General features: G+C 35.5%; 1 protein-coding gene and 1 pseudogene across 7 annotated transcripts; both read right to left on the bottom strand.

The window, feature by feature from the left end:
* Positions 1–7,407: 7,407 nt before the first annotated feature.
* On the bottom strand, positions 7,408–204,392 carry PEX5L (peroxisomal biogenesis factor 5 like). Of its 7 annotated transcripts, XM_016128009.2 has the most exons (16): positions 155,719–158,238; positions 154,815–155,161; positions 153,242–153,313; positions 89,734–89,838; positions 79,642–79,753; positions 71,765–71,959; positions 68,154–68,277; positions 67,144–67,240; positions 57,736–57,831; positions 22,189–22,305; positions 19,724–19,867; positions 16,689–16,759; positions 15,278–15,475; positions 14,437–14,602; positions 13,882–14,039; positions 7,408–8,384 (listed from the first exon to the last, which is right to left on the bottom strand). In XM_016128009.2, exons 2-16 carry the CDS (start codon positions 154,890–154,892, stop codon positions 8,180–8,182), a joined length of 1,938 nt encoding a protein of 645 aa, XP_015983495.1. In that variant the 5' UTR covers positions 154,893–155,161; positions 155,719–158,238; the 3' UTR covers positions 7,408–8,179. The 7 variants fall into 7 exon arrangements, with proteins under 7 accessions (XP_015983495.1, XP_015983497.1, XP_015983498.1 ...); XM_016128011.2 differs by lacking the exons at positions 153,242–153,313; positions 154,815–155,161; positions 155,719–158,238 and adding exons at positions 92,150–92,215; positions 203,917–204,392; XM_016128012.2 differs by lacking the exon at positions 89,734–89,838 and having other exon boundaries at positions 155,719–158,241.
* Positions 63,750–63,868, bottom strand: LOC118602193 (annotated as a pseudogene).
* Positions 204,393–288,358: the final 83,966 nt, after the last annotated feature.

Below are 288,358 nucleotides of genomic sequence, written 5' to 3' on the forward strand. Positions count from 1 at the left end.
CAAGTTGCAAGAGGATGATGGCTCCAATGGATGAAATGGTAGCTAGTGGAGGTAGTCAGGATGGTCAGATTCTGAATACACTTGAAGATAAGGCCAGTAGGATTTCCTGATGAATAGGATGTGGAGTGTGAGGGAATGAGAGTAGCAAAGGCTGACTCCAAAGTTTTTGTTCTGAGTAACTAAATAATGGAGCTGCAATTAACTAGGAGTGGGAAGGCTTGATGGGATTTGGTGCCAAAGTCAGAGCTGACTTTAGACAAGGGCCTGGGAAGCCCCTATTGCAGCCATTGTTTCCACTAGGTCCAGTTTTACTCCAGGCCAAATTATACAAATCTAAGTTTTGTCAAGATTTTGTTCTTTTGTCAATTTTTAATCAGCAGATTTTATTATGAGCAGGGTTAGCCATCATCTTGGTAACATATCTCAAGCCTACTTTTTTCCAGGGTTTTTGCAATTTTTAGTATGAGATGTGATCTTTAGTCAGTGTTTAATCTATAAGACATTTTTTTTTCCACCTGGAATAGTTTTGCTGTTGTATTCATTATTTACAGTAATATTAATTATGGATGGGATACATTATTTGTAGGGTGAAGGGAGAGGTTCCAGGTGTCCATTGGAGTTAAAATGGCAGAGTAGAAACCTCTGGTCTAGAAATCTGGGTTATGATATTCAGTAAGTTAGCTTCCCTTCTATTTCTCTTTCAAAGAACTTAGGCTCAGAAGGCTCTACTGACTGGTCTACTCTTCTAAACTCAGGTGAGCAAACTCAAGCAGGGGGCCTACTGAGAATCAGTAGTTCAGTTCCACAGGGCACAATACTGAAATTAACTATCAGTTTCCAAAGTTCTGATTCATTAAGATGACTATCAGGCAGCATGATTTATTATGAGATGTAAGGGGGTGGGGGGAGGTGGAGGAAACCATGTAAGTCCTTTGTGAGCCCTAAAGTATTGGATAGGTAAGGTATTACCTTATGGAATCTTGTACTGAAATGCAAAGGACCTTTCAAACTTTGGGTTGCTTTTTTTTTCCCCCCCACATAGAGTGAAGCAGCTGTTTGAGGATAGGAAACATAAATGTTTGAGTTATGCAAGGGGTAGAGAGAGGAGCCACAATTCACCCCTAGGTGGATGGACTTTTACTCTATATAGAATAACAGTGAAGCAGGAAAGGAAGATGTCCAGTTTGTTTTGATAGAGAGAATGGAATTACACCAAGGTTAAGTGCTGCCTCAGATCAAAAGGGGACAGTGAAGAGGGAGAAGGGAGTGTTCCGGTCCCTGTGTAGCTCTCTTAATCAGCCTGCTGTTCCCTCCATCACCAATCTGAATACTCAAGGACTTTAGTTAATAGATGTTTCAGAAATACAGAAACTTATGCCTCAGTGGCATCTCTCCTTTGCTTGGGGGCAAATCTGCCCTTTATCCTGCTCTAAGAAGGCCTCCTACGATCTCCTGCTCTGTCAGGGCCTCTCCTAAGGTCTCCTCAGCTCACAGCCCTCGCCACCCTGGGCCTTTTTCTCTCTGAACACACACCAAACTCATTCCTGCCTTGGCATCTTGCACTAGCCGTTGGCTCTGCAAGGAATTCTGACCCCAACTTCACTTGGCTGGTTTCTCATTCAAATGTCAGCCCAAACATCACCTAAGAGGAACCTTTCCTGATCACCTACAATAAAGCAACCCCTAGCCACTCTCATAATGTCTTATTTGCCTTGTTCTAGCTCTTTACAGCACATGATATTCTTATCTTATTTGTTGCTCTCTCACAGAAATCTAAGTTCTGGGGCAAGTTTGGTTTGATTTACTACCAAACTTGCCCCAGAACTTAGAGGAGTATCTGCATATAGTAGGTGCTCAAATATTTATTGACTGACCAAAAAGAAAGAAAAGCAGACCCTAAAGCTGAATTATATTTAATAATTTATTCTAAAAAAATTGCAAATCCAATTTCAGGTTAAATAATATTTTAGTCTAAAAAAATTAACAAAGGAAGATTTTAAAGTTTTGTTTTATGTCTAAAAATGTATTCCTGATTTCCAGATAACTCATGCAAAATCATATGTAGTGATATTCAATAAAAGGATCTTTTAACCAGTAGTACAAATTGGATTCTCTTTGAGTTGAAGCAATTCTGATCCCCAAATCTCATTTTGAAAGATTTCTGAAACAACCTCAAAGCCACAAAGTTTATTTGAAAACATAGTTTAAAATTGCACAAATATAAATACAATAATGTGAAAAAGGGAAGGCATGCTTCCAATAATAGTACAAACATACTACCTTAATCTTGGTACTTTGTAAATTATAAGCCAACTGAGTAAATTAAACACGTCGATATGATAGGTTACTTTTATGGTAGTAATTTTATTTTAAAGAGCAACACAGGGAAATACTAAGAAGAAGCCTTAATACCCAACAGAGTTGTGCTATGATACATAATATTTCACTAAATACACAGACATATTATCACATAGTATGCCAATAACTTTTATACCCCCCAATGCCATTAATTTACTATGGGTCAGTTAATTTGGGTTTGTGTTAATTTAGAAACTCAATGTAAACTTTAAAGTTAAATTTTTCTTTCTTATCTATTTTAACTTAAAAATGAAATCCCAAGATTTTAAACATTATTGAGCATGATAAGGAAGCATCACAGAAGAATTTGTCTCAAAACAATATTTTTTGATTAGACTAGATAAGCAATATTCATAGATATACAAAATATATAGAAATGTTTTTTCTAAATAGTTAATAAATGCTTATTATACTTTGTAAAAAGTTTACTAAATTAATCAGGTTGTTTTTTCAACCAATGTAAACAAATTTGGATAATGAAAATTTAGGAGGGTTTGGGTTAGGTCAAGGGGGGGAAATTGAAAGGAAGTTGGTAAAAATTTAACTACTGGTAATATATTCAATCATGGACACATTTCTCACATGGCATAATTCCTTTATGGCTTCTACACAAAAATTTTATATATCTCAGTGAAAATGCCAAATGACCTAGTTGAGTGTGTATATATCCCTTACTCGTTTTTATGTCACACCATTTCCTCTCCAAGAAATTCAAAGGAAAAGAAGACATATTTTATTGTTAGCAAAGAACTGCCTCATTGTCCTTTTTTTCATCTTAAGATTATTTTGAGTGCAGGTTTCTAAAAGTGTCCCACTGAGCCTGTCAGGGTTTTGATACGACACTCTGCAACATTGCAAGTTAGTTTTCTCTCGTAGAGAAGGTCCTGAGAAAACACTTCTGAGATTGGAGCACTTGCTTCTAGAGTGTGATATTTTGGTATTTCTGCAAAGGTTACCTGTAGTGGGAACTTTATTCAAGGCAAAAGACCACGTGAGAGTTTGTTAACCCTCACACTTTAATTTTCTGTCCTCCCCCCGCCCCCCGCCCTCCTCTTAACTGTTTAATGCCTCCACACAAGGATCTTGTCCTATGGAGCTTTGCTCCTTCCATATCTGGTCTCCTTGTCATTTTTTTTCATAAAGCAGGGATTATAGAAAGAGGCAGTGAGAGGCCTTCAGAGTTGGTCTTAGTGACCATGAAATCACCTCATTACCCTTGCATTTCAGTATTTTTGGACATATTGACCAAGTCTGGTTTCCCAAGGAATGTGGACTCTAGAACCTCATCATACAAATAGGGCCATGGTGAGGGTAATGGTGTGACATCCCACACAGTCACTATGTGAAATTTGTGGATATTAAGGCTCCATGTCCACTTTGCCTTAGAATGGTTTTCATGTGCCTGACATTACCCTAACCTCCTTACCTTGTTTAGAATATCAGGATTTCTAATTTATTTCCAAACTTTAGAAAAAATTTGAAATGCACTATTCACAATTTAGAATCAAAACTGCGAGAGGCAAGCAACATGATTTTATATAACATAATTCAGACATGTGGATTTTACTTCAGTTTTGGATCTGTTGTGCCTCAACTGGTTTTAAAAAATTGTTTGAATGTCTAAGTACCTGGATTCCTCAGAGAAGTAGTTTGGTACTGGCTGTAACACTGCATAAACCAGATGTGTGAATATTTGTAAAGTTCAATGTGGTAGCAAGAAAATAATCTCAAGGATAGGATATTAAAAGCAAATAGAAAAACTGTAACACAATGTTCATGAAAACGATTCCTTGTTTAGAAGCAAGGAAAAATAAGCTAACCTATGAGACTTAATCATGCACTGGGTAAATTTACATTCGTAGTGTTATCTTGCATGCTTTGGTTAATATTTGAGTAGGCAGATTTGCAAATACTAATGCATGCGTTATTTTTGTACCTGAGGTTATATGTATTATGATTCAAAAATTGCCTTTTTACAAACTTATACCAGAGTTCACCTCCAAATACTCTTCAAAAAATATATATATCTACTTCTTAGTTCAAAATGATTTAATTTCAACCAGTTCTATAAAGAGTGAGAAGATAGGGAAACTACAATAAAATCCAGAGAGAGAATGAATTTGAAATTATTTTACAAAGTTGAAATTATGTGTGTGCATGTGATAGGAGGTCCTAAAAAGATGGCGCACAAATTAAGCCTTCAGCATACCCTGTTTCTAGAGTGCTTTTAGAAGCATTTCAAGGTATAAAACAACAGCAACAGTTAAGTTACAGCATAGCTCAGTCTTGTGGAACGGATTCAGGGGCAAATGAATAACAGACACAGAATGACCATCTTGCTTTCTATATTCCCAAGGAGCTCACAAAGTTTATGGTAAAAAGTTTGGGAGCTCTTGTTATAAGTGAGACTAGCTACAATTGTCTTTAAGTCTTGCTTATACAGCAAAAATATACTAGAAAGATTTATCTACTATGAGTATCTAGACATGGACCCAAGATTCAATGCAATAGTTCTTTTGAAAAAAAAAAGAATGGAAAGTGGCATAAAACTGTGAAAGTGAGTGTGTCCTGAACATTCCAACCCAGTTAAATATCACTAATTTGCTGTTTTAGTCGAAAAACGCAGATTGGCTGGGAAAGTACAGCTCACAGTTTTCTATTAAAGTTTCCTGGTGAATAAGATCTGCCTTTCTTTCAAGGAGTCATGGGGAGTGATCTTGGGAGAAAGTAGAGGGGATGATGACTCAATATGATTGGCCCAGTAAGTGGACACTGTACTCCTTCCTCTCTTCTTCCCTATTCCTCCACATTCTTTTCATCATTAGGGTCAGCAGTGTGTAGAAGTAGCCCACTCGACATAGTTATAACATATAGAGAAACTCTGCAGTAACCACTAGCCTTTCCTGCATTTTCATCCAATCTACTGCTGAAATCAGTCCTTGAACATCACATTTGTTCAACTGAGTGGCCACTCTTGTACAATAGTACTGTCCTAAAAGAGATCTTAGGCTGTTACTAAGTAATACAAGAAAAAAAGAAACTCAAAGCCTTCCCAGAGTGCCTCAGAAGGGAACCAAGGATGTCCATCCTACCCTTTCAAATGGAAGGAGTAATTTAAATGACAATTTCACACCATGAAGATAAGATGCCCAAAACTGTTCTGCCTTAAAACAATGCGTATACACTTAAAAAAAAAAAAAGTTGTGTAGAATAAAGACTCTTCTAAAATCTTGCTACTTAACTTTTGGTGGTCCTCTGATTTCTATAAATTTGCACTTGCTTTTTAGTGACTGCTTTAACTTAATTTTATTAAAAATATTATTCAAAAATTTCTTGGGCATTAATTCTGCAATTCAGGACAGGGTACCACCTATGAAAATCTTGGTTCTGATGGGCACTAGATATATCAGAGAAAGTCCTACCAAACGTCCTGCAAATTACCAAGTAATGATGGGAATGAACAATTGTTTACTCTCCCCTAAAACAACTCCTTGGTGTTTGAAGTTATTTTGTATTCAAATAGCAAAATAAACTTGAGACCCCCAAATTTGCCACCACTTAGCAACAATCAAAGCAACAATCAAGTTAAATCAAAGTTAAACTGCACATTTATCCTACTGTAGTGCTTTAAATTGTTACTGCTCTCATGCATTTAGTGACAGCAAAGCGTAGAAAACAGCCTATTATTATTGCAAATTCAGTTACTGTCGAAAGCATAGAATGACATCATAAACAGAATGCTTGTAAACGTTGAGTCCTTCTTTAGAGTTCATAATAAACTATGATGGACACAAGTCAGCGGGCCATACAGTGAAGGCACAGGGACAGGGAGGAGGAAGGAGCATGCTGAGAATGGATGCTATTCTATCAGGCATAGTCAAACAGGCAGCTACCATGGTTGCAAGAGTCATTCCCAGACTGAATTTCTAGGATTCTAAAATTCTAAAGAATACCATTGTGGAAAATATGGTTGAACTTTACTTCTGAGACTGCAGGGAAGTAGGCCAAGACTGGCTTGTGGCTGCTGCCCAGTGATGACTGCGACTGCTTTGCCCAATGGTTTGTCACTGCTTATAATATGTAATTCTCAAGGACTTGTGTTTTTATGTTAACTTGAAGCCCCTTCCTATTCCAGTGTCTTCAAATGTAACAGAAGAGACAATTGCTACCTGCATCTTGAGTTCAGTATGTGTGTACATTTCCCTCTCTCCCCCACAGTAGAGGCTGACTCCCCAGTCAATTAAACTGTCCTGACTCAAATGCTCTTTTGCTTGGTAGCTATAATGATGAATGTAATCAGCTATCACTAGCCAAAGAACATGAAGAAAAGTTGGAATTAGATTGCTTTGGTGAAGATTCTGGAAGAGGGAAGGAAACAAGATGAAGAAGAATGAGACAACTTGCTAGGAGAGATTACTAGAATTGGATATAGGTGGAAATTATATTTTGGTTAGCATTTTACAATTTTTACAATCCTTTAAAAAATGATGTCTTTCCAAATAATCACCAAGCCCCCAACAGGCACTAAACACTCTGAAGAATTGAGTGGAATGTAACCAATGAAATAAAACACCATTGCCAACAGATATTACTGACACTTGATAAATGTTCAAAATGAGAGCCAAAGGGGCATGCATCTTTCATATGAAACCACCGGCATTCAGTAAGATTCAGCTAGAAAATACTGATATTTTTCACTTAGAATGCAAAAGGGTGAGCAGTGCAGATTATTATGGAACTAAAAAATACTTTTTAGGAAAAAGTGTATCACTCTTAAGAAATACTATTTAAAATATTAACAGTTTTAAAAAGAATATCAGTGTGCAGGGCAACTAGAAAGCAAGTAAAACATGACATTTAAGCAAGTTAATACTAACTCAGTAGAAATCACGATATCATCAAACTTTTGCCCTACAGAGAATGCATGAAAAGACAACACCTTATTTTTCGCTTAAGTTCATACAGTCCCAGAAAACATGTAATAAGATATATTTGCCATATTTATACCCTATGTCACATCTGCTTTAAAAACATTCCTTCAAAACCCTGCACTATGAAAACTATTTTCAGGAATTTTTATTTGGTCCATTGATCTAGCAAGGCTGAATACTCAAACCTTCTACCCCAAAGTTAAAAATTGGAGCAACAAAACTCCAGCAAGGCATAAATAAGATATTAAAGTGCATATATACAGTCCCAGAAAAGTTTAGATTGGGAAAAGCAAAAATTTCTAGTGCAAAAACTGCTTTTGCCGGCAAAGCTCCTTCTCTGGAATCAAAAAGCTACAGTTAACGTTAAAATTGGAACAGGTTTAAGCAATGCCTCTCTTTAGTTAAGTTAATATTTGTGCATGCACCTTGGCCCAAACTATGTTCAATCTTGTAAAAGGGATATTTCAGGGGACAGTTCAGAAATAGTCAGAATTCCCTGATTTGAGGCAGTGCTTTCTCCAGGTGTCCCATGAGCAAGTTCTTAGATGCGTCATTAGCTGCAAGTGGGGACAAAAAACCCAAAGAATATGTTTTGCGATGTGCTTGCAGCTTGTGAAAAGAGTATTCACGTACAGTTACTTTATCTTGGTTTGTCTTCAGCCTCTCGATTCTTTTGAGCCCGACCTTGACTCTGTAGATGACATTTTGTGCTTTGGGATCTGAACAGCTACTGGGCATTGTCTGTAGGAATTCTCTTGGGTTGTATCACCAACGGCCTTTTGAACATCTGGTTTAACCTTTTTGGAATTCATAAAATAGTTTTGCATTTCTCAGTACAATTATATAGAGAAGGGATTATTATTTTTTATTTTTATTTTTTTTCATTTCCTTCAAGGATCCAAGTTGAAAGCTCTTAGGAGGACATCCAGGTCACCGAGATTAGCCGCCTGGAAGAGTTCAGGTTGGTCCATCAGAGAAAGTGCGATTCTGAGGGCAGCCCAGATGTTCCCAGAGATGGCAGGATGAGGAACTTGCTGTTGATTCCGGCTCTTTCTTTGCAGACTGAGGGCAGTGAGAAAATTGCTGACAGCTTCTCTAAGAGGGTAGAAAAACAGACATTTAAAAATGCAACAAATTTCAGAGTTAGCAAACTTAAAAAAACAAAAATGGATTAAGTTATTTTAGTCTAAAATTCTAAACCACCTCTCTCTGATGTTTTGGATCATCAGATGAACAACTTTCTGATTCTGTCATGATTCTTTTGTGAAAAATCATCGTTAAATGTAGTGAAATCAAAAAGAAAAAAGCAAAGAAAATTATATTTTAGGAATGTCATGTGGGAGAGAAAGAGTAATGGCAAAACCATTGCTAACTCTTTAATGCATTCGATTTCCCCTACTCCAGGAATGATGTGAAGATGTAATCCATTTACAGATGTGACTTATATAACTAGGGTTGAAGAGGAAACATCTGGCCCTACTCAGAAACAAAGTGGTCCAACTTTTTATATTAGTGATACAAACATGGGAGGCTTCCGGGGTTGAGTTGAATTTGTTATCAGGACTTGAATCTCATTATTTAGTCTTAGCAAATTTCTATTTTCTCTAAGCCTCAGTTTCTCCAATTATATAGTAGGGAAAATAGAATTCATTGTAAAACCTTGTTGTGAGGTGCAATCGAATCAATTTACATGAAAACTGTTATCATTAGGTTAGATCAATAGTTCTCAAAATGTTATCTGGGGAACCCTGGGGGTCAGTAGGTCAAAATCATTTTTAAAACAATACTGAGATGTTATTTTATCTTTTCACTCTCATTCACAAGTGTACAGTGGATTGTTCCAGGGACTACATAATGTACAATATCTTAACAGACTGAATGCAGAAGATACGAGTGTCTGTCTTCTATTAAGCAAGATATTAAATAAATGTGTAAAAATGTAAAAGAATGCCATTCTTTACACTAAGCATTTTTTTGGAAAATAATATTATTTTTAAAAATTAAAACAAATTTTTAAATTAAAAAAATTACACTTATTGGGTTTACATTGGTTAATACAATTATATAATTTTCAGATGTACATTATCACTTGACATCTGTATATTCTATTGTGTATTTACCACCCAGAGTCCAGTTTCCTTCAGCTATATTTGATCCCCTTTACCCACTTCATCCTCCCCCTACCCCCTGTTTTTGACCCCCTTTACCCCGTCTACCTCCCCCCTCCTCTCCCACTCCCTACCCTCTGGTAACTACTAAAATACATAATTTATGTTAACATGTAAATAATTTATTTCTAAATGAATCTTTTAAAATTTTCTGTTCAATTTCTAACACGGTAAAAATTAATAGATAAAACCCACATAACAAAAGTCCATTGAGGTTCTCAACAATTGTTAAAAGTGTAAGGGAGTCTTGAGAACACGGAGTGTGTGAATTGCTGAGTCAGATTGTCCAAAGGCCTTCTAGCTCCTCCAGTACACCCTCGCTCACACGCCAGGAGTGCCTGCTGGATCTGCCCTCTTCAGCGCCTCATGTCGCCCGAAGTATGTATAGAGTATCTGACAAAGTGGTCTTCACTAAGAATGAGTATCTGCTTTACTTTACTTAGAGGCTTTTCACACACTTGATCTCATTTAATTCTGCCAGGAAGTTATTCTTAAGCATCTTATAAGAAACATTAAATAAAGTGCGACTAGATTTCTGATTCCGATGCACATATCTAGGCATTTGCTCATTTATACTGTTAGGATTGTCTGGAAATAGAAGGCAGTTGGGGAATGATTGCACTGTACGTAGGAACCTGGGTAATGGAAGGCAGTGGGTATTCTAATCACCCTCTTTTAGATTTCTTGTAATCAAGCAAGAGAGGAGGATTTATAAACAGATGCTCATGGGAGTCTACTTTGAGGGCCATTTCTGGCTCCCTCGTCACAGGATGGCAGCTCAAATGAGGACTCTGTTTCCTCTCATGCTGCTAGGCCTGCAATAACTCTGATGGGGGAGAGGGGAAGGAAGATCTTGGGATTCCCTCGTGTACAGGCTGCTCTGAGTCACTAAATATAAGGCAGTGGTCTCTGAGAGACGTGGAGAGTAAGAGAATTGTCTAACTCATTAGCCTTGTTCAGCAACTCCAGATTTTCCTCATGACGATAGCCTATACGTGTTTCCCAACTTGGGAACTCAAAGCCCTTTTGGGGGACTCAGAAGATTGTACATATATGTGTGAATATATATTTCACACATATATGTATTTTATCTTCCCTACTGGCACCCTGCAGCTGCCTGGTCATTGTTCCTAGAGGCTGCCACTGGTGGCTGTTCTGAGCTGTCTGAATGCCTATAGTGGCCCCACAGAATGGGGACATTTTGGAGGTCCTCCACTACCCCGTGGATCAATTCAAATAGAACTCGATCATTACCTCTGTGTATTGTCAATATAATCGATAGGCAGTCAGTCTGTCTCATGACAAAGAGGAATGATAGAAATTGCGACGGATAACTGATGTAAATATCGAAGGCAGAGTTAAGCCAAATCAAAGAATTCAAACTCTTTCTTTTTCCTTAATCATGCTAAGTTTCCCTATTCAGGGGAAGCATTATTTTTATTGGCCATCAAGACAGAGAGGTTGTACGATCAAGTTGCAGATGTATTTGTTAAGCTAAATTAAACTGTCAAGAGCTCAAATGAGGCTTCTATGTTGATTGGAGCTCAGTTCACTTAATAAGCAGAATATACCTTGTGATCTTTTCCAGATAATGGGCATAGCCTGTTTGGAAGAAGAATTAGTGTTTACTGTGTTCTTTTAAGAACCTCTTTGGAGGAGAGGCTGAGTGTCAATCTGTATCTACTTTTTTGACTCATAGTTTACAGGAGAACTGTTATTACACATATATGTATTAATAAATGTAAATTGTATATATGTCATGTGAATAAAAAAGCATAATTATTGTAAAGCATTTCTCATTTTATAGTTGCTTTCCCTCATTATACTAATACTAAAAATATTACTATCAAAGGGGATGAGATTTTTTTTCATTAAAAAAGGGTCTTCGCTTTTGAAATGGTTAAGATTCATTGGTCTAAGCTCTACACTGGAGCTCCGACAGACAAAAGGGTAATATTTTAAGCTACACCCAAGTTTCAGGCCAACAATTTCCTCTCCTTATTTCAATTGTATGGAACACTAGGATAGGGCTTGCCTTTGACTCTTTCTAGAAAATGTGAGATAACAAACAGCAAGTGTTAAAGCTCATACACAGACACCTGCAGTTTTTGAGGAAGAGGTCTCAAAACCTTGGTGGGTATGAAAGTATTTTGGTGGTACAGAAGTATTTGTACCAACTCCTGGCTCTCTTCTGAGCCACATCTCTATTAAGTGTTATTTCCTAAGCTTACACCTACACCTCAAGTTAAACTTATTTTCAGAATTCATTTAAGGTGTATGTTTCACTCCATGGTCTTTTTCTCAGGAAAAAATGCAAGATGTTTATCACTTCACAAGATTTCCCATATCCAGCATGACAACAAAAGACCCACAAAGCTTAGCTGAGATGTTACAAAGTTGCTATTTGAGCCAGATGGACAGATTTAGTAAATAAAAATCCAGGATACACAGTGAAATTTGAGTTTCAGATAAACAATGAATACTTTTCAGTATAAGTATGTCCCATGCAATATTTGGGAAATACTTATCCTAAAACATATTCGCTGTTTATCAGAAATTCAAGTGGGCCTTCTGTATTTCATCCAGCAAAACTTAACACTGACTTGCTTCATACAGAAGGCTTTCTGTTTGAGGATTAAAAATTCTCACCTCAGTAGAGTTGTTCATTTCTACCTGTCATGGACCTTCACGGCCTCCTACATATAGAACTATGAAGGCTTACATCTGTGAATGCCAAGATAGTATTTTATTGGACCCTCAAGTATCATTTTCGACATTAAGAAGTTACAATTAAGAAAACTCATCCAGAAGCTTTATAAACGCCTCCTTTAATAGAATTCAATATGTCTACATGTACATATGTATGTATTTATATCTCTCCTTGTTCCAAAAAAGGACCTAAGGTGTCTCATAAAACATACCTGGAAAATAGGCGAATAAAAATAGTAAAGATAAAATCAGGTTAGGGAAATCAGATGAAGCCAAGAATGAAGTTAATATACCCAGTGGACACTTTCATGCCTTAGACAGCTGGTATGCAGGGAGGCAGCACATGTTCGACTCTGGTCCTTTGCACAGCTAATGTAACGAGGACCTTAGCGAGTGGCACATCTCACAATGTCCACAAAAGAAAACAAACCGGTTTCTCAGGAGTCACTCAGCTTTCTTGGTTTTGACCTGAGTAAGATCCTCTTAGAGATCAGAGCGTAAGCCAGTGACTAATGTTGTTTCTAAGATCCTTTTAGTATAAATGCAGTAACTAGTTTCTAAAGACTTGGTATTTGCCAAAGGCACAATGCCCTAATGCAGTTCAGAAACAGCAATTCTTCAGATGTCAAAAGAATGAAATCCAGTTATGTAGTTCTCTGACGACTTATTTAAATGATAATAATAATGATACTGGTGATGATAGCAATGATAATAATCACAGTAATCATTCCTGCTATGCATTGAGCATCTGCTCTATGCTAGGCAATTACATTTAACCTGCACAATAATCCTGTAAGATAGATATTATTACCTCTTTTTTTTTTAAGCAGGTAAAGAAATTGAATTTCAAAGTTATGTGCCCAGAGTCATAAAACCAGTCAATGGTAGAGCTGTTATTTGAACCTAAGCTTGTCTGATTCTAAAAGCCTGGCTCTTTCCAAGAATGAGAAAGCATTTACAGTTTTTTTGTAGGTTTTTAAAACTAACATTTAGTTCTCCTTTTTCCAGTTATGAAAGTGATACCTATTTATTTAGAAAACATAAAAACTAGAAAAAAGAAAGAAGAAAAGAAATCACCCAAATTTTTATTACCCAAAAGAAACAAAGGTCATTTATGTTTCCTGTTGAGGAAAAGAGAGAGGATATAAACATGAATGATAATAAGAATTTATAAGAGAAGGGGAAAAACATTTCAAATAATAAACCTGCCATTTAAATTTGTTTTCTTAATTCTTAAATATTAATTTTATTGGTAAAGTAGGTTTAGAGAACCTGAATTCTCAATTGTGCTTTGCCAAAAACTGGCTCTGGGACCTTCTTAAGTCATTTTGCTGGGTTTTCCTGTCCCTATCCCCAAGATTTTCCTTTTCCTTACTTGGAAAATGAAGGTTTGGACTGTTCATGTTTCTAAAGAGTTGCTGTTGGGGGTGTTAAAAACCTGGACAACTTATCCCAACCCTGACTGACTGAACCAAAAGCTCTGGAGGATGGGCCTGGGAATCTACATTTCACAAGATGCTCACATAACTGCAGCCCTCTAAAGACTGAGAAACACTAAAGCAAATTGTTCCTGCTTTGGCATTGGGATCTGAAGGTTCAGAGCTTACTCTTAACAGAAGGAGGATTACTCCTACAAAAGGAGATTTTTTTTTACTGGGAAACAATAGTTAGCCATGAGCATGACTCTTGGTTTCCAGCCTGCTGCCATACTTTACCTGTAGGCGCCCAGGTTGATGCAGCTTATCCCCAGATTGTATCTGGATCGGATGAAGCCTGGCTGGATCTCCAGAGCTCGCGTGTAGGCCTCCACAGCTTCCTCACTGCGGTCTCCATTTGCCAAGGTCGCCCCAAGACGGTTCCATAGTGAATAGTCCTGATGACAAAACAAGAGCTCTCTAACGACCAGTACAAGACACAATGACAGAGTAGTCCCATATGCCCTGCAGAAGAAGAATGATGGCTACACATTTATCCAGTGCTCATGGACAAGAATCATGACATGGTGAATTACTCAAAATTCTTTATGGACTACTTTGTGAAATGACTTTCATTCATCAAAGAGCAGCTACCATTTAATGCTGTCAAGTAATTCATGTTTCTATTTCAGGTACTTAAGTATTAACAGCCAAAGGAGCATATCGTTACTACTGATCACTTTAAACCATTGGATATAGGGAAATAAAGTGTAGTAGAAATGTACAAAATGTATCTTGTGAAAACTTTTTTTTTTTTTTAACAGAAAACCTTATGGTTGCTTGCTATGTACTTACCTCTGGCCGAACAGTTAAGGCAGCATTAAATGCATCTATTGCTCTATTAAATTCTCCACTCAGGTGGAACAGTACCCCCAGACCTGTCTGTAGGTCTGGGTCAATCAGATCTCCATTTTGGTGGGCAGCTTCCAGATATAATTCCTTCACTCCTTCCAGAACAGAGCTACAAGGGGTAAAAAATAGATTTGTAATTCAAATAATCTAAACATAAATGATTGACTATTATGTTCTCTGTTCCAAGGGAACATTACGGTCTGGAAAAATGTTGCTTAAACTATTTTAGTGTAATGAGAAGACTATTAATACTGTATGTTAAAAAATACCTGCTAATTTTTATGAAATATTTTGTTGTACAGAGATACAAACTGTGCTAAGTAAGGTCTCCACAAGGAGAGTTTCATCGACTCTGTAAGTGTCAATGTAGAAAACGCAAGGGCTAAGTGTCCTGAGGCTTCAGCGAGAAAGAATTTAACATCACGATTTATTGTGATAGAAAGAAAATTCCCAGAAGAAAGGAGTTCCATATTTCTCCATGCCTAATTCTCAAGCTTCATAAAGCTTGGCACATTGGTACTTATTATAATTTATTTTAGGTTAATTATATGTCTAAAGCATTTGGCTTTAAAATATGGTACTGATAAATGTTTGCGAGTGCCCATGATGTAGATCATGTGTCCAAAGGTTGGCTCTGGTCTCAGCATGAATCTTCTAAATCAGCGCTGCTCGTCGAGCAGAATGCTGTCCTATAAACCATCTAGAATGGGTGGTGATAGGGACCTGAGGCTTGTTAATAACCTTTGTGGTGTCTAAGTTCACAGGTGTAATTTAATGAGAATACCTATCAACCGGAGACTTAGACATCCGCCGGGTGAGGCCTGGAGATCCCTTCTTGCTCTTCAAGAGGTATTTGTACTTTGGATTTTGCTTAATCCAATTCTTTAGAGCTTCACAGGCATCCTGCTGATGGCCGGTGTTAGTGTAGCTCACAGCCAAAGCCATCAAAGCTTTCAAGTTATTGGGCTGCAATTCTAAACACCTGAAAGAAGGAAAAAAAAAGAAAAAAAAAAAACCCAGCCACTTTCATATTTTTTTGGGAAGCTAGAGCCTGAATATTCTTTAGAAAATTTGAGGTCTTTATTAATTAAATGGTGCAAGAGTATTGCTAAATCTGTGTTAAATCGCTGGAAAATACCATATTTATCTACACAAAAATTGGGACCTCGCCATATCTTTAAGTAAGTTAAAACATCCTGATGAGTGCTAGGTTCGATAATTTTAAAAAATGGTTTTAAAACTACAGAAAATGTGGCTAATCCTTGCACATAATTTATTAGTAGTTAGTTTAACTACTGAGAAGTAGGGCGTATCATTATTTTAACTCTGCTATCAATATATTAAATGTACCTGATCCACAAACAAACTGACTTGAACTAAATTTGGACAACCCAGAAGGAAGACTGTACAGTGTTTTGTAAAGGAGAGGAATGCACATAGGAATCACCTGGGGATCTGGTAACATGCAGATTCCGATGCAGTGGGCCTGGCATGGGCGCAAGGCTGGGTAGGCCTGACAAGCTCCCAGGTGATGATCATGCTGATGGTCCCCGGTAAGACTTTGAGTAGCAAGCCCTAGATAGTACTTTAGAAGACTATTTGTTTGTTTGTTTGTTTGTTTGTTTGTTTGTTTGTTTATAAGAAACATTAGGAAAAGTAGAAGTCTACTTATTAGGGGCTGTTTTTTCCCCAGGGTTTAAATAGAGGCTCTAATCAAATAAGGTGTGATGCTGCATGCACCCAAAGTAGTCTAGATCTTTAGTCAGGGGCTCAGGAGTGATACCTGCAGGTTGCTGAAAGTAACTCAGGAGGTGCTCCGTAGACCCCAGGAGCTAAAATTACACTGAGATTATTCTGAGTACGTTTTTCCTGAAGAAACTTTCAGATGCTGCAGAAGGCTAGAATGTTAAAGGGAACTATTTATTCAAGGAGTCTATTTCATGATTGCTTTTGACATAGACTTTTTTGTGCCAATGAGGGGCAATTGATTTTTAGACGGCAAAACTCTGCGATTTAGGAACACTATTTCTTCATAAGTTCTTGTTTTCCAGAGTAAGTGTAAGTAATATGTAGCATCTCAGTACTTATCCTGGCCAAATTATTTACAATAAACTTAAGGCTCAAAAAACAAATCTGAAAAACAGGAAGTCCATTAATTGGTGTCCACCAGTGATTTTGCATTTAGCTTTACCTACCTCTGGAGGGCGACAATAGCAGCTTGTTCATTTTCATTCTCTGCCTGGGTTATCCCGAGAAACTGCCATGCCTACAAAAAACAAACAAACAAACAAACAAACAAACAAACAAAAAACTGATGTCAACATTGCAAGAGGAAGGAGAATTACTCATGTGCTAGAGAGTTGGTGTGTTTACCTGTGACAGATCCCTCTGTGCCGAGCAACCTGTCTCAGATCTTAGAGTCTTATAAAAGAGAAAAATATCACATGTATTCATTCAAACTCTCTTGTGATATCTGGGTCAAGATCTTCTGTCACAAACTCTTAGTATTTACTCTCTCCTGTGATCCGTGGAAACCTTTGAGTTTCTGAGATTTCATAATAGTAGGTATCTTAAAACCAAAGATTATCTATCTATCTATCTATCTATCTATCTATCTATCTATCATCTATCTATCTATCTATCTATCTATCTATCATCTATCATCTATCAATCTGTCATCTATAGATATATAATTATGCATTTGTGAGGAAAAGCAGTAGAAAATAACCCAGAAAAGTAGCTAAATAGTCTATAAAGTTTGTAATAAGAAATCTCAAGATGTACTAAGTGAAATTAGCTTATATAAATGAAAATCTAGTTATTAGAAGTAATACAAAATTTAGAAACTGGGGAAAACAAAACAAAATAACTGTTAAAATGCATAGAAATGCATAGAAAGACATATAAAGTGCAATCTAATGTTATATATAATTTAAAGCCTATACTTATATTGCATTATAAGCACTTTTTTACATTTTTACAAAGTTCTCCTACTTATAATTTTTAATTTAAATTTTCTTGAATCAATATCCTATTATTTACTCAACCAATTCCCAAAGGTTGTTTCCAATCCTTTGCTTTTGTAAATAACATAAAGAATATCTTAAAGCAGATAATGTTTTTTCATATCTAGAATAAAAATTTTTAATATAACAAATTTATACTGATACACTTTTAAGAACAACAATTTCACATTATTACAAGAGCAATACGCATCAACGAAACTTCTCATTACACACACTGTCCTCGAATTTGCCAGGCATGGGGGCAAGAATCTGAGTCTCAGGGATTTAAAAAAGAATTAAGACGTGCATAACTCTTCCACCTTTGAGAATCAATGCTATGGATGTTTTAAAACAAAACTATATGAAAAAATTTTTTGGCTTTACACTTATAGATTATTATTATACAAACATGTAAATTCAAAAATACTAATTATTTCCCCCCAGTGATTCTTTTTAATCTTTCAAAAGTACAGAGGGCAGCCTCTATTTTGATTTCATCTTCTGTACATCTTAGAATTCTTCTTAAGAAAGATTGATGAAACAGTCTTTCTTTGGGGGCTTCTTTCTAGCCTTTGTGCATGGCATCATTTTTACTGTCCACAGATCGTTTCTAGCCTTAGGGTCTTCATGGATTCAGAAGCCCTGAGTCCTTGTCTAGGATCCATTCGTTACCAAGTATCCTAATTTTCTCATTCATGAGTCTGGGATAATAATGTACAACTTTTTTTTTTTTTTAACCTCTCAGAGTTGTGTCAAATGACACAATATATATGAAAATACATAGCATTTGGAAGTGTAAGATGCCATTGTTATTTTGGGGGGATGATCTATAGTTTTCTATAATGATTCATAGACCTTTTTAAAAATTCTAATATTTTGGTTTAGAATTCCAATATTTTGGTTCAATCTCATTTCACTGTCAATCTTTAGACTAACAAGATACCAGAGGCTTTAGTGATCAGTTGTTTATTCCTACACAAACTAACTACAACAAGTAGTAATAATGAAGGCTAAATATCGATGTGCTAGGCACTGAACTGAGCACTTTATTCGTATGAACTAATTTAATCCTCACAACATCCAATGAGATAGTTATTATACTCATGATTTTCATTTTACATATGAGGAAACAGAAGCTTAGAGGATTTAAATGACTTGTCCCACATTATATGGCTCATGGCTAGCAGTAGAGCATGATTCAAACCTGCACGGTTAGGATAGCAGAGCCTAGAAGCTCAACCACTATTCTATACTGCCTTCTCAGCACTGTATATACCCCTTGAAATTTCTGCAAATTATTCTGGGAATATACCTTATAAGATATTTCATGAAAAAGAAACCTTTATAGCTGCTACTCTCTTATTACAGAATGTAGTGGACCAAAACAGACTGCAGATTGCAGAAGCCTCTTTGCTGTTCTCCCAGCCTCCATCTCCCGTCATCCTTCGCATCTCCAAGAAGGGGTTTTCTCGCAGATCAAAATGTGTGCCTCTTCCCTAGTGTTTCCCCATGGCTTTCAGGGTTAAGTTCAAACTTTTGCCTACCTTTTCTTGCCTCCCCTCCTGGCGTTCTCTTCTCCCCTCCCTCCTTTGATCCAATGTTTCAGGTCCCTCTGCTCATCCACAAACCATTCCCTCTAAACAACAACTTGATTCCCCTACTGTCTTTAATCAATCGTCCTTCAAAACTCAGCTTTAGATTCATAGTAGAGGAAGGCTGGGTCAGGCGCCTTGCTCTCTGCTCTCCTAGCCTCCTGTGCATATGCTGACACTGCATTTATTACACTGCACTGATTTATTTATCTGTCTCTCTAGATAGACCACTAACGTGCCTTTTCAACTGTTCCATTTTTCTAGTTCAGTGTTTTAAGCCAGTGCCTGGCACGATCCCTGAAACACAGTATGTGCTCAATAAATATGGAGTGAGTAAATCAAAGGTGAGATATGGTGTGACTCTAGACCCAGACAAGAATATGCAGTGCCCTCTAAAAACTGCTGAGCTTCCAGGTAGGTAATTTTAATTTTTCATTTTCTGTCTCTGCGCTTTATTTTAGAGCATTGAAGATTTGCTTAGAAAACAGGCTATATCAGACTAAAGCAGGTTAACTCCTTTGGGAACCTCAACTTGATGCAAATGCTACCCAGTAGAGCTCTGTGTCATTATCTGTCCCTCATTAGTACATGAGGCCACTCTCCGAGCCTGGCAGGATGAAGGGGAAATGAAACCTCTGCATCTCCGGGGTCCTGAAGAATTGCTGCCTCCATGAACAGAATGGTGACTGGCAGGTCTCCTTCCTTCAGCCTTTTTAGGCCTTCTTCAAATGCCCCTGGCCAGTCCTTGAAGGGGTTTTCAGTGTGGAAGTAATATCCCTACAACACAGAAAAGGGCCAACACAAGAAGATTCTCACATTTAGTAAGGTCTTTTTGAATTTTAATTTAGTGCGATTACTTGTAATTAAATTTCAATTACTGCTTTTTCCTTATTATGAATGTATATTTTCGTTGTTTAAATTTTAGACATTATTTTGTTATTGAATAATATAAAAAGATATAAAAAGTTGCCCACAATGCTGCAACCTAAAAATGATCTCTCAAAGATTTTGGAATTTGTTTTTCTTCTGATATTTCTTTTGTTCATATTGTTTTGGCCACTTCCCCCCAAAATTTTAAAATAGTTTTTGTACATATTTTTGCTAGGTGCTGCCACTCAGTCTTCCTGAAGTACTGATACAATGTAGTGTACATCTGTTTATGTACTGTGGCCCTTTGAGGGCTAACAAACCGTTGTAATATCTAAGATTTTTTTTTGCCCTTCCACTCCTCAAACCAGTTTTTGCCCCATTGGTGGCTATATTGCCTACTGAGAATACATGTTTTAAAGTTATAGAGCTTCTTTTATGGTAAAAATTTAAACAATGCAGAATGTACAAATAATCTAGTATTTTTGTACGAGTAATAATTAAATGAATGAGTTTATACTATATGTGCTGTTTTGTAGCTTAAGCCCCACTTAGTTTTAGTTATTATAATTATTTTATTATATTTAAATTTATTTAATCAATACCATATTGACAAACATTCAGATTACTTTTGTTTTTAAAATTGTTATAAATAAAGCTACAGTGAAAGCCTTATCTCAAATCTTTTTCTGCACTGATTATTACTGTACCATAAATTTCTAGAGGGCTTTATTAGGCTAAAAGCTTTGAAATATTTTGATCCCCTTGATATATGTGGGTGAATTGTTTTAGAGAAAGTGTCTCAATTTAAACTCTCATGAGAAGTATCTGAGAGACATTATTTGTGGTAACCTTACTAGCATAGATTATCATAAAATCCTTTTAATTTGATAAATACAAATAAGCTAGTTTGATGATGCTACTAAGGTTTTAAAATAGAACAAATGAAGACTTTTATTCTTCATAGGTGCTTAAAAAAACAAAACCCTTTATCAAAAGCCACAGGTTATGACCAGCTTATATAGTGGTGTTATAGATATGTGGTCCCAGAGTGAGAAGCTCAAGGTCCCAGTCATGTCTCATGTTCAAGGATTATAGCCCAGAGTCTGATAATCTGCATCAATGTTCTTTCTTCTTATGTAGTTTTTCTTTTTTCTTTTCTTTCTTTTTGTCTTTTTTTCCTTTCTTTTTTCTTTTCTTTTTTTTTTTTTTGTGGAAGAGATAGTCATTTTTTATGAGATGGTTGTTCTGATTTTATGAGATTGCCTGGCCTGCTGAGGGACACAGAACACTGGGAAGAGAAAGACTATTTAATGACTATGTAGACTGTAAATCCCCTAAAATCAGAAACTATTAACATCATTTCCCCAGTATCTAGTGCAAAGTAGACACAAGTAAATATTAGTTAGATTGAGCTATGTATCACAGAAATTACCTAGAACTAAATATTATTGAGACTTCTTCCACCACGAAAACCATAATATAAATATACACTATATATATTCCCCATCCCTGACCCTGTGTAAGAAAATTCCACATCTCTTGCTATCCTTCAAGTCATTTAAACTTATTTCTCAAGGTTTTTTTGTTTGTTTGTTTTCAACTGGTTTTTTTTTTTTTAAGCATAAATCTAGGGGCAACTGGGACTTCATGGGTAATTTGACTGGTTGTTCACCGTGCTTACAGATTTGTTGGGGCTCTTGCCAGGAAATATTTCTGAGGAATCCCCTTGGGACTTGATCTGGTTGTGTGAAAAGTATATTTACCACTGACATTTTTTGCTAGCTGTCTAATGACCAAATGTGAAATACAGTCCTAAGTCCTGTTTTACTCCCCTGCCCATTGATATAACTTCTGTATGCTCCTGGATATGGCTCACTTGACTGATGACAAAAAGCATTATGGAATTAGCCCAGTTCTTATTCCAACCCACCCTCAATGTCAATTAGTTCACCAACTGGCCCACAGTCAGGATCCAAGATCTGGTTGGCTGCCAGATTTTCTGTTTTAACATTGATAAAAATAAGGATATTCCATTCCAGTTTTGCTGCCTTCACACACTAAATGATCATATTGTTTTCATCTACCAGAATTTCTTTTAGGTCAGATTGACATTAAATTGTCTGCTTGCTTCTTGTATTTTTCACAAATTGTTATCAACTAATTTATAAAAATATGACCCAAAAGGGTTTAAAAAATTGGTCAGCATGTATAAGAAGAGAATAGGTCACCTTCTCACTAGCTGAGATAGTAACTTGGTTCTGGGCTTCTTGGTTCTCAGATATCCAGTTCCTCCGGGCCATTTCTTCCCATTCTGCTTGCATCTTATCCCAAAACTCTGTATCCGACTAAGAGACAAAAAAAAAAAAAAAAAAAAAAAAAAAAAAAAAAAAAAAAAAAAAAAAAAATTGAGAGAGAAGGATTTAAGAACATGCTATACCATTTGGTTTATTTCCAGGAAGACAATTTTACCGATAGATCAAATGAGTTCTAAGGAGGAATAAAATGTTGAAACTGGCCACATCCAATGATAGTCATATGTCGAAAAGCTTCTGGAGGATACTCAGTGGTCAAAGTGGTGAAATGGATTAATTGTGACTTTTCCCAGCAGGAAAATAGCTACCATCTGAAGGACCTGGATCACATATCTATTACTTGAACAATTTCAAATGTGGGTACCAGACACATATTTTAGGAAGGGTGCTTTCTCCTTGAATTGCTCCTGGGATATGAGGAATTGGAGCAACAGCTTTGGGACTGCTTGGGCAGTGACTTGGGAGGCAATTGGCTACAGACAAAGGAAAGTAACATTAGTTGATCCTACTCTGTTCTAGGCACTGTGCTAGAAGAAAACTGAGCCTAGAGGGTTGTGGTCACAAAACTAGGGATGCATAGGATCTGAACCCTAGTCTGGCTTCCAAGCGCATACTTATCAGCTTATGGCAAACTTGGTGTTAAAGAATGAAGGACCCTGGCTTTGGTTTTGAACTTCATTAAGTCTTCTTCAAGGATTTTTTCTATGGCGAAATGATATTTTGAAAAACATTACTTTGTGGTTTTCTCCATATAATTTTCTTTTACATCTTCTAAAAAGGAAATTGGGCCATTTGTTCTTTAATTCAGAGGAGGTGTGTGTTCCTGGATGGAAGCAGACCTTTTCTGCAAGATTCGTTCCAGGTGTGCTTCTCTTTCATTAAGTCTAACAAGAACGCTTTAGGTGTCCTGTAGGGAGAAAAAAGGGACAAGTATCTTAAAGAACTTAAGGAGGAAGGGAACTTTTCAGAGGTGAAGAAAGAGAAGGAGGGTGGGGGTGGGTTCTGAGATGAGTGGGAGACTGATGCTTAGCTTTTATGTGTTTCCCTGGCAAATTGGCCCAACCACCAAGAGGATGACAGAAGGTGTGCCTGGCGTGGTGCGGGGCTGACTCGAACACTGATCCCCATGTGTCAGAGAAATAGAAAGAAATTGGAGTTCAAGGAACCTCTTGGGACTTGGTCTGAAGTTAGCAGTCAATGTGACAAACAAGAGGGTGAAGACTCTGTCCTTGTTTTTTGGCACCACATAAGCTTTCCAGATTTGGCACCCGAAACTAAGTTACCTGACAGTGTGGTAAGACAGATGCTTAGAAACCACTTTATTTTCCTTAAAGAAAACAAAGAAGTGGGTATTCCTTGAATATCTGAGTCTGGGGCTGAGATCCATACTCTTTACCTGCAAATCTCAATTTCTATGATCTAAGTCTAGTGACTTGTTGGCACACCATCAACCTGACTTGAGGTTGCCCTTCACCTTTTGATTCTCCCAATCTCACCCTCCACTCTGCCCTCATGCCTGGGTAGTGATTGTCCTGTGGTGGGAACTCTTCTTCAAAGTTGTTTTGAATGATTAATATAACCTTATCTCTTCCACATACAAATGTTCAGGGAATGAAGGCAAGCCCAGTGAGATTAATTCCAGGCTACTAAATAAATAGGTCTTGTTCTCTTTGATTATATCTAGAATTCTCATTCCTACCACAGAAATGGGTCCTGTCCTTTCAATGAGGGCATTTTCTCAATGAAGACTCTTGACAATCCATGTCTGGGATGCTAGAAGCACATGGAATGGCCACCACTTATCTAGGTTAAGGTTTAAGAATAAAATTAAAAATTTCTTTTTCTATGAGTCTTTCTAATAGAATACTAAATTGTTCAAAAAGAGTAATCTCAGATACACAAAAGCAATGGCTAGATATAAGACTAGAGGAAAATATGCTATCATGTTACGGGCAATCTACCTTTGAATGAAGGGACGACAGGTGATGTTTTTCCTGCTTCTTTACATTTTTCCATACTTGCTGAATTTTCTGTGTATGCATTGATTTTACAATTATAAAAAGATTAAAAACAGCAGTAAAAAAGAAAAATAAATTAGTTTTCCTTTTTTAATACTATGAAAGCTCAACATTTATATACTGAAAAGTTATGAAAAAATTTCTGGAGACTCATTTTCTTGAATAGCTTTTCAAAGATGCATGTTCAACCTGTCTGCATAGACACTAAGAGAAATCTGTCAAGTGAATTTTACAATGTTTACTGACTTTCCAAAGCCCCCTAGTGGGTGATGTGAAATGTCAATGACTTCAAGTGCTTTCTAAGGCAGTTACGTGTTCCCCTAGTGAAAGTCCCTAGATTTTAAAGCTATTACAAACCTTCTGAATGGAAGAATGAGGAGGATTTTATAATGTGTACATCTGGATACACATTATAAAAGGACGTGTCACCTTTTCTGCAGTTTCAAATGAGAGCAAGAGATGCATAAATAAGACTGCTGTGGGAAACACAGCCACAGCGAAGGCGGGGCAGCCAGGCTGTCATTTAATGAGATACACCAGGCCTTTCTGTTAGCACTTTGGATAAGTTTTGCTGACTAATTAAAGTGCACAGCACAGTCTCATTTAATTACAGAAGACTTCTTTTAGCACAATCAATTTTCATCCATCTCAGAATCCAGACTTCATTCACGTAACTGCAATTAACATTGCTTCTTTTTTCTATTTCTAATCAATTTCAGAGAAACCTGAAACATATTTGAATTTTAAACATTTAAGACATGACTGAGGGGATTTAATGTATTGATGATTTTCTTAGCTGTTCTGAGATTTTTAGATTGTGTTTTATATTCTACAGGCAATAAATTACCTGCTTTTACCAGAAATGAGCCTTTGTTTGCAATTCATTTTCATTTTTAAAAATAGCTTTTTGGTAATAATAATGGTAGGTGTTCATAAAGAACTTGGGGCATGCAGTATGATGGCAAAGAACAGTAGCTTTCTCTTCAGATGAACCTGAGAACAAATTATGGCTCCATTTCCAACCCACAAGTCCTTTCACCTCTCTAGGTCTCATTTTCCTTATCTTTAAAATGAAGACATAATAGTGATCTTGGTTAGTCATTGTGATAACTACATGAGAAAAATATATCTGGGGCATAGAGCACATGGTAAACAGTCAATAAAAGTACATTCTTAAAAGCGTTTTTGTAGCATTGAAAAATATAAAGAATGAACAAAAATCATCCATGACTTCAAAGCTCAATACTTATGAGTATTTTGGTATTTTAATTTTCTATAAATACATATCTTCTTCCAAATATCTTTTTCTCTTCATTTAAATCATTTGTTTCTAACTAATTATTTGACTATTGGAGGAAAGTTAAGACTATTATGGTAAAAATGGATTGTTTTGTAGTAATTAAAACAGTATTTATGAAGAATTCATTACAACATGAAATAGTTCTTGAGTTATAACATTCCATGATAAGTAGTATGATCATAATGATAGAAAAGAACAACATAAAATATACTAGGGTAAAAAAAGACTATAGAGAAATGCACAAATAGCACCACTTGCATGGGATGGGATTATGTGTAATTTTCTATCACCCTTTTTTATACTTTTCAGCATTTCCTAATTTTTCTATTGCTAGTATTTGTTACTTTGGTAAAAAAGTAAAATTTGGTTTTAAAATGCTGACTTATTTTCAGTTTTATTTCCTCCACGATGTCTTTTCTAATGACTTTCACACTAGACTAATTTCTTGCCTCTCTGATTTTTTTCAACACAGATATTCTGTGTAAGTGGTTTGGAAGAAGTATGAGCTAGACGCTGCCATTACCCCTCTGAATGGGAACAGATAATTTTAACTCCTCTATACATTATTTTTTCTCATTCGTAAGGTGAGAAGACTGGGTTTATTAGACAAATAGCTCAGGCTTCTTTGTCTATGCAGATCGACTCAGAAGATCAGAATAAGGGGAAAGGGAGATCTTAGCTGAGGATCACATTGTTTTTCTTTTTTTCTTTTTTTTTCTTTTTTAAAGGAGTCTTCTAGCCCATTCACTTATCTCCAAAAATTATAATTTAAAGAATTTTCAAAAGTATATCTGACATTTTCCCTTCACTCTTTGATTGTGAAGCTAGAAAATAAAAATTTCTGCAAGAATCATGACAAAATTAAATATTAATTACATTAAAATATGGAAAATAAGAAATTTAGTTTAGAACCAGGAAATTTTAAAGAATAGTAGCATATAACCAGTTCTCATTCACCAAGTCTATTTTGGTCATCCTTGAATTAAAATAGAGATACTTTTAGTTTTGTGGGTAACCATAATTGTCAAGTAGAAAAATTCTGGGATTGTGTGAAAGAACTGATCAGTGTGAAACTACACTACATGCCAATTCTACCTGAAAGGAGTCTGGCTTTCTTTTTGCCTCTTTAGCCATCCACCGATTAACCAATACTGGATCTAAACTTTAAAAAACAACCAATTGACCAAATAACCAATCAATTCACCTATTCTATATATGCAAAAGAAAAGAGAGTACCCCTTGCATTGAGAGGAATTAAAAAATCACTATGCAAGTTTGGGTAGAATATCTGCCACACGATGAACAACTTTTGTTAAAGTGAAATTATGTACAGTCTGTTTGGGACCTCATTGCCTTAAAATTACCTAGGCTGGTGAAGAGTGGCCGAAATGTTCCCGCTCATCACATCTCTTGTTGACTAAGAGCTCAATGTTATGTATGGCTGCCCAAAGAATACATTCAACCTGGGGCTGCAATCATAGAATTTGGATTGGTCAGAATTTTGGGGGGGGGGGGGCATCGGTCTGAATTAGTTTGAGCTCTGGGTACAGTCTTGGGTGTACCACATAGTGAGAATCATTGACACATTGGAATCTACTCAGTCAACAATGAAAGGGCAAGAGTAACCTTGTTTATGAAGCAATTTACCTGGTAAAGCAAGGTCAGAGGGGTGATGAGAGCTGAGCAAGCCAGCTTAACCTTGTGCAAATAGAACTAGGACAAATCGATGGTAGGTCCAGGGGGACAGACTTTTATCAAACTCAGTATGAAACTGCCTGAAAATGGAATGGGCTACTTTCTTCTCAGAAGAATGGGTTTTGGAACATTAGAATTCTTCAAACAGAAACGGAATGACCAACGTAAGGAGTACTATAAAGACTATTCATAGATCAGATGGAGATTTGACTCAAAGCGTTCTTCAGTTTTTTACAACCCTGAGTGTCTCTGGTTACAACATTATTAATAAATTGATTTATTGACTGAAACTGGAAGGCTCAAAATTAATAAAATCTCTGCGCATAAGAAATGGATTTATCATGCACACCTCTTTCTCAATCTAAACAGTGTAGAGAAGAAAACTTTTGGGGTTTGGCATCAGGTACAACAGGCTGGATCTGGCTGTGCCCCTTGTCATGTAACCTCTTTAACTCAGTTTCCTCATGTGTAAAATGTAAAAGGTCTGTTAGAATGGTTGTGTGGATTAAGTGGGCCAATATATGTAAAGGGCTTAGAATTTATTATATTAAGAACTAAGGAAATGGATGTTAATGTTATTTTATATTCATGACTGACAAAGAATGCCTCTCAGGTTAGATTGAGGATGCAGTTCCATGAACTGTAAACAGCGTGGTTCAGAAGTGTTGAAAAACAAAAATATTGGTACTACTACTCGATGTAGATTTCCAGTTGCCTCTGGGTTACAGATGCTCTCTTGTTTAATGGAGCAGGCCAGGGCTGCAGATGTTGGCAGACACCTGGGCAAATAGCCTCAGGCTCTCACCAAACAATGGGCCAGCAGATTACCTACAGAAACATGGGGAGGAAAATTGAAAATTATGGGAAGGGGAGAAAAGGGGAAGTAAATAATGCAGTGCAAGGCTTGAGCAGGACGTCAGAAGGCAACCAAGAGGCACTACTAATTAAGAATCGAAGGTAGTTTTCTATTCTTTCCTTTCTATTCTTCCTCCTCCTGAGAGGAGGAAAGAGGAACAGAGTATTAAAGCACGTTGAGCAAAGCTGTTGTCCAAATGGGCAGGAGTCAATAGCCTACTCATTAGCAAGAATGCTTGTGCAGACCTGGAGTTTCACATGATTGTATCTATGTCTGGTTCCAGTCATACTTGTAGTCACAACAAATTACTGCTTCCAAGGTGCACTAAAACTGGAGGTTTGGAGACCAAGCCTGGGTTTGCTGCCACTTAGGGAGTAAGGTTCTGTGGAGTCAATTTCTCAGAGGCTGGCTGTTTCTTTTAGGCCTCCTGGCTGCTCTCTGGGCAACGAGCTGCTTATGACTATAGGGCTACTTTACCATGAGGAAATGTGGAAATGCAGAGTCCTGGGGTTTGCGCCTTGTCTCATGTTCCATGTGACAACAAGTCATGTGATACAGGATTGACATGTGGATGGGGAACTACAAGCAGTATGACTCAGTTCCAGAGAGGGTTTCTTCTCCTTTAGCCATGTCTACCGGTAGGGAAAAGTTACTGGCTCTACTAGTTTTAAAAAATAAGGTATTACAAATATTTATTAAACCCAAACTATGTGTTTGGTCTTTGCATTATAGGACTATTAAACAAAACAAAAAAACTAAACCAAACCAAACCAACCCAAAACACCTAGATTTAGATGTTGTTCTCAAAAAGTTAACTGTCCAATGATAAAATAAAAATAGAGATAACTAATTCAGGATAGGGTGAACAAATGATACAAAAAGAGATGAAGTTACTTGCTCAAAGTCACACTATTCTGGTAAGTAACATGGCCAAAATTCAAGATATTTCATTTTTTTCTCTTATGGCAGATTACATCTTCCAAAATGGCTATCGCAGTCATTATTAGGCCCCCATTCTCTTTAGAACCTCGCTACACCCCATGAAGAGGTGAAGTCTACTGCCTGTCTTTGAACACTTCCTTTGACAAATAGAATGCAACGACGGTTACTTGATATGACTTTTGAGGCTAGACACTAAAAGATGGTACAGCTTCTGCCTGTGTCTCTGTCTCCCTCTTTCTTTTTGGACACCCACCCTTGGAATCTAGCTATAAGTTTGCAAGGAAGCCCAGGCCTCAAAGAAAGCCACATTTGGTGTTCCAGCTGTCTGCACAGCTACGGTCTCAGGCGACTACCAGAATCAGCTATCTGACTGTGAGTGAGAGTGCCTTCAGATGATCGGCACCCCTAGCCTTTGAGCCACTTTGACACACCTATGGAAAAAAGAAGTACCATCCTTTCTGGGCTCTACACAGATCACAGATTTTTAAATCAAAATAAATATTGTTGTTTTAAGCCGTGGTGTTGGGGTAATTTATTACATAGCTGGAGTAATCAGAATATACTTTAGGTCAGAGGACTGGAGCAAGGAAGGAAGACTAGGCACAGAGAAGGGAGCTGACGACGTGGGCTTCCTCATAGCGTTGGCAGGTATTGAAGTGTGGCAGCATTTCCCCCAAAACAGTGCACTAGGCACAAGGAGTTCTGCAGTCAAATGAGCTTGATAAACTTTAGGTTACACCAGAGGGTGCAACTAGGGGCCTATCGACCAGATCAAGCCAAGAAACATTTTCCTTCCTAATCCTGGGTATGAAATTTCACATCAAAATCCAGATTTTAGAACTTTCATGAAGATCTGTTAATATTAAGCCCACGTGTCTAGAAGTAGCTGCTCTCTGGTGGTTCATGTGGTCTCTACTTCATCATAGTCACCACTTTACCTTTACCTGACTGGCTCTTGGAGGTGGCTGAGTTGACAACTTCTGGATAAAAGGAAACAGATTCCTTGCTGACTAACTTCCTAGGATTTCATATGCAAATGCACATGTTAAATCTCTACGAGGGGAATGTAAACTGTAGTCCCTAAATGTATTCATCTTGAAATTCTGAGAGAGAGAAAAACTCTGTGTGTGTGTGTGTGTGTGCGCGCCTCTGTATGATTAGGGTTCTCCAGAACACAGCTTGGAAAATGCTGATACAGAGACTCAGAGCATGAGAAGTTAAAATTCCACATAAACAGATCGTTGGTGGGATAAATTTGGTGTATCCTGAGAAGTCATCATGGATAGGAATTTGCCACACATAGTTTGTTTTCATGTGATTGTTTCTAGTGAAACTCGGAATTCCAATTAGCCAGCAGGTTCTCTAATCCTCACATCTGCTGTGTGAATCAGAATTCTTCAAAATTTTTGTTGTTGTTATTGTTCTAGAAAAGGAAATGAAACCCAGAATGTGGAGGAAAGAATTAAAATAATTTTCGTATGTTTTGGGGAAGACAACTCATTTGATGTATTTATCTTCTCCATACTAACTAGTTGTTGGAATGGCCTTTGAAACTACATATAATTATGTATACAGATCGGACAAAGACTGGAAGAAACATGAAAAATGAAAACGGTTAATTTATTAGTGTAGTGGGATTTCTGGATAGTTCTTAACCTTTCATCTCCCAACCTTTTGATTTCCCTTATTTTCGTTGCTTTTAAAATACCTTAGGAGAAACTCCTTGATAAAGGAATTATTTTCTGGTGACAACAACCTTCACTTCTACTATTGCTTTAGGACCTACAACACATGCAAACAGTCTTTATATTGGGAATAGTGATTAAGGGCAGGAGTTCTGGAGTTAGACTGTTTGGAATTCCAGCTCCATCACTTAATTGTGGTGTGACCTTGAACGAGTTACCTTATCTATGTTCCCGTTTCACCATGGGAGGAGCAGTCGCCTGATAAGGCTGCTGTAAAGCACTGGGCCACCCACCAGGGGACGCCTTCAACAGCTACAACTAAAGTAAACTGGGGAGGTCTGGGTGTTTGTTTACACAGGTTCCTTCCTCTTCCTCTTTGCTTTGCTGCAGGCAATACCACAGAGAGGCTGGTTTAGAAGCAGTTCCTTTGCAACACTTTTCCCTGGTGCTAAAGAATTTTACCTGCTGTTATCTAATGCCCATGCTGACATTACCTTTCACAGTGGGTTATTTGAGGAAAAGAAAAACAAAAACAAAAACAAAAAAACTGAACCAGTCATTTCGACAGAAAAGTCAGGTTAAAAAAAAATCACTTATCGTATTGATAATATTGTACTGACATTTTGACTTTCTCTCTTTTTCTTATTTGCTTCCTGATAGTCACAACAGTCGACGAGGTGTAAATATAGAGTCTAGGTTGAGTTTGTTACTTTAAAAGGGTATTAGGAAGGAAAATGGCTGAAATTGTTTCCTCTGACACTGAAATCAAACTGGCTGACTCAAAGGCAATGCTGCCAGGAGCCCCTCTGGCCTGGACCGGGTTGGTGGGATCAGGGGGGAAGGGGAACATGTTCATGCTACTCGGTGTTAATACCCAGTTACTCATAGCTCCTGTGGAGCTAGGTAGTTTCTATTACACCCACCAATGCCTTAAAAAAGTGCCAGATGGTCAAAAGCATCACACATTCTCCTGTATATTGATTTATTGGCCTGCGAGGATTAATTTGGATAGAACTGGAGAAATATTTTCTCTGCCAAGGATACTCAGCGTTGCATCTAGCTTCTTGGCATCAACTTCCTCCTTCCCAGTATCAAAACACAGAAGAGAAGCCCAGTAAAATGCCAGGCTAGAGATGCTGCTGGCTGGCCCACAAGGAAATCTGCCATCATAGCACTCTTTTCTGTAGAACCTAATGCAGCGGAGAGGAGGCTGTGGATGGATCGGTATTCCTCTATTTTTAGTTATTAGACTGTGCTGGCAAGATTTGCTGGACTTTAATAAATGATATATCCTTGCATTGGTCTCAGGAGTTACTGTGTAATTAGGAACACATTTGGAAGGACCAGGCAGAACATTTTTAAAAAGAAATACTTAGATATACAAGATGGTAGTGTTTTTCTAATGTTTTTATAATATGGATTTTCTTTCCCTTACAGAACATCTTTCATCGAGGAGATTTATAAAATTTGAGAGTAGCATCAAAAGATAATTCCTTTATCAGAGTTTCTCTTAAGTTATTTTAAATGCAGCAACAATAAGGGAAATCAAGGGAAAATAAAAAGTAATTTATTATATATACTTATACATTTAATTTACTCATTCAGCCAAAGTATTGACAAGCCTCGTATGCAGCAGGCAATGTTCTAGTTAACCTGGCTGTAGCAGAACAAGACAGATGCTGATTTTGCCACCAGAGTATGTGGTCTGGTGGGCACAGACAAATGCAATACAGTACGTAAGATAAGGGGAGAAAAGTGCTTTTCAGAGCAAGCACTTTACTGGAAGCAGTAACAGCCAACTGAGACTCTAAGAGCAGAAGTTAGCCAGGTAATGGGGTGAGGAAAGAACATTTCTGGAAATGTTCTTACAGCATATGCAAAAAAAGAGCTAAGAGGAAGATTACAAAGCCTATTCTGGGTACATAATTTCTCATGATGCCAGTGTTGACATCAAGGTGGGAGTCAGAGCTGAGGATGTACAGGCAAGGATGGTCCAGATCATGAAGCACCTTACGAAGCTAGGTCCATGAGTTTGGACTTAATTCTAAGGACAAGTGGGAAGTCAGATCTGAGTTTTAGAAAGAGTACTCTGGCTGAAGTGAAGGGAATGGAGTAAGTGCAGCATTCCATTCTCCCCCCTGGAGGCAGTGAGATCAGTTACAAGGCTGTTACAGTTGTCTGTGTCAGATGATGGTGACCAGAGTAAGGTGTTGGCAGTGAAGATGGAGAGAAACGGGTGAACTTGAGAGATATTTCATAGAATCAGCAAGACCCAATTTGATTAGGTGTTGAGAGAGAGATAGATGTGGGGAGAAGGGTTGGAGGAAGAGAGAGATGAGACTTTTTGCTTGGGGGTCTTATGTCTGAGTTAAAAAACAAAAAAGGTGGAATAGAATTATGGTGAAGAGCTCAGGTCTGGTTATGTTCAGTGTAAGCTGCCTTTGGTACGTTTGAGCAGAGATGTTGAGTAGGCTGTGGGCTACATGGTTTTGGCCTCAGAAAGAAAATCAGGAGCAGAGATGTGGATTTGGAGTCATCAGCGTGTGAGTGATGGCTAGAATCATACAAGGGGGTGTGTTCAACTAGTGCGAGTGTATCAAGAGAGGTGAGCAGGCTGTGCCTGGTGTTGCACTCTGGGGAACGAGGATTAGACAGAGGAAGAAGAACTCGAAAGGGAGGAAGAGTGTGGGGTCAGAAAATCTAGCAGAAGAGAATCAGTGGGGGAAGGTTCAACAGTGTTGAAAGTTGCCAAGAAGTTAAATTAGGCTGAAGCATATCTGTGAGTGTGAACAGCAATGGGGATGTGATGATTTTGTCCAGAGCAATGTCTGTGGAACAGGGGTGGAAGCCAGATTACCGCAGATTGAAAATGAATGAAAATAAAAAGATACACACTCTGTCATATATCATAGCAGTATAAAACCATCTTTGGGGTATTTGTGGAGTTACCGAAACTGTGAAGTAGCTGAAACATCCTGATCTGCCCTTAACTGGCTTTTTCCTTCTCAGTTCTATGCATTTATACCTACCCATCACCCACCTATCCATTTATTTATCTTTCTAGCTAATCTTTAAGTGTTAAGCTAAAAGCCTTATTTGAATCATAGCCACGGCTAAGGATGGGATTGGGGTAGCGAAAGAAACTGCCATGTTTTATTCTCCTGTTTTTTCTTTTTTTGATCTCATAGAACTGAGTATCACAACAGGAAGAAAAAAGAGCTAGGGGCATCTGGTCCACTCCCTGCTTAAGGAGATGATTTGTAGGGGTTGGGGCAGAAGAGAGGTAAATCAGGAAGCTATTGCAGTAATCTGGGATGAGACCAGGTGACTGAAATGGGAACGGAGAGGAAAGAGTGAATCGGAGATTCTCTAAGTGAAGAAATAAGAAGATTAAGTGACAAAACTGCATTGCTGCTTACAAAGAACAACAATATTGTCACTTTAAATACGTATAAATTTTAAAGAGCTTTCAAGTGTATTAACTTATTTGACCTTCATAAGTGACTTGTCCAATGCCACTAGCTAGTCAATAACTGAACCAGGGCCAGATCCACAACTCGTAATTCCTATTCTTACACACTTTCCATTAATGCAGCCTTGTTTCCCCCATCCTGCTCTGCAGCTCTAACCTGTCCTTAGCATTAAGGATCAATCAATGTGGTTGCTTGGCAAATATTATCTTCGTTGGATGAAAGAGCAGAACAGAGCCCTTCTGTTTGTCTCTTGTCTCTTAATTTTCTGAGACAAACTAAGTTCATTCTGTTTAGAAATACAAGGTCACAGATACTGCATTCATCTTCTTTTCTATCAGAAATGAAAGAAACTACAATGGAATGGTAAAGTGGGACTCTCGGTCTGTTTTAGCTGTGGTTCCAAGAAAAAAAAAAGGAAAGAAAAAAAGATTAAACAATTAGTGCCTTACTACCTATGCAGGACTTGCAAAAGGAATGGATATGTACATATATATCTGCATATTATGTATTATGTAATATGTTATATATAATATATATTTTCCCCTCCAACATTTAGTCTGTAATCCTTATAAGAGGGCTAATATTGACAGGCCAAGGGAAAGCATTTCCATGAAGCAAATGTTCAAGGAAATGTATTTCTCACGACCAGGTCTGGGCCACCAAGGGGCAAGCCAATCTGGAGCTATTGTGAATTCCTTCCAAGAGGACTTCCTTGAAAGGTGAGAACTGATGACCTTCTCATTAGAACCGTGGTTAGTTATTCCCAGCAGGAATCTCTGAAAGACCCACAAAAACAGAACATGAGAGAACGTACTCATATTAAATATTGCTGAGCCCAGAGAACACCTATGCCAGGTCATGACAGTGCCTGGTACATAAAGCTGGGCCCCTTCCCCTACTCCTCGCTGCTCTGGTCCTACCCTGGAGGGCTCAGAAACTGACAGGTTGAGCAAGGGGAGAAAGTAGAGTCAGGAGAGAGAAGGTTCACCCAGTGGCTTCCCCATTGCATAGGATCAGGCCTAAAGGCACTCCTAGTTTGGGGAGACAAGAAGCTCTAAATCGTGAATATGGAAGGAGTCATATAATTATTACAGAGAAATGGATATCTTAGTTATTGAAATAACACTGTTCTTGAGACCAAAATTATCTGAAGGATTTTTTTATTAGAGTAACTAGAAAGCTATGGGACTCTTATTGGTTGAATTGTGTTCCCCAAAATGATATGGTAAAGTCCCAACCTCTGGTATCTGTGAATGTGATCTTATTAAAAACTAGGGGGAGAAGGGAGGGTTGGAAGGATGGGTGAAGAAGGGGATGGGACTAAGATGTACAAATTGCCCATTATAAAAACAGTCACAGGGTTGTAAAGTACAGCACAGGGAAAATAGTCAATAATGTTATAATAACTATTCATGGTGTCAGATGGGTACTAGACTTATCAGGGGATCACTTTGTAAGTTATGTAAATGTCTAATCACTTTGTAGTACACATAAAATGAATATAATATTGTATGTCAACTGTAACTGAAAAATTAAAAAAAAATTTCGTTATAAAAAAACAAAAAATAAATAAAAATAGGATCTTTGCAGATGTAATCACATTCAGATGAAGTGAACCCATAATCCAGCATCGCCGGTGTCCTTATAAGAAAGGAATTTGGACACAGACACAGAGGGAAGACAGCCATCTGAAGATGGAAGAGAGATAGGAATGATGTTGGCACAACCCAAGGAACACCTGGGGCAACTAGAAGCTTCAGAGGTAGTGTGGCCCTGCCAACACCTTAATTTCAGACTTATAGCCTCCAAACTGTGAGGCAATAAATTTGTTTTAAGCCACCCGTTTTGCGGTGCTTTGTTACTATAGCCACTGGAAGTTAATGTAAGGGACAAACCTGTGATTTCAGAGAGATTAGTTTAAAACTAGCTCACAAATGGAGTTTGATAGGCAGTAGACAAGAAAGTTTTCTTTTACTCTCACCCTATCCAGTTCTGCCTATCAAATGAAATGATAGCCAAGAGTCCTGGTGCATGATACATGCCCAACAGATATCTGTTGTGAACGAATGGTTTCCTAAGATTACTGAGATGTAATTTTTCTTGTGCTCTGTTTCATATGATTCCTCAAATGGGCCTATGTGCACTATTTCCATTTTTATAAATGTGGAAGCTGATGTCACAGAGATTAAATAACTTGCCTAAGAAAAATGGCTCATAGTGCAGAACTGAGATTTGAACACAGGTCTTCCTAACTTCAATCTTTTTGTTTTTCCATTTCATCATCAAATTAGTCTAAAAGAAATTGGGTAGGTGTTCAATGGCCTCTGTCCTCTTGTAGTTCATGTTCAGAGAACTATGCCCACTTGAAATGATTTCTTAGAATCTGGATGCAAGAATATATTTTCTTGGCAATTCAGGATCTTGAAAAGACATTAAAAAGTCTGTCATAAGAAAACAGGCAGAGATTAGGTTATATAGCTTAAATAAATTCAACATATATTAAACTTTTTATCCTAGGTCTATACTATGTTCTTGGACTATGAAGCTGAAAAAGACAGTTCTTGACCTCAAGGAACTCGGAAATCACTTGGAAGGAATTTTTGGGGTGTGTTGAAAGTATTCTGGACCAAAAGTCAGAATATGGGGACTCTCGTCCTAGTGCTGCCACTCCTTAGAGTTGTGATCTCACCCAAATCAAATAGCCTTTTCTCATTTCCAAATTTTGGGGAAATTTTTCTGTAAATTATAAAGAGTTACAACAGAGTCAGGAGGCATTCCCCCCTGCACTCCAATAAAAACACTTCTTGTATGATTTAAATGTCCAAAGAGATGCTATACAATATATCAGTCAGTGATGGATGCTATTAACTAGCTGAGCACAAACAGCCCTGTTTAAGTTCTGTATGGGCAAAATTGCATTGGAGGCTCTTCTTTCTTAGAGACAGAGCTTGTGATTTATTTTTTAAAGGGATATTTCAAATCTGAAAAACATTGTTGACTCAGGAGAAATATAAAGGTCAATTATTGCATCTAAGCTATGCTGTCATGACATTTAAATTATTAAAAGGTTGTTTTCAAAGATAATTGTTGTCCCACATTTTAACTAAGTATTTAATGACAATAAACTACAAAGATGCTCTGTTTTCATGTGGGCAATTCCCCAGAGCTTATTAACTGTCCATATGTCAATGAATGGAAGAATTAAAATGAATTTAAATTAGGAATCACCCAAATCTTTCAAACTAGATTGAGGTGGGTGCTGAGAGCATATTTTGGAGACTTTCTAAAACTCAAAATATGAGAGGACAAGGACTTTTAGTTTATTTAGTTATTTGTTTCTGGGTTAATTTTTTTAAATGAAATACTTAAAAAATTTTAAATTATGTAATACTCTTTCCTCATAAATTGGAAAAAAGTAGGTGAACAATAAGAAAAAATAACCTTATTAATTTTTCTACCTATATCTAATAACTGAGAGCACTTTGCTGTATCTTATTTTAGGCTTTTCCCCTATGTTTACATATAAAAATAATTCCTCATGAACTTTCAGTCTTAGGGCTAGTTACTTCCTTCTCTAAGCTCCAATTTTCTCATCTCTAAAAAAGAATTAAAAATATCTCATATAGCAGTTGTGAGGAGTAAATCTCATAATACTTATAAAATATTTAGCAGAGTAGCTGGAATATAATTATGCTCAATAAATGTTAGCTATTATAATTATTTCATTATTTTCTTGTGAAAATGGAACCTTACCATATATGTGGTTATTTAACTTTTTATTATGGACATATTTACATGTCAATAAATATACAACTATTACATTATCATAATGACCTTGTATTATCCTATTATATAGATTTATCTTAATACATTTCACCTTCTATTATTACTATTATAAAAATTTGCATCAAATATCCTTGGGCATGTATCTTAATACATGCGAGTGATTATTTCTCAAGGATTATTAAAAAATTGCTGGGTCAAAAGGTATAAACGTTTTGAAACTTTTGACGTATAATGTGAAAATGCCTTTCAGAAATATTTTACAAGTCCATTCTTCTACTAGTGCTAAGAATTACCATTAAAATTTTTTTTTTTTGCCACAGTGGCTACTAATAAGCTGAACTTTTTTTTCCACATACATATTCCTGGTTAGAAAATTTGTAAAACATCTCTGGCTGGTGGTAAGACTTTTAATGATTCAATTTATTTAATGGTCATAGGATTATTCAAGTTGCATATATCTTCTTGAGTCAGTACTGATAAATTATATTCTACTAAGAATTACTCGATTACTCTAAATTTTTTAATTCTTGACCTTTTCCTCCCAGTACCTTTAAGTCTGTTTTATCTTTAGATATGTCTACTTTTCATTTTTAATAATATTTATTTTTCTTAATCTATATTATTAGCAGTTTCTCAATTTTATTAGACTTGAAAAAAAACTTTAAGCGGCTTTGTTATTCCTCTTTATTATATCTTTGTTTTCTAGTTTATTAATTTCTACTTTTACTGTTTTCTCAATCCTATTTTCTTTGGGTTAACTGTCCTCTTTTTAGTTGTCTGAAGTTGATGCTTATTCTACTAATGTTTAATCTTCTTTCCTAATGTAAGTACTTAGAGTATCTAGCACCCTTCGAGTATGGCTTTACCTACATTTTATAATTTTTGTTTTGTAGCATTTTGCTATTATTTGGTTGTAAGAATTTGTTAATTTCCACTTTTTATGATTTTTTTGGAAGCCATGAGTTATTCTGAAGAGTGTTTTTAATCACTAAATATATGAAGTTTTGCATGATATACATGATTTACATGAAACAGATCTTTTGAAATGTGTTGAGACTTGCTGTATGGCATGATCGAATTTGGTAACGATTCCAGGTGTGCCGGCAAAGAATATATATTCTGCAGCTGATGTGTGCAGCAGTTTATATATGTCCATTAGATTACATCTTCTGTATCTTTACTAATCTCTTTCTGTATGACATCAATTTTTAGAGAGACAAATTAAAATACCCATTATGATGATAGATTTTTATTCATTTCTCCTTGTAGTTTTAACCATTTTTGCTTTATATATTTTAAATATATCTTTTTAGTTGTATACAAGTTTGGAATAGTTTTATCTTCCTGTGATTGAACTTCCTATATGAGTTAGAAATCCTTTTTTCCTTTAGTAATGCTTTATCCTTAAGTTTTTTGTTTTTGTTTTTGTCTTTGTTTTACTAGATACTAATAGCTCTATCACCTTTCTTTTGACTATCGTTTGCTTGGTATATATTTTCCATAAATTTTCTTTCAGATATTTTGTGTCTTTATGTTCTAAGTGTGTCTTTTACAAATGGTCTAGAATTAGTTTTATTTTAAATCTAGTCAGTTAATATTTATCATTTAATTGGAGAGATAGGATAATTTACATAATAATTGATATATCAGGATTTATTTCTCCATCTTATATTGTGCTTTTTATTTGTCCAACCTTTTAAAAATATTTTTTCTTTTCTTCCTTTTTTATTACAATGATTAAGTTTTTTTCTTAATTCCTGTTTTTTGATTATTTAATAGACTGAAAGTCATATATTACTATAATTTTTGTGGTTACCTTAAATGATTTAATGTGCATATTTAACAAAAGTCTAAAGTTAATAAATGCATTTATTCTCTGAAACAACACAAAAATTTAGACTCTAATTGCAATCTTTATTATATTTTTTCTAAATTTGCTGTTACTATTGACAGTCATTTGTCCTTTACTTGTGCTTTCAATTTCCTCTTTGATTTATTTGAAATTATGAAACATTCTTCTTTTATATTCTATAATAATTCTCAAGTCTTGGAGGTAGGATCTTTCTGTTGTTTCTGCCGACTCCGACTCACAGTTTCTTTCCTTAATGTGTTTTGAGATTCTGATATTGAACTTACTTATTTTTTGAAACTTACCTGTGAAAATTTCTTAAGACATGATTTGAGAAACATCCTTTTAGAGAGAATGCGTGTTTCTAAGCGTGTATGTATATATTTATGTATGCATGTTTTAATGTACACATATGTGCTTGCATGTGTTTATGTGCATATGCATATATTTGTGTTTATGTATATGTGCATGTGTGTTTGACAGGTGGCTGGAGGAACTACCACCAGGGGCTGCTTTAAATTGAATTCTTAGCTTGTTATGTTTAGGACCATTCAGGTTGCATGAATTACAAGTTAACTTGCATGGACTCCGTTCATTGTTTCACACGCTCTTAGGAAACTCCCTACTCTGCCCAGTTCTATATATTTTTAGAATTCCTCAAAGTTTCTGGTCTGTTAATACATCCTCATCTATTTTCAGTAGCTGATACACATTTCCCCTCCCCCCGCCCAGCTTACGCTTTATTGAAGGGTGGCTCTTCAAGTTCCCTGGCTTTTTAAAGACTTAATACTCCCCACTTTGTTTAGTCCCAAGACTTTGTTTATTATCAACCATGTAACTTAAAATCTATAACTGCTAGATGGGATTAACAGATAATTTAGGGCAGCTGCTAGTGTTAATGCTTGCTTATACTCTGAAACGTCATTATTTTTGGCCTCCGAGAACTGCTCTTACTCTCTCTCAAAATAATCCACACATTTAAAAAAGTGGCTTTAATATTTAATATTTGTATTCAAATATTAATTTCTTAAATAGAAGAGTTGTAGGGTACCTAGTCTACAATGTTGCAGAACTTTCTTTATACTCCCAACTTTTTATTTTTTACATTTTGGTCATTCAGTGCATAAAGATTCACGATTATATCTTCAATGTAAAATTTACTCTTTCTCAATATAAACTGTTCTTTATTCCATTTAAATCCTTTTTGAATTCTACTCTATCTAGTAATGTGTCTAGTATAGCTTTGCACATCTCATTATTAACTTTTCTGTATAACTTTTTGTAATTTTCTGTATAATTTTGTTGGTTTGTATTTCTTTAAAAACAATTTAATTGTATTTTATTTTTGAAACTGTGAAAATATCTTTGTCTTCTAATTAACCTATTTCCTGTTTGCCCCAAGAATACTGTCTGGTGGTGCTTGTGGCTGCAGCATTTACCCTGAGGTAACTCGTGGATTACAGTCTTCACCTTACCCTCAAAGTTTGCCAAGAAACATCTCACTTTTATTATTTTTGTTTTGCTCTAGTATACTGATAGTCTTTGGAAACAAATGACATCACTCTATTTATAGCATTCTATTTTTAGTAGTATTTCCATTTAGTGGTGTTTCCATTTTCAAAATATAGTAATTCTTGATTGCTGAAAATGTCAAAACCTAGAAAATGTAGCATTCTTACATGTGATGTTAAATGAACACTGGTAGCAAGCTGCATTTTTTTTCTAAATGGGAAATGGGTTAAAGAGTTTAACGTATTCATGTTTATTCTGAAAATTGAGATAAGAAGATTTAGTTTGGCTCTTCCCCTCCCCCCCATCATTTGTAGTACCGATAAGCTTTTTTTCTACTCCTTTTTGTCTTTTGTTAATTTCAAAGTATCAATTTTCTATTGTATTCAATTGAAAACAATTTTGAACTTTAATTTCTCCACAATACCAAAATGAATTTCTTTATTTAAGGTGAAGGATTATTTATCCCTTTAACTCCTTTCTAATTCTACGTGGCCTCCCAGTGTTTGCTAAAATATCAAGTGTTTAGATCTAGATTGTTAATAAGACATTATGTGTATGTGTGTTTTTTTTTTCAAGAATAATCAGAATATTTTTGAGAAATTCTTCAAAGTTTCTGGCATTTTAGTGGCATCCGTTCTTATTATACATTACTGATGAAGATTTTTTTTCCACCTGTATTTTGTTACTTTGCTTACTTTAATAATAATTAATTGAGACAGAGGAATTAAAAGCAGGTTAAAAATCAAAGAAATAAAATTCAGAGTTCAGAAAGTTAAATTTTCCTTAAATTGCATTTCACTTGGGTATACCAGGGCTGCCTCTACATATCGATACACCATTAAAACGCACGAATCCAACTTCAAGCATATTAACGAATAATAGAGATCTTTACTACAGCTTTTCTTAAAGAAGGGTTTATAGTTCTTTTTCTTGAAGCCATAAATTCATTTACTTCTGATAAATTGTGTAAGTTTCACTGGGAATTAAAAGATTTAGATTCTGCTCCACTTACGTTATTGGGAAATTTTACTTAAAATCTCTGGAGAAGGCAACATTATGTACAGAAAATCACTGTCCTTGGAACTGCAAGGTTTGGGTTTGAATCCTGACTATAGCTACCTGCTAGTGTATTACTGTGTGCCTTTGGGTAATTTCTTCATCTGCAAATGGGTACTACTATTTAACGCTTAGGATTATTTTGAGAATGAAGTGAGAGAGCATATGTGCAAAACTTACAGACTTGATCCATAGTAGATGCTTAATAATGTTATAGCACAGTAGAAAAACAAGAAATAAAGCTATCTTAAATAAGGGATTTGAAAAATAAATAATTTAACCAAAGTATTGATTCATTTCACTGAAGACTACATATATGGATAGTATTTTTAAAGTAGTATTCTTCCCATTCCCTCAGTGTTTTGATGGAGCTTGCTCTCTAATGATGGCTTTTAAGGAGAAAAAGTTTCCAACACAGGCTGTTAAAGGTATTGGTTGTTATGGAAACTATAGTCTCTAAACTAATCAGCGAATCTAGAATTTGATCATGTTGAAGGAAGAGGCTTTCTCCCTTGAGAAGAGAAAATCTGTTCTCTCTGGTAGAAAAGGTGGGGATTCATTCTGGCGGCTGATATATGGTGACGTAATGCTACTGATTTTCCGTTTCCTTTGTCCTTGAGGTAAGGAAACATAAAAACTTGGCTGTAAAGAACAATTTCAGTTTCCAGAAGATTATTTAGATTAAAAAGCGATTGACATAAATTCATGGTTTTTGAGTAAAAACTTAATTGTTCTTAGGTTTTTGTACCTTTTTTTTCTTTGAACATACATCATGTTTTTCAAATGGTGACAATACTGGTTGTGTTCTTTAGCTTAAAATTATATGAAAAATATAAATGGGACACATCCTTCAATTAATCCTTTGTAAAATCATAAACATTACCACTTGGTCAAGTTTTCCTAAAGAAATAGGGCAGAAATATTTAAATGAGTGTTAGACTATCAAATTATGATATTGTGTTAATAGCACTATTATGTTAACATCTTATACTGAAGAGAATAAATAGGATTCTTTGGGTATATTCAAAAGAAGGTTGAATTCTACTTCTTAATCCCATACAAACTTACTTAACTTCTGTAGTTTTCTTTCATTTGCACTGAGCGCAGTTTGTGATTAACTATCTGTGTACCATTCCAGGGAGTGGAAATATGACAGTAACAAGACAAAGTCTCTCCCATGATGGAATTTCCAGTCTAGTGGAAGGGGGTAATAATGTAAAATACATAAATAAATGAATAGTATAATTTCAAATATTTGTTATTATTTTGAGAAATAATTATATAGGACAATTATGGAAGACTTTTAGAAAAAGATAATCAAGGAAGACCTTTTAAAGGGAGTGAAATGTGAGCTGAGACCTAAACAAACCAGGTAAGAGCATTCTAGGCATAGAATATAGAAATAGGAATAATCTTGGGATGAAGTTGCAGAAAAGTCAATGAGGCTGGAATGTCCTGTGGAGTGAGGAGAAGGGATGAGAGGGAATTATAACAGGGGCCAGATCATGTCTTATGGGCCATAAGTAAGGACTTTGAATCTCATTTTACTTGTTATGGGAAACTATTGGCAGATTTTAACTGCCATAATTGGTAGGGCAGTAATAGGACCTGATGCGACCTCTGAGAAGAGAGCTCGGAGTTCTCTAGAGGGGCAAGACTGGACGTTGGGAGACAAGGTAGGAGGCTGTGGCAATGGTTTAGGCCAGAGATGCTGCTGGAGTGGAGGAAGGTGTGAGTAAGAGAGATGATAGATGTGGTTGGATTCCTTTAGTCTGGACATTATTCCAACAGGACCTTTTGCTGAATTGGTTCTGAGGCTGGAGGGAAAGGAAGGGCATCTTTCAGTGTTTTGTTCTGAGCAGATTGTGGTGCTCTTGCTGAACTGGGATAAGGACTAGTTTGGGATGGAAAATCAAGAGTTTGGTTTTAGACATGTTAAGTACACAATGGATATTAGACCTCAAGTAGAATCATCAGCAGGCCATTGGATATTCAATGTGGGATCTCTGAGGAGGGTACATGGTTGAAAAATTTGGCTGAGCCATCAAGGTATTGTGAGTGCGCAACTCCATGGGATTGAAAGAGATGGCTAAGGAGAAAATGTAGATGAAGAAGAGAAGAGAAGCAAGGGCTGTGTCCTGAGGCTCTATAATATTGAGAAGATGGACAAAAGTAAAGGAATCAGCAAAGGAGACTGGAAAAAAAATAGCCTGTGAAGTGGAAGAAAACCGGTACCTAACACAATGCATCACTTGGCACACAGTACACGTTCCATACAAATCTGCTGTAGGAAAGCATATATGATCTGGCCTCTGCTTTCTCCGCATGCCTCTTCTCTTCATCTCCCACCACTCCTTCATTTCCACCCTACATTCTAACCAGACCCAATGACACCTGCAGTTCCTCAAATGCACCAGACACTCATCTATGTCTCTGTGCATTTGCATGTATTCTTCCTTCTGCTTCAAATGCCTTCTCCCTTGTGCTCCCATTCCCTCTTCTAACTGCTTTTGGTAAATCTTCTCTGTGCCCATCAGGCAGGGCAAATCCCCCTTCACGCAGAGGACCAGGGACTTACTCGTATTATGGCATCTATTATGTATTAAGATTCTTGATTACCTTTACTTTCAACCAGATTTGGAATCAGCTGAGGACAAGGATTGTAGCTCTCATTTTAATACTCTAATACCTAATGTAGGGTTTGACAGTTATAGTCACTTAACAAGTGTAATGCTTTTTAAACAAATAAACAAATGCATGATTCGATTTTTGAGGATCGGTCTAACTTCCTAAACAACTTTAAGTTGTTCCCTGTCACTTATGTATTACCCTTAAATTTCACGAGTAGGTTTCTGGTTAGTTTACCAAACCCAGAGAACAAGATGGCACAACATCTCAGAACTCTCTGCTTTGTGCTTATTTTACTGAAGCAGAAGATACCTTCTGCTCTGTACATATCACACCCACATTTAACACAAAAGAAGTCTCCTTTGACAGGGTTTTAGAAACTTAACCATTTCATCACAGAACAATTTAGGTATCACTGGTGTAGAGGAGATAAAGGCATACAGCTTGGTTCAATTCATGTCATAAAGGTTCCTTAGCAGTCAGCACAGTTTAGTGGCTTTATGTAAAATGCTCCTGTTCTTTTGAAAATATTTCAAAGATTCTATAAAAATCATGAATGACTGGAATAATCTCATTGAATCACAATGCTGCTCAATCAACCTCATATTTAGCAATGAGGCAAAACTTTTTAAAGCTGCTGCATTCTTGCCTGATGGTGTTAAAACACAGACGTCATGCAGTTGTGACGTGGAACCAAGACCCTCCATGCAGGTCAGATTTCATCAGGATTCTGTAACCAGAGTTCTGAAACAGGACAGGTAACTGTTTTTATTTTCATTTGCAAATGAATGGTCATAACGAGAAGTAAAAAAAGTTCATACTGAATGATCGTAATATACAAAGAATGAATTTAACCTTGGAGTAAGTGTTAACAGCTAAAACCTAAACTTATTTAAGAAAAATTTAAAAAATGAGTCATGTTTATGTTATTCATCCTTCTAGAATTCTGGTACAATTGTAAAGAGTGTCAAATCATATTTTTTCAGTGTGGGAAACTATCATTTTGTAAATAGCACAGTATTTTCCATCATTTTAGTTGAACTTTGAGCATCTGCCTAGTATGTATGTGCCTTATAACATATCCCTTGTAATTAGTTTTGTTGAAATATGTTAAATTCAATAAATATGCTAATAAGTGGGAGAAAAACACTGAAGAATGAGAGAAAACATGGGAAGAAGGCTAAAGAAAGCAATAAAAACATTAAAGAATTAAAAATATACTGTCCTTAAGAACTTCATAGGAACACAGATCTAGGAATGATTTGGGCAATATGGTAGTAAGATATCTTGCATTTCCTTCTCACTATGAGAACTTTGACAAGAAACTTGTTAGGTGAAGATGTGGTAATGAATGAATTTAATTAGGAGTGAAAAATGACATAAGTTCATGCAAGGAATTTAACAACCAATCCAATCATAAATAGATGGTCTCTTTTTCCATCATGGCTTAAGTTGCTGCAGCAGGGATTTACATTAGATATAAAGAAAATGTGCTGTGATTGAAATAATTACAAGACATCTTAATGGGTCATCTAGAAAATGTTGGGGTATTCTTTCTTGGCAATTGCTAAAAATGAAACTGGTATTGAGGGATGGTTCTAGGCAAAAGTGAAGACTCATACACAAACAGACTAGCACAGTAGAAGATAGCCTTAAAAATATATACATATATGTATGGTTTCAGAAGGAAATTTAACTTTGGGTGGTGAACACACAATGCAATATACATATGACATATTGAATTGTATATTTGAAGCTTACATAATTTTATTAACCAATGTCACCCTAATAAATTGAAAATAAAAATTGAATCCAGAGGTCCCCAAACTTGTCTACACGTCGAATTACCTGGGGATCTTTACAAAATTCCAAGGTCCAGACCATGGCCAGAACCAATGACATCACAATCTCTGGGGGTGGGACACAGGCATCAGGATTTTTGGAAGCTCTGCAGGTATTTCCAATGGGCAGCCAAATTAGGGTACCATGGATCTAATCTAATGGTCCCATGTGACACATGAAAAAATTGAGGCCCAGGAAAGGAAAGGAACTTTCCCAAACCTGCCAGGGCAGTGAGTACCAGAGGAGAATGAAAGCCCAAGTGTTCTGACTTTGATCTGATACACAGGGCATGTTTTGCAAGAAAAGAAGAAAAACGAGCAACTTATTTAAGTTTATGAAATCAATATTATCATTATAGATAATTTAAAAACATTAATATTGCTAATGAAAATTTCTAATCACTCAACCTTATCATCCAGAGATACATGATTAATCAATATCTTTGCATTTCCTCTTACTCTTTTCCCAAAGTCCATGTGTACTTTCAAGTTTTTGTAAAAGTTGGAATCTTCTTCATGAGGATGGCAGTAGGCTTTCTGGAAAGCCAGGGAGCTAGAAGTACAAGTAGTGCTCGGGAATACTGGCCTCAACTTGGTTTTTTCCTCCTCTTCCTTCGATGGACACACTGCATGAATCCCCATATTTCCTGATTTCTGCATTTAGCCTAGAACCAAATGGGCTCAGGATGTACTATGTAAGTCCTAATTAACGATGAAAAGCCCAAACATAAAAAAGCCTGCCTTACTGAGTTAGCGTCACCAACAGCTGCATACCCATAATTGGGACTCTAGAGGAAGCCTGACTGGGAAGCTGCACTGATTCCACTCCTGTGGCCAGTTCACTCCCATTGTGCTTGGGACCCTTGCCTGAATAAGTCAGGGCCTCTACCTTAATTTATAGCGGTCTGTGTATACATGCGTATATGTGTCTGCATGTGCGTGTGTGTTTCAACACACCCCAAGCAAGCTGAAGGATGCAAAGCTATTATTTTGAGTAGGGTATAAGCTTATTTTTGATTCAAATAATGACTATGATTTGTTGAATCCATAAAATAAAATTTTACAATTAAAAGAAATCCAGTTTTGAAGACCATACTGTGCTATTGCTACCTGGCCAGCTAAACCTTTAACTAATTTATGAGATGACTCTTAAAATCTTATAATTCAATTTCTGTTCACCATAGGTAGGGATCAAATGTTTTAGTACTAAAAAACAAAATGAAATGACAACAACAAAAAACACCCCAGCTTATTTTGAAAAGGAAGACTATCTTTAGAAGACCAAATGAATCATAAGGAATGACTTAGACAAGAAAGTGGTTAACTTCCAATGCAGCTTTCTCAAGTGGATTCTTTACGTTGGGGATTACATAAAGGGCTTCAACAAACACTCTTTTACCATCACACACAGTTGAGTTTAATTGGGGGCAACACACTCAGATTGGTTTTACTTATCGGTGAAAATCAAATCTTTTTTCACATTTAGGTTTAGAGAGAGAGCGATCTATCTACTTTCCTGTAATCAGATCAAGCAGTCAATCCTGTATTTGTCTGCATTGTTACTTCAGAGATGTGCAGAACACAGAAATAGAATATTTGATTACTCATCCCTTTTCTACGACTACCTAAGCTTTTTGCTATAGGAAGCAAATGGTGCTTAATAACCATAATAACTTGATTTGGGGTCTTCACTTGATGTCATTTATTTATCTATCCATTTTTACTCTTTGGATACAAGGTAACTAAGATAGGATCTCCCTGTAGATTTTTCATTCTCAGATTTCCTTATGCAGTTCAGCTTTTCACAGGAAATCAAATTAGTTTCCAGTTATTTACATGTGGCTCATGTACTGGTGTTGATAATTTCCAGCTATGTTTTAATGTCTCTCTGCCTTTTACTTACTCTCTCTCCATACCTCCAGCCCTCTTGGTCCAGTAAAGGTAGCTGCCCTTGTCAGAGATTGATGTGCATTTCAGAGAATACCATGTAATTTTAGTATAAATTAAAATCAATATAATAAATAAAGAAATTTAATGGAAGATAAAATCTGATTAAAGAAAATACATCTCTGACCAAATTCCAAGTTCGAATGATTCTTAATATTTTTTACTATCTGACTTCAGAATTTCCTCCCTCTATCAACAGTGCCAAGGGAATATGTAAGTGTGGGTTCTAATTCTGCCTGAGGAAGTGTGTGTTTGGGCAAGTCCCTTGGTATCTCTGAATTTTAGCGCTTCTCCACAGTGATGGGGTGGACCCTATGATCTCTGGTATGAGGTACAAATGCTAAGATGGCCTGTGATATCTCTCACAGAAGAGTACCAGAGGTTCCAGAGAAGACTGGGGACCTCTGGGAATGTCATTAAGATCTGTGATGGTTAATTTTATGTGTTAACTTGATTGTGTCATGGAGTACCCAGATATTTGGTTAAACAGTATTTCTGTGTATGTGTGGGAGGGTGTTTCTAGATGTGGGTGGGCATCATCTAATCTGCTGAGGGCTTGAACAGAACAAAAAAACAAAGGAAAGGAGAAGTCATCCTCTCTGCCTGTCTATTTGAGCTGGGACATTGGTTTTCTCCTGTCCCTAGATCTTTAGATTTGGACTGAAACTACACCCCAGCTTTCCTGGGTCTCCAGCCTGCAGATGGCAGATTGTGAGACTTCTCAGCCTCTATAATTATGTGAGCCAATTACTTATAATAAATCTCAATCTCTTTGTCTCTCTCTGACTCTTCTCTCTGTTTCTTACTGTCTCTCTGTCTCTGTTTCTCTTTTTCTCTATCTCTTTCTTTTGTTCTGTTTTTTTTTTTTTTTGAGAACGCTGACTAATACAAGATCTAAGAGACTGATGAGTGATCATCTGAGAGGAAGAGGTAGAACTGGTTACCCTCATGTGAAAGGACTGCTTTCTTAATCAACAAGACATATTTATGTATCGAACATCAACTATGTACCCATAATTGTATGGTATATTATATGCCTTAGTTGAATGAGTAAAGGAAATTCAAGATGACACTTTGCTCACAGGGACTTTACTGATTCTCTACTGAACTCTGTATGGTTGTGCATTTGATGTTCTATTTACTAAACCAATGAGCAGTTTAGGTGTTTGCCATCAGATGATCACTCAGTATTTTGATTTTATTTTATAAAAAGTCTTTCAAAACCAAATGGATAAATAGCTCTACTGACTTGAATATAGAATTAAAGATGAGAACTATTTATAAATTTATCTACAACTTCTTACACCCCTTTATACTTTCATCTATGTCACCTACGAGGGTTTATCACAAGTCACTCTACAATAATTTTAAACTATATTTCATATTGTTTTTGGAAATGAAATTTTGTTAATTTAAAATAGAAGGAAATCAAATCAATATAAGAACAATGAAAACTTTGCTAGTTTCCCAATAATGTACAACATATCTAATCTTTGTGTGATCGAGCTACAATTTGACATGGGAAGCATATTAGCTAACATGGCATTATATACTTTAGGAAATCTGTATCTTAAGCAGTTAATCTTAAGATTCCTTCAATATCGCCCAAAGGATATTTTCATACATTTTCAGATTTTCTCTTTTTTTAATATTGAATCTAATAAGAATGATCTAAGTTGTACTTAATCCATTAATCTCTTTTACCTACTTCAAAGAGGTAACACTGTCATAGAAAGCAAAAAAAAAAAATATTGGGGGGTCAATACAGATAATTTTCTTGGTAGGAGGGCACCCAAGTCAGCAGTTTCTTACTTAATCTTATATTAATAAAAGCAGTTCCCAGAATGGTTTCCATTTTCCTTCAATCGTTTAGTATGTCTGAGGTGCCTATCAGATTTACAGTATACACCCAGAGATTAATTTCAGGTGAAACAAAATTTCTGTATGAAAAGACTTTTTAAGCTTATGTCAAAAGAGTTGGTTTTAGCTGTTCATTGTTTTGAACATAGTGTCTTCTAGTTAAACTTAACAGGGAGATAAAGAATGTCACCCACATTTCTAGAACAAGGAATTGCTAGTTAGCATTAAACTCTTACTATTCAAATTCTTCAAAGATAATTACCAATTTTCCTGTAATTATTCATAAAGTGCTGTTGAAAGAAAAGTTAGCCTGAGGCTTGAAGAGTTGTTATCATGAGGGCTGTGTCCTCTGAGACAGGACATAGGAATGGAAAGTTAGGAGGTGGCTTTTAGTGAGGCTTATCATGAAGAGAGGTCTAGGTGCTATGAGGAAGAAAAGGCAAGTCCCTGACCAGATCCTTGGTGAAGGGATGAATGTTCCCCTAAGGAACATGGACTATCACAGGTCTTCGTTTATTCTCCCTTGGGTATCAGAGAAGATAATCTGAAGAACAGTAGGAATGAGAGTGAGAGTAGTTTGAAAAATGATATTCTAGGATGAATAAATACCTTGTTTCTGTGCTGCATGGGTCATTGTCCCATTTTGGGGCAGTAAAATGTGTCGGATATGGAGATGGGGAAGAGAGCAGTGAAGTAGAACTGCGCTGGAGGTTGAGAAGACTAGAACAATGCCTACGGTTGCCTCTCTGCTTAGCAAGTTACCCAATACATGACAAGTTAAAAAAGAAACATTTATTATTTCATACAGTTTCTGAAGGTCAGAAATTTGGGAGTAGCTTAGCTGGGTGGTTTTGACTTGGTCTCTCTCATGATGTTGGAATTAAGATGCTAGGTAGGGCTATAGTCATCTCAAGGCTCAACTGGGTCTGAGGAATCTCCTCTTACCAGATAGCTTACTCATGTGGCTCTGAACAGGAAGCTTCTCAGGTCCTTGCTGGCTATCGATAGAAGGCCTTACTTCCTCACCTGCTAAGGGTCCTTGTGACATGGAAGCTGGCGTTCCCCAAGAGCAAGTGATGCAAGAGAGAGAGAGCGCAAGGAGGCCTCCATACCTTTTATGGCCTAATTTGTAAAGTCACACACCATGACTGCCACTTTATTCTATTTATTAGAGTGAATCACTAAGCCCAGCCCATGCTCAAGGGGAGGAAATTAAGCTCCATATTTTGAAAGGGGGATTGAAGAATTTGTGGACATTTTAAACTACCATAAGCAAGATCCCAAGTGAAGCTCAGGGGGAAGAGAACTGGGACATGAGAAGAATTCCGAGCTCTGGAAGTGAAAGGTTTTTGTAGCATTTAATACAAAGGCTCAATTAATTAGCCAAAAAGATTTAAAGTTTTGCTTTCTATTCTTCTTGCTTCTGACCACTATACTTTCCTTTGTCCATACATCTTTACTTTTCCTCATTCTCTTATTTCATTATTCCTTTCCAAAATTTGCTCATCAGAATATCTCCCTCGGAGTAAAGGTAGAGCTATGAAAACATTGGTTAAAATGCATACAATCTTCATAATAATATTGGAGCCAAGAGAAATGTGACTTTGAGTCCAAAGGCACAAAGCTCATCTTCCGTCGGTCAGTAAGTCTGCGAGATTTCTAAAGCACCCATTACAAGAGAGACTTAAATGAAATGGATGCATTAGAGACATTAATTGCTATTTTGTTCATTTATTCATCCAGCAAAAATTTATGAGGCCTTGCTCCACACCAGGTTCTCTGAAAAGGTGAAACATAAGGAAGAACAACACACTTTCCTATCTGTAAGAGGTCACAGTCTAGTGTGGAGATGGACGTGAAAGCCCATAATAACTGTACCTAACGTGATAAGCTATACTTGAACGATCTCCTGAGCTGCATATTCCTGCGATTTTTTTCAGCTCATTAAGGACAGAGTCTGTCTTACTCAGCCTTCTATTCCTAGCACCCAACCTGGCCTGTAGAAGAAGCTTAAGCATGTCTGATGAATTTGCTGCTAAATTCGGTTAATTCTGAAGGTTGAGGCACCTTTTGAGAGTAACTAGCTAGACACAATACTAGATGCTGGCTGGCTCTTTCCTTCCCTGCTAACAGTGAGTGATAAAGGAAGTCTTTCTGGTGGGTGGTTGCAGGTGTGTGGAATGCCCACGTGACCTTTTCCCTCCTCGGAGATGCGATACAGTTCTCTCTAGGGGTCTCCCTTCCTGGAAGGCAGCTTCGGGCCTCTCTGAACTCCTAGGGCTCCTTCCCTGCTTCTCACTTCGGTGCCTCCCTGTGCTTCCTTCCTAGGGACCTGTTGTAGCTGACTGTGCGCTTAGGCTGCTGGTGAGCAAGAAAATCTGGGAAGAAGCATGGGGGGAAGCTTCTCTCCTTTGCTGTTCAGGGAAGATGCATTTTTGTTTGTTTGTTTTGTGTTTTGTTTTGTTTTGTTTGTTTGTTTGTTTTAAAGCCCAGGGTAAGAATATTTGGCTCTTTGTCCTAAAGTTATAATACTTTGAGCAGAGATAATTTTTTTTTTTCAATAAAATGTAAGCTATGGAGGCAAAAAGCCTCAAGGTCTCACTAAAATTAACAGTTTAACTTGAGCTTGAGCACTGTCAGCCTTTGTGCTTAAATGGGTTCCCAGGTCATTTACAATACACAATAAATGTGGATGTGGCATAAGCTGTCTTTTCTTTAGCAGAAGATATGTATTTTAGGACATTTTAGCTCAAACATTACTTGAAATGCATGTTGTCTGGTGTTATTTCGTATCAATATGAAATAGTTTGTTCCATGCAAAATACAAAACATGCCCAGTGTTATTCCACAGCAAGATGGTTGGTACCACCTGCATTGTTATAAGTGCATCTCATTGACTGACACTGAGACCAAGACAACCACAGAAGACACTTGAGCACAGTTCTTGGCAGAAACCTGTATGTTACAGGCAGAATTTTTTAATTTACATCAGCTATGAAAATACAGATACTAAATTATATTAGAAGGTGATGGCACTTTATATGCAATGAAAGAACTGCCCACATTACGTGATTAATAATTATCCATCCATTTATTAATTCAATAAATACTTATTGAATACTTGTTAAGAACCAGACATTGTTCTAGATATTAGGGCACAGCAGTAAATAAGAGACTGGTTCTTTTTTCTCACAAAGGTTATATTTTAAAGTGGAAAGACAGAGTGCAAACAGACAAATAAATAAAAAACAACTAGAAAAGCACAGTGATAGATATAAGGATGAAAAATAAAACTCCAGGTGCTGTGATAGCAACAGGTGGTCAGGTTCGACTTTTCTGAGGCACTGACACTCAAGCTAAAACGTGAATGATGAGAAGAAGCCTGCCACATGAGGATCTGGGGGAAGAGTGTTCCCTGCAGAGGGAAGACGGAGTAGGGACAGTGGGCAATGAGAAAAAGAACAGCAATGCCCCTGGAACTCATGAGGGAAAGAAAGAGCTGGCAAAGCAAACAGATGCAAGGTCACTCTGCAGGATGATGACTGACTAAATAAACAAAAAACAAAAAAACAAATAAATAAATTAGTGTTTAAGAATGACATATAATGTGAAATAAAGGAATATTGGAATCAGATGATATCAAAATATAAAATGGGGACTAGAAAATTTCTGTTTGGAAAATGATTTTTGTCCGGTCTCACTCGTGTCGGAACTGTCTCTGATGAAGGCTGTCTGCACTGCAGCGCCATTGCTCATCTTGAAATGAAGAATGAGGCACTCTTAGTTCTTTAAGAATCTTACGTCCCACTGTAACTCACCACTTTTTCCTTGATTAACAGCGTAATACATGTTTATGATAGAACATTTGGAAAATACAGATAAGCGAAAGGAAGAAATAAAATCACTCCAAGGCTAGCCACCTGAGAATAACTGTTAACATTTGGGCACAGACTTTATTTATGCTTATATAGTGTAGTAATTCAGAATATGGGCTCTGGAGTAGGGGAAAATCATGGCTTTGTAACTTGCTAAATGAGGGTTGTTTATTTTTCGGTCTATTTTAATTGCTTATAAAATGATGCTTAACCATCTGCAATCTCTTTAAGGCTCAGTTTTCTCACCTGAAAAATGAGAGTAGTAATATTACCTTCTTTATAGGACTGCTATGAGGATTAAATGAGAGGCAATGTAATGCTCCTGACTCAGTGCCGGGCACATAGTACATACTTTAACTAGTTAGGTATTACGCTATTATTATTTTAGAAAGTTGGGATTGTATTGTAAAGCTGTTAATATATAAATTATTATTTAATTTATCACTAGATATTTTACATGATCTTAAATACATTTCTATAATGCAGTTTTTAATGGTTACATGGCATTTTACTATAGAGATATAACTTAGTTAATTTTCTATTATAAGACATTTAGGCTGTTTCCAAATTTTCACTACTTAACACAATTCTACAGATAAAATATTGCAAACTTTCGTGGGTAGTTCTCTAGGATAAAATCTAAGAAATTGCTGGGTCCAGGGCATGTATATTTCCAAGACCCTGATATATTTCATTATGTCTTCTACTATGAACTTAGATTATACTCTGGATAAGAATAATGTCAGGAAGTAACCAGTCCTTGTATGTGTGCAGTTTTGAGGTCTGATTTAGTGAAACACTACCCGCCCCCCACTTCTTTTCTCTACACTTGTTTGTACCTTCTGTCAGCATCATCCTCCCTCATTCCTTAGGAAAACTTCTCAGTTCCAAGCTTCCAGCTGAACAAATTTGCTTATAATTTTCTGATTTGCTGGGAATTCTGTCCTTAATATTCATAGGATTTTAGTGTATTAGAAATCCAATTCCCTCATCTTACAGATGAGAAAAAAAGTAGAGGGAGCAAGTGATTTGTCCAAGTTGGTCCCTCTGGTCTATGCTATTGTTAAGACAGCTAATAAAGGCTGGCTCATTTCTTCATCTGTAGTGCCTAATTAGGCAGTCAGCACATGTAGACAGCCAGTAATGTTTGTTGAATGACTACCTAAAGTAATTTACAGCTTCCTAGGGGTGTGGAAACTGAGGTGTGGAAACTGAGGTGTGGATGTTATCTTTAGCCATTAGTGACAAGTTGGAATAACAACCAAAGTCTCATAATTCCCAGGAGAGACAAGGGAAAACCAGGAAGAGACAGGTTTTGAGGGGTGAGGTGAGCGTCATGTGGAGAAGGGGTTTAACTAATTTTGTCTTGTTCCAGAGAGGGCAAAGCCAAGATTAAAACTGGAAGTTTCTGGTAGGACAATTTTAGCATTATATAGTAAAGAGTTTTTTAATAGTTAGGATTATCTAAAACTGAAATAGATTTTCTTGAAAAGAAGTGAGTTGCCCCTACCTGAAAGTGTTCAAGTAGAAACAGGGTTTGTTTAAATAAATAATTTGTCAAAAATACTTGAATAGAAAAAAAAAATTGTTTTGTGTGGCCAGTTGAAATAGATGACGTTTAATTTAAGGTCTCTACTGAAACTAAGATTAAATGATTTTATGAATGTTTATATAGATATAGATATAGATACAGATATAGATACATCTGTAAATCCATATCTATATCTAAATATCACACACATAGATAGTTAGATGAATGATTTTTGTTTTGTCAATGTTACTTTGAAATTGAGTCTTTTGAATGTGAATACATTGATTTTCTCATTTTAAAAGAGACCAGATAAATTTTAATGTCCTTACGTACCCAAGATTCCATTCTTCTAAATAATTTTCTTTTTAGTGCTAATTCAGCATGCTATACACAGTAGGAGTCCAAAAGATAAATTTAAATTAGCTCTTAAGTCTGTAAAAATCTACATTTGAGATTAATTGAGTTATAGGCTCCATGCAGTCGGACAATGTGGTCTCAATCAAATATATCAGTTGATCACATTCAAGAGCACTAGATATGCATAAACTTTTTTTTAATTAAAAAAGCTTAAAATTAAAAGAAGAAATCTGGGTGGATTGTACTATGATGGGATAAAAGTGTTCTTTTATTGGGATTCTGAAGGATGACATGTAATTATGGTTGGAATTACTTCCCAGAATATAAAGAATCCTTTTAATATTAAGCTGCAAGTATGATTTAATTGCATTTCAAATAGGAATTACCAAAAGACTGCTCGCAGTATAAAATTTCATCCAAATTCTAGTGGTAAGACAGCCACATAAATGAACCATATTATAGGAATACTTTCAAATGTTAAGATTTCGCATCAGTAACAGAAGTGGAGATCCTGACAAGTTCCTACTTGGGTTTCCCCTCTCAGAAAGCAATCTAGCAAAGCGCCGATGAAACTCAGTGATGGCATCTGTGATGCACTGTTTGCGATTCCAACCAGAAAGAAAATGGATAAAAACCAGCAAAGATTGGGGGATTTTTTTTTTGGCTCCTTTCTTTCTTCCTTCCTCTCTCCTTCCTCTTTTATTTCTTTCTTATTAGAAAGTGAAATAAGGAAATTAATGTTTAAATTAAGTATTTCATTTGATTCATCAACATTGTCATTGTTTTGGATACCCTTAACGGTAAAGAATTATGGCTCAAGTCAAGATAGGCTCTACATTGGCTGGAATATCTCAGCTGTGCCTTTGCAGTTAGAAAAATGTGTAATATTTCTGGAGTGCAAGACCTTCTATGTTGCAGATATTGTGTAGATGCAAGAGAGATGAAAACATCAGGCATGAACCTTGGCCTCACAGAGATGCATAGCATAGGTTCTTCATAGAGCCTAGATGAGGCTCCGAGTTCTTTCTGACCCATGACTTCAAACAGTCACTGCTAATCTGTCATGGAATTGGCATGAGAGGTGACATCAATTAAAATCAAAAGTTCTTTGGTAAGAGGTCTCATTCTAACAATCATAAACATGGTTATTTCATGTCTATAAAGTAAGATCCATTTTGTGTGTATCCTACTGACGATTTTTTGAATTTCACTCTCGGCAACATGAAAGGGAAAAACAACTTTCAAAAATTACCTCCACTGCTGCTTTTGCCCTTTCAAATTCCTCTTCTAAGGAGTGGTTTCTGGAAAGTAATGCACTGCCCCAGCGCTGTTCTTTGGTCAGTCGAGCCTGAAATAAACCAAACATATGGTGATGGTGTTACAAGACTGGAATCACATAACACAAAAATACAACTATTTTCCTTTCCCCATATTCCCCTCAAGTTTAAACAGCACCTGCAACTGATATCATTTTTGGAGTACTCTGCAAGCGTGATGTGGCCCAAACTGGAATGGTGCCACAATGTGTGTCAGCATGCATGCATGATTCTTCCAACAGGGGGTTCTCAGCCCTGGTCGTATTAAAACCAATGCCCAGACCCAACCTTCCAAAGATCCCACTTGAATTTGTCTTGGTGCCAGGCACTGATATTTTAGCAAGCCTGCCCATATGATTTTAATAGCTGGGACGGAGCATCTCCCTTAGATGACTAGCCCCAGAAACTGTTATGTGAGCTTTCAGCTTGTTAGAAGGGCCAGCTTCAGGTAAAACTGAAAGCTGCAGAGCAGAAATGTGGCATCTAGCTTTTTCTCCTTATATATGCAGCAGATCCTTATGCTGAACTCTCTTTCCTTCACCTTCCCTCTATTGGCACACATCTCTCTTATGTCTTATTTCCTCAGATCATAGCTCCGTTAGATAATAGTCACTTAGATAAAATCATGTCTGATAATGCCAACTGCTTTGTCACAATTAACAAGCGATGTGATATACATCTTAGCTAAATGCAAATATTTCCAGAATCTTTGTAGGAAGACTCTTCCTACAAAGAGTCTGCCAGAGTTTTAAACATTGTTACTAATTTTTAATTTCATAGATAACTAATACATTTTTTTTGAAAAAAAAATTAGATATTTTAGACCTTTTTTCTTTGTAGTTACATATATATTTATGTACCCATATGGAGAATATTGCAACGTGTTTCGAAAAATTTTTGAAACATAAATAATATATTATTCTATAAATTACGTTTTTCTACTCAACAATATATCTTGGAGAGTCTGCACAGTTAGTACTTAAAGATCTACCTCACTCGTCTCTCAGGGGTTTCCTGGTTGGTACCACACACTAGTTTGTTTGGAATTCTCTCTATGAGCTTTCAGAGTGTCTCCAATTTTTCTCTGTGCAATTGCTTGTTATCTTGTCTAACCTTTTGCTCTACTGTGGGATCTTTGTGGGTAGGATTTTGTCGGCTAACTTTTTGTACTGTCATGTACCTAGCCCAGGGCCTGGCAAGTGATTCATGCCCCAGGAAGGCGGGAATTGCACCAAGAAAGCAGCTCGGCCTTGAGGAGTAGGAGGAGAGAGGCTTGTAGAGTGAAGTCCTCCCAGTCCCCTTTAAATCACGCTGGAGGTGGTTCCTTGGACCACAGATTGCTCTCCTGCAGGAATGCTCAATCCTGGCTCCTATGGGAATTACTTGAATAGGCCTGCGCTCCACCCCAGACCCATGAAATAAGGCTCTCTGGGGGTCGGGCCTGGACATAAAGTGTTTCAAAAGTTCCTCTGGTGATTTCGAAATACAACCATGTTTGAAAACGCCTGTTCTATAGCAAAAGTTTGCTTTTTGCCCAGCATTTACTGTCTATATAGCTCAGCTGTTTTTCATTCTTTCTCCACGATCACTGGTCCTCAAGAGGACCCCGACCTCTTTCTTTTATTTTACACAGTAGTAAATCTGGGGCTCACTACATGCCAGACGCTACTCTAAGTCCTTTAGATATTATAACTCATTTTGTCTTTTCATAGACATTATCGTCGACTTCATGACATTGAGGAACAGAGAGCTTAAATGACTTGCCCCAAGTCTCACAGCTAGTAAGCGGTAGGGCTGGTACCTCAGGGCATGCTCATAACTATTGCACTTTATTGCTTCTCATAGGAGGCTGTGCTCATTTTAGAAAGGTGCAAAAGATTTATACATGGTTGAGGGGGTCAACAAAGAACCCCTCAAGAATATTGTATGCTGAAAACAATAACAAAGTAATTACTATAAACATTTCTGAGTATAAACCACTGTCTTAGACTGTATTTTGCTTTAACAAAGGTAGAAGGTTAATTTATTAAAACATGCTTTCTCCTCCTTGATGTATCTACTGCTGTGTCTCTAGTATCTTTTGCAAGTAGTAGGTGCTTCATAAATAATCAATAAATACTTGTTGAAAATATGCTGTCAAGCAACAGCCAAATGAATGAAGGTATTAAAGGTAGTTCTCTCCTCTATTCCCAGGGGTAACTACATGTTCTCAGTCAAGGCTTCCTGGCCAATCCAGGAGGCTAAGGAGAGTTTACAGGAGTTTGAAAGGAACCTGTTTTTTGTCCTGTGCTGAGTGGCAGAGGTCTGTGCTAGCAAAGCCCTGGTTTTAGGGTGGGGAATGGCAGCAGGATGTCCTGGTGGGGTGTCTAGTAAAGAGAAAGGCCTGTGAGCAGCCCAGGGGTGAGGCCTCTGGAGCAACACCTGTGGTGAGAAGAGTGAGAGTGATGGGGGCACACTGAGGCCTGTCTAGGCATCAGTGCCTTGCTCTCAGATGGGCCAGGTTCAATGGCCATCATAATAAGTATCCTCCCTTACCCTCTAGGCCCTGTGGAAGGTACTACCTGCTCCTAAACCAGACATTTGAAGCAGGGAGGAAACAGAATCCAAAAGCATAAGTAAAATGAACAATCACAGGTTCTGGGGATTAGGTCGTGGACATATCTTCTTGCGGACCACTGATCAGCCCATTATAACCCTCATCTGACATTCTTGGGTCACAATATATTTGATTAACAAATATAAAGGTGCAGATGGTTTACAACCTTTTAAAATTGGTGAGTTGTTAGGGTAATATAGCCTCTTAGAGAAGTTAACCCCAAAGGTGATATGATCTTATTGTCTTGTGGAATGTTAACCAATCTTATATCTATCTTGGCAAACTTATTTTGGCATTTCTTTTCTACTTGGCTATATAAGTCTCTGTTCCTTAATCTTTTGCTTTTGGAACCAACTCTTTTGTCTCCCTGTTGTTTCCTTCATTAATGAAATAAACAAACAAGTAAATTTTAAAATATGGATATGTGGTAAGAAATAAACTTTTGTGCATTTATATACTAATGTCATGAATCATGAATGGCATTTGTGAGAAGAAATAGAAAGCATTAGTATTTTTGTTCCAAGCAAACTCCTTTTTTTAGAGGCACTTTTCACCAGTGGAATATGGTCTCTTTTTGTGAAGCCTGACTTAACAGAACTCCATTATTGTCTCCAGCTTCCCTTCATTAATGTTTTATGACCCAAGTGGTTTACGAATCAGAGAATACAAAGGGCACCATAGAGCAGTATGAAGAGGAAAATCTTTCAGGATTCTTGACTTACAGTTCATATTCTCTTTATCACTTAAAAAAGTAAGTATAAATAAAATGTTACTGTGCAAAAGAAATTTGCTAGTACAATTACTATTTAGGTAAGTATTATTTTCTACATTGTAAGAAAGGCCTTAGATTACTACTAAACAAAGTTATGTACCTCACATTTTAAAGTTATTAATTTTTCTCATAGAAGCATAAGATAAACACTATAAAATATAGGTAAATAACTGAATGTAAACAGAGGCAGTTTTTAAGGTGAGAATAGTAGGCAGCTAAAGATTCTGAAACTTTGGCAACTCAGCAGTGTGCTCAGGATGAAATGAAATTCGGATTCTAACACATAGTAAAGTTCAGCCTTCTTTTCCACCTGAACTTTTTTTTTTTTACATCTAATTTCATTATAGGCAAAGCTATGATATGGGAAAACACATATAAGAAATGCTCGTAAACTGCAGATATTGCTTAGTATGTAACTAGAGGGATGGTAAACAAGACTATTAACACCCACAAGTTTGAGTCATAACTGTTTTGACCATCCAATAGCTATGTCAGTCATTCTCAAGCTTTAGTGGGCATCAGGATCACCTGGAGGTCTGGTTCAAACACAGATCACAAGGCCCCATCCCTAGGATTTCTGATCCAGGAGATGGGCAGTGGGGGCTCAGAAGCTGCATTCTAACACGTTCCCAGGTGATGCTGATCTGGCTGGTCTGGGGACCACGCTCCAAGAACTTTTGCTCTAGCTACTGCTATTAGGACATGTAGGTGGGACATTGGCATTCACAAATATACTCTGATGTCGGCAATCCTTCCTTCTCTGCATGATTTTGAAAAACGTTCCCCAGTTACAGCCACCTCCTGGAAGTGCCTTCCTCCTGGAAGTGCCTTGGCTTTAAAAACAATATTTTAATTGGTTTAAGCTAATTGGATTTTAGAGTACTACACTCTCCAAAGAAGAAAGCATTTCGTTTCTTCAGCTATTGATTATTTCAAATGATAGATATTAGGTGATGAGAAGGAAAAAAAAATAATAACTCTTTAAAGAGAATATTATATTTTACTCTATTCAAAAGCATGATCATAATCAAGATTGTGATTTAAAAATAACTATTTGTGGCAGTGGTTGTCCTAGTATAACTTTGTTGGCTCACATCAATGCCAGTCATTTATAGCTTCTCATAAATTGCCTTTATGTTATTGCCAGAGATCACCCACCAAAGCACATTTTTAAAAAGCTCAGTATCTTTTCAAAAGAAATTGAAGGGGAAAAGGGATCTGCTTAATTGTAGAAGAGAAAAATATAACAACTAGCAGACCTTGGGTGACAATATAACATAGTTATTAGAAGCATAATCTCTGGAGTCAGAATGCCTGGGGCCAAATCCTGGTTTACCATTTACCACGAACTGGTGACATTGGACGAATTACTTAATCTTTATAGCCCTCAGTAATCTCATCTTCAAAGTGTATATTCACTGATAGAATCCATATAATAATTGAGTATAATAATTCATGTAAATATACACACAAAATGCCCAGTACATAGTAAGTACTCAATAAAACTTGTATTTTGTTATTATTTTTTTAGTTAGCTCTTATCAGGTATGATTTTAGAAATTCATTAAAAAATATCTGTGTTTAGAGCTTTTTTGTTCAGTAGTTAATGAAGACTAGTTGAATTTTTTCACTAGAACAGATAATTTAAACACTTGCCTCATTAAGATGCTCAGATTTTTTCCCCTCAATCAGTCAGCAGACATTTATCATTGAAAGTACACACAAAAAGCTTATCTTAAATGTCAAGAGCAAGTTCTTCGAGCTTTGTACAGGAAGGGAGCATATGGTTCCCATCTCCATCCAACTATGAAATTCTATGTTGTAGAACATCATGGCAAATCAGTGCTAATTTTGAAAAGAGACAGTCTATTATCATGTATAACTAAAAAGTATTTTTGAAACTAGCTTCGAAAATGATCAAGAATAAAACTTTGTCTTTTTATTTTTTTACCCTTTAACAATTAGCTGCTACTTCCGAATTTTTAAACTTGGCAAGCACCATTTCTCCTTTTGGTTAGCATTCTCTTATTTCTTTCACTTCGACAAGTATTTGTTGAGCACCTACTATGTGCAAATTTCCTACTATGCTGAAAATGATCTTTTGGTATTCTTGCCTTTTTTTTTTTTTGGCTTCCTGCTATCCTTGACTTTCTACCTTCTTTGCTTACTTCCTTCTTGCATCTTTACTTGCTTCCTTCCTCATTGGTAGCTCACTATATATATTCAGGAAGGGAAAAGGAATGTCGATGTGGCTCCTGTCTTCCAATAAACAAAACTGTATTTATAGTGTACTATCTTACTGTTTCTATTAGACATAAAGGTCTTGATACTTCTTATAGTCAAACTCCTTTTCTTTTTCACTGCCTCACTATGACTTTACAGATAGTAGACATTCAACCACATTCGTTGAATTGAAATGGATTGAAATGGAAGCCATCAACATTTCTAAGATTAGACTGAGAATAAGTTAGGCAGAGGGAGCAAAAACTTGTGTATATCTTTGGATCAGATGACAATCCTAATTTATCTTACACAGTTTCTGGAACTTTATTACAAAGTGATAAATATATATATATTTTTGATGCCTACAGCACCTGGTCTTCCTAGATAGTCTCCCATTCGAGTACTAACCAGGCTCAACACTTCTTTGCTTCAGAGATCAGACAAAATCGGGCACATTCAGGGTGGCATGGCCATAGACACAATGATAAATATTCTTTAAAATCACTTGACTAATATTAATCCTATAAAAATAAGTAACAATCAGGACTTGCAATGAGAAGGGAAACGGTTTGTGAGTTCTCTCAGGTAGATAAACTCGATGTTATGTGTGGTGGTGTGCGGTTAAGGACAAGGGCTTTAGAAGTCGATGGGTATGATTTGAATGCTAGCTCCTCTCCTCAGCTGATGTCACCTTGGGAAAATTACTTCTGCTCTCTAAGATGCATTTTGCACCTGAGAAATGGGGATACTATTAATTCCCAAGATTAAGCATTCGTAAGCATTTCAAATAATATATTAGAAATGTCTCATACTATACATAAAATATGTAATAAATCACAGCTATTAACATGTATTTCATTTTTATATTACTCTTTTAAAATTTAGAAAACGTATCTGAACTTTTATCTTAATGTTTAGATTGTTGTGGTTTGAGATACTGTGAACTTGATGGAATTATGACTATGTGGAAGAAAACATTTGCTGTGCCAAAGTCAGCAAAATCAGAGTTACCTGATTGCAACTATAAGTTAGAGAGTCTGGCTGCTGCACGTTCTTGTGAAGTCCACCTAAGGTTGGCAAGAGCCTGCCTTGGTCTCCTTCCAGCGTCCTGACTTGTAAAAGAAACGTTTGAACCATCGCTCTGTAGCAGAAGGTGGATTCTTTTCTTTTGCCTCACCACTGTCTCAGCCCATATATGGAAAAAGCTAATTTTACATCATTACCTTCTGTGTTTTTTTTTAGTTTTTCAAATGTTATCTAATTTTTCAGACTGCATGATTTCTTTAAACAATTAACACCAGAGAATACTAATTATGCAGTTTGATTAAGTGTTAAGAAACTTTATTCTTAAATATGTAGAGAGCATATGATTTATTATTTTCTTGCCACTCTGATTAGTATATTCAAAGCACTATTTGGAAGAGACTAGACTGGTTTTTTTTTTTCTTTCCCCCCTTTTCTCCATTTTGAAAAGATAATGAGCTAACATAAGAATTCTCACTGTGAACTTCCATTTTCTTTGTGATTCTGAAATATGATTTTTAAACAAAGCTTGCAAATAGCTCCTTATTGTCCAGCCTATGATAATTTGTGTTGGCTTCAAAGAGAAGAAAACATTTCTTGGATTTTTCTGTGAACTATCTAAGTGATAGTGGTGAGCTAAAATTGTTCACTTGAATAGTTTACAAGTCAGTTTCAAGTTAATTTTTATACTACTGTTGATATTATCTCTATGTAAAGAGATCATGTATTTAAGAGCAGTATGCTTCTAACAGTGAAAACATCTGTCTTTTACTATAAGTTGATTAATCAGTCTATTCTCTTCTGCTCCATTTGAGTGACTTAATATTTCAGATGATTAAATTCCAAATTCACGAAATTTTCCTAATTTAACTATAAACTGGAATTAAAACTAGGAAGTTATGAATTTTCTTAGTTTAGGAAAATCTTGATAAGCAAATAGGCAGTTTTTTAAAAAAGTAAAATTAAGGGATAAATTCTTTACGAATAATCAGTAACCCTCTGAAAGGATTCACTACAATTTATCTAGACAGAGAACTATCGCAGTACATTTTAAATTATGCTTTGGAGGACAATATCAGGGATTTCACACAAATTTTCCAAAGCACATTGTGTGTTCTTACTGTCACAGGGGTGGGTAAGTGGTAGGACAATATGGTGGGATGAAATCAGACAACCAGCAGGAGAGTAGCAATCATTAGAATAATAAGATACATGCATTGTGGGTCTCCACGGCAACCAAGGACCCCAGCCGATCCTCTGCCTCCTCTGGCTCCGTGTAGAACAGCCTACCTGTGCCAAGTCTCTCCCTGTTGCCCAAACGTTTTATGGCTACATAAAAGTGTTTCAAGGATTCCAGTTTATGAAACAGTACCAATTACTTTGGTCAAGTCTAAATTTCTAATGCACTTATCAAGAAATATTTCTTTAATAAACGTTATCAATTTGCTTTTTTAAAAGATACATTTAGAATGAACACAGAGGAGAAAAGAACATTTTCATGCTACATTTACAATTCATTAAGCCTCCCAGGGTTATTTGTTCTGGATGTTAGTTGACCTGTTTTCCAGCAGAGTTCTGGGAGCAGTAATGTCCATTCCTCTCTTATGGAGTGTAAGATGTGTATGGAGGTGCTATTAGTGGCCTAGAAAGGTTTCCGAAGGCCTTGCATTTCCTTTATATCTCTCCTCGTTCTCCCTGCCATATATTGGTTGTGGGTACATGGACAATTTTCTTAACTTCACTGCGCCTCACTAGTTTCCTCATTTATAAAATGAGATTAATCACCTAATTTAACTCATAGAGCATTCAATAATATTTGCTATTATCATAATTATTCCTTATTTCACCTCGGACAATATATTTCCCCTGTTAGTTTCAATATCTTACCTAGCAAACTTCATTCCACATATTTTCAGTTAAATTGCAGAGTGCATAAATATTGACACATTTCTTAAGAGATCTTTGTAGTTTTAGATCCCAGATGTACTCTTGTAAAGTATTTGAGTGAATGAAAAGATTGAGGCTAACTTTGGCCTTCTTGGTACATTCTTTTTTTTTCATAGTGATTCTTCATTTATATACTATCTAATCACTTGACGATTAGATGAAGAAGGTATGGTACATATATACAATGGAATATTACTCAGCCATAAAAAAGAATGAAATCTTACTATTTGGAACAACATGAATGGACTTAGAATGTATTATGCTAAGTGAAATAAGTCAGACATAGTAAGACAAATACCATATGATCTCACTTATATGTGGAATCTAAAGAACAAACAAAACAACAAATAAGTAAAATAGAAACAGACTCATAGATACAGAGAACAAACTGATGGTTGCCAGATGGGAGGGGGATTAGATGCTGGGTCAAAAGGCAAAGGGTTTAAGAAGTACAAATTGGTAGCTACAAAATAGTCATGAAGATGTTAAGTACGATATAGGGAATATAGTTAATATTATAATAACTATGTATAGTGCCAGGTGGGTACTAGGCTAATTGGAGGTAGGGATCACTTCGTAAATTTATATAAATGTCTAATCACTATGCTATACACCTGAAATTAATACAAAATAATATTGAAAGTCAACTGTAATTAGAAAAAAAGCATATGAAATATAAAATAGAATACTTTAAACTTTTTTTCGTGGAAATTTAAATAAGAATTTTCAGATATAAATGATCAATTAGAAAAGATGAGTTCATTAAAGAACTGAATTTCTTACCTGTGTTGGAGGCACTAATTCCAACTCCGAAGCTGACTCGGAGTTTAGGGCGCTTTTCCCACCACTCAGTTCTGGCTGAGATCTGTGCTCTGAAGACCTGTAAGAGATGAAGGAAGGAAACTAATGTACATCAAGAAACAAATTCATCCAGAAACCCTGCCAAGAAACATAATTCATTTGGATCATGGAGAGCCAAGGTTACAAAGCTCTCACCAGAATTTTGATAAAAAGCTAACTTTTATATGTTTTTATTATAATGATCATGTTTGGAATTTAAGTGGCTGAAATGTGCTAGGTGTTATTTTCTCTGAATGATTTAGAATTCTGTTCAATTATGTGCAAAAAGTAAATAAATGTAATACCATTTTCGTTATAGAAAATTCTGCTTTACTAAAATGTATTATTTTGGGGTCAGGGGATCTTCTCACAAAGTGTCTTAGGTATGATTTGATCTTTATACAGAATATAAAATGTCATAAATACAAATGTATGAGGGGCAATAGGAGAATAAAACATGTTCTTTAGGAAGCTTTAAAGACATGGTAAAATTCAGGTGGCCAACTTTTCAAGTGGACATACATAGATTACCCTTAAATAGTGCATTATCTTGACAGTGGTGATTAAGAAAGGCAGAAAAAGTTACTTGCATGACCAGAAACATTTACTTTAACTATCATTTATTAATATATTGAATACACAATACATAAACACATGTATATACCTACTTTGATCAGCTTAATTACACATTCGGAAAATTATCAACGAACATTAAGTATTGAATTATGAATCTACCTACCAGAATCCTTACTGGCTGTTTTTTTTTTTTTTTTGACAATTTAGATGAAATAATTTTGATTTAGAAGCAACAATAATTAACACTGATATATAGAGAGTTATACCTTATACCAAGTATCTGGATTGACTTAACTCACTGGCTAGTTCAGAATATGAGAGAAAAACCCTTACAGTTAACACATATATGGCTATATTCTCATATGAAAATGTCTTACCATAAGAGTTCTTTTGATCCAGTTCTAGATGAACACGATTTTCTCTCTGCCATTGGATGACCCTTGCTATTTCGATCTCCATGAAACTTAACATCATCCCATTTTTCCAATTGTGTTTGAATATCTAGTAAGGAGACAGGAAGGGGATAAAGGAGACAGGGAAAATATGAGGTGCAAGAGCAAATAGAAAGATTGATTAAGATAGAGAAGCGTTATACAAGTAAATATTGGTCAACCAATGTTTTCAAATGCCAAGACCAATTTTTTAAGGTCACATGAAAGTTAAAACATGTGCAGCTAAATAAAAATGAGACCTATTAAGAGAAATTAGATTGCTTTTACAGTTAAACTATCAAGTTATTTTACCTGAATTTACTTCAAGAGCTATGTGCATTCTAAATTCTGTATGAGTCCATGGAATCCCACTAGAATGAGCATGTAGAGTACTACCGTATTGGCCTCAAGCTAAGGCAGTGGCATGTTTCTAGAAAGAAATTCTGTTTAAAGAGGTAAGCCTTGTTATATAAAAGGTGAGAAGAAACTAGAGTACCTTTCACAGTTTTTATATAGACTGCTTAATTCCTCACCAAAGGAGGGAATTAATAATGGGGATAGAGAGAAAGAAGGCAATAAAGAAAGCTAAGAGAATGCTAGAACCATTTTCTCCCTGTGGCTTAATTTTTACAGATAAAGAACATGGCTGGGTTCTTTCTTGTTAACAAGTGTGTGATTGTAAATAAACCATTTAAACAATCTTGGAGTCCAGTTTTTTTTTTTTCGTTTATAAAAAATAGGTTTGCAATCTGAGTCCTTCAAAGTCGTGAAATTAAATATTTTTATGACCTCTTACATAGGACATTTCCTCAAAAGCAGAGAAATTAAAGTTTCATTTACATGTATATTGTGTTTTATTTTAATGTATTTAATAATCTATCCTTATACAAATGTATAAACTTCATTTATTCATTCATTCACGCAATTGAATAAACCTAGAACACATTGATGGTGAGGAAGTATTGGAGATAGTTATAAAGTTTTCCTCCAAAGAGACAGACCTCAAAGAGAGACAGGGCAGGGAAGAAGGGATCCTGTATATGCAGCTGGTTTGAAATATGTACGGGTTCTCTTCCCTTTCTTTATCCTCATCTACAACCATGACTGCAATATTCATTCATAAGCTTCAGATTTTCAAATCTCCATTTCCTGCTCAGCAATTTTTCCTGTGTTCTATCTAGATCTATACATTTAACAGTCTACTGGACATCTCCACAGAGAAGTCTCACAGTTTTCTCAAATATAACAGGTTCAAAACTGAACTCAAGAGTTTCTACTTTGACTTTCTCTTTCCCTCCTTCCCTCCTTCTCTTCCTGTATCCCCATCACAGAGTTTGGCACATTTTATATGTCTTTCTTGTTGGTATACACACATGTACTCAGGCCACAAATCCTGTTTTAATTTTTTCTAAATTTATCTCCTTATCACTATCCCCACTGTCACTATTTTAGATGTCTGTACTGGTCTCTCTGCCTCCATATCTTTCTCTGTATAACCACCAGAGAGTCTGTTGGTGTCACTTTTATGTGTATAACCTTTCAACCCTGCCTTCCTCCAAAACTTAAGGGCATGGCATCCCCAAACTCAAATTATCTGACCCCTAGTGACTCTCAGACTTATTTCTCACTACTTGAATATTATTGCAATACTTGCATTTGCTTGAAAAGACATCGTTTTGTGTTTGTCTATTTGTGTGCGATCCTTTTCTCTTCTGCATCAGGAATGCCCTGCTCCTTCCTTCCCATGTTTCTCTGATCCGTATTTTTCAGTCGTCAAATTCCTATTCATCCCACAAGACTGTGCTCACATAGCACCTCCTATAATACCCCATCTACAACCCCCTGGATAGGCCAGAAGCTCTATAAAGGTGCTCTTGTAGTAACTCGTCTGGCTTCCCTTTATTCAGCACATACAGTACAGTAGTCTCTTCTTATCTGCAAGACCCCCTGTGGATGCTTTGAACTGTGTGTAGTATTGAACCCTATATGTATACTATTTTTTCCCCTATACATACACATGTATAATAGTGTTTAATTTAAATATTAGGCAATTTCATGGGTAGAAGATTTTTTTTTTATCACGGATTTTAGCAATCTCAGCATAGGATTTTGCTTTGGGGCCATTCTTAAATAAAATAAAGGTTGCTTGAACACAAGCACTGTGATACTGCAACGGTCAATCCGATAGCTGAGACAACTACTAAGTGACTAATAGGTGGGAAGAATATACAGTGTGGAGACACTGGACAGAGGGATGATTCACATCCTGAGAGGAATGGAGCAGGACAGCTTGAGATTTCATCATGCTGCTCAGAACGGAACAGCATTTAAAACTTACAAATTGTTTATTTCTGGAAATTTCCACTTAATATTTTCAGACTGTAGTTGACCATAGGTCACTGAAATTTTGGAAAGTGAAACTGCAGATATGGGGGATTACAGTAGTGCATATTTCATTATAATCATTTAACCATTTTTCTATCTACTCACTAGACTGCAAACTTACTAAGAGAGAGTATGTAAACTTAAGACAGAGAGCCAAAATTATTTATCTTTGTATTCCTAGCACATGGTATAGAACACACTTAGGTTTTCAGAGAAATATTTATAGAACAAATCAATACATTAATTCATGACCATCTAACATACGCATATCATAGGCTAAGCAATTTCAAATATATATCCCTTTCAATCTTCACAACCTTATGAATGAGGTACTAATATGCTAATTTTATGTATAAACATACACACATACATATACACATACACACCAGTCAGTCACAGTTTGGATGATACATGTTCCCTTTGCTTTCTAAAATACTTCTACTTTTATTTGTCCTGAAAAAGGAGAGCTTAATTTGACTGGTTCCATAAACTGAGATTAAGCTTTTTTTTCTCACGAAGATATATAGTGGATAAAAATAAAGACTTTGAAGTTAATTAGAGCTAGCCTCAAATTCCAGCACTTCCTCACACTAACTGAGATCCTGGACAAATCATTTAAATTGAAAACCTGGTTCCTCACATATTTCAAAGAGTTGTGGGGAATTTGTGGGCCAATATACGTAAATAATGTAGCACAGCCCTAGACATAGTAATCCATCAATGAACGGTAGCTGATAATTATTGCATGGGACATATCTCTATGCATCTTACATATCCTGTACTGATTGTTCTGAGCCTTGTGTTAGAGTTGTTTGTGCGCTCTTTTTCTCCCTGCCTTTCTCTCTCTCTTTCCCTCTACACTGAATGCTCCTAGAGAGCAAGATTTATGTCTGATTTTTATTTGTAACTCCAATGCCCGATATGGTGCCAGCCATCTATCAAGAACACATGACTTGTGGGTTAAATAAATAAATGAACAAATCCACAGTAGTTATGCAAAGCTGAGCTCCACAATTGCCATTTAATCCAAGCACAAAAGAAGTATGTCCTGCCTAGTTTCCCACATAGAATTAATATTTTCTACTCTGCTCATGGTTTTAATGTCATTTGTGGAACCTCTTTTTCATATTTAGGCAATGGCGAGCAGCAGCAGACACTAGTTATTGCCTCACCTAAATCTAAGGATGATGTCTCCGGGCCTCGGAGAGTCTGGCTTCTTTGCTCAGCATCCGCACCGATGAGGTCAGATCCATCAGCCTTTTTCTTGAGGGATGAAGTTTTCGATGAGGGCTCCAACTTTTTGGCTTTGGTTTGGGTTTGAGAGACAGGTTCACTCAGGTCAAGGAGATCTAAGCCTGTAGTCAATACTATGAGAAATGAAAGAGGTTAAGATAAGCCCACTCAGTGCTCTGTAATTGTTTTTTTAAAAAATAGGTTTCAGTTGGGTGCAGAAGGATTTTGTGTTTTTGGTGTAGGTTAGAAGCACCAAATTAAGTTAGCTCACCATCGATTTATAAAGACAGTTTGTATTTAGAGGGGGTGGTTTGCTGCATGTTCTCCTTTATTTGAACGGTACAAATCCACAAGCAGGACTTGGACCACCTCACCAGTGATGAAATTTTGAATGAAATTAAAATGATAAAATTGAATCTGAGTTCAGGTACTATTTACTTTATTGCTTTGCTTTATTTATAGAGAGGTTATTTTAGAGTGCAGTTTTTCCAGAGAAGAGTCAATCTATCATTTTCAGAGATATGCTTGCAAAATAGTTATGAGGATAATTTGGTAAAGTTTCTGAATGTCTTTGTGTTTTAATTTTGAGTGACTAAAGTATACAGAGTATAAAGGAATGTTGTTAATTATCTTTTATTTAATTAAGCAGTTCAGTCAGAATGGCTTGCTGTTTGGGCTCAACTAGAGAGGTGTTTTATAATCCATAGTTGATGAATAGGTACACATGTTAATGCATTTTCTGTTTAATATGCAAATTTAAATTTCAATATAACAAACCATAAAACAGTTAGACTTTTACTTCCTAGCAGGTTGATTACACTGTATTATACTGTAATGAAGGCAGACGGAATAATCTGTTCAAATGCAAACGAGGCAAATGAGAATTAAAAAGGCGAGCTTTAAAATTCTTCATTCTTCTTTCTCTTACAATGCAAGTAACCAGTGTTTGACTAGCTCTTTGTGAGAAATGGAAATTTCCAATTAGTGAAGGTCCCTCCAACTCTACCTCTCTGTCAGCTTCAGCAGCTGAGAGAATGGTTTCTGAACTGGCCTGGTGGCTTCCTGGACTAGGATCTCTTCACCCAGTTAGTTTAGGAAAGCCACCAGAGTGACAGAGAATTTCCTGTGTTAATTAACCCTTCCTGGCACTGTCTACAATGACTACATCACTCCTCCTCTTTGATTTCCCAGCTTTTTCTCTTGGTAGGGATTTTTGTTGATGTTTCAACTCTCTTCAATTTGCTTCTGTCTTGCACTCAAGGCAGGGTCAAGGCTCAACTGAGCTCATAATTAGAATTTTTTTTTGTACTGCACCATCAGTCCTCCTGAGTTAAGCAGCCCTGTGGAATCCTTAGGATGGTGTGTCAAGCGTTAATCTCAATGATCTTGTTTTCTGATTTCAAGTGCAAAGCACAATGAGTAGTTGGATGGTTGATGGTGAAGTGGAAAGACCTGGCTCTACCACTGCTTAGCTGTGCGACTTGGAGTAAGTTTCTTGATTTCTCTAAGTTTCAGTTTCTTTATCTGAAAAATGTGGAATTAATAGTCTGTCTTTTAGGTATGATACAAGGTTAAATCTTCTAATTTGCAAATCAGATGTATAAAATGCCAGGGATACAATAGTTACTCAAGGACTGTTATTTCCATTCTTTGGTGGCCAATGCATGATGCTTTTCTTTTCCTTTTGTTGATCTATTTTCCCTACTTCTTTCTATTTCAGCCAAGAATCATATCCACACACTGACAGAAAGAGGAAAAACCACCGGTAATAAAACAGAGGATGATACAAAGATATTGGTTTTATAGAGGATGTTATAAAGTAAATTTATCACAAAATGGCCTGAAAGTGTCAGTTTATTTCATCTGAGTCTTCCTGGGAAGATGGGAGCCACGTTCCAATGCTAAGATGCTCTGAGATAGAGGAGTGTTCTGTGGCTAGCAAGTACTTGAATGTGGGGGGAAAGAAGGAGCTCTCAGAGCAAAGTCACCTGGCTTGATGTCTACAATTTAAGCATGTCACACAGCTAAGATAGGGGAGGATTCCACACATTTCATATCTGAATGTTTAAACAGAAATTTCCAGGCTACTGTTATGTTGGCAGGGATTCTAGGCCCACCATGATTTCTTTATAATAGAAGGAAGTGGATAACAGTCTCTGAATGCCATATATGTCTTTTCATTAATTGAACAAACAATTAGGAATTAGTCACTTGCTCCTACACTTCTTTTAGAAGCAAATTATACAGGACTTGTCTACTCTATATAGGAAGTACATTTATAACAAATAATAACTAGTGAGTATTAATTTAATTCTATATATGCTTCTCACCATTCAGAATAAATGAATTACTAAAAGAGTGAATTGAGAATTCACACTTGGCTCAGTAAAGTTCCTTCCCCCTTCAAACTGTACTCAGCACTTCCTGTTTGTTCTGAGCTCGCTTTTCCTTTGTTCTTTTTCCCAGCAAATGGGAAACAAATGCTTGGCATACACAAAGGACCTTATTTGTTACCCAGTTGATGGGGGTGGATTGAGGGTTGTATGGAAAACTTTGAAGCTGAGAGAATCCCCAGGGAACACAATTTCAAAAGCAAAGAAGGATGGATGGAGGCTTTCACTTTTTGGAAGACAAATTACATTTTAGTGTGTGTGTGTGTGTGTGTGTGTGCGCGCGCGCGTGCTTAAGACTTAAAAATAAAGGGTCTCACTGTTCCACATGGGCTTTGAAGATAGCATACTTTGGCTCGGAAGAAGGTATCTGCTCTGTGAATTTTCTTAACCCTATATAAAAGATTCTCTTAGGCACATGAAAGTTTGGATTCCAGAATCTGTGTGTTTAAATTAAGGTAACACCTCTTATAGTGAATGTAAAAATATGTATGTGAAAATGTGTGTGGGGTGTGTGTGGGGTGTGAGTGTGTGTGTGTGTGGAGAGAGAAAGGGGGGGGGGAGAGAGAGAGAGAGAGAGAGAGAGAGAGAGAGAGAGAGAGAGAGAGAGAGAGAGAGAGAGATTTGAAGATGTTATGCAACCCTGCCTACACTTTGATGTTAGGACTGCTGAATTTCAAAATTGTAAGATAATAAATTTGTATTGTTTTAAGCTACTAAATGTGTGGTAGTTTGTAACAACAGCAATAGGAAACTGATATAGCTGGTAAGACCTTGTTCACACCAGGGTTCAAACATGAGTTCTGTCATTTCCAGGCCCAGGTTCTTCCCTACTCCTCTTTATACCTTTCTTTGGACTTGAAGACCATGAGGCTTTCATTATTTTTTACTTAGCTCTCAGTTATTCGGCAGGTTTGAGACACAATTTAAATAGTTGGCAATTTCAGAAACTTTCTGGGGGATGGGATGGGGAATAACTTAATTTCATCAGGTGGAATTTCCTGAAGATAGCAGATAGAATATATTATATAAGTATTTGTTTCCATCTATCTCAAGGAGACCTGATTGATGATCACAACCTATTGAACTGAAAGGCTCCCACAGGGAACTGAAGATGTTTATGAATACTAGATTACTTAGGCCCTGGGAGGTGACGCTGCTTAAAACAGTTAGAATAAAATAGCACCTATTATGCAGCCCTGATTCGATACTTCTATGGTAAGCACAATGCCATTCACACTACTACAGTATAACAAGACTCAGATTTTTAGGAAATTTCTCTAAAGGAATAAATCTACATGAAGCATTTAGACAGATCTGATCATGGCACAGCCTCGACTGTTGCAGTCACAGAATGTGTCACAAAGGGCTGATGTGATCTCTGCTCTGTTTTGTAAGCTACCCTACATCCCAGAAAAGATAGTATTCTTTAATAGAATGGCTATAATGCAAGGATTTTTTAGGAAGAATTTTGCCATGATGAAGAATAGACTTAAATTAGACTTAAATAATTAAATAAACTTTTGCTTTTGTTGTAATTAAAGCTACTTCTCAAATTCCTAAATTGTCTCTAGAGGAATGCCATTTGGTTCATGGCTACTTGGGCTTCATAAATATGTATTTTGCAAATATTACACTTATTTTGCAGTTAAGATATTGAATTAGGTTCAAGGACTCCTGTTTTTCTTGCTCTTTAGTAGAGAGTCTTTTTTGTACTTTGATATATAGTAGACTTTTTAGGAGATTACAGACAATTTATTGTTGCAAATTTTTAGTAATTTTTTGTCCTATAATATAATCGCTATCTTAAAATATCTATTGTCTAGTTACTTTCAGAGCATTTGATATATGTATTTGTGTGTAATATATATTTATTTGTCATTTTAAAATCAAGGATATTAGCAATGATTTTGGCCTACTTACCATCTATGAATATAGTTTGAGAAGGTCAAGGAATTAGCTATCTATCTAGTTACAGATGAATTAAAAATAATTTAGGATGTCAATGGCAGAAAAAGGAAAACATCCTTTTTGTTTAGCTTGAAATTATCACTGAATGATCAAAAATTAATGCTAGTGTAGAAACAAAGTCAAAAAAAATAATTGAAATACTTAAGACAAAAATTATAATTTAGAACTTTTATGAGGCAGATGATTGATATGTTTTATAAGGGTTAGTAGAGAAAAAACTCATCATTTGACAGACTTTGGAAGAGATAAATATTTCCTATATTGTTCACTTTGTGGTAATATATATAAAAACTACATTCCTTAAGCATTTAAGTAAATGTCAAGATGGTGGCACACTGGCTTTATTTTTTCACTGGAAGAAAATGCCAAATATAAATGCCTCTCATCTTAATATAAAGTTCTTCAAATTTATGCTTGATTGACTTGGTATGAACTTGAAGCAGGATTTCTTCATATTTTACTCCAAGATTGTTTACTCCAATGGATTGTTTATCCATTTCTTAACTGTAAAGATGTACACAATGCCTGGAATGTAATAGATAATACTCAATGACTATCTTGATTTCTCAATGTAATTTCATTCTATTCCATGAAATGACAATGTTCCATTTAAAATTTACTATTTTTTATTAGACATTTGGACAGAAAATGATAATCAATTTTCTGCCCAGAAACCTTAATTATAAAATTATTGGACCATATTAGAATTCTTTCCAAGGTGTTTGAATGCTAAAACTTTTCCTGTTTAAAGATATGTCGTGATGTAAATTATGCTCCAAGGTGTTTGAATGCTAAAACTTTTCCTGTTTAAAGATATGTCATGATGTAAATTATGTTTAAAGATATGTCATGATGTAAATTATATAAATTGTGAGTTTTATAATAATTTTAAAAAAGAACTACATATTTTAGGGATTAAAAATATAGTGTTTTTGTCTTGAGATATACTTTCAAGATTAAAAACACTCTATCAAATGAGAGTCTTCCTTCAGGATAAAAATCTGTGTGACCCAGATGCACTGAATGCTGAGGCTGAGAAAAGAAAAAGGCACAGCCTCAAAATACCATTTTTTTCTGATCCTCTACTTTGGAGGATGTTATGGATTGTATCCTCTCCAAACTCATATGTTGAAGTCTTAACCCTCAGTATCTCAGAATGTAACTTCATTTGGAAATAGGATCACCAAAGATGCAATCAGTTAAGATGAGTAGGTCCCTGCTCCAATATAACTGGTGTCCTTATGAAAAGGGGAAATTTGGATACAGAGACAGACACACACACAGGAAGAATGTCATGTGAAGATTGAACTTATGCTGCCACAAGCCAAAGAACTACCAGAAACTAAAAGAGAGGCCTACAATAAATTCTTGTCAAGCACCTTCAGAGGGAGAATGGCCCTGCTGACACCTTAATTTTGGACTTTTAGCTTCCAGAATTGTGCGACAATAAATTTCGGTTGTTTAATCCACTCAGTTTGTGGTATTTTGCCATAGCATTCCTAGGAAACTAATACAGAGGTAACAACGTAGGTATTGAGATCGCAAGACATTACATATTTTATTCCTCCAATATGTCACAATTCTTTCTGCTTTCCCCCAATGGATAGTTCTCCAGTTTATAAAGGGTGACCCAGATGCACTGGGTCATGTTAGAAAAGCCAAGGTGAAAGTAGCTTTTGAGTCAAATATTAACATTACTCTCTCTGGTGGCCTTCCCAAAGGACTTGGTTTTAGCATCATTTAGAACTGGGAAATTCAGAGGGTACTGGAATCAAGATCTGAGAATTCTATGCTTTATAGCTTTTTCTAGAACAATGGGAACTTCTAAAGGCATCCAGTTCTCATGGATTTTCTTTCTACAAGGCTCCCCTGTATTCTTCTGTGGGTAGCTCTCCAGTTTTGAAGGGGTGAGTCCAAGTTTCATAGATAAAGAGGATGAATCTGATCTAATAGTATCTAAATTTGCTTAATTCCCTGACTAAAATACAACAAGAACAATTTTATTTGTTTGCTTACTCAGAGTGATAGTTGTATTTAGAAAATGATGGCTTTGGTGTGATACAAAGTTAATGCACTTGAAAAGGGAAGTGTTGAATATACTGTTTTTCACTTGGTTGCTAACAGTAATGGTAACACTCGTGGAGGTTTATATGGTGTTAAGCACTTACCTAGGTTGTTTCATTTAATCTTCTAAAGTAATGTATGAGATATAAATCTTACTATTATTATTACTATTACTCTTATTACTATTATTAGATAGATGAGGAAACCAACTAGTTAAGCAACTTGCCCAAGGACACAGAGCTTCTAAGTGGTAGAGCTTAGGTTTGAAATCACAAAGTTTGACACCAGAGACTGCAGACTATACTCCCACAGGAAAGTGCCTCTATCTTGTATTAGTTACTCTTGTTGTTGTAATTTTTAGCATTTTTTTTTAAATCACAATTTCCTTTGCCTGTGATTTGCTTCATTTACTAAAAAGTATAACAAAAATGTGCCAGGCAACAAACAACAAGCTGAGAACGTGATGGGGAAATGGAACGAAGTTAACAAGACGGTATGTGATTATCATCTCCTTTCTCCGTTAATTTCTCTCCCTCAATCCAACATAACCTTTGTTCTCTGATTCTGAAAATCATTTTTTCATTCTTATCTGAACAATGTGCCTTTGAATGTGAACGTTGACTGAATAAAATCAATACAGAAAGGCTGTCTCTGATATAGGAGGTGAAAATTAGCTTTTGAGTCAAATCTTACGTTGCTCCCTCTGGGTGGGCCCTACTTAAATGACTTAGCTTTAGTATCAGTGAGAATTAGAAAGTGCAGAGGGTCATTCATACCAGTGGCATCCTGCATTCACTCATTGGATGAATATTTATTAGCCTTTATACAGATGATTGTTTACTGTTTGAGTATGTTTAATTCCAGAATGTTGAAATAAATCATTGCAAGAGGAAGCAAGTAACACAATTACATGACAGAAAAATGAAATTAGCTCTATAATATCCCAAGACTCTAGGACATTTTAATTGTCATTTTAATCTACTCGAAGGGGCTGCTTTCATTTTTACTTTACCAGACGTTTGTCATACAAAGTATTTCCAATCAGAATTTGAAAAGCCTTACATTGAAATTGATGCTTTTGTTTTAAAGATTTCCTAATGTGATGTGACTTGAGATGAGAAGATGTAAATATGAAAATATGCATAGAAAAGTGATTCATTGACAATAGTGGTATGCTAATGTTCAGCAAAATTGGCTGGGTAATATACATCGTAGTTCTTATAGTATAATGTAAAGTGATTTATTGGCTCATATTGCATAATATATGCTCTAAAGTTTTATTTGGTTGCAAACATTACTCTCCACTTAAAATGCATTGTAGAAAGACATATGCGTTTTACTGTAGCAAAAATTAACTCTACTTGAGGATCAGTTAATAATGAAAGAATTACCAGCTGTGTTGGACGTTACTGGCCTTGCTATTGCCTCCGATTTGGTTTCACAGAGAAAGTCATCGATGGAGGGACTCAGGAGGGGTCTGCTTTCTTGCTGTTCATTCACCAGCTGAGAACAAATGAACAAAGGTGTCAAAGGCTTTGTTAGACTGCAAAATCAGAAGAATTAAAATGCAGCCTTGCAACAAAATGAAAATAGCAAGCCTACAAAAAAAAAATCAATCAATCAATAAGTAATAGGGTAGGGGCAAGGAAGAAAAAAATGCTGAGGGATGGGGAAGGAGGCTTTTAGCACTGTCAACATATTTTTGATGCAGCCAACTTTCATTTTTAAAGCTCAAGCCTTTTTTTCTTCTCCTAGAACAGTTTTAGAAGTATTTTCTAATTTCAATATGTAGAAAATGACACCTATTGAATCATTGTTACTAAGGGCCAATCCCATTCTTTTCTTGGACAATACTGAGACCTGGAAGAGTGGTTAGTGTTATGTGGTAAGTAAACACACACAGATCTGTGTGTAGGGATAAATGCTTTCTTTTCTCTCTTTAAAAGCTCAAGTAATCTACCAACACACACCCTTTTTTATGTTTTTTTTTTTGGAATGCTTTTGTAATGCATAACAAATAGTTTTTTGATAGAGTACAAAATATTGTTATATTAACTACATATCCAGTAGATACATTTGAGAAAATCTATATGTAAAAGAGATTTCTGTAAATTCAATTATATTTTCCCATTGGCTTGTTCTCTAATTTCAGAAATCTTTCAGTTTGATTTTTAGTAGGTCTCTAATTATCAGTGGCAGCCAATTATTTACTTTCGGTTATTCTGTACCCCTTGAATTTCAAATTCCTTAAGTCCTGTTTCTATTATTAAGGGAAAAAGTACACTTATGATACACAAGTGGTTAATTCTTAATTTATCTGTCGTAGTTTTCACAAATTTTTTTATTGGTCTTCTTTAAAATGGGTATGGCCATCTAATTTGCTACTTATGAGAAAAAGACATGCATAAAAATCTTTAGAATTTTAAATACTTATTTGCAAGGCTGTATTTTAAGAGACATATAAAATAACAAAGTGTTTTGGAGTATTATTAAATCAAAATATTTTATGTGACTAATCACTTTAACTTCATTATTTCTTTAACGCAGTGTCAGTGGTATAATAGCTTAAAGCTTATAGAAGATGGTAAAATACCTAAATAATTATAAATGTGGGAAGAAAAATTGCAATGCTATTTTTGCTGAAGGAGGAATATGGAAACATTCAATGATCATTTGAGGACTGAAAACCAGAGGCACGTTTGGTACTTTTGCATGTTCGTCCTATTACCTAAACATGGATAAACCTCAGATCTTTGCTAGAGTTCAAGATTTTGACACAGAATTGGTCATTTGATTGTCACACATATTGATCTGTAGATGTTATAGAGGAATAAGCATTGAGAATGCTCATTTTATTTTAGCATTTAAGTTATAGTGATAGAAATTTCTTCAATTTTTAAGTCAAATTATCCAAGGTCTATTTTGATCTTAACCTTTTTGGGGGCGGAGGTGGGAGGAATGCTCCCTTTACCTGTGAGTGAAAGTCTGAGTCCCTTTGCATTTTGTTTTCTGAATTTGAACATTATTGAGTATCACTCATCCTATTTATATTAAAATACTTTTTAATATTGAGAGACTATGAGTCTTTCATGTTTCTGGAATAAAATATATTTGAATTTTTGTAAATGTCATGGTCTATTTGAGTTGAGGAGTGATTTATTATATTTTCTGAAATAAAAGTAAATTTTATTATCTGGAAATGTAGTTGAGAGCACTGGTATAGAATGTAGTATACTAGAAAATAAAGAAATGATTAAACATCAGTGATTCTGTGAGCTCTTCTGAGTCCATAAAAGTCACCATACACTTTTTCTGAAAATGTGATTAATTTATTAAGACTTATACTTCATTTATAGTTAGATCATGTAAAAACTTTGTGTATGAATCCAAAGGACTCATACATTAATGTATATTTCTTCATAGAACTTGCCTTTTTAACCCTACGTTCTTAGAGTAATGAACCTATCTAGTGTGATTATCACTATAGTGATGTGGTCCTGACTTAGCAACAGTGCTTACCCCCAGGCTGTGTCATTCTCATGCCAGATGAGATATGGATTCTGCTGTACTATAAACATTCATGGAGGATGAAGGTCACCATCAAATATGGCACCACACTCTACTCATAAAAGTTAGCATAACAGGCTTGCATTTAGTAAGCAGTGCATTTTGATTACTTGGTTTCTGGTTCTAGGTCTCATAGATGTATTGGTTAAAGTGTAAAAGGTACAAAGACTAAATACAACCAAAATAACCACAACTTAAAGCACATATATGTATGTGTGATGTCATAACTATCTTTTTGATAGCTATTATTTCTCTGAGAAAGTTTGGTTATATTGATAGATAACTAAGAATAATTTAGTTACTCTCTTAGTCATGATTTTAAGGTCAAGTATTATGTAAAGATAAGTATAAATTAGTCCACAAAAGTCCCATAAACTTTTTTCTTTACTTTGAATACAATTAAATTCCTTTGTTAAAAAAAAAAAGAACTAAAAATGTGCTCCTAAATCACAGCTCTGTGAATAGATGAGTGGAACGGGCATAAATTACCTACAGTTTGAGAAGACCAGACCAGATTTCTGTACATACTTTCAGTGTAAACACTGAAAAGTTATCATCTCAATTTGATGAAAGAATTCTAGAAAGTTAAGATGTTTATCCACAAAAAACATCTCAATGGAAAAACAAAGGGAAAAAAAACACAATTAATTGACAGGCCTGTCCTTTTAGGTAAGACTACTTTATCAAAAGTAATAGAATTTTTTTTTTTTTTTTCTGAGTCTCTCTCCTCATTCAGACTTCAGACTTATTTTCTGGAGAAAGCACTTCTAGCATTCTCAGATTTTCTCAGCACAGGGGAAAGGAATACCAAAGAGGAGGTTGTTCCAAGAAACCCTACGGAACCCAGGACTAAGGCATGGCTTCTCCAGTCTTCTCTTAATCCTCTTCCTCTTAAGGTCTGTGTCTCTTCCAAATTGACTGTCTTGTTTTTGACCATACGTCACACCTGGACTGATGGAGTTGTTATGTCTGCCAAGTTCCTATAACTGAGCTGCTTCTGTGGCTTTCTTTCATAGATACCAATCAAAGAGGAAATAAACCACTTTCTGAAGCACAGTTAAGCTGTTGGAAAATGCTGGGATTGGAGTAGGGAATAGTGGCAGGCCTCAGAGGTGAAGAAGATAAAGGGCAGGATTTCAGAGAGCATAAAAAGGTAATTTGGGAACTGAAAGTTTTTTGGTTATGATTGAGATAGGAAGATGAAATAAGAGATAGTATAAAGAAATCTTTTCTATAAGCTCTGAGGTCAGAGGCTGTGACTTACTCATATTTATATCCTTCACAACTTCGAACAGAATGTCTTCATATAAGAGGAGCTCAATAAATGGCTACCAAATGGGACGGTGAGTTTGCAAAAGGTATAAAAAGATATATCTCAAATAGTCCAATTTTGAATTATGTCTTCAGTCAGCTGAATTTAGGGAACATTAATTTAGCCACATTCAGTCCCATTTTATTTTTATTTGTATAGGTAAGAATAGCTTTACACATGCCCCCCTCCTCATTCTCAAACAAGTTTATGGTTTTCCTATGGTGACTTGAGAATAAGTAAATCTTTTAGGTAATAAAGGAAAGTTGCAGACTGAACTGAATCTCCCAAGAGTTTCCCTAAGCTTTACTTCCAAATTATATGCCATTTATTCTCTTCTTATTCATTGGTAGGATACTGCTTATTGATTTTCTCTCAGAATTACTTCCTTTAGTTTGAAAATACTCTATGAACTTACTTCATTTTATCTTTTGGGTACAGAGTACATTGATGTCATAAAAATAACAAAAGGTGAGTCAAAAGGTTTCTAATATTTTTTCGAATAACTGAGTTGGAGTTATTGCAGTTTTGGCCCAGATTCATCATAACTGAGTTAAAATGACCGACTTAAACAGTTGCTAAGGCATTTGTCTCACTTTGTTTACATTTTAAAATTTCATTTCTTATCCTCCTTTGTCATCTTCACAATAGTTAAATCAGTTCGAAGGCCTTTCTGATGGTGATACATTTTTATTTTTTTTTCGGGACCCCATTCTACTGGCACAGTGTTTGGGGACCTTCTTCAGCACCAGGCAGGAAGTGCCTTCTTACGGCATCTCCACGTTCCCATGCGTTACGCAGTTTTATAACCTTAGTTTTACCTGTTGTTCTCCTACTAGACTATTATCTCTTTGAGAGTAGAGATCTCATCCAATTAATTTTTCTATTTCATAGTAGCAGTTTAATAAACATTGACTGATTTTATGCAGTCTAACTGAATGGTGGATTGTACAAAAGAATGATTACAAGGGAAGCCTCAATTTCATACTGGGTTTGATCAACTCATAGAGAGGCCAGTGGTCCTCAGAAATGTTAACCAATTTCCTGACAGGTTTTAAACCTCAAGTCTAAATCCATGTCCCCTAAGCGTCACATCATTTAAATGTTTGGAAACCTAGAAAAATAGTTCCTAAATAATACCTAAATAAATATTTTCTAATGTAAGGCTTCTACCGAAAAGTCAAGAATGTAGAGTGCATGCCTAATGAGAAAAATTGAAATAATGGTATAGGCCTGTTCCACGTCATCCCTGGAAGGACATGGACCAATGCAAATGGGAGGCACTTCAAGGCATGACACTACTACCTCACTCAAGGATTTTAAATCAGATATTCAAGTTTGGAGATTTTGAGGGAAAACCCTTTCATGGTCAATGGAACTGGAAATAAAAGGAAACAGCAGAAGAAGACAGGTGAGAACTTGTGTTTATGGGCTACTTGTCACTCAAAATTCAAAAGGCTATTGGACCTTTATGCCTTCCTTGTAGTCATACGTTGTAATAAAATATTCAGTCAAATGCTTTCGATTTACTTATGACTTGTACTGGTCAGCTGATGTAGCTAATATTAGCCACCACAGTACCAAATTGGTTCTTATATTATACTGAGTTTTGTGTTGAACAAAATGTAGACAATATCATCCAGCTTTAATGAATCATTGTCTATTTTAAAACTTTGTCTAAAAATGCATTTGCCTTAGTTCCGCTTGAATCTCTCTAATTTCAATGTTAACAAATTAAATTATATGATCTAAGATACAGGAGAATATTTAACCAAGATGAAAGGAGAGTATTTAGCTTTTATTTTATTTTATTTTTTATTTTTATCTTCTTAAGAGAGACAACCCTTGGTTGACTTCACAGATTGCATAGACCTTGTCAGTTTACGATTCCTTATTTTTTTTTATTTTTTATTCATACAGCACTTGGTCTTCCTAAGTGGTCTCCCATCCAGATACTAACGAGGCCCGACCCTGCTTAGCTTCTGAGATCAAACAAGATCAGGCACATTCAGACTGAGTATTTTTCTTTTAAATACTTCCTGTTACTTAAGCTCCAGTATATGTTTAAATAGCTTGTTTTGTGACTTAAATCTAAGTTAATTTTTAACCAATATATTGTTTAGGTGCTTCATTAAAAAATATAGAGCTACAGATTTGTGATAACTTATATCACTAAGAATTAACTCCAAACCAAAATATATTTTAGGCAATAAAACAAGGTCTGTAAAGGATAATAGCCCATTGTTCCATAATTTTATACTTCAGATGGATGATTGTTTTAGTTTAAAGTAAAATATTCTCTTTATTTTTAAACATTTTAGTACTTAAAGAATAATTTTAATAGTTAAAACATTGAAACAAGAAGTTAAAACATAGTTGACAAATATATTTATAGTGTTGATTTAAAAATTTATAATAATATATTATGTTTTTACCTCATCTACATAATAGAAAAAATTAAGAGTGTTTTGTTTCTGTATAAATAAAAACAGAAATGTGCTTTTTTTGCATTTTGAAAATATGTTTATTATTTGTGCCACTGCTGATTCAAAGCATGCATCATTTGTTAAGTAGTTTTTTTGTTCATAATCTTGTAATTGAGCTATTTGTTTATGGCTTTATTAGTCTTAATCAAGTTTAGAAATTTGTGTAATGCTCATCAAAATAGTGACCATTATCAAAGCTATGTTAATTGACTCAAGCCATTGAAAAGACAAGACAACTGCTAAATCTTTACTCTGCATTCCTTAAGCATTCAAACTTTGGGAACTTTGTCGTGGTTACTCTGACACTGGACAGAATTAATCTCTCATGAGCTAATAGTACTAAGTTCTGTACCTGCCCTGCTCCACTCCATTTCCTAAACAGTATATTGATCTTCTTGTAAAGGATAACTATGTGATAACTCAACTCTTTGCCTTGATCTAAATATAGACAAACTGACAGGATAGTTAGATTTATAAAATGCAAATCTATTCATGGAAAAGTTAACAGCTATTACTGTTTATAGGTTGGGTAGTACTAATACTAAGGCAGGCAGGAGAACATAATTAAAGTAATTGTTTCAGGTTAGTAATAGAAACCGAAACAATGCTATATTTAGTAGCCTTGAGAATGTTTTTCCAATCAAGGATATTACTCGTTTTTCTATATCAGACACAGAAATTAAATCAATATTAAGGTATAAGGGGCAGGGACAGATAGAAAAACAAAGACTGAGTTTGCAACAATAAAAATTTTTTAAAAAAATCCCTTGATAAGGAGAGGTTTGGAACTCATAGTTTGAAGACACTGTGGTCTATAACAAAAAATGAATGGGATAATCCTTGCTAAAAAAAAAAAATACCAGGAGATGTGGTTAAAATCAAAATTTCTGAAGGTTCTTTATGAGAGAAAAATACTTGCTAAAGTCATTTCATTCTCATACAGAATAACTTTTTTTTTCTATACAATAATTGATCTTTGGCACAGTTTTCCCTTCTACCCTCAAATTGAGTTTATTTATACTATTACAGTCTAGAGCAGTGCTGTTCAACAGAAATATAATGAGAGCCAGGTAATTTTAAATTTTCTAGTAGCTACTTAAAAAAGTGAAAAGAAACAGGTGAAAATAATTTTAACAGTACATTTTATTTAGCCCAATATGTCCAAAGTATTATCATTTAAAAATGTTATCAATATAAAAATTATTAATAATCTAGTTTACATTATTTTTCTTTGGACTAAATCTTCAAAATATGGCCTCTATATTCTCACATCTCAGTTCAGGGTAGTGACAAAGTGAGCTCAATAGCCATCGGAGTCTGGTGGCCACCATATTGAATAGCACAGGTCTAGAGACACTTTTTCCTCAAAGACTTGATAATTCGCAAAACTTATCTTCCTTTCAATCTTTCATTAATGCACACTTGTTTACATACTGTTTGACTTAAATTGTTAGTTTAGGACAGCATGAACTTGAGCTTCTATGAAGTGCTCGACATATTGTTTCAATACAGAATTAATAATTAGGTTAAACAAAAAAAGCAGTTCTTTGGGGTCCAGCATTCGCTGAGCTCAGGTCACCTGGCCAACTCTTCTGTTTTGTTCAATTTGTTCAATGTACTATAAATGACTTCACTGGAGTATGTTTGGCTAAATCACTCTGAAAGTGATCATAACAATCACATAATACAAAAAACGCTTCAATGTAAACTATTCTCTGCTTACAATCTGTTAAATGAACAGTTGCTAAACAAATTAGAGGCTCAGTGTTTCAAGGACTTGTTGTGTATTTTATCCATTATGATTGTCCCAAGGACAAGATTGAGAAAGCAGCAATTAGCTTCAGACATATCTGGAATCTATGAATGAGCAACTGGCATTGACATACCAGTGATGAAGATGAGTCAATGTATTCAGCAGTATGTAGCACTATGTCATAAGGGGCTTTACAGGGAACACTGGGACAAACACATTTCAAGACACTAACACATTCACACAGGACCACGAGTAAGAATGTGGTATGGTACATAAATTGGATGCTGTGGTTGCCATGAGAAGTACTCACTTTTTCAGATCATTCTGCTGCTTTTTTAGCTTGTGCACGCCACTGGTGCATAGCAGGGAAGAAGCCATTTGTGTATAGTGGAAAAAGTATATCAACTAATAAAACTGCATATGACTGAGAAATAATTGTATCAGAGCTGTCACTGAATTAATTCCGTAAAATTATCAACACAACAGGTGCATTACATTTTATGAATCAGAACTCTCTGTTTGCTGATTCATAAACTAGCCAGTATGCAACAAGAATATGATGCATCATAGAAAGCATTATATAATCTTCATGCAGTAAAATTATAACTAATACCTCAAGAACAGTTAATGCAACATTTGACAGGGATTAAAGAAGAAGCTTGGTACAGACAAATGTTCTGAATATGAGAAAATGGTAATAATCTCAATTTCTTTTCTAAATTAAAAAATCAAAAATATTATTTTGCATTAAATTTTAAATTCACGCTTAGGTGATAATGATAATTTTGGACATTTGAAGAGGGTTACTGGGAAGCATGTAGCAATGCATAGTTTTGGGGATAAAGAATTTTGGAGACTGGAGCCTGTGCTAAATTGCGATGCCCTGAAATGATATGTTATAGCACAACTATGCCAATCACAAATCTGGATAAGTCTTATCCACTGATGTATGTGGCTCTGCCCTAAGCAGAGAACTTTAAGTGGTTCTCACTTCCCTTAACATTCATCTGAGAAACTGTGGACTGAGTATTTTGGACATAGATTCTACAAAGGGCAGGAGATCAATGAAAAACTGCATGCTTTACTGTGTAAATTATGTAAAGAATGGTGAACTTCATAAATATCAAGCAAATTTCCTTCCAACTATTACTATGTGTACTTGGGAAGCAGCATCTCTTTCTTATGGATAAAAACTCATAACATAAAATTTATCTCCAAATCCTGGGAATCATTAATAACTTTTTAAATATTCATTTTTGATGTTATATGTTGCTATAATTTTCATTACTTATAACACAGTGTTTAGAGTAAAATAAAACCACACATGGTGGCAGCAGCTGGGGATGTGATCTGATGATATTCTTAAAATAAGTTGCCATAATTTAGCTTTTGATATAAATGCCTTTCAACGAGGACTGTAAATGGACATTTTTCTAATTCTAGACATGTTCATATAATTGGAACTGAATCACTGCATTTACTATTGCATTATGGAAAAAAAGAAATGTTTAAGATAACAATCTAATCTAAATTATAAAATAAATGCAAGTAAAAATATTTTTCACTTAAGAATTTAAAACTGATAGATCCACAGAGTGGTGATGAATATATTATACATATTTATGTGGATTTTACAGGGTGTTTCAAAAGTCCCTAAGGACATATAGGATTCACAGTTTCAGCATGTCTTTGCATATAAATGCAAACATTTTCTATATTTGTTATAATAAATGCTGAAAATGGCCCTCATGTGTTTATAATACAGTTGATATTTTTGTTGTCAAGGTAACTAAGTATAAGAGGGGTCACAGATGCCATTTTCTGCAGGGGGACTCAGGGACTTCTGGCTCATTCCTGTAAATTAGTTATCCACATAAATATGTATAGACATATATGTAGTATGCATAGTCACAACATAAATATATTTAACATTTAAGAAAATTTAGATATTCTACTGGTAAACTGACATATGTATACAATATAACTTGTACTTATTCATAGGAATTTGATTTTTTTGGTTGTTGTTTTTCAAATGTACCATTAGCTTAATTGTTATTTCTTTCCCAAAGTTGTTAACAAGACTCCTTTATAAAGAAACAACATGTTTTCCTTGCACGTACATTTTTTTAAAACTAAAGTTGAGTAATGAAAATTAATATCACAAACAAATAACTAAATGATGAAATTTTCCTTTTTTGTTAGCAATTTTGGTTTTCATTTTATATTCTATAATTGTTTCATTGAAACTGTGTTTTTTAAAAAATTGGTTCAAGTGAATGTTTTTTTTTTTTTTTTCTAGTTAAAAATCACAATGTCTGATATATTAACATATGTCAGCTTCCTACAGGAGCCCTATGGGTCTGCCCACCTGTGATGTCAAAGTAAGGAGGGGCTTTTCTTCAGCAGACTCCTCCCTCGGTATCTCCTTCATCACCATGGCAACAGCCTTATCTGCCGCCCTAGAGCCTTTTCCCTATAACAGTGAAATCAACAATGACTTGTGTCAGGAGAAATCTTTAACTCATTATTTATTACAAGATATTCTAATGTTTAAAGAGCAATCCAACATAAATGAAGAGGTAGGCTGCTGCAAGTGAATCTTGAGGCTTTTGGCTGAGGAGAAAACACACAAAATCTGAAAAAAGGTTATTTGTGAACTTTTAGTTAGCTACTTTTTCACCTTTACAGCTGACATATTATATTTAATTTTAACATAGTATTTTATGTGTATAATATATTTTAAGGCAATCTACGTGACATGAACATATTTTTTAATAGTTTTTATCAATTGAAAAACATTATGGATTGCCTATTATGTTAATTTACAAATTATTCCTACGTAATCCCTAAAAGTTTTCAATGACAGAATCTGGGACAGGGATTAGGATCAAGGTCTGACTCCCACAGAGGACTTGATGGGTAGTCTCTAGAGTCTGGGAATTGAGCATAAAAAGAATAAAAGTGTTATAAAGCCTCTAAAAATTCTTCAGTGGTCTAACATCACAGGAAGTCACCCAGCTTGTTTATTTTGTGGAGATGCTACGAAAAACACTTGTAATGCTCAAGGTTTTTGAGACCCAAGAATTTTAACAATTTTAGAATGCCTTTTAATTGGAGAATCTGGTAAATCCAGATGTAAATAAACGATGATTAATAAGCGAGGCACTGATAGATGCAAATATAAATATAGTTATAGATATCTATATCTCTCTACATTTTTTGTCTCATACAAGCAGAATTATGGTCTATAAAGGGATATGGCTTCCTGTCTTTTTAGTTAACCAAATTATTAAGTTTTTGAGAGTAGATATGGCATAATGGAAACAATGAAACAAAATATCAATTTCCCAATCCAATTAGAAACATCTTATACTATGTAAAAATTAAATTTTTAAACATATTAAAAGCAAAATTTTTTTTATTTTTTTAGGTCTCTGGGAAGAGCCTTCCCGGAGAAAATAATTTTATACTAAGAGCACAAACGAATAACTGTGTTGAAAATGTACTTAAAATACAGATGTAGCATAGAGATATAAGCAAAGAAACAAAAATGGACATATAAGGGGTCTGGTGTCTCAAAGGGAATTAAGAACTAAGGTCAATATTAACTACAGAGGTTAATAAATCTTGATAGTTTCAATGCAACAAAAAAGGATAGAATTACATTATTATTATGGGCTTGTACAGGGCTTTAAGTATTTAGAAGGTAGGTTTACTCTAGGAAGCAAAACATTGTCCATTTTATCAGGCGTTGCCTCTCTAAAAAGTAATAAGTAGTAGCTTTTATTTACAAAAGCAAAGAAAAACTTTAGAGTTACTAGATTTTAAAATGTGTGAAGCTCTGCAATGCTGAAAGTTTCGTTTCTTTGGTTTGTTTTGACTTATGAACTAGCATTATTGAATGATAATGTGTTATTTCCGTGATGGAATATCAACTACTAGAGATTTTATTCATCAGGCATAACAGAAGTAATTATAATATATATGTTCTGAAAAGTTTATATGGCCACAATCCTTAAAATAACTGACTCTGGAAGGATAAAGGAGAACAATGATTCACTGCATAAAAAATTGGACTGCATAATGATCCCAGGTTTTTTCTTTAATGATGCAATGCGAACTTCCTAAAATAGAGATACATACAATTTTCAATTCTGGGAAAAGATTTATTATGGCACTATTAAGTTATTTTACATTTTTTTCAAAATATAAAAATTATTTGGATGAAACATTACACACTATAAACTTAGTATACTTTTATAAGCTACACTCATTAACAGATTAAATATAGTTTAACAAATATTTTTGCAGCTTATTTTTTTCAAAAGAGCAAAATCATTTGTGAAAAATTCTTTCCATGCTCCAAGAAGTTCTAATAATATAGCAATAAACAAAGTGGCATGCTTATATTTAAATTCCTAATATACTTAAAAGAATAAATCTAATGTTATAGGTATAATTTTTTAAAAAATAATAATTCAGACTCTTTTCTTGAGCTAAGAAAAAAATGTCAATTGATAAGCATCTCAAAAATTTTCAGGTCAATATGCCAATGTACTATTTATTTGAAATGCTACCAATCCATAAACTACATATAGATATTTTTCACATGTGCAACTATAATAGCTAAAATTAGCAACGGACATGCCATTTCACTAAAACAAAAACAAAACCAAACAAAAATTAGTCCTTTCATGCTGAACTCTAGAACAAAGCAGTGGTCAGCTAGAAAGGATGTATAATTAACACATGCGGTGCTTTTTATTTCTTGCAGAAAAACCCACCAAAGCCAGGGTCAGGTCACTTTTTTGAAGACAGTGCCACTTTTTCTTCAAGGTTACACCTACTACCTGAAAAGAGTCATGACACTCATGTTAGTGCCTGCTAGCAAATTTCTTTCTTTACAGCCTTTGGCTTGTGAGTTATTACCCCATAAGCCTCACTTTTACAAGTGTGGTGCGGTCCGGGAATAGAGCAGGAACGTCTGCCACAGTGACATCTCCATGGTCCCAGAGACAGTGTCTAAAGCCACTGCCAAATCAAGGGAATGCGTTCATACATCAAGGCAAGATTTCCCCTGGATTGTATTGCCACCTCCACCTGGTATCTTAAAAGCAGCTGTATTACTTCGGACTTGTCCATTTATCTTCTGGGATAACATTTCTAAAATTCAGAAGCTGACTGATAGTTGATTTGGCTATTCAGAAAACTATACAACTTTGCTTGTCAGCGGCTCTACAGGGCTGATGGTAATACAACCGTATAGGTTTTTTCCTTTTTTTGAAGTCGATGGTTTAAAACATTGTAAGAACTATATGTGCATAATTATCCAGACTTCAAGCTCAATTTCTAAACATAACCACATTGGAGAATAAATATTAATCTATTATCTGAAATGATCTGAAGACAGCAAAAATAAAATATTCACTGAACATACATGCAAGCATATAAATGGATTTAGATTACATTAAGCTTTATGTCATTCTTAGCAGCAGAAAAGAATAGTGGAACTTTATAAGTTGACACCCTCTAACAATTATTTCAGCCTATTTCTTTTCAATTAATGCCTCAAAATCACCTTTCCTCACTTTCTTGTTGACTTTCTTAAGATATTTTTGATTGTTTTAAAAACAAAATTAGCATAAGGGGTAACCTCTATTTGTCTTGATGGTTTACTGTAGAAATTTCTTTGATATTTCTCCTTGTTTCTTTTATCATTTTATTTCCTCACCAATGAAACATAAAATTATAGCTTTTCCAACAAATAATTCTTGAGAACAATCTTTTATTAACTTCCATTAAAAGACCAGGCATAAATAAATGAAACACAGGTAGTAGTACAGCAAGCAACACTAACATTATTAAGAAAACCCAATTTTGGCTCACTTCCTTTCTTTTTTAAATATAGAATACAAGAAACAGAGTAAAAAGTATTGGAAGTCACAGGATCTTCTCTGGCTGGATACTAAGCTGTGAAGCTACCAGATGTCCTCAGATGAGGAGGTGTTGGCTCCAGGCCTGTCTCACAAGGAAGGGAACTAAATTATCTGGGGAAGCTACTATGCGCTGGGCACTCTGTTAGGTATTTCACATGTTTTTCCTTATTTGATTGCATGAGAGCTCTGTGGGGTACAAATTATCTTTGCTGGGTAGCTCAGGACGTTGAGGCTCAGAGATGGAGTGATTTGGCCAAGGCCTCAAAGCTAGTATGTAGCTGAGCCAAGATGGGAATCCAGATCCGCCTACCAGCCTGTGTGGGACCTTCTCTACCACACTGTTATCTCTTCATCTGGATTCCACTAAGCCCTCACTGATTGCCCTCACTGACTGCCATAAAAGTAGGTTGTTTATGATATCACCCAAGCTTTGGGCAGCAACCATTTCTCAGTATAATGCTACAGTCTGGATCAAGTAAACATTTTTGAGAAATATTTTCTTCAATCTGCAATAGTCAATAAGAATCAGCCACCCATAACTTCACTCATAAGCACAATTCTAACAAAATGTTTCTGTTTTTCCTATCTTCGTGGCAAACTAACCTAAGCATTTCGTGTCTCACACTTCTTTTTATTCTGTAGATTTTACATAAGTTTTAGCATTTCTCTGATTCTGATTAAATGTTAACTTAATGCTATTAAATACCATCTTTACTAGGATTTTCCTGAAATCTATTTTGGGTGCATGCAATACTTAAAGTTTGCATTTCCATGGTTACATAGTCCATTCATAAGCAATTTTATAGTTGTAAATTCTAATATAGCTATATGAAGTTTTGTAATTAAAATTATATATATATATATATATATATATATATATATATATATACACACACTATCTATCAGTAATAATCTATCAGCAATTATCCAGGGTCTTTTTACTAGAGACCTTATACAGAAGATATGAAGATATACTAAATTAGGGGAAAAGTAAAAGACTGTAATAGTAGACATCTCTGGTAACCCTAAATTATCTACTATAGCAATTAAAAAGTCTTTCTTTTATTCTGATTACAAAAATTAATACATGCTGTTGCCAAAATTTGAGAAAAAACAGATATAAAAAAATAAAAATAACATGCCTGACATTTTCATGCATTTTCCCCAAAATTTTATCTTTACAATACCGGAGATTAAACAGTTTTTTAGGATGAATGTTTTTAAAGAAGCTTACACATGTGAACGCGTTGAATATATTTATTCATATTTACATACATGTAAGCAAGTACCTGCCATCTATAACATTTCGACAACTTGGTTCCAAATGAAATGATATTCGGTTTTGCATAGGCTAAAAAATTAGATATCTCATAAATTCTGGATGCTGAACTTAAACAAACTTGCAGGAAACGTCACAGAAAAAGCTAATTTCTGATAGCTTTTCTCTCTTTGTCTCTCATGTGCAGAGCCAAGATAACCTTCTTTTACTCAGGAAGGTAGATTTCACAGTAAGCATCATGCTCTCTTCAAACTCTCAGCACAAGAAAATGTCAGAGAAATGTTTTCTAGTCTCCTCTGAACGCTGGCGACCCCTGTCTACCATGCCATGTCCTTCCCCAGCTCACTGTGCTCCCGTAGATTTCTTCTGACATAGAAAAGGGTTTAGACCATGCTGATTCTATCACAGTTACCTTTGACTCATTTTCCTCTCAAGAGAATGTTTTGTAAATTTAAAAAGTGGTACAGCTGGAACTAAATCAATCTTTATTTCTAACCACCCGAAAGGAAGCACAGATGTAGATATTAACAATTGGGAAGCATTGAACAGAATTCCGTTTATTCTTAACTAGTAATTCTTATGTGCAAATCACAAATCATAATACATTCACTGTTGGTTCAGTGATTTGTTTTTAGCTGGAAATATTGTGATTTCGGATTCCTTAATATTGGTAGTAAAGTTGCAGCGAAGAAACTGGTGCCTATTTAAAATAAGGGCACAGAGCATTGAAAAAGAGGACTGCTAACTGATCTTGTATTTCTCTTTACTATCTCTTGTTTTCCTCTCCAGCTTTGTCTTTTTGTGTACTCATCTCCAAGCCATCACCTTTGGTAGGAAGTCTTCTGAGATGAATGGAGAGCAACTCGAATTACATTCTACTAAATAACTCCTAGGCCTTCAGTTTATGTGCGAATCAGTACTTGTCATTATACCCTTCCAGACTGGATAACAATCTCTAGGGTCTTTAACTTTAACCCTTCCCCAGTGAAAGTCTCTGGGAGTCCAAGCCCACCATGGGCGCACTTACTTTCCTTTACCTGAATGATTGGTGCCAGGGGGACATTATGACTTCCACGGGCACTAGCACTTTTGCCTTCCTGGGTCCCTTCCTCCATAAAAAAATTCTAAACATTGTATTCTCTGACTGGGTTGGTATAAAGACAAATATAATCCAGACTGGATTTATTGTTAATGAATGGACATTCATTATTATAATAGTTATCAGTGGATGGTTCTAATTTTAAGAGAGATTAAACTTAAAACATTTTTATGTGCTCTTACAAGTTTTTTTGGACCTTATAAACAAGTATCTTGGACCTTATGTCTTGCCTAGTGCTTAAGTTGACTCTGGGTTGGTGTTTTCTCAACAGTCAGTGTTCTGTCCCTGTGTGGCTGCTATATTGCCCCTGAAGCTGATCTCTCTGTCATCTCTAGGTGGTCTGTTTTGGCTGCAGCTTGCTTTCCTTACTACTTGCCCCACCGCCTTCCATCATGGCTGTTCCTGCCCCCACAGACCCCTTTGATACTGCTGCTATTCTCACTATTTTTGTTAGGATCCAGGAGTTTTCTAACAGAACAGCAGTCCCCCCACCCACGATTTTGGTCACCTATGATTAACCGCAATATGAAAACATTAAATAGAAAATTACAGAAACAAAGAATTTATAAATTTTAAATTGCACTCCATTCTGAGTGGCATGATGAAATTTCCTGCCACCCTGATCAACCCCACCTGGGATGTGAATCAGCCTTTTGTCCAGTGTGTCCACACTGGCTATCTGCTTGTTAGTCACTTAGCTATCTCAGTTATCAGATTGACTATCACAGTATCTCAGTGCTTGTGTTCAAGTAACCCTTAATTTACTTGAAAATGGCCTCAAAGTGTAGTTTGAGTAGTGAGTATCACTACTCAAAGCGCAAGAGTAGTGATATAGGCAATTTAGATATACCAAAGAGAAGCTGTAAAGTGCTTCCTTTAAGTGAAAAGGTATGTATGTGTGTACAGGAAAAATCATAGTATATTTAAAGGTTGGTACTATCTGAGGTTTGAAGGTATCCACTGAGGGACAAGGGGTCCCTGTGGATAAAGGGGAAAACCTGTACCCACAAATCTATTGAGTGCCCAATAGTAGCTTTCATCTTGTAGTTCTTAAGACATGCTCAGAAAACTTGGACCATTTAGGCCTGAGGCAGCAAACACTGGTGTGTAAAATTGATGTGACTCTTAAAAGGTAATCTGTCCATCAAATCACAGGCCTCAGCACTTCATTCTCTCCTGCCTCAGGGTGCGTTTGTTACCATCCAAGAGCACTTCTGAAGTTGAATCAAATTGTGTCTCTACTTATATTTTAAAAGTCAGCACTCCATGACCAGAGTCACCAATTGGAAGTAAAGCACTCCTTGCCAATTTTTTTCAATACACAATGGGTCATTTGAGGAACAGACTTGCCCAGTACCCCAAATTCCTGAGTTGTGCATGTGGATTAAGCTCCTCTCTGGGACCGTGTCCTAGTTCTTTATTTTTATAAAATGTTTTTTTGCTATGTCTCATCAATGAAACTGCCTCAGGAGAGCAAAGATTGTGCTTATTTCCTTTGAATCATTTTGTATTATTTGGTATAGTTAGTTCTCTGTAAGCACTAAATAGACACTCAAGTTTACTCAATAAATACAAGTATTGAATAGCTTTTCTAAATTATTTAAGATACTGAAATCACAAAATACGGCCGACTTTGACAGAGCTGATTCTGAATTAAATAAAAGTCTTAATTAGGTTTTTACATAAATAAAAGTTTCAAGCATCTAAATAAAAATTTATTTGAATTAATAAAGTCTTGGAAAGTAAAGATGCTTAAAATTTGCTCTGAAGGAGAGATAAACTTTCTTTTTAATTACTAAGGTCTATTAGTCCACAATTCACTGTTCGTTTATTCTTTTGAGAAAATCAAACATTTCCCCACATCGCTCTCACTGTGTCTCTGGGCTTATTTACCTTTTGCTTAGCAAGCTTTCTTAACAAGTGTTAAAGTAACATCATTTGGTTCTTATTCATTTATTACCAGTTTTTAATTAGTGAAGTTTTACTATCAGGTTTACTTTGATTAATGTAGCTCTAAATTACTTAAAATCTATTTTTATCTTAATATTGAGCTTCTCTAATATGCTCATGCAAGCAACTTTTGCTATCTGGTGATCTGAATTAAAAAAATGATTTCCCCTTGACTTTGTTTAGCCTTATATTGATGATGACATTTTAATACATATTTGGTAATTAAGAAGTAAATATAGATGAGATGTTAAGAGGATAAAGCCCAAATATTTTGAGAGGGTTTAGATGACTTATGAAATATATAATCAAAAAGTGTAATTCTAATTAAAGGATTACCTCTGTTATTTTCAATAGTATTTCAGATGATTTACAAAACAGGCACATTTTGGGAGATTATTTTAAAGAAAAAGGATCATGACTAAAACACACAGTCCTAAAGATTACTTTGTTGTTTTTCTCTTTTCAAAACATTTCTCCCAACTACAAGTTCTCCAGATTGCTATATCGTACTTGCATAAATGGACGGATGTCCCAACAATCAAGAGAAAGCAAAATAGTGTGAGAATCATTCACCACCAGTGTGGTTAGTTGCTTAAATTATGCTTAATTAATGGTGTCTTGGGTGTGGAGGGAGGAGAGGCATAGTGTCTTTCTGGGAGGAAGAAGGAGAAGTAAGTGGTCTTGAGTTTTGGTTTCTAAGTGTACAAAAGTAGACAAGTTGGTGCAGTACACAAGATTTTGGACTGTTGAAGGTTGGTGGTAAGAAAACTTGGAAAGATTCAATTTCTTTATCATTTCTGTCTTTTCCACATTTTCTATGATTGGAAAGTTTTCCAAAGTAAATATGATGACTAAGAATCCCTATAAGACTATGTAAAAGTTCCCTTGGATTGATGTAATTAACTGTGAAACTCTTTAACACATAAGTGATTACATGTATCCCCTGACTTCTTGCCTTCCTAAATAAAATATACATACCAAGTCACAAAACAAGTCACAAGAAATAATTTCATCCCCATATCAAATCGGAGGCCTTTAAGTGTTATGGTTAATTATCTTACAGTAAAGAGATCAACTCCCTGTTTTTAACAGATGGAAAGACCATATGTTAAATATACTGTTACCAAATTATTGATTTGAGACAGTTAATTTAACCAGATGTCATAAGGTAGAATTATACTGTGTCTATTTTTTATTCTAGAGGACAACAAACTAGTGAACTGGAACTCACCTCCTTTATGAATGTTTTATGCAAATTCTATTACTAATTTATGAACAAGAGTTGTGTCTTGGAACCTGACTATTCAATAGCCTGTTTTGTGGCTTTCCTCATTTCCTGGCAGTTGCAAATGTTTTTACCAGCTCGTTCCCCAGTCATCAAATGCCCCAGTTTTGTTGATGTAACTCAGGAAAAGTAAATTCCAGAAACTAGGTCAAAGCTACTAGCCAAGATGGTCTGCAGCTAAGGTACTCCATCTGTCTGGCTTCCTTGAGAAAGCTCCAAGAAAGAAGCTTAAGGCTTTGGGAATTCCTGTTCTAAAACGCTGGATCAGATTCAGGTTTATCTTGCTAGTCCTCTGGGGTCATCAGGAATGTGCAGATTGGCTCCCCCTTAATGCCTCCTGGTTCCTTGAAAGGGAATAAACAGTCTCTCTCATCTTTGGAGAGGAGTTAAGGGACATACCAAGAGAACTAGGAACTCTGAGCCCAGTTAGTGTGACCAGGTGTGGTTAAGGTGATTACCAGCTAATGGGGCCAGTGTGGCCTCCACGGTCAGTGGAAGAGAAAGAAGAATGGCCACATGATTGGTACCAACACAAGGACTGGAATCAGAAGACAGGAGTTTCAAACCCAGCTCTGCTTTTTATAAATTATCCTCTTTAAGCCTCTGTTTTACCTAGGACTAGAAATATCTACTTCATAAATTTGTGAGAATTAAAAAAGACAGTATCTATGAAAGCTCTTTGCACAATGCCTGGCACATGGTAGGTACTCAATAAATATTAGTTGACTATGGACTATTACTGCTGAGATCATGGACTCTATGGCTTAATTGTCCTTATAAGATAGGTAGCAAAAGATATAAAATTTTGTTTTTGAGATTTATCCATGGAGTAAGTAGTAATAGTTCATATATTCTCACCACTGTATAGCATTCCATTATCTGAATATACCACAGTTTACATATTCGACTGTTGATATTCGGGTTGTTTCTAGTTTTTGGCTATTATAGAAAATACTGTAATAAACTTGAGTTTAGAAGCCACAGGGAACATAGGAGGGGTAAACAACTGAAAAAATAGATGTGAAAAGAATCAAGAAACTTCAATGACAGAGGCAGAGAATGGTCACAGTAGGCAGAAGAGGCCTTATCCATGGGCAAATTAAAAGGAAGTCTGACTTTCTGCAGCCAACAAGCAAAGATCAGGGTTGGAATGACCTAAATCAAAAGGAACTATTAAAGCACACAAATCAAGGATCAGAAGCAACACTTGGATGTTGAATCTAGTCACTAGTAGAGAATGAGAAACCAGTTTCTAATGAGTTGGGATTAGTAACTCTTACGTCCCCCCAAAGTCATGTCTTGAAGGCCTAAACTCCAGTACCTCATATATGACTGTATTTGGATATAGGGTTTTTATTAAAGAGGTAATTAAATTAAAATGAGGCCATTAGTGTGAGCCTTAACCCAATGTGACTGGTGTTCTTATAGGAAGAGGAAATTAGGACACAGAAGGTAAACCACGTGACAATATAGGGAGAAGACAGCTATCTATAAGCCAAGGAGAAAGGTTTCAGAGGAAGCCAATCCTGCCAACACCTTGATCTTAAACTTTCAGCCTCCGGAACTGTGAGAAAATAAATTTCTATTGTTTAAGCCACCAGATTTGTGGTACTTTGTTATGGAAGCCTAGTAAACTAATACAAATATCTAAACTAATAAGCTAATGAAAAATTACACAATGGCTTACTTTTGTACCTCAGTAAAACAGTTTAGAAAAATCCAAAGACGATTTAGTAACAGGGTTATTTTAAGCCTTTTCAGCTAATTCCTTTTGTTATGTCTAATCTGATCAGAAGGACTTCATAAATATTAAAAACCAGAAAGTATGAGCCCAGGAGGCCACGATTGGCCACTATGTTAGTGTTCTGTCAGGGCCCATGACCTACTCGTCAGAGGGAGTCGCCCAAAAGAAATTCAGATGAAAATTGTGCCTGGAGTGGTCAGCCAGTGACAACAGAAGCTGTGTCTTTTCAAACTGAGTTGAGATTTTAGTTGCATGACATTAAATTATAGTTTGGAACTTCTTGAAGAAAGTTTTCTTGTGAAAAAAAATTTTTTTTTTGATTTTTGAAATCTGAATGCTCCAAGGAAGTTATTTACTCCCAACTAAAAGTTTATTAAATTATATATATTTTAGAGACTTTGATTAGTTAATATATACATCAGGGAAAATATATCATTGATATGCACATAAAAATAGAGCAATGGAAAAATAGAACAATTGGGAAGTAATCATGTAACTCAAATAGTTTCATTTTTCAAAAGTTCTTGTTATTATCTCTGCAGTTTTTTGGGGGCACAGCTTACAGCTTCTCTCTGGCTGACAAATACAATCTAGACTGTTCTATGTGAAGATGTTGCCTCAGGGTGATGTCATAGGGGATTCTAAATGAATCAGTACCTCTGGAATGACCAAATGTTTTAAATAAAGCAAATTTCTCCTATTCTATTACCATAAATCTGTAACTTGCATTTATAGTGTTATGCAAATGATATACAAGTACATTTTATAATTTCTATTTGGCTATAATCACAGTCCCGATTAATTCCAAATCTGCAGGACACTATTATAATATTAATAGATGTTATGATATTTGCTCTTGACACTACCATTTAAGTGTTTATTAAAAAAAACAACAATCACTCAATTCTCTCCCCCACGGTGTGTATTGACATCTATCAACATGAGAGACTGGGCTGGGAGGACAACCAGGTAGGCCATTCCAGCTAGTTGGGATTCTAGTGGTTTTGAAGCCAATGTCCGAATTATGCCAAGACTCATGTCCCACTACCTATAATACATATTTCTTTCTTTCTTTTTTCTTTCTTTCTTTCTTTTTTTTGGAGGTTCTCCTTCAAAAAATCAGAAGGAGAAGGAAATAGTTTTCAAGTTTTGCCTTTCTTGGATATTATACCATTGGCCAAATGATCATCTCCAAGTTGCCAAGGGATACATTAACCTATGAGGTAGAGGGAAAGGAGAAGAGAAGGAAGGAGAGGAGAAGAGAGGAAATAGAGGGAGAGGACCTAGCTTTACATACATGCAGTTAGTGAGATTAGTTAGGTGGGGTCTATGTTGAAAGAACATGGGACATAAAGTTGGAAATCCAGGGTTTGACACCCAGAAACAACATTTTCCATTCTTGTGTGTGATCTTAGGCAGACAACTTAGTTTTTTCTAAGCAGGAGAGTGAAAATAGTACTAATATCTGCTTTATTGACTTTGCAGGGTTTTTGTGATCATCAAATAGATAATATATATAAAAGTGAGCATTCGATATGCTCTAATAATTATATAAATTAGCAAAATCCTACTAGCTGAGTACATTATCTTCCATATGTATTTGGAAGTCTGTGGTATCTGGAAGATCTACTTATTATTTTGAAAGACTATTTTGATAGTGCTATAGTATAATGAAATGAAAAGGTTAATGAACTTCTCCTAACAATAGAAATCCAAGGCAAGTCTGGATGTGGCCCATTCAAGTAATAGTTGCAAAACTCCAAGGCACCATAAACTTGCTAATGATTCACAGACTGTTTTATGTACTCTAGAATTGACAACTATAGAGCTATATTAGAAAATCTATTCAACCAAAGTTATATAATTAACAATTAAAAAAAATAACCTTCAACTTTCAAAGTCTAAAAAAGAATTCAAGAGGACTTTAAGATTGTTGAAACATTTCCAGCAGTTCCAAAATACATATATTTCTACTAATTAGTTCATTGGTTTGTCTGATAGATATAAAAAGGTACCACATTCATATCTTGCTCCTAATTCTGAAGGATTAGGACAGTTTAGTGAATTGTCACAAAGTCCACAGTGGTATTGGGTCACTTCTACACTTGGCTTCAGGCAGATGGTCTGTACTTCCTATATTGTAAATATGTATGTCCATAATCTGTGTTCCAAGTCATTATGTATAGGCAGAAGAGTAATTTGATAATATCGATTATAAGTTGTTCATAAAGTTTTTCTCAGTCTTCTGAAAATGGATTCTCTGCTATCCCTTGTTTTTTCCTCCTAACTCTCAGATATATATCAAAAGAGATTATATTAACATTTAAAAGAGAAGTGGCCTGAACTTATTTTAACCTGTTAAATAATGCATTAGGATCTTTTATTTCAAAGATAAAAGCAACTACATGATATTGATATTTCATTAGATAAACTGAAGTTGATATTAATTCTAGATATATGTTGTATGTTTGGAAAAAAAATTAATTTCCTTAACCTTAAGATCCTAGTTGCTCCCAACTTAACAGATGCCAATTTTTATTAAACACATATTCCCAGGAAAATAAGTCGCCTTAGGTCCTGCACCTAAGCTATTTCTATAAACAATGAATTGTGGAAACTCAAAATGGTTTAATCTTATCAAAATTTATTTTTCTGAAAATTTATAATTACTCTACCCTCCCCCACATTAACCACATGATTCCCTTCTAGCCACATATAGTCTGTTCAGGTACAGTATAACAAAAACCTAATTTACTTGTATCCTCAATTAATTTTTTCAGGAAATTCCATGTTTAGAAGGACAAATAATTTACAAGCAAACAAGCTTAACTGAAGGATTCTAAAGATTCCAAGTTATGTCCTACAGTCAGGATATATTCAGCTTCATCTCTGACACCTGCATCTGGGACCATTCAGTGAGGAAAGATGCACTGAGTAATAACCCTGAGGACTATAATATCCCCATTCTTCAGAGAAATAATTAGATACAGAATATATGCATTTAGCAATATAGATTGAAGCATTAATATATTTTAGAAAGATCTGCCACTAAAAGAAGATTTTTTTTCCCCCCTTTCAGTCTGTCTTGATGAGATAAAAAATTTCAGTTAATTAGAACACTTGAATGCCTCTGAGTGTTCTGGTTAATTGAAACCTCATAGTAATTTCATTAGACTTCAAAACACAAAGACCTCTTTTTAACTTCTTACATTTAAATGCTGCTTTTCTCTAAGTGTTACCATTAGAGTCATAGAAAATCAATTATTCTAAAGGCTTATTTCCTTATTTCCTGTTTTTTCACTTAGTTCATTATAGATCAGTTACTTTTAGTTTTAACATATATGTTTTGTTAAAGCTAAATATATATCTACTATCTATATTTATATCATGGCTAATTTATTCACCAGTAAAATCTACAATAAGTATTTGTGAAGACCTCATTGCAGATATGTTTTAAGAGATTTTATATTTCAGTAAAGAAAACCCTAATCTTTTGAACTTTGTATATTTAAATCATCAAGATTTAGAAATTCCAGAAATATTTTTTCCTGCATGACCTTTCCAACAACTTAAACAATATTTTTCCAGTAGGCTTAGAGTTATTCTGACCTTTTCTTTGAAAAGTGAAAATAAAATTGTTTACATTTTTTCCCTCATTTTAAAAAATGCTTAGATTCTTAGATAAGATTTTTATAGAAAATAGAAATGCATGTTTTTAATTTGGAAATTTTAATATCATAATGGTTGTAGTTATAACAATAAAACAATGTCACAGAAAACGGTGGCAGTTTTTTTCAAGAATTTAACATGGATTCCTCTATTACAGTACTTACTGTCTACTTAGGTTTCTTTTAATCAGTACTATAGAATTTTACTTATTTGTTTTTAGTTTAAATTCTGTAAAGATTTATAGTTTTACTTTGAAATAAATTAGTAATAATATATAACAAATAAGAAATTAAATTAAAATTAAATTTATTTTAAAATAATAAATACTTCAAAATAAAATAAATTTAGGTTTTTATATATTTCCTCTTCTTCAAAATGAGCAATGAATTAGGTATTTCAGGACTCTGGGATCTTTTATAAATATGATTTCTCTTTATATAATATTTGTGACTGCAGAGGCAAGAGCAAAGGCTGACAAAAATACATGGACTGGATTTGTTCCTTGGCTAATTTAGGTTTCATAAAGTTGATGTCTCATTAAGTGCAAATATAGCTTTTAGGAGTTCATTTTTCCTAAAAGGTGTCTAACTTTCACAGAAGACAGTCCAAGAGTTGTTTGGCATCATGGAATGTTCTTGAAGGAAGGGGTTCTTGGTGTCTGCATCCCTGCTTAAGTCTGCAGGATCTTCTATCACTTCCCCTCCTGCAACTCATCACTCACCTGCCCTCACTATGTCAGTTAAAACTGTATGGATGCAACTTTCTGTATATCTGCAAAGGCTGTTTCTCTCATTTGGAATTTCAGTCTCCTAATCTCTACCTGTTGAATTCCATGTATACTTTCAGATCCGGCTCAATCACCATCTTTAAGTTGAAGTCTAAACTGTGATCTCGAAGGTGGCACTGAGTCTGCGTTTTGTATTGCCAAGCACAGTGTCTTGTGGGTACAGAGATTTTAAATGAAGGCTATCGAAAGAAGGAAGGAAGGAAGGAAGGAAGGAAGGAAGGAAGGAAGGAAGGAAGGAAGGAAGGAAGGAAAGAAGGAAAGAAGGAAGAAAAGAAGGAAGAAAGTAAGTTAGATATGGATTGATGGATAGATTATAATATAGTCTTGACTGCCTAAGACTTCTTGAGCTTTCTTTCAAACCTTGGTTGCAGTGGCATGAAACCACCTCCTTCCCAACACTCTCCACCAACATCCCAGGCAAGACTAAGGATGCTGAAGGCTCCTGGCTAAGAATTTAAAGTCTTTCAGTCTTTTCAGTAGAAAAGGAAAAGGCTATTATGAGTTTATGGCTCATCCAAGGGCTCTTTTCACATTTTATACAATGCCCTTTGTAGAGGAAATCGCATTTACTATGGATTAAAATACAGTACCAATTTGGAAGAGGAAGAAAGAAAAGTAGGAAGATTGGCTAAAAAATTGAATAATTAGAAAAAATTTTGGTGGCAATTTGGTTTTCTCCTCAACCCACCCTGCCTTCCACTTATATCCCCGAACCTTCATTGGTAGCTACTGGAGACACAAATGCCTTCTGTAAGATTCAGTCTTTTTGCTTGTAATTGAGGATGGAGCCAAATTCCACATTCATACTGACAAGGTATGGAAAAGAGAGAGAAAACAGAGAAGTGACTTTGTATGTTTTGCTCAGTGTCAAATATGGAGTCTACGATGGCGCCTGGCACAGAGTAAGTACTCTAATATTTGTTGAACGAATTGAAAAAATCCAGAAATGGTGAAGGAGGTGCTTAAAGCCAGAGAACTTAGCATCCTCAAAATTTGCAGAAATCTTGTGAAGTGATACTGGGATGGAAAGTTGTTGAATTTCACAGTGCTGGAGTGCTTTGAGTCAATCTCATCTTGATCTTAAGATTCAGGGGGACCCAGCTGGCAAAAAAGATTAAATAAATAAAAAAGAAGAAACTATAACTTTAATCAAAAATGCCTTAAGGAAGGACTAGTGTGTCCATGTTCAGTGATATTGAAACCAACACAAATTAACTGAGTGCTGAGAAATACGCAGAAAAGTCTCCCAGTTATTGAAGATTATTAGAAAAAGTTGAAAACTGCAGTGATGTTTTATGTGGAAATATAGTGATAATGTGTTCTGCCTGGAGGAAGGTAGAGATCATTTTTTGACTTTCTGAGCTAAGCAATTTCCTAAACTATATGAGACGGAAGGAAGCACAGAGTGTTATAGAGTCGCCCCTGTGTGTATTAGATACGCGCTCCATTTAAAAGTCTCCAAGAATAAAACGGTTCTTTATTTGATATGTAACAATGAACACAACAATTTCTTCTAGGGAAACTACTCAGAATTGTAAACTTATTTGAAGAGTATCATGGTTCAAAGAAGAGATGAATATAACAACACCTAGCTAATAAAAGTTACTACCAAAATGGCATTAAGCATGTTGCAGTTTCCAACTGAATTCTCGCAAACATCTCTTTGAAGTTGATATGATTATATCCTCACTTTACAGGTGCCTGAAGTTCAGAGCGAATAATTTGCCATGAGACAAGCACCTAGTGTAATAGCAATAATGGCAATCACTTATCGAGTATCTAAAATGTACCAGGTGCTGTGCTGAATCCTTTAAATATACTTCATTGTATCTGAATCACAACAGCTCTTTAAGATGTATACAGATGAAGAAACTGAGACAGAGAGAATTAAGTAGGAAGAACTACTGTCAGAGCTGGAACTGAAGCCCAGAGCCCGGCCTCAGGGTCTGTGCTTTTAACTACTATGCTTTATTTTCTCTTGTTAAAACTGGGACGAGAAGCAATGCCTATCTAATACTGGGGCTCACACTCTTAGTCGTGCCCTCTACTACCACTAGGTTCTACTTAATGATACTTCAGAATTTCCTTGGACAAAAGCCTATGGATTCCATGTAGCCATATTTGGATAAGTTCTAATTACTACACAGGTCACACAGCTGGTGAGTAAGGCGAGAGCCAGGATTTGGGCACAGGCATGTTCAAACCCCAAGCCCGTGCTCTTTCTTTTATACTGCACTGGATACCTTTATGTTAAAAGCCCTGAGGACACCATAGTGCAGCAGAGTTTTTAGTGTCATTGAAGTGGTTCATAATAAAACTCACCTTCTACCTTCTTCTGGACCAAGAGGCAGAAAGCCTAAGTTTAAATCCCAGCACTCCCACTTATGAGGGTGTAACTTTGCTTTGTGAACTTCTTTGTTCTCATTTGTTAAAATGGGAACAACAATACCTACTTCACAGTGCTGTCATGAAAGAAAAAGGAGTGAACACCTGTGGGTGTTTGATGGACATTATTTCCCTTGTTTTTCTTCCTTGCTTTCTCTTTCATTTCTCCTCTTCAGCAAGACAAAAGATATCACCATTTTTAAATGATAGAAGCACAATGTACAGTTGGTATATTTTTGTGTGTACTCATGAGACTTATCCACAGATACAAGAGATGAAAAGGGTCCTACAAAATGAAAACATTTGAGAATTTTTTCAGGGTCTTCAAATCCTGCTTAATTCTCTAATGTATGCTATATTTCAGGCCAACTCAAGACCAGAGATAGGTTTGGAAGCACATTCGACAGATACCAGGACTCAATCAAGTACCATCTCATTCTGTGTGCTCGTGGCTTTACATCTATACATCCTGGATGGTCTTTTTTATACACCACAGTTACTAGCACAAAGGAAAGGCAAGGTCAGGGAAGTAACAAGGCACTTTGCCAGACTATGTTGGAGATCAAACAGAATTCTTAAAACACTCCAGCAAATTAAGTCCTAATGCTTCCTCTAATAATGTTGAAAGTTAGGGTGGTAGTGGTGGGATTTAATCCAGGTTTGTTTAATTCTGAAGCTCAAGACCTTACCACTACAACTGCAAGCTGCCTGCCTCCAGGTAGTTGGTAAGTATGAACTAACAGGAAACAGTTTTTAAGCTTGTGAAAACTTTTCCCAGCTAGAACAATCAGGGGATAGATCTTTATTTTGGTGGATGATTATGGGGATCTTTCACAGGGACCATTGAGTCATGCTAGATGCAACTCAGGCTCCACGCTACTTGCATATAGAAGTTGCATGGTCAGCGTTTAGGAGAATGTTTATTTACTCTTGAGTAATTTGTCTGAAAATAAGATAGGTTGCCACTGGGTGAGTGGTGGCTGTACCTTGAACAAGGATTCATGGTTGGGACCTATGTGCATCATATTTCTGTGATGAATAGGAAAGAAAACTTAGCAGGCACTTACTCAACTTTCTATCTTTAAAATGAAAAAAGAAAAAAAACCAAACAGCAAATAACGTTTTAAAGATAGTTAAGTGTTAGAAATGCTTGTCTTTCTTAACTCTCTAGAGAGAGACTGACAACATGTCTACAGAAAAAAAGAACAAAGAACTGCCTCCCTTTGGTTCCCTGTTCCCAAACTTATTCCCTGGAGGCAACCTAGAATAGACAGAAAAGAGGGAGCACCAGGCTTCTGATCTGGGTAGAACTTTTATAACATTTTTCTGTCCTCTCTTTCCTCCCAGTCAGAACCAGCTATTTTTCCTTCAGTTAGCTGCTTCTTTCTGCATCTTTTTTTTTTTTCAAAGAAGGAAACTCACTTAACACTCCTCCCCCTGCATTCCTCTCTCAACCCCCTTTTGATTTAGTCAGGCTGGTCTTTCATAAATTGAAATTTGTTTTTAAGCATCCATTCCCTTAACTTTAACAGAGAATCTGAAACATCCATTTTTCCTAATGAAGAATTTAAATCAGAAGCCTTCTAACAAATCTTATCATGGTTTTAAGTGGGAAAGGGAAAAGGCATTAACAGAAAACCTGTTATGTGACAGGCATATATTATGTTTGATCTAATTAATCCTCACAAAAATCTTACAAAATGAAGGTATTATTTTGCCTTAGTTTAATAAAAAGGAGAAAAGCTTAAAGGTTAAATAATTTCCCCAAGAGCTTTGGGAGGATATATATATATATATATATATAGTCTCAAGACATGCCTTAATAAACTTTTAATGTTTTTGCAAACTTTAGTTCCATGAGTATGAATGGGAAGCACATCAGCTTTGTTCACTATGGAATCACTATTTTCTAGAAGAGTTCTTCACACTTAATAGATGCTCAAAAAGTAATAATTTTGAATAAATTTATTTGCACTTCACTACATAAATGGCTATGTTAGCTTTCAAAATTAATAAAATAGAGAAAGAAAACACATAATATGCATGTATAGACCAAAGGAGAAGATGATGGTAGCATAATATAGAGTCAAAAGTAAGTCCAGTACAAAAATAAGTATGATGAGTCCCATTTTCCTAAGATATTTATTAGTAACTAGGAAGACTAAATCCCAATCAGTTATACAATTCCTAGTTCCTTTAAGACAGAAAACAAACCAATTGCTCTGGACATATACAGCTCTTCTAAAAAGAAATCTCTTCCCCTCTTAGGGGATTCTACCATAAGAGAGGGTACTGGATAATTTAACGAATAAGGTCCTAAAAATGTCTTTAATGAAGGCATGATAATGAACACATTCTTTCAGGTTGTTTCTTACTGTATCTTTCCACATTGATCCAATAGCATCACACTAGAGCATAATCCAATGAAGAGCATCATGTCAATTGAGTATGAGCTTAAGGAATTCACAGAATGAAGGCATTTATTTAAGATCTCAGTCTGCGCAGGTGGAACTCATCTTTCTGATGCTGGCAACTCAGATTTGAACTAAATTCCAAATATATTTTGTTCAATTATCTGCTTGGAGTCCATCTAAAATTTTTACTATCTCTCCCCTCAATCTTTATGACTGTTCTTTCAGTACTTTGATGATACCCACCAGGTATCATCACAACTACAATGACAGTGAAGAGAGACAAATGCGACCCATGAATCTGAGAGAGATGATTCAGTTAGCATTCTGTATCTTGGTGTACAAGGGTAGGGATGGCTACTGTGCCATCTGAAGCATGGCAATGAAAACGCAGTCACTGGTTCCTCCTGATACAGCTTGCAATCCATCTGGGCCTCTAGACATCCATTCACATTCATATTCACGCACGTCCTCTACTACTCCAACTCCTACACCTTTTGGCAGGAAATATCCACACAGCTGGATTGGATTCATAGAATATTTTTATATTTTGCTTCATTAAACTGTAGCTTTCCTTAAGCAATGTGTATTTTGAAAAATATGTTAGCCCAGAAGTCATTTAACAGAAAGAAGACATCTCAGAGAAATGTTTCAGGAAAAGGCTTAGGAATGGGAAACAAAAGCTTCTGTTTTATGGTATGTGCACACAATTCTTCCTCCTCGATCCCCTACAATATACAAGTACTTATTGTATATTCTGTAGAAAGTCCTCTCTGGAGCTAGCTAGGCAAATCTGTAACTGATGTGATTATGATCTGTTGCCTATAAGATGATTATGAATTAGAGACCAGTAAGACTTCCAGTCAACAAATATTGCCAGGAACTGTACCAGGCTGGGGGGATAGTGCTAAACAAGACAGACAGATGTGATCCTTATAGTTTGCAAAGAAGGAGCAATATTACACAAATATTTTCAAGTGTGATATTCTATCAAGGAAAAGCACAGGACGCTATAGGAAGAAATAGCAGTGGGCTGTAAGACAAATCTCTTTCATTACTTAGGTGTGCCAAGAAAATATCCTCTTTTTATTTATTTATTTAAATTTATTTGTAATATATATATTTAATTTTTCAATTATAGTTGACATACAATATTACATTACTCTCAGGTGACTAGTGATTAAACATTTATATATCTTACAAAGTGATCACCCTGATAAATCTGGTATCCATCTGACACCATACATAGTCCTTACAATATTGTTGACTATATTTCCTATACTATATTTTACATCCCCATGACTATTTTGTAACTACTAATTAATGCTTTTAATCCCTTCCCCTTTCTTATTATCTTCCCAACTTCCCTCCCATCTGGCGACCATCAAAATGTTTTCTGTATCTATAAGTGTGTTTCTTTTTCATTTATTTTGTTTTTTTAAATTCCACATATAAGTGAAACCATATGGTATTTGTCTTTCTCTGTTTAACTTATTTCACTTATCATAATACCCTCTAGGTCCATCCATGTCATTGCAGATGGCAAGATTTGATTCTTTTTTTTTTAATGGCTCAGTAATATTCTGTTGTATATTGATGCCACTTCTTTATCCATTCATCTATTGATGAGCACTTAGCCAAATATGGAAGCAATATCTCCTTCTCTGGATTGTCCAGTTGCTGCCTTTAGAATCTGAGAGCTTCCTTGCTTTTCTTTTTCATATCATACCTCGGTTTGAAGGACAAAATATTCACTGAAACTATTATAAGCTGGCGATAAGAATGCTATTCAACTAATTCAAAAAGCTTCATAATTCATGTAAGAAGATCAACTTTGCCCTTAATGAAAAAGAATTCCATTCTCATTTTATAGGAAATGAATTATTTAATCAGGAAATTTAATATATTGGTTATTTGCTTTAAATTCTCTGTGAGTCAGTATGTTCAAAGACTTCAAGTGAATTTTCGATTATTCCAATAAAGAGAGAATTGGCATAAATATCTCTTCAGTGAGATTGGGTTCGAGTTCCCCCATAGAACGCTGGGAACTTGTAGAACTGCCACTGGTAGAAGTGTGGCAGTGGTTCTCAAAATGCAGCACCTGTACCAGTGTCATCAGCCTCACCTGGGAACTTCTAGAAATACAAATTCTTGGATCCTACTCTCAACCCACCAAATTAGAAACTTAGGGATGGAGTCATTAGACTATGTTTTAACAAGCTCTCCCAATAATTCTGATGTTAACATTTGAAAACCACCAGCATAGTGATTAAGATCATGGGTTTGGAATCAGCTGGATCTAAGCGATTGAACTCCTAGCTCTACCATTTAGTAGTTGTGTGACTATAGATAAGGATCTCTTTAAGCCTCAGTCTCCTCATCTGTACGATGGGCACAGTAGTAACAGTGTCTAACTTGTAAGTTTGATGTAAGAATTATTTGTAAAGTTAAGCACAGTAAGTATTTAGAAAGTGTTGGCTGTTATTTTTAATGGAGTTTTAGTTGTTTTTAGTCTATGTGACAGGACTAATGGAGTTATTGACAATGTTTACTTGAAAAAAGTGGGCTATATTTATTTCTAATCAGGAGACATCATGTTCAAGTGGGCAGTGAATATCAAAACTATCATTAGAGTTATCTATATATGTGAAAGATAGAAAAGCCCTCAAACTAAGATACATAATTGAGAGATCCTAGGAGGTTTTCACAGGCTTCGTTTTTCCTGGGGTAGGTCTGACTCAGACTACAGAGTGACCTCTGCCTTGGGCTCTGAAAGTCTTCCTGCTGCCTTGCCAGCACCGCTGATACCTGCTGTGTAGTTGTTTATGAACGTGCCATTACTGCACATCTAGATGTCACTTCCTTGAGACAGTGCTCAGATCTGAGTCATCTTAATATCTCTATCAGCTTCTACTATCATGCCTACCCTCTGGAAGGAGATTGATATCTTTGCAATAAATAAATGAGTGAATGAGTGAATTAATGTTTTCAAACCCAAGTACAAAGCTGAAATAACGTATTCATTCTTATCATAGTAGACAAGCAGTCACTGTGAGAAAAGAGACAAGCTGTCTTACCTCCCCCCAAAGTGAAATTTAATCATTATCACTTAGACAGAAAGGAAAGCAAGTGGATTCTGCCTGCTAGACCTAGCTGGCAAATGCATATCCTATTCTTAACTACTGTGATTTCGGGCCAGTGACTTATCTCTTAGGACCATGAAAGTAACCCCACCTACAAAGAGGGTCGTTATTTCCTTGCCACCTTATACTTTAAATATATTGAGGATCAATACAAAATTAGATCAGTTTTTGTATTTTAGGATATAGTGCAGTACATAGCACATAGGAGGCACTCAATCGATATTTGTTGAATAAATGAATAAAAGAAAAAGGGCTGTAAGATGCTAAAGTTGGCAGTGTAAGAAGAAAATCAGCAAATATAATAAGATGACCTCTTTATCACTTTCATCTTAGAAGCCAGACATTCTGGCTCTTTGTCACTGGGGTTGGAAGGGTATGAGCAGAATCTGAGAGGTAAGGATTGGAAAGGCCAGTAGAAGGAAGAGTTCACATTAGACCAAATGACTCAGCAACCCTCTCCTAGATATCTATTCCCCAAAGTTGAAAACATTTATTCGTAAAGATATATGCACCCCCATGTTTATTGCGTCATTATTCACAGTGGCCAAGACTTGGAAACGATAGAAGTGTCCTTTGACAGATGAATTGGATAAAGAAGATGTGGGAGTTTTGTGTGTGTGTGTGTGTGTGTGTACAGACCCATGTTGCCATTTGTGACAACATGGATGGATCTTGAGATAATCATGCTAAATGAAATAAGTCACAAAGAAAAAGTCGAGAACCATATGATTTCACACATACGTGATATAAAACTGAACGCAACAAATGAACAAGACAGACAAACAAACAAAAACTCATAGACACTGACAACAGTTTTGTGATTACCAGAGGGAAAGGGAGAGGAGGGAAGGTAGTTAAAAGTAAAAGGGGTCAACTATGTGGTGATGAAAGGAGATTTGACTTTGGGTGGTGAACACACAGTACAATATACAGATAATACATTTACACTTGAAAACTATATACTTTATTAACCAATGTCATCCTAATGAATTCAATAATAATGATTAAAAAGAAATTCATCTTCCCCTTCCCCAGGGAGAATGCTCAGAACCCGGAGGAAGCGCCTTGCTAAAAACGTATCATTGGCAGCAATGTTTTCAATAATAGCCCTGGTCATTATTTGAACTCTGCCTATTGTTATGTTTCCTTTTTTTTTTTAATTTAATTTTTTGTATAGATGTTACATGGCTCGACAATAAAAAAAATTTAAGAGGTACCCAGTAGAAAATCTTTCTCACATCCTTTTTCCCTATATCCCTAATTTATCCATCTATAATGTCCATTCATTAGTAATCACTGTGTGTAACCTTCTAGAGTTTTGTTATATTTATATAAGCAAACATAGATACCATACATATTTCTACTTTTCCATCCTTTTAATGACAAGAGGTCACATACTACACCAATTATTCTGTACTTTGCTTTTACCACTTAATACATGTTAAAGAATTTTCTATACCAGTACATAGAGAATTTCTTCATTTTTGTTATATTTGCATAATATTCAGTTGTAAGGGTATACCTTAATGTATCTATATAGTGTCTTATTAATGACTATTTAGATTATTTTCTATTTTTACCATTATAATATTGCTATCATATAAATAACCTTGAACATAGTGCCACAATTTTCAAGGAGTTATCTTAACTCACTATCCCTAAATTTAGGAAAATTATTCCAATTTTAGGTAAGAGAGATATAAACAAAAAACTATACCAATACTCTATTGGAGCATTAATTTTTAATTATTTGATTTTATTATTCTATCTAATATTCTGGCCAAATATCTTATATAATAATAAAATTAGAACACAAAATATTAGCACAGATAAAAGTATTTTTAAAAAGCCAGCATCATGAGGCTTCTTGTAGGTTATACTGAAAGCTGCTTTCTCTCCGTAGTCTATACTGTGTGCCATTTATTCCATACATGGTTTTACCCTTGATTTCAAACCACTCTCCACCCTCCAAATGTTCCTCCCGAGTCTCTAACATTTTTGTTTTCACTCAGTTGCTCAGGTCAAAAACCTAGCAATTATCCCTGGCTCTCTCTTTCTTTTACCTCCAGCAGCTACTCCATTAGCAACTCTACCTTCGAAATAAATCTTGACTCTGACTACTTCTCAACACCACTAATGCTGCCACCTACCCTCATCTTTCTCCCGGACTATTGAACTAGCCGATGTCCAGCTTCCACCTGTCCCTTTCCCTCCACAATATTCTTCCTAACAATCAACGTAGTCCTTTGAAAAGGCAAAAATCATGTCATATCAATGTCCCCTGTCCCAGCAAACCACGACTGGCCCCCATCGACCTTTCCACCCTTGAAAAGACCCTCTCCTGCTCATTCCCTGTGCTCCTGTCACACGAGCTGTTCTGGGAACAGAACTAGACTCATTACCACCCCAGGGCTTTGCAGTCACTGTCCCTTTTGCCTTTCACCAGAACCCTGTGGCTCCTTTTCATGTTCAGGTCTCAGCTCAAGTGTCACCTCCTTAGAGTAGCCCCCTGATCACATTACCAAAAATAGTACCTCCATTATCTCTTTATCTTGTACTCGTTCTCTTCATAGGACTTAGCAATTATGGGTATTTTTCTAAGTGTTTGTCGCTGTCTCTTCCACTAGATTGAGGCTCTGTTCAGCAGAGCCTGGGCTTTCTCATTTGCTGCTACATCCACAGAACTCAGAGTAGTGCCTGGCACCTGGTAGGTGTTCAATAAATATCTGTGGAATAAATAGATGGATTATAAAATAAAATTTTGTTTAACTGTGCACACTTCTTGGATAGTTCTGGAAATGGGATAATATTGAAAACAAGGTTTCAACTCATAGAAATGCTATCATCTAAAACAGCTTTCATGTCTGTGTAATGTCCCATTTTAGCACATGTCATAAAAAAGCCGTGGTATGGAAGTTGGCAGATCTGGGTTTTAGTGTTAAATATATATATATATATGTGTGTGTGTTTGGAAATTTGGGGCAGATTGCTTAAACTCTCTGTAGCTCCGTAGCTCAGCTCTTATTTTAAAATGGGGGTTTGAATGATATGAACTTGTTATATTTTAATTATCTATTAATTGACCAAATATGTATTGAACATTTGGAATGTCCCACGAACTGTGGTAGGCGTTTGGGATCCTTGGTGAATAAGACTAATGATGGCACTCCATTCGTGGAGCTTACATGTTCTCAGTGGGGATAAGTGTGATAAGGAGAGGTATGTGGTGCAATGAGAGCACAGAATAGGAACCCTGACTAAGTCCCAGATGTCAGGATAGACAGACATGTGACTTGAGAGCTGAAGGGTGGTTCTAGTTAATTAGACACAGAGTTGTCGGAAGCTTTCTGGGCAGAGAAGACAATCCTGCCAGTGCGAGGAGGGTAGCACAGTCTAAGAAAGGGAAGCAGGCCAATGTGGCTGCCTGCGGAATGACGGGAAGAAGTAGGCAGGGGCTAGACTGTTTCTCAAAGTGTGCTGTGCAGACCTGTGAACTGCCTGTTAATATACTGCAATAATTATAGAACTTGAAAGTACGTGTTCAGAAATTTTTATAGCAATATCACAAAGTAATTTTGTTTGTTAAATCATATAATAAAAAAGTTAGGTTTGCATTTTATATGACTTTTTGTTTTCATTTAATTTATCTGAGTAATTAGTCTTTATTGTAGTGATTAAATTTAGCATTGATCCTCAACAGATTGGACATTAAAAAACAAAATAAAACAGAAGAAAACTGGCCTTTCAGCAAAGATAATGTGGGTAGCTCTGGGCTGGACCTTGTGAGCCAAGTTAACGATTTTGGTCTTCATCTTGTGAGAAATAGGTGTAAAGTGTAGCAAATGTTCATGGAGTGTACTTATGAACATACATATAATGAACAATTTGGGAAGAATGGGAAGAAAAAAGTTTCAGCCAGCAATTTCCCTTACTTCAATCATAGCTGAGTAAAACCAACCTATGTGCACTTATGGGAATCTAGACTGTGAGCCTTTGGATGGGACTTATTTGTTCCTGGGTCTCCAGAGCTTACTTAATTACAGACGGGGTATTCAATAATATTTGCCAAAATAAATTCCAACTATAATTCAGAATAGTCATTCTCAATTTGCAGCCCGTGACCCAACTGGGAGCACCCATACCACTCTCTTTCGGACCCTTGGTTTATCTGAGGCTCAGTTCCAGAAGAGAAACGCGGCCTCTGTAAATAGGGGAGTGAGGCAGGGCTAGGGCCTCACAGCGACACACGCTTTTCCCTTTCTGGTGGGTAAAGTGGCTTCTAAAAACAATTAAGAACAAATGGTGGGCGGCATTTAAGCAATTGTGTACTTTGACTTTTCAGTGGATTCTGGATTGAATTTTAAGCACTTTCCTTCATTTTCTGAGAGCAATCATCACTTCCCACCAGCGGCACAGGGTTCTTTTTGAGCTAGATCTAAAAGTCAGCAATTCTTATAAAAACCCGGCAGTCCCTTTTGATGTTACAGAGAAGCACTTGGAAAAGGACCGAAGTTGGCTTATACTCACTCAGTTTTATCACATGGAGAGCAAAACCACCAGAGCAGAAACCCCAATTTTTATTGAAGGTAATTAAACGTAAACTCGCTCCAGCAAAATCACTAAGATTCAGGCTCCAAGCCCCTTTATTTTATTACCCTTCACTACACTCTCGTTAGCCTGATGCTGACATCTGTAAGCAGTTGTCCTTGTCATTAGTGTGAGTTATTGAGATTCCAGCTGTAATCCTATCCTTCTTTTTTGACTGTTAGGTTATAACCCAAAGGGAAATATGTCATGCTGGTAGGGCTCACATGATAATAACTTATCCCACTGAGTCTTAATAATCTTATAATAGAGAAAAGCAGTGGCAAGGATTATTCAAAACATGGGATAATCCTAAGTGACATGTTCGGAAATCCTGAATTTTTTAAAAGAATAGCTCTGGCCTCCAAATGCAGTTAAAATCAGGTTGCTTGCCTAGCTGACAGCAGGGGGCAGCAGATCTGAGTTGGCTCTGGCTCTGGGAAAGTGATTTCAAGGATGGAAAATTTGCAGTGGAAAAATCCTCAAAGTGCTTAAATCTAAATATGGAAAACCTAAGAGTTGATTCCTTATTTTAAATAAAGACCTGAGTTAAATATAAAGAATTTGCATTTATTTTTGGTTCATAATCTTGTTTTAGGGTGAACCTCATGAAATTACCACTTTTTTGTGTGTGTGTGTGAGTCAAAAGCTATTAAAAATTGGTAATTTCAAAGGGTTAAACCCAACATTTTGGAGCCGTTTTATATAGAGATGTATTCCTCAAATCTTCATGAACAGGCTCATATTTGCACGCAGCAACAGCCCTCTGTTCGGAGATGATGATGGGTCCTCGTGGACAATGCAGCCAGTTCCTATCTAATCCTCTCCTCTGCCTCTCCCTGCTCCTCACAACCGTGACTGTGAGTGTCCCTCAACCCCCACTTATGTTGTCTGTTCCTGAACCAATCACGTGTTCAGCTTCCACCATCCTGCCTCTGCACACTTTGTTGCTCGGTCCAGGAACCCAGTGAATACTCACCTTGCTGTCCCCATCGCTCTCACTGTTCATCAGATCAAGACGCAGCTATGGCTAAAATCACAGGCTCCACAGTACTCCCCTTCTTTTCAGAGCTCACATTTGGAAAACAAGATTTCTATGCTCGAGTTGCTCCGCCTTGAGCGAGTTCTTGGTTCGTCCTATTATTGGTTCTCAAAGTATGGTCCAGGGCCCAGAGCAGAAGCATCGGCATCACCTGAGAACTTGTTTAAACCAGGATCCTTGACCTCACCCTAACCTACTGAATCCAAACATTCTGGGGGGTGGGTTCTAGTAATCGGAGTTCTAACGAGCCCTCCGGATGATTTGGATGCGTGATGAAGTTTGAAAACTATTGGACTAGGTCATCAAATTTCACCTTTGATCTTTGTTTTCTGTTATCAATGGCCTTTTACAACCTTCTTTTTCTAGACAGCTTTAATTTTTTCCTAGCAGCTTAACATTCACTGAATCCCACCAGGCTTATACCTGGGCCCATTATTCATGAAATAACTTACCAGTTGCCAAATGTCACTGTCCTGGGATGCTGATATAACTCATTGTGGGTTTAGCAATGCAAGACTCTGCCCACTGTTGGAACCCAAGAAGCTGTCCATTACTATCAACTACAACTGGATCTTTTGGTGTCTGTGGACTTGGTGCTTTGCATTCCTACATGAGCCTCATATGGATGAGCTCTACTCCTGAGACCTGCCCTTCCTTTGTGGGCAGGTCCTGTATTACATCTGGTCCTTCTCTAGTTTTTTAAGACCAAACAACCATCTTTGAATTTGAAATATGGTAAATGCTGTCCAGGTTGTTTAAAATTATATTCGAGCAGTTAAAGTAAGAGGAAATGTTAGGATATGTTATTCGAAATACATAATTTAACTCTAAAAAGAGGCCTGAACTTTTACTTTATTTGCTTTTTTCCCCCAAAAGACATTTTATGTTTGCTCAAATCTTTCATCATTTTCATCTGTGCAGTGAAATGAAGGAAAAGGGAAATGCCACATCATACAAATGTGAATTTTGAGAAAGGAATAGTATCAGTTGAACACAACTTAAAATTTTCTCTCAGACAACACCTGTTTGCTTATTTTTCCATCTCCTCATTAGACCTTGAGTTCCTTGAAAAAGGAAATTTTTGTCTGATTCATTCTTGTATCTCTAGTACTAGCCTGTAAGATAGTATATGCTCAGTGAATGTTTGAGAAATGAACGAATGTAAACACATACACACATGTATACCTACAAAAATAAAAAAAATGTATTTCTCTGGACTATCTAGATTATTAAATGTTATCAAAATAAAAATAGATTATTTACATTTGATCAAGATTTAAGTTGAATATCTACTGTCATGTTCTAGATGGGGAGCTTAGTTGAATTAATGCCAGGGTTAGATATTTGTCAATAAAGTGTTTAGCACTTAGGATGCAAATCCTCAATACAATGTAGGCTGTAAAGACCTCGAGGGACATCTATTCAATCCCTTTCATTTTTTTGGAGGAGGAAACTGAGGCCAATAGAGTTGAAGTCAATTTTATAAGGTCACCATGTTGGTTGGTGGCAAACCTAGCACAGAGCCCAGGCTTCCTATTATTTTTTTCCAGTCTACTTTTGAAATTACTTTGGCAATCATTTGTAATGATAGAACCAAATTGGAAAGGATGACTTTTCCCCCAAATACTTTTTGCAGAATTATTAATATCTTTAAAAATGACAAGATGCCTGAATCTGTATGCTCTGATGTATATTTAAATTATTCTTATCTTTTTTTTTTAAAGAAACTTACTATGTGATTTTCTCCTAAAGACATTCAAAGAAACATCATTTCCAAGCTTATAAATGAAAAATTCCTTGGATACGGCATGTCCAATTAACTCAAATGCTAACCAGAGGAGTACTGAGATACTCAGTTAAGTCCACATTCCTTAAACTCAATTTTCTCTAACTTCACTTGTAATGAAATAAATAGAAATAAAAATGAGATGTTGATTTTTGCCTGTCAGATTAGCAAAGATTAAACACAGTGACACTGTTTTGGCTGGAGTACAGTAAAATAAGAGCTAATTTACTGCCAATGAGAGGAAAATTGACATAGTCTTTTTGGAGGGTAGTTTGCTAATGGAATCAAACTTTAAAAAAAATTTTTTAATGGTGACATTGGTTAATAAAATCTGGTAAGTTTCAGCTATACATTTTATCAGTAAGGCATATATATATTTACATTGTATGATCACCTCCCATAGTGTGATTTCTTTCTGTCACCACATATTTGACCCCTTTTACTCTACCTCCCTCCTCCCATTTAGTAAAAATATAAATCATATTCATATTTCCTGATAGAAAGATATCTAGAACATGAGGAGGTGAGAGAAAATAGGGTTTGAAACTTCAGGTATAGTATGATCACGTTTATATAAAAGTGTGTGTGGGGGCATGTGTGATTATAGGGAGGCTTGTGTGAGATAATCCTCAAAATGTGAAGTAATTACTTCAGTATAGTGAATCTGAGCTGCCTTTTTTGCTTTTTATGTTTGCCTGAGTTTTATAAATGAGCAGGTATAAGCTTTAAAATTAGAAAGGAAGAAAAGTCCAAAAGATCCGTCTTCATATTTTAAATAAAATGAAGCCAAATATGTTTTGGTATAGCCAAATTCTTTTTATGATATTCTGAGGAATGAACACTAGGCAAATAAATTGAAGAGATTTCAAAAGCTGCAAGTGATGAGGTTTCAAGTACGATTTGACTTGATTCTTATTCCAAATTGGAAAAAATAAAGGTTAATTTCTGCTCCCTTTATGTTTTAACTTTTTATTTTAAAGATAGTTTCGATGAAATAACTCATGACTCCAGACTTTCATCCGCATACATCTTGTATTGTTTCCAGGAGAGACAGCTGTTCCCGGACCATGTGTGTTCTTCCTGCTCACGTACACGGTGACTCTTGTTACCAGGAATTTATGGTCGGTCATGGCAATGATGATGTCCACCTGCTGTGTAACTGCCACACGCACATGTGCCTTCTTTGTCATCTACTACACTAGCTGATGCCGCTAACATTGGCACTTTGGGGAGCTTGTCCTAGATTAAGTAACTGGAGGCAGTGGGGCAATGCACAATTCCCTCTTTGGAGAAAACTAATTTCGACACTAGTGAAACATCTATTACTAACAAGCAAAATAAATTTTTAACTGAAATTGGAAAATAGTCTGAAATTTGGAATTAGAAACATTGATAAAATGCAGATAGAATTTTAACAGTTCTAGTTAATTTTGTTGAAGACTTTACTTTTCCTCTTTCTATTCCAGGCAGAAGCCTGTGTGTCTGGTGTCAAGTGAGTGAGGCGGGAGTGGCAGCGCTTAAAACGCATCTGTTGAACGTAGTTCCACTTTATACTAAACCTTTGTGAGCCCCTGACAAGCCCTATCCCTAGAGATTCTGATTCAGGAGGTCTGCAAGGAGCCACTGAATCTATATTTATAATAAGCTTCCAGTTGGTCCTTGAGTAGCATTACTTTGGATTGCCGTTTATCCTCTATATTTTCTGACAGCTGAGAATTGGAATTGTGGCCCATTCTGACAGGTTCGATGGAAGAAAAGCAGCACTTCACTATCTGGAAAGGTTGTCCCAGTACTCAGAAGGGCCCAATGAGACACAAAATAGGAAGGAAGTATCTTCCCAGACCAGCCTGGCAGATCTGCCAAATCCAGCCTGGCAACTGATGACCATAGCAGATGCCCTGGCCGGCTTGCTTTCACATCCAGTCTGCAGCAACCCTATCTACACTAAGTAGGTTGGCATACAATTCAGGCATATGAATAGCTGCTACTCTGGAAGTTATCCTATGTGTATTTGCATAGAGTACAATTTGCATTTACATACAGTACATTTTTGTACAAGCAGATATCGCAGGATCTATGTATATACATAGGAAGAAGATAGGAAAGAATGTGTGTACAGAACAAGGAATTAAGATAAATGTCTGTTGGGTAAATGGGGCTATTTAAGGAGAAAGAAGGGCAGTGAGAATTGGTACTTAGGAAACCTCTGTTATCTACCGGGCACTTTCAAGAAACTTCACACAAATTTTCTCAATTAATCCTTAGCACAGATGACACAATGAGATGAGCTCTATAATCTTTATTAGGAGAATGAGGTCTCTGAGTCTCAGAGGTTAAACAAATTGCCTAGTAGAAATAAAATTACCGAATGGAAGGTCTGAACCTTGACTTTGGTTACATCTGATTTCAAAGCCTATTTTCTCCCCGCTCTATTCTCATCGACTCAGCATGGAGCAAATCAAAAATTAATTAACAAAAAATATTATTATGGATCTAGTGTCAGTTTGTATTCCATTTACTACTCTGATAGTGTGGGTTTCTGCTGAGTACACAGAAGGGCTCAACACTAACACTCCAATGTTTGGAAATTGCCATCTCTAAAATACTGTCTTATCTAGTAGCATTTGATCCAATTAATGTACTTTTAAAAAACTTTTTTTTTTAATAGTTCTGTCTCTTAAAGAGTAATTACATTTAAGTTCCTCCCTGTGACAGATGGTCGAATGTCAATTTTAAGGCACGTCGAATAGCAAATAATCTGACTCATGATAAAAATAATCTGACCATGAGTCAAACCCAGAAGAGAAACCCAGCTTATGAGAAGTCCTGTATGATTTTGTTATTATATCAGAATTCTTTTTTAAAAAGGTTATGTGTGTAGAGTCAGGGGAGCTGCGAGAGCTGCTGAGGTGAGAGGATTTACATTAGCCCTAACTTACAATATGAAATGTGCAACTGTAGTCACCCAAAATGATACTTTTGGAGAATTTATAATAACAAGGGAAATGATAGTGTATAATGCTATGTGAAAAAAGCAGAATCGAAGTGTATATGCAATGTGATTTCAACTAAGGAAAACCATATATGCATAGAAAAAAGATTTGGAGGAAGTACAACAAAATAGTAGTAACGGCTATCTTTGAAAAATGCTTATGGGTCATTTTTGCTTTCTTTAAAACTGTATGTATTTCTATGGTTTATTTTCTATCATGAATATATATTACTTTAATCAGAGGAAATGCATCTTTTAAAAAAGTTAACTTATTGATTCTTTCCCTACTAGAGTTTAAAGTAGACAGTACAATTTATTTTGAAAGTTATCATGGTAGCCTACTTTCTACTGTCTCTCCCTTTGTGTGTATGGGTGTGTGCGTGTGTGTAAAAGAGAGAGAGATGCCAATAGGGTAGTGACAGTGGTAGGTTTGGGCTGAATAGTTCCTTATTGCTGATTTTTCTCCTGCCAAAATTTTCAGGGTTCTGGGAAAGCTCTTCACCATTTTTTAGGATAAAAGGTGCTAATTTATTTCAGATGGGATTCATCTATTCATTTAAAAATGTGGTGTAGAAAGGAGAAGTTTTTGTCTGTGAAAGAGATAATCTACCTTTGGGTTCTTGAAGGATAAAATAAGTTAATAAACCACTTAGAACAGTGCTGTTAGCTATTACTATTAAATCAAAATAAGCTACTTTTAGTTTCTAATTTAAGCTTAGGATATAATGATTTCCCCCTTTTTGTCCCTTTTAGGTAACCTAATTTTGCTCTGTTAACTTTCAGGAAAACCTTCAATTTGCAAAAGAAGTTTGACTACCAAAGAATTAGGTTTTTGCTAGGAGGCTGGATGTGGTTATGTGTAGATGCCCTTGACAGGAGAAGAGACAGGTGTCATGTGCTTCTCTGAGAGCCTAGTCACCCAGGAGATGGATCAGGATTAACAGGGATTTATGGGGTTCTTGACCTACCAGTCTTTCTCTCTCGTGCTCTCTCTGAGGTTGCCTTGAACGGCTTAACCCTTGCTCCATGGCTATATGTGCTGTCTTCAGCACTGTGACTTGTGTTGGGCTAAGCTTTCTGAAAATAAAAGTAGGTGGAATATACTTGACAGTTAGCATGACAACCTGAATTTTCCATTACTAAGTTATGTTCCAGGTGTATAAAACCATCACTGGACAAGTGAGGCTGGTGCATTGTTGTATACTATAATAGAATTGTGGGATATTATAGTCATCAAATCAGCTGACACATTTATTGTGCCCTAATAAATACAAAGTGCTAAAAGAAATATAAATAAATGTATAAAAGTAGATCTTACCCTCAGAAAGCTTCAAGCAATCTTGTGTGATGGCATTTACCATGTTGCAATATTAAAAAGTTCATTTTCTTTTATATTTGGAGAAAGGCTAATGCAATCAAAATAAGTATGGAGTGTTCTTAACAGTAATGTACCTAAGAACCAATGTCAGTTCATTAGTTGTGGCAAATGTACCATAGTAATGTAAGATGCTAACAATAGGAGAAACTGAAGGCAGAGTATATGAGGACTCTCTGCATTATCTTTGTACTTTTCTGTGAATCTAAAGCTAGTTTAAAACAAAGAGTGTATTTAAAAATCAAATAGCATTTTTTAAGCACTTGACAGTTTTGCCTGCAAGAGCACTTTCAATCTTTCAGCCCTGGTTTCCTTTCATGTAGCCATCATATAATAACCACCTCAATTCTATTTTCTCCAGGAAAGCCAAACATGTTCACCAGTTCCAGCTGCAAGTCCCAGCTGCACAGAATCTAGGCTCTGGGGTCCCCCTTGCAGTGGCTATAAGACTCATATAACTAGATGATGTGGAAATCAGGTTAGCTCTTTGGTTTGGGGAAGTAGGGTGTCCTCAGTGTTTCTAAATACCTGGTTTTTGTGATTTTGGCATAGGAAGGAGGCAGCAAGGAAGGTTTTTTTCTTGCGTGAAATGATAATGCTGTCTCCTTTCTGGGCTTCAGTTTCTTCACCTGAAACATAGGATGGTATCTACTGGTTCTAGCTTTGCTTGGTTCCTCTTGACTATATCCAGGACAGAGCAGCAACGCCAACACCAGCACCTCTACTCCCCCTGCCACCACCTCCCCCATCTCATCAACTAGCTCTGCCACACCTCCGCCACCACCATCACTACCACTGCTTATATAGCTCCATCAACTCCGACGCCACTTTCACATCCACCATTTCCACTGCTGTCACCATCATCACATGATTATGGCATCAGAAATCTTATAAACATCGTAAAGATTGACTCTGAAGAGGTAACTGTTTTTAAGATGAACTCTGCAGAGGTGAATGTATAAACCAAATCCTCTATGCAACAAAGTTCCATAGAGATGAAACTGCTTACAATATCTAGGAAATCCCTTATTTTACCTATTAATATGTGGGGTAGCTGATCACCTTTTTTCTCCATTGAGTTCAATGGAGTACAGATACTAGAGAAGGAACCTGTCCACCCTAACTTGGATGGATGAGGGGTTAGAAGATATTTAATCTGCTAAGCCTTTCTACATTGTGCATATACACGAAAGGCCTTCAAATCTGGTTACTCTGGAGATTCAGCAGAGCTATCTGATATAATTAGATCGGCATGATGAATTCAAATTCTAAACCATTGTTTAACACTTTGGCGGGTAAGGGAAATAGTGTGTTTAATAAAACCGTCTGCATCCATTGGGACTGACATTAAAGGTTCATTAGCATAGCCACACAAAATAAGTGGTTAGGGGGAAATATCACAGATCAACACAAAGAAAAGGTGCATACTTTAAGTTGGGGAAAGGAGCTTTCAAGGTAGACATGCCCCAAAGAGGGGGTGTGCGTATAAACTAAAAAATAAAATTTATTTCTTTAGGTATTTCAAATTTATGGGAGGGATTGTTGCATTTCAGAAACTGATTTGTGGAGTGATTTGTGGACCCTGTAAATGCTCTGGAACCTGCGACTGCTGCTTGTGCAGGTTGAGCCCAGTGCCGGCCTGTCTTAAGCCATTAGACCCCAGTCTTACATTTTTCCTGTGGTTCAATGTGCATAGTCACCTACTGCATTAGAGGTTAGAGGTTAAGTTCTGATGCAGCAATTGTCAGAAGTGTTTTAATCATAGGGATCATAAAATATGAACCGCAAATGAATGCCCTGGCTTGGTGAATGTGGACTGGGGACCAGAATGCTTTATGCTATTAGAACTCTGCTTTATGACCTGGTGCCATTCGGCTTCCTCTGGGAAATTCAATGCACCTAAGAATTATGCTTCAGTTTCCTTGCCTTGAAAATTAAGCTTCCTACGTGGCCTTCTTTTTAAAAGTGCGGAGATTTTAGGAAAATCATTTTTGGTCAAATAAGCATCCTTTAAAATAAGGATGCTTAAAAAAGAAACCAGGAGAGATTAACCTGAAAAACAGGATGAATATTTCTTACTAGAAAGTGAAGTAAAGTGAAGCAAAGACTTCTTGAAATCTTTAGGCCAGTAGATCCCAAAGTGTGGTCCCTAGATCAGAAACACTGGTATCACCCCGAAACCTGTTAGAAATGCAAATTCTCTACTGAAGTAGAAACTCTGAAGGTAGGGCTCAGTAATCTGTGTTGATGGTAATCCTTGAAGTCTTAAAGCAAGATATTCCAGAGGGTTCAGAAGCAAGTAAAAAAAAAAATATTTATATCTTTGGGAATTAAAGCTTCAAAGAAAATCTGAAAAAAGTGGAGGCTGGGGCTGAGGTTTGATGCCTTTCTGTGTTAACCACAGACACATGGGCTTCTAGGCCTGGAGGAGACCTTAGAACATACAGCTCAGTTAGGCCCCTCATTTATACAAGTGTAGAGAGGTCCAATGAGTTGACAATTCACGTTCCTAAACTTCTCTTATTACCCAGAGCCGAGTATCCCAACTACCACACTCATGAGCCATGAAGAGATTACAGCTGGGCCACCGGCTGCCCTGGTCCCACTGTATGACCAGGCAGGTCTGGAATACTCAAGTGTTCTCAGAGAGTGGCCTGAGAAGAGCAAGGTCTGAATGGTAGAAAGTTGAAAAATTTGGGAAGCACTCAGAGGAGGAGTTCCTATCAGTTTGCTAACTTACCATCCTATAAAATAAGGGTTGATAAAAAAAAAAGAGTGGTATGATCATAGCCTAATACAGGTATACCTTGTTCTATTGTGCTTTGCTTTATTACACTTCATATATGTAGCATTTTTTTTTTTTTACAAAGTGAAGGCAAGACCCTCCCCCAGCAAAAAAGATTACAACTTGCTTAAATGCAATACTTGCTTTATGGTGGCGGTCCAGAACCAAACTTACACTATCTCTGAGGTATGCTTGTATTTCTCCCTGAGCACACCCTAGAAATGCTTGGTGTTGGGACTTCTCAGCATTTCACAAGGTGAAGAATTTTAATTTTACTGACCAGAATTCTGGGTAGGAGATGATGCACGTGCAGATTCTTGCTGGGTACCAATCATAGCAGGGGACCTGACTGGGTTTCCTAGGGGCTGTGTACAGAGAGACCAGTCATGTCCAAAGGACATGGACTTTGGGAAGGGACAAGCAGTGATGGATGAGAACAAGGAGAAGGAGAAGGGACAGGGAGGGACAGGGAGAGAAAGAGAGAGAGGAGGAAGATTAATTTTAGCAGTTCTGTGATTGGGAAAGTTTAATGAGAGGGAAAGAGATCTACAGAAAGCTTTTGAGAAGCTTCTCAGGTGGGGTGCTGTGGGACCCCCCTCAGTCACCACTGTCAGGAAACTTCATTAATGATCCACAGTGTTCTTTAAAGCTATGTCATCTGGCTGTTTCTTGGAAATGCCACTGCACATAGATTGGATTGGGCGGGGCTCCAGTTATATTCGGGTAAGATAAACTCTATATGGTATTCATTTTCCTCTAGAAGAACAACCACCTTATGAACCATTTTTGTTCTGCTGTATTTTTAGAGCAAAATATAACTCCTTAAGAACAGCATGGATTCAATCCTCAGAGATCCAATTTAGAGAAATTTCCCCATCATTTATTGAAGATTAAACTAATCTATTTGTATAGTAGTGTGAACTCATTACTTTAGCCCAAATAATGATCTTCTAGCACCGAAGAGAAATAAGTGACCTACTACTACTATGCTTAAAGGTTTTCAGATGTAAAAAGACAGCAGGGAAAAGGTAGTTAGCAACCTTCTTTTTCCCCTCAAATAATTTAATGAGTAATTACTATGCGCCACAGTGTGAGAAGTGTCATACGATAGAAGTAAGCAAAGAGTGGGCCACAGGATTAGAAGCGCCATTTATTTATTACTTACTGTATGTCAAATATTATTATAAACATTAAAAAAATTATTTATTTTATTGTGGTAAAATATGATCACATGAAACTTACTATGTTAGCCATTTTTCAGTGTATAGCTCAGTGTCATGATGTACATTCTCATTGCCGTGCAACCCACTGTCCATCTCCATCACAACTTTCTCATCTTGCTGGACTGAAACTCTGTACCCATTAAACACTAGCACCTGTCACCTTTCAGCCCCTGGCACCACCATTCTATTTTCTCTGTCTATGAATTTGACTAGGTACTTTAGATATATATAATCACACAATGTTTGTCCTTTTGTGCCTGAGTTATTTCACTAAGAAAAATATTCTGGTGTGCATTTAACGCTCAGTATTCATGTGATTCTCACAAAAGCCTTGTCAGGTTGGTAGTAGTTTCCCCATTTTACAGATGGAGTAACTGATGATCGAAGAAGTTATTGGTTTACAAATCAGAGTTAAATGGCTTAGTCTGGATTGGAATCCTGGTCTGTATAGTACTAAAGTCCAAGTTCTTCACCACAACACTAATCAATTTGGTGGGGAAGAGTGGGGAGTCAGGGTAGTTACAAAAATTGACAAAACAAAACAAAAGAAACAAAAACCAAACCTTTTTGATATAGTTCACACTAGCTATAGAAATCGAACATCTCTCTCTTTGAAAGTAAGAAAGATTATTTATCATTTAATTAAAAAAAAATGTCAACAGGAGGAAGAGAACCTAGATCTAAGGTTCACTCTGCTTTTTACAACCTCGAGGAAAAACTGTTGCAGTAAATACATCTATTACTCTATGGAATTCTCCTAGAAAGTGGCCGTCAGATTGAAAAGAACTGTGACAGCCTTTTCTGTGTTTCTCCAAACAAGCAAGGGCTGCATTTTAGGGGTGCATTTTAAGGCTGTGTTTTTCCTCTGAGGGCTCCTTTCTGTGGCTGAGGCTTGTGATGTTTCGACTGTTTCGGAATACTTTGCATCTGGAGCCTGAGGAGGGCCACACCCAACACAGTGCCCATCTCGGGGCTGTTTGGGAGTGGGATGTGTCTGATTTTTCAGAGCATTAACAACACCCCAAGTGATCTTCTGACTTCTCGCTCTTGGCAAGTGGCCAAGGCCCTCAGCTTTCTTTTCTTTTGACTCTTCTGGTCTTCGCCTGCCTCATGGTGCACCCACACTCTCCCTCTCTGCCCAAGCCCATGAGATGGATGGTTTCCTCCCAAGCTCCTGCCTTCCCTGGGGTGTGCAAATTGAAGATGACAGGCAAGGATAAGGCTCACCTCCCAGCTGAGCCTCCTAGATACCACACCCTGCCTTAGCCCCTCGCCGCAGGCTGCTTTCTGTGGTGATAGGAGCTAGACCAACCAAAGGGCACAGCTTTCAGGCTGACATTGCCTTTCTCTCCCCATTTTGTCCTTTATAGTGGATATAGTGAAAAGATCATAGCATTTTGGTACGAGGAGGCCTGGGTTCCAATTCTGACTCTGCTACTTATAATCTGTGTGTCCTTGAGCAATGAGCTAATGTCTTCTGAACTTCAGTTTTCTCATCTCTAAAATGAGGATAATAATAATAATACTGACTTCAGAGTTGTTGTATAACAATCGAATAATGTAACATATACCAAAGCACTTGCAAAAATAAAGCACTATGCAAAAGTTGATTTTTTAAAACTTAAATATGGTTTTAGAACCATGTTAAATTTTCTATTGATGGTACAAAAGTTTGCCCTGGACTTAAAGCAGTATCTCTATACTAAGTTAGCTCTACTGTCAACATTTGCACTGCATGAGCACTCATGGTATACCCAGTGGTCACCTTGGCAGTGGGGAAACAAATCGTTCTCTCTTCTAGCACAGAGATATCTAAGACAATACTTGTTTCTTGCATAAATGAGTGAATTGCTCATTTGTTGCACAATGAATCACATCTACTTCCTCATTTCCCAAAATGAAATCATCTAATGAATTGGATCAACGAAGATAAAAACTGCCTTTTAATTTATTTATTCAAAGTATTTCAATGTGTAACAATTAGCCTGCAGTAAATTATTGTGAGGAGAACAGAAACTCATGTTCAATTAGTCAGATTCCTTGCTATTATATTTAGATGTGGAAACTCAGTTTCTGCCCACTGGAAGCTAATTCTCTGGGAAGCTGAATGCAATTTGAATTCTGTGAACAATGTTTCTTCTACAACGTGGAGAATCACAAAAAGACAGACGAGGTGGTGCATGCAAAGCATGTGACATCTGTAGTCTGCTGCTGTCATTATATATGAGAAAGAAAAACAAGGCTTGAATTCTTAGATGCTTAAGTCAGACAAAGGTCTCTTGAAGGGCTCAGTCACAATTCTCAACACAATACTTAATTCTACCAATTCTACTCCACCTCCTTTTTTTCCTTTCTACATCAACTATTCGGATTCCCTGGACAGAGCAGAAGGAAACAGGACCAGATAAAGCTCGTTCGTAAAACTGGACAACTCAAATGTAGAGCAAGAGATGCTTAATTTCAATGGGACTCTCAAGAAACTTTCCAGAAGAATACATCCTCCCAAAGAAATTATAATGACTGAAAACATTTGTGAACTTACAGCCACTCAAATTATAGTAAGAACAATTTATTAATTCACAGATGACTTTTCCATATAAAAGAAATCATAATGTCCATATATTTTCATCGAGAATTATTCCAAATTTTAGAAAGCAGAGAGAATACATCAGAAAATGCAGGACTGTGTGTCCACAGGAGTTTTTGTTGGAAGAGCAGCTATTAACTCAGATGATAGCAGATTGCTGCCTTCAGAGATGCAAAATGATAGGAGGTTTATATTCAATCCAACCTTCTAAGAAAAAAACTTTAGTTTGTTAAGAATCAAAAGACTATGTTTCTGCTAGAAGGGCTCAGGTGGTCTGGGAACTTGAGTTGAAATTCAGTCCCAGGCAGTTTCTACAACCTCACTGTCTTAGGGTTCATCATTTCTGGAAATGGGGATAAAACCGCTAATCTCACAGGGTTGTTATGAGGAGTAAGTGAAAAGTCTGGAAAGGTTTAGCAGGGCCTAACATGTACCAGGAGCTTCATAAATATCAGTTTCCCTTTCCCATTCCTCTTTTTCGTTTCAGTTTAATACATTTTTTTTTTTACAAAACTAATTTATGCTCCTTAGAATGACCGTGTCACATGTAACTGCTATATTGAGTTTGTAAACGATTCTTGTAAATTTTGTAAGATTCTGATTTATGCTGATTTTTAGCAGCTTTTCTATTTTTGTTCAAGGAAGGAATAAAAACACTTATTGAGCACCTATGACGCACCAATGCTCTTCCTGATAACAATCTGCAAGCTCCATTTCTATATGTGCAGAAACGGAAACTCACTGAAATGAAGTGAAATGCAAGATTACAAAACTAGTAAGTGGCAGAATCAGGACTTAAACTCAGATCTCTCAAGCTCTCTTTCTCCGTCTTCTTCACAACGCAAGGTCGCCTCTCAGTATACTTATTTCTTGATTTGTTGTGGTAATGATGACCTCAAAGTCATATTTGAAATGAGGAAAGCTGTGTAGTGCTTGCACTCAGAACAACTCACATCTTATAGCCTGCTTTAGACACAATTGAGTGAAAAATTTAACACGATTTGCAACTGGTTCCCCTGTGATCCAAGTGCATGGAGCCAAGTTAACTGCAGGTCCCACATCACATTGCCAGTAACCAGGAAGGGGGTGGTGGGATGGGAGCTCTTAGGTTGCTCTTTCTTGATAAGGTTTGGAAAGTGTGCAATGGGCTAAAGCTTGAATACTAGGACACCATGGCTAGAATAGACTTCCCGAGCGATGACTCAGGGACCTACTGAGGGAGGATATTTGGCACAGTCATTAAGAGCACAGACTTTTAATTATAATTAAAGTCCTCTCTCTTTTCACTCACTATGTTATGCTCTTGAACAACTTTCTCAATTGCTCTAAGTCTCAATATCCACATGTTTTAACTGCAGTAAATGGCAGTTACCTTTCAAGGTTGTGACAAGGATTAAAGGAATAATGTATATAAATGTTTTTGCATGATGTCGGGCTAGCCGGCTGCAGCCTCCACAGAGCTCTGCATTTTGACAGCTCAGCCAATGCCCAGCACAGTGCATGGCATACATTAGCGGCTCAGGAAAACTTTAGGAGAAATGTATCTTCTGTGCAGTGTTTTCTCAGCTCTGAGCCCCGTCCTTGTGCAGAGCTTGGTGCTACAGGGCACCCCGCTCCTCTGCGGGGCTCCTCTGATAGGAAGGTCTGTCAAACACCAGAGCAGAATCCCCTCCTTTTACTTCCACTCATTAGCCTCGGTTATCCCACTCGAGGTTATCCCACACAGGATATTCCCTGTTTCCTCCGTGTGGTTGCAGAGGGAAACTGTACAACTGTGGTCTTTTTCAAAGTTGGAAAAGAAAAAAAGCTTAACAGGCCAGTGGCCTGCAAGCCAGATTCAGTGTATACCTAGATGTATCATGTTGACCTGCAGTGTTGAAGAGCTTTGCATTCAAATATTCCTGTTGGGGTATTCATTCTCTTGTTTGCCACACTCCTTACCTCTCCCTGCTGCCTGACACCAAATTCCACTCTCTTCTGTGATCCCCCCTCTTTCCCAACCTCTAACTTCATGACTCTTGGTGAGCATAAAGAGGAGCGTTTTGAAATCTGACTGAACTAAACTTGAATTTAGGCTCTTGCTGGTATATAATACAGGGTAAGCGAACTAGTATCCGTGAGTCAGTTTCCTCAGGGGTAGATGGCCTGCTCCCACCTGCCTGCCAAGAGTGCTGTAAAGAAGAAATGAAATAGATTGCACTGCTGGGCACAGGGCAAGAACTTGGGAAATACAAATTGACTGCATAACAGCCCTTGTCTCATCACTGAAATTCCTTGGAGACTGAAGCAAAAAAAAAATATATCTATATATCCATATATCTATATCTATATCTATATCTATATCTATATCTATATCTATATCTATATCTATATCTATATCTATATCTATATCTATATATTTCAGTGATGAAGAAGTTAGATGAGACATTATTTTGGAATAGAAGTGATGATGAGACTAAGAAGAATGTAAAAAAGAAAAAAAAAACCCAGAACAACCCATCTGCAAAGCACACAAAGCCTCTTACTCTGAGCAGAGTCAGTAACATAGTTTCGATGACTACTAGAAAAGCAGAAGCTCGGGGTGAGGTGAACCCGAACTAAGCCCAACTCCAGGACAATTAAAGCAGAATCCCTGGGAGTAGGACCCAAGCACCAATCTTTTGAAAAAGTCCTCAGGTTGTGCAGTGTATACTATGGCTGAGCACCACCAACACAGCACACAACCGCAGTGACAGAAAGACCTTCCGTTAGTGGAGGCAGCTTTTGCCGCTTGGGCTCTCCTGCACACCAAGGGCCCACCTCTGAATGGTGTAAAATAGAGCTGGGACATATAAAGATTTTTGCATTGACAGAAAGAGCAGTAAGTGACATGTATTTATTATTAACTCTGAGGGCCAAAGTCAGTAGCCGTGGGTATGCACTGAGCAGTCACTGGCTGTGTGGGGTTTCACAGTACATGAGACCTGGGTAATTTCCAAATGAATGGAGCCTCTCACAAACTAATGGGCAGGGCAGGTATGGCAAATTCCTTACTGAGGCATTGAGAAACCCCACTTATCTGAGAACCCGGGTAGCAGCCTTTCTCAGTTCTACAGACTTGGTATAGTTGTCTATTAGAAGTAGTACTGAAGTCCTTAAACATTAGAAAATACTTAAAAAAAAATTTTTCAACTGAAACTCAAAAGGTAGTAATAATAATTATTATCATAGTTGCCATTTATTGATCATCTACTACACGCCAAGGATACGTTATTTCAAATTCTCGCACTGACTGCATGAGGCAGGTATGACTATCCTCATTTTTCAGCTAAAGAAAAGAGTTTTAGGGAGGTTAAGGAACATCTATAATCACAGCTAGAAAGTAGCAGAGTTAGGATTAAAATCCAGGTTTGTTTGAAAGGCTTATTATATTACAACGGCTTGATTCTCCAAAACGAAGCAGAAACGATATAAAAATGGTACTCATATGAAGTAAGAAGCATTCTTTCTTGTCTGTAGTTTCCATTTATTTATTTTTTTACAATAGCCATATTTTAAATGTTTTAATCAAAAAGTTATTTTGAAAGGGGGGAAAAGTGAGTGGTAAGAACAGGGATTAGATTTATTATTTAGAACGTTGTTATTAAATTATATACCTTTTCTTAATTAAAAGATTAACATCCATAAATAAATAAAAATGTGTTTGACTTTCCATAATTATAAATGAATTTCATGGATTTATATTTCAGAGCCAGAGACCTGGAGGTTCAGTCCACAATTTCATATTAGGGTCTTTGTATTTGAGGCGCAGACACCTCCTAAAGTAATAAAATGATGAAAGTTTCCAAAAGAAGTGGCAGACAGAACCCTGATGCAATCCTTATCTTGCAAACTGTCTTCCTCCCAACAGGATTTTACTTTCTGTTTGGTCTTTTTCTGAAGTATCAGCCCCAAACAGCTTAGCTTCTCTCTCTCCTGTTTGACCTGGTAACAAGGTTCTGAGAAATTACGAGGCGGGTGGGGGGGGGGGGAGGAATTAGAATTTGGAAATAGGTACTGACAGAGTTGTCATCTCACCAGAGAAGATGAATGAGGAGACAAATAGAAACGCAGCACGGGAGGAATACAATTAGGTGTGTGGAACCAAGGAAAGAATTAGAGCTCAGCAAAATTTCTTCCCTGCAGGAGCTACCGATTCAGTTCAGGAAAAGTTATAAATGATACTATCATTTTAAAACTGGGTAGGTACAGGCTATATTTCTTCACTTCTCTCTGATCCTGCAGCCAGCCCCACAGCTGCTGAAAAGACCAAGTATCAGATAAACAAAAGGAATGCCCGGCTACCTCAGATGGTCTCTCTTTGGAAGCACGGGCCTTGTTTATTAATCTGAAGCTGCTAAAACTATTAATTAATGCTCATTGTTAAAATTTACTTTTAACATAGTTATGTAAACTTGCAACTAAGCTTTTCAGAGCATTGTTGCAAATGTTGATTTTAAACACGACTGATCAGTACATCTAATTCATGGGAAGAAATATTAATAGTATTTAATTAAAGTCCACACCACAGTAAGCAGATCCTCTGATTAGCTTTCCCAGTTTTAATTCCATTGTATTTCCTCTATTTAGATGAAACACATGGCTCCATTTGTAGCCAGTGTTTGCAACAGCATTATTTCTAGTCTGATTAATTGCATAGGTCTTCCTCATTATTGTTAACTTTTAGTCAGTTTTATAGCACTTTATTCTTAAAAGTTGTTTTTTTGGAATAATTAATGAATATCAAAATACAGAGCTGAAAAGAACAAAAAAGTAGTTTAAAAATCACTTACTATTCCAGCCTCCAGAGATAATTACTGTTAATATTTTAGAATGTTTCCTTAGAGTCGTTTTTTGCTAAGCATGTTTTAACACAGTTGGATCTTTCCAAATATTTGTGTCGCCTTTGTGTTTTGCTTAATATGTTGTAAGCATTTTTTTTTCATGTCAGTATAAATGCTGTCAGCATGATTTTAAAGTTGTAGGTATTCTATAACATGGGAATCATTTCCCTTTACAAAATTGTCTCCCTTTTTCAAAAAATGAAAGGTCAACCAATTGCTATTTTTAAAATTTAGATCCCATGAAGTCTCTACTTTTATATAATGCATCTGGTAGAACTGCACACAAAATGGCCTGTGTTAATGCTGGACTGCGGTCCACAGCGTGAAGTATCTATCATGTTTTATTCTCAAGCACAAATAAAGAACCCAAGTGGAGACAGGAGGCCTTCTGCCCTACTCTCATATGCTACCTTCCCCATGCAAGGTGAGATATATACAGTCCTCAAAGGGAGGCCGGATTGGTGGTTTTATTTCACCAGCAGATGTAGTCAGAGTAGCCTTTGGGTCTTGGGCAAGGGATCTAGAGGGACCAGTATTTATTAAAAACCTGCTATGAGTGGGAGAGTGCTAGGTGCTGAGAACATAAAGATGAATAAACCCTCATAAGGGCTGGCAATGTTGTACAACTGGGTTTCACCTTCAGTTGCTCTGGGACCCTGTCCTTATCTTAGTTGAGACCCTGACACCTCATCTACCATTTGTCAGTTTCCTTTCTTGAATTATCAGCCTTTGCTGCGGGGCTACTGTAAATAGACTGATTCCTTGGTATTGTGAAACTTGCGGAAGCACAGAGCATTGTCTGAAATCTTATTGCCATCTGAACTTTCTCCATTAATGACAGTTACTTTGCTCTGCCCAGCTTCTCCATGGTCAGGTTAGCTTTAGTTCCCTTCCCACTGCCCTGCGGTGCTGGGTTCTCATCATGCCTCATAGTCAAACTTGTTGGATAATTAGGGCAGCCTTTTAAAAATAATCTCTCCTTCCTACTTCTCACATCTTTTACTTGCTCTAATAGTGTGTACTGAGGACCTGTTACATATACCACACCCCCGTGAGTGCTACTGGGGCTAATGCAGGAGTAAAGACTGGACTTAGTTGTTGAGGCACTGAGATCTAGTTGAAAATATACACTAAAATATGTAGGAAATAAAAGAAAGATCTAACAACATGGTGCTCACTGACATTGTATGTCCCTCAGGGTCAAAGCAAGTGAAATATTAGTGCAGAGGAGATTAAAGAACTCCTGACAAGTGAGTGATGAATGAAGAAAGGCTGAGACGGAATGTGTGAGCATTCTGAAACAGGGAAACAGGAAGAAGGGGCTTGAGCAAAATGGGTGTTGGAGGCACATGTGCGAGGCCCAATGTCAAAGGGTATCACACTGCACTAAAATTATTAATCCCACAAGATCCAAGTACTGTTGGCCTCTTCTTATTTTAGAATATTCCCTTTTGCACTGCTAAATGTGGAAGATGATATTATGGATACTTCGCATAGTCCCTAAAAGCAATTCTTCCTGTTCCCCTATACACCTCAATTAAATAATATTAGGCTTTGTGATTTTGTAAGATAAAATTGTTAAGAAAAATCTGAAAAATGTGTGATCTATGCTTATTATCTTTTGCCGTTCATTTCAGAAGTGTAAGATATATCTGACGATTTTAAGAATGACAATTAAGGCTGAAATAGCTAGTTTTCTACCCCAATATATTTCTTCCTTAGTAACATGCTTTTTATGTGAACATATTACCATGCGGAATAAATGACTCTATATTTCATAGCAGCTACCCCTCTTCAGTAGCCAGCTGATGACCATATTACTAAGTACTGGGCAATTATATATAAGCAAAAAACAACAACAACAACAACAAAATCTATGGAACTCCTGGGAAGTCTCCTCAAAAGGAGAAGCAGATAAAAGAAAAGGAAGAGGAAATTAAAAGTCTGAGTTCCAGGAAGCAGGAAAAGAGAAAGGTGGAACTCAGAGATGATGTATGGGAATTCGGCAGCAGTTCTGGAATAAGAGGAGTAGGGCCTCTTATAAAGTATAGCAGAGCAAAGAGATGGAAGAAGCCTACATCCCTGATGACTTCGGAGAGCTCCTGTACCAGCCCTATATAGTGTAACTCCAGACTTCTTTTAAGTGAAAGAGAAATAAACTACTGCCCTTTTAAAGCCACTTTGTTTAGGCGTTAATTTTGTAAATATATAGAGAGCATGTATTTCTGAAGAGCAGGAACAATGTTTATGCCACATGGCCTATAGTGGGTGTTCAACGATTTGTGATGATGATGGTGACAATGATGATGACGATGATAATGATCATGAAATTAAAAGCAGGGAAACAAAGTGGCTTAAATAAGCTATGTACAGTTATTTTTATTTAAAGGTTCTATTTGTATGCAGGTGTAATCAAGGAGGTTTGCATCATTTTATAAAAATTCTTGATCTATTTAACATTAAAAGATTTCATTTGGTTTTGCTTTGAGAAGCAAGAAGGCTGTCTCATTTATAAGTGTCTTTAAGTTGGCTTCCACAGTGCTGTAAGAAATGTCTCTAAATGACCCATCTTCAGTGATGGAGAGACTACGAGTGAGCTCTGGGGGCCTTCCCATGACTCAGGATGAAAATGGTGAAATGATGTTGGAAATCCATTCTAGAGCCGAAATTAAAGGAGCAAAGAGCCTCTGTGAAAGAGACTCAAAGGCCAACATGCAGTAAATCACGAGGGAAGTGGAAGAGCTGGAAAGAGAATCCACGGTCAATTGACATGAAAACAGTGAGAAAGCAAATGTTTGGCGACTAATGGAGCTAGGAGTGAGCAAGGGACTCGAAATAACCCCACAAGTGAAATATTTCGCTTGAGTAACCCCCTTTATCTATTTTGGTCTTCTGGAAAAATTATGAAAATTTTTAACTCTTGTATTTCCCAACATTGTTAATTCTACAAATCCCAGAAGGGATGTAAGGGGTGATTTCATCTGGCCACTGGGAAACTCTGCTGCTTCTTAAGTTCCAAACAGATTTTTTTTTGTTTGTTTTGCACCTGCCTTGGATAGCTTTACTAATTAAGTTCTATAAGAACAAGCTCAGGAATTAACTTGCAGTGGAAAAAAATCTGCCATGAATATAGGAAACTTGGGGCTCAGAATAGAAGAAAAACCTGATGAAATGAGCCATTTTTCTAGTACAATTTATCTTTAGGCCAATTATGAGTAAAATATGGACATAGCTGTGTGCAAACTAGGAAACAGGACACTACATTCTTCATTTTTATTTGTTTCTTGTGTTTCAAGAGGACCCTTTGCCCACTTTGATTCTTCTGCACTCAGTTCATCAGGAGGAGACTGGCAATTCCACAGCAGGTGAACAGCGGGGGCTTTGCTTTGCTCTCTATGACTTTTTTTCTTCTCCAATTGAAGGACCTTTTTAAAAGCTTCCATGGGAACTAGGCAATATGTAGTAACTAATGACTGTATCTCTAAATCAAACGAAATGCAGTGTAGTTTAATTTTCTTGACAGCTTGTGGGAAAGCAGGTGGCAGGAAGAGCATAGGTTTCAGAGGCAGAGTTTATTTCAATTACATCTTTGCTGCTTTATTATTTATGCGTCTCTTTTCAGGTTTATCAACCCTTAGTTTTGTTTTGTTTTTCCCATTCTGAAAAACTGGCATAATAATAATAATAGCTTTCAAATTGTCTGGCACATAGTAGGTGCTCGACAATGTTAATTCCTTTTTTTCTGCCTCTCTCTCACTCCTGCCTATAATATAACTAAATTAGACAGTTGAAGTTTAAAGTTTGATCCACCCAACTCCACCAATCTCATCTACAATTCTTATGCATGCATTTAAAATGGCCTTTGCACAAGCTGATTTGCCTAAATTTCTCTGCATCCTCCATTCCCCTGTCCCCAAATCTGGCCTCATGAACTTTAAACCTTATATATGTTTTTGTTTTTGATAAGTTTTCTTTCCTGATTGTCTAGAAGTTCTGAGGAAGCTGACTGGGGGCCTTCCTTGTAATGTCAGAAGTAGATTTCTAAATAAGGAAGAATAATATGAACTCATTTAACCTTTTGCACTGGTGTACCCTGAAATAATTATTCAGAAGACAGCTTATTGATGGAGGGCCTAATTCCCTTCCAAGTGATACAGAGAGGTTCTAAATGTCAACTTACTTTGTGACAGGAGTTCTTCTTTTCTTTGGCATCTTGCTGAAGCTAATTTGGTTTCTCTGTGTTTCGAGAGATGTTATGTGACTTTTCTGCTAAAGACTGATTATAGATTCTACATGCGTTAGTTTTTTTTTTTTTTTTAAAGAAGGCTCAGGTGTTAATATTCACCTGTGTGGTCTTTTTCTAGTCTTGGGGGACAGATATTACATATGTTGTTTTTACTTGGAATATGTAATTTATCTACTACAAAATAAAGTTTAGAATCCTCAGCATAAGGTTTGTTTTTCCAGGAAAAAAATTAGTTCGTTTAAAAAAAATAGAATCATTAGTAATGTAAAAATGAATGTTATTTCTTTAAAAGTATCTATTTATACTGTAATCTTTTAAAGACAGTTGAAAACATAAAAATAAAAACTTGTCTATTTCTCTCATTACGATTAGAGAAAAAAATTTAAAAGAATCACTCAAAAAGAAATGCAATGTAATTCTATCACTTGTAAATTCATACAATTAAGTCACACTTTGCCTCCCTCCCCATGTATTAGTGATCTAAAAGTAATAATTGTGATTGTATTCATTTTTCTACAGGGAATTTCATTTTTAAATTGCTCTTTAACCCAAGAGGTTGATTCATAACCCCAGGGCATTAATGAGTGGCTTTCTTACAGATGATATCATTTTGGATTTATGCACAGGAAATAATCCTTTTAAATGGCTCAGGAGTTTTTTATTTTTATTTTTTTAATTTTAATTTTCTTTATGAAATTCTTCCAGAATTTTTGTGAAATAGAGTTATGTAAAATATTATCACTTTGCTGATAGGGAAGTCAAGGCTTAAACATTTGTTCAAGTTCAAACAGGAAGTCATTGGCAGAGACAGGAACTTGAATCCTAGCATTCTCACTTGTATTTTAGCTCTGCTAATGGACTTAATAACTTCCTGTACTTTTTGGATCTTTATTAATATAAGAGTTTCACATTTTGGAACACTAGTAAAAATTTTAAAATCTAGAATGCTTCCAAAGACTGTATTCTAAAATGCATTCACAATTATTTCTTTTTATCATTGCCTTTCAATATGAAGAGGTCATATGACTTAATTCCATAACTCAATTAGTGGTACACCCTTTATATAAGTTCCCAAGAATTCAAGATGAGTCTTTAAGTCTATATATCTTTTTGGCATATGAATATCCTAGCGGGTCCATGCATCTGTGTCCTCAATGCATATTGTACCAAAGTAAATTATATCTCAAGTTATTCATGGCTCTAATAATATTAAGTCAACTTCCCTTCTCAGCAAACTTAAAAATTCATGCAAACCAAATTGATGCAAATCCATGTTTGCGATTTGGCTATTGTCAGCCTCAGGAAGCAGAATCCCATAAAACTGCCATGTAGAAAGTGATTTAAACCTGAGGTTTTATGAGAGCAGTATAACACACACGTGGTGGCATCTGCAGTGATATTTAGAGGTGCAGCAGGGATATGAAAAGATGACACTGTGTAAATTCCCATAAAAATCATGCATGATTCATAGTAAATTCATATATATATATATACATATATATATAATCATAATGATGTACACAGTTTTCTTGCAATCCCTTTCTTTCCTTTTTAATGTGTTAACTTGTATCCTGAAATACAGGCAAGATTCGGATGGTCACTGCACAAGCCAGGGAAAGTTGTGGAAAAAAATGCCCAAGGATCACTCTGATTTAATAAAAAAGCGACCATTAAAACGACATTTATAAAAACGAAATAACAATGTGGAAAAGAAGTCTGGCATAATGTTACATAAAGAAGCAGATATAAAATTAAGGGCATACTGACTGCAACTATGCAAAAATTTAAAATTATGCTGATGACTATGCAAAAATGAGAGAGTATGCAAAATGAAAGTCCTTCATTGGGAGCATATGTGATACTTTCTATTTTATTCAAAGTTTCTAAGGAGGATTTTGTGCACTCATACTCATGGTATAATAATCAAGGGTGACTTACAGAACTAAAGCACTAGCAGGAAAGGCTCTTGGAGGAAAGCTGGAGTGCTGCTTTTGGGAGGATGCAGGGAGCATGAGGAGCTTGGAGAGGCGGAGTAGTGTCTGGTGAAAGTTTGAAGAGGTGGTAGAGTATCGATTCTTACACTACTTTTTCTACCAACAACTTGGGATGAACTAGCTTTACCGAACAGTTCGGCAGGGACTTTACCCTGAGAAGAAAGGTCAGGCCTTCTAGGGCAGCTATCAGTGACATGTTCACAGCAGAGTAATCTATTCCCTTAACACAGAGTGCTTCAAGTTGTTCAGTACTAATGAGGCATGGAGCCAAAGTGGCACTGGATGAGGATAACAAGGTATCAGGGCCTGGACTATGCATGGCCTAGAAGCTCAACTGAGGTGTTCGCATTTTATTTGGGAGATAGTGAGAAGCATCAGTTCTCTCTATGTCTTGGGTGCCTACTACCTGTGGGCTGGCACTAGGCCAAGCAGTGACGGGGTCCTTGGGGCATGTCTTATATGACTACTGTGGTTCATAAACCCACAGGGCATAATTTTAAATCAAATGCCTTGAACTTTGGATGAAAGGGTAAGATTGCTCATTCATTTAGTGAAAAACGTATTGGTTCCTATTTTTTTCACTATTTTCAAGTTTAAAAATTTAAGAATAACTAAACCTGTTCGTGAGCTTCAATTTATTTTATCCTGTACTAAACAATTTCATTAAAAAAAATCCATCAGCTGATGTACCATCACTCTTTGTTTTTTTTTCAGAAATGACTCCCATAGATCACAAATATTAATGCAGCAATTTCAGGGGCACATTTAAAGTTTAATGATAGAAGCTGAGAGTATAGAAGAGTGATAACTGAACACTTTGACTGGAAGGAGACTATTTCCATGTTTAGTGTTTTTCTACAATAAGAATTCATTAATCATTCACAAATTATACAAATGAGATAATTTTGTTAGAAAAAAAAGTGATGAATGGATGTTTTTTTCCTATTCAGAACATTCAGCACAAAGCCGAGATGGTACATTGTCTCACCATTTCTTTAATAAGTCACTTATTCATATATTTCAAGAATGAGATCATTTGGCCCAAAAATACTATGATGAGGAATAAATAACAATTGTATTGAATGGTCATTTATGTGTGCATTTATTTTACCTAGATCACGAGATGGGAAGGAAGTGGCCATGTGAAAAATTAATGACTAAACATGGAAATGACAGAATTATAGAGCTGTTTTGGAGAAAGGGAAGGAAGCAATGGAGCATTAAAAAAGGCAGGTTTGCAAGAAGTGCATTTATGTCAAATCTTTTATATGCAGTGTCAGAATAAGAGACACGTTCCAGAGGAAGGGATCAGAGTGGGCTGAGTAGAAAGAAAAAGTCTGGATGGGAGGGAAATAAAAGCACAACCACAGAAATAGCAAGGTCAGCGCAATGGCAGGGCACAGGCATCTAGGTCCAAAGCCGGAGAAGGAAAGGAAGTTACTCTATAAACTCTCTCTGCTGTTTAACTATTATAATATGGAAAATTTTATTTTGTATGGTCCATCTGTTCCCTTGTCATTTTTATTTATCAAATTCTGAATTTGTAACATAAATAATTTCAGTATAAATATTGCCACCCATAACTGGTTCAAAGCTCTTGCGACGATAGACGCTGATCCAATCACTAATCAGCGGGTTCACCTCCAGGGTTCATTAGACAAAACTGCTGGCAGCTCACTTCCAAATAGATGGACTTGGAAGCTAGATGCTGAACTGTGGACACAGTTTATAATCCCCACAGCCAACTTAGTGGGAGATGATATACTGATCCAGGTGGAGAAAAACCATCAGCTTCAATGTGGAGGAAACACTTTGCTAATTTCATTAGGCACGTTTTAAGAGATTCAAATTTCACTTTTAAAATCATTAGTATCTGTACCCTGACACATACTAGTAAGTTGTCACAAAGTTTGTGAGAACCTCTTATGAAGAATTAGGTAGCATCTCATATAAACAGCCTTTCAGAAAAATCTATCAGACAAATATAACAGATTTAGCTGCACACTTGAAATACACACTTTTCTCAAGTTATTTTTTTCTGGCTTGACTGGTATGTTTAGCTTTATCAACATGAGGGAGTTTGGAAGAAAGCTTATTTAGGAATGCAGTTATAGGGGTAGATGAATAAACCCAAGACTAGACTAGAGACTGCAGACCCAAGTTCTAATATTTCCTTTGTTGTAAATAACGTAGTGACACCGTCAGGCTACATCCCCACTCTGAGACTCACCTAACTTGTTTTAACTGAATTCCAATCAATATAATTAAATTTAGCAGCAGCACCCTTTAATCGAACAAAGCTTATCTGAACCCATAGAGGCTAACTTGCTCTCTAAAATGTGGCACGACATACAAAGATCACCCCCATCCCCGCTACACTCAAAAGGTCTGGGAATGGGTTCTACAGAGCATAGTTTAAAAACTTCTGGATTAGACGATCGTCTGAAGTTCCTTTCAGCACTATATTGATCAAATGAATCTACTTAAAACAACAACAAAAACATGACCAACAAACAAACAAAAAACACCAGTAAAAGCATGACGAACTCTCCGTAGTGAAAGGTTGAAAGGGCTTCTTTTCCAAATGGCTGAGTCCACTTTTAAGTATTACTGTCTCTGACTGTTATTTTCATATATTACATCATTTTTACACTCAGCATGTCAGCTCATGTCATTTCAATTTTGCATTTATTTTCTCGGACTAAACATGCCACCAGCACTTTCCCTCATAAATTAAAAAGAAAAAAAAGCTATTTGAAGATTACTTAACATCTATATATTTTTCCAACTTGAAAGCACATTTTTTTTTCTTTTACGCTGCATGTAATACACATAGGCCGCACAATGAAAACTTAAAATAAAGATATATATATATATATATATATATATATATATATATATATATATATTTCAGGTATTTGTTGAACTTGAGGTGGTAACTCAAGGTCTCTCTTGGTGATTATAGTTTTTAGCAGAGCCCTGTGAATTGCATTCCTGTTCGGAAAATTGAAGAAGATGGATCGGTAGAGGAAAGCTGGGTGCTCGCTACTCAACAGTGCCTGTAACTTGTTTACTCAGAGATGCTAAATTGACAAGAATAGACAGTGGTAAAGTCCTGAATACGAGGAAGTATCAGCATTACCTTCTGCTTGTAAATGTCTGCTCTACACACTTTATCAAATGCGGATTTTTTACATCATATGTAACTGGTTCCCTTTTGAGGTCCTTGAACTTTCTGGGGGGTCTTAAGGTTAGATTGATAACTAGGTTAGTTTTCAAGGAGTGAGTGTAAAGCAAAAGAGAAACAAAGGGAGAGCAGAGGCCTGCCTAGGCCACGTCAACATCCTGCTCTATTTTGATCTTAGAATTTCATGTCACAAACTGGAGCTCCGAGGTTGTATACAGATCCATACTGTTTTGTTTGACTATACATTGTTATAAAAATTCTAAATTGATTTCAAACATTTAAAAATCAGCAGATTAATCCTTTCTCTTAGATAATTAGTGTATGTGGTGAGCCATTTCCAAAAAGATAATAATCAGGTAGAGCTGGCAGGTCCTGATGCCCTCCAGTGGGGTTAGCTTGTGACATTAGCTACTGTCTCTCTCACTGACCATTTTTTAAATATATAATCTATTCTCCTCATTTCTGTACCTGGTTGATCCAAGGGAATTCTACAGCTAATAAATAAACCACCTCCTCCACCCCTGCCCCACACCAGAACCTGCCATTTATAAAGCACTTATTATATGTCATGCATGTTGCAAAGCATTTATATAGGAACTTATTTAATTCTCTTAACTACTTTATGAGGTAAAGAACATTTTCCTTATTTTATAGTAGAGCAGCCTGAGGCTCCAAGACACCGGTTAATTTTTCTAAGGTAATAGAGCTACTATGTGGCCATAGCCTGATTTCATTCAGATTCATGACTGTGAAGGTCCTGATTTTAACAACTCTGTAACTTCCTTGTTATATACATAACACCAAGCATGTGCAGTGGCGGGGGAGCCGGCACCCCTGAAAATGCACTAGAGTATCTGACAGTATCCTACAGAAGGCAAGCAGAATGCTTGATAGTAAAGCAGATAAAATAAGCAAAGTGAAAACGTCAAGATTCATCAACCGTTTCTAACTCATCATTCGGGAAGCTTGAGCTGTTGGTAGAAAGAGCATGAGACAAAACAGAGGTGGCCCTGAATTCTAGTCTTGGCTCTGAACAGTGGAGGCTAAGCTGGACACAGGCAATCCAGAGGGCCATGCGCATTTGAACCTCACAACGGACATCTGAGCCGGACGGTAGTGTTCCATTTCACAGATTATGACACTCAGAGAACCTAAATGACTCACTCCAAGGCCTTCTGCATAGTAAGTGGCAAAGCTGAGACTAGAAATTAGGATGATGGTCTCCTATTCAGCTTTGTCTTGCAGTCTTGCAAACTGCTTCTGTTTCATTCTATGATTGACTCTACATTTTCTGGCCTTGTACCTTTAGACCTCAGAAACCTGTTAGGAGACTCTAAAACTGAGATATTAGGTCTGTCTTTTCTGTTTTTCCTAGAGTCAAGCGATGCTTAGGGGGATCGGTATACTAAATTGGAGTGCATGAAGTTAAAAAATAAACTCACCATTGCGAGTTTACAAAGAAAATGTAAAGTAAGATACTTTGTATTACTGTGAATTCTCCCCCCACCCCCCACATTATGAGTAACTCAGAGTTATTTTTATATTACTTGGGAATATTTAGGAATAAAACACAGGGTAATCATGCTTTTATTCCAGTAATTTTTCAATTTAACCTAGTGGAAAACTTTCCACCTTTCTTGTACAATATTTGTTGATGATAAGTAGCTTTTCAGACAAAATGGCACTGATTAGACTAGAGTAGTGGTTCTTTGTGTACTCTAATGCTGACTTCAGATAGATAACAAATTTGAATAGCTTCAGTCTCTTTCATCCCAAAAAATAAGGTTTATTTTCATTGATTCCTTTGTCATCTATCAATCTTTCCTGAGGAAAACACTGATTGAGCCTATGTCTGCTGTGAGTGTAATCAGGTCAACAATTGCATAAGGTGTCTTGTCTTGTCAGTGTTTCAGAGTATCCTGCTTCAGAATCTTCAGGTTGTCTCTTTTCAGGTGTCTGTTTTTGGTGACTAAATACATAATTCCAAGAAAGTACCAAGGGAGAGAATTACACTTGACACTAAGACAAGGTCTCTTGCTTTAGAAGTCTCCTCAGAGGTAAATGAGATCTGAATTATATTTAAAGTAAGTCATCACATTGATATGACAAAGAAAGCACTGGCCAGATGGTGCTGAGTACAACAAGGCAGTGACAAATATCACTCCCATACTCTTTACTACTTATAAGTCTGAGATTCAGGTCAGATGCTTAGATGGTGATATGATCACACTCTCTGTTAGTACCAGAAGGAAGCTGGGTATCTATTTTTCTCATTCTTCCATTTTTATTTCACATTGGCCTATATTTTCCTCTTTAGGATTCATTCCCACGAGGACCACCAGGACAAAATTACAATCCTACTCAAATGCTTACATGCTATTGGAAATGCAAGGGGTTGGCTAGACTTGGTCTCTTCTTTTTCTTCAGAGAAAGATCACAGAAATTCCAATTTCCATTGCTTTCTGCATAGGCTTCGCCTACAAATGTAGAAGGACACTCTCAGAAAGGTTCTGGGCTAAGAAAAGTACATGTTGTCTCTCTCCAAGAATGCTTCTCATGCTTGGTAGAGGGGGCCGTGTAGGGAAGGGAAGGCAAACAGATGCCAACAACCATCTTTGAGCTCTCATTTTGTATACATTTGCTATGAAGGGCATTTTTTGTTGTTGTTGGCAAAGCTATGGGAGTTAAGAGGAAAGGAAACAGTTAAGAAGTGTTTGTGGAAAAGAGCATCCCGGTGAGGGTTCAATAAATAAATATTGGCCACTTATGATAATTCCTAGTACATTGGTTATTTTATAGCATTAGAGCACTGAACCAAAATAGCTTCTTAAGACACACATATGGGATGACCAGTAATGGGTAACTGTAGTGAAGGGATGTGGAATGATAGAAAGAGTACTGGCTCGTCGTCAAGAGGGAGGGCTGGCTTCCGGTGCTCTCTCTTCACCGAACCAGGGACTCAGGGTATGTGATTCATCTTTCTAGATCTCAATGTTTCCATTTGCTATACTGGAGTCGTGGGGTGGTATTATGGAATGAATGTTTGTGTCCCCTACCAAATTCATATATTGAAGCCCTAATCCCCAATATGACTTTGGAGAGGGGGCCTGCGAGGAGGTGATAAAAGTTAAACGAGGCTGCAGGGCGGGGCTCTAATGAAAAGAGAAAAAACACCAGAACTCTCTCTTTCTGCGACGTGAGGGTAGAGATGGCCGGCAGCCCCATCTACAAGCCAGGAAGAGAGTCTGCAGCAGAAACAACCATTCCAACACCTTGATCTTTGACTTCTAGCCTTCAGAACTGTGAGAAGTAAATGCTATGTAAGCCTCAGCCTATGGTATTTTGTTATGGTAAGGGAAGCAGACTAATTCAGGTGGTGATGACCAGCTATGACAGAATGATTTACAGTTTATAGAACACTTTTACAATTTTTATCTCAGAGAAATTCTAGGGGTGGGAAAAACAGAGTATTACTTTATAAATAAGAAAATATATCTCAGACAGGTTCATATTCACATGGCTACTAAGTGTAATTCAGTCAGACTGGAAACCTGAGTCTTTAAAGGCACCTTTGATTGTAAATGGTTGTGGTTTTCTTGTTTTTAGCATGATTGTGTTGGATATCTATAAAGTATGGGTTTTAGATTCCCAAGTAAAGAATGCCCAGTTAAACAATGCCAAAGTTATCACAAGTCTCACATACACACGCATACACATGCACACACACATTTTTTCCCTATGGAATTGTGATAATTATCTCCTTTGACCCAGTGTTCCTTAAAGTGTGACCCAGCAGTGGGAGCTGAGGACTCAGAAATGCAAATTCTTAGGGCCCACCCCTGACCTACAGAATGGGAAATTCTAGGGGTGGGGCCCAGCAACCTGTGTTCTAACAAGCTGTCCAAGAGGTTCTGAGGTGGATAAAGTTTGAGAACCACTGCTCTGAGCTGTGTGCATCCGGTCCCCTTGTAAACTGGCTGATATTTGGCATACCGCACTGAAGGACAGAAGGCTGCAACTCAGTCTTATAACCAACTAGATCCACAACAAACTGTTATATCCATTTTTGAAATCCTTGAGCCTATAAGTATATCCTTCATATAATTATAATATTCCCTAATTTTGTGTTAGTCTTTGTTACCTCCTCTAAGTCTACTTAGAATTTAAAAACATTTTAGAACTAAAAAGCTATCTTGGTCCAACATATCATGAACCTTGAATTAAAGTGACTAATAAATATTAATAATTTAAAATTCAGTGAACTTATTATTTATTCAAAAAATGGTTAATGTTTTTAACCCCCTACTCAAGGTATTTGGCCATCTACTCCTCCATTCCCACCCCTGAAATCTCAGTAACTTCAAAAGGAAATTCATGTGTACATAAATCTATCCCTCAATGAGATTCACCCCCTTCCAATCAGGAGGGAATAGAAAGTCAAATATAGAATTCATTAATTAAATATATTATAATTTGTATATAGTAACTTATTTGTATATGTAATTATATGACATATATAATAAAAACTATATATATATTATGTCAGATGTCTGGATTTTAGAGGCATTAAGATTTTAATCCAATATGTATCCTTCGATTACCTTCATAGGTTTGGAATTTAAAAACTCTAGAGATTTCTGGTGGAAAATATGGACCCCAATGCCAACATGATACATTTATATTTAAATGATTATATGTATGTGTATGTGTTTGATTATATATTATACGACATCTATTATTTTAGGGCATCAACACTAATCAAAGAATCCTCTGGAATGTTTTATATGCATTCAAAATGAACTTTGCCAATAAAATTTCACAAAGAGAGAAGCACAATATTACCTTTTAAAAATAAAACCTTACAGATTTCCAAAATTACTTTTTCTTATGTAGGAATAACACAGAAATCACCTTTTACACTCTTGAATGTGGGCAGCCGAAGAGAACAAAATTCACATACTCTATGCAGCTTGTTTTTAATTTGCTTATATAAGCAAAACTGTGGGCTTTCCATGGAAATATAAGACTTGCAAATCACACGACTGATAAAATGGCATATAGCTTGCACAGCATGTGTAGAGTGACAGCTTCTGATTGACAGATTTAATGAGATTGATGGACTTCTGCCCATTACAGCCTCCAGCTATTTTATTTATTTTCTTTAGATTTTACCATTTACTGAAAATGCTATTTGCACTTATATGAAGGTTGACTAACAAATTTCTACTATATTCCTGAAAAGATATAGGAAGAATAAATTGAATATAAAGATTCCTCCCCAAATAACATATATGTTATATATAATATATATGAGATGAAGTAATATTAAACAAATGTCACATAAAAACACACATATCTTTAATGTTGATTTTTTAAACTCAGCAGGAATTTTTCTTAGTATTATAAACACTAATTTGAGTGTTTTCCCAAATATTTTACTTCCAGGTATCAACACTGTCATCGTTTCAACCTAGGATTTACTCACAATATCGACACTAGATAAAACCTTCCCCAAAATGAAAGATTACTCTTATAGCCAACGGCAAATGCCAGTGCCAAGTCATATTCATAATTACTCATCTTTTGAAACATGTTTTGACATGAATGATTCAGCAAAGCCGGGTCACTGCCAACTGGTGCCAAATGGCACAATGGCACTGGAGGAAACGTGGTTAACTACAGAGGCAAACAATGATTGGGCAAATACAATTCTTTCTCATTTGATCCAGGTAAGGAAAGTGTTATTTTCTCAAGAAGCAGGAAAGTTGGTTCTCTCACTCTATAGGTTTTTTTTTTTAAAATTCCTTAATTATTAATAAAATGTGTTTAGGCTCAACAACATAAATTTTGTGAAAGGTATTATAAAAGGAACAATGACTCCCTTGGACTTTCTACTCCGAATATCAATGTGTAATTTTATAGTTTTCTGAATCCCAAGATTTAGTTAAAAAAAAAGAGAAGCTTTTGGGGAAAAAAAAAGAAAGAAAAAGAAAAGCAGCTTTCGGGTAGGATGATACTAAAGAAGTACAATCAAGAGTGAGAAATTGCCTTCTATATGATTAAAAAAGAAATTAAAAAATAACTTTTTATTTTAATAGAAAATCTAGAGGCATGAATGTTCTCATATGTACTCAATTGTATCTTACTAGTTCATTCACCAGGTAGGTCCAGGCAGGATCTGTGGGAGATGGAGATCACATGCTCTAGGTGATTAATCTGTTAAAATGAGAACTAATAGCCCAGTGAAGCACTTGGGCTCCAGCCCCACTTAGTTTATTAACTAAACTGACAATTTGACACTAAGTAGAAATACAGCCCACTTCTCCCATCTCCCCACTGTTTCACTTGGCAGCCAGAGAGGGAAGATAAGGCAGGAAAAACTTGGAGGTAGTTCCAGGGAACCTATAAAATCAACACATTCTTCACCTCCCATGGAGATGCTTTGTTTGGCTAGTTTTTTCCAGATCACTTCAGCTACCTCCATTATTCCGGGTCTAACAAGCAAGTCTCTAAGTTAACTGTTTTTGGTTGCTATTTTCAGTGTTCATTTTTCCCTTTTTTTCAAATAATACACAATTGCTCCTTTAATGCGATCACTATGATGCAAAACAAACTGCACAATTAGAAAAATTTCCAAGTTCAACTTGCCTTTCTGTAACTTGCTGACTGCTTTCTTTGGTAACCTCTTCATCTGCTCAGATCCTTTTAAATTATTTATTTGTCTCCACCTGCATTTACATGACCTTCAGAGTCAGTGCCACTTATACATTAAATGAACGTGCAGTTAGCTTGTCTCCTTGATAATTAACTAAGATGTTAAGGGCTGATGCCAATTCAGTGGCATGAGTTGGATACCTTCCATTACCTGGTATGTCATTGTTTATGGTCTATTAAGCAGTTTTCATTTTACCTTATGGGTCCATATAAAACCCAAGCTAGATGTTTCTCAAATTACAGTTGGTATAACTTTTTGTTTTTTAAAACAAAATTACAGTTGGTATTACTTTTCGTTTTTTAAAAATCATCTCTGAATTTACTGAAGACTATCTGAGAAACTAAACTGGGCAATATATATATATTTTAAGTTTCTCAGGTTTTTAAAGTCTTTTATTCCCCTCTTCCTAAATCATATTCATAGTTTTATACTAGTGGTAGCTTTTCTCATTTTCAAAATAATATACTTTCTAGTTTTTGTTTGAATCTTTTTTTCTTCCTAACCAAATCATCATTGTTGTTTTGGTTCATTTTTCAAGTGGGACTTTTAATTTTCCAAAAGTTCTCGAATCTTGTTTTGCTTTGTTTTTCATCATTCTTACATATAGAACATACATGCTGACATGCAGAAATCAGTAGATTAGAGGCAATGCAGAGGGAGGCTTAGTTGCTCTCAAAATCTATCTTTGTTATGCAGGCCTCCCTTACACAGGCTAATACAGTCTCTAGGGCAGGGCTGAGTGCTCAGAGGGCTTCAGTTATCAAAAATCTACAATGCAATAGTAGAAAATGTATGTAAGCATTCACTTACCTGCTTTTGATCAACAATTATTTCGAGGTCTTCATCACTGCTTAGTTTTCCATATCCTTTTTCTTTACTTTTCTTGTGAAAGAATAATTTTAAATGATCATTTAGTTTCTTTCCATTAATAATCTGAATTCCCACTTAATACTTTTTAAAGATAAAGTCTACTTAGCCTTGTTCACTAGTCATAATACAGCATTCTTTATGTTAGTCTCTCATGGACAAATGCAAATGCTCTTATAGTTAAGCTGCTGGCTTATAATTATTCATTAAGTATTTTTTTGCCTAGCCTCTCTCATCCAAATTACACCTTTTGTCCTCTATGACTGTTGTTATGCTTTTTTTCAACTGTAGTTTCAGAAAAGATTCTTTAACACTTTAAGTGATTCCTTCAAGAGTCCCAGCGTTTTTCATAAAGATTAAAACTGCATTAGTAATACTATGCTTAAGACTTCAACTATTAAATGTTTTATTTTAATCCTTTATATATATATATATATATATATATATAAGAATAAGACAAATATTATACAGCTCAATAAATCTTCAGATTTTTCTACATTTGCTTGTAAATCAGATGAAAATGAACACAGGAAAAACAACTCAGGAATAATTTTAAAAAGATAAAATGATTTTCAAAATTAGGTAGTTTGAAAAGATGGAGGAATACAGGCCATATTTAAAAATGAGTTTATTGGTATTTTGTCATTTCTCCCCCCACCCCTGAATGTCCATTCTCCATCTACCTCTCCCATTCTAATGTTAGAAAGGGACATAGATCATGACAACCACTTATTGTTGTGCTATAGGAGAAAGATAATTTGAATCCTTTTTTTTTTTTTCATTCTCCCAATTCACTGGTTGATGGGAATACCAGAAATGACATGTTTCTTCACAATTTCAGAAGTCTAAGTACCTCTCTGTAGAGGACCAGTAACAAAAGGGAAAGAAAAAAATCACTATATAGCTTTGGTTCAAGGTTATTATCTAAAAATAGTCCTTCCTTTAGGTATTAGATACATCAACTAGAATTAAGGGAATTAAAAATATGTCTTATGTTTGTACCTACTGTGCCGTATTAGGATCCCTATCTCATTGGGGGAAAAACTATATCTTTCAGTAAACATGACATAAATCAGTTTAATACTGTGCGACATGATCCTTGTCTGTTTTTCCCTCTGTAATATTTCAAAACCAGATTTCAACATTTCCTCTTTAAGAAACATACCTACTATTTTTGTGCGTTTTTCTGTAATAAAGAGATTTCCGAATCTTCAAGTATTAGGATGCATAAATAAAATCTGAATTCTCATTCATATATTAATGAATTTAGCCACTTAGAACAGAACAGATGGCCAAAGTATTTCTCTTTATTATTATTCTCATCTTCATCTGAGGTTCCAGTTCAGGATTAATGGAAAACAAAAAGAGCAAGGTTGGTTTTAATCAAGCTGACTTCCTTTCTATCACTTTGCTTTTGCATCCTTTTAGTCCACTGGTTGCCATACAATATTGACCAGAGACCCTCTAATACGAAGCATTTTAAACTGTCTTTCCGAATATTGATCTGTATACGTACCAAGTAGCTCATTTGCATGACCCGATTTCTGGACAAAAGGGCATTAAGTAGAGATGGAATGTGGGTCCTTCCATCCATTTCACTGTCAGATATCCCAGAATTCTTTGCACCAGTGGCCGTGGCTTCATTGCCAGAACTTGCTGACCAGAGAACCACAGATCTTGCCCAGCAATAGTATTTATAATGTATGACAATGACTGAATTATCCCTGAATCATTGTCTTGACTTTGTAAACATTGTGAAAATGTTGGCCAGCACAAAAAGTCTTTGAAATGAAAATTTCTTCTTTTCTGACTAATTTTTATCCAAGCACTTCTATGTTCCCTGAGTGCTGTTCTACTTTAATGCTTAAAACAAAAACAAAAACAAAAACAAAAAACAAACATGTATTATTAATTATATACATTTTTATATTTCATCCCACACATATGGACTACTCAGCAGCCTCTTTGTCATAAAAGCTCTTAGTTTTACCTTTTTAGTGCCCCACCCTAGACTTTCTTGTGATTAGCAAATCACTGATAATTGATATAAAAATGTCAGCATTCACAGAACATAATTCAAGACTGCAATTTCATCCAGTACCAAATTCCACTTCTCCAATTTAATCCCAACTCCTTATCTGATTTAGTAGTACATTCTCCTGGGAAGAGGCTAAGTCAGGGAAGAAAATTGTATCCCCAACTACTGTAAGTAAAAGTTGGCATTTTCCAAAAGTGGGAGGAAGAATTTAGAGCTCTGATTCTGTACTTAAATCCCTAGTCTCCAAATAGCACACAGCTAGCTACATGCAGAGTCAGAATTCTTACAGTTTTACTCTAGTTAAGCAATATTTTCTAGTTCACCCCAAAACCCCAGGGGGTTTAAGCCTTTTCTAAGCCATAATGGTTATTCGCTCACTTACTGCTTATCTCTAGTGCGAGCATAATCCTCTTTCCTCTTTCGAGCACTCAGCTCCCACTTTGACTGCTTAGATCAGCCAGCCCAGGCAGGGATCTTCAGCTCTCCTCCCTCCTCCCAGCCAGGAATCCCTGTCTTCTATCTATGCACTTTTGTCAAGCACAAAAAGCAACTCCATAGCTTCTGTGTGGTCTTTCACATTAGCCAAAGGACTGAACTAGTGAGAGAAAGAAAGCTAACCTCTGCACTGTCCAAGCGTGAGGAGGCAGGGCTTCTGTGGGAGGAGAAACCACAGGGCAATCACTTCCTGTGCTCCTCCCACCTCCCTTGGCGGACACTGGAGCTGAAGATTTCAACTGAGGCAGTAAGGGCAGGCCCCTTTCCACCTCGGCTTTAGCATGTTGCCTCCTTATAGCTGATTTTGTGCACAACTGATGCAAATGCAACTGAGAAGGGAGCATCAGTGCAGTGGAGAGAAAATGGTGAGGACTTTGCGGTGGGAAAAGTGAGGAAAGAGAAATAGTCATCATTTACTGACAATGCCTCATTCCCTATAAGAAGCTTTCAGTGTCCAATATCTGAAACCCCAAACAAAGTATCTCCCATCTTCCCCACACCAACGTAAATCTTTTCTGAGTAACTGGAAGAACAATCTAGTTCTTTGTTAGTGCCGATAATTTTTTTTAATACCATTGAATCAGGTCTGTAGTTTTCTTAAGAACATTAAGCCCAAGAGCTAACTTTTTCTCTCTGTAGACATTCCACCATCCCTCCTTAATCCTATATGCTTCCTGCTTCCACCCCTTCATTCTTTCCTCCAAAAAAGTAGAATAGAAATGTAGATTTATTCACTTGAATTAAGTAAACCATAAAATTGGGAAACTATATAGTAAAACGATATATGGCCACAGACATAGAATGTATTATATGGAACAATTTTGCAAGTAAGTAGCAACAAAACAAGAACATAATCTTATGGAATAGAGACTTGAAAAATGAAGCACCCTATGTTCAATTTTAGAATAAGATTTTATTGAAAAGTAAGAGTATTAATTGAAAGATACTAGCCGAATTGTGTCCAGGTTGAATTAAAAGGATTCTTCATTCTCATAAAGTAAATTTGGAAAGGAAAAAGGAACACATGATTTAGTTAATTGTACAAATTAGCCTGAATTGCAATTTTTGCCTAACTACACATGTCAAAATAAATCTAAAAGTTAAAGATTACATATACATATTTCAAAAAAGATTTTACTATTATTTATTCAATACTGCAATGAATGACAAATAGTAGACCTAAATTTATTAAAGCAAATGTTATATAAGAATATATAGACGAAAGAAACAGAGACCTTCCTATTCTCTTCTTCCTGGTCGTCAGTAATCAGTCCCTATCTTCTCATTTTTCGCATCTTCAATCCCTTTTTCTCTATCACCTTCATTCCCACAGCCTGCAAAATTGCTCAGTTTTCTCTGTTCTAAAAGATGACTTCCTCACATCTATTTCCCCTAAAGGCATTCGTTTAATCTCTCTTATCTCTTTACTGTCAAACTTGAAAGAGTGGTCTGAGCTTACTAGCTATAGTTCTTTCCTTTCTCTTCACTTCTACACCAATCACAATCAGGTTGCAATTTGCAATTTACTGTAATTGCATTCTTGACAGTCACCAATGTACTTCTAATTATCAAATTCTCTAGTAGTTCTTTTTTTAGAGTTAATTGTATGAATTAGCCTCAAATGCAATTTGTGATTGACTACAGATGTCAAAATAAATGCAAATATTACTTCTTTCAGTGGTCAAGTTTGTATTGAGTATTTTCAAAAATGTTTTTACTGTTATTTATACTATTACAGCTGTTAAATGGTGCTGCCACCGATTGAATAGAGTATCAATGAGAGAAAGGAGGAATCGAGAAAGGAGAAAAGAGAAGATATTGACTGAGTCTAGTGTCTTTGAAAAGTTCATCCACATGGAAGGATCCATTCAACGATTTGGATATACAGGTCTTATCTTAGAAGAGAGATAAGGGTGGGATATATGATTGTTAGGAATAATTAAATTGCAGGAGAGGACAAGCCCATTAAACAAGAAAACATGGAGGCAGACAAGGATTAAGGCTGGAGTCCTGGAGTATGTTACATTTAAAAAATGTGCCAAAAAGGAAAAAAAAAAAATGAACTCAGTGAAGGAAGCTAAAGAAGAGTGGTCATTAGTGTAGGAGGAGAACCAGGAGAACGCAGTCTAAGGTAAAAGAGTTCTAGATCGTGTCAAACGCTGATGGAAGGTTAAGTAAGGATGTGAACTGTAAACTGTCATTGTATTTGGGATTTTGAAAGTCATCAAGGACTGGGAACAAAAGAACTAGTAAGGATGGAACCAAGTTTGGAGTAGGTTAATAAATATATAAGCAGTAAGGGAATAAAGATAGTGAGAGGACTTATTTTATTTTCCCTTAGGAAAGCTTGAATAAAAAGGGAAAGGGAAAACTTTAAGATAGTAGACCTCATGTGAAGTGCTCTTATCACAATTAAAAAAAAAAGAGAGAGAGAGAAAAAGGAAGCAAGATGCTAGAGGAAAGACAAAAAATACAAGAAAAGAATGCTGGGAAAGTTATTATACTCCTCCCATCCCAGCCCTTGTTTAAAGGTGTTGAAGAAGTGTATAGTTCAAGAAGAAACTAGTAAAGACAGTGAAAATGTAGATATCAGAAGGTGAGGGGGATCATTCATGAAGCAAGAAAGTAAGACCAAAGTCCTTTCGGAGAAAAACTGCATCTCTCTCTTTTAAATTTTACGATTATGTGATATATATATATATATCTATATATATATATATATGTATATGTATATATTTATAGAAGAAAAACCTGAAAGGATATATACCAAATATTAAAAGTCTGTTTCTCTGGGAGATGGAATTATGCATGATCTATATGTTCTCTTTATTCTTGGGAGTACTTTTTGAAATGAGAATGAATTTCTTTTATAATTATAAAAAGGAAACAAAATGTGAGATCCATAAAATTGCAATGGAAAATTCTCATTTTAAGTCTACTTTTTAGAAAAATGACTAAGGCGGGACTTTATTCTTCCTTTATTGTGTGTTTTTTTTTAAACGTAGAGATTCATGCTATAGTTATTGCTTATGTCCCTTGTGACAAGCAGGGTAAGATGGTGGCGTGAATGTTTTTGTTTATTGCATTTAATATGCCCCTTTACTCTTGACTCTCCCTTATAATATTAAGCTTCTCAGGTCTTTGACATCATTTTTGGTCTCAGGTTCCTTCTCAAAGTGTCAGCACAACCATAAACACCACTGCTGTGGGAGCCAGAGAAACAGTGAAAAGAGAAAACAGAAAATAAGGGAGAAGGAGGAGCTTTCGCAAAAGGCCTGGAATAAGAGCTTGAGAGCTTTCCTCTGTTTAGGACAGGAGCCTTGACAGATCTTTTAAATAGAAAGTAATTGCCTTACCAATTATGAAGACAATTTGCAGATCTTTTATTATGCTTACATATGGAGGAAATCAACTTTCTAAAGGGAAAATGTTATCCTTACAGAGAGTCACTTACAGAGGGGCTTGTTAAGTCTGGCATTTCTCAAAAACTATATATTTTTTCCTTTTAAAAGACATTTGCAGTTGTGTTTTTCCCTCCAACTGTGATCATGTTATAGTGAAACAAAATAGCCATAGGGTGCAATTTTTTAGTTTTGGGTCAGTCATGGGCAAATGTGACATATGGCAATCAAGCTCAGTTCTAAAGGTATAGTATTACTGGGTGAAAAAAGAAATATAAGGACAACGAATATGTTGATGCATTTTAAACCATGTTTTAATTCATATGCATATCCAGATATTTAGTGATTTTTTTTATTTTAAGGCTAAATCTAATTGGGAAAATAATATTCCAGTTATTTACTAGTTGGATAATAAAATGACAATGACACACAATGCACTTTTCACTGTGGCCTTGCAGTTTCTCCTTAATGTCTCTTTTCCTATCTTTAGGGTGGCTCTTGGTTTGTAAGAGAATACCTTGAAGAGTTTATAAAGCTTAAAAGTATTTTCTATTTTTCAAGTTTCTAAAGATGAAAATTCTACAACATAAATGTCCATTAAATTATGCAATCTTATATCATCATGCAATGACATTTTCTTAAGCATACAAATTCATTACTAGGTATGCACCTTCTTATATCTTTTCCAATATTTTATCATAAAAAGTTTCAAACATATGGCAAAATGATAAGAATTTTATAGTGAGCACCTGTGTACTTACTACCTAGATTCTATCACTAACATTTTATTAAATTTGCCTTTTTGCATATCCGTCCACTGTGATATATTTTTAAAGTATGGTACACATCACATTTCCACATATCCTTTCTTTCAAGATTTATTTTATGTAATTTACTTTTAAAACTCAGAATTGCAAAACTATTGCATTTCTGAGTTTTAAACTTTCAGAATAAGAGCACTACAAGTTCAGGATGCGTTCCCCTACAGCTTTCATGTGAAAAGCAAATCATTGAACTACATTTCTAGCATTGAGTGCTAGTAATAGGCCCTGTCACCAGGATTAGGGAAGAAGATTTCTGATCAAAGGGCTGGGATTTTTTTGGTTCTCAGTCAAAAGCAAGCGATCAAATAACTCAACTTTTGGAGACAAATCCATGGTGTGATAGGCAGTTCCAGCTGATAATAATCACCATGTCCTCAATTTCATATCCTTTGATCATCAATGTTTCTTGCAAACAACTTCAGTCTACTCTGGGCTATATAATAATTATTCACCTCTGGTACGTGCAACAAAAGTAGCAAGCCCTAGGACAGGGCTAGGATAGCTAATGACTTCTACCTCTAAGTCCAATTCTTGCACCTGGAAGGTTCTTGTCTCTACAAAAATAATTTTCTCATTTCCTCTAGACTTGGTTCCTGAAGCTATAAATATAGTGGTGTAGCATGCAATGGCTAATATATAAAAAATGTTTTCTGCCTGCTGAGGACAATAATGATTGAAAAGTGATATATTTTAATCTACTAGATTTCTTGGCATTACGTGGTCTTGGCACCATTTCCAGGGCCAGGTGAAACTAGCAAGCAGCCAGTGAAACTAGCAAGCACTCCCATTTGTCAGTTTTCCCTGTGATCACTCAAATGGCAAGATAGGAGTGGTTGTTGATACAAGATAGGTAAGGAGCCTGAGGGAACTGACATTTCGGATCCCCAAATGGTAAATGAACAGTACTATAATGTAAAAAAAAGTTCCCCTGCTCTGAAAAAAAGCTAATAAAAAGATAAACTATGTATTCTATACCTTTGCCACTTGAGAAAAGCAGGAAATAAAACAAATATTTAAAACTAAAACTATTACTTGATGTTCGACTTCTGATCTCCATTGACATGATTTCTTATTTGTTATATGTGTTGGCTCCATAAGATCTGGGCGAAACCACGTTACTACAGTCTCAAACACAGGTGTGCTAATCACTGGCCTCTCCTGTGACTCCTTTGTCCCTGCACTGGTAGCTGGCACACCTGTCATTGCACACCTGCTGCTGAATTCCTTTATAACAACTAATCTGGACATGATGATTTCATGCCATTGTGAAAGAAAACAGTGATCTTTTAGTAAAAAGGAAAGAAAAGTACGAGCTTCTATATGCATTGCATTTCCCAATTGTATTGTGCCTCTATTTTCATACCTTCTGGCTTTGATACTTTAACACATGCTTGAAAAAAATTTGTCTATAAAATTTTGTTTCTGATAAGAGTGACCCCAAAGTTTGTGTTACAGCCATAAAATCCAAGCAAAAGGTTAAATTTGTTTACCGTTAAGCTACATCTACATAACTAATTGACTTGGAACCAGTTTTTTATTATGGCTCAAATAACTTCAAAGGATTTTTTTTCTCATATAAATCTACACACAGCCATGACAACTTAAAATAAATCTTCCTGTTCCTGAGAGTGACAGGTTTCCTGGAGGTATAGCTCATTGTTCTCACTTCTGGGCTCTCTCCCACAGCCTTGATCATCTCAGGAATCCTAAATCAACATCACGATCCTTGTCAATTCTCCATCAGTCTCTCTATGGCTTCTTTTGTTCATCCCTTTTCTCCAAAGGCTTATAAATTCACTGATAACAACATTACAGAAGAGATATGGCAGTCCTAGAGACTGGGTAGGGCCGAAGAAGGCATCTTCTTCATGGATAAGGGCTTCTGGGCAACTACTTATTAAGGAGCTTTTCTAAGCTGCAGGGTTTATAGGGGCAAGAAAGATCCGGGCCATAGATAGCTGGTTTATCCACTGGATGTGTGATGATCAGTTAAAAGAGTAAAACAGCGCAATCCAGAGGACAAGTAGCCAATCACATACACTACTTTATGATAGACACCAACTAATGACTTGCTTGATATCGGAAGCATTACTGCTAACAAGGGGGAAAATATAGTAAAAAGTAAAGATTAAATAATTTCATTTATATAAAATATTGTCACCAACCATCTGAGCGCAAATATTCTGTGAATCCTCGGCTCAAGAAAAAAAGGGTTTGACGTCTAAAAATTGTGCCTTTGAGTCATGAAAGCACAATTTTTTAATTTGTGAAGGTACGAGGTAGAGTATGTAATAATGTTGGACATTCAAGTACTTGATGAGTTTGTTCAGGCAAAATCGTTTTAGTTTAGAACAATGGTTGCTTCGTGTTGATGTGTAGTCACTGTTTTAGCACTAAGGATGCTAGATTCAGTCAATATGGTTATGTAACTATCACGAAATTAATAATAGGTAGTGGATTACTTCTGACATTATCAGCAAATGTGACATCCATAACTGGAAAAAATAAGCACAAATGCATTCAAATACACATGTACTTTGTTGATTTTTTTAAATAGGAAATGCCATGTGGCTTAAAATAGCTGAAAAGAAAGAAATGATATTCAAAAAGTAAACAATTAAAAAACCTCCCTTATTTGGTGATGAGATAAGGAATAGAGGAAGCTTCTTGAGTATGGTAATTTTATTTCTTTTTGGCATGAGTATGAAGTGTGTTCATTTTATTCTTGTTTTTTAAACATTTTATATATAAGTGCTACACCTTTGGTCTACTTTACCACTACATTGTGAGCTTCTCGAGGTCAGGGACTGTGTTATTCATTCATTCTCTAAGGGTTTTGATAACCTACTATAAAGTGCCGAATTCTGGGGCTCTATTGCCTACTAAGCTGAGAGGAGATATGTTCCCTACTCTTGGGAGGCTTGATGCCTACTGGGAAAGGGAGGTAATTAAACGAGCAATTATAAAAATGTGAGGAGCCTATGACAGAGAGTCTGGGGATATGAAGGAGGCTGTGGGACTTTGCTCTGTGTCAAGGTCTAAATTGGGATCCTAATTTGGGAAGCCATGTAGCTGAAATAGAGGGGCTGGTCTGTGTGTGGGCTTGGGGAGAAGGTATGTAGCAGAAGAATGATACATAGGGAAGATCAAAGGTTAGAGATGGCAGGGCCTTCCAACATCTGAGAGGAGGACCATGTGGCTAGAGCAGAATTAGGGTTTGGGGGAATGATCCCAGATGAGGCTGCAGAGGAAGGGAGAGTCTCGAATGTTAAGGGCAACGTGAAGCCATTGCAGAGTTTTAAGCAGAACAGTGACATTATCGAAACTGTGCGTTAAGAAGTGCACTCTGGCTAAAGTGTGGGAAATGGGTGGAGGAAAGAAGACTGGGGGCAAGGAGGGCAACTGGGGGCTACTGAAGTATTCCGTTTGTGACAATCACAGAGCCTGTTTCAACATAGGATGAGATAACTGAACGCACAATAATTTTATTGTAACATGCTTAATTCATCATTTTGTATATCATGAGATTACTTTTTCAATAATGGTTGCCATAAGTGATAAAAGTATCCATATTTTCCATAGTCAGGAATTAAATTAGCAGCAAATGGGCTTACAACAGACACATTCTAGGCACTCAGTAATATGTAAAATTATATTAGGAAATATTCAATGAAACAAAAACTTATGAGAGATAGAAAGAGAAGGAATATACTTTGCCTAACATAGAAAAATTTTTGCTCTTAGTGAAGGATGTGTATTTTTTCGTATTCTGTGAAGTCCTAAAGCAATATCTAAACTTTTCTTGTTGTTTCTTGCTATTTGACAAAAACAAAAGGAGTCTGTTTAAAAAATACAATATGAGATTGTTCAGTGCTGCTGAGCATATAAAAAGATTTATTATGATTTTTGGAAATCAGCAAAAGGAATTCTTTATGCAAACCTAAGAACTGAACTGCTTAGGGAGTATAAAATATTGGAAAGAAATGTATTTGCTCAAGTGTATTTGGAATATCATCAAAGTTAATGTGTTTTTAAAAGAATTGAGATGGCATATTTAGAGCTGTGTAAAACAAAAACAAAAACAAAATCAATATACAGTTGCTTCCACTGCATTTCAGTTGTTTTTAACTTGTCAAAAGATAAAACTTAATGATGGGGGAAAGCTGAAGTAAAGTAAGGTAGAAAAAGGTAGACTCAAATATAATATTTATCTTCTTACTCAAAGTCTATTAGGAGATTGTTGCTACTTAATGAGACTTCTTTTTGTTATTAATATTTAAAAATAATCACATGTTACATGAAAAATACTGAAGGACATTCAGCTACATGAAGCAAATCTCAGATCTCCAGAATGGACTTCTTTCTATAAGAATACAGCATACCAATGAGGATGGAGGTTTTCTTCCATCTGTAATTCCAATCTTTTCTTTTTTCTTTCTTTTTTTCCTTTTTAGGACTCAACCCCCAAATCTTAGATGCTTCTATTGTAGAATTCATCACAAAATTTTAAAGAGACAATGAGATAGGCCTCCTGAACAATAAAAGCAGAGATTTTCAGTGATAAGAACATGAAGTTCATATCAATTTGAGAGTACTGTAAGGGTTCTTTTGAAAACGCTTCTTGCAATCTCTGATTAATACCCTAAAGTGAATAATATATTGATAATATAGTGCTGATAGACAGAAGAATGGCTATTACTCTAAATACATCTTTGGAAGTAGATACAGAGTTTAACAAAGGGTCTTTTCAAAACTCTTGTACTCTTGTAAAGTTGTCCTGTGTAGGCAGGTGAGGGGATTTTAAAGAGCTGAAGCAAGGCTTTAGTGAGGAATAACTAAATTGCCATGGATAGTACTGCGCCCCAAACGGAAAAAGCTTTTTAAAATGATAAAAGCAGCAGCTTCTCCTTAAAAGAAACATTAACAAAAATTTTTTCTGAAGTACAGAAGTGTGTATCATATTGTTGGTGCTTGGTAAATTTTCAATAAAATATTTTTGTTGTATAGCAAAAAGAAAATGATTAATTACTTCCATTATTTCTAATCCTTCTTATTCTCTCTTGCTGATGTCATTCCAAAAAAAGTTTATACACATATATATATATATGTATAAATATATATTCATCTATACATATATATGTATTTTTTATGATATAAATGTACTTGTTATATAAACACTAAACTTCTCTTTTTACTCAACAATATATTATAAATATCCTCTCACATTAACACATATCCACATCTACCTTACATATCCAAGTTCACCTTACATTAATGGGTTTTGTTAAGAAAGTATAAGAAATCTTGGAAACCAACAGAATGAAGAATGCTCCTAACACTTAAGACACATGCTAGTACATGAGTGTTGTCAGAAGAACCCTAATGGCTCCCAAGATTCTTTCAAAGAATCTTTGGTCTGCAAAGTTAAAACTATTTTCCTAATAGTACTGAGATGTTGTTTACCTTTTCACTGTGTTGACATTTGTACTGACAGTGCAAAAGCAACAGTGGGTAAAATTGTCAGTACATCTTAGCATGAATTAAGGTGGTGGCACCAAACTGTACTAGTTGGGAACTGAACCGGCCATTTAAAAATAAATGTAATAACCATATTTACCTGAAAAAAATGACCGACAAACTATGGTTACTCAAACTTGGGTATCTGGCTTCCCTACCCCCTTGAAAACAAATGAAGAGAGACTCTCATTTCAAGGAAAATGACCAAAAATATCTTTTGCCAAAATTTAAGTTTGCAATTATAGAATTTTGGAAAACTTTTATCTGTCATGTAAATTCGATAATTTCCCAATAGTTAAAGATGTTTCCAATGAGATCAGTGATATTAATGAAGTATTTTTTGATACTGTATAATAAAGTATGGCAATATTTGAAAGATATGAAACTTAGTGAACCAATATTTTCAAAATGACCAAATCATGGCATATTATCAAAACTATGCATGAGTTAAAGATCTATTCAAAGTGTAAAGAAAACCAATGTATTTTAATGTAAAAAGTACACAAAGTTTATTGATATCACTTCAAATTCCACATTGCTCCTAAACTGTAACAAATAACATCTGTCAAGTTTAGGCATAGTATCAAAAAATATCCACAATTATTTGAAAAGGCTATTAAAATACTTCTTTCTTTCTTAACTACATATTTGTGTGGACAAATTTTTCTCTTTATATTTCAATAAAAATTGCAACAGATTAAATGTAGAAGTAGATATGAGAATTCAATTCTCTTCTATTAAGCTATTCTATTTAAGGTTTGCAAAATGTAAAACAATGCCACATTTCTCACTAAAATTTTTAAAAATTTATTATTACTTATGCCTACAGCACCTGGTCTTCTTAGGTGGTCTCCCATCTAAGTACTAACCAGACCCAACCCTACTTAACCTCTGAGATCAGACATTGGGCTTGTTCAGGGTGGCATGGACCGTGGCTCCACAGGGGCACGTACCTAGGACCTTCTGCATGTAAAGCAGACATGCTAACTGCTACACTATGGAACCATGTCCATAAAATTTTAGTTTTTTTTAAAATAAATTTTTTAATGTTATCGGTGTTTCGGTGTTAGCATGTAATGAGTATTTTACTGATTTTTAAATTCACTTAGTACATAGTTAAAATTTTTCTTAGTTTTCTTTTCTAATACAGTAAATGCCAACAGATATAATCCACATATACAAAAACTCTTTAGGATCTTTAATATTTTTTAAGAGTACAGAGACAAAAGTTTGAAAACCACTGTTATATTAAAATGTAAACTTGTTCTGCAAGTTGTTCTAGAACAACTTTCCCTTAAAAAGTTTTTACTTTCCTTCTCTCTAATCATGATAAACAAAGTCAATTTATCTCTTTTAGATTCTGGTGGAAAAATCCCACAATAAATCATGTTAAAATTTATCCAATTAGTCTTCTAAAAAATTGCATATGTGTTACTTAGTACATTTGCAAACTATATATAATGGCTATGGCTTAGAGTTTATCAATACTTATATGAGGGTTATATTCTTTACTTTCCCTAGGCGATTCCATGAAGGTAGGTATTATTCTCCTTATTATAGCTGTGGAAATGGATTCTAGGAGGAAAAAAGTACTTTGTCCTTCCAGAAAGTGCTAGAGCACAGAATAATATTCAGGTCTGCTGACCCTATTATGTTCCTGGCTCTTTTTTTTATATTTGGGTGGAAAAATATTGTCTTTTGGTTATTATCAGCATGGACTATGCACTTCAGCTTTTGTACAATAGAAACAAGGGCTGGGTACTGACATAATTTTTGGATTTGGTCAAGCATCTTGACTTCTCCCAGACCATTTCTTCTGCCAATATATAAAGATTGTGAGAAATAATATATGCCAGGGCATGTGGAATAGTGCTTAGTATATATAGTTTCTGTTATTAATATTTTTCCTACTTAGGATGACAGTGTAACCCTGCACAGGGCCGGAGTAGCTTGGGTTTCACCCAACTCTTAGGTCAAGTCTGAAAGGATCAGTCAATAAGACAAAAATAGATGACTGGCATATGAAGAAGCTTCAGAACAATTGCAGGCCCGAACAATAACAGAAATGCAGCCTTTTCCAGGCCAGAAGCCAGAGATCATTCTATATATGCTGTTGCCTTACACCTTAACTCAGCATTCAAATTTGGAGGTGACCATAGAGGTCAATTCATCACTCTTATGCTTGGCAGGCCTGGTCCAAACCAGCTTTGAATGGCTGCCGGACATCACCACCTTTAATAGCTTCTTCTCTGCCCCCACCTCAGGCTGCTGGAGGCATAAGAAAAGCCTTGAGAATCCAGGCAAAGGTAACCAACCAATCTTAGCTTTATATCTTATTTTCTCTATACTTTCCTAGTGTTGGTGCTGTTGGCTTCACACCTGGAACCTCTCTCTGCCTAGCTCCTTCAGAAAGATATGCCATTTGGGTGACCCACCCAGATCCTGATTAGTGCCTGTCTCGGGTCCTGTCTGCCTCACCCCAGTCCAACTTTGCCTGCACACAAGGCAATCTGCTTCTGATCCAGACTTCTGAGCCCTACTCTCAGAGGCAGGAAGATTCAGCACTAAGGCTGAAAAGAGGTCCCACAGTGTGGAAGCATGAGTCAGTCTTCCTGGTGGCTCCCGCAGAGCCCTTCACCTACATGATGCTCAGGAGTGATGCTGCTAAGATTTGGCTGCATGTGGACATAGAAGAGGAGTCAAGTTTTGGCAGTTAGGGGAAGTAAGAGGTTTTGGAGGAAGTAGTTTTTTAGCAGAGGAATAGTAATGGTATTAATTTAGCTGTCTCTGCACATTGATTTCACCATAGTCCATGTACATACTGATACCTAAAAAGTAATGATAACAACAGTTAACACTTATAGGAACAATCTGGTGAGTTTTTTTTTTTTCTATCTAGATATATATAACTTTTTGCAACAATAGTAAAATGAGAATGACCTATTAAAATGTTTTATTTGTTATAGTAAATTTATCTTGGGGAGGATGATTTGCTATCCACTAGAATGAAGATTTTACACATGTTATCTTATTTAATTCTTGTAATAATACTATGAGTTTGTTTATATTTTTCTCAGTTTTCAAATAAGAAAATGGAAATCCCTAAAGGTTTAGGATATTTTTTCCAGGGTCATCTCCAAAGTCACACAACCTATAAGTAGCAGAACAGATTTAAAACCTAAGATTTTCTGACTAATTCAAATCTGAGTTTTTTAGCTCAGCCCCCTCCCTTCCCCATATTTTCATTCGATTGAAAGTTGAGATGACATAATGCAAAAATGCATGTTTGATTAAATAGAAATAGGAAAAAATTCAAGAAAAGTCAACAGCCTCTTAATTCTTTCTTAGACAAGCATTCAGTTCAAAGACATATAGTGGAGATGTAAGAGGTCAGTCTCTGAGGTCAGATTGCTTGGTTTAAAGCCAGCTCTGCCCTGTATTAACTGGATGGATTTGAGCAAGTTATTTAACTCCTCTATGCCTAAATTTTTTTCATTTGAGAATAATAACAGAACCTATATCTTTGAGCTGTACAGGGAAAAAATTAAATTAATATACATAAAGTGCTTAGAACAGTGCTTGACACATTTAATACACAATAAATATTGGGTGTTATAAATTGGTATTTTCCCCTCTGCCTTCCTTCCTTCTCTCTTTCCTTTCCTTCCTCTCTCTCATCCCTCTTCCTCCTCTCTTCTTCCTTCTTCCGTCCCCTTTCTTCTTTCCCTCTTCTAACAGGTTGAGTTGACAGTGTGTAACCACTAAGCAATCTTTCTAGCAAGATGGTAAGAATCATCAAAGATGGCTCAGAAACTTAATCTTGAAGTTAAATTTTTTTTTTTGGGGACTGAGATTTAAAAATAGAACCTGGTGAGAAGCAATTCTTGCTGTGTCAACTTTTCGAATGCTGTACTGAGAAAACCTAAGCATAGCTTTATTTTAAGAGGACCCTGAATGGCTTAGCTGCAGTTCATGGATACATCAGAACATCCCTTGATGGTCTGCTTTCCTGTGAACCTAAAAATCAAGCAACACGAAGAGCTCTGACTTGCTCAGCCCCCAGCCCCCTTTACAAAAAGCCAACTAAACCCAGCTCAGGTGCTGCTGTCAAGTAAGTGGAACAGAACACCAGCCGTGAGCACTTTGCCACTGACCCCTTTGAAGTTCACCTCTTTGTTAAATCTACTTTTAACACAAACTGGATTTTTTTCCAGCATGTTTCAGAAATGGTGAAAAATATTAAGGATCTAGAAAAAGAATGACTACAGATGGTTAATTTGGAAAGTAGGTAGAGAAGGACTTTGGTCTGTGTTCATGTCTGGGTTCTAGCCTTGTTTTCATCACTTTTTTCTTAGAGAGCCAGTTAGCTTAACTTTTTTGAGCTATATTTCCATTTTCAAGCTAGGGGTCTGTACTAGATAATCTTTCATGTTGTTAATTCTATGATTTCTTTTTAAACTCTTGGGAAGTCCGTTAATTAGTAATATTGTAGTGATTAAGAAAGAGGATCATTGTTAATTAAAGAAAGAAGCTAAGCTTCATAAAATATAATATTAATTCAAATACCAAGGAGGATTTAGTCTTTATTAGAAGCTATATATACCTCCTTCATATCTGTCAAACAATATTTCTTAATAACCAACTGAAAGAGCTACAACAAACTTAAGTTTCCATTCTAATGTAACAAGTAGAAGTAGTTGAAAGTGGATGTGAAAATATGCTTCTCAAGAAGAAATACATTGGTGCTCAGTCCCTTTAAGTATATGTATGTGTACCAGTTCAGGAAAACTAATCAGGCAACAAGGTAAAGCATTCACTGAAGGGAGTAAAAAAAATACAGGCAAAATGTAGTGAGGAGCCAAATCACAGATAACAAGTCTTAAAGACAATATCAGCAAAAGGAATGGAAATGTCAGTGTTTGGCAAGGTGGTGTTCATATAGAAATAAACCTGGATGCATATTCTTTGTGCCATTTTGAAAGATTCTTTACTGAAGAATCAGTAAAATGCCACTATCAAGATAAAGCTTTAAAAGACAAATATACACGTATGTCACAAAGAATAAAGGATGGACTCGGAATGCTTTTTATAGTACTGGTTTTGGAATTGACTGAATTTACTGGGATTTTTTGCATAGGCCTCCAAGGAAACGAGCAGAACTTAGTGGTAGGGACAAGTCTAAGTCCATGGAACAGAACTAAGTTGCTTGGCTCTGTTCACTATGTGCAGCCAGGGACCATGGCTCATACTTGCCTTGTCTGTCCTACCAGCACCAATTACAGTTTATGATATAGCATAGGCATTCAGTAAATATGAAAGTTAATTATTTGATTGATAAGGATCAGTATCCCTCCATTGCAGCCTAAGTAACACTTGTATCAATGACGCCAACTGGATTAATCCAAATCAATCCAACCTCCAGTTCTTTTATCTTCTCCATCATTGTACTGCTAAAAGTTACTTAAGCTTTTAAAAAATACATTCGAATTTGTTAAATCAAGTAGAACAGTTATGCTGTCATATACTAATTTTAATATTAAAACTGAAACAATTGAACCACGTGGAAAGGTTAAATTACTTGTTCAAAATCAAAATTAATAAAAATGTATAAAAATGTAGATAATGTGTGTGTGTATATATATATACATATATATATATATATATATATATATATTTGGATAATGTGTGTTGTTAAAAACATATCCTGATATATTTTCCTTTGGGTTCACAAATTTAGCTAAAAGATGTGTACCCCTTCTTGTCATGACCTCACAATTTCTTCCTCCTATTTATCATGTTCCTAATATGTCTCAGTCACTGTACGACATTTAGGAGATCCAGAAATAAATTAGGCCAGTACCCTATACCCCGGAATCCACTATCTAGATAGAACTATTTTCAAAATTTCTCATTCCACTGTATTCTCAGGAGGTTTTCAATAATCATTACAGAAACATTTCTGGTGGTCATGATCTTTAAAAATGCAACCAAATCAATTTAAAAATTATAATTAAGCACATATATTGTGCTTGACATTATAAAAATGTAAAGTTTAAATTAACTTAAAATTTCTGTAATATTCAGATCTAAATACTACATGCAATATAAGATATTACAAATATTTCATATTTAAATAGCATATTGTATTTATAAAGTATTTATTTATCTTTTTGATACTTATTGAATACTTTTAATCATTTTATTTTCATGATAACTCCATAAGATAATAAAAATAACTAACATTTATTGAGTGTTTATGGTGGGTCAGGCTATGCTAAATGCTTTACATATATTTAATCATCTAGTTCTCACCACAAGTACATAAGGCCTTTATCACCTTCATAGAACAAATGAGGAAACTGAAGAAAACGAGGTTAAGTAGTTCCCCCAAGGAAGAACTATGGTTTGAATCTATATAAATGCCCACGTCCCATTCAGAGACTCTCATGTACTTGGTCTGGGGTGGGCTTCGGCATCAGTATAACTTTGAAAAAGTAATCATTTAAAAACATCGCTTAGGTGATTCCAACGCACAGCTAAAGCTGACAAACACCACAAATAAAGACAGTGTTCCCAACTAAGCCAGGGGTTAAGGTCACATGAACATAACTAGTTGATGACAGAGCTGAGGCTAGTGCCCGTCCCTAGGATAGTGTTTTTTCTACTTTGTCAGGATTAAAGATCTCTTCAAAGCTTCCTTTTTGTGGTTAGCATAATTATCATGCATGGTAGGTACTCAATAAGTGTTTGTCATCCAAATGAGAAAAATTAACCACCGTGTGTTTATCAAACACTGATTTTACACCAGAGCTGGAGGAGGTAAGACAGGAGATACAATGGCAGTGTAACAAATAGTTCCTACTTGTAAGGAAGTACCACATGTATGTAGCACTAACACCCTTAACAATTAGTTGTTAAATGAATAAAACTTCCCAAAATGAAGCAACTAAAGTATACATATTAAACTATGTGGAGGAGACAATAAATGCACACAAATACCCAAAATGGTTAAGATGAATGTGAGATGGAATTGTTTGAGAAGATTTAATGAAATATCTGATTTTTGACCTGGCTCTTAAGTGGTGAAAAAAAAAAAGAGCTAAAAGGTTGTATGATCATATCTATTGGGTTTAAATAGCCCTTGAAAAAAAAAAACTCTTGTTATTATAAGAGCAACACATGTTTATTGTAGAAAATATAGGTAAGACAAAGAAATAAAAATTAATAAAACTACCACCTAGAGTTCATTATTCACTATGTAGTATATGTTTTTCCAGAGATTATATAAATGTCTGTTTCTTTAATTTTATTTCCCTACTAGTGAATTTGAACATATAACTTATAAGTTTGTCAGCATTTTGTATAAATTCTTTGGTGAAATACTGACTTATAATATCTTTTGCCCATTTTTTTTAACACTATATTTCCTTTAGAGCAGATTTAAAGACTTTATTTCTTCACATGATTGAAGGGAATGTACAGAGATTTCATGCATAGCCTCCCCCATTATCAACATCACTTAGCAGAATGGTACATTTGTTATCAGGGATGAACCTACATTGACACATCACAGCTATCCAGAGTCCACAGTTTATTTTAGGGTTTACTCTTGGTGTTGTACATTCTATGGTTTGGACAAATGTATAATGGCATATATCCAGAATTGCAATATCGTAAAGAGTATTTCCACTGCCTTAATAAGCCTCTGTGCTCTGCTTCTTCATCCCTCTGTGCTTTCCCTCTGTTTCTCCCTGCAACCAGTAATCTTTATATTGTCTTCATAGTTTGCCTTTTCCAGATGTCATATAGTTGTAATCAAACAGTATGAAGCCTTCAAAGATTGGCTTTTTTTTTCCCATTAGTAATATGCATTTAACTTTCCTCTATGTCTTTTTGTGGCTTAATAGCTCCTTTCTTTTAAGTACTGAATAATATTCCTTTGTATGGGTGTACTGCAATTCATTCATCTACTGAAGGACATTTTGGTTGCTTCTAAGTTTTAACAATTGAGGGAAGCTGCTATAAACAACTATGTGATGTTTTCAGTGTGGATGCAAGTTTTTAGCTCCATTGGGTAAAAACTAAGGAATACAATTACTGGATTACATGGTAAGAGTGTGTTTAGTTTTATGAGAAAACATTAAACAGTCTTTCAAAGTGGCTATACTATTTTGCATTTCCCCCAGCAGTATATTAGACTTAACTGTTGCTCCACGTCCTTGCTAGCATTTGATGTCAATGTTTCAGATTTTGGCCATTCTAATAGGTGCACAGTAGTACCTCGTTGTTTTCATTTGAATTTTCCTAATGATAGAGGATGTGGAGGATCTTTTCATATTCTTATTTTCCTCTCTATAACTTCTTTGGTGAGGTGTCTATTAAGATCTTTGGCCAATTTTTAAATCAAATTGTTCGTTTGCTTATTGTTGAGATTGAAGAGTTCTTTGAATATTTTGGATAGCAGTACTTTATTAGATATGTCTTTTGCAAATATCTTCTCCCAGTCTGTGGCTTCTTCTAATTCTCTTGACATTGTCTTTTGCAAAGCAGAAGTTTTTAATTTTAATGAAAGCCAGCTTATCAATTATTTCCCCATTTATCAATTATTTGCCCATTTTCTATTGTTTTTGATAAATGAATAAATGATAAAAGGGATCATATTGTATATATCACTTAATAACTTGATTTTTTTACTTAACATATTATGAGCTTCTTTCCTATAAACATGCGCACTTTTCACAGTGTCATTTTTCAATGGTTGTGCAGTGTTATATAATTTGTCAGTAGTGGAGAACATTTTAAGTTTTATTACATTTTGTTATTGTCATTGCTCATAAAAGAAGGTTTGAAATCTTGTCCATATAGCTAAACCTATGCATGCATCCTTTGGGGGGGGGGTTGATAAATAATGTTGGTTACATTCATTTTTTTTATTGTACTTTCAAGCAATGATCTGTGAATGTGGTTTGAAAACAGCAAGTTTTAATCGTTTTAAATTAAATATTTTAAGCCTATATATATTATACACATATGTAACTTGACATAAATGCTTTAATGAGATCACATCATAGTGTTATTTTTATAGTCTAGTCTGTTTGTTTTGTTTGTCTACTCCTCCTGCATCTCGATAGTCATATCACCATATACAAACTCTATCAGCTTGTGCATAATTAACAATATAATATATATTTTCTCTATCTTAACCATAGCCATAGTCAAATATACATATTTGTAGATAAATACATTTAATCATGCACATATATACATTAGCTGGGGTTGTCATTGTTTTGCAAGTAATATACTTCTTTGTGTCTTATTTTTCTCTCACAACTATATCTCATACACGATCACCTAAATCTCTTTGTTTAATGCTTCCATACTATTCTAGGGTGGACGGACCATTATTTTTTTCAACAATTTTTAAAATTAACATTCACTTGATTTTCTTTTTTCCCCAATTCCGAACAATGCTGCAATAACCGTCCTCGTGCATATTCCCCTAGGCTCTGGTCATTTTAGTTCTATGGGATAGAGGCCTAGGAGAGGGATTGCTGAATGGAGGAATGTACATACTTTTAATTTTAAAATTGCTTTAAAATGCTGTCATATCATCAGCATTATAAAATTACACCTTTCGTGACAGTAATAGGTATTAATTGCTTTAAAAATTTTTTTCTTGGTCTGATAGGTATAAAGTGGTATTTTTCATTGCATCTCTAATTAGTCAGTTTGAACACTTTTTCATGTTTGTTGACCACTTGAAGTTTCTCTCCTAGAAGACTACCAACTATATCCTTTCCTCAGTTTTTAATTGGGTTGTTGGTCTATTTATTGGCACTTTGTGAGAACTTTCCACATAGTATGGCTAAAAACCCTTTGTCAGTTGTGTTGCAAATATTTTTCCAAACCTATGTTTGTATATCAACATAACTCTTTTTCGAAGAATATTTTTAACTTTTCCCTCCAGAAATATATTTACTTCAGTTTCAATTGCTGCTAGAAAATTCAGCTACCCTAGAATTGTAGAGAGACCACCTAACAATATTTTATAAAAAAAGACTGATACAATGGCACACATAACACAACTCTTCCTTTCAGAAAAATTTGACAAGTATAGTTCACAATCTTCCTAAATCAGAAAACAATAGCAATAAAGAATGTCCCATAAAGATCTAAATTATCCTATATTTTCATAGCATGTTAAATCTGGAGGGGATCTTAAGTATTATCTTTAGATAAATCCTCATTTCATATCACAGCTAGGAAACGATAATAGATGAGCCAAAGAGTTACTCTTTTAAACACAAAAGAGTGATATAAATCTAATTCATTCTGGGTTATTAACAGAGATGTAAACTGACACGATTCAGGTGGGGATTTGGGACCTGACTTCAAATATCCTATTGAGACTTCTCTAAATAAAGCCAGGAGTCTTAGCAGCTCAGTAAACAAGTTGATTCAGAAACTCAGTCTCCAAAGGGAACTTAGCTCACTCTATTCTATCATGTGAAACACAGAAAACATCTGTGTCTTAATCCATTATTAGAACAATCTGTATTATGCCCCTTGCTTATGTGTTACTGAATGAGTATTTTAGTTTTTAAAATGGATTGTCTCATTTCCATGGTCTTGGACTATGCACTAAAATAAAAATAAAACAAATTAAAAAGAAAAGCCTCAAACTGCCTCACATATTAATACCGAATTGCATAGAGCCAAAATATAATTATTTGATAAAATTTATATTATTCATATTTTAACCTCTAAATAAAGTGCCCACATGTATGTAAACCCGGAATCCATATATATTGGTCTTTATTATCTCAAAGATTTAATAAAAATAAAACCTCTTCATACCTAGAAGACCCAGATGCCTCAGATCTTTGATTCAAGTTCAATTATGGTACAACTGTTTTTTAATTGGGAAGACACTTTTACGTATTTTATATAAACATGTCTGAATTTAACCTAAAAGTTTTCCAAGAAGAATAAAAAGTGAATAAATAATTACATCATAACCAATGATCCTTAAAAGGCTACTTTGTCTTTGGTTACTAAAGTGATAATATTAAAAAGTAATTTAAATTTTTAAAATCTAGTAGAAATCTGTTGCACAAATAAATGAAGAGAGCTTACATAATAATGATTTAAATTTACAAATAAGCGATGTGAGATAATGCTCTAGTAAGTGCTACTGACCACTGTTTTTATCCCAGTCAGCTATCTACCTTGACTATTTATACATGGAATCATATTTTACCTTCAAGAGATCTGAGAATTTCAGTTATGAAGAGAGAGTGCTATTTAAAATAGCCTTTCCAGTTTGGAAGAAATGTTACTTGAATAGTAAGAGTTTACAAAGATCATCTTATAAATTTATTTTTTGCTCTTGAACGGACTGAAAAAGGCTTGCTGGAAAATTAAATCCTGATGCTTTTCCAGGAGATTTCTATGGTCCTCAGACTTAATGTTCAGAGACCTCTATTGCTAGGTGTATAAATGGTCAAATTTAGTAAAAGCATTTCAGATGATATTTTCACAGTTTTATAGTCATGATAGGCAGCCAAATTCATTTTTAGTTATTAAGAATATTTACTGTATTGTTACCATTTGGTAAAATCTGGAAACAAGATAGAATGGAGACTCAAACTATAGGTAAAGCTTTTTGGTCAAGCTAAAGGGAACTATATCTGGTTCACTAAATATTGAAGTAATGTCCAAACAACTGAGTACATTAACATGATGACAATGATATTAGTTCTACTGGGACCCAAACACATATCAAACAAAATGAAGTGGAAACTTGGTACTGAGCTATCTAACCTGTTGTTTTTTCCAGAAGTTCAAAGTCTTGCTGCACAGAACTACCAGGATTTTCATTAAAAATGAAATCCTTGGGGTCCACCGAAGATATACTGAAGCCAAATTTCCAGGGTGGGGCTCAGGGAGCGACAATTTCAAAAGCACTTCAGGTGGGCTTCTTATACATTCAAGTTTGAACATCACTGACTTTGACAAAACAGAATATCTAGTTGACTTCATCAACTGTTTGATCTGAATTACTTTATAAGAATTTGAATTTAAAGAAATACGTAATACTAGAAAAAACTTAGGTATTTCATATAAATCTGACTTGTTAAAATTGTGCTCGATATTTTTTGTAAATGCAAGATCCAGAATACATTAAAGTAATTTTACAAAACTTGCCAAAGGCTTTAAAAAATATTTTTAAACTAAGATTTTAGCTTATGAACATTTTTTTCTTATTGTGTTAATGTTTAAGCATAAGACAATAACTTTTTTTTTCATAATGTATAGCAGGAGAGTATAATCTTCCTTATTGGAAAAGAAATAATGTATTAAAAATAGACATCGAGAAAGGTTAAATTAGAATAAATTACTACCGAGGACAGGAAAATTGAAAATAACTAAGTATAAATGAATTGATGAGTATTAATTTACTCCTAGCACAGGCATGCTTGATTTTTTTTATCTGTTCAAAATTAAAATCTTTACAAATCTGTTTTGTCACGATTAGACATGAAATAGCTAGGCATAAGGGCATCCATCTTATCACATTTATCTTTAAGAAGCCTCTTGCTATTATTAATTTAAACGTTTCAATACAACTTCAATCAAGTGACACAAAAAATTGCCCAGTTTTCCCTTGAAAAGATATTTAAGGGATTCATTGTTCCTAGGTTGTTCTGTGCTTCAACCTTGAGTAATTAACAAAACCTTTCTGCTTTAATTGCTAATCCTTCCCTTAATGACAGTCTATGACATTTTTAATTAATTACTTCAGCAACCTTATTTCCATTTATATCAAGGTCTTAATTCTCTTCACCACTTCCTTCCTTATTTATTCATTATTTTTGTTATAAGGGTACATAAATGCAATCCCTGCAGTAGTCCTAAACATGTGAAGGATAAGCATACTCCCATTTTTTTTTTAAAGTATCAAAGTTAAAGGAAGATGTAGTGAGGGTCACTGGGAAGAATATGAAAAGTTAATATGAACCTTCAAATTATATTCAGCAATGATTAGACTCTTTAGGGCTATTTTCTGGCTTTTTCATTTTGTTCAACAGGTGATTTTTAGAATGGAATGTTTTGATTAATCTGTTTGCATACTTCAGATTAATCAAATAATTGCCAAAGTCTAACCTCATTTCATTGTATATAAACACAGTGCTGATGAGCAAATAATAATTTTACTCATCATTGCTATTTCCAATTGGTTAAGAAAATTTGCAGTTTTTAAATAGTTTATTTTTCACATTTATCAGAATTTAACTCATATATAATGCTCTATTCTCCATATCTTAGTCATATGAATTGAAACAGTCTGCAGATAGCATTTCTTTATGGAGTCATTTACTAAACAAGTAATGAGTAACTATAATGCATAGATGTAGAGAGTTTTTCCATATCACATTTCTTTCTATTTTTGGTTCTACCTTGTTATGTGCCCTTATAAAGCACAATAGCTTAATTAATTCCTTTTCCTAACCATTAATTAATTGAGATTATGCCTACCTTTTACCATTTATTTACTTAGATTATATTCATCCTTATGCCATTATAAAGGATTTGAAACAGTTTCACAAAATTAGGCAAAGAAGCAAACAATAACTTAAAAAATAAAACTAGAGGAAATCTGGTTAAAAGAACCAAGGAAGTAGAAGATCATAGGAATTCTGCATGAGTTATTTAGTTGAAGTTTTCACTGGATTTAGATCTGATCTCCTAAAATGGGGAGGGGGAAAACATATTAGATTTTATGATTTTTATTATCCTTTTAAAGCTAAGGAAATTATGTCTTTCCTCTGCTCAACATCTTCTGGTAGTTTTATATCATATTTAGAATTAAATCCAGATTACACTGTTCAGTACAGTAGCTAACTACATGTGCCTATGTACATTTCAAGTAATTAACGTGAAAAATGCAGTTTCTTAGTTACAATACCATGTTTTAAGTGCTCAATAGCCACACGTGGTCAGCGGCTACTGTTTTGGGCAGTAGAATGTATGGAACATTTTTATCACGGCAGCAAGTTCTATCAGGCACAGGTGACCCAGAAGTCTCTGCATGATCTGGCACTTGCCTGTCTCTCTGTCTTTACCTTTTATGTCTCCTTTTTTCATCTTACCCTCTCAGCTCCAGCAACAACTGGCCCCTTGCTGTTCTTGGACATTCCACACTGGTTCTTCCTCAAGCCTTCCCATTTGCTATTCCATCCACCTGAAGTATTGTTCCTCCAGGTAATTCACATCTTACTTCAGATCTCTGCTCAAGACACGTCCTTGGAGAAGGTTGATCTAAATATCATCCATATCATTCTTTATGTCCTCACTCTACCTTATTTTTCTTTTCAACATTTGTCACTACATTATGCAATTTAGTCTTTTGTTTTGTTTTGTTTTTCTGTCTCCCTCAATAGAATGTAATTTCTATGAGTCTTCAGTGCACTACGACATGCCTGGCCTGTAGTACTAAGTGCTCAGCAAAGGTCTATTTACTCCAGTGGTTCTCTACAGGGGAGTGGTTTTGCCTACCTTCCCCCCTCCTCTCAGGGGACATTTGGTGATGTCTAGAGATTTTTTGAGTGTGAGAACTATTGGTATCTAGTGGGTAGAGGAGGGAGATGCTGCTAAACATCCTACAATGCACAGGGCAATCCCCACAACAAAGAATTATCTGGCTTAAAGTGTTAACAGTACTGATGATGAGAAACTCTAGATGACCAACTCTGCATGAATTTTTCACTGAGAAAATATAACTATTAGTCTGGAGAGGTAAAACCGAATTACGGTTACAGTTTATCAAATGACTCAACAACTAATGTTTTCTCCTAGTTCAGTTACATTTAAGACAAATGAAATTAAAATATATCTAAAACTAATACTCTTCAGTTAACTTCTTTCTCGCCTCGTATCAATCTTATACTTCTACCTATATCAAACTGTCATTTCATTTAAAAACTTCAACAATGTCCTCTCTTTTCGCCCTTGCCATATCCCATTGCCCCAACTGATTTTTCCTGCATATGTTAATTATATGTAATCTGATGAAGTATTTAAAAAGTTTTATTTTGTAACATTACTCTTTTTTAATCTCCCCTTGTGAAATGGGTTAAATAATGATAGAGAATTGGCAAGGGGGTAGTGGAAAGGGTGTTGGTCAATAGAAGACCTGTGTTCAATACAGGGTCATTCACTGTTAGCTTATGTGGCCTTTCTCAAGGTGTACCATTAAAATGAGATGTAAAAGTGACAGTACCTCACAGAGGACCTGATGCCATAAAGGACTGCATCCATCCGTATCTTCCTTCTCATTGAGAACTACATAAAACTAATATACCTTGAAATTTTTCCTTGGCAGTCTCCATCTAAAATAAGGTTAGTTGTCAATTGCAATGTATTTTTGAAATCCAAATCATGATGATTTAAAAAATTCTCTTGGGAAATGAAACCTTCATATCTTTTTGTTGCTGAGAGAAAAGCTTTTTAGCATTAATGGTGATTTAGCTATTCAGAGCAGGTGCCTTCATTATCTTAAAATGTGTCAAATTACACTAATTACCAAAAAGGGCAGTGTAAGCTATATAGTAAGAAAACAGTAGCATCTTTTCCTGAAAAGATGGGGAAATGCATGTGACTTATGGTTACTAAGATGCTTAATAATTCAGAAGTTGCCAGGTATTTCGATGTGATCTTCTTCTCTTTCCCGTCTTTTACCATTATAGAAAATTATAAAGAGCATTGTTTAGCAGGTCTTTGTGATAATTGGCTTAAGTAGCTTTAAAGGAAATTGAATACTGGATTTTGAATGCAAATAAGATATAGTTTGCTAATGCTGTCTTTTTGTCCTCAGGGCTGAATCATAAGGTTCAACTAGTGAATGATCTCTCACTTCCTTTCTCTCTTCCTTCCTATTTTTTTTTTTGTTCCTTTCAAAGAAATGACAATAGATCATATTAATTTAAAGGGCTATATTTTAAATTCTAGAAAACTGAAAAGAGTAAGAGTTTTTCAAAGGCAGAAAGCAAGAATGAACTTGGAAGGCAAGAATGATAATGAGCATAGTTTCTTAGCATTGCCTGTCTCAGAAGAAACCATAAAATTCAGTATCTAACTTGGCAGCTGGAATCCTTATAGAAAGGAAACAATCTTCCTCCCTTAATTCTATGTTCTCTCTCATCTCATGACAATTTGCCTAGTGGAGGGAATCATGGAGCCTAAAATAACATTAAATGGCTTTATATCCATCACCTTCTTGGTAATCCCATTTGCCCCAGGTTTGGTAAATAGCACCTCACAAAGTAGTGATGCAATCTGTAATTGGACTTTTAAAAACCACTCTGATATGAACAAGAAAGAAAAGAACTCCCAATTTATTTGTAAATGTTATGATAATAGATGCTTTTACCTTATCTATATTCTAATGCTAGCATTCTCAACCATGATCCATTCTAGGGTTATCTGAATGCTAGCATAAAATAATATTCAATTAAGTAGAGTATTTTTGTACAATCTTTTTATGAGAAAGAGGCAAATGATCCTCTTTTCTCACAATCTCTATCACGACAAACTGATAATAGAGATTTCATTAACAACACACACACACACACACACACACACACACACACACACACGGAAAGCAACAACCCTGAACTGGTAGGTTTTGTCTTAGAGTCAGTGAGAAAAAACGATATGATTATAGTACTCAGTAGGGAGAATTGATGTACTAAATATTGACACTAGTTCAGGCACTGCAAAAATACAGGAAAAAAAAAGTTGAATTGTGTTAATATTATGTTTAACATATTTTATCTAATAAGGCAAGGACATAAAGTAATAGATAAAGGATTTTAACAAGGAAAAAAGTTAATAAGCCTTATTTTATAGAATATGTTATGCAAGAGAATGATAAATTCTAGTCTATGGAATATATAGTATACATGGAAAGAAAAAATTAAATTACCTATGGCAATCCCTTTTAAATGTTTTTATGTTAGTAAATATTTCCTAACTTTATATGATCAATCTTTTCCTTGGAATACAGAGTTAATTTTAAAATGTATCTCCCTAAATCACACTGAAAAATCAAGTATTCATTTCATGGAGTTAAAACAATAGAATTCTATTCACAATTATGTTACAAAGGGAATTTCTTTTTTAATTATTCAGCCATCTTCAGCAAGAAAATACAAATGGTTCACAATTGGGCTTTCTGTAGTTTTCATAGCAGTACTTTTTTCTAGATTGTTTTCATTTTAGGAAAGATGATTAGTTTTCTTCCCTTTAGTATTTATTTTTCTACAATACAAATACAAAACTATAAATGACTAGTTTTTAATAAAGAAAATGCACAACATATATTGTCCATGATACATGTAGTAATGTTAAAGCATTAAACACAACACATGAGTAAGTCTATGTGTGCGCATGCATGTGTGTTTAAAATTCTCAATTTTAATTCTCAATTTTAATTTTTGTCACCTTCAGATTAGACCTCAGTAACTCAAAATGATGTCAAATAACACTTTTTGGATAACAACCATACATAAGTTTAAGTTTTATTATGTTTAAAATTCTTACTTTTATTATAAAGAAAATTCCTTAAATCCATGTCTTAATCTTTATGATTATAATATGTATTTTCCATAATGTTGGATCATTTGAGACTAAGACCATTAGTCTTTACTCTACATGGTATTTGCAATCATGGCTGGGAACTACAAAGATTTTCCTCAGAGCTTTATTTCCAGAGAGAATTATGTTCAATAATGTATGGCATACTTAGCAGGATGCAAGTTATATTGTAAGCATTCTATAAAACTTGGGTATTATGATTATTATTCATATAACAATAAAATATAGTTAGCACTTCATGGTTTCCTAAGAATATTCGCCTCTACTTATAGAAAAAATAGCTCAGGAAAAATGACTAAAAAAAATAATTATTAAAATGTGGATGATTTTATATTTATTTCTACCTTTCTTTGTTGTCCAAATTTTCTGCAACGAGCATGTATAACTTTTATGATCAGAAAAAAAATCATATCTTAATTTCGTAACTGGCTTTCAAGTTTTGTTGAACTTCTTTAGTATGTCTGGTCATCGTACTGCATCGTGAACTCCCAGAACTGTCAGTGTGGACTGACGGCATTAAGGAACCTTAGCACCACTGGGTGGGAAGTGTGATAATGCATTCAAGCTTATACCCTTGAAGAGTCTGAGAGCAGAATGAAAGTTAATGAAATGTGTTTTACGTTCTTTGTTGCATGTCAGCAGGTCTCAGGGAACTCTTAGTTGAGGGGAAAAAGCATCCTTCTGAATTCTGTGCTTCATTTAAGGGACGACGTACAATGTGTGCGACTTTAATGACAAGAAAAGACAAAGAAAAGAGACACAAAATCCCCAAAGTACAGGCATGAAGAGCTATGATTTCAATTAAAACTTTAAAAACAAGCTAAGAGGTTATAGTTTCCAGAAAACATGTCAGAAATTTAAATCTGAGAACTTGTTAAAGAAGAATAAACCATAAAAAGTAGTCTGGCTTAACAAAAGATAAAATCTCGTCATATAAGGATAATCTTGAAAAGGCATAGAAAAAAGTGTGCTCTATCTTCTACGTACTTACTGAAAAATAAGCCAATCTCTTTCTATTAAATTCTTTTTTTTCCTTCTTGTAAAGGAAAATAAAAAAACCACCCTGAAATCTGAACTGGGATTATTATGGTGATTTTGATCTTGCAATTGTAGGTATTTTACTAAAGGCTGTTATTTCATCTTTGCACTGTATTTACCATAAAGTGCTTGCTACATGTAACCATCAGTGTATATTTCCATTATTTTAAGACCATTTTATTCAGTACTGCACTGAGTATAATAAACACTAATAAGGTATATTCTTTTCAAGAAAGGTATCTGAGAGGTGAACACAAATAATAGTAACCCTCTCTTAAGAGTGCTGTGAGAAAGGCATGGACGAAGTGCTGTAGGGATTCTGGGCACAAAGTGCTCTACCTTCTTCCTCAGCAGAGCTTGGAGAAAGGCTTTGCTGAAAGATGTGTTGGCTCTGCATCCTCCCTGAGGACAGGACCATACCTATTCATCTTTGCATCCTTTGTTGCTAACGCTCTGATAAATGCTTAAAACATGTTTGTTTAATAATATTGTACACAAGTGGGTGGACTCTGGAGCCAGATATTCTGGGCTCAAATCCCACCTTTGCCAAGTTAGAGAATGAGCTACTGAAATTTAATTACAATGTACAGAAAACTTATTTTCTCCAAAATAAGTTTAAAAAAATTCTAATGTAATATACTCTCTAGTCTCAGTATAACAGAAGAATGAGAAGAATAAACTCCATTAATGGTATAGGCATCTATAATAGTCTCATACAGTAAGATATGTTATTTAAAGTGATTATCATCCTGTATTATTAAAACTAAAACAAAGCAACATTTCTGATGCATTACTGTACTGAACTAGAAAGTCAGAATTTGCTGGGCTCTCAGATCATTCTGTATGTTCATCTTCTCATTTCTCAGGTGAGCAAGCAAAATTGCAGAAGGATTTAAGTTAGAAGAATGAGAGGTAATAGGGAAGAAATTTGAAAGCACTTGTCTAGACTTTTATCTTGACACATTTTAGGCACTCGATCAATATAAAATGAATAAATAAAAGAGTAAAAGTGCAAATGAATACTCAGCATGTAAATTATAGAAAAATATAATGGGCTTAAATTTATAGAAACAGAAAAATAATGGCAAATAGTGATGCAGGCAACAAGAAATGGGCATGACTAATTTGAGGAAAAAATATTCTTTCCATAAACAATAAATAAATGCTATAATACCACCACCACCAGCACCAACACAAAATATCTCATGTTTGTGTCCTTACTTCTATCTTTTATTTTATTCTAGTATCATACCCTTATCCCCAGAAAAATGTGGTAGGTCATACATGGAGAATGACTTTGATCAATTGTGAGATCATAGTATTCAATTTTATATAAATCCCTACTGCTAGCTCTGATGTTTAAGTTAACTTCTATTAACTAGAAGTCAGCTCAGTGCTATAAAATATTTTTTTTATATCTATAGCCATTTGTCTCTCTATATGAATGTTTAAGATCCTGCTGCTGTCATAAAGGAATTTCTAATTTAAAATAGATGAGACTTTCAAGATGCTAATATGGAACTCTTATCCGAAGTGATATTTAATTTTGTTGTTTAGTTTGTCCTTGAATATATCTGATTAGGTTTTCTACTAGGGAATGAACAAGATAAAAATTCTTGCTGGTTTCTCTCTCAAAAGAAGTGGATATATACCACCAGAGCAGCTGGAGCGAGCCAATGTTAGCTTTGGGAGTGATGTGCTCTCAGTAAATGCCTTGCCTTGACCTTTACCTCTGAGGTGAAGGATGCTGAGCTTCCAAGGACTCAGAAAGAGGATTACTGATAGATTTTTATCATTTTTAGGATATAAATACTATATTTAGTTGTAGAGTATTATTCTTAAATGTGGCTATTTATTAATTTAGTTAATTTATTTGCATCAATGTCTAAAATATTTTATAAAAATAAATTTTCATTTATCCTCTAGGTTGTTTGCTTTGTTAATCAATACATTTGAATCAATGTATTGATTACATCGAATCCTGCAGAATAGAGCATTATTGATTCATAAGACCAAATATTAACTTAAAATTTTAATACAAAAATTTTAATGGTAAAAGTAGTGAGTAATGTTCATTAAAATGTTATATTTGTATGTGAAGTTATATTTTCACAATGGAATTTTATACTGAGTTAACTTCTCTAAGAGATTGTCTCAATAAGAGAATTTCTGTAAGGTAAATTGTTGTACCATGATAAAAGGGAAAAAGATCTGTTTATACATGTGAGCCTAAGTTTTTGGTATGAAGGAAATCAGGAGAACCAATATGTTTTTGACTTATGAATAACTTGAAAAGGCAGTTTACAAAACTTAAAAGTTTATCTATCTCCAGACAGAAATATCATTTTGATTTTCTCTCTGCTGTTTTGGGAAAGGGACATTTTTCTTCACATAACATCTAGACTATGAAATAGTGCTGGGAAAAAAATGTGGATTACTCATCCAAGCCCCAGGATGCCTTCTCAGGTTTCTCTCTTTTTATACATTCTTAAAATGTAGTTTAAAGCTGTGGACACTTTAAACTATGTGAAAAGCTGTCATTTTCAATAGAGGAACTTTTTTTTTTAACTGTTCTATTTGCTTGGGGACAATGTTTTGATACTAAGTTCAACACTCTATACATGGTCTATTAAATCTATTTATTTACTCTCACACTGAATGTGTTACTTCCATAAATCATATGTAACTGAGCCATATTTTTAAATGCTTATTTTCCATATTCTTCACATTTAATTATATTGCCTTGTGAAACTTTTGATTTTTTAAAATTTTATTTAAATCTGGTCTTTCTATATAAATTTTCTTTTGTTTTGTTTTTTTTCAGATAAAATTTAAATTCCCTGATGAGAGAGATTATCATAAAGCTTTGTTTCTATAAAAAGAGAAGGAGCTCAAAAACATTTGATACCGAATAAACATTTATATCTGCCAACATGACTAGGATGTGCACCTTTCAGAAAAGGTTTAGGTTCAGAGAAAGGGATCAGGATTCAAAACAACAAAAAAAAGTAAGATGAAGAATGAGGACTCAGGGTGGGTGGATATCAGATATGGTGAAGGATCTATTTCTTATTCTGCTCTGTGTTTCTCAGATTTTATTTTAGCACTCACAGTTTGGAAATCAGATAAGCTTTCCTGGGAGTGTGGCCAGAAAATAAATTGAATTTCGGTGATTTATATTTATTATGATTCTGTCGTGTGTCAGGCACTGTATGGAACATATATATTACACGATAATGTTCTTTTCCCTCCCGAAGGCAGTATTCTGATTTTGTACCTATGCACCATACCTCTCATGTGAATAAGAATAAACACACTTATTAATTGCAGTTATAATTAATTTTATAATTGCAATTTTCCCATCACTTGGTAGGTCTGTGTTAACCTTATTATTGAACGGGCTGGAGCCTTTTCGGCCAGCGTGTCGCTCATGCAAGCATATTCTAAAGGAAATAACATTGCTAGTCTTGGCTTTATCATTAACCAGTTGTAACTAGCGGTTACCGGAAATGCAAACTAACAATCTGTGACTCTGTTGGTGATACGACCTGTCTTTCTGACTTGACAATGATATTATAAACATAAACTACAATATAAGTCAAAACATAATTTTTGTGTGTGTGTGTGAAAAGTTCTGGTTAAAGACAATGCAAATACTTATGACTGTGCAGCATTTCCAAACCTGCCTTTCATTCGGTCTGTTTTCAGGGAGGAGAAGGAAAAGAGCTTCTGGGGCCTGGAGACCTTGTTCACTGGAATAAGAGACTGGCTGCTGCTCTGAAAAGCATGAAAAGCACCAAACCAATTCACAGAAAGCTTGAGGTACGACAGTTAGACAGTTGCCAACGAGCTTGTCATCCATGCCCGCTTGTTCTCTCTGGTGACATCCACTTGCTATGCTTCTCTGAGGGCTCCCCCTGCCTCTGGGATGGCTCTTAGAGATTGTGCAAATTCAGTTTGTTCAAGTTGTCTGAGATTTTCATTATGATCTAGCACAGCAAGGCTGGAGTATCTGGGCTGCTCTATAAAAGACACTTTGGAGCCACAGAGATTAGTGCAACCACCTATATTTTACAGTTGAGTGTGAATGGTCAATATGTAGAAAGCATTTCCTCCAGCTTTATGTATTGGTATGTATTTTTAATTGTGTGCCTAAGGGGTAGGAAATGAGAAGGAAGAAATGACAAATGATCTTTTCCATTACTAAGTGGGATGGACTATGAAAAGCTGTGGATAAGCCCATAGGATGGATCGAATGGGCTATTTAAAAGCATACGGAGGCAGAGTTGGAAATAAAGTCAAGAATTTTAACTCTAAGTCTGGGTTTTTAGGTTTCTTCAATCATACTTATTTAAGGAATGCATGAATAAATGCATAAATATTCCTTCTGTTTGATAAACTTTTTCTTGGTTCTTTAATAAATCAATGTTAGTCAAAAACTTTCACTGACCTGAGATATTAAATTTGTTAGCTTCCTATATAAGGGAGCTCTTGGCTCTGATAACAGAGTTTTAGTTTCCGGTCTCTACTTTTGACTTACAAGATCATATTTTAAATTTTTGAAAAGGAAATTTCAATGATTTAAAGGAGAAGTATAGCTTTAGGGTCTAGTTTTCCATTTTTATTTATCACCATATTTTCTCCTCCAATCTTTCTAGATGGGTATATCAAAGGCAGTTTACAAAGGGTCTGCTGCTGTATCAGATGAGGAGCACACCAATATCTACATTTCTTTGGAGTTCACTAAGGAAATCAGATGAAAGGAAATAGAAATACTTCTCACTGCAACTAACTTATTCCATTAATTAGATTGAGGGTATGATTTCCACGATAATAACTTATTGTAAAATTTTTAAAAAGGGAAGTATTCTTCTTTGTTTTAATGAGACACTATTAATTCGATACTGTGAGCAACACTTTTTCACCCTCAAGAGAGTGAAATAACACAATAACTCTGTGTTCTTATTGTCAAGGGTAAGAAATCAAGAAATCAGACATTTGTATGACTTACTGCAACCTTGATTTTCTATTTGGAGTGCTCAGAGAGGATAAGAAGCTTGTCTAAGATCACACAAGTAGGGCGTAATACAACTTGGATTAATACCCCACTCAAAAATTTTCCCTTTGTCTTCGAAAACCATAAAGAAAACGTGAAGATCATTTTTCTCAAATATTGCTATGGCATTTATTTTACTTATAATAATATAATTCATGGATGAATAACAGATGATTATCATTTTGAATAATAAGCAAACCATGCAATTAATTGATACAAGAAAAATTCAAACCCAGTTGACAAAATATTACAAAGAAGTAGGAAAAAGTAGAGTAAATACAATATTGGTCTAATGTTATGGTGAAGTTGGATCAACAGTTCCTCCCCTCCAAAATCCAATTTCATATATATATATATATATTTCATATATATATATTTCATATATATATTTCATATATATGATAAACTCTACATGTCATTTTTTTGAAATTGCTTTTTTTATTGTAGTAATATCTCAAAATGCTTATTTACTACATTTTAGTTTAGAATAATGAAATAATAATAGTGCTGGGGAAAAATGCTGCAGTTGGGTCCAGGAATGTGTTTTTAACAAGTATTTTAGATACAGTTCTAGACATGATCATGCTTGGAAAAACACTGTTATAGTTGATGGTGTACCTTGAAAGAACTTAAAGTAGAAGGGTGATGTGATCAAATTACTGCTGTAGCAAAGGAAGTGGTAAGATACATGTGACCTTGGCAACAAAAGGACTAGCTGCGGGCTACAATGACTCTTTTAAGTAAAAATGATAAAATGATCTAAGATGGTGGCTATGAGGATGTAGAGAGAGGGCAGGGTGGGAGTAAATTAGGAAGTAAGTGCTTTACCCCCCCCAAAAAAGTCGACTATCCATTTAAACATTTATTTAAAATGGCAGAATTATGTGCAGTACGAGCCATAAGCCAGGTGCAGAATATTTGTACTTTAACTCTTAAAATAGAATTTCAGTTAGATTAATGTGTCCTTGATAAAACACAGAACATTTAAATTTTTTTGTTGCTGATTCTGAAACCAGGACATAATCATATTAATGTACTAAAAGTTTATCCCTGAAAATTAATTTTAACAAAATCAACTATAAAAGAAAATATGATTTTTATTTTGGTACTTTTAATTTTACATTGAGTTAGTTGATTAATACTATCACAATCCGATATATTCTTATAATGTTTTATAATGTTGCTTCTAGGCCTTCCAGTCCTAAAGTAATGAGAAGTTTAAAATTAATTTTAAGAATGTAGGGAACAGTGGTTCCATTTTAAATAGTTACTTTGATATCAATTGAGATTAGTGTAATTTATGCATATTTCTTTCACAGTAATCTTGATCCTGCCATTTAGAAATTCTTTTTTTTTTTTTTCAACAAAGCTGGTACTTTTTCTTTCCCTGAAAGAAAAAAATGGATCTCTAAGAGCAGAAGGAATTAAGAGAACTCTATCAAATTAATAGTGACTAACTTTTCAGTACTAATGTCAAATATTAATAGAGGTTAAAGGATCAAAGTAAAAGATAAAACATTTTGTTCGCCACCATATTACTTTGATTTTTTTAAAATATTAATAAACATAGTACAAACTAAAATATTAAAGTAAAATATTTTGGTAAGTGATTGATGTTGGGAGCATATTTTGGCTTAGTGTATACACACAACCCAAGATTCTGCTTCTAACACATGCAAAGTGACTCTACACCAGGCTTCTGAGCTCTGGTTAATCCTATAGTTTCACTATTTTTCTGGCTTCCTTGGCATTTCTGATTTTAGGGAGGCTTTCCGTACAAAAAGATGCATGTTTCACTGCTGTTCTGTACTCTACTAAAAGAGTGTACCCCATCACACACAAAGGTACTCTCAAGGTGCAAAGTTAATGTTTGTAGATGCTGAGTTTAGACAACTGATAAAGATGTATGGATTTAGCATCTGTCTTGCATAAATGATAGGAAGAATGCATTAGAGAGTTCTACTTTCCTAGGCCAGAAAACTTGCAAAATCCTTTTTGTCCCATTAGTTGAGTCATTTTGCAATAGCTGAGGTACTAAAGTGGAACAAAAAACAGAAGACCCAGGTTCTGGGCCTCAATCCCCAACTGACTTGATGTGGAAGTTTGGGTGAAGCAGTCAAACCCTGAGAGCTGCATTCTCTTTACCAGCATGACAAAGATAAAATATCTTCTGCCAACCTCACCGAAGCATTCTAAAAATTAACTTTTATGAGACTCTCACAAAAAGATGACTATTGTAGCAGAAATTATTAGTATTTTATCACAGCTGAGAGTTTTGCCATATTGGGACAGCTTTGTTATTCACAGAATGGTGAGGAGTACAGCAGGATCTTCCCAAGCAGAATATACTTCGAAGAATTAGGAGAGGCTGATCTTTCACTTCATAAGAAATAACAAGAATCTTGATATTAGCAAAGCTTTTACATTTATTTTCCATGATATCATTTCTAGTAAACTGGAGAAATCGGCCCTTACCAAACACTAGGAGATGTATTGTATCACTAATTAAGGGCCTGATAATAATAGAATCCCAGAGCTGGAAGAAAGACAGTAATCATCTTCCTTAAAGACGTTAGCAAATGTCTTTATTCAATCTGTGCTTGATTTTTTTGGTAAAATAAGCTTATTTCTTTACTTTCATCATATACTTTTACACACACACAACAGACACACATACACACACACAATTATTGGTAGAGGAGACTCCGTTCAGATCCATATAGATGGTTGTACATATTAGTTGTGTGTAAGGATGTCTGGATGAAGAGGCCCAAGTCATGTCTGAAATCCAACCTTCTAACTCCACTTGCCAAACTGTGTGCCTGGCTGTGTGATTGTGTCATCCAGAGAATAGGAGAGTCTATACGTTTGGCCCACCCTGAGAGAGTCCTTTTCTATCGTTTGCCCAGAGATGGCACATATCACTGGTATAGTCACTTCCTCTCTCTTATTACAGAGAGCTTTGACATGTGACTGGAATCTTTTTATCCTGTATCCGAATGGGTAGAATTACTCCTCCGTAACTCAGGCTCCCATATTAGAGTAACTATGAGAGGCATACAAAGAAGATCTGCATATTTAGAGAGGTTCACAAAATAGACACATCCCCTGGATGACCATTTTGAGTGCAGTTCCTTCCTTAGATCCTTGGGGAAATGTGTGTGTGTGTGTGTGTGTGTGTGTGTGTGTGTGTGTTTGTGTGTGACTATGGAGGTCAGGGCTAGAGGTGTAAGCAATCCTTACAACTGGATGTAAGCAAATGATAGCTTCCTAGGGCAGTTCTATGATGTTCTGTGGTCTCAGTGGTCTCAGGGGGGTGTGTGTGTTAGCGCTATAATCAAAATCACTCTTGACAACTAGCTGAGGTGGTGAGGAAGTGAACAGGACCTCAGAGGCATGGATTCTAATTCCAAATGACCTTGGCCAGTTAGAAATATTAGAAACCATTAGGAGAATCTATTATATTTTTAAATCTGAAGCCCCAGACTGTCCTCAGGCTTTAAAGAGGTTGAACACATTAAACTACGTAGACTGCTTTGACAGCAGAATGTTGGTTAATTACAGTAGCAATCTAATTATAAGGTTTGTAAGGTTTCTCTGTAATTGATTCCTTTACAAGAGTGTGGAAACTTCACTTGACATGCATTTGCTCCTGAAACTCATAGGAATAGACCAGATTTGGGGGCTTTGTGTGTTTTAGAATCAGGAAGATCATCCCAACTGTACTTGGGAGTCCCTATTAAGAATAAGGGACTCTTCTGAACATTTCATCCATTCATTCTTTTATTCTTTCATCTATTCATTCATTCCACAAATAAATACTGCATTAATAGTATGTACCTAGAACTACTAGTGCCCAAGGATATAGATATATTGAATATAGTTGCTGCCACAGATGGAATTACAAGTAGTAGGGGAGAATTACAAAAATAAATAATTAAAGCTCTATGTTAATTATGGTATTAACGATGCATGTAAGGTGCTAAGGAAGCATTAAGGAAGACACTCCTAATTCCGCATTGTGTGTGGGGCAGGGTGGGATGGTGCTGGTGGGGGTGCAGAGTAAATAGCACTGTGGAAATAATACTTGAGTGGAATATTAAAGGATAAGTAAATATTCAGTATTTGAAAGGCAAGAGTTTGTGGATAAAACTGAATATTCAGAAAAAAGAAAATCCAGAACTGTGAGAGGAGAAGAAAATCAGGCATCTGCCACCATTATAAACAACTGAGTATAAAAGTAACTGCTGTGGCTAAACTCCTTCCTCCATACACAATGTATGTGAGGCAGTTTGCCAGCTCTATAAAAACATAGGAAGTATTCTTCCAAAGTCATCACAACATATGGGGACATTTATTATCTCCATGTCACAGATGAGGAAAGTGAGGTTTACAGAGGAGACGTTATCAGAGTGAGATTACACAGATACTATGTGGTGAAGCCAAGATTTGAACTCAGGGTTATCTGATCCTGGAGCCCAAGCTCTTAACCAGTATGTTTTTGTAACCTCTTCAAATGTGAGGGATTATTAAGTGATGTATCATGCATGCCATGAAAGCCTTTTAGAATACTTTTTTGTTTTTTCACTTGGAGGAAAGGTAATTAATTACAGAATTAATTCCATCAAGACCTAGCCCTCAGTTTCCTCATATGTGAAATGACACAGTTATTCTGTGTGACATTCTAAAGACATATATCTCTAAAATTTTATTTTCATTTAATCTTGCTGCAAGCTTAAGAACACTCCTTTTTGTCCTACATTAATATTCCTAAAGATTTATATTATGGATTGCATTTCAATATTAATGACGCAAATGCAAGGGGCATCTTGATTATAATCATCCTTTAGATGAATATGAAACACTACTATGCCCAGTTTTCTACATTAAGTTCCTGCAAATGGAGGGAAAACAAGTTCTTACCACTAAGGTTCACGATACGTATTTTAATTCTCTGATTAATTACTAAATTCTTCACATGGCTCTTTCCAATTTTTCAAAAAGCACAGAAGTGAGCAGTTGATGGGCACTGATGAATGATGGAGGGATTGTTCTGCTCTTCTTTGCTGTGTGATTTAATACACCAATATAATCTACCTTCACACTGTTCTCCAACAGGCCTGCATGTAATGGCAGGTAGTAACAAATAAGGCACAGGGCTTAAAGAAAATTATTTTCTGTTAACTCTTATCCCTCAAGGCAGACTGGACTTTAGGCAAGATAGAGAGATGTCTATTTTACTTTCAAGCAATATCCATAACATGTTATAGTGGACATTGGCTTTTTTGTTTTTTGTTTTGTTTTGTTTTGTTTTACTTTCTGAAATCTAGCTTTATAGTTGGAAAACTGCCCACTTTTGGAGTCTTGGTGGTAAGCAGATGTAAACTTTCTCATACCATCTTGCAAATACGGCATCTGTCTCCATTTTGAATTGAATCTGGGGGCACAAAGGAGCAGTCCTAATAGAGAGTTCATCCTGGCAGTGGGGAGCAGCAGCTGAAGCTCCAACATGAGGTTTCTGTGGGCAGCAGCAGCGGTGGTGAGCAGCTGATTCAGTGCCCAGCGGCTGAATCGGTGCCCGATGAGGGGGTTGGTTCAGGGTTGCAAACTCTGATGTTCCTTATTCTGTGAAAGCAGCAGTGGTGTCTGTACTGGTCTGGTTTGAAGTCTGACTGGGACTGTGCCCCTGCCTATTGCCCGGTTCCTTTATCTTGAGCCTAGTTCTAGTACTCTGTGAAAATCCCATCGTACTTTGAATTAAAATAAAAAAAAATTCATAATACCCTTTCTCCTTAGTTGCCAATTTTTAACATTTTGCTATATTTGCTTCCTCTCTCTGTCTCCTCTCTCTCCTTCCCCCACCCTCTCTCTCTCTTTGTATGTATGTAATTATATCATTATTTTCATTATCCTAAGTCACTTGAGAGTAGGTTGTGTACACTAGGCCCTTTTACCCTTTCATACTGCAATTTGTATTTCCAATGATCAAGAATATTCTCTTCTGTAGCCATAGCTTGTTATCAAAATCAGTTATCAAATATAACACTAATGCTACTTTAATCTCCAGTCCATAGTCAACTTTCAATTGTGCCAATAGTGCACTTTATAACAATTTTCTTTCCCACTCCAAGATCCAGTTCATGATAATGTATTGCATTTAGCTTTCATGTCTCTTTAGTCTTTTAATTTGTAAAAATCTCGGTTCTTTCTTGTTTCTCATAACATTCATATTTTTGAAAAAAAACATAATCTGTTTATTTTATAGACTAGCCCTCATTTTGGTTTCTCTGACGTTTCCTCATGATTAGATGCAGGTTGTGCATTTTCAGCAGTAATATTACATGAGCGATGCCATGTCCTTCTCAGGGCATCTCATGCAGAGATGGACATCTAGATGATCACCATGTTGGCAATGCTGATTTTGGTTATTTAGTTAAAGTATTGTCCAATTTCTCCATTGAAAGGTTACTATTTTTTCTTTTGTAACTTGTATGGGTGATATTTTGATGTTATATAATACCTTATTTCTCCTCAAACTGTCCCCTTAGATTTCAGCATCCACTGATCATTCTCGATTGAATCAATTTTTACCATGATTTCAAAATGTTGATTTTTTAAATCTTTATCATTCCTCCTACACTTTTTAATTGACTAAATATGCTTTTAATAAATCCTCTTTCTGCTTAAATGAGCCAGAGGTGGTTTCTGTTGTGTACAGCTAAGAACACCTGGTGGATCCACTTGTATATTTAGGCAGCTAGTTTCAAGAGCCTATTAAACCAGTTCGCTCAAATGGTCAATCTGTCAGTCCAAGGAAAGACAGTAGGGAATACCATTAGGAAAAGAAGTGATATAAAATTTTCATGGCACCTCATTTAACTTTTAAAATATACTTACAGACTAGACTTTCCTCTACTCTTAGCCAAATGACCACCCAAAACTGGCTATATAAAATATCAAATAGTAATACCAAAACTGAAAAGCAGGAAAATATCAATTTGTGACTGAATGTCAAACACTTGGCCATTTGGAAACATCTGGTGGTTTATTACAATGTTTGTTTCACTTAGATTTTTTATTATAATAAACATCAAAATAAAGAATAATAGTGTAATGTATATAGCACATAGCATAAGGCAGCTTTCATTCCCATACTAAATCTTCCAACTAAGCAAGATGGAACTTTCTGATCAAGTCTCTAAAGCTTCTGAACCTCAATTTTCTCATCTGTGAAATGAGATAGTTGAACAAAACGTTTTTAAGAGTCCTTCAAACCCAGGATTCTATGACCTTAAAACTGAACACTAGTGCAATTGTTAGGGACATAAGGAAGTGCTAGCCTAGACTATTCCAATGGGTACATTTGGATCCAAAATTATTTTGGTATAAAGACCTAGCAGCTGTGTGATAACTCTCAAATTATTCAGAGAGTAGAAACATCAAAACACTTTAAAGAACCGTTTAGTCTAAAGATGCTAATTGCAGTTTTCAGCTGTCTGAGTAGATGTCTGTCCCAAGAGATCATAACCTCAAAGTGCTGGACATTGGTCAGGTCACACCTTGAGTAATGTGTTTTGTTCAGACGACCATACTTTTACGGTGCCATGAAAACATCAGAAATGTCATTATGAGCAATGACTGAGTGAACTGGGCTGATTATCTTAGAGAAGAAAAGATTTAATGGAATGAGGACATAATAATTCTCTAAATATTTGAAAGTTTGTTTTATTCAGGGGGAACATAATAAATAAGTTTGTCGTGCTTTCTCCAGAGGGAAAAACTACAACCAATTGGGTGGAGATTATGGTGTCAATATAAGGAAGAAACTTTATCAAACATAGTTGTGATAGTTGTTCTTGTCGTCTCCTTTGCCAGGAGCCTCATCATGCCTCTGTGATGTCAGAAAGCTACTCAAGAATCAGGCTTTTTACTGAGTTCTCAGTGTAAACATTTTCAGACCAGTGCTTTTCAAATGTTAATGTGCCTGTAAATCCCTGGGTATCTTGAAAAATTTAGTTTCTGATTTAGTAGGTCTGGAGTGGGTCCCGAGATTGTGCATTTCCAACAAGCTCGCAGGTGTTTCATGTGCACATAACCACCTGCTCAATCAGATGGCACATCCCACGTGATTGAAGAATACCATTATGTATAATAAACATGTTATAGTTAACTCCCATGTGAATGGTGGTAAAAATAGGCTTTGCAGCTCTAGCATCTTCTCATGATATTTCATCTTCTCATGATGTTTAAATATTTTCTTTTTTCTCATTTCCTTAAAGCAATTCCATATTTTCTGACCTTTTACTATTTTTGCTCACTTTGCATGATAGTACTGTCATGACTTTGTCTGATGTTCATCAATACGCTTTCAGGTAACTAGGGAATATTTTTGCCAGGACACATTGGATTTTGCTTATTTAGGGTCCTTACTTCCGTCGACTATAACCGTTTTTGGTGGAACACGTAGACATCCACACACAAGCCCACATGCCATTTCATGGTACTTTTCACTGGATTTCTTCCACAAGGCAAAATGGTTTTGGAACAGAGGCCTGGGACACTGTGCTCAGTTCACCTATAAGCTCCCCATCTTCACTTTCGGCCTCTTCCACCTCCCAGTGGGCATCTCAGCACAGTGGGAACTGGGCGCTGTATCCAGAGTCTTCTCATTGTCATTGTCTTGGAGAAGCTTTTTACCTCACACTGATATAAAACTAGTTTTAACTCTCAAAAGTACACAGAACAGTTCTATGCCCTTCCTACATAATAACCCTTCAAATATTTATCCAGAGTCATCACGGTGCCCTTGAATCTTTGCTTTCCAGGCCAAACATTCCCACTTACTTCAATCGTTACTCATAAGAAAAGGTTTTGGATTCCTCTACCATACCAGTTGCTTTAAAAACTAAATAATTTTCAAGAGGTGCGGGGGTGGGAGTTTTGTAGTTCCCTAGGTAGGTTTCTGGCATCACGGCAGCACCAGTTCTCCCTTGGAATCTCCATGATTCATAGATCACCATATGGCATTCTGTTTGGGAAAGAAAAGTTTTGCTACACCAAGTCTCACTTGCAAAGTTTGTCTGTTTTTCCAGAAGTCTCTGTGCATGAGCAGGAACTTTGAGGAGTTGTGTAGGTACCTGCAATGCAAACTCTCCCACTTGATTCAGGTTTGCCCCATTTCAGAGCTGCTGGTAGGGTTCAGTGTGCCTCCCTTGAATGAAGTGGTAGATGAGCAGCCTCTTTCTATCTAAAATGAGATCATGATTTTTCATCTGTGAAATTTCTAACAGTAATTGTCTAAAAATAATACATGAGAATGATCAATTTAGTAAGATCTCACATGGAGAATAATAATAACCTGCGTATAATGGAGTTTTAACAGAAGAAGTAGTATATTGTACTAATAAGGATCACTAAAAGGGACATTATAAGGCAACATTGGCAGTGTGTTGTATTATGCTCTAAGCTTGGAACAATCAGCAATGGTCTTGGTATTTAATCAATAAGGTATTAACTATCTTCCTGTTCATATTCTACATGATATAATAATATATAAGACAAAATATCTTTCTTAAAACTGGGGAAATAAGTTTTTTATTTGGTATTCCTAGTAAAAGAGATGGCACAGGTGAGGAGGGGTGGAATTTGGTGAGGTGAACATGAAGGAAGGGGTCATTTGAAAGAAATGTAACCCCCAATTCATAGCTCTCCAGTCTCTGATCCAGGAGTTATATGCTACGGTTCAAGGTGATTTTTCTCTTTTATAAATTCTGAATTATGAGAGGGTGATACATGTTACAGAGACTTGGCAATCCCATTTTCTTTATCAGGGTATTTAAAATTATATTACGTTCAACTGCTCTGAAACATTTACATTAGACTTAAGTCTTTTAATAAGGAAACATTAGGTTGGGGGTTACCTTCATATTTAGTGCAGAAAATGCACACTAGATATTCCAGAACCATATCAAGAAGCTATTCTAGAATATAAAACCTTTAAACAGCTCTAGCTTATGCCTGTGCTGGAGACATGTGATCTCAATGAAAAGTGTAAAACAACAGCCCGCCAGATGTTTTGACTACACGATGCGTCACATCTTGATGTTTCCTAGGCTGGCAGTGCTAATACTAGAGAGTCAGGGTTTTAAAATTAACACATTCTGTTTTAACCTTTTCTTATTCTTTACTTTAAAAATGTTTTATAGTCAAAACATTCATATGCTGAAAAATTTTTTCAAACACATGTTTTTTAGGAAGAATGTTTATAAACTATAAACAAAATCTAGGAAGAACATATTGCATTTCTTACGGTAAGTGTATAATGTGAACTGTTGGCTGGTATAGCTAGGGAATAAAATTTTCAGGTTAATCAAATATTCTGCAATATTACATCATAAGCATTATAATTTTTAAGTGTTAGAAGCTCAATATTACACTCCTACCAAGCATGATTTGCCTATAAATATATCAGAAAGCACTTCAGAATCTTGCTAAAGCTTGTCATAATTTTGACACCAGCTTCACCATACATGAATTTCTATCAATAGAGTTCTAGTTAATAACATGTTAAACAATAAATTCATATATTAATGCTCATCATCACTCACAGGAAGACTTTGAGGAAGAAGGCAGGTGCCATTTGAGTTGGGGGAAGAGGGAACAGAAGCAGCTACTAGTGATCAAAATAACACAACTAACTCCAGCCTTAAGCCAGCATTGCTTCATCTTCCTTAAAACAACCCCTTCATCCTGCCCCAAACTAACATTTAAACATTCTCCTCTGAAAATGCAAATACCGCTCTGTGTGTGTGTGTGTGTGTGTGTGTGTGGTGTGTTGGTATCAATTATATCTTTGTTGGCAAAAGGTTAATGGAGAAATGACACAGGATAGAAAATGGTGGCGTCAGAAGGGGAAAAATGGATCCGTTAGAGAAGTGGAAGTACCCATGCTAAATACTGTCGATTTTAAAGTTTTGCTCAGGTCTCAGTTATGACAAACTGCAGTTATAGATGTTGAAAACAATGTTCTCTAATCTTACTTTGCATTGGTTTCTATGTTCCTGTTTGTAGTGAACCCAAATGAATCCCAAGTGGCCAGATCTAATGTATTAACATAATTTATGTTACCCAAGCTGTTCCCTTTTGTGAAGCTTTTTTAAAAAGCTTAAGCAAAGTCATAAATAAAGACAAACACAAAAGCCCTTTGAGGGAAGACTAATAAAATGCTACTTTTAGAGCTATTAAAAATCTTATAATTTTGTCATTTGAATTTTCTTTAGTTTTTATCTTGTGAAGCCAGAGGGTGTGGAATGATTCTTTAGCCTGCTTGAATAGTCAAAAAAAAGTCTCTTTTGAATGCCTGTAATAAAGATCTGTTACAAATAGATTTTTCATTTGATTGCCTTGTGAAATAACTTTTTAAAATAACATAAAACATTACTGTGGCTGCTTTAACAATAAAAAAAATCTTAGTTCAAAATTGAAATTATATTGCTCTATAATTCCAGAAAAAAAGTTTGGTTAAGGAAATATGCTGAGCCACATAACTATTTTGTTTTATTGGGAGTGTTATCTAATGTACATATACAAAGTAAGGATCACAGTACAGAGCATACAGAGGTATTAGAGGAATTAAGACCACAGATCATCTATTCGGAATAGAGAGTTTGGTCAGAACTGACACTGAGTATACTTAAGACTCCTTGGTCAAAGGGGAAAAAATGGTAAATCTAAAACAGTAAAATAACAACAACAACAACAACAACAACCTGTGCTTAAGTTGCTGGGTGATAAATTCCCCTTGGAAATAATTGGTGAGGTAGTTAGAAAACAGCACAACTCTGGGGCCCTGCTCCTAATAAATATACCTTTGACATTTAATATGAAACCAAGAAATATATGCTACTATGCTACACTCTGTTTATCTAACTGTAACAGATGTCAACTTTTATCTTCTAATGAACTAGCAGAATGTTTTTAGTTTGTGGCTTCTAAAACAAATTCAGTTTCTACAGTAAGCTGGATGGATTGGTCATATCTATAAGAATTAATAAACTTTATTTATGAAATCATTAAGCTGTAAAAACAAAGACATTACAGGAGTTTTAAATTCAACTATTTTTTTAAGGCTTCATGTGAACATCGCCCCCATTCCAGACTATTTACAATGCATTTTATTAAAAAACCTCTGGATACAGAAAAGAGAAGAATTAGAAAGCACAGCAGATGATTGCAAATATTTTCTGTTTCATTCCTGCTTTAAGGTGTTAGCCAAGAAATATCAGTGTTTCAAATGATCTCCAAAGTTGGCAGAAATGTTAGTAAATCTATTCATCCTTGGTCCACTTTACCAGGTGTGTTTGTGTATTCATATTTTTAATAACAAACACTTTGTAGTGTTTGGGCTATGTTTCTTCTACCTCATGATTAGAGTCAGGTACACACAGGAAAATAATTCTATTTTTCTTAACAAGAGATTCTTTCTTTAATCTAAATATACCAAGATGATGGAGATTTTGTCTATAGGCTAAATACTATTCTCTGGGGAAGAGATTGGGGTTTTAAAATGTAAGCAAATATTTATATTATGAATCAGTTTGTAACGAGCAGTTTTTGGGAGTGGGAATTCCCACTAAGATGATCATATCATTTAATAGCTACTAAACTAGTAAAGCCTTAGAAGTTTTATGCTTAACATAAATGGTCAATAGTAAATAGGAAAAAAGTCGTGCTCTGAAATTTTGGCAAGTGTATTGATTCTAGTTTTTATTTAGTAACATTTTCAAGTTAAGTTTGGAAGCAAAGATTTGTGAGTTTTACTGCAAGCCATCATATTTGTTGTTACAGCAGTGCATAAGCCAAAAAAACCCAATAAGATTGGAGCATACGCAGTCTTACATTTTGTCTATTCTCTAAAAGTGAAGTGAAACTCTCAGACATTGTTCTAGATAATTCAAGTTTCAATAATGTCCCTGATATTCAGAAATTGAGTTAAAATTATTTTGGGTTCCTGAATTTACCAGATTGTTGCTTAGGTTATTCATTCACAAAAATGAATTTTCAAATAAAAAATGAGGTGGAAAATTTTTGTTATACGTCCAAGTAGTCAATTATGAATTTTGTGGGAATGCACAATTTTCTGAAGAAACCTTCCTATTTTACTCTTATAGAGAAATTGTTTAGGGATAATAAATAGATAACACATAAAATTGTAGGTATCATTCTTAGGTGGAGATGAAACATAAAAGTATAGTAATAATCCTTTGTCAATTTTTTCACCAGTCATTATTTAAAAGCTTCTTTGTTAGTAAACTTTCCAGTTAATGTAGCTTTAATAAGAAGCATACAGATCATATTTATTATATATATTTAGAAATATACTTCACTCACAAATTATTGCCCATCAACTGTGATATAATCTCATTAATAGTTTTCAAAACAAGATGATGTCAGTTATACAGGAAATGCTTTTGGAATTCTGATAGTGCTGATTCAGAATTCTTACAAAACTTAGGAATATGATACAATACCATTTTATATCAAAAATAAATTATAGTCCAAAAGAATTTCCCCACAGACTTGGAAATTAAATTTGGGTAGTACTAAGTCATGAATGCAACAACACATTTATCTATTTTCAATCACTCTAAAAGACACAGAAACCACATCTTCCATATGCACATATGTTACACACTAGGGTGAAGACATCACATATAATGACTGCATTTGACCATCTTTGGAATGGAGAGGAAGCCCAAACATTAAAACTGAAGACTAAAGCATTTAGGAAAAGCAATAAGAGCTCAGTTTATACTTTAGAAAGCTGAGTTAGTATTTTATTCCCCCACTCCTAAAGCATACACCTGCCTTTATAAGGAAGAACCAACCATGTGAATGAGAACTGGAGTCAAGGTTAAAGTAATCTTCCCCAAGAGAGTAAAGTGCATCAGAAAGAAGCAGCAGCTCAGCTCAAATGAACATTAATAACTAAAGGTAGCCCTTCCCCTGGTAAACAGTAGAGCCTCTTGGACATATGTTTGAAATTCATCCTCCTAAGTCATTTTGTGACTATAGGAATAGGTGACAATGTCCCATCATCTGAAAGGGGGGAAATAACAGCACGAATCATCTAAAAAATTATCACTTAAAAAATAATACAAAAGTGCAAAGTGTTCTAACTGTCAAGGAGCCTTTGCAGATGGTGAAGGAAAAGCTTTGTCTTTCCTATTATTGTTTGTCCTTCAGTTGACATACATGCCCAGTTGCATCAATAGGATTACGGCGGAAACACGGTCAGCTCCAGGTTTCCTCTGTTTGGATTCCTTGATCTTGTTTAAAGAAACAGGCTCAGGGAATACAAAGAAAACAAACTTCCTGATTGGAGTTCCAAGGTGGTCTTTCTTCCCCTTCTTCCAGCCTCAGAAACACGTCTAGTTTCACCGATAGCACCCGACAGAAATGTCATGGTTATGTTGCACCACTTCACTTGTTGAATTATGTGAAGGCAGCACTTGACCACAGTAACTTGGTGAACTGCCTTGCTCTTAATTTAGCCCCTAAGATTTCTTTCCAGTTCAATGGAAATGTCTTACCTGCATGTGTCCCTGGTACATTCTGCTTCGACTTCTTCAAGGCTTCCTGAGGTCGCTGGATGCTTTCCCGTATTAACTTGCACACCTACAGAGGGGAGACGGCGGCGTGCACACTGGTTTCTCACAGGATGCCCCTGAGCCGGGTCCAAGGCTTCAGGTAGCCCGCAGGCAGCAGCCGCTCGGCAGCGCGGCGGGCTGCCGGGAACTGTTCTCCGCTCGCGGTGCTGAAAGCGAACTCGGGAGAGCGCGCAGAGGCGGCTAGGAGCCCAGGCGGCCACGCTTCTATTGCAGGCTCAGGTCCTGCTCGCCGGGTGTCTAAAACTCACTCCTTCCCCACCGAACTCTTTCTCGCTTCCTGCTGGGCTGCCTCATGTCTCTCTCACTCTCTTCGCCGCGAACCTCCTCCTCCTCCCAGCCCTGACGTGAGCGCCCACACCAGCCACCGCCGCAGCTGCCGAGCGGGGCGCGCGCCGCCCTCCCGGTAGCGTCCCTGCTGAGAGGGCGCGGGCCGGGCACGCGCGCGCGCCCCCGGCGGGCCTGGGAAGGGCCAGAGGGCGGCGCACAAAGCACCGCGCGCGTGCTCGGGGATGCACACAAGCGGCGGCAAAGTGCCCGCCGGTGGCGGTGGTGGCGCGACGCGTTCAGGTGCGGCGTTGGCTGCCAGGGCGATTTTAGCCCAGCGGATGGCCAGCTAGAAAAGAGGGAGAAAAATGCATTGTCTCTTTGGAGGCCATCAATATCGACTGAGCCCGTCATCCTACAGACATAATAGGCTGAGCTTGGGGATTACTGAAGAGTTTACTTCTGATTCGACTCTCACAAGTTATCTTCGTGTCACTCGGTGAATAGGGGCTCCTCCCACTCCCCCCACTCCCCATTTATCACTGAGCACCCTACTATTTAAAGTCCCAAACTTCAGTCCCCAAATGCTTTCCATAATTTTTTCCTTTAGCACTTACCATCTAATATCTTGTATATTTTGCATATTTATTTTTATTGTCCGACTATGTCTACATATACGATATTACTTCCACGAGATCAGGAATACTTTGGGGAAGAAAAGGACTGCATTTTGCACGGATGTAGCACAGCACAGTAGAGTACCTTTTAGCAAATAGTAGGCACCCTATAAATATTTGTTGGATAAATAGGTCTTCATAATATACAGGTGGAGTGCATTTAAATATGTCTCAAGTTGAAGAGACAGGATAGTTTGATGTAGTTTTTACATTATAAATGTATATACACACATCATGGGCTGGTGTATGTGTGTATGCCGATTACCTAGTTTTGTTGGTTAAAAGAACTTCACACAACAACATGCTCCCCAAATTATATACGGCATAATAGAATCACCCAAATACTGCACATAGCAGAAATACCTTTCATAAAGTTTAACAAAAACTCCCTTGGAATATAAATATATATTTACATACACTATATGAAAAGGAAAGCGTAGAACAATGAATACATTATTCAGAATGTTGGTAACCCTGAGCGAGAGAGGCTGGGAAAGAGATGAGGAGGCACTTTATATGAAGGTTGTCAACATCTTAGCTATTATGTTGGGTGGTGATTCACAGACATGTATTACCCTATACAAATTACTATGTAACTAAGTAAAACAAAGTCATGTATGGACTAGTAAAAAGAGTGTAAAATGAACCAAAGAAATTATTAATCAATTCAATGCATCCGAGGTCCCGAAATAACTGACCAATCAACTAACCAACCAATCAAACACAAAACGACAGACTAGTAGGCAGGATACGTGGATTCCTATTCAATTCCACCCATAGTTAACATTGGACAATTTTCCTTACCCTCTAGACTTCAGCTTTTTCATGTCTAAATCATGATAAACACATTTTTTAAATCCTGCAATTTGAAATATGTTCATAAGCACTGTAAACTGTAAAATGTTTTATTGTTGTTTTTTTTTTTTTTAATAGGACAGAGCACTGGAATAGGGGGCAATAGATAAAAGTGCTAGTTCCTTCTCACTACCTCACCACTCTCTTGGGCAAATATACTAATTTTCCATTTCCTCACTTTTGAGGTAAGGCAAATATCTTCCCAGCCCACTGCACAGGGCTGCTGAGAGCTGAATTCACACAAAGGGAGTTGTAAATTATAAACCACTATGTATATGTAAACAGACTTTTTTTTCCAGTTCAGAAAAGATGAGTGATGATTTCCTGAGACCTCAAGCTCTACAAATTTAAGAGGGAAAAATTATTTATTATAAATGCTACCATGTTGGTCTAAAAACCTTAGGGGAAATTTTAGTGTTTGATTTGAAAGAGCTAGACATCTGTGCAGTAATAGTGGGGCAAAAGTTTTACAATCCATTTTATGCTTATTATTATTTAATGACAGATTCAAGGAGCTGTCAACCATAAAAGTATTTGGACAAGCAAGGCAACCACCTAGAGCTGAAGATAGAACTCATATCCTTTTGTTAAATTTAAGTAACTCATTTAGTTACTTTGTATTTTCATAAAACCTTAGGAATATAAGTGCATCTGTGAAAGCATCCCTCTACTTGTTCATTTGTTCATTCATTCATTCATTCACTCATATTTATTAAGAATTTAGTATGTGTGAGTGCTGTACCAAGTGCTGAAATACACTGATGAATATTCCAGATGTGGTCTCTATCTCCATGGAATCCACAGTCCAGATACTTGATAAGAGTACATTTTACCATCCCAGAAAGATAAATCTGTCTAGACTTTTCATAAAAACAAACAAATAACAACTACAGAGGTTATGCGATTTCTATGTTTCCTCTACCCAAGAATTCACATTTAACCTCTTCTAGTCAAACATTTCCTTCTCAGTTGTGAACGGTAAGCCTCTCTATGGCACAAGTATTTCCTTCAAAGCCTATAAATATGAGTGAGGCTTGTGATCAAATACACTTGGCTGATTACCAACTCAAGTGACAGTATCTTGAGATACTTTCAATTCATAGAACCATCTAAAAATTTATATATGCCATTTAGCTAGGCCAAAAACTGTCATTTAAATCTAGCATTTTAGCTCAAGTAATCTGGCATTTTGGTGCAAAATAAACTGCACCAAGAAGATATACCAGTATGAAATTGATAAGATAAAGCAGGTGTGTGCTGTATTTTGGTGAACCTGAAGAATTTTATGATACACATTAAAAAGCTGAATCGTAATATAATTATATTTGTAGAAAGCTTTTTTTGCAAATTAGGTTGTTTTTAAGAGATCTTGAAAGGAGAAAAATGTGTGTAAATTTATCTTATGATTGCAATAATGGTGAGAAAGCATTGTTTTGTATAATCTCTGCCCCCTAAATCCCAGAATCACTAAGGTAAGTGGGCAGAAGGTAAATAAACAAACCAAAGATGCAGCAGTTTGGAAAAGGTGTGGTTCTTTTGGAACCGAAGTAAGTGGCAACAGCCATATGCCTGATTCTCTGATACCGGAAATATTTGAATAAAAGTGGAAATCTCTGCCAAACATCTATATGCTTTATATATATTGACCTTTTATGATATTTTCCAGTTTTCACATTAATAACTGAATGGTGGAAAAATAACTTTGAAAATGAAAATAAATTTGAAGATGTAATGTGTCAAACCAAATGATTACTTCTATTATATGAAGCAAAAGAATGTCTCCATATACACTATGGAAGGAACAATTACTAATGAAACTTTTCTTACCAGACCTGCACACAGGTATATCACAGGCAGTAATGCTGCCATCAGCAACAGTCTTACTTATAGGTGGCTGGGCCATGATTATCTAGCTAAACTCAGAATAATTCATATTATTAAGGCATGCATTGTTTCTGAGGAAAATAAAGATAATCCATGTCTTATTCCTTTCATGTTGTTGTTTTTCAGCCTAAAATGGGCATGATTTAATACCATATCCCAGATCCAGAAAATGCTTCTCATTTTAAATTCAAAGACTCTTGTTACTCAAAGTATGGTCTTCAGCCAGCAGCATCAGAATCTCCTGAGAGCTTGTTAGAAATGCAGACTCTCGGACCCCATTCCGTCTGGACCTGCTGAATCAGAATCTGCATTTTAACAAGATCCCCGAGGGACTTGTATGCACCATCAAATCTGAGCTCCACTATGGCCTAGAAGGTTTACTTATTCATGTAAATAGGTGGCAAAACTAGCTAGCTCTTGCCTTTTGCAATGATAGCACATGAGCAACATCAGTACCAAGAGAAAAGCACAACACATATCACTCTCCATTTGTGAGATAATCTAACTGTATTCTGAGTGGCCAGAAGACATGACATAAAATCATAGCACACCCAGCTTTCTTACAGCAAGAATTTTGCTAATACTGCTTGCAATTTTAATTACTATAATAAAGAGTTGAGTGGTAGCAGAATATATTTTGTATTGACCAAATTAAATTTTGTTTATTAGTAACTGAATCCTCTGCATATTAAATGGTTATTGCAAATTCAGGATTTATTAAATCTTTTAAAAAGCTGAGTAATAATGATGTCAGTATGCTGTGGACTTAAAAAAATTAGGGATAATAGTTTTTTGGTGATTCAACCATTCTTTTATAATCTGTACAATTCAAACCCTGCTGCTCAAAGATGGTGTAGGAGAACAAAAGTCAAAATAACTGTAGACTCAAATTAAAATGACTAATTGGTTTTTATTGTTCAGTCAGAGGGAGGGACATGTTTTTAAAGTTTGCTCACTTGCCCTCTTTGACACATTAAATGAGATTAGCTGGTTCAGGGCATTAGATCTGGAGAGTTTCAGAAGCTCACACAGAAAACCCCAGGCTGTCAGGGGTAATTATGACTAAAGTTTTCTTCAAGTACATAAACTCTGGTAACTAGGAGATGGCAGCAATGTTCTTCCAAATGAACAAACAAGCTGGGTGGTTCAGATTGAGCCTCTTATTGAATCAGTTTAAGAAATTACACCAAAAATAATTTACATTAGTTATTTTCTTTGTAGCTATCTTCTTTCAGTGATCCAATATTGCTTTTAATATTAAATGTACTTTCTAGAGTTTCTTAGTCATGGTGAGAAACATTTGCAAACAAAATGTCTTTTGTTTTTGGCTCTTGCATTCTACTCTTACCACCATCATCCTACTGAAGACTACCTAAACCTCTTACCAATCTCAAAGCTCGTTTTATTACCTCCATACGTTTCCTACTCCAACCTACCAGGTACACTGCAGTATGATTAATTCCAGAAAGGCAGTATTGATCATGTTATTGGCCAGTTCAAAAACTTTATTGGCTTCCTACTGCCTGCTAACATCTAAAAACTTTAGCTTTTAATATATAGTCATAGAACGTATTTTGCTACCCAGAGCCATGTCTTTCTCTAGTGGCAGGAAGAACTGTCCCTTTGCTTTAAGGAACCGCCATTCTCCACTCTGAGCCATTTGTGTGGTGGGAAACATTTTACTACAGGCTTCAGAGGTGGAACATATGACACAGTTTGGATGGGCGAATAGCCCAAGTCAATCAACCAGAGCAAATGGACTCAGCTCCCCGCTTATTTTGGATCAGATTGATTCTTCCTCTGGACTGGGTGTCCTAATGCAGGTTTTAAGCTGCCAGCACCTAGCGCTCCAAACCTGAAAAGGATATCAGTCTGGGAGAGGAAGAGTCTAGGCAGGCTTCTGGGGACAAAATTCGAGCCATTAAATAAACCACACTTAAAACAAGCTTACCTATCAACTTTTACTTATTTCATTCTCTTTTCTGGATTTTCTGTCACTAGCAACCAAAGGAATACTTATTAGTACAATGGTGTTTCATAAACTGGCCCCTATCATTTTTTTAGTTCTGTGTATTTCCTAATTTTGTAATAACTTTATATTTACATTATTCCCCCCAAATGGTCCAAGTTATATTCTTTCCTCTCCTTGGAATGTATTCTCTCTTCTTACTCCTTTGGAATGAAAGCTCATTCATTTTTCAAATTCCATTATATTCATGAAACTTTTATTGATCCTTTAGTTGAATGCAGCCCCTTGCTGAAAATTCCTTTATGAGACAAAATTTTCTTAATTCATAAAGTTTTCCCTCGTTTAATTATTTTGGTCCTCTTTTACTCCCTATTAGATGTAGGCAGATGGTGAACCTTGTTTAATTCTTTGTTGTGCTTAAATAACTTACAACATCTTGTATGTAGAAAATTCTCAATAATAACTGAAGAGCATAAACTGTTTTGGAAGTATTTGGAAAAGTATAAAAGCTTTGAAAATAAAATAATTTATTCTGAAGGCATATGTCATACACAATTCTTTAAAATAGTAAAGAAACCATGTTGATATTATGTGGACTCACACAATGTAAAGGCTGAAAAAGCTTATAGCTTTTGTGGCCTGATTCTCTCCTTTTTCAAATGAAGAATGTGAAGACCAATGAAGTCAAGAGCCTTATTCATGATATGCTTTTACTGATGTGAAACAAGCAATTCTATTTGTGACTGAGTAAAGGAATTTGGGAGTCTAATTAGCTCAAAGTCCATAGTGATGATAAAATTTAGTTCATGCCATAAAAAAGCTGATATCTGAATTTTTTTATGAGAATATCTGAATTTTCCCAAATGGAGAAAATGCAATGGATGAATATTTAGATTTAGGAAAAGCTAGCTTTCCTCATAAAGATTTGCAAAGACATTTTAGGAATGTTATACAATCAAAGGTTTACCTTTAATCAATGAAAATGACCTAGTTTTGCTACTCAAAAAGAGAGGGGATTTGGTTCTTAAAGATTTCATATTAGAGAAAGAGATAAGTAACCTTAAAACAATTATAGAGGTGCTATAATCTATAAGGGATCTGGAATTATTTCTCATGGTAATCCATGATTTCTAATCCTGGTTAGGATAATTCTGTTTTTGTTTGTTTGTTTGTTTTGTTTTTAAAGTTATCCCATTTCCACCTACTGTTACAAATGACAGTTGTACAGGAGAAAATGAAAACTTAAGGTTATTTTTGAAAGAAGAAATAAAATTTCGATGTTATACATAATGTCTGTGAGTAAATGCTTATAAAATTATAACTTAAAAAAAAATCTTGGTATTTATTAAAGGTTATGACATTTTATAGCTGGATGGGAGAGACTATTTTTTTGTTTAAATTTCATAAAGAGTGAATCACTAGAATCACTAGAATATTGTATATTATTAGACTCATATCCTCTGTGGACTAATTTATAAGAGCATCCTAATTTTTTCAGCTTTCTCTCTCTCTTTATTCTAATTGATTTTCTATAATAGAATGAGAGTCAACAGTCAAAAATAAATGCAAATCACTTTTTAAAAAATCCTTCAACTTTCTCCATAACAAGATAATAAAATCCTTATTATTTTCAGGACACGCAAAGCTCTTCACTATAATCCCGCGAGTTCTCAAGTATAACCCAGGATTATCCAGCTGCTGGCTGTCCCCAGAATATGCCGCTCTGATCACACCTTCATGCGTGTTGCCCCCACCATCAGCAGTTCTCTTGCTCCCCTCTTCTCCTAGGGAATCCATGTTTGTTTCAGGCTTTTGCTCAAGTGTCAGCTTCACTGCCAAGTTTTCCTTTTCTCCTTCGTGCCTTGTTTGTGCCTGCATACTGTTTGTATATGCATGTCATCAGTGATATCTCGCAAGACTGTAATTATTTATTTACAAATCTGCCTCCTCCTCTAGGCTGTGAAATCCTTGTAGAAAGAGCTATTTAGCCCGTGTAGAAAGGGCTAAGCACAGTGCCTGACACACTGTGCTTACTAAATGTTTGTTAAATGAATAAATTTCCATCTTTTCATTAATAACATGTCTTGAGTTTCCTGAAATGATGCAGTCAATTTTTAGCGAGTAAGTATGTAAGAAACATGTCAATGCTAATCAAGAAAAGAAATTATGGGTTTTATTCATTTAGCAAAAGAAAGAATTAGGCATTCAAAACAAATGGAGTCTTTTAAGCTTTCTAATGAAAAGTTAATTTCAAGCATATGCAGTATTAACTAAATTAAGACCCACAGAAAGGTAGCGCTGAAAGGGATATTGGAAATCACCAGGATCATGCACTTGATTTTACAGATGAAGAATGTGAAGGTTTGACAAGTTGAAGGACTAACTTGATCAAGGCCTCAGCCCTGGCCAACACTTTTTCCCAGCTAAAAGTTGCTGGAATCCCAGGGCTTGAGTGATTTAGGAAATGGAGTGTAAGAACTCACAAACCAGCCAGTTGGGCCTTCCTGAAAACCAGGGGAGGCCTAAACCAGAGTTAAAGAGATGTTACTCTCTCACTCAATGTAAAGAAAAAAAACTTCCGAGGTGAGGTAAGGTGGGTGGGAAATTTGCTATAATGAATTGATGAGCCTCATTTTATATCAAGTACTCCTAAGTGGATTGATCAATTTGGTAAGCCTGAGCTTTAGAACCTCTCAGACTTTGAGAAAAAAAATATTCATAACATAGAAGACAGACAATGGACAAATACACTTAATATGCAAATACTTTAAGAATAAATTAAAAAAAAATAATCCCGCAGGAACATGGGCAAAACATGAATAGAAAATTCATAAAATAAAGTATAAATAGTCAACAAATATAAATGATCAAGTAAAAAAGCAAAAATAATAATGGAAGAAATGCTTATTTAAATATAGAAGCATCATTGTTCCTTAAATTGGCACAGATTTTTTTTTCTTTTTAAAGGAAATGCTCAGTATTGGAGAGGTGTTTGAAATGTATTCTTTCTTACATTGCAGGGGGTATTGTCATTAGTGCAACTTTTACGTAGGATGGTTTGGCAACATGGATCAAGAATTTTTAAAATGTAGCTAGTGACTTAGTATTTCCACTTTCAAGAATTTAAAAATAATCACAAGTTTACTATAAGATTTATATATGAAGCGTGTTTATTATAATGAAAAACTGGAAACAACATAAATGGCTAAAATTGAAAAATGGTAATTGGATACAATAGAACACTATTCATCATTAAAAATAGTGATTTGGAAACTAATGGTACGGAAAATGTATTTAGTAAATATTAATGAAAAAAGTGGTTTCTTTCATAATATTATGTATAGAAGAATGTGTTTGTATATATAGGTGACATGTGTATGTATGTACACATACATGTATAAACGTATATAAAATCCTTGCTATCTAAACACTCATTGTAATCACTGGTAAAAAAAAAAAAAAGAATAAAAAAAATTACCAAAATTGATCAACCAATTCACTATTGAAATCCATTATCTAAATTAAAAGTAAAAGAACAAGGAGTTTGCAAACACTGTCTGGGGAGGACTGTTCAGTTGCTCCCCGAGTCCTGACCAAAATATGCACAGTGCACCGCAGTTCCCTGCACCTGCTCCCCACAGGAGTGTAAACATACTACGCATCAGCACCGTCACCTTCTCTTCTCCACCCTCTCCCGGATGATCCTGACATTCAGCACCACCAGCAATGCTTCTGTGAGGCACCCAAAGGCCCTGCCAGCCCAGGTTCAATTCAGATGTTACTTTATTATCTAATTCACTATTTTATTGCTTATGTTACAGTACATATTTCCTGTGGTAGAGAGTGAAAATGTAATTTGCATTTGTTAATCTGCAGTCTCCACATGTACTGTATGTAAATATACCTAATAATGAGTTCATTAAGAATTTAATATTTAGGTTATTGGTGTTCTATATGCTTTATATTATGCAGAAATTCTTGGTGGATTGCTACATTTGCGTTTAAGAGTATTTTAATGATATTTAAGAAAAATTATTTAGAAGGTTTTGATGGGCTGGGAACATATTTTTTCTGTGTGTTTAGAAGAATGAAATATGACTTCTGTTAATTGAAAATTTGCTATACAACATATTTTGAAAAGCAGATTATATTCAGGTATTACAGATAATGGAGATGTTTGTATGTGGGGGTGTATATTTATTTTTCTTTTTGTACTGGGATTAAATGCCCCTGAAATGTCAGCAGTGTCTTCTCTGTGATACTCTGAGTTTTGAGTTTTACACTGTATTTCCATATTTTCTGAATTTTCTAAAATGAGGTTTTGCCATGAAGTTTTTCCAATAAAGCAAAAGAAGGAAGAGAGATAGATGAAGGCCTTAGAGCTTCACCTAAGTGATTTCAATGAAGGTGGAAGTGTTGTGAAAAGAACATATTTTTACATAAATTCATCACGTTAAAAACTAAGTTTATGACATGGATTCCGAAAAATGAGTTTATGAATAACTAATTAGCAGGATCCTCTCTTTTTCTCTTTTGCATCTTAAGAATTCATGTAACATTTTTTCTCTTGAGTGATATTGTGAGCCGGGGAGTAGGAGCTAGCAACTCTAGGTGACAAATCACAAATTCTAGGCATTTAACATTAGAATGGGTATCTTGTATTTTTATTATCTGTAAGGCAGAAACATGAACATTTACAAGTCCTGTTAAAACTGTGTAGGAGAGAGATCCAAGTGATTTCTGTAACTCAGCTGCACCCTCAAGTTCTTCAGCTTCAGGAGTTCTCGTCCTTTAGTAAAAGCAGTAGAGGTTCTTTGTAGCAGGAAGTGCTGTTTGTAATTCTTCTTTCTGAGACTTCTCAGAGAGTACTTACAGGCCCCCATTCATCTGGATAGTATGTTTGGGTTTCTTGCTTTCTCTAACCATTTTTCAGGCTTCCGTAGCAATTCACATAACACTTTGTCTCATGTGCGGACACGGGGCCCATCTGAACTCCTCCAAACTTGTAAGACCAGCCTGTGGTTTTTAATAAGACTTTATAAAAGACTTAAGAAGGGGGTTCACAGAATGGGATTCACAATGTAGAAGATGGGAATTATAATTGGAGGGTAGATACTGCTGTTTCCAACTGGCCTTTCACCTATTTTCCTTGGCTTGTGCCATGTTCCAGGGGCTTGCTCCTCCCCATCATCAGGGCTCCTAAACCTGGACACATTTCCGAATTCCAGAAATGATACCAATGGATGGCTTCTTATTTATTATGCAGAGCAATGTTGCTCCTCGCTGTCCATTTGAGATCAAGTTCTTGCTCTTTTAGTTGCTTTGCCTAAGGCCCATTGAATGTTTTTTTTTTTCCTCAAATAAAAGAGTCTCGAGCCCAAAAGGTGAAACCATTCCCCCACTATGAAAGACAGAAAGAATCCCATAAACTTTGAAATTAAAGGATGTTTCAAAAAGTTTCAAATCTCTTAGAATCAATTCTTTAGGCTTGGCTCAATTCAAAGAACCTAATGGCTTTCCCTATTCTTTCCCATTGTCTCAAAACTTTGCAAACAGAAAGAATTTCCAAGTATTTGAATTTGTATATCATGGCAGTTCTACTGTTGCTTGGTAGGGGTGTTTGTGGGGTGTGTTTTCCAAAGCAGACTCCAGCAGTCATGCTTCCCTTTCCCCCTGTTACCATTCTAATGAGCCATGAATAGGAAATTAAAATTAATAATACTACAGTCATTATTTTCACTTTAAGACATATAAAATATCATTGAATCTCAACTCTGATACATGCCAGACATATGGGTGTAGAAAGAAAAGTGGCTTTGTAATAAATCTAACAGAAAGTAATTTCATAGGCTGATCTGATCATAACTGGACAGGTCATGGTGGGTAGTCACACCCCAGGCCTGTAAAAGTTTTATCTTCACTTTAAACAAGCCCTGCCTATTGTTCTTGTTCATCCGGGTTAATGAACTGTTGAAATGTCTCTTTTACAGACCTCTTGGAGGCGTAACCACCTCAAGGGAGTACATGATCTTGTTAATTATCTTGTAATCCATTCATAGAGATTTCTCCACCAAACTTTCTCCCATTTTCATGTAATCTTCCTTACATTCTCTTAATTCTAAATGTATAAAAGAAACTGCAAAACTCTCATTCTCCAGAGCATTTGATATATTGCTTCCCAGCATGTTGTCAGTTGGCTCAAATAAACTCAATAAACTCTTATAAAAATTCTCTACAGGTTTTGACATTGCTTACACTGACATGTGGCTTTTATAAATCAGAGTGTCACCAGGCCTTAGTTTCCTCACCTGTGAAATGAGGTTAACAATGCCTACTGCTAAGATTTGTTGCAAAGATTGTAGATAAATTGTGTAGAACAGTGAGAATGCTATTTTGCACATCATAGATGACTAATAAATTTTGACTATTGTTATAATTATGATAATAAGAATTACTATGTCAATTCCATTGCTCCTCTTTCCCTCCATCACAATCACCTGGCAAAAACCCAACCCTGATTAAATACAATCTCCTACTATTTCCATACCTGCTAAATATTGCTGACATCACCTTAAATTCAGAACCACAGATCTCAAGTGGGTCCTTGGTGCTGCCTGCCAATCATATCCTTAGTCAATCCCTGTCTCATGCTGTTGATCCTCAATACTTCTCTCCCTCAACTCACTCTCAGCTGACTACTTCAAATTTTTATTTCACTAGATAAACAGGAAAAAGCCGAAAAGATAATTTCCATGCTCTCCTACCACCTCATCTATTAATCTACTTGCATCTGTGCCCAAATGCTTTGCTTTACTCTCCTTTAGTTTCAAAACATAAATTTTCTGCTCTTGAGTCCAATCCTTGCCCATTCTCTCTTGTCTCTTTTAGAACTTCATGCCTACACTCTTCATATCTCTCTTACATTATAATTTTCTCCCACTCTACTGCTCACATCCATTAACCTAAAAATATGGAAGTATCTCCCACCTTAAAATAACAACATACTCCTAATTCCTCATCATCTTCCAGCTATCAATCCTTTTCTTTCTTCCTTTACAGCTAAATGCTTTGAGAGATTTGACTATTCTAGATGTTTTTACTTTCCCTTCTCTAATTTATCTGAAGTCTAATCTCTTCGGGCTTTTGACCACTCTGTACCACAAAAACTGCTTTGTTAAGGTCACTAAATGACCTTTATGTCATCAAATCTAATGGTGAATTCTTGGTCCCCATGTTACTAGACTTGTTGCCAGCAACTGATACAGACTGTCACTTCCCATTTCTTAAAACGTTTCCTTTGTTTTACCCCTGGGTCATCACTCTTTTTGAGTTTCCTTCTACCTCACTGTCAGCTCCTTCTTCCTCTCCTTGGCTGGTTCCTCCTCAGCTGAACATGGTTGTGCTCAGGGGCTCAGTTTTCGGTTCTTGTCTTTATCTTCATTCATCTTCTAAATGATCTAACCCAGTTCCTCAGCTTCTTTACATTGATGATTCAACATTTTTGTCTCTAGTCTGTTCTTGCTCCTGAACTCCAGACTCATATTTTCAACTGCTTGACATTTCTGCTTAAATACCTAATAAACATTTCAAACCTAACAGGTTATTCAAATAAAACATTTCCCACTTCCTTTTAAATACGTTCCTTCCACAGCTTTCCCTCCAGCAATCCTATTCTTCCAGATGTTCAGGCCAAAAACCTTGACTCATTCCTGCTTTTTTCTTTTCTGTCAAACTTTAAATTCAATCCATCAGCAAATCCTGTCCACTCTGCCTCTGAAATAGGCAGACTACTCTTTCTACCTCTCCATCCTGATTTGTATCACTGTTATCTTTCACCTAGACTGCGGTAGCCTCCCAGCTGGCCTTCCTGCTTCTACCCTCTCCCCTCTGCAGACTTCTCCATAGGCAGCCAGAATAGCTCTTTTAAAACACTGTTCAGCTCAAATCTGAATCTTCGGGCCTGCAATACTACATGGTCTGCCCTCATAATTTCTCTGATTTTACCTTGTCTTACACTTCATTTTGTTCATCAGTCGATTCCAGGAACACTAGCCTTGCTGCTCCTCCATAACCCCAAGCATACTTCAACTTTGACAATTTGTACAAAAAAAGTTCTTCCTCCAGCTACCGACATGGATCACTTTTTCACTTCTTTCCAGCCTTTGCTCAAAAATTCTTACCAAAGATATCTCTCTGATCATTCTATCTAAAATAGTACCTCGATTACTCTCTATGTCCTATTTCATGCTTTAATTTTTTTCATAGCAGTTGCCACCACCTGGCTTCATATATATTTTTCTATTGTTTATTTTTTGTGTCCCTGTGATATTGTGACCTACAACGAGAAATATATATTTGGTATTCACCTCAGTGTCTGGCACAGTGCTCCTGAAACCACTGGCATTTTCAATAAGAAGAGATCCATAAAAATGTCCTTTGTTATGTTAATGAGATGACAGTTGTCAGTAGACTCAACCAAGTGATTAGAGGGTTGGAATTTTTAGTTCCAATCTGCCCCCACCCCCAACATCTGGAGAAGTGAGAGGGGCTGAAGACTGAGTTGAGTCACCAGTGGCCAATGGTCTATGTAATGAAGTCTCCATAAAAACCAAAAAGGTCAGGGTTTGGAGAGCTTCTGGGTTGGTGAATTCTTGGACATTAGGGGAAAGTGGCCTTGGAGAGGACAGAGAAGTTCAGGGCCCTTCCCTCACGTTGCCTTATGCATCCCTTCCATTTGGCTATTCTTGATTTATATCTTTTTATAATAAACCAGTTATCTAGTAAGTTAAATGTTTCTCAGAGTTCTGTGAGTTGCTCTGGCAAATTAGTCGAACCCAAGGAGGGGCTGTTGGAATCTCCCATCTATAGCCATGATTTTAGAAGCATGGGTGACAACATGAACTTGTGTTTGGCAGCTGAAGAGGAGGGAAATCTTCTGGGACTGAGCCTTTAACCTTGGAATCTGATGCTACCTTTAGGTAGGTAGTGTCAGATTGAATTGAATAGTAGGACACCCAGCCAGCGTCCAAGAATTGTTGGTAGAGTGGAGTACTCCCACCCTATAACACACATATTGAAATTGGTGATCAGCATCTTTAGTACTCTTTACTGAAATGCTAGCTCCAAAAGAACAAAGACTTTTTCTGATTACTACTATATTCTTAAATAAATAAATATACATATATAAATATACGAATACACATATACATACATACATATGTATGTATGTATACATATATGTGCACCAATACATATATGTTTATTTGCATTATGTGTGTGTTTATATCTTTGTTGAATAAATTACAATTCAGAAGGTATTCAACAAAGTCTAAGTTATATTTATCTAGGGCAATATTCAGAGTCTGGACTCCTTTGTGAAGCATTTTCTCCACTTGACCTCTTGCTCTGCTTGCTCTGAAGTGTGTTTCTCATTTTCTCACCCAATTTTGACTTCTGCTGATACAAACCAGTATTTCTGCCTCATCGCTTATCTAACCACAACTAATAGCCACGACCGTTATGCTTGACTGACTTTAAATAGCCATGCCTAGCCTGATTTGCGATTTGTCCTCACAGATCAATTTCCCCACTGTGGCACAGCTGGTATCAGCTCCATGTACCATAACTTCCTGCCCAGTGCTTTACCTATTATACTTTACTCTAAGTGCATTCCACACGGAAGGAAAAAAATATAACTCAAATACATCCCATTAAGCAGTTGCTGGGGGACTTGTATAGTGTTCAATGAAGACATGGGGACATATACTTTTCAAACAGTCAAATATCTTATCTGGCCCTAGATTTTAAGAAGGCTATTTAGCCACTACTGAGTTTTGAACAAGTCTTTGAGCCCCATGGTGTCTCATTCATTGATTCTCTAGCTTCCAAAAAAATCATTACTTTCTCAATAGTCATTAAATGGCAGAGACAATTTTCCTATGAAGCAGCCACTGGCAGCACAAAAATCTTCCCAGGAATAATTTATAGGTTCTAAGTGGGAGTGAACAATGTTATAATCTTCTAGAACACAATCTAGAAAAATGTATTATGTTACAAAATGTGTAACTGTTTTGGCCCAAAATTTCATTGCAAGAAACTTATCATAAGGCTATACTCAGTAAAAAAAAATTTGAAAACCATCTAAATTCAGTAGGGTATTGGTTAAAGTGGATTTTGGGAAATGAATGTCTATGTAATCATTACCAAAAAATGAGCTTTATTGAAGTGGAAAGATGGCTATAATACACTAGTGATTAAAATAGCATATCGTAGAACATTATGTAAAGTATAGACACATTAATTTAAAATATTTATTTGTGCATAGAAGTCCAGAAGGTTATGTTAAAACTGTTAGGCGACTACCTCTGAGGATTGGGGTTATAGGAAGTATGTGTGTTGTGGGGTGAGGAGGGAAGTGTGTGGGAACGGAAAGAGATTCTCTTGGTCTACTTTCTTTGACATTTGTAGATAAACTATAAAATAATTTTATAATAAAAATGAAATATTTTTATTTTGGAAAAAATCTTCCTGAGAGCATCTGAAATTTCTAGTAAAATAACATCTCTTGAGATTACTGTTACTATTCATACCAATCTTGTCACTTTATGTCTCTAGCACCAAGACACATTTGGGGTCGATGAGACTATTATTTCTTATCTTCTTACAACAGTGGGGCTAGTATTTGCCCTCAGCTATGCCTTCTTATAATTAGGTTTTCATAAAACATTTGATAGAGTTTAACAATTTTAATATATATCTAAATCAATTGCACTTTTCTCTTCCTCTCTCTACCTCACTACCCTTTCTCTATCTATCTCTATCTCTATCTCTATCTCTATCTCTATCTCTATCTCTATCTCTATCTTTATCTCTATCTATCTCTATCTCTATCTCTATCTTTATCTATCTATCTCTCTCCCATCTACTAATTTATCCTATCTATCTATCTATCTATCTATCTATCTATCTATCTATCTATCATCTATTATCTATCTATCTATCTATCTATCTATCTATCTATCTATCTATATCATCTATCTATCTATCTATCTATCTATCTATCTATCTATCTATCTATCATCAGTCTACCTATCTATGTCTACCTATTTAATCTATCTAAATTTAGATACTACAAAATAGCCCAAGGGTCTTTAATTTAGAAATGCAACTACTAGATTTGCTGAAAAGAGACCCACAATTTGGAGTCTTTTGACACTGATAAAGGATATAAGCCATATTCTCAGGCTCTGTGGCTGAGGACTGTCCTTAGAGACTGTATGCTGCTTATTTTCTCCTCATGCATACAGAAACTATGTCATTGCTGTAAAGTATTCTTCAGATATTGACAGAACAAGCCTAGAAATAACATCTCAGAAACTTGGGGGCAAATGCTCCTGCAAGAGAGACAAACAAAAATCATATTTCATGTTTTCTTTTCTTTTTAAATAAGTAAAAAGGACAAAGAAACTGATGGCTCCTGATGCCTCTGAACATCTGCTAACCGAGTTCTTTGGGTTGGAAAGAGGTTGCCTTCTTTCATGCTGAGAGAAGCAGAAATGGAAATTCCTTGAACACTTGGGAATTTATTAACAGTTCAGCAAAAGCAGTTAGTTAAAGGACAGGAGAAAAGGCTAAGCAGTCTGCATTCAGGCAAGTCCTTCTTTTGCAGATATGATCACGTGAGACTGGTGTCCTTTACGGCCATTAAAAGGACTCATGAAAAAGGAAGAAACTATTCAGATTAACCCCTAAGGAAATTTGGGAAACAGCTGTTTCCCTTTGGGGGCTCTTCCCCATTTGATACTCCCCTGCTCTTCTTCACTCAGATAATCTATCTAGCCTGTCCTCCTAAACCAGTATGCCTGGTTTATCCTCATCCTATTCCCACCCTGATTCTGCAAAGCAAAGTTTACCTGTCTTATGTACATCTTATTCTCTTGGGTAGCTGTGTAGCAGAAAGAACCCCTGGCTAGTCTTTAAGTGCTTTGGCTTCAAGAATTTTGTATAAAAGGTTATTAAGATAAGTTACATCAAATAAGCACTAGTGCTTTATGGCCTATCAAATATTACACGGATGTAAATTTGTTATAATCATGTTATGCTCCTACTGATCAAAGCTTTGTGAGCTTACACAGGTCACTGACCCTACCTTGGCTCTTACTTCTTTGGCCATAGGCAAGGATGAAGACAGGGAAGTCCTCTCCAGCAGTAAAGTCCTGTGAGTTATTAAAGTCCAGCAGGTGCTCAATGCCATTTTAACAAGGACTTCTCTAAAGCACCTCTTCAGCTATAGTGAATAATGACCCCAAAGTGATAACAGAAGAACTATTTGGAGGCAGAAGAGTTGTTCTAAAATCTCAAAGCTGCTATTGAATAGAGTTGGGAATGGAGTGCCCAGCATTGTGTAAGAAACATTATGGTAGAGAATTAATCCTGGGTGCATAATTCCTTAGACTAGCAACTCATTATGTGAAGTGAAGTTTTAAGGGAGGTTTTCTTCTGTTAATGAACAGAGCAAAAAATTATTAGAATTTTTTTAAATGAAAATGATCCTTTTCTCTCATGAACCAGCTACTTTTTAATTTCTTTTTAAATTACAAAATCCTCTCTCTCTAAAATACTGAGAATCTTTTCAATCTCAGAAACTAGTAATATAAATTAGGCACCTGAGTTACTTGCTGAATAAAACAATGTGGTTGTTCTGGTCCAAAAGACTAAGGCAGGGTTTAGTATTCTAGAAACGGCTGGAAATCAGTATCTGATCTATCAGTTGCTATAAACAATTAGGGTTCTTATGTTTTTCTAAGGAGTATCTATATGGATCCCAACCATCTGATCTACACAGATTTTTTTATAATTTTTCCTTGGCTTAAAGGATTGTCTCCAGCAGGGATTATGTAGGGGGTATGGTTAAGGGAGATTTTGATAGGACTGGCACCCTAGCTCAAAACAGGCCATTTACATTATTTGACCTTGTGCATACATCTCATTCTATCTTCCCATGAAGGGTCAGAGTGGAAGATGGTCAGTTTCTTTTATATTCCTCCTTTTGAGTCTGTATCCCCTCTTCTTGAATCTGGGTTGGCCCTGTGATGTTAATTTTAACCACTAAAATATGGAGGAGGTAATACTGTGCCCATTTTGGGACATGGTCTTAAGAGATTGCTAATTTCTACTTATTGTGTCTTAGAACAATCTCTCTGAGAACCCTGAGCTGCCGTGTTAAAAGTTCAACTACTTTAAGACTGTCATACTGGATAAACCTCATGTGGGTACCTCAAGCCACAATCCTAGCTGAGCTTGGCCTTTCACACAATCTTGCTAAGGCATAGATATGTGAGTGAAGGCATCTTAGACTTTCAGAACAGCTCATACCCAAACTGAATACCACTGAGCGGCCTCAGTCAAGGCTGCATGGAGCAGACACATCACCCAGCTAAAGCCTGCTCAATTTCCTGATCCACAGAATCATGAACTATGATAAAATGGTTGTTTTTTAAGCCTCTAAACTATAAGATAATTTGTTATTCAGCCATAAGTAGATAACTGGAACAGATGATAGTAATTCCATTTTATAGATTAGGGTTCCCAATCCCCAGGCCATGGACTGGTCCATGGCCTGTTAGGAATTGGGCCGAACAGCAGGAGGTGAGTGGTGGGTAAGAGAGCAAAGCAAAGCTTCATCTGTATTTGCAGCCATTCCCCAGCACTATCATCACTGCCTCAGCAACATCTCAGATCACCAGGAAATAGATTCTCATAGGAGCACTAGTCCTTGGTGCCAAAGAGGTTGGGCACTGTTGGTTGGGGTTTATCACACAGATGAACTCTGAACTGAGGTTCAGAGAGCTGTTTTTAGTTGCTTAAGGACTTGCATCCAAACCCTCTTACTAGAAATACAGCTTATTACACAACATTTTTTCTTTATAATAATACTTTTTCACCCTAAGGAATGATCTTTTTAATCCTAAGATGTATATAATTTATCATGACTTATTGCACTGTTTCAGAAAGCTTAGGGCAAAATTTAACACTCAATTATATTAATTATAGATTTTACTCATTCCTAGTTTCCTATTTCTAATTTACTAACCTATCTTGTCTCTTTTACTTTATGCTGCCATAAATCTCTCTGAGAAAAGAGGGACATTCATAAGTTCAACAAAACATTCAACATCATCAAACTCAAATGATGGTCCTATTTTAGAGTTGCCAGATAAAATATAAGTATGGAACATACTTAAACTAAAATATATTCATTGTATATCTGAAAAGAAATTAATTGGGTATCTTATATTTTTGTTTGCTAAATACATTATCTTCTATGCTAACTCCGAAAAATTATTTTCTACCTATTACCTTTGATACTCATCTGATTTGGGGGGAATCTCAACACACATTTGCAGCTCAAACCTACCTGCGTGGGGAATGGCAAACAGGTAATCAGAGTTCAAGATTTTCGCAAAGCCTGAGGGATCGTCTTCACCAAACATTAGCCCAGGGCAGAACAACAAAAACAAAGTTGGTATATTTTTGCCTTCTCTCTTAAGCATCTCTTTCTCCAATCCTAGGACCCATTCCCACAAGGATCTGCTCAAACCAGCTCTTATTGTTTAATTATTTGTGTATTAAATATATATCAAGCATCTACTATGCACCAGGCATAGTAATCAACAGCTACTGGGGATTAAACCTATATAAAAAAGGCCTCAGAGCATAAGAGAAAGCAATTGCCATTTACAGTTGACCCTTAAAAAAACTCCATGCAGTTGAAAATCCACATACAACTTTTGATTCCTCCAAAACATAACTACTGATAGCCTACTGTAGACCGGAAGCCTTATTGATAACAGTCAATTAATACATATTTCGTGTACGTACTATACACTGTATTCTTATAAAAAAGTAAGCCAGAGAGAAGAAAAATTATTAAGAAAATCATAAGGAAGAGAAAATGCATTTCCAGCATTTATTGAAAAAAAAATCTGTGTATAAGTGGGCCCATGGAGTTCAAACCGTGTTGTTCAAAGGTCAGTTTTACTCAGAAACAACATGATGCATTTTATATTTTACCATGTATAACAAACTCCTGTGGGGAGGCCTTATAAAGAAGGTTCTATCCGAGCTGAGAGTTGACAGATAAGTAGAGTTTTCCAGGTGAAGGAGTCTGGTGAGGAGAAGGACATTTCAGTCAGAAGGAGCAACAAGTAAAATCTCCTGGAATGGTTATTGTATCTTCAGTGGTGAGGGGGTAATACAGGCTGGAGAGGAAGTTGGGTTGTGAGGGACTTAATGGCCAGCCAAGGTAACAGAATATTTTTGTCAAGTGGACACTGTGAGCAATGAAGATTTTTTAAGCCAAAGAGTTGCATGATAATAATTTTTAGAATATTTCTGGGAGCAGTGTAGAGTACTGACCAGAATCAGAAGACTAAATAGGAGACTGCTATGTTAGTTATGGGGAGTAACAATGAGGTGCTTAACCAGGTTAGGGGCATTTGGAACTGAAGAGGAGGGGCAGGATCAAAAGAATTCTATGAGAGAACCATGAATGCCATGACAACTTGCCAAATGTCGTTTTATAAATGGTCTTTGATTATTAGGAAGTCTTCAATATAAAAATAAATACATCTTTAATAGAAAATTCCAACATTTATGAAATTGGAGATACTGTTTAAATGTCTTTAAAACAAATTAGAAAGATGATTCCTTATTCTGTTTAGTCTTAGGAATGTTCTGATAGCTACCCTTAAAATACACTTTTCTGAAAATAAATTCTAAACAAATTTGTTTTACTAAACCTAAGCTATTTTAGACAGTCAAAACAAAATAGTGTTCTGAAATAAATATAATTTGAGCAAACTTTCTGCTATTAAGGAAAAAGGAGTAGGGAACCAGATATTACCAGATTAGAGTCAGAGGCCTTGATTGCCATTTATTAGTTGTGTGATAATGGCCAGTGCTCTTCGGCTCTAAGTTCTCAGTGTCCTAACTGTAAAATGAGGAAAACAAGACCTATCACCCCGCCTGACAGAGTTATCATGGAGATCAATTAAGACAACGATTATTAAATATACAGCTATCACTATTAACGTCTTACACTGTTAACATAATAATAGAGGACATTTGTTGAGTGCTTATGATGTACCAGACTTTGTGCAAAAGAATTTATATACATTCTCTTGATTTTTACAATTGCCTTATGAAATAGTTACTATTGTAATCTCTATTTTACAGATGAGGGAACAGAGGCTTAGAGAGACTAAATAACTTATCCAATGTCACATGGATAGCATGTGATGGAACTGAAATTCTAATACAAGTTTGTCTTGAGTCTATGCTTATTCTGACTCCACAATGCTGCAACCTTCTGTGTAGATCTTTATAACTTAGACACTCTTCATAAACACATGTCTATGTAAGAAATTACTGATTAAGACTTGCTGAGTACCTACGATATTTCGGGAACTGTGTTTGGTATTTATTTAGTCCTCACATCTGTGAAGTGTTATGAATCCATGTTTTTCTGGTGAGAAAACTGCGGTTTAAATTTAAACAATTTTCCCAAGATCGTATGGAAAAACCTCAGGACTGGATAGAGTAAGGAATAATCTAATAGTAATTACTACAGTAGGATTTAAAATCAGGTTTTCTAATTCTACATGATTTTTCACCATTTCACTGTGTGCTTCCTATGTTCATATGTGCATATACCTCCATGTACACTTTCAAAGGGAAGTCTGCACCAGGAAGGAGTCCGTGACTTGCCAAGTGGAATTCACTGCTCCCACCATCAGGACCTGCTGTTAGTGGTCATGGTCTCTGGGCAGCATCCCGGTACAAGTATAATGACAAAAAACAGCTTGGCTTGAAGAATGTTAGGAAAATTTCCTGAAGTGTGTTCATGATGTCCCCTGCATATTAGGCTAGCAGGCTAGGTGCTGTCTGAAGCCCAGCTTCACGGTTAATGTTAATAAATATTGTTATATGTTATAGCAGAGATGCTTAAACCTCGTCATGCATTCTGAGGTCCAGGTTTGGCATTTTTTAGTAAGCATTCTAGAAGCTTCTGATGCAGGAAATTCTTGAATGATATTTTGAGAAACACTGGGCTATATTCTTTTTTGTTCTCTATCATCAAAACAGTTACATTCTACTGCATTAGAAGTTTTTGGAAGGGTTGGAATAAGCAAGACTGTAAATGTGATCTTTGCTATGAATTCAGAAAAGTTTGTATTTGGAATTTTGGAATTGTAACCTTATTTTTGTTTTCTTGTGACTTTTTCATGGCTTGTGACATATACCACACGTCATTTGCTCTGGAAATGTCAATAGGTGGAACTGGGCACTCCTAACATCTCACCAGCAAGTTGCTTAGATTCATGTAATGCATCAGTAGTAGAGTTGAACTAAAACTATATAAAAACTACAAATAAAGGGAAGGGAAAGTGCTCATTATCTGGGAAATATAGGCTGTTACTGAATGTAAGGAAGTGTACAGTGTAAGGTATAACCATTTGAGCAACATAAACAAAGGGTTTGAAATATGTGCAAAGTTAAGGCTTGTCCTCTTTAAGCAGGTTCTCAGTATAGCTTATGTTAATTTTTAAAATGCTCGTATTTTAAAGCCTAACCCAGTATACACAGTGACAGAAATTAAGGTATGATATCTTTTCCAGTTAAATGAAATGTTTATCATTTAAATTACTTTTTGAAGTTCATAGAACACCATTTATACTTAACGAATAATCACTGTTTTCCTTTCACATATTCTTTGGAAAGAGACTCTCCTCTGTACCAGAAGAGGATATCTGTGTTGTTCTAACGTATAGGTAGCTTTTGTACCTGGTTACTGAGTCAGCTGAGGCTTACTGGGATGAATACATTTAAATACATACTAACATGCCCAGAATCTCACTGAGAATCTGATGCTAAGAATGGCCCTGAAAAAATGAGTCCACTAAATCAGTTCTATGAGGGAGTAAATAAGTAATAGACTACTGTTTGTTGAGTGTATATTTACAAGTTAAACTTAACCTCTGGCTAATAGTGGTACTCTTATTTTTTAAAAAAAAATTTAAAACCTTTTATGTCTATTCTAATGAGGCAAATTTATGATCAGTACTAAATCTCTCTTTTTTACAATGATTAGAAGTGAAATTAATCTTCATGGTATCTGTACAGAGTCTGGAATTTTAAACATTGCAATAACAACAACATCTCAACAAAGCCTTTACTTGTGGAGTGGTCACCTGTACTTTTAATTTTGAGCAAACATTTTTTGAGAGCCTCACATTTATAAGATGCTGTGCTGGAATTATAATAACAGTTTCTAAGTTTTTATAGTGCTTTGTCTTACACAATACAAACTGTTTTTGGATTCAGATGACCCTTATTGACCTGCCAAAACTCTCCCAACATAGCTAGGAATCTGCCATCATCCTCATTTGAATCGCCCACTACAGGTCCACTCCATTGCTTCTCATCATGTGAAAAAATAATCACAGTTTAATCAATTTACCGTCCATGACTTAGACGAGAGAAAAGAGAGAAGCAGCAATCAAACTAGTGAAATCAGTTGTTCCATTTAAACTTCAGATATTGTTTTCTCTGGCTTGTTTTTATCCAAATATTAGAAGATCATTTAATTATTTTTAAGAAGATGAGTCAGAACAATATCCTAAAAATCATATTTCTGAAGAATATTTATGAACATGGAAAAGTTTCATGATGTAATTTTAGGTGTTCGCATAATTGTATATGCAATATAATCTCAGTTTTTAAAATAACATATGGTGGTATATAAACACACACACAAAAAGACTGGAAAGAAATACATCATAATGTCAATGATAGTTAGGAGCTCAATTTCATTAACTAGGAAAATAGAAATTAAACCACAATATGACAACACCTTATCCATAAAAATAGCTGGAATGAAAAAGAAAGAAAATACCAAGTTTTAGTGAGGATGTGGAAAACTAGAAGTTTCATACCCTGCTAGGAAAAGTGTATACTGGTACAATCATTTTGAAAAACCATTCAACAATATCTATTAAACTGAATATATACATATTCTGTATATATCCTATGACCCAGCAATTCCACTCCTATGTAAATATCTAACATACATGTATATATATGCTCACCAGAAAACATGTACAAGACTGTTCATAATGGAACAATTTGCAACTGCCCCAAAGCAGTAGTATATTCACAGCTATGAGAATGAATGAACTATGACTATACAGAAGTATATAAATAAATTTTGCAAATCTCTATTCTATCACCTCGATGTTGTGACAAAGATGTTATATATAAATCAAAAACAGAAAAAATTTATTTATGTCATAAGAAGTCAGGATAATGGTATTTATCTTTTGTGGAGGGCTTTGAGAAAAGGGGATATGAAATGAGGAGGATTCTGAGGTGCTGATAATAACTATTTTTTGATAATAATTTAGGAGCTAAAAATGTTACACAGGTGTGTTTGTAAATGTTTACTTATCTAAATACATATAATCATTGCATTTCCATTGTGTTTTTATACAGCAATTAAAAAGCTCCAAAAAAAGAAAGAAAAGTTAGTGGCATAAGGGCAAATTTTATATTCTTATTTACAGTTTCTACTATGTTCCAAATTTTCTAAGTAATAAATATATATTACTCTTATAATTACAAAAATGTATTTAAGAGAATCTTTTCCTATACAGTTTTTCGAAAGGTGTTAATTATTACAATAATACTCTAAAAAGAGATCTTTCGTATTTTCTATCCCGTGGTGCTATGAAATGGTCAGAGCAGCCATCATCATTTCCTATTTAATTAGAATCTCTTGGGGTCAGATTCAGGAACCGAATATTTTTTCAACATTCCTAGGTTATTCTTATTCACAATTGATTTTGAGAACTAGGCAGTGTATACGTTGCAAAGAGGGATATCTTACAAAAGAAGAGCAAACTGGGAAGAAGTTTTTCTATCTGCTGGTCAGTCATTTCCCTAGCCAAAGGTGTCATTATCTAAAACTTTGAAAAACATTCCCACTTCTGCATTGTATAAGTGAATAATAAGATGTCAGAGAACTTTGCTCTGTTCCAAGGCTTGCTCTATTCTTATTTAAAGAGATTTCAAAATAATATTGAAAATAAGTGGTGATGTGAGCCTAATTGTCTAGACTTGCCCAGCTTGTGATTTATATGAAATTATGTCAAGATGATCCTAGTCACTATATTGTGCTCAGAGAAAGATTATTATTAATAAAACATTTATTTTAATATGAATGTTCATTAAAGACATTATTGATTAATATTTATTGAGTATTCAGTATATACTGGGTATAGAGTATCAGTATATACTGAAAAAATAGAGCAAAATATCAAGTAACAAGGCTATTTTTGTCTTCTGAATACCACTGCTAGGAAGATAGTATACAGCAATAGTGTATGATGGTAGAGAAATTCAGATGCAAAAACATCTAACCGTGGGCTCCTGTATATAGGATAATGTGATTAGGTTGATAATTTTTCACCTTAAATAGTTCATAATTATAAAGCTCAGCAAAATTTGCATTTACTCTCAGATAGTTTTCAGAATAGATTAATCCAGAGTACATAATTGTGAAATTACTTTCAAATGAGAATCCTTTACTGTTTTCTTTTAATTAACACCACCTGCCTTCCTATTAATAACCATAGTTGTTTATAATTTTTTTCTACTTTATGCTTGTGTAAAATGCCCTTCATTTCATAGGTAGGTGAAAACAATTTGAAAAGATTATTAAAATTATTCAGAAGGTACTTTCTGAACTTAAACTATATTATAATGAATTATTCCCCAAACAATATTAATCACGACTATCTTGACCCAATTTTGAATATAATATCCCTGCTTCAAAATTCATTCAAATGGAAATTTTGAGTGCAATTTTGAAATTTCTTCTCTAGGTTCTGCATGAAGAGTCTCGAATGTATTCAATTAAAGTTTCCCGATTATTTTTATGATCATTGATTGTGAAGTGATAGATACAAAAACTGAAGACAGTAGCTAGGCAAGGATCAAAATATATTTTTTGTAGGCAAACAACTTCACTAGCAGAGAAGTTATCTTTCTACCATTTTTGCATAAATAAATACAGCATGGAGTAACCTTAGAGAACAAAGAGTTTCGCGCTCATATTTGTTAGTTACAGAAAAATGAACCCCACAGATGTTAGGGTACGACCCATATCTGAGGACACATAGCTAGTTAGCAGCAGTTGTTTCTAGTTAAAAAGAGAAAAAAAGTTTCCATAAATCCTACTCCCTTGCTCTTTTTCATTCCATAGAATAAGTTCTACTTTGTCAAATGCCTTGTCCTATAACATAAGGAGCAATAAAAATTATGATACTGTTAATATGTATAAATTTTACCTGTGAAAACTTCTGATAAGGATCTAAGAAGTATGGCTCCCTTAGATGTAATCTATGTTTTAGCCAAACCAAACTTCTACCAGCCCTCCTAAGTGTCTCTGACCACCCTTTATTTTCTTTCTTTTCTTCAGTTGGTTACCTACTTGTTCTCACTTTTTATTATAAATTGTTAAATTAACATCCATTTCATTGATGAACTTATGGAAAAGAGTGTAGAGTTAGGCCATATTTACATATTATGCCTTTGCCTAAAATTTGCAGAAATGAATGATAAAAATATCAAGAACAAAACTAGAGATAAAACTTTATCTTCAGGAATAATAAGGGCATGACCACAAAGTCATATTACATACTTGCCAGATGTAATACATTTTAATGAAGACAAATGAGGATACTAACATTTGGATCTGTAAGTGGGCAAGGAAGTTCCAGTGATGAAAGAGAGCCAAGGGAGAAAAAAAAGGGGGGCGGGGAAGGGGCCTATTTGAGACTCATCCTTCCTCCATAGAACAGGAGGGGAGCAGGTCTAATGGAAAAATCACAGTATGTTACCATTTTAACTCTTTACATGAGTTTTTAGCAGGAATCTGGTGCATAATTGAAGACAAGATTAAACCTAAAGGGAGATCGTAAGTAATAGTTGGTGGTGGTGGTGCCAGTCATGGGAGATTTGCAGATACTTAGTGAAGTCTGTCAAAGGCTGATTAGGGAGGCCAAGGCTGGAAACGGCTAAATACTAGGTACTCTTTCCTAGAGAAAATGGAAGGCTTTAAGAGCAAGGTACTCAAATTTTCATAGAAACAGGCAAATACAACCCACCTGAATTTTGGCTACCAGTTTCTCCAGCTTACTCTTTACACAGCCTCTAAGAACTGAATGAGTAACATACAGCTATAGTACACCAGATTTTCAGCTCAAAGTCTAATGGAATATATAAACCATATCCAGGTAAACAAGAAATAGAATCTTAGTGAACTTCAATAACAAATAAATAGTCCTTCGGTTAGATTGACAGAAGGAGTAAGAATCCATCAAGGGGGAAAAATCAGTATGGTCTCAGACTTATTAAGTAAAAGACAATAAAGCAACAATAAAAGGTTTTGAAGAAAATGAATATTTTTAGTTTTCAGGAAAGAAATTCAAAGCTTCTCTTCATTTCTTCTTATGCTCCAGGAAAGAAGAGAATTGATCTTAGATCTTACAGCATCATGTAGCCTCGTGAGGAAAGTCCTGTGTAATGAAATTTAAAAGCTTATTGCAAATGGATACATCTCTCTGTCTTCCGTATTTCCCCTCCATAATGCTGAGGTGGTAAGGACCAAGAACTTTGACTCAGCATTATGGAAGGAAAATAATCCCAGCTCAGCATTTGGAATTAAGGAAAAATCATCTATCTTTCTCTGTTTACACTGCACTTGGTGCTGGTATATGTGTGTATTTTATCAACGTAGAGAAAATAAATGGGACTTATTTTAGCTTGATTTTGTCAAAAGCTACTTAAGCCTAATTTGCTTACAGTTTAGGAACAGTTAACGCGGGCCTTTCCAGGCCAACAGAGTTCTCTGCATTGAGCTATAGAAATAGTGTTAACAGGAGTTAACTAGGAATGACTCACAAAGGTTTAAAGTTAGAAAGTAGTCCAGGGTTTCTGTTCAAGATGGGGTTGAGATTTCATGTTCGTATCCTCAGTTGCCACTCTAAATATATAGCAGTGGTAATAAACTCTAAAGTGAAAAACTTGAAACAACATAGCTGAACTAAAATTTATCTATGCATGTAAAAATATATGAGAGAACCCAAAATAGAAAGCTATAAGCCTACTGGACTTTGGGACCAGAATTAGAGGCAAAGCACGGATGAAGTAACAGGTACTAAATGTGGCCCATGTAAGGCAGGCAGGAGACTAGAATCAAGCTTACTGCTTAAAAATAGGGACTACATCGGAGCGCCATCATCAATGAGAGAAAGTTGTCAAAAACTGTAACCAACAATTTCCTGGATTACTGATTGTATAAAACTGTGTACATTGAGAGATAGGAGTAAGTAGACACAGATTCAAGTCCAGGCCCCGGTCCAAACCACTGGCTGGCTCAGTCACTAAATATCATCAGGTACTTGAAGGAGATCCTGGTGCAAGATGGAGTTTGAGACAACTACAACACTGTTAGGCAAGGAGGAATGAGTGTGCACAGAGGTAAAAAACAAATTCCCATGAAAAGTAAGAGTTCAAATTAAATATTCAAACACACTAAGAAAAATAATACTAAGAAAACCAAAAATATTAAACATGAGGAAGTGAATGAACTTTAGATTATCTTTGGGTTAATTAATTTGCAAGTTAATTCTGAAGATGAAAATTATAAATACTGGAATAAGGAGATTAATATACGGCTGAACTGTAAACTAGAAAAAGTCAAAGGTAGAATTAGCAGATTAGAATATAGCATGAGAATTGCGAATAGAAATATTTGAACACATGATGATTAAGAATATTCTAAAATTAAAGAAACAATTTAGTTTCATTTGAAAATGCCCACTACATCAGTTTCCTAGAACTACTGTAACCAAGTCCACAAATTGGGTGGCTTAAAATGATATAACTTTATTATTTCACAGTTCTGGAGGCCAGAAGTCCAAGATCAAAATGTTAGAAGCATAGATTCCTTCTGAGAGCTGTGAAGGAAAATTTGTTCTCTCCCTCTCTTTTATCATCTGGTGATTTGCTGGCAAGTTTGATGTTCCTGGGCTTGTAGATATATCACCCTAGTCTCAGCCTTGATCTCTGATCTCTAATCTTGATTTAGATGTCTCCTTTGTTGTACTAGCATAGTACTAATTATACCACATTGTTACTGTCTGTTTACTTACTGATATGCCAAACCTCAGTGCACTAGATGATAAATTTCTGAAGGCTGAAATCATCTTTGTTTCATGTGTCTAGCATTTAATGTAATGTTAGGCAAATAATTTGTCTAAATATTCACTAAATGCTAAACATTTACTAATCAACTGAATGAATGAATCAATGAATGAATGAACTGGAATAGATCTTGGCTAGGGATATTTACTGGGAGTACAGTCTATTTAGAACTAGACTATGCCAAACTGGGTCTATCATGGGCTAATATTAATATCAGTAATCTTTATATAATAAGATTAGAATATTTTCCGTGTTTAGGATTGCTAGATATATTTGAACTAATAGCAAAGAAATACTCATGGTAAAGTTCCTTTTATTAAACAGATGCCATTCATATAGTTATGAACACTTACTGAGTGCCAGCAATGTGTGAACCTCTAGGCAGAATGTTGTGTTAGACGAAGTTTCTGCTTGGGAACAAAATTTGACAGACAATGTGAAAACACAGTACAAGTGTGGATTATGCTCAACAGAAGGAGGGGTGATAAGATCCTCCAGTTTGCATGTAAGCTTTACCCCAATAGGATGTTAAATTTAATATTTTAGAGAAGAATGTTTAGAAATGTTTCACTTAAAATTATAGGAGCCACCAGCCCTGGGTCTAGGAGTCAGATAGGTTTAAGTCCAATACTGGCTCTTCGACTTACCACTTAGAAGAGATCTTTAATGAAGTTGAACCTCAGTTTTCAAGCATTAATAGGGTAATAATAACAATCATATCTGTCTCTGTGATGGTTAATTTTGTGCATCAACTTGACTGGGCTGAGAGATACCCAGATAGTTGGTCATTATTTCTGGGTGTGTCTGTGAGGATGTCTCTGCATGAGATTAGCATCTGAGTTAAAGCAGATTGCCCTCTCCAGTGTGGGTAGGCCTCATTCAATCCATTGAGGGCCTGAATAGAACAAAGAGAGTAAGGGCTAATTCACACTCTCCCTTCTTGATTTGGATGTCCATATTCTCCTGCCCTTGGACACTAAATCTCCTGGTTCTTGGGTCTTTGAACTTTGAGTCTTATACCAATAGCCCCCTTGATTGTCAGGTCTTGGGCCTTCGATAAAATGATACCACTAGCTTTCCCAGTTGTCCAGTTTACAGATAGCATATTGTGAGACTTCTCGGTCTCCATACCATGTGAGCAAATTCTCGGACTAAATCTCTTATATACCTATATGTATTCTATTGGTTCTGTTTCTTTGGATGACCCTGACGAATAGACTTATTGTGAAGATTAAACAACATTAAATATATAAAATTCTTGGCATAGTACCTGGTACATAGAAAGTACTCAGTAAATGTTAGATACTAAAGTTCTTTAGTCCAACCCTACCATTTTGATGATGAAACCAAGGCACCAAAGATGTTAAATGAGATCAACTATGGTCTCACAGCTACTTAGTAAAAGGCAGAGGATTAGAAATAAGATCTTCTGATTTCTCATTCTTTCCCTTATACCTGGTGTCCTTTACCTGATTGTTTGACTATAGTACATTGATGCAAATTAAGGAGGCATGATAATCCATAGTGTCCCATGGCAACCATGTTCTTATGAAATATAAGTATTGTTTAATTTCTGATCACTCTCTCTTCTCTGTTAGTTATAAACAATAGAAAAAAGAGAAGAAAATGGAGAATTATGTAGGCAAAGAAAATGCCATGATCTGAAGAAAAAAATAAGGAGGTTAGAAAGAATGTCAGCTGCAAAGATTTGTTCCTTTGTGATGTAAGTGTAGTACGGAGGTGATAAGCATGTATTTGATCAAGTGTGGTACCAAGGTGGTGATATCAGGAAGAACCTTAATGTACACAAAATATGTGGAAAAATAGAGGAGGCAATTTGAGAATTAAAAGAGTATTTTGTGTCCATTAATTTTTTTTATCAGCTAGTAGAAATGCCTACAAGCTCAAATATTTATTCTTTTAATTTTCTAAGGCTTTTCTACTTTAAAGTATAAGTTTTTAAATTGCAAGTATCCTAATACATTAATAAGTATTTGGATATAAAAACTTTTTTTTCTAGTGAATGAGACACATGATAGGTGGATGAGTCTGTGGAAGAGGTTGCCAGAAGGATAAAAATGATTAACAAAGCATACTTTTAAATAATGGTTCCTGATTCTGTCAAGATTTATTCATTTATTCATTTTCAAATTTTATTTAACTGATAAGAACAGTTACACTTGATGTAGCCAAAAAGTCAAGAGGTGTTATACTTTTGAATCCAGCTATGACTAAGATATTTGTTTTTGACATTTTCTCCTGATATAAATAACTACAAAACTTGAAAAAATAAGGTAACTGCTTTTAGGAACTGGTAAACAGGCAGTGCAAGACTGTAATTCTTGAGAGAAGAAAAACACATGTAATGAGCTTCAGCCTAGCTTTCTGTGTTGGGCATTTTCCTGACTGTGCTACGAGTAGGTTGAACCCAAGCAGAAACCAGAGGTTTGCCTCTAACGAGGCAGAGTTCAGAGTTTAGGGCTGCAGAAAATGAAGGAATCAGGTGTATGGGGGAGTACCCAGAAATCTGCTAGTGGGGTTTGCTCATATCTCTGAACAAGGTCTAGTCTTGTACTGGGGTCATACCCCTCAAGGTCCAGCACATAGCAACTTGTACAGAGCTGAGAAGTGAAGTGATGTAAGAAAGGACACAGGATGCTGGGAGATGGAAGTCATTCCATCCAGAGTGGAGAGAACTTACTGTCTACCTCAAAAATCCAGTGGACATTCATTGGACACAATTTAGAAGATAAAAGACCACATCCTACATACATACACTAGGACTAGGGATAAAACACAAATAGACTCATCGTAACAGCGTAAATCAACAGAAATTATCCAAACTAAAGCAGAGAAATAAAAAAGATTTTAAAAAAATTTACAGAGACCCAGTAACTTGTGAGGCAATATCAACTGATCAAACATATATGTAATAGGAGCCTCAGTGGGAGAGGAGATAGAGAACTGGGCAAAAATGTATTTTAAGAAATAACAGCCAAAATTTTTCTAATCTGTCAAAAAGCATCAATCTAGGGATCCAGTTAGCTCAGTGACTATTAAGTAAGATAAAAACCAAGAAAGCCACAGCAGGTACATAATTGTCAAACTGCTGACAATCAAAGATAAAGAGAAAAATCTTGCAGCTAGAGGTAAAAAGATACAATTATATGTGAGAACAAATATGAGAATAATGGCTCATTTCTTATCAGAAACAGTAGAGGCCAAAAAACAAGGGCACGATACCTTCAAAGTAATTAAACAATAATAATAACAAAATTTTGACCAGAAATTTATGTATAGTAAACAGTAAAAGAATATTTTTGTAGAGGTTTCTGTGTTACACAAAATGCTTAAAGAGTTTTCTTGAGGTTGAAGAAAAAACAAAACAACATTATATGGGAACTAGAATCTACAGAAAGGAATAAAGAGTACTGAGACTTATAACTACTTAGGTACATGTAAAAAGACTACCATTTCCATTTCTTGATTTTTTAAAAAAGACAACTGAGAGTTGAAGACCAAAATATCAAATTTCCTGTGTGATTTATAATACATACAAAAGGAAAATATATAACTACATAAGGGATAGAAGAGGGGCAAATGAAATTATAAGATATGCTGTTCCATGGTTCTTACATTTCATCTGAAGTCATACAGCATTATTTTAAAATAGGCAACAATAGAGGATTCAGGATAGTGTGGAAGGGAAAGGCTGTACATGCCTCCTCTATAGAGACCACACCAAAATTATAACAAAACTGCAGAGCAACCAGTATGTGTAGTCACCAGATGTCTAGCTGAACAGAAGCCCTACAACTAGGTCACCTCAAATAACAGGTCTCATCAAAATGGTAGGCAAGGCAGAGACGTGAAATGGCCCAGTCCCACAACTGCGAGTGACAATGGAGAATCTGGAGGGCTTTTTTTAGCTGCAGAGCCCCCTCCCCTACCTGAGGAGCAAAGAGTCCCAGCCACACACTGGGCTCCCCAACCAAGGGTTCCAGTGCTAGGAAGAGAAGTCCCCACAACCACTGGCTGTGAAAACCAGCAGAGGTTGAGACCAAATGAGATAGAGGCTGCAAAAAGAGAAGATCTTGCTTTTAAAGGGCCCATGCCCAGACTTACTCGCTGATGGATTCATTTGCTCTGAGCTCCGGTGCTAGGGCAGCTGCTTGAGGGGTGCTGGGGACATACGGGGAGGCACTGAGCTGTCGGTCTTCAGGTCGAGGGTTGGAGGGACGGTTTGCTCCCAGACAGAGGTACACACAGAAGCCATTGTTCCTTTGTTGAGCCCTCCCCCTTCTCAGCCTGCAGATGCAGGTATCATCAACCTGGATAACACAGGTCACTCTGCCCAGGAGATTCCCTGAAACTCTGCCTCTCCTAACCTGTGGGCCCACACAAGCCACTTTCAGTGGTTTATTCCATACAAATGGGCTGTCTTGGCTCCTGCTGTGAACTTTCATAAAATCTCTCAAAGGCTCATAAAACCCAAAGAAGCAGCATCCGGCCTCAGCGTGCCCTGTAACTCTTGCTGAGCAGCCCTAAAACCTGCACTAGTGGCAGCCAGCCTCGGTTTCAGAATTGAACCCTCGAGACTAGCCATATGTGGATTGCTTGGTGACTATTACCACATGGCCCTGGAGGTACACAGGCTGCGGCTGAATTTGGCCTGCAACTGGACCCTTCCCAGGTCTGTGCAAAGGGGCCCCACAGCACATCTACTACATAAAGCCACTCTACTAAGACCAGGAGACTTAGATGCCTTACCTAATACATAGAAAGAAATACAGGCAGGCAGCCAAAATTAGGAGACAAAGAAATATGTCCCACTTGAAAGAACAGAACAAAGCTCCAGAAAAAGAATTTACCAAAATAGAGACAAGCAATATACCAGATACAGAGTTCAAAACACTGATTATAAGGGTGCTCAAAGAATTCAGGGGAAGAGTAGATGAACTCAGTGAGAACTTTAACAAAGAGATAAAAACATAAAAATGAAGATGGAAATTAGAAAAAGGAACCAGTCAGAAGTGAAGAATATAATATCTGAGATGAAGAGTATATTAAAGGGAATCAACAGAGTGGAGGAAGCAGAGGATCAAACCACCGGTATAGGGGATGGGGTAGCAGAGGACACCCAATCAGAGTGGCAACAACAACAACAAAAAGAATCCAAAATAATGGAGATGATGTAAGGAGCCTATAGGATGACATCAAATGTAACAATATTCTCCTCATAGGGATAGAAGAAGGAAAAGAAGAGCAAGAATTTGAAAAGCCGTTTGAAGAAATAATGACAGAAAACTTCCCTAACCTGGTGAAGGAAATAGACATGTAACCTCAGGAAGCTCAGAGAGTTCCAACAAAGATGAATCCAAAAAGGCCCACACTAAGACATATCATAATTAAAATGCCAAATACAAAGAGAGAATCTTAAAAGCAGCAAGAGAAAAGTAATTAGTTACCTACGAGTGAGCTCCCATAAGACTGGTAGTTGATTTCTCAAAAGAAACCAAGCAGGACAGAAGGGCTTGCCACAAAATATTCAAAGTGATGAAAACCCAGGATCTATAACCAAGACTACTCTATTCAGCAAAGCTACCATTTAGAGTCAAAAGACAGATAAAGAGCTAAAGGAGTTCATCATCACCAAGCCAGCATTACAAGAAATGTTGGAGGAACTTCTTTAGCAAGAAGAAAAAATATAGAGCAAAAATACGAATAAAGAATGGCAATAACTACTTCAAATGAAAAAGAATTAAATGCTCCAATTAAATGATAGAGTGGCAGAATGGATAAGAAAACAAGTCCCTTACATACACTGCCTATAAGAGACTCATTTCAGATTAAAAGACATTCACAGACTAAGAGTAATGGGATGGGAAAAGATATTGCATGATGGACCTAGAGGGTGGTGTGCTAAGTAGAGTAAGTCAGATAGAAGAAGATAAATGCCATATGATTGCATTTATATGTGAAATCTAAAGAACAAAACAAACAAACACAAACAGAAACAAACCCGTAGATACAGAGACTATTTTGAGGACAGGAGCAGGGTTGAGAGGAGTTGGTGAAAAAGCGGGAGGGGATTAAGAAGTACAAATTAGTAGTCACTAAAAGTCATGGAACTAGAAAGTATTGTGTAAAGAATATAGCCAATAATATTGTAATAACTATATATGGTGTTAGAGGGGCACTAGATTTATTGAGGTGATCACTTTTTGCGTTACATAGATATCGAATCACTATGTTGTACACCTAAAAATAATATACTATTATATGCTAACTATAACTGAAAAATAAAAATATTATTATTTTAAAAATAAAAAGAAAATAAAGTAGGCAACAATAAGTAAAGGATAAATATTGTAATTACTAAAACAACTATCACAAAATTATATTGAGATATAGAACTAACAAGTCAATAGGCAAAATAAAAAAGAATTCTAAAAATATTCAGTTAATTCAAAAGATGAGAGACAAAAAAAAAAGGAAGAAAATCATAATGGATAATTAGAAACCAAATAGACTTAAAATCAACCAGATTAGTGACTGCACTAAATGAAAATGGACTGAACACTTCACTTTCACAGCAGGGATTGTCAGACTGTATAGAAGAACATAAGACCCAAGTACGTGCTATCTAGAAAAGATGTGCTCCATATATAAAGACTCAGATAGAAATAAAAGTTGGAAAAAGTATGGAATACAAAAAGCTATTCATAATTAAAAAATCTCAGAAAACTAGGACTAGAAAAGAACTTCTTTTATCTCATAAAAGGCATTTACTAAAAACCTACAATAAATATTATACTTAATGGTGATCTGTTGAGTGCTTTCTCTCTAAGTTTGGGAGGAAAGCAAGGATATCTGTTCTTACTTTTGTTTTTAAACATTGTACCAAATGTCCTATTCAGTGCAATAAGACAAGAATAAAAGATATGCAGATTGGAAACTTTAGTTGCAGATGACATCGATGGATTTGCAGAAAGTCCCATGAAAGCTACAAAACAACTATTAGAACTAATTAATATTTTGGGGGGAAGATTTCAGAATTCAATCTCGTTCAATATAAAAAAATTGTGAAAAAGAAGAATAGAATTGACGTACTTTCTACTAATTGATTTTAAAACATTATTTATTGTCATATTGTGATATTGGTGTAATTAAGCCAAGTAGATCAACACATAGATAGTCTAGGAAAAAATCCGCATACGTTCTTGGAAAGATTTCTAGAACAATCGTATTAAGCAGTGGTTCTCAACCAGAAGCAGTTTTGGCCCCCTAGGGGACATGCTGAAATGTCTGGATACATTTTCGATGTCACAATTGAGTAGGGGCACTACTGGCATCTAGTGGGTAGAGGCCAGGAATGCTGCTAAATATCCTACAATGAACAGGACAAGTTCCCACACAAAGTATTTTCTGACCCAAAGTGTCAGAGAAATTCTGAAATCAAAATATTAAAAGAAAAATGAACCTCCAATCCTACCTCAAACTGTGTATAAAAATAATCTGAAATGACTCATAGACCTAAATGTAACAGTTAAACTATAAAGCTTATGAGATAAAACCCAGGAGACTATCTCTATGACATTAAGACAGGTAGATAGGGAGGGCAAAAGAAGCACTAATAACTTTTTAAAAAATTGACACTTTAGTTTTTATCAGAATTAAAAAGTTCTGCTCATCAAAAGATATTGGAAGATAAAGGCATAAATCGTGAGAAAATATTTGTAATACATATGTACAGCAAAGGACAAGTATCCATAATATAAAAATAAAAAATGACAATAATCCAATAAAATTATCCAAGGACTTAAAAAGACACTTTACAAAAGAACATATTAACTGGACAATAAGCGCATAAAAAGTGCTAAACATAATTGTCGTCAGGGAAATGCAAATTAAAAACACAATGAGATACCACAACCATTAAAATAGCTAAAAATAAAAAAGACTTAATAGCATCATGACAAAAGTGTCATGTTCCATGACAAATGGCGCACTGGACATTACTGGTAGGAGTGTAAAGTGGCATAGCCACATGAAAATTGTTGGCAGTTTATATATATATAAACATCCATCTAGCAATTTTACTCCTAAACATTTACTTGAACAACATGAAAACATATGGTCAAAAAAAGTATCCATGAATGTTTATAGAAGCTTTTTTCACAAAATGCTAGAAACCAAAGATCACATAAATGTCCATCAATAGAAACTTGTAGATATCCATACAATGCAGTAGTACTCATCAGCAAAAAAAGAATAAACATCTGATGTACATAAAAATATGGGTACATTTCATATTGAGTAAAAGCACACAGAAAAGTACATTCTGTGTAACTTCAATTATATAAAGTTTAAGAAAGTTAAAACTAACTTATAGAGACAAAAATAAGAACAGAGGTTGCCAATGTGGGAGTGGGTATTATCTGGAAGTAGGCACTGGGAACTTTATAGGGTCATGGCAATGCTCTGTAACTTACTAGAGTATTGGTTACATGAGTATATACATTAAAACTCACTAAACTATACATTTATGATCCATGTATTTCACTCTGTGTAAATTATACCTCTATTTAGAAACAGCAAGCTTAGAGAAAACATTATTGATATACTATGTTTCATGGACTGTTGTAGACAGTTGTGATGCAGAATAAATAAATGAGGTAAAATTCTGATTTCATCAAGCATATATTTATATTTGTAGTATGAAAGAAAAGCTAAAATCAAAGGGCAAATATCATCTCTGGTAGCAAAAAAGTTCTGTGGAAAAAAATAGAGAGCAAGGTATGGGGAGATAAAGTGAAAGTTAAGAAAGGCTGTTTTATTTGGGGGAACCAGAGATTGTGATAAAGTTTTATAATATCCAATGTCAGTGTAGTTATAGTAAAAGAGTATATTTACATTTTAAGTAAATCATTAGAGCCATTTCCAAAGTCGGAGCAGTAATATGTAACAAGAATTATGTCATTAAATTTGTTCATACCTTAACATAGTAATCCCACTTCTTGGAATTTAAGGAAAAAAATTAAAAAGAATATAAAGCTTCATGCACGAAAGATGTTTATTGGAATATTACTTGTAATATTAACAACGAACCTCATATTGCATCCAGCCTGCTCCTAGACTTTTTTGTTATGCGAGCTATTAAATAGTGCCTACTCTCATTTCTTTGCTTTTGCATAAACTAGTTTGAGGTACTTCTACCATTTGCAACCAAAAGAGACCTGACTAATACAAGACTGCTGTTTTAAGCAGCTTCCCAACCAGAGTTCTCCAAGGAGTCTGCAGGAGGTATTCAATGACCTTACAAAGCAGTAGGAGCTTGATATACTTTTTGGAAGAATGAAAAACTGAACCAACTCATTTTCATCTTCAGATCTATTGGGAAAAAGCAGATGGATTCAGCAATCTCTTATAATTGCTTAGTTGGCTAAATCATTAAGGACTACAGGAATTTGCTATTTTTTGAAATTAAAAGAACAACAGGAGCTGTTATCTAACTTCTGAAAAAGAATGTCCGCAGGTTCTTAGGGCCCAGCAGGAAAGAGGTCATAATCACTCTATTAGTCTTGCAGTAGTTAAAAAGTTCCATGCTTCATGCCTTACTATGGTTAGCATCAGCGATTTTTTAGCTTCCACAAAGGAGATTTTCTGTGTTCTCTGAGAAAAGTGTTGAGTTCAGGATCCCAAGTATTCATCTTTTAATTTAGGTCTCTTCGGGGAAGAAAAATAGCTATTCTTTAACAGTGATTCTCAAGAATTGTCGCATTGAAACCTCTGATTCGGGAGTTTGGAAAGATTGTAAGCCATGCTAAAGGGCAGAGGTTGGAGGCGGACACCCTGTGGGGAAACTGTTAAGTTATGCTAGCCTGGTTTTTTTTTATTTTTTTTAGTTTTAACAAGATAGCACTCAGGTTAATGCAGGCTGAACAATGACTCAGTGGCATATTGTATCTTCAAGGGAAACGTCAGGAGGCTAAGGATATTGGAGGCCTCCAGAGGAGGGTAAATCCTCTAGTGTCTCCTTACCTACTGTTCTGTCATCCATCAAACACACACACACACACACGCACGCACGCACGCACGCACGCACCGAATCACAATATTTGGAAAATAAATGGGAAAAATACTTATGAGCTACTAAAACCATTCTTGGCAAAATTTTGTCATATTTCTTTCCTGTATTTTCACTTTTACATGTTTGTCAGAGTTGTAATCACAGTGTACATATAATTTAACATTCTTCTTTGTTTGATGCCATATTTTCCCATGTTTTCATAATCTTTGTAATAAGCATTTTTCATGACTGTGCACTATTTTTGTGAACAAAAGTAACCCATATATTTTACATGAAAATCCCTTTGAGAATTGGATGAAAATTTCTACTCCAATGATTCTCATCCCTCAATGTGCTCCAGAATAACATGAGGCCTTATCCTCAGAAATTCAGACTGGGTTAGTATGGAATGGGGTCCAGGCATCAGCGTTTAAAAGAACAAAACCCTAGGTGATTCTAATGTGTTCAGGATTGAGAACCACTGATATGTGTCCTAAATACATGTCCTCAAAATTTACTGTACAGCAGTAGGGTTCATGCATTCTTTGGGTTCGAGGATTGTAGGTTATTGTCCAGTTTATATATAGTGCAGCTGTGGACATGCGAATGTATATAACATTTTTCAGAAGCAGGATCCCTGGGTCAAAGTATATGACAATGTCATGACCCTTTCTATGTATTGCCAAATTGCCTCACCTCGGGGGTCCTCTTACCACATTCTCTTTTCCTTTTATATATGTGCATGTTGGAACTCAGACAAATATTCAAGGGGATTCTCTGCAGATCCGTGGGGCTCTCTCTCTTCTGTCCAGCTCTCTTCTCTAGAGTCCTCTTCCCCACAAATTCTAGCCACGGTGGCCTTTTCAGACTTCAACCTCTGCCTTTCCAACTCAGTAGGACCAAAGGGCTCTGTTTTGGGTTCTTCCTCTTTGTGTTACATACAGCATGGAAGCTGCCTCTAGGCAGGAATCTGGTGTAATAGTGCTTGTTTTCCTCCTCTTGGGATCACAGTCCTATACTGCTTCTTTCCAGTGTCTGCAAATCATAGTTTCATGTATTTTTTTTTCTGGTTTTCTAGTGGTTTAAGGTAGATAAAGTAAATCTGGTCTCTTATTCCTTTTTGGCTGGAAGCAGAAATAAGTCCATTTATATTTAATGTAATTACTAATACATTTGGATGTTTCTACAAAATTATTCTATGCTTTCTTTTCTCCCTTATTCTTTTTTTTCTCCTTTTTCTTATAATGGTTTTCACACTGTCCTCCAGGAAGCCCTAGAGACTACTCTTGTCAGTGTGTATCAGGTTTATGTATACCCCAATAGACAATCTCATAAAATATATGGTTTGTAAAAAGAGTGGAATGCAAATAAAAAAAACTGAAAACCAATTAACCAAGATAATTTGTGATAACTTATCTAGTTAATTAGAAAGCCAATTCTGTTTATCTATTTAATATTTACTGAACACATGGATACCAGGGACAATGCCAATTTGTGTTAGCTCTTTCAGGGAGATCATCTCTGAAGTAGGCTGTGAGGAGTTATTCTAACAATTGAAATTTCCAGTCATATTTAGTCTATTATCATATTGGTTTACAGTCATCATATTCTCCTCTGTATTAAAGTTATTTTATGATCTGTTTCTGTCTTCTACACTCAACTTGATGAATGTAAGGGCAGAGATTTAGGAACCAGCATATGGTGGTAGGTGCTAGAGAAATATTTAACTAATTGAATTGCACAGAACTTCAAAAATTATGTTGTAGAAATATTGTCAAAAGAGAAAGCTTATGGTTCCTTCCCAAATATTTAAAGCAAAATGTTGACCCTGCCTTTATGTCTTCACTGTGGTCTTGTTTGAAAAAATAAGGCTTTACAGATATTAATGAGTTCATCTGTATCATCTCTGTTGAGTATAATTCTATATATCTGTTTTTATTTAGTTAAACATTGACTTCTCTTTTTATAGGTACGCCCTGTGTTTATCAAGTATGGCTCAAGCACCCACATCAGTATCAACTGCAGTGCTTTTTAATGATGCAAATTTTTCGAATCCCCACTTAAGAACTATGCGATCAGAATCTTTAGCAAGGGCTACCTGGAATTTACATTTTTAACAGATTCCCCAGGTGATTTTATGGTTTGATAAATATTGACCGAGGCATCTGATCCTGGTTTATCAAGGAAAATGAACCATATTTTTCACTGGGGAAGGGGTTTCACCAACTCTGTTCTCTTCTTTGGTCCTCCCACCCCCACCATACAGATGGGTAGAATGCTCTCTTAGAATATTAGTGACTTGCCCATATATGAGTAAAATCATTTAAGAAACCAGCCCTTACTGTACTACTAGCAAATCAATCTTAATTAAAAATGTCAAATAAAAATGAGGTGCATTTGTGGGTTCAGCAGCTCAGTGCATTTTTTTTTACTAATGAGAAGAAACTTCCCGCTGTTTTGCAGGAGTCTTTAGCATAAAATATATCAGTCAGAAGTCTTTTCCACCAGCGCAGCTCAAGCGAGCCTTCAGAGAGGACTCTTTAGCATAAAATACATCAGGAGGAAGTCTTTGACACCACCATAGCTCAGGTGAGCAAATGAGAACTAAAGAACACCGCTGCTTTATTTCTGTGGGTCAACCTGGGCCTACACTATTGATTGAGTCCTAGATTTAGTCTGAGCAGCCCCGTGGGTAAAATGTGGGCTGGCTATGTGCCTAGCTAGGGTTGGCAATGGATACATGGCTTGGCTATATCACTAACTGGCTCTTTGACCTTTAGCAAATCTATTGCTTTCACTTAATTTTAACTCCTCTAAAAAAGTAAATATCATGCTCTACCTGTTTTACCAGGCTGTTGTGATGAGATAACACCTCATCATGGTTTCTGGTATCTGAGGCCAAGGAAATGGAAATTTCTTCTTATGATTCTGCCTTCATGCATCCCCAAATATATCTGTCCTTTGTTCTATCCTCCTACTGCTCTATATCTTATCATATGTGGGGTGGGGGTAAAGGGGAAAAAGAACTATTTAAGTAGAAATATCAGTGCATGATGAACTGTTAGTCACTCCATCAAGCTAAATGCTGTAAGCCAGGAATCATTCATTTATGCATTTGTTCATTTGATAAACATTTATTAACTACCTACTAGTAAAAATATATTTAATAATTTTGTGTATGTGTGTTCGTGTATTTGGTATGAGCGATTAGGTATAAATCTAATGTATCAAGAGCCTAGGTGTTAGTAATGATGGCATGGCTGAGTGAGGACACGTGGAAATGCTATAGAAGTTGGCCTAAGAAAAGGTTATAGCAAAAACAACAAAGCATTTATTAGAACAACAGGGCATTCATCAAACTGAAGTCATGCTCAAGGCAAAATCATGCTCAAGTGATGAATGAAAGCAAATTCCAATGTCAAGAGGAGGAGGGAGGGATGTTTTTGCCCATCCCTCTATATCAGATCTTTCTTTCTATTTATCATCTTCTTAATTCACCTTTCTGCTTGCCCACTAAAAAATGAAGAGTTGTAACCTAATTTATGATGGTCTTCTAAGGGATGAACCTGTGTTCTACTTCCTGTTTCCTGCTTTGAAGCTATGAGCAGGTGGTCTAAACAGAGCCTGGCTCTTTGGGGCTAGCCAGGCAAACTAAACTCTCAATCCTGCCTCTTCACACATACAGCTATTTGGATAAGTTAAACATGGTCTGATTTACAAACATAGTTATTTCTTTTCCCTTCTATCCCTCAACTTTCTTCTTTTTCATGGTTAGTGGTGAAATCTTAAGATTTAGATATGGTGAACTACCATCTTACAGTCTTTAAGCCTAAGTGGTATGGAATCCACCTTCTACCAGGGCTTGTACAAATTTAAGTGTGGTATAATAGGAAACTGTATTGACAACTAGAGCCAATGTCAAACAAAGGGCTCTTAGTTACATAACATTTAAGTTATAAAAATCCTATATTAGGAACAGAAAATACATTAACTGAAAGAATGTTTAAGTTGGAAAAGTCCTTGGATATCATCTAGTTCATTGTTTTCATATCTTTGGGCCTTGAACTCTTTGAAAATCTCAAGAAGGCTATACCAACACATTTTTTTTGTTGTACAATATCAGGGATTCGTTGACCTTCAAACTGTTATACACAGATCTATGAACACAATTCCTGATCTTGTCCAATCCGACCATTTCACAAATATAAAAACCAATTCCAGATTTGTTCATTCACAAATGTTTATTTATCATTACCTTTGTATCCACTATTTTGCTAGTTGTAAGGAATCAGGATAAATAATTTCTGCTTTCTTTCCTCAAGAAATCCTCCAAAATTTAAGTGGATCACCTGAAGTGATAAAGACAGTAAGTGGCAATGTGAATTCTTCTAACTATAATGCAATCTCTGAGGTAAACAAGGCCAGGAATTAGGAGAATTCCAAAAGATCGTATTTTTACCAGATAAAATAAAACTTTGAGGCCTGGTCATAAGGGAGAGTTTCTATGAGAGGCCTTTAGGCCTGGTCATAAGGGAGAGTTTCTATGAGAGGCTAGAGATGTCAAGAGCATATTCCCCCACTTGGGAGATAAATATGCTCTGAAACTGACTTTTGGTGATAGTTACACTAGTCAGTAAAGTTGCTAAATATCATTGAATTGTACACTAAAATTAGATTATTTTTATAATACATAAACTATAACTCGATAGAAGTATTAAAATATGGTTTTTGAGCTCTGACGTGTAGGGAACTTGGAAGTTGTCACTCCCATCCTCACAACAAATAAAACATTGAACAAGCTGAAAAGCAATGACTTTTCTTAGATCCATCAAAGAATTGAGTTTACAGAGCAAATTGCCACACCCAAATCTGCAGAGACTGGGGAATACAGAGAATCATCACAGAGATCAATTTACCTGAAAAAGAAGTCACTGGAGTCATAAATGGGTAGAAACACTTATATGGTAATTTTGATAAATTTCTGGATACTAGGTATGTACTACTAACTGAGAATTTAAAACTTATGAGTTTCACCTCTAGCAATCTCACCATATTCTCATATTGAAGATGAGAGAAAAATTCTGTGTTTAGAGCAGGGGGAGGGGAAAAGTAACGATTTTGAAATATGCCCAAATCTCCATAACAAAAACTTGCCTTTCAAGGGAAGCTACATTACCAGAGTCTTATCTGACCTAAAGGAAGGGCATTGGCCAGATCGTGTCCCCTCTGGCCTTCCTACCACAGGCAACAGGAGAAAAATACCAAGAAGCACTACTGAAGCCCAGAAAGTGTCTCCTTTACAATACATTACCATCACATCAACAAGACTCCCATATAATATCAATGGACTACAACTGAGAGAACTACTGACCACAGACTCAATTTAAGGTGTTCTTAGTTAAGCTTAAAGACAAAGGAGAGTACATACACACGCGCGCACACACACACACACACAGCTGAAAACTGGAGGAAACTGAAGCCTCTGGCACCTACAGCTAGAGCGAATATTTAAAGGAGCCTACATCCCAGAGAGATTATCGTAAAACCTCACACCAAAAGCCTAATTATCTCTGTTCCAATTACCAACATATCACATCTGGCTTTCGCCAAAAAAAATTTCCAGGTGTACTAAAAGACAAAACAAATCCCATATTCTGAAAAGACAAACCAAGCATCAGAAACAGACTCAGATATGATTCAGGTTTTGGAATTATTAGCTAGAGAATTTAAAATAACTATGATTAAAATATGAAAGACTCAAATGAAAATGGAGAGAATCATGTAATAACAGATGAATAATGTCAGTAGAGAGAGGAGAACTCTCAGAATAAAAAATAAGTGCTAAAGAACAAAAACTCTGTGAAAGAAATAAAAAATAACTTTAATGGGTTCATTAGTAGATTGGCACTGATGGAAAGAATCAAAGGTCTTGAAGATGTATCAGTAGAAAGTTCACAAACTGAGTTGCAGAGAGAAAAAAAGAATGAAAAAAATATGAAGCAGAGTAAGAACTGTGGGACAAATAGCAAATGGGTAAAATACATGTATTGGAAATATAGGAAAGAGAGGAAAGAAAGCAATAGAAGAAATATTTGAAGTAATAATGGCTGTAAATCTTTCAAAATTTTTCAAAATGACATACCAAACCACATGTCCAGAAAGTTCATAGAATACCTAAGATAAATATCCAAAAAAAAAAAAAAAAAAGAAAGAAAGAAAGAAAGAAAGAAAGAAAGAAAGAAAGAAAGAAAGAAAGAAAGAAAGAAAGAAAGAAAGAAAGAAAGAAAGAAAGAAAGACCACACTTAGACATATCGGATTCAAACTTCAGAAAACCAAAACCAAAAAAATCTCTAAAGAAGCCAGAGCAAATAACATTTTACCTATGGGGGACAAGGCCATTAGATTTCTAGTCAGAAACCATGCAAATGAGAAGGGAGTGAGTAAAATATTTAAAGAGTTTAAAGTAAAACTACCAATATAAAAAAATCCATATTCAGTGAATCATCATTCAAAAGTGAAGGAGATATAAAGACTTTCTCAAACAAAAATTGAGGGAATTCACCAGTATACTTACCCTACTAGAATTATTAAAAGTTCTTCAGAGAGGTGAAATAATATGTCAGAAACAGTTCTACATAAAGAAATGGAGAACATCAAAGAAGTAATAAATGACGGTAAAGTATATCATTTTAGGTTTATAATTCTTTTTTTAATTGAAGTGTAGTTGACATGTGACTTTCTAATTTCCAATCGATTTAATAGATTATTGTTTATTCAAAGCAATGATAACAACAATGTTTTGGGTGACTATAGCTTATAGATAGGTGAAATAAATGAGAACAATGTTATAACAGAAAAAAAATAATTGAGACTACCTTGTTATAAAGTACATGTATTATCATGAATTGATACTGTTTTACTTGAAAGTAGAATTATATTATTTGTAAATATATATTGAAAACTCTAGAGCAAACTCTAAAAAAGTTTAAAAAGTGTAACTGATATGCTAAAATAGGAGAGAAAATAAAATAATATATAATGTTCAATTAAAACCACAGAGAGCAGAAAAAAGATGAGAAACGGAAAAGAATAGAGTTACAACCATGATAGGTATGATAACAACTATATAAAAATCACTTAAAATGTAAATGGCATAAATACACCAATTAAAAGACAGAGATTGTTAAAATAGATTTAAAAATACCAACTATATGTTGTCTACAAGAAGCCAACTTTAGATATACACAGATTAAAAGTAAAGGAATGGAGAATTGCATTAACATTAATCAAATAAAAGCTAGAATGGTGAATTTCAGACAAAGCGCAATTTAGAATAAAAAATGATCAGATATAGAGGGGTATTATGTAATGATGAAGAAAAGATATCCCAATCCTTAATGTGTACGTACCTAACAACACGGTATCAAAATATATGAGTAAAAAACCAATAGAGCTGAAAGAAGAAAAAGACAAATTGTAGCTGACAACTTTAACACCTCTCTCTCAGTAATTGACGGATCCTGCAGGCAGAAAAGCAAGAACATAGTTGAACTGAACAGCATCATCAATCAACTGGATCAAATTGACATTTATGGAAGACTTCATACAGCAACACACTACACAATGTTCTCAAACTCACTTAGACATTCATCAAGATAAACTGCGTTCTGGACCATAAAACAAACTTTAACAAATTTGAAAATATAGAAATCATACAAAGTATGCTCTTAAACAATGAAATTAAACTAGAAATCGATAATAGATATATAAATGGAAAATCACAAATAACTGAAGATTAAACAACACACTTCTAAACAACAAGTGGATAAAATAAGTTGCAAAGGAAATTTAAAATTTATTTAAAACTAAACATCAAAATTTGTAGGATGCAAAAAAAGCAGTGCTTGCGAGGAAATTTATGATTCTGAATGAATATATTAAAAAATAAGAAAGATAAATGAATAATATAAATTTCCATCTTAGGAAACTAAAGTAAAAATAGCAGTTTAAGCAAAAGCAAGTTGAAGAAAGAAAATAAAAATTAAGAGAAATCAATTAAGCTAAAAACCAAAAATCAAAGAAACCAAAAGTGGCTTTTTTGAAAAGATCAACAAAATTGATAAATCTTAATCTAACCAAAAATAAAATGAGAGAAGACACAAATAAACATACAGAAAAACATTCAACTTCATATGTCATCAGGGAATTGCAAATTGAAACAATAACAAAATGCGACCTCTAATTCCAAAAAAGTGACAATGTCAAATGCTGATAAGGGTATGGAGCAACAAGAACTTTCATTCATTGCTGGAAGGAATACAAAGTTGTACAGCTCTTAGTAATAAATATTACTAAGTGAAAGAAGGCACTGAAAAAGCTATATCTATATGATACCAACTAAATGGCATTCTCGGAAAGGCAAAACCATCGAGATAGTAAAAAGATCAGTGGTTTCCAGGGATTTGGGGGAAGAAAGAAGGGTAAATAGGTGAAACATAGTGGATTCTTAGGGTGATAAAACTATTCTGTATGATACCGTAAAGGTGAATATAGGATATTATGTATTTTTCAAAAACTATAGAACTGTACAACACAAAGAGTGAACCTGGATGTAAACAATGGACTTTAGCAAATAATTATGTATCAATATTGGTTTATTAATTGTAATAAATGTACCATGCTAAATTAAGATGTTAATAATGGGGGAATCTGTATGTGGGGGAGTTGGGAGTACATGATCATGCTCTGTATTATCTGCTCAATTTTTATGTAAATTTAAAAATGTTCTAAAAAATAAACTATTAATTAAAAATATATATTTCTCCACTCTACAATTCTGATTTGTGCTGCCCCCTAGGAGGTGTGGTATTAAACCCCTTCCAAACAATAGATAAATGTCAAACTTACAGGTCCAAATAAGTCTTGTTCTTTTGGGGCAATTACCCCAAGAGGCAGTGCCTTTGTTCCAAAGATAATTTTAATGTCTGTAGGATAAAGATATCCCTTAAAGTGTTGCTTTCAGAGATCATTGCAAGTTGCATCATAGGCTTTTGTTGTATTGCCTCACATCCCCTCAGCTCACCTCTGATTTCAGCTGCAGCTGTAGTGGACAGCGCCATGTGAACTCAGAGGCACGTGGACAGCATCCCATTTGAAGCTTTCAAGCATTTTCCAAAGCTGCAGGAGTCCACTCAGCTACCCAGGAGGACAATCCAGAATAACAGAGAATTGAACAACTTAAGGGCTGCCTTCGACCAATGGGGAAAGGAGCCAGTGGATGAATGCCCCAGCTTCCTGTCCTTTAGCTGGAAAATTCTGGGAAGTACTATGTACATGTCTCACAATCTCAGTAAAACTGAGCTCTCAAAGCTCCCAACAGTGACCTTGACAAAACACTCTTATATTGACTTTTTCTCTTCTCTGCTTCACTCTCACCACTCCCTCATGCCTGATTCTTAAGATCATCTTCTAAATAAACTACTTGGACTATAGTTCTTTTCTCTAACTCTGCTTTCTTGGGTAATAAAACAAAAACACAAATTATATGAATGATTCCAGGAAACAGAATAACTATGACCATGTGTTTTAAAGATGTCTTAGTGAAACAAATCTGCAAAGTCATTAAAAGAAAAAGCCTCCTAAGAACACTGTCAAACAATGCTTTAACAAGTGTTTAAGAACAGAGAATCATAAACAACTGGAATGAGATAATGACTTAGCAACTACCAACAATGGGAAAGTCTCCCCCTTCCTCTCACAGAACAATCAAGAGCTTGAAAACTGTGACCCATTGGCTGTATCTGAACCTACTCGATATCCTCCATATTTATCAGATCCTGATATTTATCAGATCTTGAGATTTGACCAGGCATCAAGATGGATCACGGTGTCAGAAGAATTATAGAATAAAACGTGAAGTGGGTATGGCCAACCCAGCTTCAGTCTGCGAAGGGGCACCCAAAACAATGTTGTGGGGCACCTCTGCAGGTATGACCATGAGAAATCTACAGAGAAGTGAAATATGGGCAAGTAGGTTTGCAGGCAGCCAAACTGCATCTAGAAGGTAAGAAAATGAATAGGATATCTATTTGTGGTGGCTTCAAAAATATTCTCCAGAAATTCTTCAACACTCCTCACTCCAAAAAGAGTTTAATTCTCTACCTCCCGCGTATGAACTGGATGTAGTGATTTGATTCTAACTAATAATATATGAGAGCTATGTCATTGTGTGATTTCTGAGACTAGTTAGTAAATAGTATGATGGCCTCCTCCTTGTTCTCTCTCTCTCAGATCTAAATATAAAATTCTCTATCTGAGTAAGCAAGCTACCATGTCATGAAGGCACTCAAGCAGCCATAGAGTGAGGCCCATGTGACAACGAGCAGAATCTTAACGCTAATAACCATGTGAGTGAGCCATTTTGGAAGTAGATTCTACATCCGCAGTCAAACCTTTAGATGACAGGAGCTCTGACTAACATCTTGATTTTCAGCTTCATAAGCAACTCGGAGCTAAACCACCAGCATCCTTGCTTATGATTCTGATATTCTTGCCTAAGAAAATATAGCTTGAACTCCTAGAAAGGCACACAAGAGGTGATCCTCATTCCATTACCTCTTGCTTTTTGTCCTCATGCAGCCTATTTTTAATCATTCTTATCTGCTTTCCATTCTCTCACCTTAACCATTTTTCCTCATGTCTAGCATATGCTCTGTTCTCTGTCTGTAAACATCTACTTATCTTGCTTCAATTCAGTTCATTTAGTAAACTCTTGCTTATTCTAGTTCCTTCAGGAAGACTTAAGGAATCTTTCAGGGATCCGTATGCACACCTCTCTTACTATATGCAATATAAATATTCATGCCCTTGCCTTTCCACTCACCAATATAGAGACTGATATGTCTTTATTTTCTTTTTAACAATCCAAGCATCTATTACAGTACAAAGTAAATGGAGGTGTGCCATTTTTGAATTCAGTAAGTGAACAAACATAGTGTTAGTGAAATTTTGGTAATTCAAATAGTAAGTATAGAAAGTTTAAAGTCTAAATCAATTGCTTTTCCATTAATTCAGATTCAACAAATGTGATTTGTTTCATTAAGACATCTATGTGACATGCATAATGCTTGGTATTTCTCTCTATACTATCTTATTAAATCTTTATAATAATCCATGGAAAGGCATAAATTTTATTATCCCCACTTGCCTTATAGTTTAGATATAGCCAGGATTCAAACCCCGATCTCCTGTCTCCAGTCTTAAGATTCTCCCTCCATACTTCGACAGCATTATTTCGGTAATAATAACAACATTATCCAAAACAAAAAATTCTTTAGGAACTCAGAAGCATGACTTGGGGCCATGTCTCGTTACATTCTAGAAGAATATTTTTCAGGGTTTGTTTTATAAATGTTTCAATGAACACTTCATGTGACACAGTACTTAATAAACACTCATATCCTAACCAACAGTTTTCTCCTTCTGGTGTGGGATGTTGAGCTATAAAGGCAAGAGGCATGAAAGAAAATCAGCAAAGCACTTTATGACAAGCATACTGGTGAGCCAGTAACTCAAAGAAAGGTAATTATTAGAATCATCGGAAAGTGTCCTCAGCCCTAATGAAAGATTTTCCTTGGGGAGGATCTTGGTGGTAGTTATTCACACAAATTATTTCTCAGGAGCCCACAGCAGATTGACTGGACCAATTTTCAATTAAACTGCAGTGCTTTCCAGGTGGTGGAAGAGTGAAAGACATTTTTTAAAAAGAGCAGCTTCCTATCTAATAAATAACTACCTGCCAAGGTATGAAATTTAATAGTAGTTGTGGCATTGTACATCAAAAAGTAAATTGCAGTGTACAAAGTTAACAAATTCTCAGTGTGAATGCTGCCAGCTTACTCTTTCCCAGAAGCATCAAGCAATGGCAGATCATGAAAATCTACCTCAGCTGTTGATTTCATATAAGATTGTGAACACATCTAAAATAAGGCTAGTCACCTCAGCAAGAATTATGAGTTAGCAAGTTACTAGTGGACATGAATATGAAATTTAATAACAAAATTATAGCCAAGGCCTCTATAAATATAACTGATACTTCTAATATATATTTTCATAACTTATTTTGTGTGTTTACCTTTAATGGAACCTAATATATCATACTAATGTATTGATATGATGATTTTGAAAGGCTATAATTTCCTTGAGGTCAGTGATTATGCTTTAATATTTTATGATTTATTAATATTTGAATGAATGGATGATATAATGGAATATGTATCATCACATTTTGAGTCGTATAGATAAACATTTGTTTTTGTCTGTCTGGCATTCCTTCTCTCTTCTGGTAATGTCACTTTCACTGTCCTATAGTAAATCACCCCTTTGCTCTTGAGTCACATAGTTTTGGGCTTGAGGTGGGGTGGTAGGATGACTTTAACTCCGACTTCAAACTGGCAAACTGTATATTCCTTTCCTTTGTCCCAGTGATTCATGGACAGGCATATGAACAAAGTTGGTTCAATTAAGTGAATAAGGACTTTTTCTGGACTCAGTGGAAAAGTGGCACCTATTCCAAATTTAAGAACCATTTCAGCTCTGTCATGGACTTCTCATTCATGTGAGTCAATAAGTTCCCAATTACTTGACCAGACTGAGTTTGAGTCTGTGTCCTTCTGTTCTATTTCCTCCAAGGTTGTGTAAATCTTTCAGATTAGATTCTAGTGTAGTCCTGTGATACTGGAATAGTCAGTGGGGACTAATTAGCCTTAGCCATATTTTTCCCAGAAGTTTAGTGTTTGTCAAATGGATTGAAAAATAAACAAATGAATAAATAGGTAGGTAGAGAGATAAATAGATGATTGATAATCTGCAAAAAGTTCCATACAAGAGCATAGGGTTAAATGGTCAGTTTTTTAGCATGGGCCCTAAAAAAATCAATTATTTAACCTCATGCTCCTGTATTTATCTCATACCACATGGAGCTCTTAGAGGCCAGGTCATCTTCTTATGCTCAGCATAGCACTGAAATACTGTCAGTCTCTGGAACTACTTCAGTGTTGCATTACATGTGGCTCAGCATTTCCTAGGTAATAAGACAAGTTACCCGTTCTACTGGCTAGAAAATGGAAGGCTGACACTTCCTAGGGCTTATCTCCACTCCACTTTAGACTATACCGTTGAGAATTTAGTCATTTTTTTTTATGCTGAATTTCTTCATCTATATAGGGAGAATATTTATTATAGCTATAGCAAGGAACAGAAGGCTGAATAAGACAGTCCTTTTGGTATCAGAACCATTTCATTTTTATTAGTTTAATAAGGAGTGTGAACAAAGAGCAAAATACCAAAAACCTTGGTGAAAAGCCTCAGGGCTTTGCCTTAAAATTAAACAGATATTCTAAACTACAATTACAATTAGTGGTATTATGTTTCAGTATTTAAAGGGATATAATAAAGTACTGAGAGAAGGGAAAACAGGCTAGTTTTAAATGTGACAAAGCATTTTGGGTCAGTGAAGTCAGTTAAGCTTGCCTAGAGAAGTAATTAATAGAAGAAGCACAAGAAAAAATCAGTAAAATCTCTATATTGGTCAGTATTAGATTTAGGAAACAGAATTTTAGGATTTAGAACCACAAAGACAATCGTCTTCACTGGAATATACTCAAAACAGGGTTTGAATCTCACCCTTCTTCCAGAAACAGCCTAGCTATGGAAATTGGGAAAGATATAAAACCTTGATTTCTGTAGGGTGAAAATAAAAATAAAATTTTCATCCTATAGTTACTTAGTTGTTAAAATCAATGATATGATAATCATCAGTTTAGTTAACAGTAACTTTATTTAGTACCTAATATGGGCCAAGCTCTGTGCTAAGGGCCAGCATATGCTCTCATTTAGTTTTCAAAACAACTCAATGAAGTAGGGCTACTATTATTTATATTTTACAGATAGGGAAAATGGGGCAGGGGGAAAGGGTTTCACAGAAAGTTAATTCACCTTGACTAAGTCCCATAACTAATAAGTAACCAAAAAGTCATTTCACTAAGGCAATCTACTCCAGGGTTTTGTGAGGATTTTAAGTGTCTTTGTATTATTTTCCTCCCAGAACAGACAGTAACAACTTAATAAATCACAGTTAAAACAAAATCATGCACACACTAAAACTAGGGAAGATGACTGAAGATTACCCAAATGGGAATAATACAGCGACTTGTCCCTGGCTCCGTTTTCATAAATGTAGTGTTGACTCAAGATCTAGGTGCTTTGCTCTTGATACAACACTAGATTCAGTTTTCTTTCCTTATCTGTGTTAGCTTTTCTGCCTAACTCTGAAATGGCAGGTCCCTCATCTCCTGCTACTTCAGTTGGAGGTCGAATGGGGAGTGGATTTACACAGCCACTTTTATTTAATGTTTTCCAAGTTTCTTAAACTATGATGCCTACAAAAGGTACCATTTTGAATCACCAGTTTACTGTGATTCTCTCTGCATCCAGCAAAAGAGCTTGACCATTGGATACTGACTCCATGCTTTCATGGACTTTTGACTCATCCATTGCCTTTTTTATTTAATTGACATACAAAAGATGGCCTACATCTGTAGTTTAAAAACCTCTTGAGGTTCTGAAGACATTAAAGTATTAAACAGAAGATTAATAAGGGAGAAGTAGCTTTACTGGATAGTAAACATATTATGAAATAACAATAAATAAATATTAAAACTAAACTAATACTATTTAATTATGAACAGACACACAAATCAGTGGAACAGAACTCAAAGTCCAGAAATAGACACAAATAAATTGAATAATTTAATAGATTAAAAGTAAAAGTGTTCAATTCATTGGGAAATGGTGAATTACTCAAACAAATAGTTGCAGAGGAAATGAGTAGCTGTATAAGACAATAAAATTGGAACCATACCTTAATCCTCATTCTAGGATAAATTCCAAATAAATAAAATACTTAAATATAAAGTTTTAAATGTTTAAAAATGGGAGAATAAAAAAAGAGCTCTCCAAGATTGGAGAACTCTTTCTAGTGATAACATAAAATTCAAAAGCCATAAAAATGTTTGATAAATTCACTTTCACATATGTCTTAAAATTTAGTTTTTAAATTATACTTGACATATGATATTATATTAGTTTCAGGTATACAACATAGTGAATCAACATTTATATACCTTACAAAGTTACCACCACAATAAATCTAGTAACTCTCTGTCCCTATACATAGTTATTATGATATTTCTGACTTTATTCCCTATGCTGTACATTACATTCACATGACATTTTTTTATAACTGAAAGTTTGTGCTTCTTAATCCCCTTCCCCTTTTCTGCTTATTCCCCATTCCTACCCCTCTGGCAAACATCAGATATATCTGATTAGAGGTTGATATCTAAAATATATAAAGAACTCATATGACTCAACATTAAAAAAACAAACAATCCAGTTAAAAAGTGGCAGAGGACCTGAGTAGACATTTCTCCAAGGAAGACATACACATAGCCAAGAGACACATGAAAATATGCTCAACATCACTAATTGTTAGAGAAATGAAATCAAAACAACAATGAGATACCACCTCACACCTGTCAGAATGGCTATTATGAAAAAAGATGATAAATAACAAGTGTTGGTGAGACTGTGGAGAAAAAGGAACCATTGTGCACTGTTGGTGGGATTATAAACTAGGACAGCTACTATGGAAAATAGTATGAAGATTCCTCGAAAAATGAAAAATACAGCTACTGTGCGACCCAACAATTCCACTTCCGGGAATTTATCTGAAGAAAACAAAAACATTTTAAAAAGATATATGCACCCTATGTTCATTGCAGCATTGTTCACAATAGCCAAGATATGAAAGCAAACTAGGTGTCCATTCACATATGAATAAATAGAGTGTGGAGCATATATACAATGGAATATTCCTAAGCCATAAAAAGAATAAAATCTTGCCATATGCAACAACGTGAATGGAGCTAGAGGGTATTGTGTTAAGTGAAATAAGGACAGAGAAAAAATACCACGTGATTTCACTTATACATGGAATCTAAAAAAAAAAATGAACAAACAAAATTAAACAGAAAAAACTCATAGGTACTTTCATATATTTTTAAAATTGCAAGATAATCATATATAAAGACAAAAGATAAATGATATAATAGGAAGATATTTGCAACTTAGCTCACAAATAGAGGGCTAGTTTTCTTGAAATATGAATCACTTCTACAAATTAACTTTAAACAAGACCATTAAACCAAATAAAAAAAAAATGGAGAAAGAATATGAATTGGTAGTTCACAGGAAAGGAAATAAAAACAGTACTTAACCATATATACAAATGGCTTACCATCATTTATAATAAAAGAAATTTCGTTTATTATACTGATGTGATGGTTTTTGCACCTGGCAAAGATCAAAAGTTTGATAACACACTGTGACGCGAAGGATGTGGGGAAACAGATACTCTTGGACGTTGATGGTGAGAGTGTGAATTGTCTTAATGAGGACGATTTGGTAATATCCACCAAAATTACAAAGGACATAACCTTTGATCCAGCAATTTCAGTTCTCAGAATTTATTCTATACATGGGGAATTGACATCTATTTATGTATTTACATAGAGTGATCTCCAAGATATATTGTTAAGTGAAAAAAAGCAAGGTGTCAAACATGATATATGGATTTACTATAATGCATAAAATTTATTTGAAAAATACACAACAGCTGAATTTTGGGAAAGGCACTCAATGGCTGGAGGACATAGATAAAAAGGAGACTTTTCATTATTATTTTTTTTTATATTTTATACTTTTAACCACATGAAAATATTACCTTTTAATAAATATTTATTATATAGATTATATTATGTAATTTATTAAATACGCATTTTAAAATAAATGTTTACACTCAATATAGATGACAACATTTTAAAATAGATTTTATATCAATTTACAACTAATGAAGCATGTAAGAGTAAGGGCTCAAATGATTATAAAATAAGTATATTTTTTAGCAGGGTTATCTTATAAGGACAGATCCCCAGCTTCTCCTCTTAAACTCCTTTTTAAAAAGCTACAAGAAAATGTATACAAGTGAGGAAAGTTTTTAGCAGGCTTGGAAACCAAGCTAAGTATCATCTCTCTACCAAACATTTGGAGAACAGTCTGTAAGGTAAAATACTGATCTGATGAGGGAAAAAAGATGGAAGATCCATGGTGTTGTTCAGGTAACCAAGTAGGAACAAGCCCGCTGGCATGAAACATCTATATAAGAGACAAAGTTTTTCTGACCTGTATGTGGAGAGCAAGGTCAGCCTGAGAGACACTTTGGAGTGTCTCTTTGGCTTCCCCTCCTGTTTCCAGATTGGCTGCAGTGAGAGTACACTCGCCATCTGGAAAGGCCCCAATAGATAGAAATCTAACTATGGGAGCTGAACACGCAGTGTAAACTTATATATGCCTACTGTTAAAGTGTACGGCTGAAACTTATTGGATTTTGTTAACCAATGTCACCATAAAAAATTAAGATAAACAAACAGACAAACAAAAATAGATAGAAACTGTCACGTAGCAGAGGTCCAGTATGGTGGAGGCCTTTCCTTAGAGAGCTTATCCATGTCATTTTAGAGATGTGAAGCTCCCAGTAAAGGCTATGCATGGCTTTAGTTTCTTTTGTTGCCCAGAAAGCTTGATCTCCAGATTGGTCTTATGTCAATATTTACATATTTTTAAATTTTATACCATTAATTTGAAACCGAAGTTCTCTCTGTAATTTCTGAATTAAACCCCTATTTGACTAGAAATTCACAATGGATAGACATAAAACTTCCTATTTATGAGCTAAGCAAGGAAAAGCATAGGACTTTTGAAAAATTATTCTGCAGCCCCAGGTATTATGAAGACCTGGAGGAACTGGCTCCTGCAATGATGAATTTACTAAAAGAAGCATGTGCGGTCATTTGCCTGCTGCCAGCTTCACCATGCCCTTTGCTCTTTATTTCAGGTAATAGCAGCTGGAACACCACATTTCACAGACTCCCTTGCCAGTGTGCTTCTTCTGCTTAGGGTCTATCAATGCAGAAGCACTGTAGATTAGACTGAGAGGCAAAAGAAAAAGAAGCTATTTTTCCTCCTATTTTAGGTTTTGGTGGCTCCTCTAAAGTGACAGCTGCACAGGGTGTTTGTTAACAGACTTGTGGGTTCTTCTCAAACAATACAGTCCAGCGGCAGTGGCAGAAGAGAGTGCTCTATTATCCCCATGTGCATAGGACTCAGGAGCCCTGGTCCCAGTCCTAACAGTGACAGAAGTCTTCTGAGCTGCCGCAGCATCAGCGGAGCTGTGATCTCCAGGCTTCCTGCAGTGGTGCTCGGCAGCGGTTCCAGTGTCACGTGCTCCAGCAGACTCACTGATGAGCACTTTTCCTTCCACCCAGATGAGCAGCAGCTTCTTGCAGTTACTATTATCTTCCTCTTTTTTACTTCTTTATACCTCCTATTACTTTTTAAACCAATGTCTTATATTACATTCCCACTGATTGAAAAACCTAGCATAGTTGCTTTTCCTTACTGATTTATACAAAGCAGAAGAATTTTTGGAGATTCATAATTTATGGACCTAAGAAGATTTAGGAGAATATTCCTTTTTGAAATCAGATCAGGATGTCATAAAAAAGGAATCATGTTAAGGAAACCAAGATAAAGAATTACTACACATAAATGAAAAATAATACTATGATATTTTAAACCGCCGAAGAGACCCAGCAGAAAGCATGATAAAGCCCTGATTCATTATTCTGAAAACTGATAAATAAAGATAGAGGATCAAGCATTTATTCTCCTTTTCCAGTATGAACTATATTTCACAGTTACCAAATAGTCACTAGAGAAAATTCTTCTTTAATAAAAAAAATCACAACTAATACAGGCAGGACAAATGATAGAATTAGAAAATCACTATTCTGCAATACCTAATGAAATAATGGATTTAGGTAACAATCAACAGTGGCTGCTAAAACCATTAGGTAAATAATTAATGGAAATGATAATAAATGGATCTGAGCTGATACCACCTGAGCCCTGTAATTAATCTTAATGTCACCAAAAGTAGACCAAACGGATATTATGTGCCACATGATGTAAAGCAATATAAATTATACAGTATCACCTATAAAATATTCTAAAAAAGGGACTTGATCTAATTAAACCAAAAGATGTAAGTACTAATTTTAAAGAAAAAAAGGAGACAGAAGCATATGCTACTTTACACTGCAAAGATAATAAGCCGAATCTAGAATGTAGGAAATGCTACAGTTTTGTCCCCTTAAAGAAATGAAATTTTAAAAAGGGCAAAGTACACCGATGTCCATTAAAAGAGACTTAAAAGAATAATCAGGTAGTTGTATTGTGTGGTCTTTATCAAGTGTAAAAAGACAGTTCTTGAGACAGTGGGGAAAATAAAACATAAACAAGGTATTAGATGATGTAAAGAAATTATTGTTAATTATGTTGGGTATGACAATGTTATTTTTTGTGTATGTTTTAAGAAAAAAATTCTATCTGTTAAAGGTATAAAGTACTTATGGGTGAAATGATATGACGATGGGTATTTGCTTTAAAATGCTCCAGCACTTTCCATTAAAGAAAGAAAAAAGAAAAATTCTTGGGGTGGGGATAGAGGAAACAAGAATAGCAGACAGATTATAATCGTAGCTGTCTGATGTATACGTGGAGGCTCATTATACCATTTTGTATAAGATTTTTCTAATAAACGAAGCTCATGTTTGTCTATTTGTTTTGTTTTCCATTCATAACTAATTCCTATATTTTATAAAATATTCGAAACTTTAGCCAATATTGGGACTTCTTATCTCAGGTAGTTTGAGGTGTGAGTTCAAGCTGAGAAGTTCTGCCCTGCTCCAAATACACATCATGACATATAATAGATAAAGGGAACATTTAAAAGGCATATCTACAAGATAAACACCTCTATGGACCAAAAATGGAACATAACACAAAGATTACTGTGAGAAGTGCTGAAGCTGTAGGGCTTTCGGAGTTCGGGTTGTTTATACTAGGAATACAAAGACAAATATTTGTTTACTAGCCTGTCACTTTTATGAGACAATCAGCTTGCTTGAAATCAGGTGCCATATGTCTTCATTTTAAATGCCTATAAAAGTACCTGAAACGTATTAGGTAATAATTGGAGTAAATAATGAGCAAGCAAAAAGTTTGAGGGTAAAAATGTCAAATAAGATCAGAAATATGCTTGGTCAAAAGAAAAAAATGTAAGCACTAAATGAACGCATGTTATAGAAGACCAGTGGGAAACATCCTCTCTGTGAGGCTCAAGAGCCTCTTTGTAATGACTTTTTTCTTCTCACAGGAAGAAGATGGGTAGATTTTAGCCATGATTTACTGTTCTAAAGCCAAATACTGCCAAACCATGTACCCCTTTCAAAAAGAAAGATGGTATATCTGCAATGAGGGAGGGGAATGTAAAATACCCATAGATGTCTCCTTAAAATCTCTTTGCTTAGAGTTCCTCCTGCTTGTTTACTGTTCACACACACACACACACACACACACACACACACACACACACATACACAAATATGAGCGAATATATTAGATGGAAATTCATCCCTGCATATCATCAGTAAGTTAAAAAAGAATCATTATTGTATGACACATTGACAATGTCTGCCCCAATAAAGGTATAAAAGAGATAAAAATTTACCTCCTTTTCCCTAAAACTATCCTACAGTTTATTTTATAGGGATTTATCTGGATATTGCTAGCAAACTCCTATGTTTACTCCTTTCACCACATTAGTTCTATCATTTCCAGGATCCAGGGCTGTTTGGGCTATCAAACAGGGCTTTGGAGGACTGGAATCATTGTAAAAAAAAAAAAAAAAATCTGGATATTGCTTACATATATGATACAGAGTAAAGAGTGAAGCTTTTCTATTTTATTTTGATCAAAAAGGTAGCCTACTAATGGAAGTCCCTACTTAATTACTTCAAAATGAAATGATAAACTGCTTAAATGTTATAAATCTGGGTAAATTTCACCCTTTATACATTATATAAGTGATCAACTTCTAGGTCATGTGCTGGAAAAGTCATTGTTTCCTAAGAGAACTTCCAATTTATACTGAGGAACATGACCTTTTGCATTATTGCTAATTCTAATAAATTAAAAATACATCAATATTTATGATATTTTGTATAAATGAAGTGGAAGAAACCTTGGCTCAAAAGCTAAATTCCAGTACCAATTCTGACTGGCCAGTTGTGTGATCTTGGGAAAGTCACTTGACTTCTTGAGCCTTAGGTGTTTTATTTGAAATGAGAGGCTTGGCTCAACCAGTTGGTCTTTAAAGTACCTTTCAGCTCTGTCATGTGAATTTAGGCTCCCTAATGCATGTGCATAAGCTATATAAGCATTTAAAAAGGCATGTAGACATGCAGAGAAGTTAATAAGTAATAATATTGAGAATTTTTGCCATCTACTATTGTGTGAGATGATATTAAAGATAGAAGGAGAAAGTTAAATAGTGTTTTGATGTTAAGTTTCATTGATATTCATAAAATGGTCTAATTTAAAAGCTATGGAAGATAGAAAATGAATTAAGTATATATAAAAAATCTTAAGTATTCTAAATATAAGATACAAAGTAGCCCAACTTTTAACTAAAAGTCATTTTCCAGTATAAATTTTCTGAACAATAAAACCCACATTACTACATATTTGTAATCAACTGCTACTCTTTCTTTAGAGAGGTGATATGGCTGCCAACAAAAGTAATTGTAATCATGTGTGAGTGTGTGTGTTCACATGTGTGTGCATGTGTGTATCTGTATGTTCTGAATCTCTCTGTTACATTTTAGCAATCAGGAACACAAACTTCACAAATCTGGATACTGTTGTTAATATAATGGTCTTAGGAAATTGCTATCAGAATTCCTAAAGTCTGCAGATACTGTCCTGTATGTGAATAAATGACACTCATTTCTAACCTGCCACCTCTTTTTGGCACTTCATAATTTTATCTTCAAAGTCTAGTGACATGGCTGACTATTTTCAGGCTTTGCAAAGTTGTGAACTTGAAGTGGGAGCGGCAGTGGCAAGAAGTAAGAGATAGTGATTGGCATGGTATGTAATTACTGTAGGTATCAAGACTTTGAGAGGTTGTTTATGGGAAATTCTCTTTAGAAAAGCATCAAAGTAACTGATGTCCCAAAGGCAACCTGTGGTATAAATAGAATACTTTTTTTAAATTGGAATTTAAAATTCTCTTTTATTATAGATAGTTGCAGAAAAAGAACATATTGTATTACCACTTAAAAATTTTAGAAATAGTAATAAGCAGTGTTGTGTATCGTTCAGGACACTGGACTAAGAGTCAGATGAACTTATACCTATTTTGTGCTATCCCACTTTCAGCTGAGGGAGCTTGGGCAAACCATTTTACCTCTCCTAGCTTTGTTTTTCTCATCTGTAAATTGAAGATAGTGCGATGGCTCTACCTAGCCCATGGAGCTGATAGAAGCTTCAATAATAAGATATCAGATACCATTTGTCTGTGGTGAAGCAATTAACTATCATAAAGAATAATTTCTTACTATTATCAAGAAAAATATATGAAACAGTACCTATCACTCCAACCACAGAAGTGTTTAGAAAAGTCACATTCCCTTTTCCTGGTATGTGTTCATGAAATATGGACTCTTCTAACTTTGTCACCAATCACAATCCTCCTGGATTCTAAATACAATTTGAAAAGGTTAATTTTATGTGTCAATTTGAGGGGTAACAGGGTGCTCAGGCACTTGGTTAAACATTGTTTCTAAGTATGTTGTGAGGACATACCTAGAAAAGATTAGTATTTGAATTGGTAATCCGAGTAAACCAGATTGCCCTCCCCAGTGTGGGTGGGCTTCAGCCAGTCCACCAAGGACTAAATAGAACAAAAGTTGGCAGAGGAGAATTTTCTCTCACTCTCTGTTTAACTGATTGAGCTGGGGCATTAGTCTTCTGCCTTCAAATAGGGACTTATACCATCTGTACTCCTGGTTCTAAGGGCATTCCTATTCACACTGGAATTTATACCACCAGCTCTCCAGTTTTCAGGCCTTCAAACCTGGGCTAGAACTTAAACCATTGGTTCTTCACTCTTGGACTAGAACTTGCACCTGGTTCTCAGAACTTCAATGTCAGAATGGAAATAAACCATCAGCTTTCCTGGGTCTGCAGGTTGCAGATGGCAGATTGTGGGACTTCCCAGCCTCCATACGTGTGTGAGCCAATTCCTCGTACTTAGTATTTATCTATCATCTATCTATCTATCTATCGATCTATCTATCTATCTATCTATCTATCTATCATCATCTATCTATCATCTATCTACATACTATATATACTATTAGTTTGTTTTTCTGGGGAACCCTAACACATAATTCCTCCATGTTTTTAAAATATTTATTAGAGAATATCATAAATGCACTATAGATCTACTCATAGTTAAAAATATTTGAGTGTTTTAAGGATCTGCTTTATATGACTCCTGACGTTCATCTTGAACACCAAAAAAAAAAAAAATGTGTGTTCTAGTTCCTTGGTCCTATATGCAGGTGGAATTTTATGCTTTTGAAACTGATGTCAGATCCCCATTTCCAGACGTGCTCTGTCTGCCCCAGCAGAATTGCATTTGTCCTCTTGAAATTATGTCTAGATACTGCTTCCTCTACCAATAATCAACAGTCAAACCAAGAAACATGAGAGCTGCCATGTATTGACCTCTTACCTATGGGCAGTTCACATATTTCATCTCATTTAATACTCATGACCATCCAATGACACTGATATTATTTCTTCGTTTTACAGATAAGGAAATTGTGGCTTAATAAAGGGTAATTAATTTACTCAAGGATACATAGTTGACAGTGGAACTAAGAATAGGATCCAAGCCATGCAACAGCAAAGTCTGTGTGGGCTCAACTACCAGGCATATCTCCTGCTTTCATATCCCCTTTCTTTCTTTCTTTCCTCAGTTGCATATTTTTTTTGTTCAGCTAAGTTACTCAGGCTCAAAGCAACTTATTAGAGCCTGTATATATGATTTCCTTTGATATTTTATGTAACATTTTCAAAACAGTCCAGTCATGTATAATGACCATGTTTTTGCCTGTCAGCAATTTTTTTTTTCAATCTGAATCTATCACATTTGATAAGGTTGATATGTTCTGTAAATCCCTACTGTCTCCTTTAGTGTGATCATAACTTCCTGGGCGCTTGTTCCTAAGGACAAAGCTTTATAGTCCGTAACTTTTCAATGGAAGATTTATTATGTGGCAGAATTAATAAGCACAGCACATTTCACAGTTTTTCCACCTCAACTGACATTTCTTAGCACAGTAGGTTTCCCATATGTATTGCTACAATAGTAATTCTTCCTCAGAGTTAAAGAAGATTTGCGGAAACAAGTATTTCCAAATTAAATCTTATTCACAGTTTCTGCTCAATATAAACCAGCTTAACTTGATGAGGGCCTTTGACATGTTGGGGAATAATTAAATTTAATTTTCATGTACAGAATAGAAATGAAAAACATTTCTGCTGTCCCGTAGTGGCTGACACTATACTATTGCCTTCATGTTCTCAAAAGGGAAGGAAAATAGAATTCTAAGAGAAGAGTACATTCCACAAAGTTCTAGGAGAAAACATTCTAGAATAATATAATTTTTGCTGATATGGCAGCTCTTATTTTAGCCCTTAGAGATGAGAATGGGACTGTACTAGTATTTTTTTTTCTTTTGGAAAGGTTGGAAAATAATTACCTATTTATTATCAAAATGTTCTTAAAAAAAAAATCGCTGCTTTTTAAACGGCAGACCTGAGAGGAAAGCCATAGAATCATACATTCCAAATAATCAGCAAGCTACCAGAATGGAGTAGATTCTTTATAATAATTATTGGACTTTTTAATATTATTAATAACTAAAATAATAGTTCGATGTATTTAGAATCTCTTGTGAATCAGGATCTGTGCTACATTGTTTCTAAACTTCCCAGTAATCCTGAGACAGTCTTGTTATATTTATTTATAGTTGAGGAATTTATGCCTGAGAGCGGTGAAGCAATTTTCCTGATGTCACACAGCTAGTGAATGACTAAACTGGGATTTGGCCCTAGGGTTTGGATAACTTCAAAGCCTAGGCTCCTTCTAATATAATATATCATAATTAAGCACACAGTTTCAGAAGCAGACTTGGGCTTTCAAACTTGGGCACTGGCTCCTCCTGGCTTTGTAAACGCAACATACTTAATATTTCTAAAGCTCAGATTCCATATGTATAAAATAATAATAATAACAAACATTACACAAATTGTTGTGGGGATTAAACAAGTTAATAGATGAAGAGTACTTTTACTCTCAGCCTGCCTGGCCCATACTCAGCACTCAATGAGTGTTAGATACTTTTCATATTACAATACCAGGAGGTTAAGACATAAGTAGAAAGTTGAGGAATCAATCAGGCTACCTACTTCATGTGTGATTGAATTGGTTTTGAAGCAATAAAAAGGTACATTGATAACTTCAAAGAAAGAGAAAGGAGCTATAGAAACAGGAGTCTTTGACCCATTAACTAACACTGTATTGACAGAGGTTATTCAATTTGCATACAAGAAACAATGATGAAAGGACATTTTTGACCTACTTATTCACCCATTCGATACATTCAACTCTTCCATTTGCTTTTTTTTTTCTCCTCCAGAGTATGAAAGTATGTGTCAAATTCACCCCTGGCTAACAGCTGGCCCTGTCTGAAAATTCCAACCTGTCAGAGCCCTAGACTAAATTTTAGAAAACTTGTAATAACTTGCTTTCACTAAACATATAGCTCGTATATTGCTCTTTTATTAAAAAGTTATTTTTAAAGAGATCATAGGTTCTGGAAAGAATGTAGAGTGACTGTCATTTTTTTGTCTAATTAATTTTTCTTTATTCAGGGTCCTCTTTATTCATGTTATTTTTTTCTGGTTGTTTGAATAAAGACACTAAAGGTAGAGTGAAGCAAAGTGATTTGAGAATAGCTCCGAGGGACATGGTGCCAAGGCCTGAAAGTCCCCACTCAGATTTGCTTCCCAGAAACAGCTTTGCTCATATACACAGCTGTATAAATCACACTGATCTGAAAGACACAAAGCACCTTCTGTGCTTATCTTGCTCTTGAGTTCTTTTCCATCCATGCCAGAATTCCACTCTATAATATAATGACAAAGGTTTGCTTTGCAAAACTCGGTTCTCAGAACTGGAAGTGGGGGTTGAGGAGAAACAAGAAATTTGATCCTGATTTTTTTTTTTTTTTTTTTTCTCATGTAGTAGGCTGAGATTCCCTCCGGTGTGATACAAAATAAAATGAGACCAGATGGTAGGAGTTGTTTATGGGTTCTGAAGTAAAAGTATTAAGTCATTAAAATTTGGAGGCTTCTCTTATTTATTCCAGCTTCCTCTTCTCATTAAATCACTATTTTCTGTGTTTGGAGGTGCAGGAGGATGGTGTCTGGGCAGCAGATGCGAATGCTTCCTTGCACTGGGGCATGGTTAAAGAGTTTCTTTGATTCTCTTAGATCTCTGGCCTGGAGCAAATGTAAAGTGTGCTTTCCTGATAGAAATCTAGAAAGGTGCAGGACAGTCCCTGGTTTAGAGATAGGTTGTCTATCCTAAGTTTTAAGGTGCTTAAAGTCTGAATGTATTTTGAGGCTCATTTCTTGGCACAGGCTTTACTGAAGCCTATTTAAGAGAAGAATTTATCTTCATTGGTGAATATGAGAGAAAGGTTTTCCAGTGTAATGAATCTTGAATGAACATGCTCGAAGCTAATTTTAAAACTGCTGACTGCTGTTATCTGTCAGTGACAATGCTGTCTTGCTGTTAAATTTTTAGGGAATGAAATTGGTTAAGTCACTCATACTGTTTATGGGAGTGATCCCGCTATTTCATGTAACGCTTGTCATGAAAATAACCCAAGAATTAAGCAAACAGTTTACATTAAAAAGTTGTAAGCCATAGGTGCCTTCTGTTAAGTAACAATTTTCCTTGTTGAGCCCATACTAATTCTTATGTGACAGTTAAGTCATCGAGGTTAGAAATTGTACTGATGGGTTTGAATTTGGGTTTAAATCTTAACTCAGCTACCCAACTAACCAAGTGTACTTGGACAACTACCTAACACCTTAAAGTTACTGCTTGTTTACTCATCTGTAAAATGGGGATATTACTAGTTCTTACCTTGTAATTAAGTCAGGAAGCTAAATTGAGCAATGCAGGTAAAGCATATTCCACAGTTTCTGGACCATAGTTTCTGGCTCTTGATAAACAGAATGATCTTAATCAAACTTATCAATTTATATTTCCTGCACAGTGATGAGCAACTTGCCAACTCTGGATATTCTTTATTTTTTTAAAGTTTTTGTTAATCTAAGATGTGAAAATTATTCCATTAATATTTTAAATACATTTCTCTGATTATTTATAAAATTAACTTTCTTCATGTTTGTAATCATTTGTATTTCTTCTATAGATTGTGAATTCAAATTCTAGCCTATTTTCTATTTATTTATTTATTTTATTTTATTATTAATTGGCAGATGTTCTTTATATTATTTGCATATTAATCTTCTGTCATCACCTTTTAGTTTTTGGTTTAGATCATTTTATTAGTGGATGGCTTAAGATAATATGCACATACTGAAATAGTAAAAATATTGAGAATTTCCTATTGTTTTTATGTTTTTCTAGTTTTAACATCTTTCTAGTCAAAAAGGTTTTAGAAGTTTATGTGTGACAAGAAAAATATTAGATGTGCTGCTGAATGGCCCATTATTGATGCCTTTGGGTTAAAAATGCTCATGTAAATTTTAAATATATTTTATTAACTACTATTATGAAGCACTTCTATGTGCAATGCACTGTGTTAATAGTAATAATGTCAAAGGCCTTTTTGATGGTCCTTTTACTTTTTTTTATGGTGATTTTGTAGCATGAGTTTAAAATTTTTGGATAGTCAAATACGTCGATGCTTTCCTTTATAGCTTCTGAATTTGGTATCTTGTGTAGCAAGTAGTTCCAAAATGTGCTTTCTTTTCTGCTAACATTTTATAGTTAGTTTGTTGTGTTTAATACATAATCGATGTGGAATTATTTTTGAATGTATTCTTCCGTTTTGAAGTATGTGTTCTGAATTGTTCGGACTATTTGTCCATATTCTATTTGGTTTATTTGTTTTCTGTTATTGTTTGAAAGGAATTCTTTACATATTATGTATCTTATTCCTTTGCTACCATCTTTTAATTTGATTTATTATCTTTTGTGGTTCAAACCTTAAAATAGTCCATATTTTCTTCTAGTGTTTTGTTTTTGTTTGTTACATTTTGTACTTTCATCCATGAGGGACATTTTTATTGTGGTCAACTAAACATAATGTAAAATTTACCATTTTAACTTTTTACACATGTACAGTTCAGTGACATCATATATATTTACATCGTTGTACAATCATCACCATCGCTAATCTCCAGAACTTTTTCCTCTTCCCGAACTGAAGCACTATACCCATTAAACAATAACTCTTCACATTCCCACCTCCTCCCAGTCCCTGGCAACCACGATTTTTCTTTGTCTCTATAGATCTGACTATTATAGGTACCTCACATAAGTGAGATCATGCAATATTTGTCCCTTTGTGTCTAACTTATTTCACTTTTGACTTTCGTGAATAAAGCTGCTATAAACATGGGTGTATAAATATCTGCTTGAGTAGGAGTACTTAAACTCATAAATTCAACATCTTAGATAAAATGGACCAATTTCTTGAACAACATAAATTACTAAGAAAGTTTTAAAAATTTTTTTGAAATTTGAGAAAGTCATAGGTACTTCAGAGAAGAAATTTTGCTCTGTCTGTATCAAAGTACCTAGCATAATGCTTGCTCTATGGTAGATGTTTGATAAATTGTGGTTATTGTTATAATATAAAAATATTATATAAAGTGAAGACTGAATGAAGAAAGGAATGACATAGTAAATTGGATTTCAATATTCATTGCTCAGAAGAGTTACATTGCTTATGTCCTTTTTGGGTCAAATTATTCATTCGCTGGCCTTTCATTTTTGAGTTCCTTAAAATGAATGAGTCTGTGATGTTAGGTATTGGAAATATATATACGAAAAACATGATACCCATCCCTGGGAAGCTTGTAAGCTAGCAGGACCTAACTGGGTATATGTAGTGAGACTGGGATCCAAAACATTCCCAAACAGATATAAAGTGACTTATCTGAAGACAACCTACCTAGTACAGTGGAACTCAGTTGGAGAAGTTAGAGGAGGCTTCCTAGAGCTAATAGTTGAGCTATGCTCTGAAGGGTTTATACTTTATGTGAATTCACTTTACAGGAATATAGGCAGAGAAATGAGCATAGGAAAGAGGGGGCAGGGTATTCCAGAGCATGGTGTGGGCAAAAGTCCACAGTAATGAAATATTTCTGAGGAATGTCACACAGTAGGTTAGAGCATAGAGTATGGAGGGAATAACTGGAGAAGACAGACACTGGAAGAGAATGCAAGGCTAGAGGTGAAGGACCAGGTTTCTTAAGAAATTATTAGTGACCAAGTTTGAATCTGTATTAACATTACGAGGGAACTATTTTGTGATGATGGTAAAGGGAAGGAGATTCTTCAGATAGCTGCAGACCCTATATAAACACCATATTTACCATCATATAAAAATGCCCTTGATTTCATTAACCACACAGTTATTGTGAATTTTGCTTTTATAGTATTTTTAGAAATGAAAGCTCCATTCTATTGAATCGGGAAATGTGTCCATATTTTATAATTCCGCATAAAAGCTGTTCCATAATTACTCTTAATAGGAGTTAAATTCATTATCTCAATTTATAAAGATTATCAGGAGCTTAATTGCAAATCACATTAGTGTTAGAAATCATGTGGCAGTTTAAGGCTTGCAATCTACAGGAATGTGACTGAGAATTTAAAAAGAGAGGAAGAAAGAGGCCCAGAGTGAAGATCACACAACAAAGAAACTACTGCAGAGAGAGAATGGCACGGAGTAAAATGAAGTTGATCTTGGAAAGCACAGAGGAAAGTTGTTTAAATACAGTCAATTTAGGTATTCTAATGTTAAAACACCTGCAGAAAAAACTCACTTCTATGACCTATAGAATATGTATTTATTATTTATTTTCCCATAGACAGTTTTTAAAACACATCCTTCATAACACATACAATGAATTTAGTTTACCTGGGAGGCTGAAAGTTACTCTGTAGTGCCTCCTGGAAAGACTATCATTTTTTCTCCCTAAACCCAACTCCCACCCTCACAAAGCTTACACTGGGAAGGAAAATCTTTTCCCCTACTCCCTTAGGTTCAATGAGTAGGAACCTCCAAATTAAACTAATAAAAGACAGATTCATTGGAGAAAAGGCACACAATTTTTATTAATATTTACATGCATAAGACTTCACAGAAAAGACATAAAACTCAAAAAAGCAGTGAGACCAAGGGCTCTTTATATTCTTTTAACAAAGGAAAGAGCGTTTGGCTTCGAGGGACAATAAGTTGTGGGGAAGTGACTAAGAAACATATGGGGGAACTAATGGAAGATAAGAGCTATTTTAGTTAAGGTCTATGCAAAATCATTGTGGTGCTGACTCCCCATCTTGGGTAGTAAGAGTGCCTCTTCTCTCCCCGGGATGGGAGGCGAGTACCTTCCTCAAAGGGAAATTTATGTCCTGCTTTAAGACAGGTAAAGAAAGGGCAGAGAACTCTTCCTCCACCTATTAATTCTCAATTCCTTCAGCTCAAAATAATCCTTATGCCAAAGGGCCATTTTTGGGGGTGGCGTATTCTGATTCCCTTCACTTAGATTGCAGAAAGATAATTATGCTGTATGCTTATATAAATGTAAGTGTTTGCCACCTAGGACTCAGAATTATCCCTTAACCCAAGTCTTCTCAAACTTGAATATGCAAAGTATCACCTTGGGAACTTTGCAGATGCTGGGTGGTGCCCAAGATTCAGTCTTTCTAATACAGTAGATGATACCCACACTGCTGGTCTATGGACTATACCTGAATAGCAAAATAATCTGTGATTTCTCTACTATCCAGAAAAATAGTTGAGAGATTTTTTTAAGATAATAAAGGTATTTTTCATCAAGAAGTTTGAGAAAGGCTGCATACTATATTTTATTCTGAAAGGCTCATAATGCACATTACCATATGAGAAGCTTTGATAATTTCTTCAGTAAAGAAACTGGCTAACTTGTTTTACCTATTTTATTACAAAATAAAACCAAAATTTTACACCAAAATTATCCAAAACCATTTGTCCAAGGGACACTTTTTAATTTCCACTTGAGGAATACTTTACATTTGCCATTAGCCACTGTACTTTGATTTTTTACCTAGCTGCTATTCAACAATTTTCTGTTTTAGAGTTAAAATTATAAGCCTCAAAACTTGAAGTAGTCATGATTAAAATTAAAATAAGTTATAGATCATAAGAGCATTTTATGAGAACCCCCTGCTGACAAAAAATAATAATAACTTGAATATTCCATAGCTGTGCTGTTTACTGCTCTTTGTAGTGAGATAAAGGATAACAAATATTAATATTCCAGGGACCATAAAAGTACAATGATGAAGAGACAGAGACTAGATAATTGTGGTAAATGTTTTATATAATTTAAAAACTATTCATTTTGTTTCTTGTTATCATGATCATAGTTACTATTTTTTCCATATTCAAAGGAAGAATAAGAAGCTCTCTGTGATATTCAACTATTTACAAAATTTTTAAAGTCTCTTGGAAAGTTAATTGTGAGGTTTGCAATAACCACAAATCTTGTACAATGTACTGCTGTAAGGAGTCTTATTTGTTCACTGAAGCTGTAGGTGAACTCTCCAGAATTGTGTTAATTTTAGCCGTCTCTGTAAATGAACTCTTGAACAGTCCTTGTAAATCAGCCCACTGCACTACACTGAGTGCTTTCTTTTGTTAATGGTACTAGACTGACTTACTTTCTCCCTTCAGGCCATGGAAATAAAGGGTGCCTTTAACAGATTCTGATCTGAACACAAAAGATTCTGATCTGAACGCCATTTCATGGACATTTGAGCTTGATGTGCTCCCTGATCTATAGTAGAAAGTACAAATGTAGTCCTATGACTTGTGTAGCTGCAGTACGCAGGGGTTGTGAGCAGAGAAAACAAATGCTGTTAGTATCCCTCTGCTACCTGCAGAGATTGGAGGGATTAGGGCTGGCCCTGTGAAACTAAATGCTTCACTTTAAAGCTTCCGTTTGTATGTGACTCAGGGTAGCCATCAAGATGGTTCTGTTATTTGGCAGGACTCTGTAGTGTCTCATTCCTTATTATCTTTTAGTTATCTGTGCAACTCTGTGTAATAATTGTATACTGATCTCTCCCTTTGGAGCAGAACAAATTCTGCAGATTTTGTTGAATTTAAGAATACTGTTTCTCTTCTTGAATGTGAATTTAAACTATATTACTTCTGAAAATTATTAATCCTTGAGGATCACGTGTGTATGTCTGCACTTCTGAGTGATTATTCCAGGCAAAACTTATACCCGGAAGAACAAAAGTACAAGGGGAATAAAAGGACAGGGGACATACTGCACCAAACACTGGTGAACAGATTTCAAAGAGGACCGAATCCTAACTGCCCAGCCCATCTGGGATTCTTGAGCTAGGCCCAGAATTCCAGAGTCCACCTGGACTATTCTCCCATCCTTTTCCTCTTATGCACACACCCTGGCCAAACCACCCTCCATGGAGTTCTAGGCAGAGCTGCACAACCCACAGAAGCAACTGCTGAGGGATGGCTCAGGAAGACACAGGGGCCAAATCTCCTCTCTCCTTCCATGTGCTAGAGAACCTGACCCTCGAAGATCCCTTGAAGACAGAGAGAGGCTGACACTGGGCTGTAGAATGAAGGTTTGAAATTTTTAATTTTCCAGGAAGTGTTTATTTATTCATTTTTTGTTCTTCGTTAGAGATTTGATAGGATCACGAAGTAGTAAAACTGTACATAATGGTTTGCTGTTGTTGATCTTACCCAGAGAAAGCAAGCACAAACTGTACCCGCAATTGTCATTAAACTGGTAGCTCTTAAGATCAAGGATGGTTTCATAATTTTTCCAACTTCAGCACCTATGGTTGACAATGCACATAATATGTGCTGAACACATGGGTTTTCTTTTTTCTTTCTTTTTAAATTTCTTTTTTAATTTTTGAAAGCTGAAGACTTCTATAAAGGAACAAAAGCTAGCTCTCTTTCTCTTGACTGTTATGTAAATGAGATTTTCAAAAGCTCTAGTTAATTTTGGTGGTGGTTTTTCTTTTGAGTTTCTGTAAGATGTTTTGTTACTTTTGGGTTCCTGTAATTGTGTACTTTAATGATTTCGAATGGGGCTGGCACAAAGATGTTCTCGCCCACTAAAAGATTACTCCTGAAGCCTGTTTACTGAAACTGATGCTTCATTAAAAAAATCACTTACTTGAATAATGGAGCTAAGTAAAGCCTTTCAACCTAATAAAATAAAAGGAAGAATCAATCAGTAAACTCTTACATTTTAAGTACATTCTTGCCTGGCATTTCAGACATAAAAGACTTTCTTCCAAAAGGGAGAATTTTACAGAGTATATGTCTAGTATGTGCAAATTACTGTGCCTTTTGCCAATTGTTATTTCTAAAGACAATCTCTCAAAAGTCACTTTAAATTAATGAAAAAAAAAGATCTTAAAAGTGTCCTATTCAGTGCTCATTTTTCTAGTCCTGGAAAGCATGAAGGGATGAATTTCTTCCCTCCCCCACTCATATCCCCTTTTCCAAAAGGCATAAGCATCAGAAGTTATTATTATGAGAAGTAAGTATTCCAGCCATGATAGTGTAATGGGCTATCTTTGTAAAGATAATTTCTGTGAACTAAGTAGAATTTTCTCTTTACTAAGTAGAAAATCTTTAGCTTATAATATGAGTGAATAGGTCCAAATAAATATTAAGTCGTAGAACAGCAAGTCTTCTTAGAGGGTCTGTTGTAGTCTGTAATTAAGCATGCAGTCTATAGTTGATTGTACTCCACAGAATGGTGCAGTAAAAGAGGATGTGATACTTTTCATAAAGTATTTTCTAAAATTGTGATATTCAGAGACCATGTACTCGAAAAATTGAGGAAGTCACAATGATTACTTGATCACTTCAGCCATCAGGATTCATTAGATATTCTTTATGTTTTATTTGTTGGTTTGCTTCATAATTTCATTTTACCACTTAATTAATTTATCTTCAACTCCATTTTGGCACCTCTTAGCTTTTGCCTGATACAATATTTCCAAAGGGGTAGTTTTACTTCTTCTTCCAATAATCTCATTTGGGAAACTTGAGATATAAATTGCACCAAATGTAGGCACTTTAGTGTTTTAGCATTATTTCTCATTGGTTTGTAATTATTTTGTTTATATTTTTAAAGGCAGAACATAGATTTTTAAAAGACTGAAGAATTTACTTATGATAATCCTCAAAACTTATGTTAAAAAGAGAATACTGTAGGTGCAACCATGGGGGCTAAGTTTTAAATACTTCACTTCCTTTTATAGCAGAGTCAGCAGTTGTCATCTCTCTATGTGCCAGGTTCTATATATGGCTTCATTCAATCTTCATAACAGGCCTTCTCTCTAATCATGGTCATTGACAGAAGGGAAAACTGAGATTTGAAAGGACTGTCTTACAATTACATAGCCCACCAAGAGACAAAACCATAAATTTGAACCCAGCCCTGACCAACTCCAATTCTTATGCTCTGCCTCTGTCCCTCAAGGTACCCTCTCCCTTTATACTGTGAGAGATTAAAATTTTAGGCAAAAGAAACTAGAACATTTTAAATAACTCAATCTGCTAACACCCACCACCTAGGACTTGAATGGGGGAAAGGGAACACATTTTACTAAGTTAGTACTAAGAAGTTCTCTGGTGTGATTGGTGTGATTGCCATTTCTTTTTTTCTAATTACTGTCTCATAGACATTGATGTCTAAAAACTAGAACAGATGATCACACATAGAATTTTTATGGTCTTTATATTTTCTTTTTCATGTTTTGTTGAGAAAAACCACACTACATAGAAGAGTTTAAGAGCCAGAGACGATGGGAACTTCTGACTGCTAAAAGTCTCTCTTATTCAGAGGGGTCTCATTCTCACTTAAAACTGAGGCAAAAATAGAAGACATTTTAACGTAAAATGACCTAGCATCTTGAAGTCACACACATCTTAGATTCAAAGGGGTGCTTAGAGAAAACAACCCACTCTTCTAATAAAGACTGGAAAAACTAGATGACCACATCTAGTTGGAGAATGACCACAGCTGAACCTTCTCTGAGACAAGACCAACCATGGAAATGTGCTCTTTGGGTAAGACCCATAAATCCCAGATACTATATTGTTTCAAGTAAACTTTTTAGAAAAGATGAGGCTGTGAAACAAGGGTAGTCTGTGAAACTGATTCAATCAATCAACAAATATTTATTGATAGTTATATTCAGCTGTGAATGTAGTCAAGGACAAGTAACACGATGTCAAAATAACATTGGCTTAAAAAGACAAAGCTTCATTTGTCTCCAAAAAAGCCAATCTACAGGTGACTGGTATGAATGACAACAATGTCAGCTAGGACCCAAGCTTTTTGTCTTTCCATTCTGATGTCCTTAATACATAGGCATTTATTAATTTGGTTTTTTGGTTTCATAATCTCAGATGTTCTCTTTTATATTTAAGTCTTGTGACCATATTCCAGGCAGGAAAAAGGCAGGACATAGAAGCAAAAAAGATGTTTTCATGTAGTGTTCCAATTATCTATTACTACATAACAAGCTACACCCAAATTTAATGGCATTAATCAACAAATTTAACATATTATATGTCATGATTGTATAGGGCAGGGAACTGAAATTATTGGAGGCTAGCCAGCCATCTCTCTTTCATTCCTTTTAAAATTTTTAAAAAATTTTTTTATTTTTCATTTAGAGTTGACATTCAATATTATTTTATATTTGTTTCAGGTGTATAGCATAATCGTTAGACATTTATATAATTTACAAGGTGATCCCCCAATTAGTCTAGTACCCACTCTCTTTTACCTCTTGACACAGCCTCTCCACATAGCTAGTGTGGGCTTCCTCACACTATGATTCCCTTGGGATAATTATATTTTTTGCATGGTGGCTCAGGACTCAAAAAAAAAAAAAAAAGGAAAGAAAGAGAGAGGAAAGTGTCATAAAGTCTAATCCTGGAGGTGACATAGCATCACTTCCACCATACTCTATTAATCAAAGAAGTCATGTCACAGCCCAGCCCAGATTCAAGGGAAGTAGCTATAGATACCCTCCCCTCTTCACCTCTCAGTGGGAGGAGTGTCAAAAAAAAATTTTGCCTTCGTTTTCATCATAGTCTGTACTGTTATCATAAATTATTTCTATTTCTTTCACATGCTAAAATATACTCTCCCCCTTTTAAGACCCCAAAAAGTCTCATTTCATTATGGCATTAGGTTCAGGCTCAAGGCCTAGGATCTCATAATGTATATCGGATACAAGTGGAGACAGGCTTCTAAGGTGTGGTTCTTTGATTCTAGGGTTTTTTTTTTTTTTTTTAGTACAATTCTTCTCCAGCTGAAGAACTATAAGATGAAGAGAGAATTTATCTGTCCCCCATATTGTACTGACCAATAACTGCATATTCAAGCTATGGAAAATCTAGAAGGCAAGGGGAAATTGATGCTGGAGGGCCAGAAGTAAAGCAGAGAAAACAACCTAAGAAGGAACTGATCTGCCCCACTCCTTTGTCATTTCTTCCAAAGAATCTTCAATCAGCAGCCTCCATATCCTGCCTTTATATTTTGAATCTAATAAAAAGCACTCCAGTATTCTTCTGTGGAATAAAACCACAAAAGACATAACTCACCAATAATCAAATAGAAATTAAAAATTATCATATTACTATTAATTTATATACTAAAATTCAAGGCACTTGGAATTAGGAGTTTCATCGCATGATGACTGCAAGTTATGACTATCAGGTATTCTATTATAATTTCAATTTACCTCTTTCCATTTAAGCCATTTCAATCACTACATAAGAGTTCAGACATATTGTATACTAGCTCTATTTATAAAAGCAGCAGCAACATTTAATAACATCATGCAAATATTTACTTTTGGAACAACCTCTTTATAATGGAAAAATATAGTTGTCATAAGACTTTGGATAAGCTTGTTTGGCAAATATCTGTTGTGCTTCCTTATTTACTTGTGTTATCATCTACTCCTCTCCACTCCTATTCTCACCCTCCCTTCCTTCCTTCCTTCTTTCCTTCCTTCTTTCCTTCTTGCCTCTCTCCCTTCCTGCCTTTCTCCCTTCATTCTTTACTATCTTAGTCATAGTTCTCATTCTACTTTTTTCCTGTTTAGATCGTTCTTTCATATCTAATATATATATATGTACATATATACACACATATATATTACATATATTATATCCATGTATATATATGTATATATGTATATGTATATATATCTAAAAATTCTGAGTATTACCATGTCAAATGTCATACACAAATGTCTAGGAAATGTTAAATCCCTGAAGGTCGTAAACTCATTTATCACTTTTCTCCTTTTATTTACTGATTGTAGTCAACCCATTTCAGTCATCTGTCCTTTGCCTTACTACTAAAGAGAAAAAGAAATACCCTAAACTGTAAAAACAATGTCCTCTTTATAGCAGTTTAAAGTCAAAGAAACTTATCCATATTCATTGACTATTGTGCATAATAGTTTAAGTACCGACATTTTAAAAATATCGTCTTTCAGGTTGAAATGCAGTCTATTTTATGGTCTCTATTTGTTTAAAACTTTTATAATATCCTGAAATGATACAATTTTATGAATAAAAGACCATCTGGTTCTCCAGAGTGTATGAATTTTTTTCAGCCTCTTTGAATGGGGCTTTATTTTCAGTAACAAGCTACATTTAAAAAATGGGTTTGTGATGAATAAATGATTGAGTCTTCATAAAGCGCCAATTTTGTCTTTTCAGAGGAACCTTATCTCTTGTTTCCATCTCTTTATCCTTCCTATGTTCATAGGAAATGGAAATTATTTTAGGTCTCTATTACCTGCCTTTGTTTTGAGTTTATACCCAGGAGTCTGGGATCGAATCATAGTGAACCAAGGTAACTAGTAGCACTGACTACAGAGGCCTCCGCATTAAGTTGGGAAAGATAGCAAAAGACACTCCCAACCCTGAAGATTCCCATGGAAATAATCCAGTCATTGCTAAAAGACTAGAGATTGCCTGTAGCAGTTTTAGAAATAAAGAATGGTGTCATTTACATTCTAGAAGCATCAGTAATGTTCTATTAAAAGAATGCAGATGGGACAGGGCTGATAGAGACAGAGGGTTGACTTAACTTTTCTGTAAGAAACATAAATTGCACTGGGGAATTAAGCTGTATATGTTATCTTTGCTAGGTTATGTTGTCTAAGAAATAATCAACAAATCTCAGTGGTTACAAAACAAATAATTATTTCAACACATAAAAGTTCATGCATGACAACAGTAGAAGATATAAATGAAATAGTAAGATGTCCAAAACTTGACATAGAATAATCAAGTACTAAAGCAAGAAAGATAGACAAATAGAAGTATGTTGCTTTGGTCTCAAACTTTATAAGCAACATTGCCACGGAGGAAGTTATTTCCAAAACAGTGACCAGAATTTGGTTAAGTTCTAAACAAAAGAAAGTAGTTGTATTATAAAAAATTTGGTATTTACTACAATTATTTTTTTTTAAATTGTGTCTCTATGTGAAATCAATATCTGTTATAAAACTGCTATAGTTTTTACTTACATGACCATTTATTGGGATGTTTAAAATCATGTGGGCATGAGAAAATCCTTCAAAATGTGAGACTTTCCTTCATGTTGCAAGATGTCTAGCATCTAGTGTATATTATCTACCCACTAAAGAATAATAGTTTCTTTGGGTCATTGTAACAAACAAAATTTCCCCCAACAAATTTTCAAAATGCCCTACCTAAGAGTGGCACGCTTCTACTGAAGACCAGTGAACTAAAAGAATAAACAAAATACATGTTTATTAAACATAAAACCAAAAAAAAAGAAAGAAAACAATGTAAATGCCAAGGAAGATATAATAAAGGAAACAGTAAGAAAATATTCAAATAGAAGAAACATAAATAATCATAAGAAAATATTGTTCTGCTTCTGCCTAGGATGTAGGAAGCTGGAGTGTTATTCCCACCCTAACAACAACAACAAAAGCCAAAAAAACCATAAAATCATAATATTCCTTGAACTTGTCAGAAAAAGGACATTTCAGGCCAATCCAGCAGGGGAGGAAGAGATACCAGATTCCCTTCAAGCAGACAAGAATTCAGCTAAAATTTTTAACATTTTTCTAATGGCCAAATGTGGGCTTGTGTGAGAATATAAAACCCCCGGAGATCAGAAATACAAGAGATTTTGTACCCACCCACAGGATCTTCTCACATGCCTCTGTAGAGCACTTATGGGAAAGCGGAGACCAAAGAAAGCCTCTGTTGGTAGTGCAGGCCTGGAGAAAGAGAGTATTCTCCCCTCCCCCGCCCTGTGAGAAAGGCACAAATGGTTTGGGTCCCATATAAGGACCCAAAAGAGAACAGCCTTAAGCCTCTCAGAGAAGGGAAGGAAACCTGTTATCTCTTGGACACACGTTAAAGTTTACTGCAACTAGGGAAAGGGTCAAAGCTGAAAAAGAAAGCCCTCAACCTTGGTATGGATGGTAGGAAACTTGCCATGTTGTCCTTGGGCATCTCTCCTTCTTTGTCTATTCTAGTGCAAGCTTCTCTTCATATTTTTCCTCAAAGTGTGTACCCATGCTATTTTTTTTATATATTCAAAGCCTAAGTAATACTCACCTATAGTATTTAACAAAAGGGTTACTTAAAAGTGTCACCTCTGTTCCCGAGTGAGAATTTTGTCTCCACAATTTACTAGTATGTGAACTTGAACAAGTTACTTAATCTTGCTCTGCCTGTTTTCTGTTTTAAAGAGAGAAAAATCATAATGCCATCATAAAGATTACATAAATTGTTTAATAAAGTGCTTAGCCCAGTGCCTGGCACTTAGTAAGTACTATATGAATGCTCATTAAATAAGTTTTTTAAAAAAAGTGTAATGAAGGTAAACTTAAAATGGTTAACAAATTGAGTATTGCTATAATTCATTGGCTAAGGCAACTCTCAAGAGATAACAGAATATTGCTCGGCACACTAAAAAAAAAAATAAGCTATAAATAGTAGCCATTATTGTTTATTTTGTGGCTCTTTCCTTAGCCTCTGCTAAATCCCATTTAGCATGAGTCAGCTTACTTCACAAGGATTGAAATTTCTCAATTTTGTCCCTACCACTTTATTTGATTTTTATTTCCCCCCCGGTTTATTGAAATACAACTGAAAAATAAAATTGTATATATTTAAAGTGTACAGTGTGATGATTTGATATACATATACACTGTAAAATGATTACCACTGTCCATACTACTTTAAATCTAGCCCTCCAGGTCTGTGTCAGGGTCAAGAAGAAGAAAAAAATAAATACATATCCCATTACCCCCACACAGAAGCAATCCTGAACCCAAAAAGACGATCTTTTATATTAGTATGCACATGAACATAGAAGCTAGCTTTTCATTTTCTCAACATCCTCTTTCCAAAAGTGGTCCATCTTAACCTAAAGGTCCACAAAAGTGCTGGTTCCAAACCCAGAGAATTCCAGCTTCCAAGGGTAAACTCAAACATACATCTCCAGCAGGAGAAAGAAACTACTGGCAATATCCAGCAATTTGTCACTTTTGCTCTTATAAGATTCTTTTTTACCTCTGAAATTCGAAAACTTCATCATACAAGTTGTGCGAGTCAGCTTTCATTTACTTTGATTTGCCTATATACTATCATAAAGTAATTTCTCAAAGTTTCCAGTAAATAATTCTCTTTCATCTGGGTTTAAGTCAGTGATACTAGTTACTCATAAATTTTATGATCTGTAAATCCCTCAGCAAGAGTTTTCAGGAATGGGAAATTTAGGCATATTGCTCAAATATTCATCTTATTCAAGGGCTGAAAACTGTTTCAAAGTAATGGAAATAAGAACCTAATATTTTAAAAAATTATTAAACACAGCTAAAACTTCTTTCAGAGGTAAATCCATACTTCTAAATATTTTCAGGTTTAAACAAGAAAGAAATAAATTATTAAGCCAAATATTCTACTCAATAAATTAAGAAAAACCAAAACCAAACCAGTATTAAATAAAAAGAAATATATAACAAGAAATGAATGAATTATAAAACAGAATTATAAATCATACTAAAAATTTTAAAAATGAGAGTCAAACTGATAAATCAACTTAAATGCCAGAATTTTGGAAAGTGAAAACAAAAGAGAACAGTAAAAAATAGACAATTTCTCTAATAAATCTAATTTAAAAGAAAGAAAACATACAGAAATTGTAAGTGGAAAGGGTATATAAGATATGTAAGAAGGTAATTAAAATTATAGAAATAATTATATATGACTTTATACTATTCAAGTAGAAAATCTCAGACAGATGGTCTGGAGGAAAGAAAAACATTATAATTTTTTTATTTCAATGAAAAATTACTCAATATCACTAATCAACAGGAAAACACAAATCAAAACCACAATGAGATATCGCCTCATATCTTTTAAGATAGTTATTATCAGAAAACCCCCACACATAACAAGTGTTGGTGAGGATGTAGAATAATTGAAATGCTTGCACACTTTTGATGGGAATGTTAAATGTTTCTGCCACGATGGAAAACATTATTGAGATTTCTTTAAAAATTAAAAATAAAACTGCCATATGATCCAGCAATTTCACCTCCGACTATATACCTCCCCAAATTGAAATCAAGATCTTGAAGATATATTTGTGCTCCCATGTTCATTGTAGCATTATTCTCAACAGCCAAGATATGGAAATAATTCAAATGTTCATTGACAGATAAGTGGATAAAGAAAATGTGACACACACACACACACACACACACACACACACACACACAGGAACAGTATTCAGTCTTAAAAAAAGGAAATTCTTCCATTTGTGACAATATAGATGAACTTGGGTACATTTTGTTAGGTAAAATAAGACTGTCTTAGAAAAACAAATACCATATGATTCCACTTAAATGAGGTATCTAAAATAGACAAATAGAATGATGGTTACCAGAGGACAGAGAGAAGAGAAAATGTTGTTAAATGGGTATAAAGTTTCAGTTCTTCAAGGTTAATACATTATAGAAAAATATAAATGATTAAAATAGGCCTAAGATCTAGAAAAACTGAATAGCAGTAAATCAAAGAACAATTAATAAATATATCTTAATATCACACAAATAGTATGGTCAGATCAATTAAAAACCTAAATGTAAAATATAAAGCTATCACATTAATAGGAGATAATAAGAAAGAACATTATTTCCACAATGAGCCAGAGAAGTTGTTCTAAAATAAAATTCAAAAGAACAAGCCATTGTTTTTTTAAGCCATTAATTAAAAGTGATTAATTGGTTATATCAAAATTAAGAATTTCTGTTTGTGGAGACTATGCACAAAATTAGAGAGAGGAGAATCATTGAAAAGAGAATATATAAGAAACAGATAATATCAAAATAAGTTAAGAGTCATTGTGGATAAGAGCAAACAGTTTTACATATAATAGTAAGAGTTGTAGAAGAAGAAAATGGAGGAGAGGCAATATTCACCAAGATATTGAGAAATAAAGGTATGAGTCTTAATATTGAAGAGACACTGTCAGTACTAAGCCAGAATAATAGCTAACGGTGGTCAAGGTACAGACTCCAGTTATAAGAACTAGGGATGTAATGTACAGCATTATGATGATAGTTAATGATACTATACTGTATGTATTTGAAAGATGTTAAGAATTAGATCATAAAAATTCTCAAAATAAAGTAACTATTTGTGATGATGGATGTTAACTAGACTTATGTGATGGTCATTTCACAATATATCCATATACCAAATCACTAAGTTGTATACCTAAAACTAATACAATGTTATATGTCAATTATATCTCAATTTAAAAATCTATTTTAAAAAAAACACAAATCGTTAGCTAGGCTCATTGTGGTGAAATTGCAAAATATCAAAGATATAGAGAAAATCAGAAAAAAAGTCTTTCAAGGAGCAACAAGTAGACTAATAGCAGACATCTTGGGAGCCACGATAGATGTCTGAAGACAATGGAATAACAATTTCAAAGTGCAGAGAATACCTGTCATATAAAGCATTATACCATAGTAAGGAAAAATGGATTTTTCTCAAAAACTAAGAAATTTTGTCACAGACATTTATTGAAGGAACTGTTTACAGATGCGATTTCAAGGCAGCCAAATATCTGGGAATAAAAGGAATAATAAAACAGCATTATGACTATAGGAAAGAAATATATGTGGTAATAAAAATATAGAAAGGAAAAATATGGTAGATCGAAAACAAAATTGTGTGGTAGAAATAAGCACAAATGTATGTGTAATCAAAATAAATACACATAAGATAAACTAATTAAAAGACAGACCCTTAGATTTGAGGAAAGCAAAACAAAATTAAGGTATTTAATATTCTAAGGGACACACTTAGGTTTTTGAATTTAATGCTGAATTTTAAAAAAAGTTGTAGAAATAAACATAAGTATGATTTAGATATATTTTTTAAAATACAAAGAAATATTATATGTAGTCTACTTATCTATGCATATTTGCATATTTATATAGTAAATGGATACATGGACTGAAGGAAAACACAATAAATTCATTCTTGTTGAAGAGAAGGGAAAATGAGCTTGGTTGTGGATTTTAACTTTGTGTATTTATTATGTATTTTATTTAACTTGGTTGTGGAATTTAATTTTATGTATTTATTTTATTTAAATATATTAACTAACTAAATAGAGCATTGTTTTTATTTTTAAAGTGTTGTAAGTATGACAAATATTTTATGTTTACTCTGTATGTGGGTTTTGAAATATTATCCTTGAGCTTTCATCAATATTTTACCAATTAAAAATGGAATATATAGATAATAAAA

This window comes from Rousettus aegyptiacus, unplaced genomic scaffold (genome assembly GCF_014176215.1).
Source record: "Rousettus aegyptiacus isolate mRouAeg1 unplaced genomic scaffold, mRouAeg1.p scaffold_m13_p_4, whole genome shotgun sequence".
NCBI classification, from domain to species: Eukaryota; Metazoa; Chordata; class Mammalia; order Chiroptera; family Pteropodidae; genus Rousettus; species Rousettus aegyptiacus.

Bases quoted from the DNA above. Each gene is read 5' to 3' on its own strand.
- PEX5L (XM_016128009.2), bottom strand. From the start codon at position 154,892: ATGGATGGAAGGACCCACATTCCATCTCTACTTAATGCCCTTTTGTCC. The intron at 57,832-67,143 runs GTAAGAAATTCA...GGTTTATTTCAG, and splicing joins AATTAGTGCCTCCAACACAG to GCTCGACTGACCAAAGAACA. The intron at 19,868-22,188 runs GTGACCTATTCT...TCTGTGTTGTAG, and splicing joins CTATCTCAGCTAGTGAGAAG to GGATATTACTTCCACACTGA.